General features: G+C 50.5%; 1 protein-coding gene and 1 long non-coding RNA gene across 10 annotated transcripts; both read left to right on the top strand.

The window, feature by feature from the left end:
- The first annotated feature begins 38,404 nt into the window (after positions 1–38,404).
- Positions 38,405–238,459, top strand: CNTFR (ciliary neurotrophic factor receptor). Of its 9 annotated transcripts, none has more exons than XM_086866645.1 (11): positions 38,405–38,736; positions 40,850–41,021; positions 91,241–91,352; positions 155,580–155,661; positions 181,430–181,660; positions 215,541–215,658; positions 216,463–216,629; positions 223,746–223,909; positions 234,564–234,744; positions 236,252–236,396; positions 237,277–238,459. In XM_086866645.1, coding segments are annotated over exons 4-11 (1,089 nt in total). In that variant the 5' UTR covers positions 38,405–38,736; positions 40,850–41,021; positions 91,241–91,352; the 3' UTR covers positions 237,278–238,459. The 9 variants fall into 9 exon arrangements, with proteins under 9 accessions (XP_086722771.1, XP_086722768.1, XP_086722772.1 ...); XM_086866644.1 differs by having other exon boundaries at positions 38,482–38,736; positions 91,241–91,345; XM_086866642.1 differs by lacking the exon at positions 40,850–41,021 and having other exon boundaries at positions 38,422–38,736; positions 91,241–91,345.
- Positions 238,460–242,295: 3,836 nt separating this feature from the next.
- On the top strand, positions 242,296–248,202 carry LOC147648577 (uncharacterized). The gene is made up of 2 exons (XR_015280654.1): positions 242,296–242,422; positions 243,394–248,202. It is a non-coding gene; the product is annotated as an uncharacterized LOC147648577 (long non-coding RNA).
- The last annotated feature ends 866 nt before the right edge of the window (positions 248,203–249,068 follow it).

Here is a 249,068-nt window from a genome sequence, read left to right as displayed (position 1 = left end):
AGGCAGAAATCCAAATAGCTTTTAGGAGACAGCACACTCCAGCTCTGAAGGGGAGTTGTGATGTGTTGCTGCAGCAGCAGGGATTGGATTTGGCAAGTCTGGAAGTCCCTGCCAGCCCCACGTTCTTGTGTTTCAAGTGTTTGGGAGGTTTGACTTCTATTTTTTTGTAGATAAATATGGCTTTGTGAGCAAAAGCAAATAAACTGCTGGTGGAAAAAAATTATTTGAACATTTTTCAAGGTATTTTAAGGCAAAAAGAGTTGAAAACAGAAGCTGAAAAGCCAGCTCTCACCTTGTGTTAGAGCTATGACGGCCTGGGGTGTCCTTTCCGGATAGGAAAACTGAAAAATGAAGGTGTATGGAAATGTCACTGACCTGTGGGCTCAAAGAGGGCATGGAGATGAGCTATCCTGGAGACAGTGACCACCAAATTCCAGGGCAGTTCCCCAGTCTTAAGCAGGAAAAGTGTCCCACCCGTTACCCAGTGATGGAAAGGGTCAAGTTGAGTTTCTGAAACAAATTCCTCCTCATCAGTGCCTTGAGAGCCCCCTGCTTAACATCCCAGGCCAGCAGTGTACTTCCTGTCCTGCCCAAGCCCAGGTTTCTATTTGCTAGTTCCCACTGGGACGTGTCAACATCGTGCAGTTGGTGGATGAATGGCCCCGTGCACCAATATATGTCAGGGACCACCTGCTGGAAAGCAGCTCAGCAGAAAAGGCCCTGGGGGGCCTGGTCAGCACAAGCTGACCATGATCCAGCAATGTGCCCTTGCAGCAAAAAGGGACAGTGGGATCCTGAGCTGCACCAGGCACAGCACTGCCAGCAGGTCAGGGAACTGATCCCTGCCCTCTGCTCAACCCTGGTGAGGCCACAGCTGCAGCATCATGGCCAGTGCTTGGCTCCCCACTGTGGGAAGTGGCTACTGGAGAGAGGCCAGTGAAGGACCACAAGGATGATGAAGGGACTGGAGCATTTCTTATGAGGAAATGCTGGGAGAGCAGGGACAGTTCAGCCTGGAGAGCACTGAGAGGGGATCTCATCAGTGTGCAGAAACACCTTAAGGGAGGGTGACAGAGAACAGAGCCAGGCTCCTTCCAGTGGTAACCAGTGACAGGAACACAGACTGGGACACAGAATACTCCTCCTGGAAGAACACTTTGTTACTGTGAGGGTGACCAAGTACTGCAACAGGTTGAGTCCCTACCCTTTGATTGAGATCCTCAAAAGGCATCTGGACACAGGCAGCCTGTTCTACGTGGTCCTGCTTGGACAGAGGGCTTGGATAACATGACAGAGCTCACTGTCAGTCTTAGCTAGCCTGTGATTCTGTGAGTTCCACAGGCAAATGATGTTCTGTTTCAAAGGATCTATTTTATTCGCAATCTGCCATCTACAGTTTTCATTTGAAGCCTCCTAACTCCATTGTAAGGAACAGAAAACAACTGGCTTCTCTCCATCCCTTCCTTCCCCCTCACAATCTTACAGACCTTTCTCATGCTTTGGTTATCAGTTTGTCAAATCTCAGCCTCAGCTTATTCAGTTCCTCCTCACACAGCTGCAGTTCTATTGCTTCGCTTGCTATTTTTGCCTTTTTCCAAACCTTTCCCAAAACAGCTCGTGCTGGGGAGCATCATGACACTGGAAAGTCCCAGGTCACAAAGAGCAGGAGACACATACGGTGAATTTATAGGCCTTGGTCGTTTAGAGAAGACGAAATTGAGGTCTCAGAGGATAGGCAGGTGCAGTATTGACTGGTAAGCTGATAAATCAACACACAGCTTTGGGATTCTGTGTCTACTCGTTTGCACCAGGAGGATCACTCTGATGAAGGAGCTCCAGATGGACCTCCTAAACAAGTCCTAAAATTGTATCTGATTACCATTCCAGCGTGGCCAAACCCCATTAAGCTGCCTGTCCCTTTGGGGCCAGAGTGGAACCAGCCCAAATTCACCCCTAAAGGACTCCAAGTATGAAATAGCTGGGGTTCAAAAGCCATCCTTCGCTTGAACTGAGAGGGGTGGTATCTGGTACTAAAGTTTTCCATGGCTTGCCTACACATCTCCCACTCTCCTTCAATCAGTGAAGCTCTCTTTGTTTGGACCCATCATTTTCTGGCATATGAATTGAGACACAGCAATTGCCAGAGGTGCTGAAGCACTGCAATTTAGCTCTGGGTTGCTGGGCAGCAATTTAAACTACTGTAATTTCAGGAGATCCACAGAGGAACCCTTCCCTAATTGGGCCTTTTTGCTTCAGTCAGTCAGAGATGCTTATACAGAGGACAATGAGTCACTATAGGAAACATCAATACAAGAAGACACTGGGAAGGAACAAGACCGAGTTCAAACTGCCCACAAACTTCCTGCAAATTTCAGTTCAGCAACAGCATTTCACAAAATCAGCCTCCTCTAAAATACTTTTTGAACTCTGCTGTTTGGTTTTGCTTTGTTTTTTTTTTAAGAAAAAAAATAGGTAAGGACACACACACACAAGAAAATGAGCAATAGCAATCCTGTTCTCTAACTTGCAAAGTATTTTCTGGTTGAGAATTGAGACAAGGAAGTCAAAGATGACTAGGAGCTCCTTGGCTACAGTGAAGCACAGGGTGAAGCCACGGCTCCCCACCTGGACTCGTGGTCAGAGCAGCCCATGTGGAGCCCAGAGGGCTGACTGTGGAGCAGGGCTTTTTCTCACCACCCATGTCCTCCACCCTAAGAACGCTTTTGCTTTGGAGTCAGTGCCAGCAGAGAGGAGTAGGATGTGTTCCTGGGAGTAGGACGTGAGCTCACACCTCAGCCAGTACCATTTGTCCTTTCTCATTAAGGCAGCCCTGTTTCCTTGCACTCCCCTCACAGCTCTAAACCCAGTTATTCCTTCTTGTCCCAGCTTCTGAACACATTAATTAAAAGCATCTGGGGCCAGTCCATCCTAGTTTGCAGGTGGATGTATTTTCTGTATTCATCAAGCTTCATTCTCTGGTGCTTGGTGACAATTTTATCTTCCTCTGGGGAAACAAAAGAAGGAGAGATGATGTTGCTGTAAAGAGATGCTAATCGCACTATGGGGATCTCCCGAAGAATTCGCAGAGCTCTTTGTTGCGGGATGCTGGGTCTCCTTGTCCTCGGCTCTTTGTTTCCTCTCTGATTTCTGTAACACCGTTGTGTGGGCATGAAGAGAGGGTAGAATTTATAAAGATATTGAAGGACAAGGGAAGGGCATTACTTCGTATTGCATTTCAGAGAATGCCACAAGCCGTTTTGAATTGGGTCTGCCTTTTTATTGCACATGTGCAGCTTCTAGTTGACAGGGACAGGGATCTGCTCTCACCCTGCATCACTGGGGGGCGGGGGGGTGTTACTTTTTTCCCTGCTATGATTTTTGCTTCCTTCCTGGCTTACCAAGAGCTGAAAACGCATCACTGTCCCTACAAATGCATTCTGGAATTTGAGCAGAGCCTGGGGAGTCTCTGGAGGGACCCGTGGAGCCACGTGTAGAAGGAAGATGGTTCTGGATGGGATTGACAGTAACTGGTACCTTCGGGTGACTTGTGTTTTTTGCAACACAGCCGGCAGCAAACCCCACCTCCTAATGACAAAACCCAGGGGTCATTTTCTCCTCCTCCAACAGAGCCCAAGGGCAGCTGTTTGCAGGCTGTAGATACCTCCAAGATCTGCCTCTGTGCTCCCAAACACAGCCAAAGAACCAGGTCATCTTCTGCTTGGGTCCTGGCTGCAGGGGACAACAACCAGCTGGGCTGCAGATTGCTGGCTGAAACCAGCCTTTGAGGGCTGCTTTGCTACGTCCATCAACAGTGACTTCTTTGGACCCTTCATCATCCCTGCAGGTGAAGTTACACATACCCAGCCTCGCCTTGCAAGTTGTCCCCGATGCCTGACAGCCAGCCTAGCGTGTCCTGACAGTGCCAGCTGTCTGCAAAGCCTTTTGGCACTGCATGCCACCTCCCAGTGCGTGCCCTGGGCTCTGGACTGGCAGCTTCCAGGCCTTCAAAGAGTTAACTTCCCTCCAGATACTCTTCCCCGAGTGAAGTGACTTGAAACAGGGGCCAGCACACAGCAACACAGAACAGACTGGAGCAAACCATATGCTTCTGCACAAGAATAACAGCATCATTAAAATCCTGAACCAAGAACTCAAAGGAGCATTTGAAGAGTACATAGCAGCAGGTCCTGAATCCTAACTATCAGCTTCTCTTCCCCTCGAATCCTTTGTATGGGCTGAATGTGAAAGCAAAATGTGTACTCAATCACAGCAACCCACTTCCTCCTCAAGTGACTCTCCCAGGCATGTGTTCACCTCAGGAGTGAGATGTAGCCTAAAACAGCAGGGAAATAAACAGGTGAAACAATAGAGAGAAAAGGAGTATGGGGGGGAGACAGAGCAAGACAGACCCCAGCCACTGCTTAAACTTTGCTTATTTACAGCTGCAGCATACATATGAAGATCTATAGCACTTACACCCAAATAAATCCTCCCCTGGAGACAGGTGGCAGATATCCCCCTCCATTATTTACAGCCACTTCTCAGTGAAAACTGCAAGCTGTAAAATGCCCATACAGTGTTGGAGAGATTTATAGTCCTCCTGTATTTCACACACTGCCTTGCCCCGCTGTGCTGCCTTTGGGGAGACATGGCAAATGGACTCCAAGGTGTTTGACAAAGATGAAGACTCATTTATTACTTGATGCTTTGGAGAGAAATATTTGTATGCAGCAGCCTAGACGGGTGGCAAAGGTTAATCCTCTCCTCCCCTGTCAATTCAGCTTTTCATGGGCCAGGGGAAAGCAATGTGTTGGCAAGGAAAGGAGCAAGGAAGGGGAGCAGCAGCAGTGACCCGTGTCACCCTGTGTCCTTTAGTAGGGCCAGAGGAGGCTGGGGACTTCACTCTGTCACTGACCCTTCACCCAGCCAAGTTTGATCTCAACTTTTTCTTTCACAGGTCTTGGTCCTACAGGAATAGGACTGATGTCCTCACTTCCAAGCAGCAGATGAGATTTCCTGGATCCTGCTGTTAGAGGAGACTTCTGGCTTGCAGGTCAAAAGCATCCATGGCACCCAGCAACCTGAAATCCAGTTGTGACACGCCTGACTCCTCTTGGCACAGCAGGGCATAGGACCATAAGGGTTTTTGGAAAATTTGGCTTCAAAGAGCACTTCAAAGTGTCTTCTATAAGACTGGGACCCCACAAATGCATCCCCTTGTCCTTCTCTGCTGGCAGGGCCAACACTACTGCTCTCTCATGTCTGAAGGTGATCCCTGAGAGGGGGATTGAGGCAAAGAGCCAGCGTGGTGCCAGCAGGCTGCCAGCATGCTGCCCACTCTGGATATAGACAGAGCTTCCATCTCCGGGGCTGTCGATAGAATGCTTTTCAGCAGCACTAAATTCTTGCAAAAACTCGGACATGAAAACATAAAAACACGGTGTAAAAAAAACACACAATAAAAGTATAACACCAAATACATCACTTAACTAAAACCGCTTACCCAGTGGCTTTGATGTTAATGCATTGTCTATAACAACGTGCCATTCCAGCTGAATACTAACCGGCTGCAGAGCCCAAGCCCAGCCTTCCTCCACAGGTCTCTGGTTTTACTACCCTGATTTCTGCAGTCAGTCTTCCTCTCCTGGGGTTTATTAGGTCTCGTCCCCTGCCATGATTAACTAAGAGCTGTTTTCACTTTCTCTCCCCAGTGTTAATTAAAGCTGGGGTGGAGTAAGCCATGGAAGACTCCTCGGAGGAGGGAGAGGAAAACAGAGCCCAGCACAACGGCAGGGTTTGATCAGGGGAGAGCTGTGTTAACAAGAGCCTATGGATGTGAGTGGGATGAACAGTCGGTGGGGAAGGCAGGAACAGATGGCACCCAACTATGTGCCATAGCATGGCTCTTGGGGTCTGCAGGGTATGCAAAAGCTCCTGCTCACTGCACCGGCTGCTTTGTGCCTAATGACAGCACCAGCCACAGCCTCTGCAGAGCCATCCCCACCTGCTCCTCTACACCCAGCATGGAGAAAGCCCAGATGGAATCTCTCCTGCTCCAGCCCTTGCACGTTGCTAGCATGGACTCAGCCAGAAATTACTGACCCCTCTTTGATGTCAAATTTCGGGGGAGTTCCTGTGCAGACCTGATGCAAGCGTGGCAGCTCTGTGCAGATATTCAGCACCCAGGTGCAGGCGAAAGGCTGAGTGAATGCCTGGCAGGCAAGACAGAAGGGGAGTCTCCATCTGGGGACTGTTTTGAGCTGTGACACCTGGAGGCATGACTTCTGTTCCATACTGACAGAGGTGCCAGGTGCTCCAAAAGATTCTGGTCACTTTGTTAATGGAGCACCTGGATTTCAGTCTCACCTGCTACGGTCTCCTGCTGACTGCTGGCAGAAAAACAGTGAGGGAAGGGGGGAAGGATGTCCCCTGCATGGGTTAGCAAGTCCCTACACTGTAGCTGCAGTCATGGGGCAAGCACTGAGACAGGAGACAAACTGGAGGGCTTTACCCTGGAGGCTTTCACTGCAGACAATTTGTAGATGCTGTTTCAACTGCAGCTAACAAAGCCAGTACCACAGGGTGATGGCCCTGGATGGCCCTGCTTCAGCACACATTGCTTGCTGAGACAGCAATTGCCAAACAGACAGCTGGGGACAGTTTCCATCCAGAGCCTGTAAATCCACACCCTGAGCTTCTCCAGCCACATTCTGTCCTTGCATTTCAACAGGTGGAGTCATGTGGAGCAAAGAGATCCAAGTTTTCCATTCCTGCAAGGTCATGGTGACCACTCTCTCTTCAAAGGAAAGCATCCCATCTGTTCATGGCTCCTTCATGCTGCAGAAGGCAGGTGGTCTCTCTTCTGTCCCTGGCTCAGCTAACATTTACTTCCACGCCCAATCTTCTTCCAAAACACATTTTTGTTCTCTAAGATAAATCCTGAGACAAACACCAAGAAAATCTGTTGCTGTGCTCCGTGTCTGGTCCTGGAGCTCCTCCCTGGGCCACTTCCCTGCTGCTGGAAGGAGCACATGTCCTTTGCTTCTCCAGCCTCTGACCCTTTTCCTGCCTCGGTACAGACAGTGGTGCTGGGCTGGGCCCAGGATGAGAAGTCAGAGATGTGCCTGCTGTCTTTAACCACACAGCAGAGATTAAGGGCAAGGCTGTGGCTGTGACATAGGTTGGCAGCAGTGTGGCCCCTTCCTGGATCTTTTGAGTTTGGATGCCCAGCATGGATGGACAGTAGGAAGGTGGTATTGGTTAGCTGAGGAAAAGAAATTGTGTTCTGAATCAGTGGAGAAAATGTCCAGCTTAACTTAAAGTGAGAAAGGAAGATAAGAAGGAGGTGAGGAAGCTAAATATTACCTACAAACTTGAGAATCTGCCCTTCTTTTTCTTTTTTGGCAACTTATTCATCATTGCAAGGTGTTATTTTTTCTTGCTTTAACCTAGCTCTTGGCCTTAAGTGACCCAACCTGCAGCGAGGTTCTCTCCCACATTAATACCCAGCATGCTTGAAAAGCTGTGCAAAATCCTTTTGTTCCTCCAGGCATCCTGAGCTGTCTGGTGATGATGCTGCTTGACAGCAAGGGATATGATGGGGAACCTGGAGGAAGAGAAATGTCTCCTGAGTAGGGAAATTCCTCCTGAAATGAGTCTAGCTGGCATCAGGGACTAGGAGAGAGCCTCCCATCGAGGGTGGGATGTTGCCTGTCTGCCCCTGTCACCCAGCTGTGGATCCAGCTCTGCATCCTGCAGCAGCTCCTGGACTTGCAGTCCTGCTCTGCAGCCCCACACCTGCAACACAGAGATGATCATCTCCCCTTTGCTCTCTCATGCTCCCTGCTCCCATCAGAAGTCTCAGAGAAGCATGACTGTGGGGGGCTCCAGCTTGTCTTGTCATGCACTGTCTGCTGTGTCGTGCATTGGAAACACTCCCTAGTTTTAATTAAGGTTTTGAGGACCCAAGTCAGGCAGAAAGAAGAGAAAATGCTAAGAACAGCTAATTTCTTAAGCTGCCCTTTGGCACCTTTTGAAACTTACCTCATGTAGCAAATTAAAAATGCTAATAGATGGCCAATAAAAAAAACCCCAAACCCTTTATTCTCTGTAATTTCAGTGAGATGAGTGGTTCTGTGCATCAATTAGTGGTGGGAAATGAGATTTTCTCCACTAGGGAAGGGCTGGGGCGAATACGCAAACTCATAGGCTGGCTTCTGAAAGGGTTCAGTCCCCTGAATTTCTTCAGCAAAGGCACATGGGGCCATGCTGAGCTGCCCCTCTCACTTTTATAATTCTTACAGACTTATTACTCCCCATTACCTTTTGTCTCCAGGCAGTCTCTAAGTCTGGACACTCAAATGGAACAAGCACCGCCCCTTGTTTTTCAGAGAGCTCAATCTCATTTGGGTACTGCCTTTACAGCAGTAATTAATGCGAAATCACAACAACCCTTGTACTGCCTGAAGATGTCTTTGCAGAGATGCTATCTATTACAAGCCCAGCTGCTTGCCAACAGCACCCATGGCAGCAGCAATCTCAGCTTGTGCTCAGCTGGGATCACAGCAGCTCTAAGAGTTTAGAGAGCAAATGGTCCCTGAAGACCTTGCAAATCCTAGGCACAAGACGTGGGGAAACCTGCCTTCTCCCCCCTCCACCCTCTGTCACTACAGGGCTGCAAATTGAAAGCACATATACCCTTTTTATTTCCAGCCAGAGGTTTGAGTACCAGGCTCCTGATAGCCAAACAAGCACCATACTAGCCAAGACCAGACAGTTTTGGAGGAAGGATGGATATTGATTAATCCTGAATAGTTTATCCAAAGCAGGACAGCCACCAGAATTGAAATGGTAGCAGACACCAGCTGAAAACCCTGTCTCGTGTGTGTCTGCACAGGACAAAAGTGAATAAGAGGAGAGACAGAACTAGGGATTGCCACTCTCAGTAGAGTGTCCAAACATCAGGATGACTGGAAAACATATGAAAAAAAGTCTGCAGTGCTTTGGATCTCCCATGCTATGCACAGATACTCTGTGATTGCTCCTGGGGCAAAACCAGGGACTTCAGCCTGGAGAAGACAAGGCTCCAAGGAGATCTTAGAGCACCTTCCAGTAGCTAAAGAGGCTACAAGGGAGCTGGAGAGGGACTTCTCACAAGGGCATGTAGTGATAGGACGAGGGGGAATGGCTTTAAACTGACCAAAGACAGGTTTAAATTGTACCTTAGGAAGAAATTTGTTACTGAGAGATAGTGAGACACTGGCACAAGTTGCCCTGAGAAGTCATGGATACCCCACCCCTAGAAATATTAAAACCTGGATTGGATGGGGCTTTGAGCAACCTGACTTAGTGGAAGATGTCCCTGTCCATGGCAGGGGGTTGGAACAAGATGATCTTTAAGATCCCTGCCAATCCAAACCATTCTGTGATTCTATGACCATGCTATTTCTACCGAACAGCATGAGCTTATTCCCTTCTTGCACAGATCTTTACACCCTTTTATTGTCATCTCCCATTCATCTCTTTCCAGAAATACCTACCTGTGATCTACATTTTTGAGGCCTTGGCCCAAGACAAGCACTCAGTTAAATATACAGTCCCAGTATATTGATTTTATAGGTCAGCTGGAACATCTGGGAGGTAAAAAGTCCAGGGAGCTTGAAGGAGGTCATGGACAGCATCACAGTCACACAATTTGGCCTATATCCAGTGGCTCTGCACTTAAAAGCTTTCAGCCAACTAAAAGCAGTCTTGGAGCACCAGGAAGGCCTGAATAATAACTCTTGAGCACGGTTAATGAAACTTCTGGGTTTGACGTATTTCAGCCACATCATGTCTCCCTTCTGCTTCTACCCTCCCATTGCTGCAGTGGAGCAGGCAGGAAGGAGACAGAAAATTGCAAGCAGAAGCTTCTGCCTACCTTTTGGAATTGTCTTGACTTTTGACTCCCCCAGGGGCCACACGATCTGCTGCAGAGCGGGCCCAGCCAAATGAACACTGACACCTTTGTGACTGCACCGGGCAAGGAAAGCTTGGTGAGAGGGGAGGAGAGGTTGGTACATACCCAGGGCTCCATGACCTCATCCTTGCATTGTCACAGCAGAAGCACAGGGAGATAAGGCAGCACTGGAGAAGAAGAGGAGCAGTTTCCAAGCAGGGTTTTGAGCTCAGTTTTCACACACTGAGAAACTTCATGGGGTTCCCATGTCAGGAAGTGTCCCGCTTCATGCGGTTCCAAGGATGTTGTGGTCAGGGAGCTTCTCTTGTTCCTTCTGTGGGGCAAAGTAAACCAAAGAGTCCCAGCTGGGTGGAGGCAGGTTCTCAGTCACCAGTCCCCAGGATACAGTGAAGGAAAGGATGCAGCTGTACAGATTTGGGGTGTTGAGTATTTCCTCTCCTCATAGCCAAAACACAAGACAAAATTCTCTATACTTGAAAACCCCACATGTTCAGTGCAGCACAGCAAACACAACACAAGGGCAAGTCTCCATGAGAGCAAGGCCAGCTTCCATTGCTGGGGTGATGCTACAGAGGATTTTCTCACTGTTTTTTGCAGATCTTTGGCAAACATGCTTCAGGAGCACCTCTAGCTCCTTTACACTCACAGGCACACAGCAAAGAAAGAAGGGCAGGTCTATTGCTCCAGCTGTGCTCAGTAGAACACACAGAGAAAAAACAGCCCCAAGGTTTGCAGGACCTTGGTCACCTACATGTCAGCAAATTAGGACTGGATGGTGATGCCAGCACCAAAGAGAAGTTTCATGTGCAGTTTTTCAGTGGATGGTTGGAAATTCTAAAAGCAGTGCCATCATGGTTTTTTTCAGATTCACCTTCACTTATGGTGGGACAGCATGGAAGTTTTGTCTCCAGGCTTTGGGTATCTAGATACTTGCCATGTTTCAGGCCACTTACAGATAGAGACTGTCTCAGGGGAGGTTAATTTTAATTTCTAGAGATTAATCTTTTCTTCTTTCACTTCCCTTAAATCCTACACAACAACACAGATGTTGCAGCCACGAGGGCCCTTTTGCCTAAGCGGGACACGTTTCTCTGGTGCTAATCCTGCTTTCCCTTTCCCCAGCTGCACATCACTGTCTGAAACCTGTTGAGAAGTCTTAGGTTTCTCCATGATTCCCCACTGGGAGCTGGTTGCACTGTAAGCTAGCTGGGCTATCAGCAGATGCAGCTGAGACTCCTCAGACCAGGGGCCGTGAAGGAGAAGACCCTGCTGTCCTAAGCATTGTCCATAGGGAGTTAGAACAAAGATATCCACGGCTATAAGCTCTTTATCTTACACAAACATTAAATTCAATTTAATACAAAGGGGGAAAAATGAGATTTATATCTTCCAGATTCTGCTGGTCTGGGACACAAACTTAATTAGAAAGACTGAAATGTCATCATCTCCTGGAGGAGGGTGAGCATCTTTTTCCAAACCATGAGCATCTTTGTTGGATGCACTCACTGGCCAAATAAATGTGATCTGCTATTTCTTAAATGGCAGTGTCTCATTGCAAAGAGTGGGGAAATGACCCTGTGGAAAAAGAACAAACCTCTGCTCATCCTCTAGTCCATTTAAGGAAAATTATTAACCTGTCCTATCCTTACCTAGATTGTGCATGCTGTAAAGGGGATCATAGACCTGGTTGTGGTTTTAAGCCATGAGGAGAGTTTCAGGCACAGCTTCTCCTGGCTGTGCAGCCCCTGGCAGGGGCAGAGAGCATATGGAGGAACACAGGTCTGTGCCTCTTGGTGCCTGCCTCAGCTGTGCAAAGCATGAGCTGAGCACAGCTGCAGTGACAAGCAATGAGCTTATACTGCTAGAGGCTGACATCTCCAAAGGGCCTGTGAATTTTGCAGGGGACCATTTAATCTGGCAGGCAATGAAAAGTCTGACCTTGACAACTTCCTAGTGGAGTAAGTGGTACCCAGACTTGCAGGACAGAAGGGCTGTGGTTCCCAAACTGGGATCTGGCATCTTTAGATGAAAAGGAAGTCACAGAAGATGACCTGTGGTTGTCCTTGGGAACTGTACTAGTCAGCATTTCTTCCTCAGTGGTACAAAGAGCCTTAAAACATCTTCCCTTTACTGCCATGGGATTAAAGCCAAGGTCAGACTGTTCCCATGGAACAGCCAGGTCATGGAGACATGTTTGTGTTTTATGTTTTCCATTCTAGCTCTGCTCTGTTCACTGCAGCATCTTTCACAGCTCAGGGAGGATGTGTGCAGGACAGAAAATCAGGAGGATGGGGAGTGTCAGATGAGAAGCAGAGATAGGGTGGAAAACAGTGTCCAGGATAGGTGGAGCATACATTGAGGATACTGGGGGATGGAAACAGCCCTGGGGCTGAAAGCTGGATTTAAGAATAAGAGTTTTGAAGGAGAGATGGAGATGATGGAGAGGGAGAAGGAGAGGGGATGGACAGGTCTGTAGAATAGCCTCCAGATCTTTGTGGCAGTTTACTTTGCCAAAGGCCTGCTTCTGTGAGTCAAAGTATTTGGAGACACATGCATGGGGAACAATCAGGTGGTGGTGGTAGGAAATAAACAGGATGGCAGTTCAGGACTTTTCTGGTGATGTTTGATCCTGCCTCAGAGGGAGGGAGAGACTGGATTGCTGGACCCTAACGTGGCAAGGCAGAGCCTGTAAGGTGCTGGCTTCTACCTGTGGTCCAGCTGTGCCAGAGGTTTGCAGGGCTGACCCTTGTGTGCTCGTGGGACAGGCAGTTGGACCTTCAAGGGCAACCCCTGAGTGTGTTTGGAGCCCCAAGTTATTCTCACTCTGCCCCCCGGACTGCTAAACAGCCACCCAGTGAATCCCAGGGCAGTGGCAGGAGGCTGGTCAAGAGATGGTTGTGGAATATCTTCCACATGATATTTTCTGAAGGAATTGTGGGATAAAAGGGGGCAAACTCAGAGTGAACAACCTCGGGCTGACTCCTCTCCAGGCCACTCTTGGACACATCCTTAGAGATGACGGATCCTGATCTGCCTTGATGACAATCCAAAGCCCAAGTCCTGGTCTCCGGTCAGTTTGGAAAGAAGGTGATCACAGCTCTGTGCCAAAGCAAGAACACAGTCTAGGCATGCACATGAGACAAGAAGTTCTCTCCAGATGGGTATCAAGCTGAACAATGCAGACAAGTTTCTTCAAAGGAAGGCTGAGGAGTACCTTGAGTGTTGTGACCAAACTAGGATGGATCCTGTGCCCAAAGCAATGGTGTCCCTGCCCCACTATGGCCCAAAAAAGCGCACATTCCATTCAGCTGAACCCCATTAAACCATCAATTTCTCCGTTTCCCCTCAATTACGGAGATCAATGACCCCTTAACTCTGCTTTCCTCCATACATTTCCTGCTTCTTCCAAATGTGGAGCAGTTAATTGCAGTTCACTGCTCATCCTAATGTTTCCTCTCCTGCTCACTTTCTCTCTCTGCTGTAATTTACTGACATTTCCTAAGCACGTTTCGGCTATGTTGGCAGCTGGATTCTGCGATAAGATTTTTTGACATCTAGTGATTGTTGGTCGATAACATTTCTATCCCATAATGAACAGAGGAGGGGAACAGGGAAAGGAAGCGCAGACAAGGAGTGATTTTCAACAGTTAGGAGATGAGATCATTATCTCTTGGAAATATGGGAAAGGCAGAAGTGAGAGCAGAGAGGTGATGCAGTCATCACAGCTGAGAACAACCTCATAATCACCTTTCACAGGACAGGCGTTGCTTGCTACAGACACCAGGGTGCTCTCTGCTTCCCCAGCCTTGGGATGGCTCAGAGAGGGAATCTGATCACAGATCTCCTTGCAGGGGATGTGGCCAGGGAGGAGGAAGTAGAGCTCTTGCTTTCCCCCCAGCTGGGGTTATTGCTGCTGGGTTCCTGCATGCTTGTGGGCAGCCAGCACGCTGCTGGGGTCGCCAGAGCCGTGGGATCACATCTCCCTCTGTCTTTCTTTCTCTTTCAGCTGATCTAAGATCTGCACTTACTGACCTGTGCCTGCAGAGTCCAGCCTGACTGGTGAGCTCAGTGAAGGCTGAGGAAGCAGGGTGCCAAGCTCCTGGTTTCTAGAAAACATCCAAAGAAATCAAGGCTGCTAAAAGTCAGGATTTATGCCTTGGGTTATCAAGATCCAGCTGTGTTTGATCTGAGATGATAAGGCTATCACAGAGCCACAGAGCCACAGAGTTGTAAAATAGTTTTGGTCAAAAAGAACCTTCTAAAGGCCATCTAGTCCAACCAGCATGAGCAGGTTGGTCAGGGCCCTGTTCAGCCTGACCTTGAATGTTTCCAGGGATGGGGTATCCACCACCTCTCTGGGATGCCTGGGACCCTGTTCTACAACCATGACTGTAAAAAACCTTCTTTCCTATACCTAATCTAAATCAACTCTTCTTCAGTTTGAAATCATTAAAAGCATTATCCCTTGTAATTTCACACTGAAAAGAACTGTCACAACTTGCTGCTTGGGGTTTGGCTTGGTTTGGGCCTCTGTTAAACTCAGGTTGAATGCATCTAGGTACAAAATGCTGGTGAAGATTGTCTGGTGAAGAGTCCCCGGAATTTCACACAAATACTGTTGAGTGGGCTGGGACCATGGATGAGGGGTTGTGTTCTGGCTGTGACACAGGTACTGTGTGTGGATTTGGCATAAGGTCTGTGTTACTCTTTCTTTTGTCTCCCAGACTGCAAAGTGATGATGCTTCCTAGTCAGGGAGTTGCTCTGAACTCTGAATAGCAAGAGCTGCCTATTCCCTGGCTGCCTGGCATGATGGAGTTTCCTCCTGAGCTCCTAGGCTTCCACTTTAAATCAGACATCAAATATAGAAGTTATTTCATGACCTTGAGCTTGTGGTACGGGTCTGGTGCTGCTCAGTGAGCCTCAGTGAGCAGTGATGCTTGCCCTCATCACCATGGGATGGAACTCCAGCAGTAACCTGGACTGGCTCACCTGGACCTCAGTATAGGAGACGAGACAGCACATTGCTTCTAACTCCATGCCCAGTCAGATATTCAGCTGAAATGTATCAGCTGAGACCCACAGCATGCAGGGATTCACCAGGCAGCCAGACATCTGCCTGTCTCTGACTAAAGGCATTGCAGCCTTTTCCCGTCACAAAATTGGCGATGGAGTTAGTGAACAGAGAACTGCTCACTGCTTGGGAAGTCCCAGAGCAGCAGATTGCTGCCAGAAGGGGTAATTTACTGGGGAGCCACAACTACAGGCTTGTCCTGCTGTGTTTATTTGAGGTGGGTGCTCTTGGCTGCTGTCAGGTGAGCCTCACTATGGTCATCTTTGTCACCCACCCTGTGACAGTGTCTCTGTCTCTCCTGGCTGCAGAGAGGGCTGAAAGCAATGGCACATCTTGTTAAGGAGCCACACTGAAATGTAGACAGGGTAAGGCTGGACCTGAGTTTCTTCTCCTGCCTGCCATTCTTCCCATCCCTGGAGTCTAAAGGGTGCTTGGCTCTGCTTCTGCTTGTGCCCAGCCCACTCCAAATTTATACCAAAGGTCATAAGGACAGGCAGTGAGGGGCAGAACCACCCTCCTCCTCCCAAATCTCCCCTCTGCCATTTCCCACTAGTGAAATTTTGGAAAGAAACCCAAGAGACAAGGCACATATGGCCATAGCCTCCCCACTCCCACACCTCTCAAGATGGTATCTTTGCCCTTAATAGCTCTTGATGGGAATTTTTTTTTTTTTCTTTTACTCATGTTGCTTACTCACTTTTGGAAGCAGATTAACTTGTCATCTACAAGATTTGGTGGCAACAAGCTCCACAATTTGAACTCAAATTGGGGGGGCGGGGGGTGTGTGGTGTGAGGATAGGTGGCAGGAAAGCATCCTTTTGTGTTCATTTTAAGCCCATTGCCTGGTGAATTCCCTGGATGCTTGTTCACCCTCGTGCTGCAAGCAACAGCAAAAAGGAATGCTTCATCTGCCACCTTCTTTTAACCTGTCAGGTTACTCCCAACATCTCCATTCAGCTTTTTCTCTGAGCTGCAGAATCCTAAGTGATTTAGTCACTTTGTGTCTAGAGCTGTTGTGTGCCTCTGATCAGACCTGTCACCTTTCTTTCCCTCTACTGCTTCCAGCTCTGTTTCTTTTCTGAGACAGAGGTCAAGGCTGCATCCAAAATTCTCCTTCACCATGGTCTGCGTGGTCACACAGGTGCTTCCCCCAAAAAGGCACAATTTTCTGATTGTTTCTTTGGCTGCTAATGAACAGGAGACTGATACTTCTGTAAAGCTGTCCACACCAAACCCCCTTTCAGGAGGATAATAGCTTGTTGTCAGTTGGATACAGCTGTGAGAGGTTCTTTGGGTTTTTCCCCCCAGGTGCATCATTTTGCCTTTGCAGGAGCCACGCAGAGCCAGCAGAGCTACAGGCTACTCACTGCAACCACCAAAACTGATTCAAGTCACGGTGTCAGCAATAAACTAATTCAGCACAGGGTTCCTGCACCCCAAATCAGGCAGGGCAAGGTGGGGCAGGGCTTGCTTTAGGCTGTTAAAATATTAATGTGTCTGCTGGTTCCTGACCTGGTTTTTAAGGATGTCTGAAGACACTCTCCTTAGCCCTGCTGCTCTCTCTCTCCCGGAAGACACAAAGCCTCTGCTTCCTCAGCACACCCTTTCTTCTTCTTCTTCTTCTTCCACCCACTGCTCTTAATTTGGTCCTTCATTTATTGGATCAAGGAAAGAGGAACATCCCCTATGTTCTTACCAATCCATCCAGATAAAACTAATGGGATTTCAGGCTGACAGGACTCAGAAAATACTATTTTATCTGACTGAGAAACATGCCTCAGACTAATGGAGAATTACCTGTTGAGAGCCAGAAATAAAGGAGAGTAGCTGCCGGATGCTCTGTTTGGTTGTTAATATCATCCAAATTTTAAAACTCCTTAGTTATCAGATTTTGCAGATCAGCTTAAAAAAGAATTGCAAGACGTAAAAAACGGGAAGCATTTGCTCTTTGCTATATTAGGAATGCATCGCCCAGCTTTTCTCTGCAACTATGACAGCAAAGACACTGCTCCAGAAACTGAACAAACCCAAGATGAAATTCCCTGGAAATAGCTCATTTTCCACCACGGGGAAGGGCATAAAAAAGTTAACACCACCAAATAAAATCATTAAATGTGAACTGTGGATTGTCTTTTCATCTTTACTGTTATCAGGATAACGAGGAGAGAGGGAAGTAACACCCGAGGAAGTGACAGCTGAGGAAGGATTTTCTTGGAGATGCTTGCGGTGAGGGTGTCCCAGGATTGGGACATCTGATTTTTTGTGTCCTCCTCAGATGGGAAAAGGAGCTCAAAGATACTTCTTCACAGTCCTCCCAGCAGAGGGAACTATCGGTCCTTGCTGGAGGCAGGTCACTTGGAAGCTGGGAGGTTTTGCAGAGCTTAAGAACAGGTGTGCAGGGGTAGCTGCAGTTCAGACGGGGGGCCACAGGCTGCTGCTGCTGAGGTGGCAGGAGGTGCTTGCAAGCCCACAGGGCTGCTCCATCCCCTGAATCACAGTTCATGCACAAAAGGCTAAGCCTAGCCTGGTCTTGGGCAGGGTTACGGTAGCTTCTGCTGCCTCTCTGAGTCACCTCCTGCACCAAGATGTTTCTGTTCTCTCTACACACACACACATTCCTGTAGAAAAGTAAGGGAAAATGGATGCTCTGTCTCTCCCCTACCACAGCCCCTCTCTGTACAAACCCTGCCTGAATTTGCCATCCCGTGCTCAAATCCCATGTTAACTCTGTATACCTCACAATACCCAAGGGGCATCATAAGCTGCTGGACTGCAGCATCTATAATATAACCTAATTTGTATTTAAGAGGCGTCATAAAAGTGCTGAAAGCAAAAATCAACCAAGTAAACCCCAAAATCTATACTGGAAAAGCAGAGTGTAAGGCAGTAATGTAAAAAAGCACCATTTTTGCTGTTGTTGGAGTACCTTATTTCTGCCTCTTCCCACCTGTGCTGTCTGTACTGACACCCAAACTTACCATTTTTCATAGGTCCCCCTATCTCATTTAATCTAGGACATTGGTGCACAAAGGGGATAAATTAAAGTTAACCTAGATAACCACGGATTTCCTTTTCCCCAACTTTTGCCAGCTTGGCCTGAGGAATGCAGCTTCCAGAACAGTGTTTATGTGATGCTGCTGTGGCCGTACGCTCAGCTGGGCACACACACACGCGCACACAGAGGCTGTGGCCACACTTCTGGTGCAGGCAGTGGGTCTGCAGGGAAGTGAGGGACTCCCGAGGAGCAGATTACACCTCCCTTCACAAGCACGTGAGAAAGCTCAGTGCACTTCAAGCACAAGCAAATGGCTAATGAGTGGAGGAAACTGGTGTTTTATTGTGCAGTATAATAGGATAGCACAGCAAAACACAATAAAAGGCAGACAGCCATATCCCTGCAACATAAACCTGGCTGGGCTTTGGAGCACTTGGGGTCTATTACACGAAACTCCGTGGCCTGGGGAAGGCAGAGGATTTCTGCTCCATTTACTGACATTAGGCAGGGCTGCTGCTAGGTTCACCCCATTACAGCCACCTGGCCAGCTCTCCTGCAAGTTGTCTCTCCCTGAGATATCCCTGGAGTTATCTCAGGGTATTTACACTGGAGAGCTGGATGCTCCTGTAAATGCCACAGGAGTTAGACCCAGTCCTTCCCCATCTGGCTGCCTGTTGAGGTTTTTTTTGAGCATGGCTTTCCTCTTGCCCCCTTTTTTTTTGTTCTGTAACCCAGCCCCCGCAGCTCCAGGCTCCCCAGGTGGCTGATACAGCCCCAGCCCTTTTGCTCTTGTGGGGCCGTGGCTGATGGCTGTGCTTGCTTTGACTTCTCACCAGCCTCTTTAGAAGATGAATGAACCTTGTTAATCATCAAGTGGCTCCAGCAGAGGACTAGGGGATAACATGCCTGCCCAGAACCAAGAAACTGGGTTGTCTTCTGTCCTCTGCTTTGATGCCTTGTAATGCATGTCACACCGCAGAGAGGAAGATTCAGAACTTTGCAATTAAGGCTGAATTGTTAGTATTCATTAGGCATATATTGTTCCTGAGCTGCAGAAGCCCTGGGCTCTTTCAGACTGTGCTATTCAGCATCCCCATGAGCAAAACCTTCTCTTTGTTTCTATTCCCAGCCTCATGTGCGCCCTTCCCTGCTTCTGACCATTCCCTCTCTGATGCTGCATTCTGGGCTGTGCTCAGTTGCTGGTGGTCCTTGTCATCTCCATCAGAGATGTGGGAGAAGATGAGTTCCCAGGCACATGAGAGCTGCCAGAACAGAGATGACATGTGCTGGGGAATTTGAGTTTATTCCATGGCAGAGACCTGTCCATGGCTCCACAAGCAGTGCAGATAGGGTGCTCTGCCAAGGTAAATTTTCATCCCCAGGTAATCCATCCTATGCTGCCTCATCCCTCCAGTCACCCTTTCTGCTGCAGAAGAGCCCCAGCCTGGGTAACTGCTCCTGACCTGGATCCTCTGGACCTCTTCCAGCTTTATCTGTGGAACAGAGCCACACCCTGTGCCCCAATCAAAAGTGTAGCAGCTCTGTTCCACACCAGAACACGTGCCTCCCTAATAATTCCTGCCTCTTGCGTTGTAATTTCCATCACCACAGTTCACCAAGCTGACATTTCACACACAGACATCTGCCCCTCCACGACTTTTTCCTATGCAGCAGCGTAGCTGTGCTCAGAGCACAGGAAAACCTAAGGACGCCTTTTAACACAGTCTTTCATCCACAGGCTGGTGGAGCAGCGTGAATGGCTCCTGACAAACACCTGCTGTATAATATACATGAGTACATGCTGCAGAGCCTGCCCTCTCTTCCTGCCATGCCTGCATTCCCCACAGCTGCGCTTCACCCATCGCTGCTCCAGGCTGCCTGCACGAACCTTCCCAGCAGAAGAGAGCTGAAAATCAGCTGGGGCTGCTCCTGTGGTTTTTCCCTCCCTGGGAAGCAGTGAGTCCTCTGCAGGGTCAGCACACGTGTGTGGCTGTGCCAGTGGGCAGTGACATGGGGATTGCGATGCTCCCCATAGGATGTAGGCTCTCCATCAGGGCTCCTTGGAGCAAGAAGTCCCACAAGGGAGCAGGAGACATGCTGAGAAATCACCACTGCTCTGCAAGACAGACATAGGAGCCCAGGGAAGGAAGAGGGGGTAATTTCCCCTCCCCAGTGCTGTCCCCAGCCACCCTTGTGGTAATACCTGTTACCACCCTGATACCCGGAGCCCATCTCTGCACCCTTGCTGTGCTTTGAAATGCTGTCTTAGGGAAGCACAACTTCACATGAGACACCTGAAGGCAAATGGACTGGTTTAAAATTATTTTAAAATCCTGAAGACACCCCTGATAGGATGGAAATGCACAGGAGGGTGGAGGTGGGGCTGTGGGAAGATCCATATGGTGGGGTGAGCTCAGGCATTTGATTGCTGAAGTGCTGGGGGAGATGTCTGTCCCAAAAACCTGTGGTGAAAAGAAACAGGATGCCTCAGGGATCAGGCTGAGGGCAGCCCAGCTGTGCCCAGAGAGGCAATGGCAAGTAATAGGTTAATAAGGCAGAGAAAAAGTTCTGCCTAAATATAATCACCGTGCTGCAGGGTGGTTAGGCCATGTCCCCAGCAGGTCATTCTGGTCCTGTCCTGATCCAGTTGCAGCGACACGAATAGCCATCTGTGAGTTTTGGTGTGGAAAATATTACTAATTAAAATTAAAAAAAGGAAAGCAAAACATCTGTACTCGGCAGCATCTGTCATTCTTGCTTCTTCAGGGCATCGTGCTTGGAAACTTTAAAACAAGAGAGTATTTTTAGTTTGAAAAAAAATTAAAAGCACAATTTTAAAATTATATAAAAAAAATAAAACTAAAACCGGCCCAACTTTTTTTTTTTTTTTTTTTTTTTCTTTTTTTTTCCCCCATTACTGCCTGTGCAGTCTGGAGAAGTTTTGTGAGTTCCTGCCAAGGAGTAGAGCATGGGGAGGGAGCGGGTGTGCAGCAGGATAGGGGTGGCAGTTCTACCCCTCCACATCAAGACCTGGCTTCTTTCTACAAAAAGGAGAAAGCTGAGCAGGAATAAAGTCTGACTCCAGTGCTGCCTCTGCCCCTCAAACTACTTACGGTGTCACACACGTTAAAAGCAATGTTTTGTTAATTAGGACAGGGCTGGGTGGAGACCAGACCAGTGTAAGAAAACTGGGAAATTTTAAGAAGTCTTTCCCTGCTGGCATGTTGGAAGAATAAATAAAATTTGCCCATGGCAAGCCAGTGGGAGACGCTGTTAATTAAAGCTGGTGAAAAAGGAGGGAGGAAGGCAGAAAAGAAAGAAGCTGGCACCAAGGAAGGGGCAGTCATGCAGGTGGTGTGTGCCCTACCTGGGTGGTCACAGCCCCCACGACCCCAGTTCAGCCCCATGGTGCTCCCCTCTGCTCTGTCCCTCCACCTCCCCACCCCATGGACATCCCTGGTCCTCAGCCACCACCTAGCAGCACCCCTGTCTTAGAGGTACTGTGTACAATCTCCAGAGCTCTGGAAAACAGGAAACCAATGCCAAACATTTGCCTAAGCATCATTCATCTCCCCCACACATGGATGTGCCCTTGCCCTCCTCTCCTCTGCACTATAGCCCTTGCTGCCTGCTGGCAGAAGCCTCACACTTCGGGGGTGGAGGGTGGCCTGCTCCAGAGACAGCCCCAGAGCTGTTCCTGTGGATCAGTTTGATTCCTGCAGCATCTGGGATGAGCTAGTTGGGAAATGGCAAGGCTTTTTTAAAGGGCAATGGAATTGTTTGCAGTTTTTCTCATGAATATTTTCTAGATTTTAAGGTTTGGGTTTTAGCTTGTGGTTTTTTTGTTTGTTTTTTTTTCAAATGGTGGCAAAATTACCCAAGGGCTTGGTGGTTGCCTGCCTTAATCCTGAGAATTTTGCAGTTATTAATTGTAAACTTTAAAGATTGTGAATGAAGCTGAAATCCTTGTCTGGTGGGCTGTGTCTGCAGCAAACATGGAAAGCCCAAGAGGACAGGACCAACAGGGAGGTTTGGGATCCTCTGTAACAGTGCTGAGTGCTGCAGGGTGCTGGCCAAGCTCTCTGCATTGTCCAAGCTGTCCTTTACCCCATGGATCACCCACTTGCAGTTTTGCCCATGCTGGTGACACAAGTGTTTGAGAGGCAGGCTCATCATTTCTTAGCTGCTGCCAAGATTGATGATAGTCACCCATCTCTCCACCCAAGGCAAACTTAAACACAGGGAGATCCAGGTGGGAAGTGCCAGGATTTATTCAATGGCCAGATGAATAAATGCAATTCAGTGCAGACACAGCACTGGCTTCCTTTCTTTACTAGGTAGGCTCAAATCAAGTAATTTCTAGGAGTAACCTGTGAGGAGGTACAACTGGTTTTCCTTTGCATTTAGTGGTCTGTATGTGCACTGTCATCTGAGTGGCATTTGGGAAACCTGAGGGGGATTTTCTCTTCCTGGGAGCAGACACCATCATGTACTAAGCACAGTGGAGAGCACAGGGACCATTCTGGTATCTCCTATCCTCTTGTCCTCTCAGGAACAACACTTCCCTGCCCTGCATCCTGCCCACCACCTGAGCCACAGTCATCTTGGCAACTAACAGCTAGGGGGGACAAGATGTAAGTCTGGAAGAGAAATGTGCTGTCCTGGGAGGGGGTATCCCAATGATTATCCCCCACAAAAGACCAAAGAGAGAAATGGAGTTTGCCTCTCTAAAATCAGTGGGAAAATTAGTATAATAATTCCAGGCACGAGTTGTGGAGGGGCAGGGAGAAGCTCAGGGGCAATCTGTGACTCTGAGAGCCTTTGCACTTCCCAGACAGATGGCACTTGGCTGAGGCTGCTGTCGTGCTGCTCGTGTTTGAAGCCTGGCTTGCTTTTCTGGGGGAGGACAAGCCACGGAGGGGAAGTGGTAAACACTGCCAGCCCCAAAATGTCCATTATCAACCCACAGCTCTGCCTGTGGCCTTGGGGCTGCAGGAAACATAGAGGGTTTTGGGCAGTGAACGAGAGTTTGTTACTGGGGCACTTGGGAGCTCACTGGGCAAGGCTGGGCACAGGGACACATGGCAAGTGCTGCCAGGGAAAGGGAACAAGTTTTTAGTCCCTGTTTGTTTGTTTGTTGCCCTCAGGTGGAGGGCAGCTGCTGTGCAGGGTTTGGGGGTTTTGATTATTTTCTGAAGGGTTTCCAGGCCTGCCTGCCCATGGGTCTGGGATGTGCCAGCCGTGCAGGGCACACTCATGTGCGGAATCACCGAGCACGCAGAGCCGGCGCAGGGACGGAACAGGAGCATAACCCCACATTGCCTCAGCTGCAGCCCATTAGCTGACCATGCTCTCTGCTCCTAAATCATTTCCTGAAGGGCTTTTTGAAACCAAAAGGAAAAAAAAAAATTCCCCCTCAAGATGGTGGTGGAGGGGAGGGGGGGAGGGGAGAAAAATGGTGAAAAGTTCAAACGCAGCCTGATGTCTCGGAGCTGCTTTCATGCCCGGCACCATCTACCAGGGGCTTCGTGTGGGTGTGCAAAAGGTAAAGCTGAGCACAGGCAAACCCTCCCCTCCACGGGGGTGGGAGCCCAGGGACCCAGACTAAAGCTTTATTTTTTTTAATTTTTTTTTTTTTTTCCTGCTTGTGACTTTTTAGCAGTCCTTAGGGGACATTCCAAGTATGTGGCCAGGCATGGAGATAGTTTAAAACACATTAAGTTCACGGACAAGGTGTCATTAGGGCTTCTTTGGAGGAGGAGAGAGGGAGGAATTATTTGAAGTTCATTTGCCCAGAGGGAGTGCTCTCTGAAGAGGAATGGTTTCGGGGCACGGCGGGTCTGGTTCAGGGTTTTTGCTCTTCCTGCGACTTCGAGGAGCTGTTTCGTTTGAAGACCTTGGTTCTTACGGTGCAGGACAGGACAGAGAACAGAAAGCATCGAAAGTATTTTCCCTGCCCTGCGTTTAAAGTTGCTCTCCCCAGACTGTCTAGGAGAGCAGGTCGGAGCCGCAGAGTCCTGTTTCATGGGAAATATCAACCTCTTTGTTGTTGTTGTTCCAAACAGGAATGAAAAATGTAAATTTCTGGTCAAGCAAACATTCCTCAGGGCTGTTCTGGAAAATTGAAGCGACACTTTCTCAGCATTTTTTTTCTATTACAATTCACCATGCAAATTTGGTGTGTGATATATATTACATAACATACTGTGAGCAAATTGCAATGGAATATAAGGCATCAATCTAAATCCTTTAGTTGAATGGTTTCCCCTAAATATGTTACCAAAATGATACCTTTCTGGCAAAAGGTTTGGATTCTATTGAAACAGCTTCTTCTTTTGTTTTGGAAAATTTGCCTGTTGCAAACAAATCTGAGCTGTCCGCAGGCATCGTCCCAAGACAAGCCTGCCCTTCCTCGGGGCCATCTTTCCATCAGGACCATCTCCTTTGTGAGGAATGGGCTCCTTCCACCGCTCCCTGCTCAGATTTTGGAAATCCTTCCTTGTGGCAAGGGCTGGAATTTTACCAGTTTTGCTGGGCTCCTTTATACCAGTCACTGACTTTCTGGAAAAGGCAGGAGAAAATTGTCTAGACCTAGAAGAGCTCCTCTTTAATCTTTTTCCCTGTAACAAGTCTGCAATTAAAGCTGAGTTTTGCTTGCTGGGTTGTTTGTTGGTTATTTTTTTTTTCTTTTCTTTTTGTGCTGTTGTTCATTTGAGCATTTATGAAATCAGACTTTTCCAAGCCCTCACAAGCAGAAATGCTGTTTCAGTGCATGTACTTAAGTGTATTCTGGATGCTGAGGAAGGTGAGGAAGGCAGGTAAGCCTCAGGTGAAAGTCACTGCCCAGCCTTACCTCAGCAATGGGCTGCCCCAGAGTGATGTCCAGGGGTCTGGAAATATCCCTGGTGAAACCTCAACAGGAGACAGGGAAGGGCTGCTTTGCCCTGAAAAAATCACAAGCTAAAAAAAACCCAGATATGGAGAGACTCCTAAAGCACCTAGACCTGAGCACTATTCCCAGCACTTTAGGAAGGAAAAAAGCATCTTTTGAGGACACAACTGACTTTGGATTCACATTGCACACTTACTGCTGCAGACCTGCCTCAGGCTCAGGAGGCACACAAACCTGAGCATCCCAGGCTGGCACTGTGCTTGTCCCTACAGCTTGGTGAGTCTGGGGGTCATGATTCCTTGGGGAACATCCTTGTTGTGCAGGCTGCAGCGTGGAGTCAAAGCTGGGCTGCTGTGGGGCAGCTGCAGACTTCAAGAGTTTCCTCAATGCAGCAAGAAGCCCTCCAGCTTCCAAAATACTTTCCCTTCTGCTCAACACCCCACTGGTGACCCAGACCCTGTATGAGGACTACAAGAGCTTCTAATGCCTCTTTTTAATTCAATAAGGCACTGAGGAAAGCAGAGTTACCTGTGTCTGGAGTTATGGGATGGTTTATTGTACATTTTTTTAGTGATAATCGCTCCAGTGAGGGCTGCAGGAGAAAACAGCCTTAGCCTGTTTTTCTCCCTAAAGAAGTCACCAGATTGGCAGATTAAAATCCAACACGGGGGGAAATATCCCAACAAAGCTGGACTGGGGTGGGGCAGGACCTGAGCCCCAGCTCTGTGAGAAGGAGAGGTGCCAGAACCACTCCAAGATAGCACTAACTGGAAAAACAAAACCTCACAAATCTTTAAAAATGTCTCTGTAACACTAAAGGAGGAGTGGGGGGCCTGAGAACAAACTCTCTGTGATCAAAGCCTCTCCTAGAAGCTGCTTGCTGCGAAGTGATGCTTTGATGATGTGTTACCTGTTCAGCAGCTGTCAGAGCCCCCCTGGATCAGGCATCACCCCCAGCCCTGCAGCCCCTGCCCTGCAACAGCCTCGTTCTCTTGCTGGGGCAAACTGTGCTGGGCAGAAGACTGCTCAGCCCACAGGATCTGTGCCTCCCAGTGTGCCAGGACAGACCTGGGAGCTGCCCTGAAAGGCTGCAGGAGACACCCCTAGTCTGCACTGCTGCAGCTGGACTTGCTGGAGGATGTGGATGATGTTTACCATCATGGATGATGCTTATCTGCTTCTAAAGCAGGAATAGTTAAAATTGTTCTCCTGTCTCTGCACAGGACAGACCACGGAGAGCATCTGCTCTGAAGGGCTTACAGTGAAACCATGGGGTGAGACAGCAGCTGGAGGCAGAGGAAATAACTGTGGATAGAATCAGAGTGGTTTGGGATGGAAAGGGCCTTTAAGATCATCTAGTTCAAACCACCCTACCGTGGGCAGGGATAGCTTTCAAATCAAGCCAACAAGAAAATTATCTGCACACTTATGAACAGGGTGGTGTGACAATTGAGACATCTAGGCAGGACTAGAATTCTAGGGAAAATTAACATTTTCTGTCAAACTAACTTACATCATTTGAAAAAAACCCCAGGTTTTCTTGGGACACATCAAACCTTTTCCAGGTCTCAGACAGAAAGAGCAGACTTCAAAGAGAAATGCAAATGGGGAAGCATGGCTCGAAGTTTAATTGGACTTGTTAATCAGCTAGACTGGGAAAGTGAAGAAGTAGCTGATACTTGAATATAGGGGAGAGCCTGGCCTCTGTCCCACTGAGCCAATGGGGCAGGAGCACAGGTGGATCACCACACTGCCCCAGTTTGATTCTTAAAGAGAGAATAAAATCAGGTAAATTACCCACTCACCTTCCCTGTTGAGGCAACAGGTACCCTGGGGACTGGGTCTGCCTGGTTCTGCTGGTGCAGCTCTCATCCCCAGCTGTCACAGCACAGGGGGCCCTGAGAAGCTGCAGAGCTGAGCTGGGCTGGGATGAGTGCCCTCATGGATAGCTCCTCTGGCCTTCACAGATGTGTCAGAGGAGACCAGAGATGGGAGTTCTCCTTTCTACTGAAATATCTGATTATTTTTCCAGCAGAGACATCATGGGGTATCTCACTGAGCCTTTGCTTTTGGGAAAGTGTGTGTCAGGAAATCAGAATACCACCCTATTCCTGCATGCTGAGAGCCCATTTGGGGAACACAGCCTCTTCTTGGGGCTGAAGAGGGATTTGTGCTGGGATTTGGAGACAGAAACAGGAATGTCTGGCCTCATGGTGGGAGAACAGGAACTGGCAGCTGCAAGTACCAGCAATGCTTGTTCCTGAGGGGAAATCATATTTAAAAGCCCTGGTCCTGATAAGCCTGACAGTCTCATTTTCATACTTTTGGTCACTGCAGAAGAAGACGGAAAGTCTTCCCATCCTGAAGCACTCTGCTTTAACTTCCTGAAATTGTTCCAAGTGAGTGGAGCTGTGTAAGCATCTCCTTGGAGACTGGCATTGCTTTTGAGGGTGCTTCCCTCCAGGAGCCCAATGCCTGTTTTTCTCACTGGGTCCTTCTCCTGTCTATGGAGGTGCATCTTCCAGTATCTTCCTTGATAACTGGGAAGCCTGTCTGGAGCAGTCTGTGCTGCCTGGTAAGAACGAGACATTTTAGGGGGAAACTGCCACAGGAGGGAATGATTCACTGGCTCTAGGAAATGCAATTCTCTGTTTGAACACGCTGGTAGATTTACAATTCCTCATCCCTTTTGCACAGCAAGAAAACTTGCATGACAATAGCTTACCAACCTTGAGATGCAAATATCTGGCATTTCTGGAGATAGCAGAGGGCAGAGCTTTGTGCTGGGACTTGGTAGCAGCAGCGGTGTGTGACTGGCAGAAACTGATTTGAATAATTGGGTGTCACGTCTCTATTTTTCTTTCAGTTTAACTACATGTGCAATTAATTAAAATAATAACCTAAACGGTCTCCTGCTGAGGTTGTGTTTGCTGCTTCACTTCAGTCTGCCATCAACGCTGCTGAAAGAGTTTTATCGAGAGTTGCTTCTTGCTGAGAGGAGCTCAAGCAGAGAAAGGCTTTCCCAGCAGAGAAACCTTTAATGCTTGTGGCATCTGTGCTCTCCCCACCCATGTTGTCTGGGTGGTGGATAAACAAGAAGTAGGTATTTAATGTTTCACTTCCCACATCCTCTGCCTGACTGACCTGCGCTTTGCCTGGCATGGAGAACTGCCTCATCCATGTCATGGGAAATGTGGTCCCTGTCCTGCATCCAAGGCACCTTGGGAATGCTGCAGAAGGGCTTGTGGGGGTCACTGTCAAATCAGGACCTCCCTCAGGTGTAGACACAGAGTAGCCCTGAGTATCCATGACAGAGACAAGGTACAGAACACAAGACCTGTGCTGCTGAAAGGTCCCCCAGGACCACTCCAGAGAGTGTCAACATGTCCAAGACTCCAGGCACTAAAGTTTTCCTGAAAATGCCAACTCCTTCTCCTCTAATTAACTCTAATTTCTAACAGCTTGACACAGGTGTAGCTGCCTCCAGATCCCATCTGATAATTTTGCTGTCTTGTTTCTATCCACATTCCCTGTCTCACCTCTGCTCTGCAAGCCCAAGGCTGGCAGATGCCCTCAGCAGCCTTTGCAAGAGGAGAAAACTCTGGCCCATGAGGAAACCATTACAGGCCATTCATTCCATTCATTCATTCATTCATTCATTCATTCATTCATTCATTCATTCATTCACAATGTTCCCCAAATGAAGGACAAGGTTTTGGTGCACGCCACATCCCTTGCAAGATCATGGTGTAGCTTGTGCCCATTGCTGCAGTTCTCTATGGAAGAAACAAAATTACTTGGGGAGCTGTACTCCTGCTTCTCACACTCCTCCTAAACACCCTTTATCTGTGAGTACATACAGTTACAGTGGCAGCAGGAGCATACCTTAAAAAATCAAGATGCTTACAAGTCTTTCCCTGTTACTATATTCATTGCTGGTACAAGAAATATTGTTCCCCTACAGCTGAGTACATTCACATCTCATCTTGCTCCTTTTCCCAGTTCTTTTTCTTGCCTGGCTGATTCTTTGTCAGCAGCCAACACTAATCTCTCCCTGGCAGTTCCTTCCTTGCTTTTAGTTTTAAGGATGCTTGAGATACAAGGTATTGACCATGGCTGTGAGCATGGTGCCAAACAGCCCCTCACCCCACAACTCCTGCCTGCTCCTGGCAACAGAAGACAATGGTTGAGATTAAAGCGCCTGTCTGGCAGAAGCAAGATTATAAACTTGTCCAGAAGAAATTGAATTGGAATTTAGCTGAATAAGAAAGCAATCAAAATTCAAAAGGTTTCATTTGGTTTGGGTTTTTTTTGGTTTTTTTTTTGCTTAAACCAACTGACTGAAGTAGAGCTCCCAAGACTTTAAACTGCATTCATAAACTTTAAAGACAGTGAAGACCATTTTGATCATCTGGTCTGTCTTCTTCCTTGGTATGTACCTGATCCCTCCTGCCAGCCTGGGCACTCCTGCATCAAGCACAGGACTTTTGTACCTCTTTTGGAAAAACAGTCTGCATTGACAGAGAGATCAAGAGACTGGCGAGCCTCTCACAATCTGCAATAGTCCATAAGTGCAGATTAAGGTGATTTATCAATTCTTTGAATAAAAGGATGTCTCATATCTATCCCAGAGATAGTGAGGACCTGCTTCTGTGCCCACTTCTGGGCACAGAGTTTGCAGAGCATGAGGGATATACCGGGAGGAAAACCCAAAACACTGAGCCAGAAGAGAAGGGAAAGGAATCTAAAAGCATCTGCACTGCTTGACAAAACGTTGTCACCTCTTTCCTCTGAGCCCATTGTCTGAAAATAAGAGATGGTGTGCTTTTGTTTCCATCCCCACTTCAATTAGCACAGTGGGGACAGCCATTAGTACCCAGCACGCCTCATCCAGAACCCTGACCTCCACCGAGAGGTCTCTAAGTACAGTTGTGATCTACAGCAGGGTCACTGCAGTTATTTATCACTGGTTACAGCACTGAGTGATGTGGTAGGAGCTGTTACATCCCACAGACCTGCATTACAGCACTTTCCTAGCATGGGCTTGAAATGGCTGCTGGAGGGGGACATTTTCCTCTGGCCCTGACAATCCATTAGCTTGGAGGGTGCAGAGAGGCAGAAAAGGGTGAATTCCCAAACAGGGGTTTGCTCCCTGGCTAGCTCAGAGGAGCCTGTGGGAAAAATCCAGCCCATGAGAGGCAAATACGGGGCACTGCTGACCTGGGCACAGCCAGACTGGAGCAGGACCACTGATGGGAACAAGCTGGGATTCAGCACACTGAGATCTGGGCTGTCCCAGCCCCATGGGGTAAGTTGGTTGCTCTGATCACTGATCTGTCCTCTGGCCTCTGCAGGCCTTGTCTGATGGGCTGCACATGCCTGGGGGAGCATTCACCTCACCAGCTGGTTGGGATGTCTGCTGCCCCCCTCTTCTGTCCTGCCCTGAATATATCCCTGCTTCACTAGCCTGTGCACACCTCAGATCTGAGTCCCACACTCCTAAACTCACATACACCCGCACAGAAGTAAAACTGCTACTCAAAACATCTCACAGAGCAAGAGCCGCTCGAAAGCGAGGAAACTGGTTCATCTCAGCACTTCTTCTCCTTCATATCACTGCTCCTTTGCCAGGAGTGCCTGAGGAGCCCAGGACCCACTGCTTGGTAATTTGAAGAGACAGGAGGATGAGCCCTTGCTTTCCCACACTGCTGTAGGAACAGGCAAAAGCCAAAGGATGTAGAGAGAGAGCACATGGACACTGTGAGAGCTTCTCAGGGATGTTTTCATTTATACCATGCTGTAATGCCAGGCACCACTTTTCCCCTCCTGTCCGTACATCAGGGTCCCTGTCACCCTATTTGTCAGAGATCACCTCTCTCATTCACACAGCCCGCACACGAGATACCTCTTCCATTAAAGCAGGGCAAAACGTGACACCACCGTGTTACCTCCTCCCCCTGCAAGCTCAGCCCCCGGCAGGCTGGGGGAAACATCCCAGGCTGAGCGCTGCCCTGCCGAAAGATGCGCCCACCCTGGAGAGCCCCGGCGGGCGCTCGGAGATCGCCGAGCATCCTGCCGCGGTCCCCGAGCGGGCCCTGCCGGGAGATGGCACTGCAGGCACGGAGAACCATCCCGCCGCGCTCCGCCGCTGCCAGCAGCCGCCCCAGCCGAGACAGCCCTTCTGTTTGTCTTTCCCATCCTTCCCCCGAGACCCCGCGGGAAAAAAAATATTCCTCTTGTCCCCTGTGATGGCTGCATCCTCGTCGCTTTGCAGCGTTTCCTTCACACCGCGCAGAACTCGCTGCCAAGGAGGGAGGCGGTGGGTGCGCCAGGGATGGCTGGGAGCAGCTGGCACATCCCTGTCACCATCCGGGCAAAGAGGGATGGAGGCAGAAAAAGTCTGTGCCCTGTCCTTAAGCGATGGAGCCACCCCTTTCCAAACGTGGGGTTTGCAGTCTCAGGCTCTGCCTGGAACCCTCCAGAGCATGAATATTTCAACCGCAGCCTCCTCTGGATCCATAATCACCCAAAACTTCCCTGGGAGCTTTTTTTTTCTGTTCAAACAAAGAAGCTGTGCAAGCATAATTAATTTTCCCGTCTCTAGGTGGGAAGCTTTGCTAAAGTGGCTGTCAGGAAATCAAAATTTACAGCACCTGAAGTTTTGCTAACTCGCTGTTTCACATCACGGTATCAAGGGAGATGCAGATTTTCTTGTTTCTCCTGAGAGCTTGAATCTCCACCTGGACGAGACTGAGAAATTTCGGCAGCCTTTTGCAATGCTGGCCCAATTTCCTAAGGAAATTTCATGGGCTTTTCCTCACCCTGCCAGATTTTTCAACACCTTTCAGGAAGTCACAGCTGAGCAGTTTTGGTCAGGATAGTTTTGTGTTTCAGGGAGAATATTTGGACTGTTAGGTCTTCTTGGCAAATAGTTGTTGGATGCTAGCAGGGTGGGTGTTTGTGCTCTGCAGTGGTGCATTGTTGCAGACAGCAAGGTGTTCCCAAAATGGGATATAATGCAAAAACTCAGTGAGAAGACACCCATCAATTCTCTTGTGAAAACATGTGTTTGGGCTCAGATAAAAGTTTCCAAGCTGATGCAGTCTGAGGCTTGATTTTTTTTTTTTTTTTTTTTTTTTACTGATGGTTGGGTACTTTTCTTTCTTTTTTTTTTTTCTTTTTTTTTTTTTTCTTTTCTGTTTATTTAGTTGGTTTTGTTTGTCCCTTTTTACGTGGGGGGGTTGCAGAGGAAGGGGTGGATGGGGTGAGGGGAGATATTTTTTACTTGGAAATTCTCAAATCTGAAGTTTTGAGAACAGGAACATGTAGGTGCCCTACTTGCTCTGAGGAGATGATAGAAAGCAATTATGCATTTTGACTTAATGCCCTATTCTGGCATTTTTACAGAGAAATGGTTTGCTCAGTTTTAAGAAGGAGCCAAATAAATACAAAAGCAGATCGGTGTTGAAGGGTCACAAGTGGAACGTTTCAACATGGGGTAACAGGCTTGTGCCAGGTGTGTGAGAGAAAAGCAAAAGTTTGTTCCCTTTTGGGCTTGGCAGTGGTGAAGATGAAGGAAGGGATGGCTGGAATGCAGCTAATGGAGAAGAGAGAAAGAGGAAGATGGCAGAGGGTGCAGGAACAGAAGGAAGAAGGTGTTTTTCTCCATTTTTATAAAAGGACTGTATGGTGCACAGCAGTGTCCATTCTGGCATTGTCAGTGGCCACAGTAGCCAACCACCTCATGGAATAGATCTACCCCACACAGAGGCACCAAGGAGCTGTGGGGTGAGGATGGGGCTTAGCCCAAGAGGGTTCCACTTGCTTGATTGAGCTTCTGGATTTAGAGGAATTTATCCTCAAGGTTAAGGAGGAGAAACCAGCAAATCATTATAAAAAAATGCATCTTTGAAAGGTTCGTACTCACTGACAGCCAAAAAGTGGGGGGGCACAGGAATGGTGGTGGTGGTGGTGGTGGTGGTGGCATCTCTTCAGGGGCATTATATTTGGAATGGTGTTTTCCCACTGTAGCTTTCTTCTCTGAAAGCAGCTCATGGGATCTGCTGTTAGAGATGGGAGCTCTCTCTTCTCTTCATCCCCTGCTCCCCACACCCGGCACTGATGTTTCCCAGGTGTTTCTGACTTGCAGGGTTTGAAACTGAGTCACCTTTGATTTCTCCTGACAGTTCCCAGAATTTTTTTAACTGCAATATTGTATTTATCCCAAATGTGGGTTTCTGGGGAAATCGTGCTTTTCAGCTAAAGGCAATGAAGAGAGAAAGTGAAGCAAAATAAATCTTTCTCCATCAAAAAAACCCCAAAAAACAATAAAAAAAAAGCAGCCAATCAAGGAAAAGCCCCACCAAAAACCCCCAGCCCTTTTGAAAGTCATGGGGGCAGGGGTTTTCAAATTCCTCACCAAAAGACATTCAAAAAGCAGCTCTTTCACTTTTTTCTTCCAAACCCAACCTTTTCATGCTAAAAACTTCAAACCACTCTAATCCCTGGCTTCTGCTTTCTTATGTGAAGAAGATGATTTGTGATAGAAGCCAGTCCTGCAACCAGAGCAAGGAGCCACGCTGCAGCAGATGCTGGCTTGCCTGGAGGTGTTAATCCACAGGCGGATCCTGGGGATGAACCAGCCCTGCTGGCATCGGCCACGGCATGGGAAGGGCTCGCACGTGGCTGGCGAACAGCAGGGTTTTGTGGCGGGGAAACTCTCAACCCAGGCAAAAGCCACAGCCATCGGGACATCCCTGCTTTCTCCAGGGCAGCAGGAGCACTCCTGCCATGCAGACCCTGGGGCAGTTTGGATGCAGTTCTGCTGCAGAAGGGGCTGGAGGCAGGAGGCTCCAGAACCTGGGTGTGCCTCCTGCTATCCACATTCCCTCTGGACACCTCCATGGCCCCCGACCCCGGCAGTGGTGAGCCCCTGTAAGATGTCCTGATCCATGGGGAAAAAACACCGGACCTGGCAAACACACAGGATTATGGTGCCGATTTCCCCATTCCAGGAGCATTGCAACACTAATCCTGTAATTCAGTGCAAAGTGGTACAAAACATGATCGCTTTAAGGTCTCAGTTCTTGCCTGAGATTTCATAGGGCTGTTTTTCTGGCACCACAGGAAAGAAAGTGCCGGAGGAAACCTTTTCCAGACCCCTATCCTCTTGTTCCTCGCTCAGAAAGACATATGCAAAAATGTATTTTAAATGTGGCTTTCATTCCACGCTGAGTCCCTTCCGAGTGAGGAGGAGCTGGCAGCCGTGGGTCATGTGGCGAGTGGGTGATGGGACAGGCGTTATTTATAACAGGTGTCAGGCGATACTTTGTCATCGATACCTTACCAGGCAGCGGCAGAGGCGGCAGCAGCAGCAGCAGTGAGGGGTCTCTCCATATTCCAATCTCTCTTTTCCAGGAGTGGGTTTGGTAACAGCATGCACTGAACCTGATGTCCTTGTTCCACACGGCAATTTCACTCACTTATTTCAGCTGACTGGCAAGACCTGGTTCTCTCTGTACCGCCCTGCATCCCAAATCATGCTAATCACTCATCTCTGAGCCACTTGATGCCCATGATCAGGGCTACATCCCAGGACAGGATTTTCTCCTGCACAAACCTTCGTGCACACACATGGCTGCATCACACTCTGTCCAGGCTCTGGAGGTCCCCACGGCCTCCCCTTGCCCACAGATCTGCATGCAGATGCTCACCACCATCACCAGGATACCCAGGCAAATGGGTAATAGGCTAGAAAGCCACAGCCAGGTCCTGTGCTTATTATCTCCATCTTTGTCTTCGCATGCACCTCCCACTATCTACACAGGAAGAAGTTTGGCACATGTAATAAAGACAAGGTGAAGTTTTACATAAAATATTCTCTCCTGCTATGAGTCCTGAGGAATTTTAATCAGTCCAGGAGTACCAGCAGAATTCCTTTGCCTGCAATCTTTTCATGATCTTGCTTTCCCCTCTTGTTCCTCATGGGGAGCATTTGCTGAGAAGATGATTAAATTGGGCTGGTAAAAAGCTCGTCGGCTCCATAGCTTCCATCTTTTCCTGCTTCTTTGCAAGAACATTTGTACTTTTTTCTGGCCTGCGGCATGCAAGGTCAGCTGCTTTCTTTGCAGTTTTCTTGTACGTTTCCTCACCATTGTTGTGGGGTTTTTCCCCCTCCAGAGAATCTCTTTTGTGCAAAGGCGAGAGACAAGGCTCCTAGCTCAGCCTGCTGTGTTGTTGTTCGCCTGAAGTCCAGCAGGAATTCAAGGAATGGTTCCCCACGTCTTCTATTCACCTTGCTCCTGCCAGTGGCAAGGGGTCGGGCAGGGGGCGGATATTTTGGAGAAGCCGCAAGCAAGGAGTGCAGGCTCAGGGGCTGATGTGAGCTCAGGGATTTCGGAGGACTGAAACTCATCTGCTGTTGCCTGCCAGTAGTTCAGCATAGGAATGTGGGCATTTTGCTTTGAACAAATGATTCACCAGTAATCATTTAATCAGCTCTCCCGATGTTTCAATAATCTGTGAGTAATTTAGTCAGATGTTTGCCACAGAGTATCAAATAAATGGTTTGGAAAGACACTGGCTCAGACTCTCACCTGCTATAGGCGCAGCTTTGGGGTAAACCAGGCCAATGCTGTCCCCTGAGCTTTGCCCTCAGGTGTCCAAGAGATCTGTGATGCTTTACTACTGGCCAGGACCAGCCTCAAACTGGCCAGTTCAGGATCTGACCACGGCTCAGCTGCACTATATTTTTGCCATGCAGCTGTGCAGCATCTGCTCTCCTGCCTGGGGTACCACTGCTGCCAGAGGTTGGGCTGGCGTGTAAGGCATTTGTGAGTGGCATTTCTGGTGATCAGTGACCTGGCTGGACATCAGTGTACAGGCTTGTCATGAGCCCCTTGCTTTCTCCGAGTGGCTCCCTCTGGGGTGCTATGGATGGGGAAAGCAGCCCTGGGAGATGGACTGATGCTGGCTCATAAGCTATTGGAAAGTCATTTTCTCAGGTTCAGCTCCCTTCCTGGACCCATTAGTGCTCTGCTGTCTTTCCATTCCTGTCCCCACAAAACCACCTGCTCCTCTGACACACTTCCCAATGGCATTGGAGAGCTGCTGCTTCTTGCACAGCTTTTACTCCTTTTTCAGCTCTGATTCTGGCTGAAAGCCGGGAGGGATGGAGAAGGAGAATAAGGGGTTTGAATTTCTTTTCCTTTTCTTCCATTTTGTGACTACTTCAATCTAGTCCTGACTTTCTGGGCAGCAGAGTCACCTCCTAGCTCTGCTGCATCCTGTTGAAAAGCCTTGGAGAAATCTCCTTTTGACTTTCAGTTTTCCCTCCTGTGGGTTTTTTTCTTTTTTTTTTCCTAGGAACTGCTATTACAAATTCCCTAAAAGTCCCAACATGCTGGTTATTCTTCATGGATAAAACTAATAACAATAAACAGATAATTTATTGTGCATTTTCATTGAGCAAAACATCATTATTTCCATCCAATTAATAATGTCTTTTAGCAGCATCGGTGAAAAACTAGACAAAACCGGGCTCCCACCCAGCCCCCTTCCTCTGCCAGTGTGACATTGTCTCCACAACTGCAAAGAGAGGTGGTAGCTTTGATTTGATCAACATGTATCTAGTTAAAACAAAAGATAATTACTTTTGTAGGCTTGCCCAAAGATTAGGTTTTTGGGTTTTTCTTTAACAGGGAGATCAGGAAGAAAGTTCTGTTGTTTTGCTACTACTGTTGTTTTCTTCAGACCAGGAGAAGTCCTGGTATGCCAGGGAAAGTGGGAACCTGCCAATGGGAGTATTTCTCCCAAGTCTCTCTGCAGAGTTTTCTCGCATGTGTTGTTTCCTGAGTCACGGGGATTTGAGCTGGGAACAGTCAGATATCTGGAAGCTGGAACAGCCCTTACTGCCGACCTGAATGCTGATGTCCAGGGAGCAGCACCCCAGCCCTGCCACAGCCACCAGGCTGGAGGTAAGGGCAGAGGATGCGCACAATGAGTTACGGGGCTCTGCAGGGCTCTCCAAAATCCCCTGTGGGCACTGCTCCCTGCCCCTTACTGGCAACTAGCCCCTGGCAGGGAGCAGGCTGTTTCTTCATGGGCATTTGTCTTTTCCAGGCTGGGAAAACAGAGGTATTTTTCTGTACACTGGCAGCCAAGCGGGGGATGTGGCTGGGAAAGGCTATTTCCCCTAAACCCCCTGCTCCGTGGCATCCCCCAGCCAGTGCCACCAGGGTGCCAGTCAGCCTTTCCCCAGATCTTATCCAAAAGGTGTTTGCAGTTGCCTGGGCAGTTGGCAGGAGTTGGGGGCGGGAGTGGATGCCCTGCAAGGGTGCCTTCCCCTCGGCCTCCTGCCCACCCTGCCCTTCCTTGCCCTGAGGCCGCTTGGCTGTCCTTGCTCACCCTCCCCATTGGCTCCTGCTGGCTTGGCCTCACTGCTGCTTTAATTTTAGCAATTCCTTGGAAAGAGTCATTTTCCATAACTCAGCTCTCAGCGGAGCCCTCTGCCTGCCAGCTCTGCCTTCTCACACGTGTTGCTGGCGTGCCCCAGCAGCACACGCCTGCACCTGCCCGGCCAGGCCTGCCTGTCCCAGCCTTTTGCACACCGAAGCCTCACACCCGGCTCCCGTTTGGCACATTTCAGCCTGGCACTCCCAATTCTGTTGTGTCGTGGCTGGAGTGGGCAACCTGGCCCAGCTGTATGGCCACCCCTGGGGCTTCCCCCTCATCAGGAATAACTGAGCACAGCACAGGGGGCCATCTGTCCTTTTTGCCCTGCAGACGCCACCCACAGGTGTGACAGCTCTGTGTCCTTACCTGTGGTGGGAAACGTGGCGTTCCCATGTGCTGTAGGGGACCCCACAGCCTGGGGTTGGGATGGATGGGCGGGGTGCGCTTGTTCAGCACCCACCAGCGGGATTTATTGGAGTGGGGAAGGTGGGTGCAGGTGTGGCGGTAGTGGCTGTGCGAGAGGGAGCTCAGCCCACGCCTGTGTTGGGTGTCTGGTTGTGCAATGCGTGTGAGAGGGGCGAGCGAGCCGCTTCCACGACAGCGTGCACATCTTCCTGCGGGCACTGCTGGGCACTCCGGGAGGGTGCTGGGGTGAGGGAGCGCGGCACTCACGAGTGGGGCGTGTGCAGGGATGCGAGCGGAGGTGTGCACGGCCATGGCAGCACCTTCACGTGGGTCTGCATCTCGTGGTTGAGGGAAGGGACCGTGCGTGTGGAGGGTGCATTGTGCACGACCGTGAGTGTGCGCACAGGGCACGCTTGAGGGTGACCACGAGCCTGCTGCTTCCACTCGGGGCTGCTCCTCCGGGGACCTGGGGGGACTTGCAGGGACTGCTGCTCGTGGGGTGTGTGTGTGCGTGGTGTGTGTGTGAGGGAGTGTGTGTGTGAGGGAGTGTGTGTGTGTGCCGTCCCCACCACGAGTGTGCATTCGCACGGGGCTCGGTGTGTGCGCTGCCTCCCTCCGGCTCAGCATCCGTGGGGAGGGAGGCGGCGGCGGCGTGTCCGCAGGGGCGTGGACCAGTGTGTGTCTGTGGGTGTGCGTGCGTGTGTTTGTGTGTTTGTGAGCCCGTGTGTGCCTGTGTGTTTGCGGGCGGGTGCGCGCGGCGGGGCCGGGAGCGCGTCCCCGGCGCCGTGCCGGGGGGTGCGGGCTGAGCTCATCGCTGGCTCCCCGGCGCTCCTTACCAGTGGCTTCTGCGGTCACATGGGTTATGTGCTGGAGTTTAAAAGAGCTTATAGCCCCCGAGCCGGTGCAGAAGCAGCCGGTGGTTGCATGGGGTAGCGCCGGGAGCGGCGGCAAGGAAGGCGCCGTGAGTAGCGGGCGGCCGGGGCCGGAGGGCGGCACGGGGTGTCCCCCCACCCACGGGACGGGGGAGGCGGCGTGCGGGCAGGGGGTCAGTGGAGGCGAGCCGCGGGGCCCGCCGCCGAGGGAGGCGGAAAGGAAGGCGGGGGGAACGCTTTCTTTTCCCCGCATTCGCCCCCGCTCTTGTGTCCCCTCCCGCCCCGCAGCCGCGCACCTTTCCAGCGCCCGCGCGTGTCCGCGCCCCGACGTGGGCCGCGCGTCCACCCCCCGTGAGGAAACAATTTGGGCAAGTTACTCTGCTGGCCCGCCGGTTGCGTGTTCCCGGCGGGGAGAGATGGGGGGCCGGAGCGTCCCCGCACCCTCCGAGACAGCGGGTCCGCATCGGGGCGCGGCGCTGGGACCCCGGCCCTGCCCGGCCGGGAGGGCATCGCGGCCGGCACGGGGTGGGCGCTGGGAGGGATGAGTTCTCCCTGCGGCACTGCACGGGGCTGGAGCTGCTGGGACTGCGGGGCGGCTCTTTGTAAACCGGAGCCCGTAGATTTCCTGGGCGGGAGAGCAGGCTTCTTCTCCGTCTCTCTAAAGGCGCAACCTGCCTTCTTCTTCTCTGCTGTGGCAGTGCAGATTTTCTCTCTTTTTAATATTTTTTTTTTATTTTTTCCTTTTTTTTTTTTTTTATTTTTTTCTGAGGTATGATTTTATAAGAAAACTGTCTGCATAGCGCTTCTGGGGAAATGCTCTCCGTGGGCTAGGCAGGCAGTTCATCCCGAGCGTGAGTACAAGGGCTGCTTTCCAGAATTGCATAATACACACCGATCCCTGTGCTGCACAGAACTCCCTGACATTTCCACATCTTGGTGACTTCCCCCACTGCAATCTTGAAAATGAGTTGTGACTCCAGTCAGCTCACGAGCCAATTTGTGCTGGCTTCACTGGGGACAGAACCAGGTCTGCATATTCCAGCTTCCCTGGCTCCTCTGGCAGTTGTTTCTTTCACCACTAAACTTTTTTTGGTATAACCATCGGCACTTCTTCACTCGTGTTCCCCACCCCATGCTTACAGACACACGTGCGGGGTCTGTTCAGGTAGCAGGTTACAGAAAGAGGATTGCCTGCAAAGCTGTTCAATTTCTTTTTCCCATCTCTTTGTGTTCTAATTTGTGGGATAGTTGAGGAGGTCCTTTCCTTGGATTGCTTTTTGCTCGGGAACTTGCTGACGTCTGCTCAGATTTAGTGAATTTCACTGACTGTGCCCACTCTCAGCACACCACGTTGTGTGAGGGACAGGACCTGCACATGCTGCTGCTGGTCCCACTGGCTGTGTGCTCAGGAGTGAGGCACTGACATTGGCTGCTTCCTGCAAAATGTGCAAATATGTGGGAGCAGTCATTCTTGCTCTCCCATTCCCTGCCTTAGCTCTCCACGAGGAGTTAGAGCTTTGCTGTGATGTCTGGAGATGTGCAAGGGATTCTCGTGGTCAGGCAGCATGCTGGCTCTAGGTCCTGGGACCAGAGCTCTCTGGGGTTCACTGCAGCAGGACTTTCCCAATACAGGCTGAGCTTTAGAAATAAGAGCCTCATGCCTGGCAGACTTCCTTGCCACAGCTCAAGATAAGTTTATCAGAGCCTCTTGTCAGAGCAAGCAAAGCCATTATCTAATGATCATATATTTGGTCTGATTTACCCCAAGAGGACCCCGTTCTGCCAGGACTCTGCATCCTCTCCCCCCTGAAAAGTGCTCAGCACCTCCTGGATTTGGGAAAAGCCCTGGTACCTCTCAGAGCCACAAAGCCTGTGATGCACACACACATTCAAATAACTGTGCAGCCGAGGCTTAGCTTTTGGAGACGTGACTGACTCCCTGAAGCTGGCAGGAGGAGTTTTGTGGGTGCAAGCCCCAGCTCCTGGCCACTCTCAGTTAATTGCCTGCGAGCTGGAGGCAAGCATCCTGCTCCAGCCCAGGCTGGGGCTGGGTGTGCGCCTGGGGAGTCTGTCTCTCAGCTCTGTCATTTATTATTGCTGCCGCTGCCATTATGCCTGACAAATGGGAGTTGCTGAGTAATGTGCTGTTTGTGTGTAAATATCTGAGTGCTCGCAGCTGAGCTCACTCCTGCCACTTTGCAGGAAGCCATCTCAGCACCCTTCCCCTGTGAAGACCCAGAGTGCAAAACCGTCCTTCTGCGGGGACCTTCCCAGCGCTGCCGGCAGCTCTAGCCTCCGCTCTCCGCTGCTTCCCTGCAAGCGCGAAGCCTCCATCCTCTCCGGCTATCGTGGCGGCCCTGCTGCTTTCCTGAGTGTGAGTCAGGGTTGGGAAAGGGCTGTGTTTTTGTGTGTATTTGTGTGTGTGTGTGTGTGTCTGTGTCTGTGTGTGTGTGTGTGCCTGCACAGGCTCAGTTGCTCCCGAGGGTCCTTGTCGGAGGCAGAGTGAGTTTTGGGGACTTTGAGTGTTTTGATGGAGACAGTCATGCATAACTAAGAAAGGAGTTTTCAGGTTCGTTTGGGTTTTTTCCCCTGCCTACTTAGCCCTGTGTTCCCCCTCATTTCATCCCAGTACTGATGGAGATGCTAAATTACTCCTTCCCATATTGTTTTCATCCCATTTGCAGATTAGCATCCAACTGCTTATTGCTTCAGTCAGTACTTGCTCACCCCAGCTAGGCTGATAGCAGCTTTTTTCATCTCCGCTTGTAAATCAATCCCTTCTGCCTCCTGATCATTTTTGTCGCTCGTTTTTCTGAAATCCCTCCAATTTGTCCATTTTGTGTCGGTGACGTATGCCTGGCCCTAAACATGATGTATACCAGGCATGGCAGCGTGAGGGAAGGACACCTCCTCCCCTCCCACCCCGCTGGGGCTTGTGATGCTTTGTCAGCACTGAACTGAGTTACTTCCCCATTATTCTAAGCTATAGTCCCTGCTCGGTGTTGCAGAAGAAAGCAGCATACTCAGGTCAGTGCCCTGGGGAGAATTCCTCCAAATTTTGGTGATAGGTTACTGAGGTTTGGTTGCAAGCTGCTAGCAGATGCTGGAAGGAGCCAGCTGTCTAGGTGTGTTCCTGGGGTGCCTCTTCCCCCAAGAACTAACAGCTGAACCGGAGGGATGAGGAAAATAAGAGAGGGCAAATAAGATGGGCAGATGGGGAAACTAAGGCACGTGCATGCACATTTCCTGTGCACCTTTCCAGCACATGGCTCTTGTTTAGGTGCTGTGTGTGTGGGGTGTGGTTCACTCATTAGTGTGGCAGCTGGCATGGGCATTTTCCGGGGAGATGCTGGGTCTTTGGTCAGAGCAGGCTGTCACGTGGGGATGCTGGATTCTGGGCTGATTTTGTTCATTGCTTCTCATGCTTGTAGCCAGAGCCTGATGCCACAGGTGCTCTCATGGGGAAGAAACAGGGTAACAAAGTGCATTGCATTTGTGCACTTTGAAGTTTTATCATGCCAGACCCTGAGTTCCTAGGACTGAGCTTTCCCATTCCCTGGAAGGGCCGTGCCCTTCCAGGATCTATCTATTTTTAGGAGGAGTTGTATTCTGGACAGTGTCCACTGCAGATGCTCTCTGCCTCCTCCTCTTGGCCCTTCTCCAGGGATACCGTTTGGGCTATCTGCTGGAGGGGCAGATCTCGCTGGGGCTCCTCCAGAGCAGAGCAGAGCAGAGGTGTCACCGTGCTGGGCATGGGGACACCTGGGGGGCTCTGGCTGCCCCGGGGCGCTGGGGAGGGACAGGAAGCTCACACTGTCCCTTACATGAACTCTTGGGGGTGGCGTTTCACTATGCCCTAGGTGCCAGCAGGACACGGTGGCTTCTTCACCGTGGGATAAGCAAGGGCACTGTCTGGGCCAGGTGGTGCCCTGTGCTTGGCAGTGCCCGGTGCCGGTCCGTTCGCCAGGATGACACTAGGGGGCACGAGATCTGCTGGAATTCCTTTGTTGGGGATGGGAAAGGAGGATGCAAAGCTGCTCTTGACCCTTCGAGCCCCGTACATCATCCCCCTGCACGTACATCATTCCTCTGCACGTTTTGTAGGATTATGAGTGTTAAACCCCAGGAGCTGTCCCGGCAACTCATCCTGCTGCCGGGGCACTACGCAGCTCTCCCGAGGATGCTCCACTGGGTCTGGCTGTGGAAACAGAGGAGTGAGGATGGAAGCGGTCAGCCGGAAACATCTCCGGAGCAAGGAGGTGGATGCAGCCCGAGTGCCAGGGAATCTCCGGGGAATCTGGGAAATCCAGGAAAACACCTTAGCATGGTTTTAATGCCCCTCTAGAGGCACTGTCCAGAGCAGGGATTAAGTTAGATTCGGGTCTGGCTTTCAAGATGCAGCGTGTTACGGTTTCATTTTCTGCTCGTTGTTAAGTTCATGCCTGATGTCTCCTCAGGGTCATGTTTTCCCAAAGCAGCAGAAACTTTAGAGAGTCTGATTTAATGAATGATTCTGATCGATCTGAAACATGGAGTGTGTGTGTGTCTGTGTATTATATATGTGTCCATCTGCATATCTGGGTAGGTGCAAAAAATATGTTTTTGAAGGTATGTTTATGCATTTCTGCATATATCCAGCTGTAATATTGTCCTGAGTCCTTAAAATCTATTATTCCAGCTGTGAATGCGTGTATATATATTAAACACTGTATACTGGAGTCTTTCTCTCTTGTTATAACAAACCTCACAGAAAGCAAATAAAGAGACATTGTTCTCATAGCAGGCTTTTAAGGGCTCAATATTTATCTTCTATGAATTTTGATAGTTTTTCTTCAGCGTGTTTGCAGTTATGATGGGGGGGGGTTGCCTATCTACTTCAAATTTTGTGCTATTGAGAAACTGAAAACATTTGGATCATTTCAGCTTATTCATTACCTAATGAAAAAAGAAGTCAAGCTTCTGGATTGAAATGTTGGCACTTGATATAATTCTGGCATATTAATTTCTCAATGGTTAGGGTTTTTTCTAATGCCTGCTGCTGCCAGATACCAGGCTCCTCTGCTGTAGCCCTGCTTCTTTCGTGAGCCCCCGGGCAATATTTTTTAGTAGGACACTGATGCATCGCAAACACTCCTGTTCTCCGAGAAAAAGCTTTGCTGACTGTTGTTGAAAGTAGCACTAGGATGGCTAGAAACAAGAGATCAGAGAAGGACGATGCTGCTGCTGCGTCAGAGCGCTTGCTTTGTGCCTGTGATGGTGGTTTTGTGTCAGGTCGTGCAGGTGCGTGCCTGTGCGGATGTGAGGGCAATTCCCCAGCTGGGCTCTGAGACAGGACTGAGGAGCAGGGGTTTATTTCTTTTGAAATGCCTTGTGAAATGGAAGGAGGTCCGGGAAGAAGTGCCGAGTCAACTTTCAAGTCAATTAGGCATGTATCTGGAGGTGTGAAGTGGTTTGAAGAGGACAGGGTGATTTGTCTGAGAGTGTTACCTAATTAGAAGGTATAGTCAGGGCTCTAATTAGCCATGACACCCTAAAGATGTCATCAAAGCCCTGGTGAGGCATGGCTGATCCAGTGCCGTGGCTGTGAGCTGTGTGGTCAGTGTGGCCGTGCACGGCCAGAGCTGCCGCCCCCTGGCTCAGAGGCAGCCCAGATGCCGGTGCTTGAAGAGGCTCTTTTCCTTTCAGGTGGCTTGTGATACCCTCCGGGGCTGCTGCCAGCATTGAGTGATGTTCATAAAGTCACAGAGTGAAAGGAAAGCTGCAGCTGGAAGGATTAATACTGGTGCCCACTATGTGGGAAATCTCTTTTCCCTCAGGGGGATGACTTTCTGCTGCCCTCTGCCTGGGGGAGGCTGGAGGAGGAAGGCTGTGAGGGTTTGCATTAAGTGATGCTGTGCTAACAGCTGGTGGAAGAATTGTGACCCCTTCCTTAGCGTTGCCTGACAGAGGGGACATGGGATCAACTGAAATCTGGCTTGCCCAGACCTGGCTGTATTTAAATACTATGCAACACACCCTGTGAGGGGGAACTGATGCGGGAAGGAGTACAAGAAGTACTGGCTAAGAGGGAAAGGCTCATGGGAGGGCTTTTCCCTGATATTGGAAGCAGCTTGCAGCCTGGACCTCCGCTGGACCACACCTGGGTGGTGGGTGGTTGTTTCCCATTTGAGAGCTGGGGCTGGGGGCTGTTCCCTCTGGGGCTGCTCTCACTCCTTGTTGTTCATCTGTCAAAGCCATTGTTCAATCAGCCCTGAGAGGAGAGGAGAGTGGGAGTTGCCCATTCCCAGCAGTGGTGACAAGAGCCAGTAGGAGCCACCTAAAGCCAGGGAGCTGACTGGTGGATCAGCGTGGAGAGCAGGGTCCATTGCCATTCTCAGCAACGGTGAGCAAAAGAATTCTCTCCTCTCTCAGGGCTGAGGTCTCCTGGGCTGTCAGAGCCCTCTGAATTGCCAGGAGAGAGCAGTGGGTGGCTCAGACCTCCTTGGCAGGGAGGAGCTGCTGTTACTCCTGTTCCAAGGGGAAATAAAATAGATCTTGGGGTAAGTATGTTCCCTGTGTGTTTCAGCAGTGCTATGAGGAGCCTGGCTCTGCAAAGGGACTCCTTTTGCTTTTGTAGGTGGTATTGCAGCCCCCGAATGCAGACACACAACCAGGCAGCTCCCATGCTAACAGTTACTGAGGGATGTGCCTGCTTCTAATTATGTGGGTGTTAAGCCAGTGAATTCATTTTGTTCACAAAGTTGCAGCCTGGTATTTTCCTGCTCCTGGTCTCTGGTGGCATTCCCAGACTCTGGAGTACACCTGCAAATAGCTTGGAGGCTGGGTCTGGTAACTTGTAGGAAGGTGCTGACCCACACAGCTCTCCCTGTGCTTCTGCTGTGGTGTCCCAGTGCTGCAGGGGCCACGCTGGATTTTAGGGTGCTGTGTTAGAGGTGATGGATGGGGAGCTGCTCCCTGTGCTGTGGCATCACAAGCTGATCTACACAGAAGGAGGGATCGGCACTGCTGCCCTCCTGGCTGGAGAAGCAAGCTGGGTTGGGTACCTCGGCACCAGGGGCGAGATTTGATTGTGAAATCAAACAGTGTTGTGTATAATAAAGCAACCTTATATCTGCTTTTGCTCTAGATACACTCTGCCCCACGGTCCTTTTGTCCAGGGCCTAAAAATGCTGGTGGTAATGAGGACACATCCCATCTTGTGGTTAGAGCATGGTTCTCGGATGCAAAGGGGAGGCAGCCTATGCTAGACTTCAGCACTAACGTGTGATTTACCCTCCTCTGTGCCACTGAGCTAAGGGCTTGAAAAATAAATATGTTAAAAGGAAGGAGAGACAACAAAAGGCTGCTGCTGCCCTGAAATTTGATCAAAAAAAGCTCTGTCCAGTCCTCTGGGTTTCTCACTTAACGAAGAGCTCTAGAAATAACAGTGTTTCAGTAAAGTGCACCCACAGATAATTGTGGGGTTGGGGATGGGACTGCAGGTTGAAGTTCATTTTGGATATTTTACTCCTCCCAAAGGAGGGGGGGGTTACTGTCACTGCATGAATCCGAAGCCATTCAAAGGTGCCTGGGACCTCTCAGCTTTGAAATCCTGACCTAGCCCGTTGTCTCTCCCCAGCGTGCCAGACACACGTATAGGTGGCAGACTGTTGGATTTGGGAGTCCAGCTGGTGGGGGTGGGAGAAGTCTCTTTCTCCTGGCTTGGTTCAGAATGTTTTCCTCTTGCCCCATATCCCGGCCACGTGTGGGGCGGCCGATTGCCCACACGTGTTGCACAGACACGTTTCCATGCTGCCTCTTTGTGCCTGCCCACCTATTTGCAGCTGGGGGAGCTGAAGCTGCTCTTTCTGGTGATTTGTAAAAAAAGTCTTTCTCTGGATGGAGTTGTCTGTGCTTTTATTGACCTGGTTACGGGAACGACAGAGGCTTTTCTGTCTCCTGGATGCGTGATTTCTACAAGGGCTCTGGAGCAGGGGCTGGCTCTTGCTGCTGGTGTGTTTCCAGTTCTCCTAACGTGATTAGTTTGACAGGCCCATTGGGTATGTTGGCGAGTCTAGTTTTTATTTTGTGCATGAAAGTAAGTGTTATGACAGGGCACAGAGCACCAGCTAATGCTGACATCCTTTCAGGAGGGAGTGTTTTGGCTGGCCAGTATTTTTGGCTGTGCCTCAGATGTGCTGTGCCACCTGACAGAAACCCCTAGCCCTTTTGGTGGGGCATTCTGTTATGTCCCAACTTCCTGGTCATTTTGGAGGCTCTTCCCTTGCCTCTGCAGTTGGAGTTGTTTTGCCAGAAGATGCATTTTGAGCTCAGTGAAACCTGAGTGCTGAGGCAGGTGTGCACCTGGTGACTCTCAGTGAAGGTGTTCATCCTTCAGAAGTCCAGCAAGCTCTCATCAGTCATTCCTGTCGGCACACCCTGCCTGCTGGGCTCCAGTTCTCTGTGTGCTGCCATCTTCCAGCAATGCTGAGACTCTCCATGTTCTTGGGGCTTGTTTAGATGGGAGAAGGACTGGAAGGGGATCATAAATCATCCCTACTCTGCAAAGTGCTTTCTGCAGTACAGACACATCTGCTCTCCCCCAGCCCTCTTTGTTCTGGATCAGCAGTTTCAGCTTCACCCTGGCTTGTTCAACTGCAAAGTGAGGATGAAGAGGAACTTTCCCAACAGCCATGGTGGGTCCTTGACTTCAGGGGTATGCAGCATTTGTGCTTCCTAGTTCTGTAAATTTGTACCTGTAGTTAGGCCAGAAGTGGTGGTGTTTTTTCCAAGCAGGGCTGCCTTAAGCACAGGGGAGAGCCATTTCTGCAGAAATGGACCTGGTATCTCCCCAGTTCCTTCCAGAGGAAGGAAGGAGTTGATGGTGTGACTTGTCCAGGTCAGAAGAGCCAGTGGCAAAGGGTTTGTGCTGATGATTTTGACTTTGCCTCTCTCAGGGAATTGATCTGGCCTGTCTTGGGGTGTAGGACCCAGAATAGAGGTTTAACTCAATGCACATCTGTGTTTAGGCTTGGAGGGTTTCCCAAGGCTGTTTGCTGTCGTACATTACCAGGGTCAGCCATCAACCTTGCCACCACTAGGGGTTGGAGGGAAGCATCATTGCCTTCAAAGCGGGGAAACTGAAACCTGGAGATGCTTTGGGATTTCCTTGAGGTCCCACAGCAGAGCTGGTGGCAGAAAACCAGATTTCTTGAGTTGCTAACAGCTCCTGCCAGCTGTGGGACACATTAGTAAACACTTGAGTAGATCAAAGTAGGGCATCCGGCTCTTTGTGCAGCACTGTGCTTATCTGTCTATTTGTCTGTCTGTCTTTCTGTCGGTCTGTAGTGCTTCTGGCAGTCAAACCTGAGATGACATTTAAAGGCTTTTCTTTTTTTCTCTCTTGCTGGTTTCAGATCAAATTTGCTGAGTTGTCAAGCTAAATTCTTTTTTCCTAAGTGCTGGCCCAGTAACAGCTCGCTCTTCTCCATCCCTGCTTTGGAGGAGTCCAGCTGGGTTCCTCCTGCCTCTCATCTGTGGCATTAACATGTGGGGGCTGGAGCAACAGCTTTGCTGGTGGATGGGTGAAAAGAAACAGATTTTAGCTTCCTTCTTCTCCATGTTGATCAGGCCATTCTACGCTCAGCTGTTCAAAAGCAACAGACAGAGCCAGGTTTGCACTGAAGAAGATGTGCTGGGGAGGAGAGGACAGTGGTAGAGACTTGCAGGCAAACCCCTCCTCCCTAAGCCTGCATCTGACCTAGGTCTTAGAGGCAAGCATGTGAGCTGCTGGGCTCTCAGCAGAGTCCCAGCAGGCTGGGGTCTGCCTTGATGAGTGGCACCAACCAACATCTACCCACTGGGTTTCAGCAAGGAGGGCGAGCGCTGTCCTTGCGTGTGCGGCGAGGAAATCGCTCCCGTGTCCCTGGAGGCTGTCACCACAAGGCTTTGCCATGCTCTGCTGGTGGGGAGCGGCACCAGAGGATGCCTCTGTTGCTGCTGTCTGCCTTGGGGACAAGCACAGACTTGTGTCTCCAGCTGGAAGTCAGCTTGGGGAGTGGAGAAACCTCCCCAGAACATGCATTTGCAAGCTCTGGTGTGTCGCAGTCCCTCCCAGGCTGTCACAACCTCCTGCCACTGTGTGAGTGGGAAGGCTCAGTGCCTGTTTCCTGGCATGAGGAGAGGATGTTGCTTACCCTGCTCTGGAATAGGGAGCCAGGGGTGGCTGCAGGCACTGGAGCTGCAACCAGAGCCATCCCTTGGTCCCAGCACCAGCAGCCAGTTCCAGCTTTAGTCCTCGGAGCATTTCTGAGGGCTCTGTGCAATGTGGTTTTAACTCTATCCCCTCCTCTTGTGCAAGCCTCCTCCCTGAACAGGCACAGTGACAAAGTCAATCCTGAGACAGCTCTAGGTCTCTGGATTTTGCCAGGCTCTCACCTTCCACTTTACATTCCCCAGACCCTTCACAGTTGGGAGCTGTCTCAGCTGTCCCTGAGCAGCATCCTTCAGCAAGGATGGCAATTCAAGAGGGTCCCCCGTAACTCAGTGGGGTGCTGCCAGTTTAACCCAGCCAGTGTCCCTCTTGCAACCCCAGCTTTGCCTGTGGGGGATAACAAGCAGCTGCTAGACAGCAGAGACACAAACTGACCTGCACCTTGGCTTTCCAGGGCAGAATCAGGGTATGGGGATGAAGCAAGGCTGTGTGACACAAGCACTTACAGCATTGGCTTCAGTGACCAGAAAAGATAGAGGTTGCTCTTGTCACCCAGACAAGGAAATGGAGGAATTTATTTAATGTTCTAACTCCTTTCCAGAAGTAGCTCAGGTGCCTCAGCAACAGGCAGCTCTCTAAAACTGAGATAAAAAGCAAATTTTCCTTTTGCTGTGTCCTGGACACTTAACCCTTTTAGCCATCCCATGTCCAGATGGTGTTAATGGGCTCCATGGAACTCAGGGTCATCTCTCTGGAGCCACTTTTGGGCATGGCCATGCCCACAGAGCAGTAGTGCAGCACCCTTCCATCTGCAGGTTTGGGATCTGCCCTGGGTAGAGCCTCTGCCTCAGTTCCGCTCAGTTTGAAAGCCCTGCCTGATCACTTTCCCCCCAAAAATTGCTGCTGTGGACATTAATTTTTCCCATATTTTCCCTTCCTTTTGAATATCTCTGCAATGGATCATTTTTCTTGCATGTGTTAGCTGGTATTTTCCCAGGGCTGAAACTTGTGCTATTTCCTGCCTGTCTTTCTATGCTTTCTCTTGCTCCCTCTTCTGTCATGCCTAAAACCACCTTGGGCTTTTTTCTTCTCATTTTAGAAGAGACTGCCCCTCTTCTTCTGAAAGCTCATAAAGTGGGAAGAAATGGCCATTTAAAATATGAGGAATCCTGTCCATCCACGTTGCGCTTAGCACCTCCCCAGCTGGGGATAAGTGTCTCAAGACTCCTGGGGTGGGAGGATAAGTCAGGTGTTTCGTGGGTGGGGAGAGCCTTGCAGGGCAGGAGCAGGCTGCTGAGGCTGTCAGCAGTTTGCCAGGGCTGCAAGGTGAAGCTCCTGGCTGCAGCAGTGATGGGAGGGGATCTGGGAGCTCCCGTACCAGGAGGTCTGAAGAGCCACATATAATGGGTGCTGAGGATGAGGCGGCAAGGTCAGCCTGGATGGGTAAGAGGGGTGTTTTCTCCCTGGTGTTGCATCTGGGGTTTCATGTTGGGAAGCAGGGTGTGTAAAAATTAGTCAGTTTGTCCCTTGGTTTAGTGTTTTTCCATCATTCTCTTTTCTGAAGTGGAGAATTTCCCAAGTGGAGACTTACATTAGGCTTGAAGTCACCCCAATGCATTTTGTTTGTCTAGCTGTGGGTGCTGTTCAAGCTGAGGCTGTGTGGGGAGTGTGTCATAACTTCTTTTTTAATGTCTCCTTAGTTCTATGCCCCTTAACTGATATTTGTAGTCTTTTATCTCTGCCAGCTTCTGCACTTGTCTCTCCTGAAGGAGAGTGGTGCTGCAGAGAATGGGACAGGATTGCTGCAGATCCCCAGGCCCCGAGCTGGGGACAGAGCATCCCCATTGTTGAGTCCTCTTGCTTTGCCCTGGTCCTCATGCTGTGCTGTGGCATTTTTAGAAGCTGTGAGCAGCCCTGTTTGCAGGGGAAGGCTTATACAAGGCTCCAAGAGGATGGAGTGGAAAGGTGTCTTTACCTGTCTGGAACAATGAGCCCCTTGGTGCACATTTTTTTTATTTTTTTTTTTTTAAGACCTTACCTTCCTTATACCCTGTATCAAAGTAGCAGGAAAATACTGCTTTTCCCAAAGCCAGGTGCCAGGGGACCACCACCTCATGCTATAAGCTCAGGAGTCAGACAGCAGCTTAAAGACTAAATATATCTGCCTCTGCAGCTCTTGGCTTTTGCAAAAATAAATCTTAAGGAGGTAACTTTTTGCTGTGCAGTTCTCAGGGCTGGCTCTGCTGTGGTTTCCACTGAGACAGCATTTGGCTAACACAGCTAACCAGGAGTGAAACAGGCCTGGAGCTGTATAGAAAGTGATTAAGATAAGGCAGGGTTATGATTTGCCTGTCTGATCCTGAAGCTTTGTGCATTATTTAGTGTGTGTAGCAGGAGGTCAGTAGCCTCCTGATAATTTTCATTAGATTAGTCAGGCAGGATAATCACCTGCTCAGGAAAAAACCAACTCGACACTGTCTGTTCAATAGTTGGGGTTTAACTGAAAATAAATAGCCTTGTAATTATAAGGACATTGTGAAGGTCAAGAGGCTCAAAGATTCGCTTTCTTTCTTCCTCTGGTGTGTTTACAGAGATCCTGGAATTCTTTGTGAGATTTTTCTTTTTTTCCTCCCTTAAATTCAAATCAAGATCTTCAGGGCTCTTAAAAGAAATTCAACACTTCCACAGCAGTGGACGTGAGTGGTGTTGCAATAGCCAAGTGGTACTTGTGCCCTGCTGCAGCTGAGTGACCCCATGCTAATGAGCAAAGCACTCACAAGCGAGCTGGGAGTGTGTGCAGCCAGCCCAAGCAGATCTAAACCAGAGTAGAGATGCTCTTCCCTCCTCCTCTGGCCTGACTGTGGGATGCATCCAGCCCAGAAGACTGGACCCTGCCAAGGAGGCAGAGATTGTCCCCTCCCTGGCAGCACTGAGCCCATCACGAGTGCCCCCGTTGAAATGAGGGTGTGTATTATCTCCCGTGGGTGACTTTGCTGCTGTAATTAGCTGAGGCTTTCAGAAAGCCCAGGAAGGAAGAGATGGGAGTGAAGCTGATGCCATAACCAGTACCAATGGGCTCTGCAAAGGGTACTTTGCTAAAGAAACAGATAGGTTATTGAAGCTGGGGTTGGTGCTTGTGCAGTGCCAAAATGCCTGCCCCTTTTCACCTTAGAAGGGGTTGTGCTTGCTATTTATCTTCCTCATACAACAATAAAGCCCAAAGGGACCTCTGTAATCTTCTTAATCTGTCCGGCTGCAGGATTGATGCTTGCTGGATGAGATCTGGGAATGGCTTGCAAGTGCTCAAGGTAGATTCAGAGGTGGTGGTATTAGCCCAAGGTGAGGAAGAACTTGCTGTGTCCATGCAGGTAGCTTCAGTTTGAACCAAGCAGCGGAGTTGGAAGCTCTCAGCTCTCTGTCCTGAGTTCAGCTGCGAGCCGGGAGAGCTGGAGGGAGCCTTCAGACATGGTAACCCATGTGGCAGAAGAGGCAGGGTTTGCATGCTTGTGCTGGCTGTGCACGTCTACCATGGAAAAATGGAGCTGATGTTGTGGCCACATGAGCTAGCTAGTGCTCCGAGTCCTTGCTGCTTTTGTTTTGTTTTGTTCCCAGTCTAATTGCTCATAAGTGGGGATTCTTGTCATCAGAGCTGGTGGGGCTTGTGCTCAGCCCATTCTCACTAAGAATCTGCTGCTCTGGCTGCTGTCACGGACTCTGATGGATGCCCAGGGAAAGCGAGGGCATGGCTCGGCCTGATGTGCCAAGTGACTGATGGTGTGGTCTGATGACTGATGCCACACGTCCACAGCCGGCTCGCGGGTGCTCCTCGCTCTTCCTCCAGGGGAGATGGGAGGAGAGGGGGCTGCCTTGACAGCTTGCTTTGAAAGCAAAATTACTCCAGGGCTGGATTTCTTCTCCCCTCTTCCCATCATCTTCCCCCCCCCCCCCCCCCCACCCCACGCACCCCCTCCTTTCTTTTTTGCTTGACAGAAAAAGCATAACTCGTCTTTAATTGGTGCTTTGTGCCTGTCTCCTGACAGAACTCAGCAGAGAGGGGGCTGGCTGGATCAAAACAGCTTGAAGTTGTGAGACTGTTATACGTCTGGCCTCCCTGTTTAAAACAAAAAAACCCTAAACTTTTATTTCTAGCCTCCCCTCCCCACTTGAAGCCAGTTCCCTGTGAGCCATGAAAGCAGGCAGCGGATGCTGTTCCAGGCGCTCCTCAGACATCCCATCGAGGAGCCCGACTGACGCGGGGAGCACGCGGCTGAGCACGGCACACCGCGCACTTGACCTTCTGCTGAGCCTGGGGTTTGGAGCATCTAATTGGCATGTGTGTGGAAGGTTTCAGACCACTTCATCATCTTACAAATAAGACCTGCCAGTGCCTGAAACGCAAAACAAACGTTGCATGGCGGATCAGGCGAGGAAGAGGTCTGCACTCCTCAGCCAGCGCTGCAGCGTGGTGGCAGCAGGGGGAATAGGCCTGGCCATGAACTTGTTCAGCAGGAAGCAAGGCAAAAGCAGGGTTGGAGCAGTGCCCCTGGGCCCTTTGACTGCCCTGTTGTGTTCCCTCTCTGCTGAACATCTGCAATTAAAAAAGGCCAGGTAACATCTTCTGGGGGTGGGTGGGGTGGTGGGAGGAAGCCCATGCCCATTCAAGCTCCAACTCTGGCAGAAAACAGCATTATGAGACTCGCTGGAGCCTTTGCAGGCTGGGCTCACCATGGTCTTTTGCAGAGAAAAATCACAGAATCATAGAATGGTTTGGGTTAGAAGGGACATTAAAGGTCATCTCGTTCCACCCCCATGCCATGGGCAGGGTCTCCTTCCACTATCCCAGGCTGCTCAGAGGCCCATCCAGCCTGGCCTTGAACACTTCCAGGGATGGGGCAGCCACAGCTTCTCTGAGCAACCTGTGCCAGTAGCTCAACATCAAATCATTTGCTGCAAGATGTGTCTCCTGTCTGGTTGAGCACTCTTCTCTCCAAGGCACTCCAGTTCCTCTCGTGGATTTCTGGAAGGGGCTTGGGTGTCTCCTAATGCTGCTTGTTCCTGCCCTACCTGTTGGGGTGGCTTACAGGGACATAAGACATAGACCAGGTGTGTCATTGAGGTCCTTTCCAGTTGGGTCTGTCCCTGTGCAAGATGAGGACAGCAAGAAAATCAATTGCTTGGAATTGTTTGTTTGTTTCTACTGTGGAATTTTTCAGGTGTTTCTGCCCTTCCCCAGCTAGAGGCATCAGACATCAGGGCTAAGACATCAGCTTGCAAACAGTTCCTGGCTGGGAACTCTGCTGGGCTGTTCTCCTAACTCAGCTTTTAGTGCAGACCAGCCCTGGTGCAGGTGGGGCAGAGGTCATTGCAAGTGGCTTTACAGAAGTTGCTTGGTCCTTTCTGAGGCGTCAAAGCAAACCTGAAGCTGGAGCCATACTGATAGGTGTTTCTGGGGCTCCTACTAGGATGATGGGTGCAAAGTACAAAGTGATTTGTCGCTAAATATTGGGCAATTCCATGGGCATCTTCAGGAGCCATGCCACTGCTGGTAAATCAGCACTTTGGGGGAAGGGGGATGCTGGGAAGAGGCTTGGAGGAGGATGCAAAGAGGGGAGTATTTGCAGCTGGAGGCTGGTGAGGTCTGAGCAGGGCCTGTTTGCCTGAGGAAGGTGCAGCAGTGAAGGGAATGTGCAAAAGTGGAAGCCTGGAGGAGAGGGGTGCAATCAGAGGGGTGGAGTGGTGTTACAGGTGGTGTCCTTGAGCCAGGAAAGCACCATGGTGAGCACCTGATGGTCAGGGTGAGAATATAGTTGCTGTGGAGACTTCTGGAGAAAGAACTGGTGAATTGGCTTGTGCTGGGCTGAACTGGAAGTGACAGCTAGGTCTCCATGAGGAGAAGTCAGACTTACGCTGCTGCAGCTACTTCACACAGCCATCAAAGGACTGTGAGCAGGGTCTTCTCAATATTTGGTAGGTGTTTGAGTACAGAGGAGAAGGGAAAGAACTGGAGCAGAGTCCTGGCTGGATTGATGCAAGTCTGAAGTCACATAGTGAATTGTAGTACTGCAAAGATCTTACCCCCCTCCTGGGACAGGCAAGGAAGGGAAACAACACCTGTGAGAGACGAAAGCCCTGATGGGCTGCATGTGTTGGGGATGTTTAGATTGTGGACAGGGCTGGAAGCCCACAGGAATATGTATTTGAGGAAAGCAGAGCCTTTGAGCTTGTTTCTTATTCATAGTCTCTATGGGAGCTTTGGACCCTCTTATGGAAGGGAAGAAAAAAATATGTATCAGTTCCATCACAGTCAAATCCTTATTTGCCAAATAATCATGTCCATGGCTGTCTTCACTCTGTATTGCAGGATTTTTCTTCACTTTTTTGGGGACTGTTCCAGGCATTCTCCCTCATGGGTGGTCTCTCTCATCCCATCCACAATGCTTCTTGCAGCCACCCCAGAGCCTTTCCCAGCTTGTTCTCTGCTCTGGGATGAGCAAGGCATTGACGCTCTGGATTGTTCTTGTTTCTGAATTTGTAAAGTCTATTCAGCAGATCAGTATTTCAGACCCTCCCCAGAGCTGGCTGTGTGGGAGAAGCTTGGAGCCATATTTGGGAACCACTTCTGTCCCACTCTTGGTTCCCGGTCTGCAGCCTCGGGGCTGCCATCCCACCACACCAACAGATCTGCTTGCCCTCCCCAGGGATGTCTGGAGGAGAGCAGAGCAAGGTGCTGTAACCTGGTAGTTCAGGTAGCAATGCAGTCTTTTTTGCTTTTCCTTCTACTTCAGCTTTAGTTACTGTTTTCCTGCCGGTGGAAAATAACCAGTGTATACCTGTTAAGCTCCTGAGAGGTCTTAACCTTATTTCTAGGCTGGAAATACCATGCTCCATGTGTCAGAAACTGAGGGCTGCAGTAATCCAGCGCTGCCCTGTCGCCTCTGGGGAGCAGCCCCACGGCTTCTGCACCACAGCTGCTTTGTTGGTGTCCCCTTCTTCTTTCTGCTAGGTGTGTGATGGACAGTGGCTCCTCAGCCCTGAGTCTGGGGGAGGGAAAGCGGGGCAGAGCAATGTCCTGCAGCCGAGGAGGTGGTGGTGGGAGCTTTTGGCACCGTGCTCTGCTCTGGGGGACAATTTTCTGCCCCTTCAGCCTGCTGCGAGCTCAACCTGCTGCAAGCTTCCGATGTGTGTTCCCGTCCCGGGTGGGGAAGGTGCGGAGGCTAGAGGAGGGGGTGGCCTCCTCCTGGGTCCTGGATCATCGCAATCGGTGGGATTCAAAGCTGGGGAGGGAGTCCCTCTTGCAGAGTTATCTGGGGAACCCTAATTGCCCCTCTTCCCAAGGCTCCTCCGCGTGTTAACGACCTGTAATGGGACGGGTTGTGCTAGCCCATTAAGCCCCAATGGGGTCCTTGTCGACTTAAAAGTGTGAGGAATTTCACTCAACCATGTTAAAACACTTCCACCCCCTTTAATAGCTTCACGCATTGATTCAGCCCTGTGGCACCTGGGGTTATTGGCTGGGGAAAGCCATCTGGCTCTCCCCAGCCTGCTGCCCTGCCTTCGCGCAGCTACTTTGGCCATCATTCGCATTTCTGAGGGATCTTGTTAGCGGGAGGGCTGTTCTGGCTCTTGCCTTTGCAGTGCTCCCGGTGGCTGGCCCGGCACAGGCGGCGTGGGAAGCAATTTCCCTCCCATCGCACTGAGCGTGGTCTTGCTTTGCTGCTTTTAATGAGAGCACTTTTGCCCTGGCTTGTGTCAGCTGCAGCCCACCTGTGCTGCCAATTACTCCGGCGAATCTGGTGTGACCTGCCGGGCTGGATGTCCGAGGTTTAAGTGTTTCTGAGCTGCAAGGTGTGAAAAATCTCACCAGGGTTGAAACAGCGGGGTGGGGGAGCGGCTTTCTGGGTTATGAAAGACCTGAGGACATGCTGGTATCAGGTGCTGTTGATCTCCGGGGAATTTAGAGAATCAAGGGCTCGGTAATTGCAGGCATGTTGCCAGCGTGTTGAGAAAGAAATTCTTAATCACAGGCTGTGTGCCCTAATTCTTTATTATTATTTTTTTTTTTTTTTCCTAGTAATTGAATTAGTTAAATGTGTATTGTAACACCTCGCTGGGTAGGCTGGGAAGGGTACACACACAGGCTTGAGGTGTGCCTGTGTGCAAACAGACTGACAGGGCTCTGTGGGAGCGGCAGCGGTGGCTCTGCTACATAAACACGATGCATCTGTCACACATTTCCCTTTTCTGGAGAAGCTGGCATGCCAGCCCGCGTGTGCCTTGCTCTCTGCGGTGCCCACGTAGCTGAGACTTCCTTCTGGCTGGTGCCTGATGCTCAGATTCGTTCCTGTGTCCTTGCAAAAACTGTTGTTATTGTCATGGTCGGAGTCATTGCAGGGCAGGTTTGAAGGAGAGCATCGGCTGGGCTGGTGTTAACCCCGATTTGTTTTTTATCTTGCAAAAGGCAGCAGTGGGGTGTGGAAGAGGGGGTAGCTGGGTTAGTGCTGGGGAGTAAACCCTGTCTTGGGGCTCAGTGTCCCTTCTGTTGTTTATGCACCAACAAGCAACTCCTCTGTGTAAATACACTGATGCCTGAGGCACACATTTAGAGTTTCAGCTGGTTTGACATCCTCTGATAGGGCCCAGCAGCTGAAAGCTGGGAGAAGACGCAGCATTTTGGATGCTGGCTGGGCCCTGCAGTGGCGTGGAGGTGCTGTGGTCCCAGCTTGGTGCAGAGCAGGAGGCACAGCCCACGGGGAGAGCAGTCCCTGGCAGCACAGCTGCAGGTCAGACACGGCTGCAATAGCAACTCATCTTAGCTGTAACTCTGTCCAAGTTTGTGGTGCTGGGGAGAGCTCATCCATAGCAAGCAGCTCTCAAAAGGCTCCACCAGGTACTTGGTGAACTTCAGGGCAGGAGTTCTGCTGGCTCTTGCCTTCTGTGGGATCAGCTGTCAGTCTCCATGTATCATTCACAAGTCCTGTGCTCACTGATAAATACTTCTGCAGTTAGATGCAGGGAAGAGAGCTACAAATATTCAAGGGGGGGCAATTACAGGGAGAGAAGTGAATGAATGAATGAAGAGGGGTGTGCAATCTCCCTCCCCAGCACAGGGAGGGCAGGAGGGATTGATGCATTTAAAAGAAATGGGAAGATAACTGTTGGTGAAGTGAAATCTGTTTCAAAGGCTTAAACCTTCTCTGGACACCTGTGGCACAGCCTAGCCTGGGACTTTTCTTTCTTGGCAAGGATATGTCTTGTACGTGGAAAGCTGGTCTGAGTGACCTTCTGCGTCTGGCTGTCAGAGGAAATGTGCTGAGTCGAAGCAAGCGTTCCCAGAGCTGAGTGCTCAGGCTCGGGGTCTGTTTATCTCCATACTGAGATGCTGGGGTTGGCAGCCGGGCTGTGGGTCCTTCTCGAGTGCCTGGGCTCGCTCCCAACCCAGGCCTGTCAGGCCACTTGTGATATGAGCTTCCTTCTGACTCTGAAGGTCAAATGGCTTGCAGCAGGGTGACAAAGGAGCCCTTGATTTCAAAGAGATTGTTCTTGTGCCTTGCCCTAGGAGAGGTCTCATGGGCTGGGATGCATGCTGGCTGAAAGGAATGCTTAAAATGTTCTTTCTTTGCTCCTGTCAAAAGCCCTGGCAAATGTGAATCAAAATATCTGCCCCAGTGCTTTCCTGCTGCATGCTTTAGGCTGGTTTATTCCTTGAGAATGGCTTGGTCAGTGCAGCCAAATGTCCCAGGGCTCTGTCCCTGGCAGTGGACAGTAGTGGACATGCGAGGAATGGTGTAACAACAGGGTGAGCATGCGCTGTAACTCCAGCCTTTGACAGTCTTAAAAGTAAAGAGATTTTTTTTTTTTTTTCCCCTCTACCTGTGCTCTGGATTTGCCTAAGTGCATGAATTCTAAGAAAGCAAGTCCTGATCACCCACAGCATCACCACACTAGCCACCCACTCTTGGGAAGAGCTGAGGACCTGGCTGAGCTGTCTTTTTCTCCCTCTTTCTTTGAGGGCTCAGCTGCTGCCAGGGTTGAGATGGAAACTCATCCCTCACACTCCACCACTGCAAAGCCTGTATTTTCGTACCTGCAGCTGCAAGGTGCCCTCCAGCAAGGCTCTGTGCTCTGAGGAGCCTTGGTGATGCTGTGCACCCCAGCTTCATGCTGCATCCCTCCTCTGCCTAGACATGCCTTGTCAAGCATCTCCAGGCACAGGTTTTATGCTGTATGACAGTAATCTGGTTGTACATCTTCAGCACTGACTGATGTGTGACAGCTGTAAGATCAAGCACATCCCAGCTGCACCTCAGAGGTTTTCCCTGTCCCTTTCTCTTCTTGGTGCTTTGTTCAATTACATCTCTGCAATAAAGCAATTGAGGGTGCTCATACTGGGCAAATAAAATGTCAGCATTTCGGCCTGAAAAATACCTCACAGAGTTCTCTATGCAACTTTAAATTCAGAAGGAGAGCCCACGAACTGGCAGCACCAGTTCTGGTAAGCCTTTGGCAGTGCCCTTGTGATCCCTAACAAAAGGGTCATGAGTGACTTTGGCATGGCAGAAAGTTGTGTTAGGGATAGAGCAAGGCTGTGATCACTGGGTTGATCATCCCGCCTTAGTCCACTGTAGATGAGGTGTTAATTACTGTCGTCATGTGTAAATTGAAGGCAATGTTCAGGTGCTGGGAGGCAATGACTCTGTTTATGCGTGGCAAAGTGCTTGCCAGTTGGAGCAGCGTGGCTGTATTTCATTTGTAGCCTGATCCAAAGGTTTCCTGCTTTGCTCCTGCTGCAAGTGTGGCTTTCTACCATCTGCTTGCCCTTGAGCTGCAGAACACGGCTCTTGGCCGGGGCAGCGATGCGCAGGGATGTTTGCAGAGCAGGGATGAAGTGTGTTTTATCCAGAGGGGAAACACCAGCAGGAAAGATGCTGAGTGCTCCCAGCTCTGCCGTGTGCCCATTGTGCTTCACTGGGAGCCATGCTCAGGCAGATGGGGCTCTTTTGGTGTTTCTCCCCAGCTGAATGTAGCTCCTTGCACCTTGTATAGACCATGGCAGGCTGGTTCCATGCTTTCAGCTTAGGATAACCCTCACCAGGACCTAGCCTCCAGAGGTGGTGCATTGTAGCCTTGGTAGCAGTATGCCTACATTCTTCTGGTGACTAAAAGCTGAGTGGCTGTAGCTCTTTCCTTAGAGAAGAAGTAAAGGACCTGCTGGCTGGTGCTCCCCACGGTGGGGCAGGGTCTGAGCAGCCAGTGGAGGGTATGTTCCCTGCATGGCATCAAGCCTTGCACATTGCTGTTACATCTGGCTGTGAAGCCTTTGGGGGATCTCTCTGCTCTCTGTGCTGTGTGATACAAAATCCAATCTACTTAAGATGCAGGTCTGTATCCACTCTCTCCACGCTGCAGCTCTGGGTCACAGATGGTCACTTAAAAATCACAGGATTCCATCTGCCTTGAACTGAAGGAGGCTGTTTGACCCAGAGCCTCAGACCGAGATGCTGCACAGGCAGGTGAGGGAGGGAGATTTTTTTATTTTTTTTTTTTAACCTCTTGTTCTTTGTACCATTCCTTTGAAATGATCCAAGCTATTTAGGGAGTGGATGGTCAGAAGGCTGGCAAGGATGGGAGAATGAGGATGAACTGTCACTTGGTGATGGTCCAGAGTACCCAAGGAGCTTATGCAGGGCTGCCCAGAAGATCCTGCTGGCGGAAGATGAAGTGTCTGTGCTGTCAACAGCTGATGGAGAGCCCCACTCTGACGCCTCCCTGTATCTCCCTGTATCTGCTGCCAAGTAACCTTCCCTGGGAGAAGGGGATCTGCCAAAGGGTACTTTTGCTTTCCCTTCTGCTGTTTGCCACATTTGGTTTTGGGATTTGAATTTGCACTTGGTTGCAAAGCTGCCATGTTTCTCCAGTGTCTTCCAGCTCCTGGGGAACAGGCGTGAGTAAGCCCACCCAGTGCTATGTGCACCTGCTTCATCCCAGTGCTTCCCTGAGAGCTGAGAGGTGCAGGACAGGAAAGGCAGAAGCTGCAGAAGAGCTGGTTGGTGTGCTTTGATCTTTCCCTCTGAAGCAGATCATGCAGCTGATCAGCAATCCTGGCAGGTTCCTTGTGACCGGGAGCGAGAGTTCCATGGCAATGCAGGGAGCAGAGTGCAGAAGGTTTGAAAGGGCACTGGGAGGTCAGGGCTCAGATCCAGCCAAGGGTAGTGTCACCCCAGGCTCTGCCAGGTGATGTGCAGGAGGATATTGCTGTGGTGTGGGCTGGTTGCTGTGATTCCTCTAACAGGACTTTAACATGGTCAGAGACACTTAAGAATTAGGTATCTGACCCTAGACAGAGTGCTCAGTGCCCTGTCATGCCTAGGCTGGCCTGAGGACAGCCTGGCAAAAGCTTACCTTGTGGCACTGCACAACCTGGGTTGGTTTGAAATACTGTGGAAGGAAGTAAGGAAATCTCTAATCACAAGGATTAGGCTGATTGCTGGCATGGCAGTACTCTGACTGTCCAGATGATAGCTTCCATTCTTTTGTTTTAAGCAATGGAAAGTACCAGCAAGAAGTCTGTTTGCATGAAGTTCATTAAAAAAAATAAATTGTCTGATACCACTGCAGAAGCTGGTGGTTTCTCATCTGCCCTTTGGTTGTAAAAGACCTTAGGCCAGCAGAACCTCAGGTGGAACAAGCTCCTGGTTTAGTGCTTGAGTGCACAAGGACACTTGTCCTGCTGTTAAGGCCAGGATCTGTGCACACCATCTGCATTCTGTGCATCAAGGAGAACGGCAGGAGTTTTACAGACCCTTGTGGTAAGGCTTTAAGGGAAGTCCTAGTCTTGTGATGGCCATAAAGATCTGAACCTTCAGGACTGCATTCCCCAGCTTTTAAGGGCCTTGTCTCTTATGACAAAAATCCATGGGCTGTTTTACCATATAGTCCAACATTTCTCTGCTCACAAGCCTGCTCTCCCTCTCTACAGCTGCTTGTGTGTGCAAGTGTTGCTGTGTGGCTGTGAGGTTTTGTCTTTGCAGCAGTTTTTGGGCTGATCAGTGATGCCTTCAGTGTCTTGGGTTGAGGAATGCTGGTCCTAGGGAGTGACATGCTGCTGCACAGGGCTGCGAAGGGGCACCTGGAATTTGTCTCTTCCCAGCCTGGATTGCATTTCTCTCTTCTTGTTTCAGTCAGTAATGCCTGACTGAACTCATCTTGCTCGGGAGAAGTTTGTGCCTGCCTTGCCAGCTCTGAGCCCTTCTAATATGCTTCCCCAGGCATTTATTCCTGTGCTCTCTCCACAGCTGTCACCAGCTCGGAGCACAAACGTCTTCAAGATTGAATGCTCTCATGTTATCATTTGGAAATACATGAGCAAAAAAGAGTTTTGTAGGAAACGATAATGACCTTGATGTGTTTGCAGTCAGTGAGACATCAAACTGCCTCTTCTGGAGTTCCTCTTGTGTGAGCGAAGCTGAAGCCTTTCTTTTGGGGAAGGATCTCTTGGTTGGTCACACATTTTAGCAATACCTGTAGCCACCAGCCTCCTGTGATAGTTATTTGTCCTGGGAGGTGAATCTTTCCTTGATTCAGGCATATTCTTACTGGGGATATTTCCCTAGGAGGGGAAGCTGTGGGGAGGAGGGAAAGGGTTTTCTTCTTCCTGCACCCCATACTCTGTCTCTGAAGCATCCTGATGTCTCTCTAACATCCTGGTGTCTCTCTAACAGCTTGGATGTGCTTGTGCTGTGGGTTGCAAGCAATGGTGTGGCAGGTCTGTGTTTACTCTCCCATTGTTCCTGGAAGCCTGGCTGTGCCAGAATCCAGCTTCAGACTGGCATCTGGCTGGCCCTCCGTGCTGTGCCACTGGCCAGCGGACTTCAAAGCTGGTGGCCCATCGGGGTGCAGTGCAGGAGCTTCTCTTGGCACCTTCTCTGATGCACTTGGCTGCCAGCTCTGTGGTGTCTGCCATCCCTGCTTGGAGGGGACAGGCGTGCTGAGGGTTTGATCTTGCCAGCTGCTGGCAGCAGCACATTTTAATTTCCGTAATGGACCTGGTTCCTGCAGAGATGGTCCGGAGAGAGATAAATCACACGACTTGGAAAAGAGAGGTTGGGGCACCAGGTGAAGGAAGAACCCATCTAGTTCCCATCCAGTTTCTTCCTCTGCTTCTTGTCTTTGCCAAGGCAGACATGCTTCCTGCATTCCTGGATCCTCTCCAATATCTTGTAGTTTACCAGGCTGGAGATGGTATAAATCACATAATTCACAAATGGAGGGTGCTGAACCAGAGCATTTCCTGGCCCTGATGGGAGCAGGGAGGGAAGAAAAGGAGCAAGAAGGCTGAAGAGAGGAGAGGTTGATGTTTGAGTGGGTGGGAGGTGGTTTCTGGGTAGGGGTGAATATGAAGAAAGCAGGAGTCTGATTCTCCACACAGAGAGACTGTTTAAAGGAAGGTGCTGTGTTACTGCTGCTTCCCATCACTCTTTCCCCATCTGTCCCCACATTGTCACAGCAGCTGCAGGACTAAAGGTAGGAGATGTTTCCAGATCTGTGCCTCCCACCATCCCTCTGAGGAAAACAGCACTGCTGGGGGTAGTTCCATATGCAGTTACCTCTCTCCAGGTTGGCCAGGCCTCTTCTGCTTCCTTGATTGAGACTAATGCTATTAAAAAAAAAATAAAAAGCAGTCTGATTTTAGTATATGGGCTGCGTGCAGCATCCCTTCTGGATCTTCACAGCTCTTCTGGCAAAAGGGACCTTGAATGTGGTGCCAAAGCAGATTTTTCCCCCCTAAGTCTTCTTGCTTATCTACTTTTTTTACTGCTTTTCTTCTAATGCCATGTTGCTGAGCATAGGCCTTTCTGCAGGGAGCTGGAGAAACGTGGTCCTTGAACACCTTTTTGAAAATTCAAGTGGGGAAGTGCTGTGAGATGCTGGGGTGGGACAGTGAGTGGCCTGTGTCCCAGGTTCTATCCAGTCACCTCCTGGGATGCTCCAACCAGCCATGGCAGCAGAGCAGAAGCAAACAAAGCTTAGCAGCAACTAAGTCCATGTGTAATGGCAAAAAAAACCAACAAGAACGAAAAACAAAACCTAACCAAAAAAAAAAATCCTCCCCCCAAAATCTTAAGAAGATGACAGAAAAGGAAGAAATACTTCTTCCTTTTTCCAAGTAGTCATTTTGTTAGACTGATAAGTGAGGTACTGTTGTCAAGATTAGGAGGCAGCCTAAAGGAGGGCAGGGCAAAACCTAAAAAAATCAATAGTTGAGAACTGAACTCTGCTTCTGATACCCTAGGACTGCCCAGATAAATTCATTCTCTTGGATGAGCTCAAAGAAGCAACTTTGGCTGTGCAAATACCCTAGGGCTTTGATATCCTGGCACGAGCACAAGCCCATGTGTCTTTGCAGGTCCTTCAAGAGCTTCTAAGTGGTTTTGGTTTGGTTTTTGTGCCCTCCCAGCAGCAGTTCTGCCCCTTATCCCTGTGCTGCACTATTCCTGTTTGCTTGGAGCTGATGGAGACTAGAATGCGCCTCACAGCTTGTAATGAGCATGGATAATACAGATCAGAAGTGCTCTGGGAAATCATGTTTTCCTTCAATTATATGTGCTTGTTACTTGTGGCAAGGGCAGGAAGTGTCCCTGAAGGTGAAGGGTGGGTAGAGTTCATGCAAAACCAAAACAGCCTTTTTTGGCTGGTTCTTCTAGTCTTCCCTCCCTCCTGACAGAGGTTTCTTTGCCCTGGTGCCCGGAGGCCACACTTGTGCTCCAGCCTCCACCAGGCAGGCGGGAATGTTTGCAGATGAGCACCTCAGGCAGTGGAGAGGGAGCACTCAGCATGCTCTGCTTGCTGCCCTGCAATGAGTTGCCTTCCTCTCTCCAGACCTGGTTTTGTTTTGGCTTTTTTTTTTTTTCCTTCCCCACTCTTGTTGTATCTGCACAGGCTCTAAATCTTTCCAGGCAGGGCCTCTTGCTGTGTGAGCAAGGTTGGAGCTGTCAAAAACTCTGGGAATGCTGCAGAGACACAACTGCAAATGGACAGTGGGGTCAGGATGGCTCAGCCCTGACCCTGCTGATGTTGAGTGGCAGCACTGCAAGCACACAGGAGTCTGGTGACCAAAGAACTTGTATTGGTTCTAGCTGCCTTCAGGAGACCGTGATTGGAAAGCGGTGATGAAACAATGAAGGACTGTTGTGGGAGAAAAAAATGCCTGGGGCAGGACTCTCTCTGTGAGGTTGTAGGAAGCTTTATATCCTGAGAATACTGTGCCCAGTTGCATTTTTAGGTTAATAATTCTGCACCTGGGGAAACTGAAGTAGAAAGTGGACTTTAAAATGGGAGGCTCTCAGGGATATGAAGTTGCCCTGGAGAAATTCATCAGGAAGAGAACTAGGAAAGGAAAAAATTGTGAGAAGACATGCCACAGTGAGGGATGTAAAATGAAGAAATGTGCTTAAATGGGGATTTCTGCAGGCCTGGAAAGAACAGTAAAACTATTAGAAACTCATGTGGAAGGATGCTGCTGGATGCCAGAAAGGAGTGTGGATGCTTTTGAGTTCACAACGGGATGAATCTCTAAGTTATGGTTGGAAGTGTCTGTGGTGTATGATCTCAGCCTTTCCAGCTGGTGAAGGAAGGAAGGAGAAAGGCTTTTTCACAGTACTGCTAGGGAGAAGAAAATAGAAGAGAGACAATAGGTCCATTAAATAGGAATAGGTTTTTTCACCTATTTCCCTCTCTCAAATGATTGAGATCCTTGCCATCTCTTTATACCTGTCTGTAGCAAGACCAAAAAAGCCTAAAGAGATACATGGGAGATTGGGAACAAAACATGACTATACAGAAATAGCTATTAAGAAAAGTTTGAGGGTACTTTGCAAGCATCTCAAATGCTTGGCTAACCTCAGTAAATACTCTTCAGGGCATTAGGGGAATTAATGATGGAATGTAAATAACTGCATCCCTTTGCTTTAAAAAAAGAAGGTAGATGGTGCCAGAGGTGTTGACAGTGCAGAGGATGCCCCAGTCTGAGTGGCAAGAAGGGCTCCCAGTGAGTTGTTCCCATCTCCACATGAAGTGGTGTAATGTCTCTGCACTCTCATGTGCAGGTTCAGCTCCAAGATGCACCTCTGAAATGGGATTACAGCCCCAGCGTGAAAGATCTGTGCCATTTAATACTCAGCTCAAAGAGGCATCCCAGGCAGCCTTGCCTGAAAGTTGAAGTGAGCTGCAGCTGGAGGGAGGAGTAAAGACCAGGCTTTGGTGCTGCAAATGAGTTTAAGAGTTGCAAGGTTTCCCTGACAAAATTGGTTTCATTATGGAAGCAGGAATGGAAGAACAGTGAGACTTCAAAGTGATGGTGAAACACAGGGAATGCCTGTTCTGACCCCTTGAGGTTGCTGGTCTGTCCTAAGTGACCCTCCCCTTGATCCAGTGAGGATAGCTGACTTGCATTTTAAAAGCAATATAATCTGCCTTCTCTTTTTCCACTGGCCTGACTCTGAGAACATGGGCTTCTCCTCTGGCAAGTCTCGTACATGTGACACGAAGAGATAAAGGAAGGTGCAGAGGGACATCTCAGGGTGGGCTCTCAGTAGATGCCCTTGGTGTTGTGAAGCAGGTTGGCTTCTGGTTCATCTCTTTGGGTGGTCCAGGGCAGGGGACTAGGGCATCTCCAGTACTCAGCTGCCCTCCTCTCTTACAGCTCAGGCCCTAATGGGTGGGGTGGCTTGCAGTTGCAGCTGAGACATGGGCATAATTCTTGCCTCCCCAGCCTAGTTTGCCCTCTTTCAGTGATCCACAAGCAGAGTTATCTCCTTTGCCTTTGCTGCAGCCTTGGACAAAACCCCCACTGCCAGCAGAAATCTCCCTGCACTTTTTGCAGGGGGTGATTAAGTCCTCTCCTGATCATCTCCTGGCTTAGTTGAACCAATTGAGCGCTCAAGCCTGTGTCTGCACAGCAGGCTTTCCAGTTCCCAATTCATTCTCCTAATTCTTTTTGGAAGCTGTTCCACTTCCACAACCTCTTTTTTTCACAAGTGTGGACACCAGCACTGGAGGCAGCAGCCAGGAATAGTCTCACTGTGCTCTAGCAAGATCTAATACTAAGCTCATGCTGTTAAGGATACTCCCTGGTGTATGCAGGGCATTTTTTTCCCTTAATTATATTACTCGCGCTTGAACAGCCTGACTTGTGTGTAGGAGCCTCAGAGGAGATCTGGAACGGCATTTTAGGATATAGGAGGCTTGTTTAGGTTAACAAGTGGACTGCAGTATTTGATTGTGCTGGCATAGATGGTGCTCAGCCTGGAAGAGGAGCTTCAGCAAAGGGGACACAGCAAGGAGAGCCAGTTGCCCTTGTGACACTGGGTGTGCAGCAGATGCAGCGTGGCAGAGTTTTGCTTATGCCATGGCCTCGGGTCCGAGGGTAGGGATGAAATAGTGATGATTACTTGGGAGGATCGGTTTTCCGCTGAGCAAGTAGGTGGAAAGTCAGGCAACAAAATTAGCTGAGTACACAAACAGTCTGGGCTGGACGAAGTTCTCTCCCCTGGGAGAGATTAAGGCATGTGGTGTCTTACGTAGCAGCGATGGCCCGTGTGCGCTCGCCGTGCCTTGGCGCTCTGAGCTGACAGTTGTTGAGCTGTTGGCTTTGTGCTCTGTCCTCATCACTCCCAGCCCCTTTCCGGTGACCAGCTGGGGTAGAATATCTCCTGACACATGCTCAGTCCTTCCTGCTGCTCCTTTCCCACAGGTGGTTGAGCGTCCTGCCCTCCATCCCTGGGGCAGCTGAGCTCAGTTTTGCATCTTGCAAAGATCTTGGATCTGTATGTGACTGCCAGGGTGTGAATGGTGCCGTGGTACAGGCAGGACTCTGTAAGCCCTGTGCCCTCTGGTTTGTGCCAGCTGAACTTTTAACAGCAGAGGCTGTACCTGTGAACATCATATGAGACTTCAGAAATAACTGTGATTGCACTCAGACTGTGTCCCTGAGCTGCTGGGTGCAAATGTCAGCACACCCATGAGCATGGAGCAACTGGCATCTCTCTCAGCCTCTTCCTGGACACACAGGATCACAGAGAGGAGGTGATAGGTGCAGCTGGGCATAGCAACAGAAGTCTTCAGATCCTCAGCTGTTTGTCACCTGGAAGCATGGAAATCAGCGTGCTCTTGGTCCTGGCAGCAGGCTGGTGTGCAGTGATTTTCCTCGGATCACTGTAGCCGTGATGTGGCAGCTGTGGCTGACCTGCAGGTGTTAGCTGTTTCCATTCTGGTAATGTCCTACCCAAACTCCATCAAACAAACAAACAAAAAAATAAAAATTGTTGTATATTTGGGTTTTTTTTTTAGGGTCGTATCTGCCTCTTGGTGTCAAAACACCTTAGGAGGTGGTAACTTTTTTGCAACAAAACTTGATACAGGAATGGAAAACTTCCAGCAAAGTCTTATTCTTACTTTACTTCTGAGAAGGATGAGAGCTCTTTCCCCGAACCTATCTAACAGGACGTAGATAAACACTTGGCAAGGTCTGAATGTAAAGTCCCTTGGTGGGTCAGAATTCACAGTACATGGTAAAGCAATAAGAGGCTTGAAGGTGTCTCAAGTGGCATTGCAAGTAATCTCTTTAATTCTGCTTTTAATTTATGTCTGCTAATGAGCAGGGAGGAGTGGCAGAAGTCTTAAATTCATCTTGTGTAACTTGGAAAAGAGAATGAAATTTGAGGAGCCGCCAGAAAAAAAAAAAAAAAAAAAAAAAAAAAGCAAGGATGTGAAAAGACTGCAAGGAAACCAAAACAAGAGAGGATGAGAAATGAAAACTCCAGGCTACTGCAGGAGGGAAATTAAATCCTAAAGTGTAAGGAGTTTGGATGTTTCCTGTGCTGAAAGCATCAGACTTCAAGCGTTTTGCAAATGGAGTCCAGGGGCCAGGTTTCCTTCTGCATAGTTTGGTGTGCACCATGCTGGGTTCCCGTCAGCTGCCTGGCTCCAGATGTACAATTGCCCTGCTTAGGCAGGAGTGGGGATGGGAGGAGAGCTCTCTGGTGGTCTCCTTTCTTGGTGTGCATCCCTGGGGACTCTCCCCTGCTCTGAGGCTGCTGGTGTCTGGGCAGAAGGGAACACTGTGGGTTTTCCAGGTGCTTGCAGATAGCAGTTTGACCTGGTTCTCTGGCTGGTTTTAGGTAAAAGGGTCACTCTGACTCACATGCTGCTGCTTTGGCAGCATTTATCACACGGCCAATAACTTTGGTGTCTTGTAGCTCCTTTGTCTCAGGTGTGTACCACCAGAAAAGCAATAAAGAAGGAGCAAGGGCTACGGGAGGAACAGGTCTGGGTTTTCTCTTCTCTATTTCTTGCCTCAAATTCAGTCTGAGAAAGCCTAAGGAGGTGCCTCGAGGTGGAAAACACATATTGGAGAGGACTGGAATTATGTTTTTCTAGATACAAAGGTGGCTTGTGGCTCTGGCACCAAAAGTCAGAAAAAAACCCCAGGCTGTGCAAGCTGGGGGAGCTTTTGCTTTGTTCCCCACTGACCCACTGAGTGGGGCTTTGGAAGCAGGCACCCTTAAACACAATTTTATATCTGTCTTCTCATGGCTGCCTCTGGACAAGGCAGATGTTGAATTGCATTGCTTCCCCCTCGTGTTCACCTGCAGACCTCCACAGCCTTGGCTAGTAAATTACCAGCCTAAACTTCTCCACAGGAAACTGCAAGGTAAGTAAATATTCTCTTTTAGAAACTTCTTTCCCGGTTGAATTGACTCTCTTGGTACTTTCATGCATTTTAAGAAGTCAGAACAGTTCACAATTGAAAACAAGCGATGTTTAGCTCCTGTGAAGGGAAATAGTCAGGTACCAGAAAGACTGTCATTTTCACCATGCTCTTACAAAGGAGGGTGTTACAGTAAGCTTGCTTATTTCACTGGAGGAGAATTCAGCAGGCTTGACGGAAACCGGATGAGACAGGCAGGGTAAATGGATTTTGCTGGGCGAATTGAAAGCAAAGAAACACGCACGTGTGGTGGCTGGTCAGGAATTAACTGGGTCTTGCAGAAACCAGGAATGAATTAGGGACAGAGAACTAGGAAGCCCTGAAACAACATTTGTCCAGCTATGTTTAAGATCTCTTCACCTGTGGTGTGACTCCAGCGGCAGGATGCAGTGAGCCAGGTGGCTCTGTTGAACTGTCTCTGCGTTTTGGCTCTCCATGGGCTGGGAAGGGTTAGGAGTGCTGAGCTCCAGTGCTGCCATGCTGGTGTAAGGTAAGTCAAGGGGGCTTCCTCCAGGTGCAGCATCCCATGGGGTCAGCATCACCTGCTGGAGGTGGCCAGGAGCTTGTGAGAACCACTGGGATAATGGAAAAGGTTGGATGTCTCCTGGTCCCTGACCCCTGGGGGATGAGTGATACCCAGCCTTGCTTGCGGGGGCAGGAGGTTCTGCAGTGTTTTCCCACTTCTGGAGGGTGATGCCCAGTGAGCATGGTGTGGGGATTACTGTATCCCTTACTAGCACTTGTTCCCTGCTCCCAGTGCAGCATCAGCAAGAACCCTTCTGCTGGAGTGGGACCTCTGTCCTGTCTTGCTCACAGCTGTGTGGAGGGCTGGGGAGATGGGGGGCACTGGAGTGGTGTACAGCATCTTATCTGTGGCCTCTTCTGCAACAGCTCACTGCCATAACGTGAGAACAGGGCTCCTGTCCCACAGCCCTGCAGGCTCTGAGCAAAATTACTTGTTTGCACCATTATATCTGCTAAAAAAAGAATCTTCCGGAGCTGGGGGTGTGGGGATGTATTGGGTTTGTGTGCAAGGCTTTGGTGGTGGGGGTGGGAGCTGCAGAGGTGGTTTCTGTGAGAGAATCTGCCAGAACCTTCCCCTGTCTGACAGTAACAGCTGGCTCCAAGACAGACCTGCCACTGGCCATGGCCAGGCCCACCAGCAGCTATGGTAGAGACTCTGGGGTAACAGATTTAAGAAATGGGGGGGAAAAATTGCAGTTGCAGCCAGGGAAGAGAGGAGTGAGGGCATGTGAGAGTGACATCTCTGTAGACAGTGAAGACCTGGAGAGAGGAGGTGCTCCAGGTGTCAGAGTAGAGATTCCCCTGCAGCCTGAGGTGCACCAGGGTGAGGCAGCTGTGTCCCTGCAGCCCTTGGAGGTCCATCCTGGGGCAGACATCCACGTGCATTCTGTGGAAGACCTCACCGTAGCAGGTGGATGCCCAAAAGGAGGCTGTGACCCTGTGCTGGAGCAGGCTCCTGCCAGCACCTGTGGCCTATGGAGACAGGCCCACACCAGAACAGGTTTGCTGGCAGGACTCAGACCCTCTGGGGAACCCATGTTGGAATAGTTCCTGACCCTGTGGAGGGCTGTTCCTGACCCCATGGAGGGGACCTGTGCTGGAGAAGTTCATGAACTGCAGCGAGTGAGATGGACTCACACTGGAGAAGTTTGTGGAGGACTGACTCCTGTGGTAGGAAACCCACTCTGGAGCGTGGGGAGAGTGTGAGGATTCCAGCCTCTAAGGAGGAAAGAGCAGCAGAGACAATGTGTGATGAACTGACTGCATCCTCTAATCCCCATTCTGTAAGAAAGCAGGTAGAGAAAATTTGGAGTGAAGTTGAGCCCAGGAAGAAGAAGGGAATGAGAGGAAGGTGTTTCAAGATTTGGTTTAATTTCTCATTACCCTACTGTGATTTGATTGGTAATAAAATACATTAATTTCCCCAAGCTGAGTCTGTTTTGCCAGCGACTGTAATTGGTGAGTGATTTCTTCATGCTCTAATCTTGGTTGAGGAGCTTTTGCTGTATTTTCTACCTTCCCTGTTCAGCTGAGGAAGGGAGTGATAGATTAGCTTTGGTGGGCATCCAGCCTGGATCAGTCCCAGGGGACTCTGAGCTTTATCCCCTGGGAATGACCAGATGGGAGTCCAGCAGAAAGGAGGGCAGCATGATTGGGTTTGCTGTGCTTCCCCCAGCCTGCTGAAGGAGCCTCAAAACTGTGGGGGACCCTGTTTAGTGTGTGAGGACAGCTACAGCTAAACAGCCTTTCTGGTGTCATCCTACAGTAAACCACCTTGGCAGGGAAAAGTCCGAGTGCCAGAATGAAATATCCTCCTTAATCACACACCAAGATACTCCTCTAGCAGAGACTTCTTTCCTAAACAGGAGTGACATTGGCCAGGCAGCAGATTCCTTGTGTAGCAAATGTGACCCAGGGTGTAAGGAAGAGAGTTTTAGTTCTTCCATGCTGACTGTCTCTTGCCTCCCTGGTGAGCACTGAGGCAGAAATATGCTCATTAATAAAAAAATATTGTGCTCTGCCTCTTGGTAGTGACTCTATTTACTTTAGTAAAGGGAAGTTATATTCTCCATCAGTGTAAATCAGGAATAGTTGCCAGTGCAGTGTCCCTTGGCAGGCTTATGAGCTTCAAACAGAGATGAGGAGCAGAAGCACTCAAAATGTGCAAATAATAAGCAAATTATAAAGCTTATCATTTATAAACTTATAAAAAAATAAGCAAAACCAGGTAAAAACTGAAGAAAAGTAGATAAGGAAGGCTGCTTGAGTAGAGGTGGCCTGGGAAATGCTTAAGAAGTTTAACATTAGAGCACTGCATCCTACATGTAACCCATGAGTGCCTTGGGATCTTGGGGCTGATGACCCAGGCATGGCTCTTGGACTGTTTGTTTCTGTTTTCTGTGCACTTGAAGCCAAAACACCTGGAGTCCCTCTTCAGCACTGATCTCTCTGAGGTGCAAGGTGGAGATGTGCTTGGGCTCAAAGCCTTGATTACAGTTTCATAGATTCACCTGGATCTTGCATTCTGTGTTGGAAGTGGCTGGATCTAGAAGCCTCTGTTGGTCAGCAGACAGATGCTGGCCATGTCTGTGTGTTGGTTAGTGGCACAGACCAGTTCAGCATCTTGGTTGATGTCAAGGCTGAATGGAAGCCCAATACTTCAGGATGAGGGGGATGGGCAATCAGTCTTACGTGGGTCTTGATGGCGAGGGTAAGCTAAGTTTATTTCCTCTTTGCCAAAAATGAAGTCCTTCATCTTGTGAGGTGTACCAGCAGCCCTCAGATTTGCAGAGACATCAGTGTCCCTCCTGTTGCCAGCACTGATTGGTGCTACAAGGTGCCCCCACTACTGCTTTCCTCTGGACCTATCCCATGTCAGCCTCCCCCTCACTCCACAGCTGGGATAGCCACTGCCTGGATTTCCCCTTCCCTGCCCAGGTGCTGCCTGCATCTCCCTGCCTGGCAGCAGGCACCTGGATTCCCCCTAATGGGAAAGGGAACTTGCTTGCCTGGAGTTCCCTCTCGACTTTGTCAGACCTTGGGGAGGTGCAGAGCAATTGCTTCCCAGTTGCTGTCATGTCAACAGGGGCTTGCTATGGGGCCACAGCTGCTGTGGGACAGGCTGTTTGTCTTGCTGGAGGGGTTGTTTTCTCTCACCAGCCTCCTTTGCTCCTTTGGGTTAAAGCCTTTGACCTGATGAAGTCTGGCAAGCTGGACTCCTTGTGAAGTGTGCTTTGGGAAGGGTGTTGCTTAGCATTGGGTTGTAGCTGCCCATTGTGAAGTAGCAGCAGGATTTTTACCTGGTGGCAGAATTCCTGGGTTCTGGAGCCCAGCAGGAGGCTGCCTGGACCCAGAGCTGTGTTTATGCAGCTGCTCCAGCAGCTTTTGCAGCATCCTTGGAGCCCTGTGCCACTGCCACTGCTGGAGGGTGTTGCTGGGGCTGGAAGTGCTTGCAGGTGTGGTGGTGTCCAGCTGTCAGGTTGTGTCCTGAGTATCTGCATCCTGGTCTCTCCCACTACACCAGAAGTACAGGCAGGGTCCTACCTCCCCCAGATGCTGCAAGTGCAGAGCATTTTCTGTGTGAACTACCTCTGTGCCTTTCAGTGGCTTAGGAATGTCCTAATCTTTATGCTAATGCAATTCCCTGTTCTCCTCTAGCAGGACTGGGCCAAAACCTCTGGATTTGTCTTCCTTACCTCTCCATCCTTTTAGGCCCCCAACCCAGCCTGGCAGTGCTCTGGGAAGAAGCATCCATTGGGGAACAAGTAGCAGGCAGCAGCAGGATGAACAGAGAGAGTGTGCTGGTGCATCCTAGTCAGCAGTGCCACCTGCGGCTGTCGCATCTCCTGCCAGCCAGATGCTGCCCGTGGATCCCATCTCCCACGGGCAGGCATGGGGAGCCCATCCAGCGCCTTTTAGCAGGAGGCCAAGGCTGCTTCTCGAGCTGGGAGGACAATGAAGGCGCTGAAGCAGCCAGAGCACGGCCGGGGGCAGAGGGGGACAGGCAGGCAAGGGAAGCCATGCAAATGGGGACTTTGATGTGGCTGCAAGGACCGGGGCTGGAGCATTGTTCCTATCACATCACATCAGTTTCACATTCCTCATGCAGGAGTGATCAACGCTTTCAGGGCCAGACAAAAGAGCGGGGAGATGAACAAAAGCGAGAGGGGGGGCTTTACCTACTGCAGAATAGAGGCAGAGGATGAATTGCTCTCTTGGCAAGCCATGGAGATGGGCTGGCGGTTGCTGTGCTTTAGAGCACCAGCTTAAAATTTTTCTCTTTTATTTAGAGGAGGGGGAAAAAAAAAAAAAAAGGTAGGAGAAAGGGTTTCCTGTGTGTAAAAGGGGATATAAGTAAGATAACGTGGCAAGTATCTGTGGTCCTCTTTACATTCCCTTGCCTGGTCTCCCCAAGTGATGACTCTCATCCTACTGCAGAAGTGTCCTCTTGAGAAGAGCGACTGGCAAGCATGGGTTTGACCCAGACTTCAAGGTGAGAATACTTTCAAGGGAATGTTCTCCCAAAATTAGCAAGGTGAATGGGCTTTGAGGGGTCTGAGCACATGCAGTGTAAGACTGGGCTCTGCAGACCTGTGAAGGTTGCTCACATCAGCCCTGGAGCAGTGGGAAGAGCTGTGTTGGAGGGAGTTGACCATTGTGCCCAGTTCTCAGCTGGGGTGAGGAGCAGAAGGGAGGAGGAGGTGAGGAAGCACTTCATCTTTGCTGCTGGTCATTTTGGGGTCCTGCCTGTTGCTGCAGGGATAATTTGGTCAAGTCCTTTCACTGGGCTGGGTTTTGCTAGAGCTGGAGAGCAGGGATAGCACCCAAGGCAGAATATGGCACATGCCCACGTGTGTGTGTGTGTATGTGCACACTTCTGTGCTGCCATGTCAGCCTTTGTTGCAGCCCCAGTGGCTGAGCCCAGGGTCAGTGAATTCTGGCTTTGCTCACCTGTTTTTCTGTCCCTGAAGTCTCCTAGCTTTTGCCTGTCACTGTCTCCTCTCTGTGAGCCTGCAGTCTACGTTCTGCCTCACCCTCAGCTTCCTGCTTTCTCTGGTGTATGCTGCCATCCCCTTAGCTCAAGAAAGAGTGAATTGTACCAAATCTCTATTTTCCCCATGTGTGTGCTCTCTGCAATTTGGATTTTGAATGTATTAAGTGGAACTTAATAGCTCCTCAAGGATGCTCTAGCCTCTCAGCCTTTCCCAAAAGCCTTTTTCCTGTGGAAGCACAAACCTTGAACATTGTCCCCACTGCACAGCTGTCCCCTGCTCTCCCAGCCCCATGCACTGCTCTGGCTGCCCCCCCTTAGCCCTGACCCACGGCCCCCTCCCCTCCCTCAGCTCTGGGCCCCTCTGCCTGAAAGGCTGTCAATCAGGCTGAATTGTCTGGTGGTTTTGTGATGTGGAAAGACTCCCACCAAGGAGTCAAGGGCCAGGCTGAGACCTTTAAACTCGATCCCATTTGTGTCTTAAATCAAACAGGAATCCAGGTCCTGGGATGGAGGGGGAGGTTTAAGAGGATGCAGAGGTTCAAAAGCCTCCACTGCCTCCCCTGAGTTTTCCTGGAGCCCTTTCCCCACCTGCACTGTGTGGAGCAGGGAATGTGCCCATGGAGTTCAGGGCTTGTTTCTATCTGTAGTCCTCTGCTCTGGGGTTGGCAGTGCTGCTTCCTTTAGTGCTGACCCTTTGGACCACTCTCTGCCTTGGGGTGCATGGCAGAGGTGGTCCTCTGAGCGAGGGTTGAGGAATGTGCTGGGAAGTGGAGTTTCCCTAGGGAAGAGAAGGTTTCTGGGATCTGCTGTTGGGAGCATATGGGGCTGGGGAGGGGAGCCGGGCTCAGCAGCATCTCAGGTCTCACCAGCTTGTGGTGGCTGCTGCTGCATGGGAGGATGTGGGTGCAGAGGACAGATGTGTGACTGATGTCCTGCAGATGGCTTCAAGGTTAAAAGCAATGTTTTAACCTCCTCCCAAGACTCTACAGGTAAGCTTGACCTTACTGGACTCTTGTCATTATAAGGAGGAGAGTGTCCTAATTGCTGTCCCTGGTGTGCTCAGTGGCTTGAATCACACAGTGCCTGGTGTTGGAATTCATCTGCTGGTGCCTAAGAGCGGGGATAAAACCAAAATGAGACGTCCCAAATGCCCAATCTACTGCCAGAATAGGGCTTCAGGAGAGGCAATGAGTGAAGAAAGAAAGAAAAACTTTCTGCTTTTCCTTACTGTGTGTAAAGATGGGCTCAGTCTGCAGAAAGAAGCTCATCTTAAATGGCAGGCTGAAATCTCTGCTTTTTTCTCTAGAAAGGGGTTTGACAGCAGCAGAGCTAGTGCTGCCCTGGGGTTGAGCCCCATTTCATCTCACAGGGTTTGCTGGGGGCCCTTGACCTAGGGCTGCTGCACAGAGGAGGGAGGGCAGGGCTGGGTGGGGAACTAGATTTTTTAGCCCAGTTCATGTCTCTCTCTGCCTCCTAGTGAGAAAAGGGTTTGCTATTTTTTTTTTTCCCCCCCCTCCAACTTCTTTCCAAAGTCCGCATAGGTCAGCGATTTCATTTTGTCTTCCCGAGGGTAAGGTGCAAATCTCTCTTGTCCTGACAGAGCTGTGTTTTCAGGAGAAGCCTGGAGCTGCCTTAAGACATGTACAAGCTCAGAAATGCAGTGGCTGTGTTTATTTTTTGTGTTCTGGGCAAAGTCAGAGCTGCTGCCGGTGCTAAGTAAATACAGAACTACCCTCATGAGTGACTGCATTAGCCCGGGCCATACTCGCTGCCTGCCTGAAACCAGATGGATCTGTCTGGGGACTGGAGCAGCAGCTTTCTTGTGACTAGCAGAGGCAGAGCCACTGGCATTTGGATTACCAGCTCTCCTGTGCTTTTAACAGAGTGCCAATGTTTGACAAAACCATTAAGTTAAATTAAGCCCTACGTGTTTCAAATGGATTCTGAGACTTCTGGCTGACTCATTAGCAGAGCTGTCTCTTCTCCCTTTCGTCTTTCTCTCTCTCTCTTTTTTTTTTTTTTTTCCTTCTTTTTCCTTCCCTCCCCCTCCTCCGTTTAATTCCCTCTCCGCAGCTGGTTTCACTGCTGACATTTCAAAGCAACATGTGGAGACTGAGGGAGAGAGCTGGCGTTGTGAGGGAGCCCGGACGCGCCCGGTCCCGCTGCGGTGGCCACGGAGGACGCTTGGAAGGTGCTCGGTGGAGGCGGGCGCTGCGTCCCGCAGAGCCTGCGTATGGCTTGGCCAGGGATGCTCCGGTCCCTGCAGAGCCCACGGCTGCTCTGCCTCTAGCCATTGCCAGTGTTATTTATGGCCGGGGCTGCTGCTTTGCTGGGCCGTTTCCAGAGGGCGGAGAAGGATGCCCTGTGTTCCCCGGGGCTCGCAGAGAAGGGCAGGGATAGCAGGGAGCATCGGTGGGAACGGGGGCAGCGGCAGCACGGTCTGTCCGAGTCACCTTGACTTGCCTCCGGCGAAAGTGAAGTACTTTAAAGAGGCACAGGGCGATGACCTTGTAAATGGATGCGTGACCCAAATGCTTCCCTGTGGCGTCGGCTTCTTTGTGTCCCTGATACTGCTCTTCACGCCTGTGGGGAATCACTGGGGCTGGGGGTGGTTGCTGGGGTCTCATTTGCACAGCTGCGTCTCAACTGTGCAAGCTCTGCTAGTCACCGGTGTGAGAAATGCTGCCAGGCTTTCCCTGTCCCTCTAAGGCAGCTGTTCTTGGGGCAGCAGAGCCCCTGCGGGACCTGGCTCCGGCTGCCGGTGGAGCTGTGGCTGCCCTGGGATGTGTTTTGGGGATGGGCTGTGGAGGGTGAGCACGAGAGGAGCGCCTGCACCGCGGGGATTTGGAGGGATGGGTGAACTCTGCATGAGGACCAAAGGCAGCTGATTCACCGGAGCTGTGCTAGGGTTTGAGGGGTGTCAAGAAAGAGGGAAAGCGGTGGGATGCTGTGGTCTTACAGGCCAGGGATAAAAAGTATTTATGTAATATATGATGTATAATGTAATAATAAATATAATAAATAGTATTTATTATAATGAAAAGCACTTAATAGTATTGTAGTGAAGGTTTTGCGAGCAGTAGATGTGCCGAGGGGGATCTGATGGAGCTTGTGGACCAAGGAGAAGATACAGCTGGATGGTGGATGGTGGAACAAAGCTGGAAAGGGTTTTCAGCTGGTGTCTGAGGCTTTGCAGTACTCTGATGTGCTGCTCTGTGGTCCTGGTCCCTGGAAACACGCTGTGCCAAGTGCTGTACTGGCAGACAACATCCCATATCGAGCCTCCTGTTCCTCTCCCTGAAAACTTCAAAATACCGGTTTCAGATGATGTGGGGACTGCAAGCTTTGGAGAATCTGGTCTGCACTGCTGGAACAGTCTTCCCACTGAGCAGGTCGCTGCTCTTTGCACTGAAATGCCCTCAAGCCCCTCTGCTCCTGTGCACCTCTTGCCCCTGGGTCTTTGCTGCCTTGGCCCCATGTTTATCAGGTCGCTCTGAGATGTGGCCTCTTGACGCACACGATCTCCCCTCTTGCTCTTCCTGTCACAGACTGTCTGGACAGGAGCCAGGAGCCGCACAAGGGGAGCTTTCAGCAGATCAACACGATCTGGTCTCGGGTGTGCAAAGCTGGAGTGTTAACCCATGGGAAGCACATCTGGGTGAGGCCTTGGGAGAATGTCAGCACTGTGGAAGCTGCTCCCACTGACAGCCAGAACATGGTGCCTGTCACCATGTCTCCCTGCTGTGGGCACAGCCCCCACCCCCCATCAGTGTCTTGTTTCTCTGGGTGCTCTCTCGTTATTTCCATGTTCATTAACGCTGATACGCTCAATTGCATCAGCTCGTTTTGAGGGACCAAGTGCAATCCTGTGCCTTCATTTGCATCCCCGCTGCCTAGCTGTTGCCCAGGCAATGCCAGGTGCTTTGACATCATTACCCAGCCAACTGGCATCCTCTCTGCCCCATTAACCTTCCTGTAATTGACTTCAAATTGAACAGGGAAGGGAAGGGGAGGGGAGGAGGGAAACTGTCTTGAAACGACAACTGTTTGTGCCACTGTCAAGCAGGGCTCTTTGTTTTTTGAAGAGAAAACTCTGGCAGTTGTTTACAACTAGATACAACTAGGTTTGGGAAGGATTTCTTGTCTGTTGGGAAGCTGTGCAGTTTGTTTTGGTTTGTAGATTTCCTCACCATCATCTCCTGGGGGAATGAGATGTCAAAACTCCTTGGGGTGGTTTTGGGCGGGGGAACTCAGGGTTTGTGGAGAAGAATTATGTTGGAGATGCTGGGATGGGTCTGTGCAGCCCAAGCAAGGGAAGGTGAAGCAGGATGTTAAGGGGCATCATGGCAATCTCAAACTTCTTGACAGGTAGGGAGAGGCAAGAGATGGAGTGTTTTTTGTAAGCAACAGGGGACAGGGCAGCAGACCGGAGCCCAGTTTGGGGTCAGCCAGCCAGTCACCGAGAGTTATCTTGCCCCCATGTCAAACAATTCAACAGGAATAGGAGATGGGAAAAAGTCCCTTCTTTGAGATACTTGGCTGTGATCTGCAGAGCCTCTGTACCTGAGATGGCTGGTCCTGTGTCCCCTGCATGGCATTAAGCTGAGATCTGGGTCAGGCTACAATATTCTCTAGCTCTGATCCTAAATCCATTCTGGTAACTACAAATACACTCTTCTGGGTTGTTTTTTTCCATTGTTTGTTTTTGGTTTTTTGGGGTTTTTTTGAAGTCTAAAACTAAAATGTTGAAATAGTATAAAACTTCTCTGGAGTTTTTCCCATTTGAAGGTAGAACTTGTTTTTGTGTCATTTTTGTTTTGTCCCCTTTTGAGCCAAAGTCACCCAAACAGATGCTTCACTACAGATTCTCTACCACTGAATTGGCATCTTCTATCAACTTGAGTCAATTTTATTTATTCACCTTCTGCTTGCGCAGCACTGCGGTCGCCAAGTCTTCCTGTGTTTGCTCATGACTTGTGCTGGATGTAATTCGTTAGGCTTAATTGAGCTGCCAGAGGAGAAGGGCAGTGTGAGAGTGGATGGATGGAAACCTTGGCATCAGCTGCTTGATTGCCAAGCCCAGCAGAACTGGTCCAGCTCCAGCAGAGCCCCTGGACAGGGCAGGTCTGTCCAAAGCAGGCAAGCGCTGAGCTTCTTTTGCAAGAGAAGAACTTCCCATATGCTTCAAAGCTGCGGCAAAGGGGTGAAATACTTTAGAACTTTACTGCCTCTTATTCATTTTTTACTGGTATTATTGTTTTATTACTTATTACCTGTTAACCATTGAGAGAAGAGGCAATTCTGCATTGTGTTCTTAGCTTTTCAGAAGGCAGAGCTGAGGAACTTGTGGCAGGAGGGATTTCTTAAGCTCTAGGATTTCAGATGGCGTCATCCTTCCTGCCTGGCATGAGCTGGTTCATGCATTGCCTCATCTTCTTATTTCCTGCAGGATGCAGGAGTCCACACAGGACCAGACAAACCTGGGGTTTTTTTGCACAGACCTTGAATTGCTGCTGGGTTGTGGTGACAGGAAAACTGCTCATCCCCTCCAAGAGAGGGAGACTTTATTTTGGGCAAGCCCTGGGGCTGTCACTCCTAATTGCTGTATTACAGAAAAAGTTTTCACTGGCAAAAGGGTGGTGGGTTTGCATTGGGGTCTGACTGGGTTCTGATTGTCTGCTGGGACAGGGTGTTTGAACCTTTGTTTGTCACAGTGCTTGGAGGCAGGTCAGGGGTGGAGGAAGTGAAGTATTGAGAGATCTCTGGGCTGATGTGTGCAGCTCGAGCTGGAAGTGGTGTCACTGTGTCCTCAGCAGCTCTCTTGGGGAGCTCAGGCCCCTCTTACTGCACTTGCAGTCAGTGAACTGTGGTGTGAGGGGCACAGCTCTGCCTCTGTTTCCCCTAGAGCTAATACAGCTTAGAATCAATTAGCAGCTTAATTTGTAATTAATAACTTGTTGTCTCTTTTCTAAATGGCTTGCAGAGGGGGCTGACGTGGGAGGCTCACACAGCCTGCAGCGTGCTGTCATCCACTGCCGAGGAGCATCCTGAGATTTGGGGGGTGGGTTTCGACATGGATGTTGTAGAAAGCAGGGAAACAGCCCTGGAAGGGGTTTCAGATGCAGGCTGTCCTGGAGATGAGTCTGGAACCTCAGAGCACTTACGCTTTTCTGTATTTGCATCTGTGAGTGCAGTATCAGTGCTGGCTGATAATTCTGGCATAAGTGTTGATCATGAGCAGGGATCAGTCCAGGAACTTCCACCCTTGCAATCCTTCTGTGACAGCCACCTCAGCAGTGCTGGTGGCTGTCCGTGTGTCTGGTGGCTGCTGCGAGGGGCTGGCAGGGCCATTCCTTCTCTCTGCGAGCAGGAGCTCCTCCAGCAGCACAGGTTCCACGTGTCCCAGTCCAGCTTGGGATCTTCCATTCTGGGGCTGGCATATGTCACCTTCCTTGCAGGTCTTCGTGGGCTTCCCTTCCTGTCCATATGGATTGTTGCTTTGCTGTGGCATCAGGACAGGCTGTGCCATCCTGTGAGGGTGTGGGGGCACTCCAGCCTGCCGAGTGCCCTTTCCACAGCTCCCTGCACTGCAGAAATTTGGGTTGCCTTGCCAAAAGTGGCAGTGAGTGAAGAGACAGCAGAGATACAATCAACCCAGGCCCACCCAGAGAGGATGAACTTGCCCTTCCTTGTACCCTGGGGAGCTCTGCTTGCTTTCACTGTGTAGTGTGTTGCTCTCCAAGTAGTTTTCCTGGTACTGTCCTACAAGGAAGAGCTGGATATAATGATGACAATCCCATTTCTTCCCAATCCCCATTCTGCTCCATATTTCTCTGGCATGCATGCTCCATGTAAGTGGTCCAGAGGACTCCTGCCTTTCTGTCTTGCTCCCAGGCCTTACACCATCTGTCCTTCTCAGTTTTTTTGGAGCCTGTACTCATTTTAGGACAGAAGTGCTGTCTTCCCTTTTCTTTACTGATTATTCCTGAGTGACCAGTTGCTGTTTTGTTCTCTGAGAAATTAAAAAAAGTGTCTGTGTACAGGGAGAAAAAAAAAAAATCCTCTATGCTTCACCTGGCAGAGGACAGATAGCAGAGAAAATGCAAAGTGGATGTGTGCAGCTGTGGGAACCACTGGCAAATGATGGCAGGATGTCAGCACTGGGGGATGCTCTGCATGTCCCGGGTGGAGTGGGACACACGGTGTCTGAGGGATGGGTGCTCTTATGTCACTCCAGCCTCGCTTTCTCTGTGTGAGTGATGTAACTGGGTTTGAGTTGTTTGTGTTTTTCCATTTCAAGGCTTTTCAGTGCCCAGCTGTTTGAGCCAAGTGTTCCTTTAGCATTTGAGGCTCTCTGTGCTGGGAGAGATTTGCATCTGAGTTGCTTGGCATTCATTTGCTGTCCAGTGGGTCTCCTGTCTGGAAAGGCCTGCAGTCAGGTCAGAAGCTGAGTTAATTTGCACTGGAAGGCAGGCATACTTTGTTTTGCATGCTGGTTTCTTGCAGAAATCCCATTTGAGGTATTTGTTCTCTTATTGAAGTCGTGTTAGGAGCCATGGCAGCCTCCCTGCAAGGCTGGAAAAGAGACAGCTAGCCTGAAAGGTGCAAATTAAACCTGTGCTCAGATAAAAACTGCTATTGCACTGTTAAAGTGGGCCTTTCTTCAGAGTTTTGAGGCTTTTTGCTTGCAACTGAGGAAGAAATACTTAGCAAGAGTCCTTTGGGAAGTAAAGAAGGCCCCAGAGTTCAGTTTGCAGCTACATTGGATGAAAAACTTAAAAAATTCAGGGGAAAAGTGCCAGAGGGTCTTTAACTCTCATTTGGATCAGCTCATGAAATGATCAGACAGGGCAGGCATTTTGGCACAGCTTGCCTATGAGGAAGGAGGCTTGGGAAGAGCAGCTGTGTGGGGCTGTGGTGCTGCTGAGAATGGGGGACGTGGCCACTGTTCAAACACAGGAGTTGTTTGGTTTGAAGCTCGGTTTTTTCTTCCCTGGCTGGGTGCCAGACTTGGGACCTGTGTGGTCATCTCCTAAGTGTCCCCAGGAGTATGTCCTTCAAGGATTGCTGCAGAGCCCACTCCCAGCTCCCAGCAGTGTGCGCTTGCATCGCAGGTGGTTGTCACCCCTGACAGCCCAAGGACCATGGGTGCAGCAGGGAGGGTCCCAATGGGCTGGGGTAGAGATTCCCCAAAAGCATATGTGTGGGGAAGGCAGATCCAGCTGCAGGTCTGGAGGGAATTAAAACCAGGAGAGACCATAAACCCTCTTTGCTGTTAAGAGGCTCTCGGTGACTTAGCTGTAACTCAGAGTTACAACTCTGTGTGTTGGAGATGCTGTTTGCACAGTCCCCAACTCATCCCAGCCTGGGGGTGCTCCTGAGGCCTTAAATACATCTTTTTCATGCCCTGCAGCAACATTGTCAGGGCTTTGACAGGTAGAAAGTAATCCCTACTGAGTGGTATCAGCACTTGAGCCTTCCTTCACCTCCCCTTGCACCCTGGCCAGCCCAGGGAGGGAACTGGGAGAGACACCCATCCGTGGGTGCCAGGGCTGTGCTGTCTCTGGAGGGTCTGGTGGCAGTGGAGAGACACATGCAAAGGGTTAAAGAGACATTGACAGTAAACAGAAAGAGAGGACAAAGCAAGTCTGCTGTAATTATGTAGCATTTATTATTAATACGCTGGAATTGCTGGAAGCAGGCTCTGTAATGTGAATACTGATACAGAGGTTCAGAAGACAATTTAGCTCATCTGTCTGTTTATTAGTTCCCTCAGCTCTGGCAGGCAGTGAACTACAGCCTTGTTTGCCACTGCCTTGTTGCAGTCCCTCCCTCTGCCCATGAACACTTCGCTGTTACCCTAAAGAAACCTGATTTTGTTCATCCTCTGGCTGGGCACGGTCCTGGATAGCCAGGCAAGGCTTTAATCCTTGACCTGAGCCTGCCTGTTTGCCAGGCATGGCCCAAAGCAGGCACTGGGCTGGGCCTTTCAGAGAGCATCACAGCCACAGCTGGATGTGGATGCCACAGCTCCCAGGGCACAGGGCTGCACATCCTTGGGGCTGCAGCAAGAACACATGGCATGGGCTGCTGCAGGCTGGGGCCCACAGCTCATCATGGGCCTGTAATAAAGGGAGAGGACAGAAGAGCTTTAGGAAGCTGCCTGGGAAGTAATTGGGAAGCTGGCTAGGAAATAATTAAAGGCTGCTGGGGCGGAGAGAGCAAGAAGAAGTTAAACCATCTGTCAGGGGTTGCAACAAGTTTCCTTTTCCTTCTGTGGCTTGGTAGGATTTGTCATTCTCACTTCTCAGTCCAAGTTTCTGAGCTTCAGCCTGGGTTTTCTTCTGCATATCCTAAGCATATAGGACATCCATTCCCTTATGTATTATACAGTAGTTTAAAGAGGATTAAGACAATAGCTAATCTAAATGATGAATGATGTAGATTGCTCAGCCTCTGAGCCACTGTGGTTTTTCTTGCACACAGATTAGTCAGCTCAGTAGCTAAATATTGGGGCAAACAGTATAAATCCATACACATAAGGCTCTCTGGCTAGAATAGGATAGAAGGATTTCGAAATGGGCTCCGACACCGCTCTGCGTCTTGTCACGGCGTCTGTGGCTGCCTCGCTGACACGACAGATGGGGAAGGAGGCTCGGTGGCGGCTGGTGCCCAGCCCAGGTGGCCAAGGAAATACAGCATCCAGTGCTGCTGGGTCGATGCTGCTATCAGATATGGATGGTGGCAGGAGAGGGAAGGGATCGATGCTGCTCACCTCCCTGCTGCTGGAGCCCGCTGTGTGCTGCTTCAGCCGGGTGGGCTGGTCTCTGAGAGAGCAGCCTGCAGAGGGATAACACGGGCTGGTGGGGTTCTTCTTGCAGGAAAAGGCTGGTGTGGCTGGTACCTGCCCTCTGTCCCAGCATTAGTGCCAGGATGGTGCTGGTAACCCCCAGGGAGTGTGACCTGTAGGAGAGAGCTTGTACTAGCACTGGACTGACAGCAGGTTTTTCTTAAGCTCTGAAGCAGAAGGATTTAAATCTTTTATTTGTATGTCTGGTCGAGTCTGTCAGAGTTGTGTCAAATATTTTTGACAAGCAAAAATGCCATTTGCTTCTGCTTAATGAAAAGTGATTTTTATTTTCTTCCCCTACCAGGAACTAAAGGAATTGTAGTTTCAATTGCAGACCCAAAAGCTTCTCAGGAAAAAAAACCCAAAAAACAAAACAACACATCACAAAACAAAACCTAAACCCTGATTGTTGTGGGAGTTGTTTGTTAAAAGAGGATCTGGGCTGATGTTTTGGGTCTGTGTAAAATGAGGGTCTGGAGAGCATTCAATCATATGGTATCTCCTTTTATGAAGCTTTCTGGGCATATTATTCTAATGACATTTAATGGCACTGATTTCTTCATCTTAACCAAGTGGGCATTTTCCCAGTCCCACATCATTTTAATTTGTTCTCCTTCTGAGAAGTATGAGAGCTGGGACTGGCTTGACTTGGCACAGAAGAAGAGCTGTGTTGGTGGTTGTCTCATCCCTCCTGGTGGGGATGCATCTGACTGTCTAAGGCTGAGGGTTGTGTGGAGGCAAAGCTTGCATCAGGACCAGAACCTGTCAGACCTGTTCTCAAATTTTCTCTGCTCCTCTGGAAATAATTTGTTTTCTGTTGTTTAATAGGGAGCAGTGTGGACATTATGGTTTGGCTGGTGTGTCTAGCCCAAGGTCCTGCAGATAAGTAAGCTCTGCCACCTCCTTCTTCCCAGGCTGAAAAGCCTTGGTGTGCTTGGGATGCAGAAGATGTTTTGTTCCTCTTCTTCTGTGCCTCTTGTTCTCTCACTAATCCCTTTCTGTCAGGACCAGAACTGTGTGTGGTGACCAAGTGACAGTCATAGAGTGGACTTGTACAGTGACAGCACGGCCTGGTTTGGGGCAGAGGAGTGCTGGACCCTGTGGCAAGGGTCATCTACACCTCAGAACACGGGTACAAGCCCTGCTCTGGAATACAGGGTGGATGTGTCTGGATTTTACCTGGTCTCCTCACTGAGTGAGATCTGGGTTAAGGTTCAGTCTGGGTCATGACTGACTGTGCTGACTGTGGAGAAGTTCTGGGTGCCACAGCTGGAACTGCACATTGATCCCTTCAGCTGGCTGGGTAGTGTGGGCAGAGACACAGATACTGCAGCCTTGGGAAAAAGACAAGACCATGTGTCCACCACGCCTTCTTTTCCCTTCCTTCCAGGGTTTCAGGCAAGGTTTGCTTTGCCTATGCTCTCTGCTTTGGGCACAGATCTTCCTTCTCCATAACCTAGCCCAGTGCTTGGTAAGAGAGACCATTTCTTGGGTGCCAGCTGGGAGGAGGGTAGGGCAGTGGGACAAGCTGACACTCACTGCTCATCCTGAGCTGTTTGCCTGTGCATCCTGACTCAGGATCAAGCTGTCACAGCCCAGTTCCCTGCCTTGTGTTGCTTCCCCTGGGAGCTGTCAGGAGGCTGCTGGAGCCATGCGGTAACACGGGTCTCGGGGAGGCAAGCAAGGTCAGATGTCTGCTCAGAAATGAGATTGGCAATGATGCCACCGGTGCTGACAAATGGCCTGTCATTAATCTCTGACTCATGGCAGTGGAGAGGGCAGCAGTTGAAGAAACCCATGAGGTCACTGGCAGCCTCTCTCCCTTGGGGCCTGCACACAACTTCCACCCTAAACCTCTCTGCATAGGGTGGGCTCATCCCCCGGGACGGGAGTGGGTTCTTTTCCTGCCCTGAGTTTTTGTGTCTGTGTGCAAGTGCATGGCACAACCCCAGACGAGCTGCAGTCAAGCCCCTAAGCACCTGGGAACTGGAAAAATCATACAGTCCCTGCAAGAACTGCATTTTGACTTGTGGAATAACTCTGGCTCAGCGCTGGTGCGAACAGGACGAAGGTTGAAACAAAGCTGTGTTATCAGTGTGTTACAATACCATTGTGAGACACGAGGTGCTGTGCTGCTGGGAGATGCTGCAGGGGGCTGAGGGAGACCAGACTGGGATGCTCAAACCCTGGCTGTGCTCCCTCATGCTGGGTCATGGCTGGGGCTGGGTCTGCAAGGTGCTCAGCCCTCATCTCATTTTTCATAGAAAGAGGGTCTTTCCTTAGTTGCAAAATACTCCTTGGAGGTTATAGGCGAACAGACAGGACTTTCTGTGGTAGTGGATGCTGGTGGAGATGCTGCACTCCCTGCTCAGCCATGCTGGTGAGCTGCACAGGACTGAGCTGCCTTTTAGGGCAGCTGCTGGTGCTATAAGTACAACCTTTGCCTGTGTGCAGGGAAGAGGTGACTTTCTCCTCTGGATTATCTTGGGGTTGTGTCAGTCTCTTTTAGGGCATAAGGACACATGGTTATTCCACCTCAACTCACACTTGAACCCTTCAGCTTGCACTGGGGAGTGGATTGGCAGCAGCAGGCAGAGGCTGCAATGTGGAATTTGGGTTGGGATTGGGATTGGGATTTCTGTGCCAGGAAGGGCAGGAGAGAGGGGTGAACTGATGGGGATGAGGAGGTGCTGATTTTGGAGAGTGAGGGCTGCCACCACCCCAGGCTGCTGCAGCAGTGGCACAGCCTGAGCTGTGCCTCCAGGACCTTCCCCCTCTGCCTCTGCTGAGCTGCGATTTAATTTTTCACTTTTCTTCCATCCCCTCTTAACTGGAAGAAGTCCTAAATAAAGTTGCTGTCACTTTTATTTATAGGCACAGAGGAAGACACGGACAAAAAGCCTGTGTGCTCTTGACAGCTACAAAGCATCTGGCTGTTTTTCCCCGCTTGCCTCGGCGAGGCAATCGATCTGGACACAGGCAAGCACCCTCCTGGGTGCATGGGGCTCTGCCCCTGCCCAGAGCACTCCGTGAGGATGGATGGGAGGGGGCTCCACATTCTGGGTCCTGGCTCTCAGCTGTTGCTAAGCCAAGCTTGTCTGGGAACACCTGTCCTAAAATCCTGGACCCCTGAAAATTCAGATGCATGAACATGCCTGCCTTAAGAATCCATCACAGGCTTCTTGTCTCCATCTTGATTGGTTCCAGTGAGGTCAACTTTTTTTAATAACTCCTGGACTTCGGCAGGGAAAACTATTTCCTTCAGGAAATAATATAATTAAGGCTGCCTGACACTTCTGATTATAAGCCCCTGTCTTCAGTTGCTTGAAACTATGCCAACCTTTAACCATTTGGACTGAAACTTCACATGTCTCTGCCTCCGGCTGAATTTTTTTGGAAAATTTTAGCAAAGAGAGTTTTAGGCTGCTCTTAGAACAGAGTTGGGGGGGGGGGGGTGGGCAGGGAAGGCAGTAGTTTATCCACAGTTAAAAATAAAATTAAAAAAAAAAAAAAAAAGGCAGAAAAAATTCTTGCAGTTGTGCCGAAGAAATTCCAGAATCTTTGTGCTGTGAGACTGGGCCTGATAGTTTTGGGGAAGGTTTTGAGCCAGGCATCCGGGTTCAGCTGACGCCACAAAAATCCACCTTCCCCGCGCCACGTGGCGAGGCCCCGGATGGCGTGGCCGTGCGAGCGTGGTACCCACAGCAGGAGCAGGGAGCTTCCCACAGCAGGAACTGCTCTGCCTCGAGCACACAGCCCTGCAAAACCTGTGCCCCCTGGCTCATGCATGGGATGCCTCGCTGCTGGGAAGTGCTGGGCCCCTTCTGTTGGTGCAAGTGAAATTCACGGATCCCTAATCAGCGTAGCCCGAGCTTGTGTTGGAGAGAAAGATTTTTGGCAAATGCTGCGTGTTTGGATTTTTTTCTGGGTTTTTTTTTTATTTTTTTGTATTAAGCAAGTGGTTTGGTTATCCATTAGCCCTTGCTGTGCCGTGCAGATGCATCATGTGGGATATGCAGCATGCCATGAGTGCTGGGCTTCCTCCAGTGTTTTGCAAGGACCTGTTGAGAAAGTTAGTGCTTTTGCAGGCAGGTTTCTCTTAAGTCTGCTTGTTGCCACAGAAATGGCCAAACAGGAGTATTTCTGTGGGGCAGCCTAGAGGGGGCTGTCTGTGGGCCCTATAAAACAGGTGTCACATTGATGAGGTGCCTTGACCATGGCAAGACCTCAAGTCCTGGTGATGCAGGGCGAGCTCAGGAGTGATGCAAGCCCTCCTGCAGGGACCTGACCCAGGACTTGTCCCTGCTCTGTGGCTGAGAACATTTGCTCCTGATGTGAGCCCACCTGAGCTGTGATCAAGGCTGTCCCTTGATCATAGAGAAGCACAGCTCACAGATCTTCCCTCTGACTCATGAGCAGTAACTCATGGCCCAAATCAGGTCCATCAGCTGGTGACCTGTTTTGGACATGCTGAATTCCTCAAAAACCCAGTTTGACCTCAATTTGAAGCCCCTAAAAAGCAAGTTGTGCTTTGGCTTCCATGTTTGTGGAAAGCTGGGCTGCTGGAAGTGTGACAGGGCTGGCTCATTTGGTTCAGCACAGGGCACAGAGGTGGCAGGGAATGTCAGGCCTTTCCACAGGTTTCAGAGATATCTCTCAGAAAAGGCACTGGGATTTTGCACTTTGTACCTGTAATATTGCACTCCCTCCCTGAGGGTACTCAGTGCTGAGCCCAGTTTCTCTTCTCAGGTCCCTGCCAAGCTGGAATTAGAGCCCAGGAGGGTCTCTGGCAGGTAATGATAAATGAGCCTCATCTCTTGCTGTAGCCTGGTCTCCATTCCTGTTCCGCTTCATCTGTGGGGAAAAACGCAACACCCACAACCAAAAACATCTCCAAAAAACAACCAAAGAGTTACACTGGCACTGCAGAGTGAGAGGAGGCTTGGTGGGGAGCAGCCTTCATCCCTCCTTGCCAGTCACTCCTCAGCTCTGGGGTTCCTGGCAGAGCAGCTTTTGAGTGATGGGACTTTGTGGATGCTGGGATTGGAGCTGCTGGAGTTAAATTTCTTGGTGGCTGACACCTGACAAGAGTGATAAATTGCGGCACACCGTGGCTGCTGGCATGACAAACAGTCGGCTTCCCTCCTTGTAAACCCTGGGAAAATTTTGTAATTATTTCCAAGCACTTTGCAAATGAGGGTTTCACCATCGTGTGCCCAGTGTAGTTTCAGGGGGTGGTAATTTATTTATTTAGGTTTTGTAGGCAGGCAGGAGGTAGATGAGGGGTTGTAGTTTGGGTTTCTGCAGCATCTTCCCATTGGCTTGTCCAGGCTCTGCATGAGGTCCTGTGAGAAACTCTGGCAAAGCTCATCAGCTGAGGGTTGGGTACTAATTAAAGCCTGTGGTGTACCAAGCTTGGTGTCATGGTCACCCTTGGGAAAGAATCTCTGCAGGAGTGAGTCCCAGACTTTCCTCTTGCCAGTGGGTTTTGGCTCCTATTTTTCATTTTTAATAATGTAGAGCCAGAAGACCTTTTTTTTTTTTTTTCCTCTTCGAAGCATTTAAAAAGAAGTGGGGGGAGCAACACAACCTCAGCCACAAGAGCTGGATAATGAGCACAGATCTGGACTGATAATTTGTTTGTCTAACACAAAAAGCGTATTTCCTGCTGTAAGGGAGGGCACCACTGGTAACACTAATGCCTCTGACTCTGTCTCACCAGGCAGCGTCTCAGCCATGGCACAGAAAGTCCTCCTCCCATCTCCAGTCCTTGGTGTCTGTGCTGCAAAGCCATACAGGCATGCTTTCCTGTTCACACTCCTGGGTTCAGTCGGACTGGCCTCTCCCTGTACCCTTTAGCACGTGTGTGAGGCTTTTCAGGATTAGGGCTCAGGCAGCACAAGACCTCGTGGGTGAATGCCTTGGTGCTGGGCTGACAGTGTGGTGCTGCTGCGCTCTTCTGTCTGGGGAGCACTGCTGTCTGTCTTTAAAGGAGATCAGAGATGCCCCAAGCTGCAGGGGTCTTTTTTCCCCTCTCCCATTTCATGTCTCCGAATCGAAATAATTAAGCAAATAAGTGCTTTGGGGCTGGACTGTGACGCTCTTGTGGGAGGGCTCTTATTCTAACTAGGTTCACGTTTGCACCAGTTACCCCCAGCAGTCAGGGCTGGGAAACAGATGCCCCCCTGCCCTGGTTGTTTGCTGAACCTGAAGCAATGTCAGAGCTTCAGCTGGTAACCTGACAGGTTGTCTCTTCTGTTTTGTTGAAGAAAATCCCAGATCTGACCAGCGAGGGTTGGACAAGCAGCCAGAAGAATCCCCCAGACGTTTATGAGAAATTGGGGACACCCCAAGGACTCTGGACTGGTGGAGAGGTAAGAGGTGGGTTGAAAACCTTGCTCACCCAGCTTGTCCTGAGCTGGTGTGCTTTGTGGGAGTGCAGGACACGTGTGCTCTGGAGAGGATGGTGGTGTTTATGGAAGTGTGACAAAAGGCTGCTCCTGGCTCTGGCATGTGAGCAGCCTATTAACTGCTGTGCAAAGAGGGCAGATGCTGAGAGTGGTTATAAAGGATGTGAAGGGGCAAGTATGGATGAACAGCCTGAAAAATGCCCATGTTATGGTCTGCCCATGGACAACTCCTCCATAAAGAGCTCTCCCACTTGAGAGCCCTTTGGGGAGCTTGGAGGTACACAGTCCAAGTGCGTCCCACCTTGTGGCTGAACCACCCTGGAGCGGTAAGTGTCACCCAGCCCAGCTTCGTGGAGGAAGGTGAGGTACCACCTCTTGTTAGACAAGCTCAACTTGGAGCTCTAGGGTCTTCTGGGTGTTTTTTTTTTGCTTTCCTGCCCTGGCAGGCCACAGAGGAGAGGCACATCAGCTTTGCTTGAAAAGGAATGCATCCCCTTAGGATGCCATGGACAAGAGGTTGCCCCACCTCTGAGGCCTGTTGCATGTGTGCCCAGTATGGGGCTGTGGTAACACAGTGCTGTTTGAGGAGGGGATTGGGATCTTTGAGCCAAGGAGGAGCAGGGAAGGAGCTGGAGATGGAGCTGCCTCACTTGGGGATGCAGACCCTGCAGAGCTGTGCTGGGGAAGCCTGGTACTTGCTGGTGCTGTGCCTGAGAGAGGAAAATGATGAATTAAAATTTAACAAGTCTCTAAATGCCAGACAAGGACGTCTTAAGTGGGAGTTGTCACTGTTTGACTAGTGCAGCCTCTCACTTAGCTAAAACTGCATGGCTTTAATTGCGTTGATCCTAGAAAGCAATAGCTTACACTGAAGAGGAGAAACTGTTGACCAAAATAACACGAATGATGAATTTTCCCTGTGCAGCTTCCCTGCCCTCTACCCCTGTGTCATGCTTCCCAGAGTTGTTTTGCAGCCCTTTTAACCCCAGATGAGCAGAGTCCTTTATCCTTTGAGCCACGAGCAAGGACAGAAGTGCTCCCTGTGTGCGCGTTTGATTGTTTGCCCAGGAGTTAAAAGGTCGAAGTTAAGGAACCCAGGGGTGGGCAACACCTGATGGAGCCACAACGGGGAGTGGGCTGGGGGCTGGGCATGCAGAGATGCTCTACAGCAGCAAAACCCTGCCCTTGGCGTTGCTCCTTGGTGGCATCCATGGAGTGGTGTGGAACAAGGACTCCTTCCCTCCCCATCCTCGAGGTAGATCAGCCCACCCACGGGACTCCTTGCAGCTCTGCAAATAGAGCAGCTCGAGCAGGGTACGTTGCTAATAATGCCAATTACTGTTACATGCTGGCTACAAGGTACACTGGCAGTAATGGGATCCTGGGGGGATGAAATGAAAGCGATATAATATGGTGAGATAAATTAGCGTTGTAAAATTAGCCGTGGGTCTAGTCAGGGATCTGACAAATGTGTCACAGCTTTGGTACAAGCTCAGAGCACTGCTGAATTGGATTTAGTGGCCCAGAGCAGAGCAGATGGGAGCAAGGGAAAAAAAGAGTTTGAGGGGTCTCCATACACACGTGCTACCAGTTAATGCTGCTTGTTTCTTCCTCGGATTTGTGGAATGATACGTCCCCTGACGCCTGCTTGTGTGTGGCAGCAGAGGAGTAAGAGCTCAGTCTGGATGATGTGCTGCTAGAGGAGCTTGAGCCTGGTAGAGAGATGGGAAGGGGGTTGGAGAAGCATCAGCAGGCTGGTATTCCTGCCAGCATTGGTGCGTCAGCTGCCGGTCCCTGCCCTCCATCACTGGCTTCCTCTCCCAGGTTTGCTCCCAAAGGATTTGGAGGGATATGTGGCAGGCATTTACACAAGTTTTAGCTGTGTAGGAAGGGTAGAAAGCTGAAAGCTGGTTTCTGCTTCCTGTGTTGCAGGCTGACCTGTTTCCCCATGCCTGGATGGGCTCTGGGGCAGAAGGATGTCTGGAGCTGGGTGTCCCACAGCCCAGGGACTTCTTCCTGTCGATCAAGGGTGTACAGCCAGCTCTTTCCCATCTAGATCCACACTTTATTCTTCACACTCTGAGGCAGAGGGTGGAAGCCAAGAAATGGGGGTTTGTGCCTCACAGAGGCTGGGAAATAGATGTGGTCAGTTCCAGTGGGATCCAATTCCTGGTGGTTCATTAGGACAGGCTCCACCACAGGGATGTGAACGCTCCTGCCCATGAGAGGACGAGAGCCTCTGATGGATTTGTAAATGCAGGGTAATTGCATGTTTAATGACTGACATATTACATGGGAATGTTTAGGTCTGGTTTGACAAGGCATGTTACGTGACTCATGTAATAAAAAAGTGAGAAAAATTCTGAATATGCTTTGTTATGCCCTGCAGTGAAGCTGAGGGGTGGCAAAGTGATCCATGCAAGGCCTCTCCCAAGTCATGCCTTGATGGTGCAAGAGGAATGGCGGGCACATGGCAGAAGTGCCTGGGAGGGAACCAACTTGTCGTGTCCCTGGGGATGAGTCTGTAGAGGCCACTGCAGTTCTACAGCAGCACCAGCTTGAGAAACAAATCCCAGGGGATTGTCTCAGCACTGCCCAGAGAATCCCCAGAGAGCTGAGCCAATTTGTGTGCTGAGCCTGTGCGGACAGAGGCTTAAGGAGACAATTTGCACTTTGTGGAAGGTCATTCTGGCCACTGCCACTGGTCCCTGTGTCCTCCTGCTCCCCTCCTGCTGCAAACATGGCACAAGGTGCAGTGGTGACACACTTCAGCTATATCAGACCCCAGCCAGCCCCAGGGCTGAGTTGTCCTGGCAAAACCAATGGGGTGATGAACTGTAGCAGTGTAGGGAGCCCCTTCCCTCAACTTTCTGGAGAAGTAGTGATTTGGGACTGCAGCAGGACATTGAGCAAGCGCTTGGAGTGCCAGTAGCAGCATAAATAGAAATACAACTTCTAGGCTTCTTGTGCAGCTATGATATATCTTGTTTATATTGACTTGCTTAAACCTCTAAAATACATTGTAGATTGATCTACAAATCTGCAAAAAAGCACCTTTTTTGTTGGGTTGTTTTTTTTTTTTAAGCCTAAAGCAATTTTCTGCCTACTCCTTGTGGTTGGGTCTGAACAGACACATATTCTCTTGTCCTATTTGAGGCTGGCATGCTGCCACAGTGGTAGGAAGTTTAGCAATACTTGAGTTGGATCGATTCAAGCCCATTATCTGTGCTGCCTGGGACTTGGTGGTGAAGGGGAAGAAAATACTCTCCCCAAACACATCAAAGCCTTGTGATAAGGACACACAGTTAAGCTCTATTTATAGATGGACAGATGTCTTGCCAAAGCTCTGCTGCTGTCACTTGATTATGCAGTTTTTGAGTGCTTAGCGGTGTTTGGATCTGAAGGTGGCTGAGGTGTGTCCTCTCCAGGCACAGCCCCAAGCAGTGCAGCTTCTAGGTGGTCTTCATCCTCCTTCCAAGAAGGGACCTTATGTTTAGATAGTAAGAATGAAGTGGCTGAGAGGGCTTTTCTTGGAGTTGGTGACTAAGATAAGGTCAACAATCTCTCATCCTGTTCTTGCATCTGCACAGATGTAGAGAGCCCTTGGAGCTCCAGAGCAGAGCTGCCATGGATGTTAATCAGAACAGTGTGGCTGTTAAGCTCATGGCTTAAGCATGGGCATCCTCCATCTCCTGGGATACCTGGGTCTCAGCTGTGCCACCCTCCCAACAAAGAGATCTTTCCTACTGTTCACCTTAAACCTCCCAAGCACCAAGGTGTAGCCGCTGACATGTTGTGTCATCTCATGAATTTGCCTTCTTTATCAAAAACTATCAAGGATATTTCAGTCAGAACCAGCTGTGCATTTGGAGTGGTTTCCCAGGCCAAGTTGTCTCAGGTCTTGCTGTGTATGTGCGCATACATGTTACATGAGTGTTTGATTTTTGAGGGGATGGTGGAAAGGCTGATGTAACATGGGTTAGCTAATCCAGATTCTGCTCCTGGTGTGAAGGAGTGCTGGTTCTCATTTAACAGAGTTGCCCTTCATTTCCTTCCATACATTGCTCTGTCACAACAATAGTCATGAATTTGGGAATGGGAGAAGGGCAAAGGCTTCATTATGTTTAGCCTTGAATGTTGTTGTTAAAGATCCTGTGCTGGTTTTCTCTTAGTTCTGACCCTAGATAAAGGAGGGAAAAGCTTCTCCTAGCATCCAGTGGGAACCTTTTGTTTCAGTGACTGTCACCTACCTCCTTGCTATGTGTTGCTGTGAAGAGCCTGGCTTGGTGTCCTCAACAGCTTCCCTGGATATTTCAGTGGCCCTGGATGAATTTCCTTTAGTTAATTAACACTGGGACTCCTCTCAGGGCTCCCAAAACTACAGGCAATGTCTTGATGTGGTTCAAGTGCTGTGTGATGTGCTGGCTGTGCCTCTGCTCCCACAGCCCAACCTGCTGTTGATCCCTTTGCTGCCTGGGCAGGCAGCTGGCAGAACCATGCTGGCACAGAGTGGGTGTTCCTACACCCCAGCCCAGCACCAAACCACAGCAATGAGCTGGAGAATTTCACAGTAAATGCTCTTTTTCAGGCCTCAGTGAACTGTGGCTCTAGGAAGGAAGTTGTCATATATGGGCAGGTCTGGGGACCAAGACCTGACTTCTTTCATTTAACACACCATCTTGGTCAGGTGCAGGATAGGTGCATGACGGATCCTGGCTGTGTGCCATTCCCAAGGCTGGGAGAAAGGATATTTCTCTTCCCCAGGGTGTCCATGATGTGTTTGCCTGCACGGCTCCTGCAGAGCCCTCTGAGCACTGTTTGGTTTCAGTCTGTCTCCAGGGTGCCGCTCAGCTCCGCTCGTATATTCCTCTGATGAGTGGGCAAGACAGGAAGCAAATATCTTTGTTACAAAACCACATATGGGCTTTCAGTGGGTGATGACACTTCCCCAAGCTATCTGTCTACTGAATGCACTTTCCCTCCTGCTTGTTTATATTCACGGGAGTGTAGCTTAGCTGCTCAGGTGAGCTATAGATGTCAAGAAAGATGTCAGTTTCGGGAGAAGGCTTTAATGCAAGTCTTCCTGCTGTTCCGTGTGATGGATGGTGGACGATGCCCCACTGTGCCAAGAACCAGGGGAGAGGGAGTGGGACACTCTGCTGGGTCTGGAACAGCAGCTGTGGTTGGGAGAGCGGCTGCAGCAGTGCTGGAGGTGACATTTTACAGCTGGTCCAGGATGCTGATCTACAGTCCGACCAAGCTGATAATTCAGTAGATGATGGGTCAGATGGAGGCAAGCTGTGTGTTCCAATTCAAAGAAATAACCATCAGCAAGAGGGGCTGAGCTCCTCTAAAGCCATTTCAGAGGCAGTCATAGATGCTGTGGGCCTCGTGGCTCCTGGAGAGCCTGGTGGTGGATGCCTGGTCCTCTGCACAGTAAAGCTGGAAACTGTGGGGTCACAAACGTGAGATGGATTTCCCTGGGGCTGGAGCTACCCCACTGAATCCTGGCTCTGACACATGGGGAGCTGCTGTCAGCCTGCTGGAGGGCATACATGTGTAAAGTGGGCACCTGCTGCCCCAGATGGAAGGGAAAATTGCAGACCTACCTCCTTGTAGTCCCCCTTCAAGTCCAGGGAGAGTGGCTGGAGGTGGGGATCTACTGGAGGAGCTTTTCTGTTGCGGAGGAGATGGGCAGGATCCCATCTCTAGGTGGGAAGAGGAGCAAGCTGCCCACACCTGGATCCCTTCCATGGCCATGGCACTCCCAGGGTTGTGTGCTCAGCACCAGTGAGGTTGTTCAAAGTGGAGGTAGACAGCAGCACTGATTGCACTCTTTAGCAATGTTTAATGTATTATTTCCCCCTTTTTAAGCTCTGGATAGCTCCAGGAAGCCTGGACTAAGGCCCATGTCTCCAGGGCAATTTACAGCACTCACCAGTCCCTCAGCACTCATTATAGCCCCCAGTGAGGACACCTCAGCGCTGCCCTTCCGTAGGATCACATATTACTGGCTCTTTTTTCTTCCTCTTGCCCCAAATCGTTGCACTTTACATCTAAAAGGAGGGGCATGCAGGTGGGGAGCAGCACAATTTATGGATCAAAGATTTATATGCTGCTGTGATGCTGTATTTTTTCCCCACAGTGACACTTTATTGCCACAAATTACCAAACAGGCAAGGTTATGCGAGTGACAGCAGGCAGAGCTGTAAAGGACAGGAACAAATGGCAGCAGGAGAAGTACCCAGAGGAGAGAGGGAGGTCTGGCAGAAATAATAGAGGGCGGGACAAGCATCAGAAATCAGTTTGCCTTACAGTGGGATATATGGGTGAAACCTGGGAATCAGTATGCCATCTCTGGTACATGGGCATGACATGGGGATGGGCGAGCAGCTGGTGGTCTGTGTTGGGATTCTGTGAATCCTTTGTGTTTAACTTTCTACCCACCCCCCCCAAATAAAATTGCCAGGTCCTTCCCTTCTGCAGGCTGCTTCTTTTTTCTTTTTTCATTTTTTGCTTGGGTTGTTTTCTTTGTCTGTTTTTGTTTTGTGTATTTTTTGTTTGTTTGTTTGTTTTTTTCTGTAGAACAGGCATGGTTTTAGTTGTTGAAGGTTTTTTCCCTGTCTTCAGGGTGGTGTCAGTGGGGAGAAGCAGGGATTCCTAGGAGGTGGTGGCGTTCAGTGTGTTATTTAGAGGTGTTTTGCCATGCAAATGGTTGCTGTATTTTCTTAATTTATGGTTGTGCAATGTGCAAATATCCCAGTCTTGCCCTTTTTTGGGGGGCAGGATGGTCACTTATCTCGGTCTGTGTTAATACACTCAATATTGGTGGTGTGTGGGGGACAAGCACCAGCCCTTGGGCAGAGGAGTGTCCGAGACATTCTTTGGCTTTGCTTGAGCGACTCTGTCTGCGTCCACTCACCCAAGTTAGATCAGCTTAACTTCAAACAAATGTAAAAACGGAGAGGCTGGAGTTTGGCAGAGGTATTAAGGGTGCCTTTGAGCTGGGGATGCTACTCAAAGCTGCCGGGGAGCTGTCACTCTATTATTCTTGCAACAAAACACTACCGGAGGAGCTGAGAGCCTCAAAGGCTCTGGAGTCACAGCCAAAATTGCATTTAACTTGCAGAAATGTGCTACAGCCATGGGGCTCACCTCTCAGCCCCAGGGAGAGTCAGCACTGACTTGTGCCCCCCTTGCTGGCAGCACTGAGGGGATTCAGGGGCACCTTTGCACCACAATGGACCATTGCATAGGGCAATTTGACTTGCCTGTTCTCCTGCTTGTAAAAGATAATTTCCCTTGAATCCCAGTGCCATAAGCCAGGTATTTAATCTTGCTTGAAGGGAGCATGTCTGAAGCATGCGGGGCATCAGAAACAACAGTAAGCAATCGATAGGCTAAATCTTGAGGTCTCTTACCCAGACTTTGCTGGAGTAAAGGTTGACAAAGTGCTGAGTAGTTACTCCAGACTTCAGCCCTGAGCTGAGGGCAGAAGTGATTGACTGATTTATTGATGATGCATTTCACTATGAATCTAGCCTGTCTGTTAGTCACAAATGCTCATTTAAGCATAAATCGTGGCCTGCCATGAGCAGATAGCTTTTCCTGCAGCAGAGCTGGGCAGAAAGATTTTAGATGAATGGCTTATTTGGTGAAAAATAGTTTTGGATCAACGCAAATAGCTTGTGTTTCTGTGTTGTGCTTGGCAAATAGCCTCACAGAAGAAAGTGAAAGCCCATTTGAGAAAATGATGAAGAGCTGGATTCTGACATGATGTTTAGATCTCCTTTCCAACTGGTTTTAGTATTTCTTCCCAAATCAAAAAGCCAGACGAGTTTCAGAAGATTCCTCTGAAAATTCCTCTGAAACACTTTCTCCTTGCCCTCTGAAACCCTTTTTCCTTATCCTCTGTTCCTGGCTTTTGCAGCAAAACCAGCGACACACAGCACTTCTAAAACCTGACTCTGACTCTCTGTGAACCCACACCTCATTTATTTTTAGTTGGCCCAGCAGCACGAGGGCTCAGGCTCTGGCAGGCATTCATTCAGTGCTGCTGAGCTGTGCTCTGGAATGTGTAAGGCTGCTGGATTTGCTGCCCTGATGGGGGACAGGGCTTGTCCTGCCTTGATGGAGCCTTGGAAGGTTTGGGAGCAGGGTACAACAGCCAAGAACACCTCATCCCCAATGCAAGGCTAGGCACAGCACTAGATTTTCCTGCTGCAAAAGACCGTGCAAACCCTTTGGAGGTGTCCAAGGTGTCACCTTCACCCCAAACTCTCAGCAGCTGGGATGTGGCTTGCTTGCTCCCCTGTTCTCAAATAGCCACCCTTATATCTGTTCCTTAAGCTGAGTAGATTCTTACTATTCAGGAATAAAACCATGCTACTCTAATCACCTCCATAGCTGGTTTTCTTCCTTATAATCTTGCTTTTCCTTTGCTTTGAGCCTGGCTGCTGCTGGCTACCAGAGCCTGTGCTTACTGTGGCAGCACGTGGGTGCATCCGCGGTGGATGCTGTAGGAAACCTCTCAGACAGATTTGTGCATGTGTATATGCCTCTCTCAGTATTTCCTGTTAATTAATGGACACTGGAGTCTGTCGTCTGTAGCAGCACTCACTGGTGGGTGATAAATTGTTTGTATGACAAGATGGCAGTGAAAGCCGGGCGAGCTGCGGCTGTCGGCGCTGGGCTTGGGAGCCAGGGGTGAACGTCAGTCAATATCTGGATGGGAAGAGGGATGGTGAAAAGCCCAGCAGCTGATTGCAAGATGCCCGAGGAATCCTGCCTGCTCGTGCTGGAGGAATCCTTGCTGTGGGCTCCAGCAAAAAGGCAGCAGTGCTGCCCCAGACCCCACGATTAATGGGCACACCCCAGCCCCATTGATGCTTTTTGGTGTGAAGGCAGGAGGAGGAAGGATCTTGTGCCATCCCTGCTCCACAGGGATGGATGCTGGCTAGAATTTGTAAGGATATGCTTGAAGCAACCTCTCCTGACCCACACTGAGTTTTGCTGCCTCTCATACCACGGAAGAGGCACTGTGCCAGGGCCTGGGATCTTTCTCCTGCAGTGCTACGGCTTCCAGCAAACCCTGCTTGGTAGCTGGAGCACCCTGCAATGCTGCCAGCACCAGAAATCCCTGACATGCTTTACCTGCTGATGCCAGCATGATAACTGTGGCACAAGGCTTAGCTAGGCATCTCTGTGTGGGACTGGTGCTTTTGGTGACCTTGATGGGCAGCCTTCATGGCAGAAACTCTCTACATCACCAGTAACTGGGATTAAACCACCAGCAGGTGCTGTGTTGCAGAGCTTACAAGGCTTCATGGATGTGCTGGAGTGTGGGGCTGGATGTGATGGATCTGGGCTGCTGGTGTTCACAGTGCTCTCAGCCTGGTCAGTTGTGGTTCTGAGCCCAAACTGAGCCCACACTGCAAGCCCTGAAGGAGACTCATCCTAGGGAAACAGTGCTGGCACCAGAGTCCAGCCTCCTGGGGAGCAGGGGTGGACTGTCATTGCTTCTTGCTGCGTTCCCAGTGGGACTGGTCCCTGCTGCAGCCCTCTGTGTGCTGTGCACTGTAAATCCATCTCCATTCCCACCAGTATGCTGAAGCTGGGGTTTAATCACCCGTTGTGATCATTGGTACTCCAGCAGCCAGAGTGGGGATCCCACTTGGGAGGGCAGTGTGGGATCCGTGCTGCCCTGGGACCTGTTGTGCTTCCCACGGTGCAGGGAGGGGGGCAGTCTGCATTTACTGGGAAACTGAATTATCCGCTTCCCCAAGTGGGGAAAATAATAATAAAAAAAGTGCCTTCCACTAGGTCATGAGCCATTACCTCGAGGGGCCCTTCATCAGCTGATGAATTCTACTTAATAAAATAAATACTGAGAGAAAATGTAATTGGATTTCATTTATTACCCAGTTCCGCCTAGCAGCCCCAGATTATACAAAAGCAATTAGAGAAAGCTCTCCATTAATAGCTATCTTCAAGCCGCCCAATGGGTTCATTCCATCAAACCTTCTGGCTTGTGTAATTTCCTTTCTTGGAGCTCACTCCTGGCTGGGGGAGGATGTGGGGTGTGCAGCGCCATTGCCAGCAGCCTGTAAACAAAAGCAGCCCTGTCTCTAACATTTGCACAGCCATCATCTTCCCAGGCATGTGGCTCAGCCAAAGGGTATCCTGGTTTAGGGCGAGAAGCCAGAGCACCTGGGCAGTTTGGCTGCAGACTAGGGCTTGGTTGTGCCTTCCCTGGGATGAGAGCATCCTTCCTGCGCTTGGCATTGCCACGCGGTGAATCTGTGCTGCTTGGCAGTGGGTGGGTGTGCAGAGTCCCACAGGGGCATCAGCTATAACGCTGTCTGCCCGAGGGCCTGGCTGGTTCTCTGATGCTAGTTTTTCCTATAATGCCAGCAGGTTCCATCCCAGCTTCTGTCTCTGGCACCTTGCAAATACAATACTTCCACTTCCTTGTTTTTTTTTTTCCTAGAAGCGCAAGGAAGGCTTGGTAAAGCTTGCTGAGGCTGGGTGGAGGAGCTCATACCATCTCATGACTCATACTATCTCTCTGAAAGCCTTACTGCATCACAGGGAAGCATGTTTGAGGACCCTCACAGGGCACAGATAGGCGTCTGGCACCTGTTGTCACTGAGGACAATGGCAGGGTAATCTGTAGCAGAGGCTTAATCTCATATCCTTTTTCATAATCCCTGTTTACAGTGGTGGATAAAGAAAGACAGTTACGGTGGAGAAGGCAGCTGGGGGAGAGATGCTGAATGATCCTGGAGGATGGGTAGCAAGGAGTGGTCCATGGTGGAAGTAGAAGGGGATGTGCACATCTCTTGTGCGTGTAGCACGTGTGTGTACATGCAGCCCTCTCCCTCACTCTTCCAGAGCTTGAAGTCCTGGAGGAAAATTGTCTTGCCATGCTGCCTGCTTTTGGGCCAGTCTTATTTATGAAGGGACCACATTTTTGTTCTGTCACAGCAGATGCAGGGCTGGAGGGAGGGAAGGGATTTTAGAGGTTGGTCCCTTTGCAGTATGTGGAGGAGGAGGGTGGGCTTTAGGGGCCAAAGAGGTTCTTAGCTTCTGCCTGGGGGTGACATTGTCTTCTCATCCCAGTTGTCACTCTGGGCAGAAGCCAGCACCCATTCTCAGCTCAGACAACCAGATCTGTTCCATTTGATGCTTTGATGGAGTCAGAGTGGTTCATCAGGGATGTACCAGTGCCTGTCTTGCTTGGGAACTTGCAGTTGGCTCAGGCATCTTTGGTCACCCCTGCTGTAAATACAGTCTCTTCCCCACTGCCTCTTGCTGTCCCCTTTCCTGGCTCACTTTTCATCCCCTCCCTTTCCTGCTGTAACATCCCTGGCATAAGGTTGGGGTGAGAGTAACAGCACAGCCAGGAAGGAGCTGATGTTTAGTTTCAGACAAGAAACAACATAAGGCGTAATGCAGCCGGAAAGGTGAGGGCAGATGGAGAGGGCCGGCAAGGCTGTGTGGCTCTTCATCTTCATTACAAGGCTGATCTCTGTGGTCTTGCTTTCATGCTGCTTGCCAGCAAGGGAGGGATGGCTAGTGAGCAGAGATGTGCAGGGAGTGCTTCGCTTGCAGGAGGTGAGACTGGTCCTAGTGGATGGTGAGAAAATCAAAGGGGATTTTCTGGGGGAGGCAAGCAAGGGAGTAGGGAGTGCACAAAGGTGATGTGATGGAAGACCCAAAAGGGACAGAAAGGGATGCTGTCCTTGATGTGAGATGACAAATGCTGAGTAAATGCAGGCTGCCTGCCCACCCCAGGTACTCTCTCTGGAGAAAGGGGAAGTGGAGTGTTTGAGAGCATAGGAGATGAGAGGTTGATGCTGAAACGGAGCAGGGGATTAATCTTGGCTGGTGAGATGGAAGGTGGTTTGGGGGCACCTTGCTCAGAGAGGGAAGAATTGGAGCATGAGATGGTGAAACTGTGGGTCTGAGAAGAGGGCTGAGGTGTGGAAAAAGGTGGAGACCTTTCTAGCATGGAATGAACGTGCAAAGGTCAGACACTGACTGCTGGGCTGCTGCTGACATCCCTTCCTTCCCAGAGCAGAAGCTTATCTTTGGCCTGAGGGTTAACCTTGGGCTCAGTTCTGAGATGACAGAGAAGCCTCCAAAGAAGAGTGGGGACCTGAAAACTGCTTTATCCAAGCCACCCAATGGTAGTGACCACATGAAACCTTCCTTTTATACCTCATTGTTTATTTTTTACGGGGGTCTTTTATTTATATCCCCTTAACATCCCTGCTGTTAAAGCAGCCTTATTAGGATGCTGCCCTTCACCAAAGAACTCTGCTATCGAAAAAGAGCATTAAAGATTCAACAAATAGCTGAGAATTGGGATTGATCCTAACCTCCCATAAATGGGAGTACCTTCCCCCATTAATCAGCCTTGGTTTTCACTTACAGGATGATGGCCTCAGTGCTACACTTCTTCAGGACTAAAAGCACGTTAAATATTTATCACAGCTGAGTATTCACTTCCCCCACTATTGCCAACTAAGATCCACTGCTTAAGCCTGCGTTGGCTTGACAGGTTGTGTAGTGAGGTGGTATGCTATTAGGAAACCTCTTGTGCCAACGTGCTCTGCTCATTTGCTGTGCTAAGCACAAGGAGATGGTGGCATCTCTCATCTCAAAGCACGGTCAGCATGGGACTATATTATAAAGTCTCTCTGCCGGCATTTTGCACTATTGAATTAAACATACTAGGGATAAGATGCTTGGATCTGTTCTTTAGCAAAGGGCTGGATCATCCACACTCCTTCATGTCTCTTTCAACCTGAAAAATAGGATTGTTGCATCTAAACTGCTCTGTAGGAGCAGCCCTCTGTCTGTGCTGAGGCTTTGCCCCATGCCAGGGTCTTCATTAGCAGTTCAGTGTGGGGCTGTTTACCTTGCCGTGCCTGGAAACATTTCCCAGTTTATGACCAGGCACTCTCCTGTGCTGAAAGGATGCCGACAGTGCTCTCTGTCTTTCCTTAAGGTGCTGGGAGAGAGGTTTTTATTGCCTTTCGAGGTTTGAAATGATGACAGGGTGTTCAATGATCCAATTATTGGTCTATACATATGTAGATACATCCTTGCTAATGGTGCCAGGTGTGCCCGTAGCGTTTCAGAGAGCGCTATTTTAGGAGCATCTCTGGAAGCTGCCTTTCCATTTTGCTCTCTGATCTTCTGCTGGCATTTCTTAAAAGATAGCGCTTGACTTTGAGAGTTGCTGATGAACCTCAGAGGCTGGAAAAATCATGGGCTGCTCCCTACCTGAGGTGCCCTGAGGTGCTGCTGAGAGGAAACCCTGAGGCACGACGGGAGCAGTTTATCTGCTCAGAAAAAGCTCTCTGGATGGAGTTTTACTTCGGCACCAGGGCTCAGCACAGACTTCACTTGGCCAGTTCCAAGAGCTGAGATTGAGCTGTTGTTGCTGGGTTAGTGCTTACTTTTTTTTTTTTTTTTTTTCCCCCCCCTTTTATTTTCAACTGTTGTTGGTTTGGCATCATCATGATGCATCTCCCCGTCTTGGCACCCACCCCCCGCCGCCCCCACCTCCAGTTTGAGCTGCTGATGTGCGCAGCCTTGTTGTAGCCGTTTACATCTACGGGCGCACAATGTGTTTCATTATCCTTGTCTCAAACTTGTTTTGCTGCTGTCACGCACCAGAAAAGTTAAACACGTCTGATCAAAGGCATGTAAACACAGCTTCAAAACAAATGCCCTCGAGTCCTGCCAAAAGCACAGAGCTGTCTCCGAGCAAATCACGTCTCGTATTCCCCTGCCTGTGCCTCCTGCTTCTCCGAGCGCGTGTGCGATGCCGCCTGATCTCCGGGAGCCTTGTGGGCTGCTGTTTGCAGCAGGGAAGGGTGGCCCACTGGTTGAACAGGCTGCAGAGAGGATTTGCACCAGCGAGGCAGCCGGGGGAGAGCAGAGCCTCAGCCTCAGAGCAGGAGGGAAGAGCTTGCTGCATCCTTGCATGTGAGAGGCGGCAAGCCCCAATGTTCTGCAGCTCTGCTGGGTCGAGGGAAGGTTGATGTGAACTGGCTGGAAATAAAGGTGCCAAGTGTGCTTTTTCCAGGTCTAACCTCGTGCTCCAGCTGGTGTATTATCCTGACACAGTGGCTGTAGGACCAGAGCGCCCAAGGCTACTGCTGCCTGTGCTGGCATCACTGGGTTTTGGGCTTGGCTTGGAGGAGAGTCAGCCAATTGCATCATTTGTGGGATGAGAGGGGCCGGGCTAAGCATCTGGGGATGGTCCCAGACCAGGAGATGCTTCTGCTCTGCTAGGTTTCCAGCCTTTGGTGTGGCACAGAAGTTTAAGGTGAGGTGAGACTTACACCCCTGGCCCAGGGTCTCTGATATCACTTGATTTCCCATGAGACTGATAAAAATAGGGTATTCTCTACAGTGGCAGACAAGCCAGGTTTTCATCTTACTGCAGCTTTACAGAGGGCTGGATATGCATCTTAAATAGGAATGGAAATCTTTGGGCTTTTGGAGCCTCTGAGGGCAGGTGTTTTCAGAAAACACTGGCTCCTTTCAAACCTGCCAAAAATCTATTCACAGCTTGGCTACCAGCACGGCCAGCAAATAGTTTGGGAATTCATGAGCTTGTGAACTGACCCGGACTCTGCAAATGAGTTGCCCAAGGTCTTTGCCAAATGCCTTTGAATAATGGACATGTCAGAACCAGATGGGGTTGTAAATGGCAGGTTATTAGTGCCCGATGCCTGTGCCAAGCAGTGCTGCACGTGTGTGCAAGCACGCAGTGTGTGCAGGGCTCTTCCCTGGAGCACATGGGGCGGCTGGGTTGCTGCAGATAAGGTGATCCAATGGTCTCCTCCAAACCATCTAATTGCATTAACAGGGGAGATAAAATCTCAGTCGTCCCCCACATTGCTGCTGGACAGTCACAGGCAGGCAGGCTGCGAAATGCCCTGCAGGCAGTGGGGACATGGTCAGAGGTTAACAATGGTGTCAGCCTTCATAAATCATCCCTAATGAGACCTGGGAAAACGTTGAGTTGCAGCTCTGATGCATGGCCTGGCTGTGTTGTCTTCCCTTTTCTCTGGGCTTTTTCTGACATTTGGTTTCCAGGGTTATCTGTGTGAAACCTTTGTGAGGCTGAAGGCACTGGAGGCTTTCCTGGGTAGCGAGGAATCCTGGGCTCTGCTCCTGGCATAAGCTGGCTGATGTGCTGCAGAATAAATACATCTCCCTGCTTTTATTTTCCCCAGGGACAAGTTCATATGTCCTTAGGGTACCAGAAAACTCGGGCTGGAGGTTATTGCCTGTGTCCTCGTGTGGAGGAGCAGTGTGCTCTGTGCTTCCTGATGCTGCGTTTGGGATTTGCTTCCAGGTAGAGCCCGAATCATAAGGTCTGGCTGGTCCAGTGCTGCCTCTGGGCATCATTCTGGTCAGACAAAGGGCTGCAGAGACCTCTCTTAAGCTTTCCTCCCTGCCCGTCTCACCTGCACTGGAACCACATTCTGGGGATGTCACAAAGTCCAAATGCTTCTTCTGGGAGAATCCCGTGCAGGAAGCAGGACTCCAAAAAAGTTGGGCAAGGTAGGAAGATTAAAAGATTATTAATGTCCCCACCAAAGGCTTCCTCTGGGGCTGGCAGTGGTGGGCTGCTCAAGGCTGTGTGTGGTCCCTGCAAAAGCTGCCAGACACCGGCCGGGACACTGGGAGGAGTGGAGCAGGGTACAGTGAACACTCCCTCCGATTTATTATTTATAAAGTTCTGTCACAGCCCTGGAAGTGTTGGGACTCTCAGAAAAGCTGTAGGAATGTACTAATTAAAGAACACAATGGGAATGTAAATTGTGAAAGCTCCCCAGGGGGAAGCAGCCCTGGGGGGAGCTAATTTGCCAGTCCCCACTCCTCCCCTGCAAACTGGCTGAGACACTGGAGCAATTAAGGAGGAATTTGAGTGTTAAATATAATCTGGAATTGTGTTTTTGGCTTTTTTTTTTTTTTTTTTTTTTTTTGTAATTGGTTTATTTTTCTCTTGGGTAACTGTGTTACCAATTCTGTAATTGCGACTTTAACCTCTGTTCTGCTACAGTAGGGGCTTTTTGTGGGATTTTTTTGCAGAGGGTGGTGGAAATAAATTCAGGTGAATCTGCCAGCACCAAGGTGGCATGTCACCTCCTTGTGTGATGAAGGATGTATGGCCCCAGGGCAAGGCTAACAGTAGCCAATGTGGTAAGAGACAGTCCCTGACTTTGCAATCCTAGAATCACAGAATGGTTTTGGCTGGAAAGATCATCTCATTGCAACCCTGCCAGGGGAGAGACACCTTCCACTAGACCATGTTCCTCAGGGCTGCATCCAGCCTGGCCTTGAACACTACCAGAGATGGAACATCCAAAACTTCTATGGGCAACCTGTTACAGGAATAAAGTACTGATTGTCAGAGTTGTCTCCTGAAATCCATCCTAAAAATAACACGGCTTTTTTGGTTGGTCTTTTTTCCTGCCCATTTCTCTTCTGTGTGGCCTGGCTTACTCTTTTGTGCTGCTTTCACTTATCTTGCCCTGCTCAGGAAATACATGTGTTTGGTGTCATTTGAGCTGTGGCCACTAGTGTGGGCTCAGGGTAGTGGCTGTGACTTATTTCTCTTTTCCTGTTAACTTCTTTAATACAGTCCAGGGTGAGAAGACAAAGGGAGGGACTGTCACAGATGTGAGGTGAAGTAAAGACATACTTGAGGCTGTGGTGGTCAGCAAGGGGTGGCCATCAGCTCATGGGCTGCTTGGTGTTGGGTTCACAGCTCAGGTGTCTCCCTGTGTCCAGGTCTTTGCAGTTGAGCAAAGGGCTTGTGTTCTTGGGCTTTGGGATTTTTTCTTTCCTTCATCTTTAGAACACACTTTAGTGTGCTGTTTACTGGAGGGTCTTCAAAGCTTGTAAAAAAGCTTTGAGAAGAAAAACTGGTGTGATTGTAGCTGGGGTTATTTGTGATGGCTTGGTTGTTGGATCATTTTAAGATGGTGTTCTCAGGCAGGCAGCAACTAGTGTGTTGCAGGGCCCTCCTCCCTCTCTCATTTTTATCCTTCTGATTAGCTTGAATATTTATTACATTTTATCAATAGGCATTAGTTGCCTGAGATTCTCATCCATTGCTAGCTACCGTTTGCAAGGGTTTGAGAGCTCTCAAAGCTGAGACATCAGAAAACATCATAGATGTAGATTCATGTGATAATGAGAATCCTCAGAGCAGTAGGATTTTGTCTGCCAGTGGGGGCTGACGTGCTCTGGATAAGCTAATGGTTTGTGATAGAACAGCATCTCTGGTCCTAACCCTGAAAAACCTGAATTCAGTCTTGCATGAGGGTTGCAGAACATCCCCCTTTCTCCCAGGGATACTGGGAAGGGAAGCCCCCACCCACACAGCCCACTGCAGCTGGTGATTTCTGCTGCTGCCAGACCAGACTCCGTCCCCAGGGTCAAGCCACAACACCCCATGACCTCCTTGCTGTGCCTGCTCCTTGACAGCCTGATGTCTCTGCATCAGCTCTGCCCACCTGGATCCAATAGCTGCATGTGGTGAAAAGTCACACTGTGCCCAGGAGCTTGGGGAGAGCTCCTCCCTGGCTGGGGCTGGACAAGCTTCTCCCTGGCCAGGACAGGGTTGTCTGGTGGAGCTGCCACTGTGGTCCACATCTCCCACCGTGGGCTGCATCTGCCACTGGGCAGAAATGAGCCCTGATGTTTCAGCATTGTTCAGAAGACCTCTGCCAGGATCCAGAGCGGTCCCAGCCATTTTCCTCTAAGCCTGCCTGTATTTATTGCCATTTGTTCTGGTTTATTTTTCCAAAAATAAAAATTGGTTGAAATAGTATAAAAGCTGGGGAGGAAACAGGCTGAAGAAGCCTGAGGAAATAAAGATTTAGAGATTGTGTTGCCCCCTCCCTTCTCCAAAAAAAATACATGGAAATGTGGAATTTAAAACCCTTACACTTTTTTTTTTTTTTTTTTTTTTTTTAACTGTACGGTGTATGGACTCCATCTATTACCCACAGTAGGTAGTCAGGTGAGGCAAAACAGCAGAAAAGTAGTATTTTCCTTATTTGAAGCTGGTGAGGGTAGGACTGAGAGCCTGTGGTGGAGCCAGGAGCATGGCCCATGCCTCTCCGATCCCTGGCTGCCCCTTTCTCTTTCTCTACTGCCTGCAGCATCACTAATGGTCTTTTAGAGACCAGGCTGGGACCTGCTGACACTCAGGATTGCATTCAGGTTCCAAAATGGCCTTTTCCAGTGTGACCTCTGACCAGCCTGTGCAGGGGTATCCGATCCTCCCCAGAGCTGGTGCTGATCACTCTCCCTTTCCTTCCTCTCTCGCCATCTGAAGTTAGTTTCCTCTGGAAGATAGGGGTCAGGAATAGTCGGGTGCTGACGGATCAGTATGTGCTTTCCTGGATCGGGGCCTTGCATTCCTCCTGCCGGTCCAGCTGGATGCGGGCTCCCTTCGGGGCTTGCAGCGCTGGGGAGATGCTGCAGAGGGGCATGAGACCCGAGCAGTGCAGCGGAACCTCTCGCCTGCAGCCACTGCTGCCGCTTTTCTGCTGGCAGAGGAGCTCACCTCGACTGAGGGGATTAAATTAAAATCAAGGAGCAGCTGCCGTGTACTGGGCTGGGTCAGGCTGATGGTGGATATCGGTGCTCAGCGCTAACCCCGGCCAGCTCATTTAACTTTCTGACCTGTGAGACGGCAGCTTCCCGCTGCTGTCGGCTTTGCTTGTCCCGTCTTTAGGCAAGGCAAGAGGCTCCTGCAGGCGGGCGGTGTGCGGTCTCAGTCGGGGGACAAGGTAAGTCACCTCCTCTGCGGGGTTGTTCGCACAGCTGCGGGTGGCCGTGCCCGCTCCAAGAACCCCGCATTCTTCCCTGCGCCGAATATCCGGGGCAGGCATCCCTCCGCTCTCCGCGCACTTTCATTTCCGTCGGCGAGCTTGGGGAGAGCCTCGCCCGAGCATCCGAGCGCTGGGGCTGCCCCTCCGTCATCCCGCGGTGCTCCCTGCCTTGTCCCGGCTCGGGAGCGCCGGGGGAAAGCTGCCCGTGGGAGGGAATGCCGGCTCGGGTGGGGTGAGCCGGGCTTGGCCGGGCTGTGCGAGCAGGAGGTTCCCCGCCACCCCAGGGCGCTGACAGCCTCCCTGCGCTGAGCTCCGCTCTCACCCCGCCGTGCTGTTCTGTTTCTCACCAGCCCTCCCGCTGCCCAGCCAAGCCCTTCCCTGCCTGCGGGTTTTACGGCGCTGCCTCCGGGACGCTGACAGCCTGCTGACATCCCTGGGTTGTGGGGTGTGTTATTTTTACCCCTTTGCTCGGCTGCCTGCATCACCCCGAAACCCCAGCGTGAAGCCCGTCTTCGTGCTAGCAGGCGCTGTGAGATTTTCATGGCTTCTCTCTGTTCTTTTCCTGCTTTGCAGAGAGCTCCAGTCCTGCCCCATTTGTCCCGAAACTCCACAAAGTGGCAAGCCCCACGCAGACAGCACGCTGGGGCAGCTGCCCGTGCTGGCCCTGGGATTTACTACAGGCAGTTTGTTTTCCTGAGGAAGTTACTTTCCAAGATAGCATCTGGTCTTTTATGAGGTCTGATCAAATAAGGTGGTATGTGTGCAAGCAGGGGGTGATGTTTTTATGTTTGTACATATATTTTAAAAGTTTTATAAACAGCAGAGTGATGAGATGGTTGCTTAGTCCAAAACTGAATCTCTTGTGCCTGTGGTTTTGCTGAAATTATTACTGGATCCAGAAAGCAAGTTGCTTCTCTGAAACTAGAGAAGGGCTGTACAAATACTCGTGTCTTGAAAGATACGCCTATTAGCAGTAGTATTCTGCAACATTGATGCAGAATTATTCTCTAGGAGCATTATTCACAGCACAAGAGTCAGTCAGCCACTGAGGTTGTGGGGAAAACCCAAATACTTCAGCACAGAGCTTGCTAGCCCAGTGAATCTCATCAGAAAATAGCAGGTGGCATTACCTCTTCTTAGGGGGCTAGGGGTCAGTTTGCAAATAATTTTTCTGGAATAAAAATAAAATAAAAATTAAAAAAAAGACATTTCGTTGTGTGTTTCTGGGCAGAGTTGGAGACAGAACCTATATTCAAGTTTCCAGAAGGGCTCTGGGGTTTCACTGGTGCGCAGCAAGTCCTGCATGGAAAAAAGACTCACTGGAAACTTGCTGTGAAGCTGCTTCTGCTTGTATTTGTTGCTCTTAAAGCTTTGACTGAATGAAAGGAAACGAGAAATGGAGGTGCAGCTCTCAGGTATTAGCTTTTGGGGGAATTTCTTGCAATGAAATTGGAAGGAGGATTGGCTGAAAAGCATTGTAGTAGCAGAAGAGGGAACTGTGCTATCTCCAGCCCTTTCATTAATGGGTGGTTAATAAGTGATGTGCTAATGGTGTGTGGGGACTTGGTTACATGTGGCTTTCCATCTGGGAAGTTTTAAAAGTATCTACAGAGCTGTATCATCTCATTTATATTTTAATGCTACCACCTCACCTCTTCCCCTTCCCTTTCTTCCTCTGTGTGCGTCTCTTTCACTATTTCTAGGCTGGCTGCAGCAGAGCAGGTAGGAACCATCCCTTGGCATGGGGTTGTGTCCCGAACACATAAACTTCTCCAGGTGCTTCGGGCAGCTGTGGAACCCACGGGGATATAACTACCCTGCCCTCCTGTTGGTTTTCAGAGTATCTGCCCCTTTCCCCTGCTTTTACAGAGGCATCTGTGGACGTGAGTGCCTAATCCCCTCTCCCGCGGTGATCCCCGCGGAGCCCACCCTGCTGACAAAGACAACACCAGGCCGAAGCCACCCCTCGGCACATCCCAGCTCTGGGATTTGTTTTTCATTTCCTCTTGGTCTCCCCTCTCTCCCACTGTGAGATGTAAGGGTTTGGCAGCAGATGCCATTCACCCTGTTTGCTTTCCTGCAGAGAATAATTTCTTCGGGGTGTTGTGTTAGCAGCAATGGGGGGCTCAGCCGAAGCCACTGATGTCTTCTGAAGAAGATGTGAAAAGCAAATCTGTGCTGTGTGACCTAACCTCCTACCTCCTCCCACACCCCAGGGGACCACCACCAGCTTCTCAGCTTCTTCCTTTTTGTGCTGTTCTGTACATTTATATTTTTTTTTTTTTGGAAGGTTTTTAAGGTATTCCTATAAACTTACACAGAAAGGGGAGACAAAAAGTCACCCCTGTGAGACAGAATGACAATAGAGTTGGTATTTCCACTACTTTAAAGAAAGCCATCATCAGATGGAGCCAGGGTTTTCTTTGCCATGTCAGAAAAGTATTACCTAGAAGCAAAAAAAATAACCCAAACCAAACAAATCCCACCTTCTCAGGGGGATATAGAATTACCAGCTGATTTAACATCTGCACCCAGGCTTTGCTGCTCACCTAAACCTACAGCAGGGTGTCACTGCAGTCATTTCCAGTTTGGTACCAGCTGTCCTACAGGCATCTCTGAAACAGTGCCCACACGATGCCAATGTGATACTGTGTGCAGGCACTGGTTTTTATGAAGATCACAGCTGCTGGGTAGGGGTATATGGTGTTTCACCTGACCAGTTTCTCCTCTTTCTGCTGTAGCCATGAAGCCGTTCATGTGGAGGGGAAGGATTTTGGCGACAAGAAGCTAGTTGTGTGTGTGTGTGTGTGTGTGTGCATGTTTATAAGGGAGATGGGAGAGATAAATTCTTTTGATAGATCCTTTTACTTTGACTCAGTAAAGGGCTGAAGAAAAAATAGCCCTGAGCTTTGATTGAAAGCCTGGGTGCTTCTTTACCAGGAAAATGCTACTTGCTGTTGTTTGCACTACTGCGAGATATTTACTGAGTGCCTCCTGCAGCAAGTATTTACATCTCTCAGGAGCAGCTCACCCAGCAGGAACTTGCCTCACATCCCTGTTTCTGGCTGCTGGTGGGGCACTCAGCCCTGTGGGTGTGACAACACTGGGATCAAGGTACTGGGCTACTGCAGCTTCGTGGAGGACAGCTGATGTGCCAGTAGCTCCTGCTTTAGCTTCTTCTGGAGACTCAGTGCTCTCCCCAGAACTTTTGGGAGATCTTTACAGGGCTCAGTGGAAGCAGAGGAAAATGCCTCCTCCTGGTTTTGTGCTTTGTTTCTGCCTCCACCACTGCTTGCTGAGCTGCCATCCAGCTCTCTGCAGAGGCCAAGTTGGGTGCCATGAACAAACAGCACCAGGAGCCTTCTGCACCCAATGCATGCCCGAGTTCAAAGCCATCTTTCCACGAGGGCTTCATAAACCATGCTGCTCCCAGGCACATTTCTTACCTTGAGCTGAATTATTTTCTGGGAAACAGACACCAACTGTTAGTGGGAAATTATTGCAAGGTAATTGCTCAGATCTGGGTGTGCACTGAGGAGGAGCAGGCAGTGCCTCGCCATGACCCAGGAGCCCCTGCTCACTCCTCTGCCCTTCCAGAGCAACGGAGCAGATAAGAGATATCTGCCTCAAGTTGTACACTTTTTTTTTTCCCCTCCAGCTTCTCATTTGGGATGAGGTGAGCATAAGCAGGGATTAGTTTGTTAAGCTGTGACAGTTCATTAAACTTCTTGGACTTTTTCTCTGTGTTTCCTCTCCAGACACTGATGATGGCTGAGCTGGTGTGGGGGTGTGTGTGCAGATACTATGGGACAGGGCAGGCAGTGGAAATTTTTGAGATTTTAGTTTCCAGACACTCTTATCTATTTGCAAAGCCTGGTGAGTACCTGCAAGAACTTTCACATTTTAGATATTTCTATTTCGAAAAGCCTCTGGAAGTAAAGTTCATTTTCCTTGGTTATTTTTTGCCTCAAAGCAAGCCTCTTTTTTTTTGTTAGGAACTGATGGCTAAGGCTTCAATGTGTAAAACTTGGTGAAATTAATGGGAGCCATGGCCTGAATCTCTTGCATGGCTCTTAAATCCTCTGACTTATAAACAAGGAGAGCCTAGTTTGCAGCTGGCTTTCAACATCTGCTGGAGGAGAACCCAGAAGGCTGAAGGTAAAACTGGAGGGATGCTCACAGGGAAGGGAGCAATGTCCTGTCCCGTGATTAATACCTCGTTAATTGCTGCACAAATAGTGGGGTTGGAGCTTGTGGTGGTGAGGAGTGTTGGGGTTGTGGTGATCTGGTGATACTGGTAGGTATCACCATCACACCAGTCCTTTTTGGCCCTGAAGCCTGTGTAACCCCATTTTTCAGGCTTTGCAAGGAGACTCCAGCACTCAGGACTCTCTGGGCTCTTGCAGTGGGTTTGGCTGCCCTGTTGGGTTACTGTGCATGGGAATTTGCTGCTGGCTGTATTTTTCCCAGTGTGAAAAAGTCATCTTGGAAGGGAAATTAATTGCATGCAAAGCTGTGCCACCCCACAGCGAGTTTCCCCCTGCACATAGCACAGAAGGGGCAGCTGAAGGTAGAGATGTGAGAGCATCTCTTGTGTAGCCACAGAAATCTCATTTGATCCTCAGTGGTGGGAAAGGAAACGAAGCAATAACCCAGGACAGTTTAATAGAGTTTGGGTGAAATACAGTTGTTTTTGTAAGCTGGTCTCTGTGCAGTGAGGGCTCTTTAGCCCATTTGTTGTGCTTGGCTCTGCTCTGGATGTTGGCATCAGCTGCTCTGCAGGTGCACGTGTCTGGCAGGAAGGAGCTGGGATTTGGGGATTCGCCTTTGTTGTGGGAGGGGGGAGAGCAGGGGGGTGGAGAGGGAAAAAGCAATGAGATGATGGTTGTGTCTTTCAAGTGAGTAGGATACCCTGGGAAGGCGGAAGGACACAGCCCAGGGTTCAGTCCTGTCTCAGAGAGTCGGCTGGAGAATGGGGTCCTCTCCTGGTGGCTCTTTCTGTCTTTTCCTGGGACAGAGCAGGAGTGAATCCTGCAGGCTGCGTGGCTGCAGAATTAGGATGAGGCCAGCTCTGGTGAGTGGAAGTTTTCCCCAGAGACCAGTGCAGCTGAGACAGGGAGAATTTCCTGTCATGTCCACAAAAATTGAAAGTTCAGGGCAGCAGGAGGGTTGTGCATTTCCAGAGCAGAGCCCATAGGGATGCAGAGAGATGACATTTTGGGAGGTTTTTTTTGCCATGAACCTCCCTATTGTTTTCACCTCCACCTCTGCTCCTCCTTCCCAGCCTTGTGCTGTGCAGGGGACCAGCCGAGGTCAAAGAGGTCAAAGCACAAATTAAAAAAACCAGAAAACCTCAAATCCCAGGTGCCTCTGAGGAAGTGGTTTCACCCTCCCAGCAGTGGTGGGACGGAATTCCCAGGGCAACTGTCCCCAGGTTCCTCAGATGTAGTGCTTGGGGGACATCACTGCTGTGAGCACCCCTGTGCTTGCCAGCTGCTGCCCAGTTTTGGGGCACAGGGGCTGGTGAGAGCAGGCTGAGAGCCCCTGTAGCCCCCTGGACAGGGGCTGTTTGGCCCAGCAGACAGTAAGGGAAGAGGCTGATGTTTGCCCCAGCAAAACCCTGCGGATGAGCAGAGCTCCGCACGCTGGCACGAGCCCAAGGCATCTTTGCTTCCTGCCACCCTTTCAAATTAACCAAACGATTCATTTTATTTCTTTAATTTTCCAAATGGAAGTGAATTGGCTGCGCTGGCAGGTGCCTGATTGACGTTCCAGAGGGGATGGGAGCTGGGGGCTGGGGGGGCTTTCTGATCCACGCCTGCCCCAGCGGGGACCCAGCCCTGCTGCTGGGAGCCACTTTGTCCTCTTAGGAATGAGAAAGGGATAGTTGGGCTCCAAGCCATGGGTAAAACAGTTGCAATGCTGAGCTCCTTCGAGGTCTTTCCAGGGCAGAGGAGAGAGCCATGGCATCCGTAGTGCCCCCTATTAACTCCTGGCATTTGGTGTTTTATGAGTGTGGCTTTTCCTCTTGCCTTTATGATGCTTTGCAGAGCCTTTCTCGTGCATTTGTTCAGCCCCTGCCTGCTTCACAGGGATGCTATCAATAAATGACACTTCACCAGTGAAGGAGACAGAGTCCCCTTTTGCAGGGAGGTTTTGGGGTGGGATGCTCCCAATGGGGGCCCACAGAGAGGGCCATGCACCCCTGCCCATCTGGGTGCTTGTAGCCGCACCCCTAAAGTTCCCTGGCTCTGTACACAGGTACAGGGCTCTCTGCAGAGCTGGCTGCAACTCTCCCTGCAGTGAAATAAGTGTCCAGAAATGGAGAGAGGAAGATTATCCCCACTGCATGACAGTGATTATCAAATCTATCCGCTGCATCGGTGAAATGAGCGGCAGCTGGTGGCTCGCTGCCCGAGTGCATGGCATGTAATTAGGGTCTAGCTCACCAGTCTCTGTAAAGATCCCTTCCCAATGTCTGGCATCACAATCTCCTGGCTTTTTACCCCTGATGCTGTTTTTCTGTTCTGTTTTTCCCCCTCAGCTGCCCTCCCCTTGTCTCTTGGTGAGCAGCAGTGGGATAGGAATCCTCCTCTTGACCCAGTCTGGGGCCCTGGCAATGTAGGACCTGAAGGTACTGTTGGCTGTCCTGGAACTGAATCAATCCTACTATGAGATTCTGCTGAATGGCCGGGGCTTTTTCACCTTGCCTCCATCTCTCTGAAGTGTCTTGGCTGCTCCATGGGGTCCCTGGGAAGGTGTAGGGGGAGCAGCCTTGCCTCAGCATGTAAACCCCTGAGCTGTTCCACTGTGGAGCAAGAGAAACATGGTTGTGTCATGGTGGAGATCCTAGTCCAAGTATGAAAACAGCAGTTTAACTGGCCATTCGAGTGAGGAAAAAGCAATTTTCACAGTCCCCTCACCTGCTTTCAGGGAGGAAATCCCCCCTCAGTTTCAAACCGGGACTGATGTTCTTAGGACCCATGCTGCTGCTGCTGCTGCTGCTCTGCTTGGGAAAGGTGTCACCAGCTCTACCTTTGTGGCAGTGGGGAAACTGAGGCACAGCATGGTAATGCAGTGCATTTGGGGCCGCTCAGACTGTGTTCCACAGGAGCCAGCAGGACTCCCAGCAGGGCAGGGACTGGGCGTGGGACAGCAGAACCCACAGCATCCCTGTGCCAGCCCTGTGGAGTGATGGGCTCCTACCAGCTGCCTCCGGTCTCTGCAGCATGCCCTGCTGTTCCAGCAGCCAAAGATCAGCTGTGCAGGGGTTGCAAGCCTATGGAGGACAAAACCCTTGGCAGTTTGAAAGAGGAAAGGTAAAACATTAGCTGTCTGTGAGCTGCATGGCAGCCAAAGGGATGCAGATAAAAGCTCTGCCGTCTACCACCGAGATAAATTTCATCTCTGGCTAATACAGGAGTAAAAAGGAAACTCGGCAGCTGGGTTTTGTAATCCTGCACAGACAAGGTTTTCTGGGAGACACTGGAGCTGACTCATTTTTACGTGGGCATTAGAGATGTGACAACTTAATTGCGGTGAGTTCTTTGGAAGGGGAGCAGGAATCAATAGGTGTTGGGTAAGACACTCGTTTTAAGATAACGTCTATTTGTTAAATTATAGTAATTTGTCTCCGTGCAGCCTCAGAAGCTGTTAATTGCGAGCAGCCCAGAGGGTCGGCACGCTCTGTCCCGGCTTGAAACCTAGATAGTGTCCGTGCCCTTTGGATGCCTGGGAGGGACACGCTGGCAGTGCTGCCGGCTAGTGGTGCCGCTGCCGCGGTTCAGGCTGGAGGGTCCCCAGCTCTGGGGGACGCTGAAGGTTATGAATTCAAGCCCTTAAGCGTGTCCTGTAATCCCTTTTCTGGCGCGGAGAAGAGGCAGCCTCTTCAATTTCCAGGGCATGAAGGGCCAGAGGGTGTGCATTTCCCAAAGGCCAGCCCAAGGCTGCAGGGAGAGCAGCCAAAAATACTCAGCTTATTTGGGCACAGTGGGGATTCGCCTTACAAGGCTGGAGAGTAGTTTGTTAAACCAAAAAAAAACCAACAAAAAACAAACCAAAAACCCAACAACGAACCCTGGGACCAGATGCTGAGTTTTGCATGCTGGAACGGCAGGGAGGTCTCCATGGGCTCCCTGGGACTGGCTGTGCTCCAGATGTGCATGCACAAACCCCCCTGCTTCTGTCCTGGTCCTACTAGGACTCTTAGCTCCCCTGGAGCTAAAACTTTTCTCTGCAGGGCTTTGGGCTGAGGTGGTCCAGGCTCAGAAGCAAGTTGCAAGCAGAAGCTTCAAGGGGATGCTGCTGCTCCTCGATGGGTGAGGAAGGACCTCTCAGAGAATCACAGAGTGCTGTGGGTTTGAAGAGGCCTTAAAGATCACCTGAGCACAGGGCAGGATCACAGGGCTTTGGTGTGGCTTGGTTGGACAGATGGATTCCCCCAGCTGGTGCATGCTGCAGACCTCCTCTGTGCTCCTGGCAGCTCCTGGCTCCACGTCTCTTTGATCCACTTTGTAGGATATGTATCCATTGGGACACTGCACACCTGTGTGTGGAGATGCCACGGGAGTATGGGATAGCTGGAGGTGATGGGTAACACCTGCAGGAAGGGTGTCTTCCAGCCCTGTGCAAGCCACCCTCAAAAAATCCTGCATTTGTGTGTGTTTTCACGGGAGGCAGGAAAGTCTCGACAAGCACTGTTTGTTTTCTACTCAACATCTTGCTTAGACGACGTTAAAAGAGCATGCTTTATTTTTCTGATTTTTCCCTCTGCTTTTTCCGGCTCTTCCTTCACTCCCCAGCCGTGTCAGCACGACCTACTGCCACCTGGTGAGAGCTGTCTGATGCTACACATCCCCCTGGGCTGGGAGACTTCCCTGGGCTGCCTCCCTACCTGATCGGCTTTGCCCTGCCCAGCTCCTCACAGTTCACACAGCTGGAATACACAAAAGCAGCAAGGGACCGGGAAGAACATCATCCAGATCAGAAAATTAAGCAGAAGAGGGTCTTAGTGGAGCAAGGGGTAGTATATTTTCCCTGTCTGACAGTGGGGATATCTGTTGTGCAGTGGTCTGGTTGATGGTGCTTGGAGTATCCTCCAGAGCTCTTGGGAAGAAGGGGCGCTCAGAACTGGTCTTGTGCTGTGCTGCGGCAGTCCAGCTGAGGAGCAGCACCAGGTGGGCCCTGGTTTTCCCTCCACATCTAAAATGTGGCTCAAGACCATGCAGAAAAGAAGCCAGGAGATAGTTCTTTCTGCATCTCAGCCCTTCAGCGTGGAACAGGGAGGGCCTTGTGTCAGCAGGCAGTGGCCACCCAGGGAGACCTTGCCAAAGGGACAGGTCATGTTTCTTCTGGAGCAGGTTGGGAGAGAGGGAGGAGAATCATGCAGTCACACCAGTATCCCTCCCTCAATACCCTGGGGTTGCTGGGAGGCTCTCCAGGGAAGTCAATACACAGATTAGTTGGGAGAAGGGTTGCTCAAATCTCCTCTTTGATCAGTAGGGAGTGAGGATGTCGTCTCTGCAGAGAACCTGAGGCAATTTTCTTTGCAGGCCATGTAGCCAACAAGCTGGCACTGCTCACCCAGGCCTTTGGTACAGGCCCCACTTGTCTGTCTTCATCTTCCACTTACCCATCAGAGTGTTCCCCCCTGGATTTGGTACTGGAGGGTTAATAACTGGATTCTACCTTTGGCAGTGGCTGAGCTTTGGGTGCTGGTGCTGGAGGGAGCAGGATTTGACCTTCCCACTCCCATGGTCTCTCAGCCATCTCCATAACAAGCAGAGATCCTAGAAAGAAAGGTTCCACCCTTTTCCCCTGACCTGAAAGGGCAGGATGCTCCAGCACAGCCAAGCACGGAGCAACGTGGGTGTGCTGGGATCCAGGGCATTTGCAGGCAGATCCTGCCAGGGCAGCCCAGAAAGTCCTTTTCATGGGGGCTAGATGTGTCGGTCTGCACCAGGCTTTGTGTTTGAAAGGACATGTGTGCTCATCCATGCACGTGCTCAGAGGGATGGGGAGGGTGCCCACACCCAGCACGCCTGGGGTGCGGAGGTGGTTTCTGTGCTCGCAGGCTCCGGGGGGGTGAACGGAGGCGCGCACGTGATGGTCTTCGTGCCTGCACACCGTCCACGTTGATCTCATGTGCTGAGATTCTCGCAGGCACCCAAAGGAGTCATCGAGCTGCGTGCTGATCGCTGCACGCTGCCAAAATCCTCTGGAATCCTCTCCCCTGCGTCGCCCCTTCCCAGGTCAGCGTCAGGCTTTGCCGCAGCAGGTGCTGAAACCCGTCCCTCCTCGCAACCTGCCTCCCATGCTTTTCCAGCACATTTTCCAGAGGTCAGTCATCCCCTCCCCACCGCTGGATTGCTTTCCTGCCCCTTCCCACCTGCTCCATCCACCCAGCAGATTTTTTGGAGCTGGAGAGCTGATATGGAGGGGTCTTGTTGGGGAAACATGAGTCAGAGGGAGAAAGCAATCCTATCACGACTGGAGCTGAAATCTTGGAAACACCATGTTCCGATCCAGCAGCTCTCGAAGAACCAGGGCCGAATATGGCACTAGTTATTTCTGGCCGCTGGCAGCTATTCCTGGCCTTGACCCCAAGGTCAGTCCTTTTTTCTCACCTCCTTCCCTGTGTGCTCGGGTGAGCTCAGTGCAGGGTGTGCACACTCAGCCAGCTATAAATAAAAACAGCCATGGATGACCCCTTGGAAGGGCTCCGAGCGGAAAGCATCCCCATCTTTGCAGGGAACCAAGATCCCCTGCCCCAGCCCAGCTGAGGATGATGGTCTCTGCCTTCCCACCAGGGGTAATTTGGTGTTTTTCATGGGATTTTGAGTCCCAGAGCCCCACTCTTCCCTGTAAGCAGCCATTTAGACTTTTAGGCTGAGTGCTCATGGATGAGTTTATTTTTTTAATATTTCTTGAAAGCCACTCAAGCTCGATTTGCTGTCCTGCAAGACACCTGGATTGAGATATCTTTTTTCCTCCAGACCTCTTTTCCTCTGGGGAATATTGAGCAACTCGGTGGATGTGGCAAGGGGAGTGTCCAGGCGGAGGCAGCTCTGCGGGAGCCTTGCATGCTGCTACAGCCTGTCGTTTCCTCAGTGCTTTTCTCCTTCTCACTCTCCCTCTTTCCTTCTCCACACCCTCTCTTCGTCTGCACTCTCTCCCCCTTTCTCCCCACAGTCTCCCCTTTTTCATGCTCTCACCTTCCCTCTCCCTCTGTTTTCCTCTGTGCTTTTCATCCCTCCTCCTTTCACTCCGTAGCTACTCTGCACTCTGATACACTCCCCTCCCTATTCCCACTGTTTTTAGCCCTTCTTCCACTCTATTCCTGTTTCCTCTTCCACTCTATTCTCTATTTCTCCCCGTGATGCTCCCTCAGCCCTTCTCTGCAGCTGGGTACCGTTTTGCTCTGCCAACACCAGCTGCCTTGCTTTTCTTGCGGTGCAGCAAGTTTTTCTGCAGTGTTGTGGAGATGGCCAAACAAAAGGATCTTTTCATTTCAGCTGCTGGCATGGAGAGGGACTGCACTGCTGGCCTGAGAGGTCGGTGCTCAGGTGGCTCCCACGCCTACATCCAGCCACCTCGCCAGCCTGAGCACTGACCCCCCATCCGTGGAGATGAAGGGAAAGACTGGGGTCACTCGGGGTTTAGTTGAAAACACCCAGCTTGTTTTCACTTGTTCCCCCCTCCTGCCTCTCCCGCTGCAAAACCAGTGTAATTGGAGCAGGAAATTAAACATTTGAAGCGTTAACGTGATAATCTGCTGGTTTAGGCTTTGTGGGGGGCAGGGAGCTGTGAGCTGAGCACTCTGCTCCTGCCATGGTGTGCAGAGAGGGAGAAGGGGCATGGAGCTAACAGGGTCTCCCCAGCACGTCCCACACTCTTGGACCACCAGGGGAAAGCACAGGGAGGGTTCTTCTTCAGTTCACTCTGCCTCAGGGGGTCTTTAGGCTGTTAGGATGGTTTTTGTTTTTCCCTTGGTCCTGGTAGGCGTACCTCGTTGTCCTTTCTGGTGAGATCAGGACCACTGCTGGTGTGTGGCTGCACCCATCACCTGTGATGAGATTCTCAGTGTTTTGCTGATGCTGCTGGTGTACAAAGCAGCCAGGGACCTATGCGTGTCCCACATCCCCAAAGCCATGGTTTGGAAGCATTCAGCCTGGAGAAGAGAAAGCCTGAAAAAAGCCATAAGCTTTCAGAAATGCAAAAATCTCACAGAGAAATCAGCCCTTGAGTCCCTGGGGCAAAAATCTCTGAGGGTAAAACATAGCGTGGAAGGTTCAGGCTGGGTGCCAGGAGAAATGATCCTCATGGAGAAGATGGGTAGATACCCAAACTGACTGCCAGGCAATTAAGTTGGGCTTTCCATCTCTAGAGGCATTGAAGAGCTGAGCACACCCTGATCAGGATGGCTGCACCAGGATGGTCCTGGGTGCAGTGGAGGCTGCATTCCTCTGGAAGAGTTTGAGCACCAGGCAGGCAATGGAGAGTGGGTGTTCCCTAAGCTCCTCAGTGGTCTGTAAAGATGACTGGCACAACCATATTATATTTTTTAATTCTTTTTTAGTCAGGCTTGGATTGTCAAATAGACACTTGCATTGTAATTTTTTACTTTAATAGGAATCATTTGTAGAGAGATCTGCTGAACTCAGCATCCCGGCTAGAGCGTTTGCATTATGGAGAGTTGCTGTCTTTGCAGATGGATGAGTTTCAAGGATTTCTAAATACACAGGCCTATCTGTCTAAACAAAAGTTCAAATGTTGTGCAGTTCACTGGTTTGGAGCAAATGTCAAAGAGGCAGGACTGGGCTGTCACCACTAAACAAACCTCTGTCCCATTTTCTTATGCACTTTCCATAAAATCCTGGACGAATTTGGTGTGATCAGCTCGTTTCTATTTATGGGGTGAAAAACCAGTGTGGTGCAGAGCTGTGGAGTTTTTTCTCTGCTTGAGCTTGTGAGAGTGTTGAGGGGAGGAACAGTGCCACAATTGCTATAACCCCCTTCCCTGTCCAAAAAGCCTTTCAGGGAAGAGACTGTGACCTTTCCTGAGAAGCATCAGTCTCTCTTGGCCTGAGATGCTGAGTAGATGCCTTTTCCTAAGGATCTTAGGTGGAGGTTGTCCAACATGCTTCATTATACTGGAACATGACTAGCATTCTCTCCCTCACCGATGTGATTGCTTGTCTCACTTTTCCTAAATAATACCCCAAAATATGGGCTCTGGAGCCACTGGCTGCAGAGGTGGGACAAGTTCCTGCTTGTGTCTCATGGGTTTTAACATGCTGCAGGCCATGTGGAAAAAAAAATACAAAAAAATACAGCTGTTTGCTGACAGGGATGTCACCAGGAGGTGCCTTGGGGGTTAGTGTTTAACTCCTGCCCTGGCCTTTGTCCCTTTCTTTGCTGCAGCTCCGAGGGTAGCCAGAGGAGAATGTGCTTTCCCCAATGACACTTGTAGCAGAATGGTGAGATGGTATTTGGGTAGGGGCTCATATGTGCAGCTCTCTGTGTCAGCATGGACATAGTTGAAGGCTTCCAGAGTAGGTATCATCTCCAAATACTTACTGGTGCCGAAGGGCGTGGCAAATCCTCCTCTTTCTCCGCCTAGTCCAGTTCACTGACAAGCCAGTGGAGGGAAAGGATCATCCTTGGCTATTAACCCCTCATGGGAAGGCTTTGTGGGATGGAGATAGCAGCCTGGCGTGGGAGACAGGAGACCTTTTTCCCTGACACCTGCATATGGTGTGACTTCGGCACAGCCTCTCACATCCGGTGTTTTCTGTTTTCCGAGGCGTTTTGTGTTTGCTCCTTGGCCGGTGCTGGGAGGACTGGATTGGAAAGGAAAGGGATTTTCATACTTCATCTTTTTCTCGCCGGGGCCTGAAACGTGAGCACCTCTGAGGCGTTGCCGAATGAGGTGGTAATGTGTTCATCAGCTGGGAAATCACCAGACCTCAGAAAACAGCGGGGAGAGACGGAGAGACGCGCAAGGATTTGTGTCTGCCCACCTGCCCCTGGGCAACTGTGGCTTTAGGATGCAGCTGGTGAATGTGAGGAGCGCAGCACTGAGGAACATCCCAATGGTGTTGGGAAAGCTGGGGATTCTACCTCAGTTTCCCCTCTGTGGGTAGCAGCTGCCCTGCAGAGCTGTGTGGACGTGGCATTTGTAGTGATGTGCTGAGAGCGGTGCTCCTCACCAAGGGCTGAGGGAGACATGAGAAGAGAGAGGACCCAACTCATTAAATAGCTAAATAGGCCAAAGAGGTGCTGAGGAGAGCCTGCCTACTGCAGGCCATGGGTTGACCCTTGGCTCTGTCTAGCCAGGAGCAACTTGCTGTGGAAAACTGGTTTCATTTTCCTGTCTGGATACAGGTTTCATCCATAAGACGTTGTGTTGACTGTGGTGGTGTTTCTCTAGAACTTGGTGGTTTTTTTCACAGCATGACTCTTCCTTCACCCATTTCCAATGCCTCCACACACCTGTAAGTCTTTCTAGAGACCAAAACACATAATTTTTGTTCTAAACTACCCCTGGTTGTGGGTCTGCAGGAACCTTGCTGGCAATACAGAGCAAGACCTGGCTGTGCACCAGGTGCTGCTTGTGTAAATAAAGCAGCTTGAAGTCTCCTTTTTAGTTTGTGGACCCTCCCACCCATCCCATATTCAAGGAACATTTGTAGGCTCCCTTTTTTTGCTCTCTGCACCTCCTTTCCCTTCCTGTTTATCCACCCTCTTTGTAAATTAAAGTCTCAGGCTCCACTCTTTCTCTGCATCTCATTGCTTTTATTGCCTGTCTCTGAACAGATACTCTTTAGCCCTGACTTTTTGTTTTTTTAATGCAGGATATCTAGGATTAATCAGAATGTTCCCAGTCAGGGAGTATCATTGATTTACAGCATCATACGTGATCCCAGGTCTTTATATATCACCTAACATTTTGTTTGCCATTTTAGCCGTGGCCACAGAGTAAAGGCTGACATCACTTTTCTTCCTGTTTTCAGCTAATTTAGGCTGCAGCAATGTATGTGATTAGTTCAAAATCTCCCTTTCAGCGTGCCGTGCATTGCATTTATCATCACACCATGCTTCCTCAATGCCTGGCACTGCAGCTCACTTTGATGCTCTCCCCTATCCATCGTATTTTTGATTAGCCTAAACAGTATTATCATCTTCTTCCAGTTTTTCCTCCTCGTTGCTCAGCCCCTCTTCAAAGCATTAATAAACAGATTGTAGCACGCTAAACCTCGTCCAAAACCATGAGGCACAGAAGCCTGGCAGTGCCAAGCTCAGTCCAAGCTACTTTGGCTGCTTAATAAATTCAGGGTGTGAGACATGAAGGTGATAGCAAGAGGAAACAGAGAAAACTCCCATGGTTTTGTTACTAGAAACCAAAAGTGTTTCTATTTTCTGACATGCCTGAATCGCTGCCCCATTCATTTTATGAATGGCTAATGCCAGTCTGCATAACCAAATATGCTCTTAGTGTTAATACTTTGAAATGTAACCATTGTGCATTGAAATTGCAAGGGCCTTTTTAGGGGAATGCTTAGGATTTTGGTTTCATGGGAGTAGCATAGTTTAATATAAAAAAAGTGTAGAGTATTATTGATGTGTGATATGGTAAAGTATTATTGCAGTTAGATCAATAAATGTTATTAATGTGTAAAGATATAATTTTTATGTATCTTTTTTTTCCAAAGGGTTTGTGGTTAGTTTGTATTTTGAGCTTATTGATGAAAGAATAGTATTTATTTTGAAAAGTCAATGATTCAAATCAGGGCAATTTTTTTAATGGGCTGTAACTTGTAGGCAGCATAATAAATTTTCTTTGTCATTTAGAGAAGTATTTCCCTTTGTGCTCAAGATGAATGTGGCAGTCTTCAGGTCAATGGCTCCAGTTTTCCCTAAGGTAAATTCAGGAGGTGCTGAGCTGGCCTCTTCAGGGTGAAAGCAGCTTGCAAGCCAAGTCCTTTAAAATTTGCATTATTTAGGAAAGGAAGCAAGGGAAGAGTGATCACAGCCGTGTTCACAATTTTCCTACATGTTGCCCAAATTGAAATAAATGTAATTCCTAAAGTACATAGGAAATGTGGCAGAAATAGCACGTCTGTGCTCTGGTTTGTAGCCTTGCGGCTTCTTGGAAGCAGCTGCTGCTCTGGCGGCTGCGTCAGCAATAGCAGACCTGCGCTCCATGAAGGTCCCTTCCCATCTGCAATCAGGATGGGTGGGTTTTTTTTGGTACAGTATGCCCCAGCAGTGACTTCTGATGTTTCTTTCTGAATGAAAATACCATGAGAGTTGTGTCTTGTGCTTGCTGTAACCAACTGTTCGGTGGTTGCATTGAGCAGTCTGCAATTGCTGTGCTGGGTGGAGGAGCAGCCTGTTGCTCCCTTTTCTCTTCCCTGTTTATTTTGTTTGTTTTGCTTAGAACTTCACTATGGAGAGGCTGGAAACTGTACTGCAGCTTGCCTGCTTTCAGAAGACTCTACATGACCTGCTTTGAAATGCTGGTTGGGAAGTGGAAGAGGAGCAGTTTTGAAGGGGGTGCCCTACAGGCGCCGTGCCCGCTCCACTGGTTCTGGCTTTCCTCTTGTCTCAGGAAAGCTGTGATCTTCATACCCTAAGCAAGAGCTGATCAGAGATGGGAGAAGGACTCCGTTGGCTTTATTTCTGTCTTTGCATTGGTGGGACCAAATTTCTGCTCTGAATTTAGCTTGGGTCCCTGCTCTCCCGACTCCCACTGCACTCCAGAGCTGTTGGGAATATTGTTCCTCCAAAGCTTCCATTTCCCCTTTTAGAGGATGGTGGTAACTTTCTTCTGCTCCTGTTTTACTCTGTTAGTAGGATGAAAATAGATGAGGTCATTGGTGTCTATACAGGCAGATTTGGCCTCCATTTTCTGTTTACTAGGACTGCATTAGTTATGAATAATGGCGCGTCAAACTACTCGCTCCAAGCAATTTATTCATGGGATTTGGCCCTGCTTGCTGTCTGAGAGTTGCCTGCCAACAGGATCTGATTTCTAAAATACACTTACAAACATGCAGCCATTTGCCCAATCTGTTTGCAAATATGTCTGGGCCTCTGGGTGCTCAGCTCTTCTCTCAGGGTGGCACAGCTGGGCTCCAAAAATCACATCCTGGTGTTTGAATCCATGCATGGGCAGTGGCCGTGTCCTTTGAACCAGTTAAAAGAGATGGAAGACAGTAAGTCATGGGTGATTTAAAATGGTCTTCTTTCTCTTTTTGCCCCAGGGAATGTCATTATATGAAGCTGGCGGCACACATGCAATCCCAAGCCTTTGAGACAGGATTCCCTCCCTAACCCAGGAGAGACAGCAACAATTTCTAGCTCATTTCTTGCCGTCTGGCAAATTTTGCGTCTGATTTTTTGCTCTGTCACGTCCCCGCAGAATAACCATTGATTTATATAGCATCCAAGTCCAAAACAAATGCTGGATACCTGTATTCTCTCCAAGAAAGGGTCCTGTTCCCCAAACTTGGATTAGAAAGCCGAAACCAAAGGGAAACCCCCACTTGCTGTGATGTTGGTATAGAAGGGATGCAATAGCCCAGGTGTGATGGGAGGCAACCACGGGCCAGCCCTGCTCTGCTGCTGGTAGGATGTGCCTGGTGAGCTGCTCTTTTCCTGGCCATTGCTTGCTTGCTTGCTTGATTGCTTAATTCTACGATAGGGACTGTCATGCAATGTCTCTTTTGTCAGGCTGGACTGAAGGATTTTATTCTTGGGAGACAGTATAGGCTCCGAGATGCTTCCCGAGAATGCCTGGGCTGTTGTTCCCATGGGCCATATTTGGAAATCCCAACTGTTTCTGCTTGGCCAAAAGCACCAGTTGATTTTAAGGGATGTTTTGTTTGTGTTATTGTGCAAGTTTCTGGCCCTTGATGGTCCTGAAAAGAAAAAAAACAAAACAACCCAAAGAACACATTCCCAGCTCACAAGACATTTGTACTAATTAAACAGCAGGGAATTTGCTTCACTTCTCCACAGGTTTGGTTTTTAGGCTTCTGTCAGGCTTTTTGCACACAGATTTCTACAGACCTCATTAATATGGACGGTAGATGTCATACATAGTTGAGAAGGTTTTTCCTCTCAAAGTTGGTGGGTTACAGACTGAAGATTAGGGGTGTATTCCCACCACCCAGTCCCATTTCCTGCTGTTCCTGATCCTCTTGCTTGCCTCTACAGAAAGGAGGCTCCTCAGTTTATTAGGGGGTTATTTTTGCCAGGAGCCTGTCCAAGGTCCTTTGTGCTGCTGCCTCTCCCCCTGGATCTGGAGGGATTTTGGGAGAATTGCATCCCAGCCAAGACAGCGAGAAGGATGCACAACCGCTCCTAGGTACCACACCACAACTGAAAGTCTTACTGCTTTTATTGTTACATTCTGGAGCCACTGGTGAACTTGGGAATCCCCCTGTGTCCCAGGGAAGCAAAAGCAGTCCCTGGAAAGCCACCAACAGTTTGGTCTTTGGTGATTAACCTCTGCTGCCAGCAGAGCAGGCTGGGTGCCATGACAAGAAAACCCTCTGGATTGTAATAGATGCCCTGGATTTACTTGCAGTCTTGGGACCACAGGGTCAAAGCTCCTGCTCCCCCCGGTTTGGAACAAGGGACTAAATCCCCAAGCCCACATCATGGCAGGCCCCTGCTTCTTGCTCCAGCAAGGTCTCTGATTTTGACCACAGATTCCCCTCCTTCATCTAAGAGATTCTTCCTGAAACACCCACCCCTTCCAAAGAATTTGAGGATTTTTTTCCTCTCCCCCTCCTATGTAAAATCACACAGTCAACAAAATCTCTTCCAGCGCTAATCCTCAGCTATGCAGGAGGACTTCTCTGGCCCCGTGATAGTAGGGGAGAGACAGATGTTCAGCAGATAATTAGTGCAGTTGTGCAGCTCCTTCCTGCTCAAAGCCTGTATGCCAGGGCCTCCAAGTAAGTTGCTGTGTGTCTGCCTGCAATGCTTTGTGCTGCAAGACCTCTTTGGAACACCAGCACTGATGGGACTTGCTGCTTTAGCAGAAAAGTCTTCTCTCACCCCAGTTCCCAGAGCCATTTCTCCTCTGTTAACCATTAAAGCATCACTGAGCCTCTCCAAAATCTTTTTCCTATGGGTTATCCCCGAAAGAGGTGCTTATTTTTCCTTTTTGGAAGTTTTCTGATGTCAAGGGTTGTATTCTGGGACAGCATCAGCTCCTTTCCACTGAGGATAGCAACACTGAATGCAAAGGGAAGTGATGATTTCAGTGCAGGGCAGGGAAAACACTAACAGTTTCTAGAGGTTTCATTTCTTAATTTCCATTTGTGAGTTGTTTTCAGAAGCAGCCAGAAAAGGCATAGAACAATTTTGGTTGAAAACCAGGGAAGAGGAGTCCTGACTCCTGTTTGACAAATGACATATAGTTGGGTTGCAAATCCCTTACAGAAATTGGGCTTTGTAGGAACAAGTCGCTCCTTTTTACATTTTTCCTTGGTGGTCCTGAGGTCCATCATCAGCTTAATTGCTTCCTAGTAATCGGTTTGTGTGAGTGTGATGGCATCTTTTAAAAAGCCACATCATCCAGGGCACTGGAGTTCAGCTGGGGGCTGTGACACAAGCTTGTCCTCAGTGGGACTCCTACACCAACATCTGAGGACACCTGTAAGAAGGCGGCAGACACAGGTTCAGAGGTGCCCACAGTGTTAGAAGCGCTGGGTCCTCCTGCATGAGGGGTCCTAATGGTTGAACTCAGTGAGATAGGAGGTCTTTTCCAACCTTGGTGCTTCTATGATTCTTGGTTTATGTGGCTCATTTCCCCCTGACTGGCAGGGAGTGGAAATGGGGAATGCTATTCCAGTTTCCCAGGGCAGCAGCATCACCCCCTGAGGATGAGCACCTGCATCCCTTCTGGTGTCAAGAAGACCTGCCCAAATTTTCTCTGTGGCATTCCCCAGCTTCCTCTCCCCCCTCTATTGATTTTAGAATAGAACATTTTGCAGAGCTGCTGCCCCTCTGATACCTGCTCCCCAGGTAGAGTGCCTATCATCATGGGTGGGATGAGAGCTGGCAGCTCATTGCACCCACGTGAAGGCAGCCTGGCATAGGGAAGACCTACACCAGGGCACGCTCTTTTAACATGCTCTTCAGCAAATTTAGTGCTGTCTTTTAAATCTTGGTTGTTTTACACAGAAGCACTGCTCGCTTCCTGTGTGCTCATGGGGTGGGGATGACCTGAGGGGAGGATGGCCACGTTTGGGCCCAGTAGTTTGGGGCAATTTGTCATTGAGTGGAACAGCAACTGGAGAGCCCAAAAGTGGAGCCAAATCATTTTATCCTTCCTCTGTCCTCCTCTGTGCAGTTTGTAGCTTGCTCAGTATTCACCATGCAGCAAGGACTGACTGTTCACAGCGCCTAGTGCTGTAAGATTAGTCTTTTGGGGTTTTTCTTTGTTTAAAAAAATGCTCTTTCAACAAAAAAAAGGGCAACTTTTGATGCATGTCATTCCTCCCTTCTTGCATATGTTCATTTTTGATTGAAGCACGCTGTTGAAACCTTTCTTCCCTTGCAGAGCAAAATCCCCTGGAAAAGAGCAGAGCCTGCTTGTGTGCATTTATTTGTACTGGATCTTAAAATAATTTGTTACTTAAAAGGAGGAGGTGGGGAGAAGAATCTGCTCCTGATTGAGAACACTGAGCATTACTGTGATAGGACCAAAACTAATAAGGTAACAAGCAGCTCTAACCTCAGCTTAATTAACACATCGTTAAGATCAAGTGTGTGGAGAGGTAACAGCTCAGTGTCATTGTGCCTGGCAGGATTCTCTTATGGGTGAACTGGGAGGTGTGGTGACCCAAGAAATGCATCACAATTTATTTCTTATTTGAGTGTTTATTCTTTAGCCCCAGTGTAACCTAAGTAATTTTTCCAGGGGAGACCTGTAACACTCGTAGCAATTTTCAGGTATGAGTGGGAAGAAATTAGTATTGTGAGAAAGGGCAGCTTTGTGTGACGAGGGAAGGTTTGTTCAAAAGTGCAGGCAGGTCCAGATCTGGATCCTCGGCTGCTGAGAGCAGTCAGGAAAATGGGAGATGACTGAAAGCTTTTAGTGCCAGAGCTATTTGTTGAGGTCTGAGGCAGATCGCTTTCTGATCTCATCTCCCTTTGCGCTGGGCTTGGAACAAGAAGGAGAGGTAAATGGGTCAAGATTCCCAGGGGGGCGGTGAGAAGGGCCAAAAAGCAGGAGTCCACGGGGGGAAAACAGTCGATTTGGCAGGTCTGGAGTTCATTGAGAAGTTATTGCTTTGGAAGGCACAGGAATATCTGTTGGGAGTCATAGAAGAGTTATTGGTGTTGGAAGTTATGGTGTAGAATTATGGTGGAGGATATAGAGACCCTTATAGAAGCTCAGCAAACCTGTGAATCCATCTATCTAAGCACCCTCAATTCCCACTGAAATCCTCTTGGAACAATAATAATCATTTAACAAAGGAAATGGTTTCTGACCCAGACAACTAAATGCATTTCCGCTCAGTGCTTCCCAGCCCTCGCCTGATGCTCAGCCGTGTGTTGAGGTTGCCTGTTATTTTCCCAGACATCAAAGGCTTTGAAGGGGAAAAAAAAAACGCAACTGGGGAAAAATTGATTGTTTGCCATGAAAATCTACCCTGAAAAGAGCAGTCTGAAGAACAATTAGCCAGAGGTATGCAAACAGATTGCAAAGGAAAACACGACTGGAGAGGAAGCCCCTGGAAGAGGTGGTGCAGTGCCCTGCTGGTACAGGCGTGGTTAAGGAGGATGAGGGCATTGCAGTGACATTAATGTCTCCTTTAATCAGGTTTTGTTAGAGTGGGTGGTGGAGGGGGATCTACTCTGAAGGAGTGCTGTCAGGAGGGAATGGATGAAACCTGGGGCTTTGCTCTGCCTTTGGAATGCCAGGTCCTATCTAACACATCAACAGCCCAAAGAGCACCATGCCCTGGGATGGAGGGACTGATCTGCTGTTCTGACCCTCTCTCCTAAAGCTGGGAAGCTGGGGCTCTGAAGTGCTTTTTTTCACTGCCTTTCCTGTAACAGGAGATGATGGTACCCACACACAGCTGCTGCTGAACATCTCTAGCACGGACACCTACCTGCACCAGCTCTCCTTCTATGAAACTTCTTTTGGGTGATGGATATTTAAAGCTAAATGATGATTTTTGGGTGATGAAAACTCACTTTCTACCTGCAAGCTGCAATATCTCTTCCTGGACAATGGAGTGAAATAAATCCAGCTTTGTATGGCTCTGTCTGCAAAACGTATCGTGAGCAGCTGGGAAGGACCTGAGTCCCCCTGCAGTGCCAGTGCCATGGGGCCACATACGAGCACCGAGTTCATTTTGCCATTGCAGTCTCATTCCTTTATTTTTTTGTGTATTTTGAACTAAAGAATGATCGTTCTGAGAAGGGATCAATAACCTAGCCGAGTGTTCAAGTTATTAACTCACAAACAAACAGTGTCAGGGCTGATGGGAGGAGGAAAAATGTCAATTTTCTGTGCAAACGTTATTGCGAGGAGCCATCAAGGAGTGTTTTATTTAGCAAATCGGGGCAATAGGAAACTGCCATTCCCTTCCTGGGAGAATGGAGAGAGTTGAGGAATCAAATTATGTATTTGGTAAAATGTCTCAGGGTGGTTAACCTTCAGGCTGAGGGTCAGCCTGAAGGGACCAGATGGGGTAGGATGTCATGTGAGAAGGATTCCTCTCTTTTCATATTCATATGCCCATCTATCTTTGCTCCCTTCGATGAAAAAGTGCTCTGCTGAGGCTTCTCTCTCCTCTTCCCTTATTTTTGGGATGTTTGCTTTCGCAGGCAAAGCACATCAACCTACCTGATTCTTTCTGTAAGAGGAAAAAGAAGAGCTGTCCTGTTCAAGCCATCCTCCCTTGGAAATGGCTGATAAAAAATGGGGAGTCACCCACTCAGCATCTATAGGGCTACACAGAAAGCAGAGTGTGTGTCTTACCCTCTTGAACCTTCATCCTCCTCTTTCCCAGAATGGTGTACCAGTGTTTTACATCCCCTCAGATCATTTCAATCTCCTTGCCTTGTGCCCATAATAAAGAGTGGCAGAGGGCTGGAGGGCCAGGCTGGCAGCTGGGGCTGTCCTAGTTCTTAGCAAATACAGCCATGCATTAAAATCTTTGAAGTCACAGCCCTTTTCCCCTTTTATGTCCCATGTCAGCAGTGACTCAGTATGTAAAATGTGTTACCAAGCTCAGAGTGTATGCTTTGAAATCTCAGCTGCCACAGAGGAGGTGGCTTTGCAGCATGTAAAATGTAGTTGGTGTCCTGCCACATCCCAGATTTGCAATGTTCCATGCAATATGCTCTCTTGCCTGATGCTTAGGAAGTACATGGGGGGGAAAACCCCTCTATTTCATTGCCCTGCACTCAGGTTTGTCCTGCTGCTAAAAATAGAGGGAGTGAGGTAGGATTTCTCTTAATGTTTTGTGGATCTCTCTTACCAAAGTTTTTGCACCCTGTGTGCTGAGCCCTTATCCTGCAAGGGCGTTCCTCTGACACCAAAGGGCACTGGAAGGGCTGTGGCAGGGAACCCTTGGGGCTGCCTGCTCAGGTTTAATGTGTTCCCTGATGAACTTCCAAAACCTGGTGTTGATGTGGGGCAGAGCACGGGGCAGTGCCATCCCTCTGCCCTTTTCTGCAAGGCAAGTTAGGTGCTGATTTTGGGAAGGCGGTGGTCTGCTCTGGCCCAGTGGTGTGTGAGGGCTCCTGCCCATCTAAACCCCCTCACTTTGCACCACCAAGATCACAGCTCTCCTTTCTGCTGGTAAAACCCTGCTGGTGGCAGGTCCTCAGGAAGAGAGAGCCTGATGTTTTCAGGGAGCATGCAGCCACTTTGCCTTTACAAGCCCATAACAACAGGGTGGGAAAGAGTCTTTCTATTGCCATGCAGACATCTGACATTTAGGTGAAAAATGTGCAATTAAGGCAAACATCTTTTGGGGTATGTTAGCTCAGCCCATTCTTTATTTCCATCATCCTGTGGGGGTCTGTGGCTATACTGGGTAAACCCCTGCCCACTGAAAGGGATCTGGTTGCAGTGGTGCATCACAGTTTGGGAGCTTTGTTTCCCCCAGAGAGGAGCCAGCCAGTTTTTGGGATTCATGATTTCCAGTCAATGATACAGTCCTGAGGCTTTCTAGGGGTATAAGGCAGAGGGGCCTGGTGCTCCTGGACCCAACCATTGTTCCTTTGCTTGCTGAATCATATCTCTCAAGCTTGATTTTTAGGTCCTGATGTCCCAGTTGCTGGAAGCAACAGATATCATACCAAACCCACTTAGCTGCACAATTCCTTTACGTGCCCTTAGCTCACACATGTGTATGTCCCAGGCAGGCTTCTGTGAGCATTGCAGTGTCTTACAGGCTGATGAAAATCCTTTTCCTCAGTTAGAGGAAGAAAAAATAGTGTGGGGTGGCATTGGTCACGTTCATTCACATCCATTGAACTTCTCCCAGTGCTGGTTTGCTGTAAGTCATCATGCTGGCTTCCTGTGAGGAAGTGCATGAGGTGCCTTGCTGAGGAGCAGTCATGTGCCAGAAAGCAGTTGCCTGCAGTTTTGTGCTGCATTTCTCACCCCAAAAAGCTCTTCTCTTCGAACATAATTTGGTAGTGACTTTCTGCTGTGCACATTAGATCCTCTGACTCATACACTGGCAGATTTCAGGGTGGAGAGGGGTGATGGTTTGCAGGGAAGAAGAAGTTGTGTGAGGAGGCAAAACAGCACAGCTTTGCCCTTGGACAAAACAGGAAAATCTGGCCATAAAGTCCAATGTTTTATTCCACATACAGCAATTTCTTTAAAAAAAAAAAATAAAATGAATGAGCCCTTCATATTTTTGCAGAGCTCTGGTCCCAATCAAATAGCTGGACTGGGAGAAGCATTAGAAAATGGGGGAACAATCTCATGTTAGTCCACTGGGAAAGTTAATAGACATTTTCCATCCCAAGTTTGTAGGATTCTGGGCTTTTTGCAATAGCTGTTTCACTTAAACCACAGCTCTGTGCATTGCCTTGCTCAAACTGACGGCTCCTTCCCCTCCAGCGGCCCCGCTTGTCTCATTAAAGCTCCCACCTTTCCGCTGCTCAGCTGAAAATCAACAAAGGGAAATTTAGGCTGGATATCAGGAATAATTTCCTCAAGTTGACCATGAAAATGCCTCCAGGGAGGAGCAGCGGAGGCTTCATTGCTTGCAGTGTTTAATGGGTTTCCCATCTAGGTCTGGGAGGGAGAGCAGCCTGTGCTCAGAGAGTCTGGAGAATGCTGGGCATCCCTGGCTCTGGGCGATGATCTTGCCCTTCTTTTGATCATTTCCCTAGGGAGGAGCAGAGCAGGTGTTGCTGATTCTCCTTCCTTACTGCTCTCACCCCAATGCTTCAAGCATGTCAGTGCAGTGGATTTCCCCATTAATAAACACTGAGATGACTCCCTGCCTGGGACAGCGACCGAGGCATATTCGACTTGAAACAGCATGTGCTCACTAGCTGTCCAAAAACTGATTTCAGGTGAGAGTAACTCCACACATATGCTGGAAAGAGCAGGCGCTTTCCTTTGATGACTCACATTCTTTCAGCATCTCATCCATGACCACCCTGTGTTTGCTGGAAGGGGGTTTCACTCAAAGTTTTTCTGTCCCAGGTTGGCTTGGCTTGGCTCTTCCCTGTGTTGGGGTGAGCTTGTGGCTGCACTGCTGGTGTCTGCTGCTCTGTTATTCATGGGTTACTATGTTGTTATTATTTATTATGATGTTATTTATGGGATGGGAAAGTGTATTTCCAAATGGAGCGTGGTGTCCTGGCTCCATGCTTTGTCACAGTGAGTGCACAGAGCACTGTCAGAGCTGAATCCTGGCATCACCATGTTGCACCTTCTCTACAGTCCCCAAGGAACAATCACAGGAGAGGGTCCCAAGACATTCCCTTCCCTTCCTGGGAGGCTGGTTGCAGCATGTCACCATGTTAGAATTTAATTTAATGCCAGACTTTTAAAACTAATTATTTTAATTGGAAATGTTCTGTCTTGCACCAATCCTCCTTGACCAAAGAAAGGGGCAGGGAGGATTGAGGAGCTGCTACTTTACTGACGTCAGCTTCAGTGGAGCAAAGCATGTTTTCCTGGAAGGAATGCATATCATAGAGGGTTCTTTGGGGCAGAGGTGGCCTGGAATGGAGAGGCAGAGGCAGGGCTCCCATTTCTGGCTGGTGGTGCAGGCAGAAAGTGCTCACAGGTGAGAGGTTCTGAATCAATGTGAAGCAAATATCCTGAAGAGCTAAGCTGAGGAGTCAGCTTGGAACTCAGACAATGTGAGAGATGGGCAACAAGGAAGAAACAAAGCTGTAAGGGGAATTAAATCCCTGCTCAGACTCCTGCAGCATGTTGGAGGACTTCTTGGAGATCAGTGGTACAGAGGAGCAGAGAACCTAAGCATGTTAAAAGGACATTTGATCTTACTTTGAATCACTTTTAGCCTGGAAGCCTGGTACATGGAAAAAGGCAAAGATCTCATAGTTTAGCATGCCATTATATGGTTTCTGTTGCGGGAGCTTTGAAAGGAGAAGAAACCACATTTGTGGTGTGAGAGGGATATCAGAGTACCCACAGGCCACATTCCTCATGGTGCCATATGAGTATCTTATGGCTGCTTGTGGGCATTGCCCTAGCAGGGACCTGTGAGGCCCTACATAGGATGGAGAGAGGAACCCCAGGATTTCTGGGGAGCACTGTTCCAGGGTGTTGGCAGGTAGTATCCCGCAGTGATTTTTCTGGGTCACATGTCCTTCCTTTCCCACCCTCCCTCCACAGCTGGTGTTGAACAAATGCAGAGGAGGACATTTAATCCTTTCTTTGAGTAATTTCATAACCTAAGGCTAAAGGCTACAGATGAGCATGGCCGGTGGGGGACAGGGAACAGTTGAAGGCCCTGGTCAGTGTGACAGGAGGTGGTGTCAGCGCAGCAGCCGCCAGGCTGTTTTAAAGCAGAACCCTCTCTAGATAGCTTTTAAAAATGTACGTGATATCTCACAAAAACATGGTCGAGGTGTGGATTCCAGCTGTGCACTTCAGAGATTTCCGATCTTTTGTTTCCCGTGCATGAACCCAACGCACTAATCTGCAATTTGGGTCTGACTCTGCTCTTTGCTCCAGCCGGTGGAGCTGTGCCGGGAAGTGGGACGCCACGTGTGACCCACAAGGGCTCGGCAGAGAGCAAGCCAGGAGCAGTGAGGGGGAAGGGGAGCAGGTTGGGCCTGATTTCTATGGCTCAGTTTGCAGAATGCTGTCTTGTCGTGCAGAATGTTTCTGGGAGATGGGGCATCTCCTTGGATGCTCTTCTAAAGGCTGTGGATCCGTGGAGTAATCTGCTGTCCTCATCAGAGCAGCACAGTGTCAGGGCTCTCCTGGCCTGCACCCACATCCCAGTTCTCTGAGGAGGCATTGCTTGGAGTCTTGTTTTTGGTGCAAAGATGTGCCCTGAAACTGTAGGCTTTGGGCAGCCTCCCATGAGGGTGTAGCTGTCACTGGTATGAGCGCAAGCAGGCTCTGAGTAGGGGCAGAGCTGGTGCAGAGCCCATTTTCCTTCTGCATCACAGAGGACCAGCAGGATGGGGGTACATCTCCAGGCCTTTTCTCTATTAGCATTGTCCTTAGCCCCTCCTCCTAGGATGGGCCCCAGGTGTCTTTGTCCTCCTGTGCACAGGAGCTCCATGGGCACTCCCGTGGCATCACTGGGGAGATTCACAAAACAGGATGAGGACCTGCAGCCCAACACAGGAGCAGCAGGATCCATGTCAAGCTGTCTGGAGCCAGGCTGTACCCAGGCAGCTGGGAACACAGGCCTCAAGAGTTTCTTTGGAAGAGGAAGCCACAGCCATGCAACACAGGCAGGGCTGTTCCTTTAGCATCCTGTGGGCTGGGAGAAATTCCCTTTGGGAAGCGCAGATGCAGCCCTGCAGTCTTTCCCCCAACTTTCTTAATTTTGTCACTGACTCCCGCAACATGAGGGTTTCCCTCGTGCCACGAATGCTTGTTTTGCAGTGGAAGTGACATTTGTTTCCTGCAATGACGACACTTTGCCCTTCCAGAGCCAGCTGAATTCTTGCTAATCCTTCCTTCCCTCAATTCACACATTTTTTCTTCATTCTGCTCCTAGACCACAGCGCTTTGCTAAGCGTCGCAGTCAGCAGCAGGTAATTTAAGCACACATCTGCTTGCAATCTGGGAGGAAGGAGAGAGGCAGTTTGTCTTTGTTAGAAGCCTGGCGGTCATGGCTCTCTGCTTACCTGGTGGCACAAAGACTTTTCTGTGGCTCCCTGGGGGCCAGGTGGGAACCAGGGGTCACCTAGGATGGGGACAGGGTGCCTGGCTCTGATCCCTTGCCTGAGAGTATTTTTGGACATGTCCATCCAGGGTTGATGTGCTGCATGGCCTAACTTGAGTGCTGTTATCTGCCAAATTTGGCTTCCTCATCTCTCTTCCCTTAGGTTTCCTCTTGTGACTGCTGGACTTTCAGCCTGCTGCAGTGAAGGCTCGCTGTCCTGCTGGCTGATGGCACCTGTGCTTGATAGACAGAGAAAGCCACTGGAGTCAGTGCCCAGACCCATGCCCTTATTTCAGGAAAACTCTGAGGCGTTGGTCCCATCCGTATGGATGAGACAGGGGACGCTGAATTCGCAGGAGGAAGTTGGAGATATTGCTGGGGGCGTGGGGGGCATTAAATAGCACAAGCCTGTAGGAAACTGAGGCTTGTCTCCTTTCAGTGCTTCAGGGCAAACTTATTTCAGCAAATCCTCCATCCCCTATTGCTATTCCCTCTTGGGTTTCCTCTCTCTCAATACACTGAGCTGCTTGGTTTATTTTTGGAGCTGCCCACTCCCCACTGGCAGAGCAGACATGTCAGACCATTTATGTGTCAGAAAGGCCGAAGGTCTGGAAATCAGGAGGTAACTGCTGATTTTCCTGGGGAAATGAGGACATGTCCCTATGTTTTTCCAAGGAGATTTAGGAGTGGAGCGGTGCTGAGATGCTACCATGAGAAATTTGGGCTGTGGAAGAATGTTGTAACCCTGAAACACTCCTCATGCACCCCTTGCAGCCCCCTCCTTTCCTGTTCCAGTCTCTGTGCCTAGTTTTTAAATGCACCAAAGTCTTTCTTCATGTTTTGCTAAGTTTAGACTGCTTGCCTTTTCTCTCAGTGTCCCAAAACAGCTGCTGAATGAAAGGCAATCTTTTTCTGATATTCAATACCATAAGAAGGAGTGATTTGAAAATGTGTTGATTCCTTGGACTGTGGGAAAAAGACCTGTACTGCTGGCAAAACTGGGCTGAAAAGTATTGTGGGTTTTTTCAGGGTGGTGTGTTTTGGGTTTTTTTTTCTTTTTTCAATAGGTTCATTGAAAAACAACTCATATTTCTTCATTGCTTTGAATTTTCCCTGGAGGATTCAAAAGGGCCGAATTCTTGTATTTCTATACAGTTGTTTGCAGAGACGGCCGAATACAGTGGATTCACACACAAGCCTCAGATTTGGAAGTATTGGGAAAAGGAGATCTGTGTAATGCCCCAAAGCATCTTTCTTACAGCCCACAAAAGACAGACATCCCAGGGGGAGCCCAGTGCCAAAATTAGCTGAATTCACAGCCACATCAGTGGGGTGAAGTGGCCAGTTCTGGAGGAGCTGTGCTTCCTGGCCTTTGCATTGACACAGATGTTTCGTGTCACACTCAGGTCCGCTGGCAGCAGTGCTGGGGCTTTCCTCTCCCTGTGCCTTCAGGGCATCCATGAGGGAATTGCTCCCACCGTCAGGCTTTACCCTGCTGGCTAGGTGTGGGGTGAGAGGCTGATACCCAGGCTTGATCCAGATGCTGCGCTGCCGGCAGTGCGTGGGCTTTCCTCCACCCAGAAGTCAGCCTCAGGTCCTCTAAAGATTGCATGTTTGAGATATGTGTAATATTAGTCCACGTAAATCACATCAAGCCCATAGTTTCCAGCACTGCTGGCTCGGGCTCTTGCAGACTGGCTCGCTGTCACTCAGCCACGGGCCGTCTAGGTTAGCCTAATGAGGAAGCCAGACTAAGATGAAATAATTAATGCAGCTGTAGGAGTCTTTGGGGAATTAGGGAGCTGGCCCAAATCTTCCTCCCCAACCAAAGCACTCCAGGCCTTTGTGAAGGTTCGGAAATTCTCCATTTCCACTGGGTGCTGAAGGTGGGTCTGTGGTCCTTCCAGCCCAGGATGCTCCCAGGAGCTCTCTGAATCAGCTGCATAGGCATGGAAATCTGGACTGGCTTCAGGGCAGCAGCTGGGCTGGGACTGTGAACAGGGAGCACTGTGGGGGGTCACGAGTGTTTTAGGAGGGTCGAACTTCCATGAGAGGAGTGAGGAGAATGGTGCCAGGCTCTGGAGGATGCTCTGTGGTTGGGATGCTCTTGGCTCCGAGAGTGGGGAGATGAGCCAGAGACCTCTCGCTCAGGGCTTTCCCCACTCCACCAGTGCAAATGGGCACTGACAAGAGGAGGCACCCACCCCTGCTGTGGTCCTGCTGCTCAGCATGAGCCCAAATTAAAGAAGGTTTATTTAGTAAACTCATTCCAGGATAAAGCTTTTGATTTATAGGCACCCTGATAGCGCTCCAAGGAGAACTTGTACAACTTTAACTGCATTTTCTCAGCATCACACCAGCCCAATAAAAGAGAGTTCATATGCGCTGCACAAATTCTCACTTCCAATATAAAAAAGGTTTTATGAGACTGGAAGTCTCACTGGCTCTGCGGGGCCGGGTGTATTGGCGGATACTCCGCATGACAGACCCTTGATTCTTCTTTGAGTTGTCAGACTTCAGTAGCATTTACAGCTATTTAGCTATCAAATTTTATGTGCAGCTCTGAGAGAAATGTGTCTTTTAAATACTGCTCTGTCTCATAAACAGCAGTCTGTTAAACCATGTCAATGGTACAAGCAGTTTGTGGAGTCCTACAATGCAATTGCCTACAGGTCCACTCATTACCTGAGCAGCAAAGTGCTGAACAACTCACAAAGTTAATTTCTTGAGCTAGTTGTCTTGGCTGGGGATCAGCTTGCCAAGCAACACCTGTTAATAACCATGCTCCATCAGGTTCCCCCACATTCGGCTCATGTGATAGGTAGAGTCTCACTTGCTCGGTGTTCACTCAGATAAGGATCTGGTGTTAATCATCTGTACTATGGTTATATCAAGAAGCCATCAGCAAGTTCACATCCCTGATTTTTCAGCCCAAAACTTTAAAGCTCGGGATCCTCTTCTTTCTACAGAAAGACCTTTTGGTCTTCTCTTTGGTCCTTCTCCTCAGAGAAGGAGCTGGAGGCAGGATATTTCTAGGGTTCTGTCCTTGACCTTGGCCATAACAAAATCCCTTCACTGCCCCTTCAAACTTCCCCCTAGGACATCACTTTCCTGTTTCTTTCCCCCTCTGTTCTTTTCCCAGCCGTGGTTCAGGGGAACAGTACGTACATTACATCTTCACTCCATTTATTTGGTGACCCAAGCTGATGAGGGATGTCAGATGAGGAACAGAAGCTTTCTCACCCTTTTTGCCGATAGCGCAATCACGCCAGCTCCAACACTGGGATATAATTTATGGACTCTGTGCAACAGGTCAGAGCTGAGCCAGACATGAGCTTTCAGACTCTTTTATTTAATTTTTTTTTTTTTTTTTAAATATTATTATTATTTTAGTGTGAACTGGTAACTTTATGTACGTGTTTTTGAGCTTGCGCCTCTTGGAAGGCGCGGACGGCGCAGAGAGCCCAGGCTTTGGGTGCCTTCACCCCAAGGTGTGGGGTAACTAACACTTGGATGTCTAATTGCTGCCGTGTGCTGCAGACTGGGAGGTTTGCTCTCCCATCACTGCTGTTTCTGTGTGCAATGAGCCGGGGGGACGGCAAGGAAAAATATATGTATATATATATCTATGTGCGTGTGCAGCATGGTTATTTTCAAATACAAAATTGCACCTGCAAAAATAGAAGCCAGGAAAAGGACTGGCAAGCAGAGTGGATCTGGGAGGCGCCATGCGTGCGGAGCAGAGATGGAGACGGCGTCTCAGAGTTCCTTTCCCATGCTCGCGACGCCTGATAGTTTTAGCGGACATTGCTTTTCCTCCCGCTTGCATTTCAATTAATCATCTGCTTGTCAGCGCTCTTCTCCCCAGCTGCCCTCCCCGCCAAGTCCCGGGGAGCGCTGCGCACACATGCAAAGCGCCCATGCACGCAGGCGGCGTGCTGACGGGCTTGGCCGCTCGTTAATCACTTGCTGGTGTCATGCGAGGCGGTCCCTGCAGAAGGAAGTTTGGAAGAGGGACAGACAGCCATCTCCTTGGTCTCCACTTCATCAATGGGGTTGAGCTGAGCACGGGATCTGGCCCTGACACACTGCAGTCCCATGGTCTCTGTTTGTCTCCATGCTGTACGTCCCGCTCCAGGCAGAGAGCTCGTCAGATGTGTTCACCCAGATTTTGCTTTCCATTATTTGAAACAAGCACTAAGCAGGTCCATCCCCCTCAGAATTTGTGGAGAACCTCATTATATTTAATTTTTATTGGCAATGGCATGCTCATCTGTCCAACCAGGTAAGAAATGGCCTGGGAAAACTCTAGTCCAGAATCCTGACCCAGGCAGGGTGAATACTGAGTGTGGACTAGTTTACTTTGTCTATTTGGGTTTTGAAAACCTCCAGCCTTAGGTCCTACAACCTGTCTGAGTTCATCTTCCAGCAGGTGACTGTCATGAGACTGCCTTCCTTATAGCAAGCCTGAACCTCTCCTGTTGCAGCTCTTGCAGCTCATGCCCATTTGTCTCTCATCTTCCCACCACAGGGGAAACAGCCCGTCTCCATCATCTCAGTAATCTCTAGGTAGGTGCTGTCAGGTTGCTGTTCAATCTTTCCAAAACCATCACATTTGCAGGCTGTGCAAGCCATTTTCTCAACCTGTCTTCATCATCCCCATGTGCCTCAGCCTCATCATCACCCTTCCTGGACTGGTTGGAGGTCAGCATTGCCAATTTTGTACCAGACCCCAAAACTGGGCACAGTGCTTGAGATGTGGTTTAAGGACCTTTTTTTTTTTTTTGCATTTAATTGTTTTTCCATAGTGAATCTTACAGACCCTGCCTAGGCATACACTTGGCATCAAACTTCCCCTTTCCCATTGGGAAAGCTTGCCAAAACATATGAGAATCAATAAAGTCTGTGTGCACGCTAGTGTGCACACTTTCTTAGGCATGATTCCTGTTTTGAAGATTCAGTAGATCCTTTTTTATTAATACTTTTCACAAGTGTCTCTAAGAACAACAGTTTGAGTCTGCACAAAGGTGCTGCTGCACTCAGAGGCTCCTCTGCAACCCCAGCAGGAGCTGTGCCCTCTTCCTGAGCTGTCTTTGACTTCACTTCCACAGAGACAGTGGCATCAGATGGTTTCTTTTCCTTTCCCCTCTCCTTGCCCAGGGTTTCTCCTAATTAGAACTCTGAATTTTTTCTGCCAGGAAGAAGGTTTTTTTGGGGCCAGTCAGAATTGCTCCAGCAAGGCTGGTACACTCTGTGCTGGGAAGTGCTGGAGCTGTAGGGAGCAGATTGATAGGAATGAGGGGTGCAGCCAGAGCCAGAGAAAGGGAGCCAGCAGCACTGGGGGGAGATGAGGCACCAAACAAGCCATGGCAGTCATCCCCTTGCTGGTTCAGGCTCTACTCTGTGGCCACAAAGATTATTTTTTGTCTGAGTTTTGCAGAAAGCTAATGGATATACCCAGCGGCAAGTCCAGGATGAGCCAGCTCCCGGTTCCCAGAATGGGGAGCTGGGATGTGAACTGGAACTTCTTGCTGTGCCAGGGAAGTAGAAATCAGGCTCCCACTCTCCATCCAGGCAGCGTCAGAAAGGGCTCAAGCAACTGGAAAGCAGCAAAACCAGGGGCAGAAATCTGTTTCCCTGCATTTGCTGCTCATCTGTGGCTCTACCCTGCGGTGTGCGCAGCGAGCTGATGAGTGTGAGCAGACCTGACTCTGGCTCAGTTTTTCCTTTGTTCTGCCATTGACAAATATTCAGGGATTGAAGTGAAATACTGTGCTTTTCTCTTCCAAAGGAAAAAAAAACACACCAAAAAAAAAAACACAACAAAGAAACAAAAACAGAATGGAAGGAAAGGAGCCCCTTTTGCATGCTGCACGGGTGAACCCTCATCATCCTGTAGCAGGAGGCCAGCACACATGAATATTCCAGTGCAATATGCGCAAGTGATGAGCCCCATATGCAGGCCTTGGGAGAAATTAAATGTTTTCTACAGCATTTTCCGAAAAGCCTTTCTATCAAAGTGCTTGGTCAGAAGCCAAAAACGCCCCAGCTTTCGTGGCCCCAGCTGGTTGACACTTTTTTATTATTTTATTTTTAAATATTGATGAATATTTTCTAATTAAAAAACAAGCCCTCCCCTCCACTGAGTCTTGCCCTAGTGGATGGAGCAGAGCCAGAGAGATTGAGAGGGGGGCTGGAGGCCACTGGGGACTCCATGGCTGCTCTTGGCTGGTGGTTTTCTCTTCCTTCGGTGCTGGAGCTTGCAGGAAGGGTCCTGAGACAAAAGGCACACGTGGTTCACATCTGCCCTGCCATGCCTGGTGGAAGGCAGCCTGCCAGGCAGGGGTGGCACCCTGGCTCCTGCCTGCTCCCTGGCCCCAGACAGAGGGGAGGAATGAGTGCAGGCTCCAGGCAGGAGAATTGAAGCACACCAACCTCCTGGGGTCGAGATCACTGGGGTGCAGCTAGGCAAGGGGATTTCCAAGTCAAATTTGGTATTGCAAGGGCTGTTCTTCATGTCCTCCTGCTGCTTTGTCTGCAAAGGCAAGAAGGAGCAAAACCATGGTGTAATTTTAGGTGTGGAAGAGATTTTAGGGGTGGTTGCTAGAGAGAGAGGGAGCCTGAGAAAGGCAGATGCACAGGAAGAGGTTTGATGGTGGCATTTCTCTTGACCACAGGATCAGAAGTCCTGATAGTTTCAAGGCATGTGAACATGGTGCAGATTTGGAGAGGGGCTGACCTATCAGGGGCATGAAAGAGAGATTGGCACTGGTTCTGTGGACTGGAAGGAGAGTCCAGAGAGAGCCTGGCTGGTGGGGTGATTGTGCAGGGAGTGTGGGGCCAAGCAGAAGTATCAAGCACTCCTCTGCTTACTCCAGGAGTCTGGTTGCATGGCCACCTCCAGACTCACAGCCCCTAGACTTGCCCTAGGATGAATAAAGACCTGGATCTGTGCTCCTTGGATGTGTCTTCATGGCAGATCACAGAAAATGTGTCTTGCTGCAGGAATACTGGCAGCAGCTGCCCTCACCTCCAGCCTCCTTTGTGACAGCCACATGGCTTGAGAGTGGGAGCTCACTGAGCAAAGCTCAGGGGATGGGTAAAAAGGCTTCTGGGATCTGGCAAAGTGGGACTTCTCCCAGCTGAGTTGTTTTTCTCCTGTATGGCCAGGTTGGCTTCAAACTTTTTCCAGTGTAGGTAGGGTGGAAGGTGATGGTATGTCCACCTTGGATGCTGTATCCCATAAAGAACAGGAAAGAGGAAAATAAGGAAGGGAACTGAGCACTTCTACATGGCTAAATCAGTTCTTGGTACCAATGTATGCATCTTCCCTCCCTTGCAGGGCTGAAAACAAATTGGATTTTAATCCAACCTCTTCTTTATTGAGTATTCATTTAATTCTGCTGGCTTTGCATGGCAAAATCTTCCTCCAAGCATACATCTTCTTGGCTTTGTTTTCTGGAAAGAGTCTGAGGCCCAAGTACAGTCTCACACCATGCCTCACCTGCCAGTGGCAGCACACCGTGATGCTGAGCTTGCCAGATCCATGTGTGGAGGGAATCCTCATTTCCAGAAGGGTGTTTTGTTTCCCCCATCACCACCGAGTGCACCACCCCACCCCAGTATGGGTCTCAGTGGACAATCACTCCATCCTCCTCTCTGCCCCACAGGAGCTGCTTCCCTGATGTCAGACAGGGAATACCCTTACAAACATGCTAATTTAAAAGCTGTTAAAGCCCAGGGGCAGTGGGAGGTCACAGTCAGCACAAACAGATGGTGTTTTTGTCCTTGACAATTAAACTTCCCCATAGTTTTGGGCGAGATACTTTCTTGACTTTTATTTCAGCACAGCTGCCTCCAGCCAGCTCCATTTCTCCCTCCTCATCCTCTGCTTGCCCTCATCAAACACTGTCTGTGAGGTCTGGAGCAGGATCCCAGGGAGGTCAAGGGTTGCCAGGGGTTTTCAGAGGAATCCTCAGCAGCCCCTTGGTCTCACCCCACATGCTCTGCTGGCTCCAGGCTCTGGCAGCCAGAGCCCCTCAAAGAGGCAGCAGTTGGAGGCCAGGAGAGGAGAACCATCCTGGGGCTTTGGGGTGCACCCAGCCCATTTCAGCAATGCTGCTTCTGCCCCTTATAGCTGCTTTTCTCCTTCCACCAGGGCAAAAAGAGGTCAGTTCCTACCCACTGCTGTCCCTGGAGGGTGTTTGCAAGCTGAAGAGGGCAGGCACATCACCCCAGTCCCACTGCCAGCCTTAGGCTCAGTTCTGGGGCAGACCCCCGTGTCTACCAAAGAGGCTGCTGGCAGCAGAAAGCCCCTTGCCAGCATCACTGGAGCCAGCATGGGCTGCTGTCACCAAAGGGTGGGATTACCTCCTCCCTTCAGTGCCACCCTTGTCACTTGTCATCAGGGCAATAAGGAGAATCCACATGCCTCAGTTCTCCCCTTCAGCTGCCCTCTTAAAAAACTGGGTGCACCTGTGACGCAGACCCAGACCCCAGGAGGCTGCACAGAACACGCTGGGCACCTGTGAAACCACGTGGGGTGAGTGTGGTGACGGAACTGGGTGAAGCAAGGACCAACAAACCCCATCTGTCTGCAGAACAGGCAGGATTCCTCTCCAGACTTCTTTCTCCTGCCCAGGTTTTGAGCAGTATTCTTGCAGTGAGGAAGGAGGCAGGGGGCAGCCCATATACAGGTGGAGGACAAATGCCCTCACTGTCACATCTGTCCTGTCTGCCTGCAGTGGCCTGTGTCCCCACAGCAGCACGTGGGCCAGTGACCCAAGGTGGTGGTCCAAAGGCTTTAGTGGCAGTGGGGACATGGCACCTCCTGTGGAACCTGGACAGAGGAGGACAGCAAGCAGGGACCAGTGGGGAGCACACAGTCCCCGGCATGCTGAGCCACTGTCTGCAGCAGTGTTTCCTGTTCTCCCTGGGCCTTGGAAGCTGTCTGGCTTCTGTATACCCCATCCTTCTTCCAGCTTGTACTGCAGGCATGGAGGAGAGATGAAGCAAAGCAACATAAGCCATAGTCATCATCCCTGGAGGTGTTCAAATATGTAAATATTTATGTATTATTTTACATAAATATGTAAATATGTCACTTAGGAACAGGGTTTAGTGGTGGACTTGGCAGTGTTAGGTTTACAGTTGGACTTGAGAAGATCTTTGTCCAACCTAAATGACTGATTTTATGATTCCATGATGCTGAGGTGTCTGGGGAGGCAGCATCAGAGTCATTGGAGTGGCTTCCTCTGTGCCAACAGCTTAAAAAAAAAAACAGACCCAAAAAAAAGCCAAGCTAAACTTAAAATGCCCAAGAAGCTCTGTACAACTGGGTGTTCCATCAGTTACTCTCCCAGTACTGCTAAGCCAATATCTTCTCCCCTCCTTGGACAAGACATCTGCCAAGATCTCTTCCAGCGCTCCTCAGTCCAATCCTGCGGATGTCCCTGGGCCCCTGCAACATGACTTCAGGCTCTCATCCTCCTCTAACTCTCTCTCAGCAAGCTGGCAAAGAACAAACCTGCCCTGCTTTTTGAGCAGCAATGCTGTGGGCTCAGTCCTTGGATGCCTGTGTTGATTCAGGAATGAGCTGTAGCTCTCCCTGGCTTGGGAACATCACCACCAGGAGGTTTACTGGGGCCAAGCCAGGGTGGTCCTGCCTGCACTGGAGGAAAGGGGTCCTGCAGGGTGCCAGCAACCTGGTTGGGGTCGCAGCTGGCAGTTTTGCCCTGCTTGCCACTGTGCTTCCAGAGCAGCACCGTGCTCTTCGCCTCACATAACCCCAGTGCCAGAGAGCTCAGACACAGTGCCCACAACTCTGTCCAGCTCCTTGCCTGAGTGCTGCAGAGAACTGCCCTCCAGTGGAGCCAGACAGGGCTAGTTAGAGATGCAGCCTTCATGTTTCAAGCAAAATAAGGTTTCTGTGGAACCTGTGTCTGCAGGTGCTATTGAGGGGCATGCTAAAGCTGCTGTGGCCAGACATGCCCCGAAACCTCTCCTAGCAGTGACCATAGGAAACACTGTGCTCCTCTATGCCATGTCTTCTGTGTTGTGGGCATCTAGCAGATAGAAGAAGTCTGGACAAGCCCTGTCTGTCCTCCTTTTCCTCTTTGTTTTGCTCAGGATGGCACATGACTATGCCACAGTCTGGATTTTAGTACTAGACTGCTTTTCTCTGCCCTGGAGCTTTGGATCTGAAGGGATGCTGGGTATTTCATAAAGCAGCCTTGCTACAGAGTGTCCCCAAGGCAGAAAACAGGGTTGTGAGCAAAATCCTTGGGGCACTGAAGGGTAATGCAGCCTCACAGACAAAAATAAGAAATGTTGCCAGCATTTGCCTGAAAAGCACAAACCAAACCTGGCATGAGACAGCAAGACCTTTCTAAAGTATTTGGGGTTGTTTGCTCAGTGTATGGGAGTTTGGTTTTGATTTTGTAGGGTTGTTTTGGTTTTGTTCCGCATCATTAATTTTCTGCTTTTGTGGGTGGAGGCTGGGAATCGAAGTTCCAAAAATCAGCGTGACATCAAGAGCTCCATCCCACAGTAACCACAGCGTGGAGGCTCAGAATGAGCAGGAACTGCTCCCAAATATGGCCATCTTAGGGGATTTCTCCAGCTTCCAGGGAGGAGCACTGGGAAGCACCTGAACCACATCTCATCTCTCTCCCTTCTCTGTCTGATCTCTTCTGTCTGTCCCTGACATGGCACCATCTATGGAAAAACACTGCTCAAGACCTCATTTGAATGCAGGCTCCAGATAAAAAGCAGTGGTTGTGGCAATTCTTTAATAGAAGCAAAGATCCAATTGATTCCTGCAATCTCTCTCTGCAGGGAGCCAGGAAATGCTCAGTGCAGAGGAAAGTTGAGTAAAAAGAGAGGGAAATTGTCAGTCTGAGCTTTCCTGCATCTCAGAGGCTGCCTGGATGGGGCTTGTGTGTGGCAGCTTGGCTGAGCTTCCTGCCCTGGTGGCACTGGTTTCTCTGAGGAATAGTCCTGGGACAATGCTGCTCCTCTGCCATGGGGATTCAAGCCCCTCCTGCCCTGCTGTTCTTCCTCACAGTGCCGGCGTTGAAGACGTGTGATGCTTATTAGTATGCTGTTCCTTGCACTGGCTTTTATCACTGCTGGAGCAGATGGCTGGTCTTGGACTGCTGCCCTCCACTTGAAGAAAAACTGGTTGGCATGGTGGGAGTTGTGAGGACAGGTATGGGCTGTGCAGGTTCCTGAGCTCCCCCTTCATGGCTCCAAGTGGGAGCAGGGAGTGGGCACCAGCCTGCAGCTGCCTGTGCAGCAGCATTGCCCCTCAGTGGACGTGGCACCGGGGGCTGTTGCTGGGCAGGGTCACTGCAGGGATTCCCATCCACTGTCCCTGTGCCATGCTTTCCTGACATTGTGCTCCTGCCTGTCCTCGGGCCTCTGAGGGATCACAGCACCCCAGTGTGTCTCAGGGTGGACTGCAGTGTCCTGATGCTTTGGGGCACCAATTTGAAGAGCTGCAAGGTGTGGTTTGAGAGAACCCCACCTTGCTCCTGGAGCAGGAATCCTCCAGCCCCTGGAGCTGCAGGGTGACAACCTTGCCCCCAGGACTCTCAGGACCCTGCTGGTCTTTCTACAGCTCCCTGACCCAGGGAGAGCATGTCACCATGATCACAGAAGCAAGAAATTACCTGTCCTGGGAGCCAACTTGACAATCTGGGAGACTCTCAAACAGCCTGAGCCTTTTCATGGTTTGTTCCTCCCTAGACCATCCCAGCTATCCCTGGAGCTCCTAAACTCTGCACTACCCTCTGAAAAGTAGCTCTGATTTAATCTGGGCTGATGCTCCCTCCCAAAGAGCCGCTTTCTTCAGCCCCATGGATATGGGGAGCAGCTTTGGTCATTACTTTTCACACTGGGACACCTTGCCAGTGGCACCCAGGGAAGATGGGCAAGCCTTCAGTGTGTATGTTGAAACCAAGAGCTCTGCAAGTCCACAGCTGCCTTCAGGGGCACACCTTCAGCAAAAGCAGCTGGGACATTTTGTGAGGACCATCCTTCCACCATTTGCCCATCTCTTAGACCACAAGGGCAGGAGGGTCTGGGCTGCCTTCCAGCGGTCCAGCAGTGCTCACTGGGATGGCAGAGGCATGAAGCAGCTCTGCTGTGGGGTGCTCCTTCCTCCAGGATATTCTCTTCCTTGGGGTCTTTGTTTCATTAGCAGAAAGGGAGGAGGTGAAGGGAGGAAAGTCACAGTCCATTAGAGCCAGGAGTGAATTTATTTCAGCTGGCCACAGTCATCCCTGTGACACTCATGGTCCAGGGGGGCAGTGCTAATTGCTCTATTGACAGTGGGGGTTTAAATTAGATTTAAGAAAGCTTTTCAAGCAGTGGGGATTCTGTCTCTGCAGATAAGGCTTTCTGATAGCACATATGAAGGAGATTAAAAAGTCACTCTTTTCTTGCTTCCTCTTAGGCAGCAAAGAGAAGTTTAGTGCTGACAGGGCACTGTAAGGCCAGAAGGTTTTAGGGCTGTTAGCAAGTGCCTGACATTAAGTGACAGCTATGTTTTTCTGTCTGTTCTCTCGCCTTGCTGCCAGGGATGATCTGAAAGGAGCAGACAGCTCCTTTCAGTGTCTTCACGTGCCCAAGCACTGCTGCCTACCTGTGGTGCAATCCCTGGGAACCTGGGGCTGGAGGGTGTCTTGCCCACTTTGGTGCTTCATTGCTCATACCAGCATCACACCCTACCCTTGGGGAGAGATGGCATCCCACTGGAGGCACGCTGGATCCCTGGGGCTGGGAGAAGCTGTGTGAGCATCTCTGGCAAAGGGCTAGGCTGAGGAACTGAGAGTGGCTTTGGCAAGGATGTTGTTTCTCCTTCAGTAACGCTGGGGCCCAGGAGGTGCCTGCTGTGTGATGTCTGCAGTTGGCATCTGCCCTACAGGCGTAGTACCACACCTCAGGAAGAGGCAGACTGTGACCTGGCCTGCAGGACAGGTGGGCTGCAGTGCCTGCAGTCAGCATCTGCACTCCAGGTGTTCGGTACCACCTCACAGCCAGCACCTGTGGTGCAGGTGTGCGGTACCACCTACACTCGGCATCTGCGGCACAGGTGGTAGCTCAGCACGTGCCATTGGTGTCAGCAGAACAGGCGAACTGCAGCTGCTACAGCCTGTGTCTGCAGCACAGGTTGTACCACAGCCTGTGTCTGCAGCACAGGTTGTACCACAGCCTGTACCTGCAGCACAGGTTGTACCACAGCACAGACATCCCTGTGGGCAGTGCAGTCACACTGTGGTGCTTGCTGTGGGCGCCTGCAGGACAGGTGCTGCAAAGCTCATTTGGAAGGCTCAGGGCAAAGCTGGAGGGGAAGGAAATGACTAAACAGTTTGTTTTCCCCCAGTTCACCACCCCAGAGCCAGACCCCTAACAGCACCTGGTGGAGAACTGTCTGATGGATGACTTTGTCATGGAAACACTGAGTTTTGAAACTACCACTTTTATTTTGAGGCAGCCAAACACTTCAAGGGATTTATTTATTTATTTGTTTGTTTGTTTATTTATTTCTCGTTGCTCGGAGAAGCCTGTGGCAGGTAAGAGTTGTGGTGGGAGATTGGGCTGCAGTCTACATCCCTCACTAGGCAGCAACAGCCCTGCCCTGGAGCTGCTGTTCCCAGGTGCCAGTTGGCACTCCACTGCTAAATCTTTGTAGATAATACTAAGGGAGAGCTGGAAGGAATCCATCCCTTTGCCAACTCAAAAGAGGACACTGGGACTGTTAAGCAGAAAGTGGTATCCTACTTTTTGCCTGGATACAATCCCTTTCACTCCTGCTGTTCCCCCCCAGGACTGTGCTCACCCCATCACACCACAACAGCTAATGTCACATTGCTGTGCCCCTTCAGTCCTGATCCAGCTCAGGAAACACACACCTGGAAACATGTTTGGTTAGACTGAGAGCTGCTGGAGGGGGCCTTACTCATGTCTGTGCTGAGTTGCCTTCTGCTAAGACTGATCATCCCTGATGCCCTCACTCTCCTTAGTGTAGAGGACAAGGCAGGGAAAGATCAACCCTTTGCTCTTTATCAAAAAGGAAGCTGGGGACAGGGAGGATGGCTCCAGAGCTGCTGGTCCACCACTTCATACGTTCCCTCTCCCCCTTTCCTCCTCCTTTCTTCGCTACCTCCAAGAAATTATTCATTACAGGGACAAAATCTACCTTTTGCACAGATGATTGAGTTTCACACTGTGGGCTTTGCTGTGTAATAAATGTGGTTCCCCTCCATCACCTGTAAACTGTTCCCTGCTGGCACAAGGACAGAGCTCAGGAACCTGTACACCTGGTGAGCTGCTGCTCACTGACCTGTACACCTGGATGCTGAGGATCTGGCTTTTGCTAGAGAAACAGAGAAGCGAGCAATACAGCAATGGAAATTTGCACTGGAAGCATCTGCAGAAATTATGAAGGCTTTGTTATATGCTATGGGGGAAAAAAAATCAACATGTCTTTGGGCAAAACAGTCAAACAAAGCAAATACTGCATGGAAAATTGCAATTCAAGTGAGAAGAAGTTGGTTTTCTGGGTAGATTTTTTTGTCCTAAAACAGCTCCACTCCTGCCACAGGGCTCATCTCTAAGAAGAAATGAGGTTTTCCAGGGTGAGAGCAGCTGAGTGGTGAATTCTCTATGCTGTCACTGGAAGCCTCTGCCTGTATCCTGGCCATGCCACAGAGTCCTCAGGGATCTTATCTGGGTCCCTCTGCTCCCTCTTACTCCATCTTTATCCCTTGAGACTGTCAGTGCTTTGGGACAGGAACCATTTCTTGCTGCATAACTGTGTCTGTTTTGATGCTGGCCTAGGCACATGGACAGGAGCAGCAGCAATTATTTTAAGAGCTGATGAGATGAGGAAGGAGCAGCAGGGGGTGGGCAGCAGGTGGCTTTGTTCCCTGGCAGGGCTGGGAGGTAGAGCATGATGCTGGTGATGATATTTACACTGAGCCAAGCCTAAGGCTACATCAGGAAGATTTCACACTTTTCAAAGAGCAGGCTGATTGCTGGGGGGGTCGTGTCTTGCCTCCTGTCATTGCCACTGTCCCCAGAAATGGGGTGGCTGCACTAGCTGGAGATACCTGGATTGTGGTGAAGGGAGGCTCTGGCCCCTGGTTCTTTGCCTGCTTCAATTCCTGGTGCCACCCATCACCTCCCAGGGCTGTAGGAAGGGAATATTCTGTGGAAAGTGAATTTGAGTGTAAATAGGGAAAGCCAGCACCTGGGCTTCAGGTGCTGCTCAGGGCCTCACATGCCAGCAGTGCCCCAGGAGGTGGCACTGCCACCTGCCTCAGGGTGCCTCAGGTTCCAGCTGCCACCCACTCCCTGAGCTGCCACAGGCAGGGTGGCAGCCTGGGAGCCATGCTGTGGGCACAGAGGGGACACATGGAAAAGGCAGTGGAGAGCAGGCACGAGAGAAGCAGGAGGGAAGAAGGAGTGATAAGGATGTTGTAATTAGCATTAGCACTCCTCATCCAGAGCTTTCAGAGGAAGGTCACCTTCATTATCTCTGTTTTACAGCCGAGGAAACTGAGGCACAGGGGAGGCAGTTAGAGTGATTTGTTCAAGGTGACCCATGAGGGCTAGCAGCTGGGTCTGGGGCTTGCATGTCTTCATGAGAATGGCTCTTGACACCAGCCTTTCTTGCCCAAACCCAGCACTGAAAGATCAGTAGTAAAGGGCATGGATCCCTTCTCTGCTTGTCTTCAGGGTTGTCTTCTTCAGACCCACTGTCTCCCCCAGCATCCCTGCCCCTGAGAGACATTTGAGATCAGGCTGGTCCAGCTGCACCCAAAATCTGCTCATGAAATCCCACCCAGCTGCTCTTGCCTTCCCCTCCAGCCCTGCAAAGGTTTGCTGTGAACCCGAGTCCATCTGGGCTCCTGCAACAGTCATGTTGGATAATGGAATATGTTTTGCTGGATTTTTTTTCTCTCACCAATAGAGCTCCCCCTTTATTTAAGTTTAAATGGATGCCATCTGGCTAATGAGCCCATACTCATGTTCTAGATTAAAAGGCAATCCTGTGCACGTTACCGATATGGCACTGGAGATTAGAGAGGCTTAAATGGTTTTGAAGGTGCAATTTGCTCTTCATGCATGGTGCTATTTACCTCCTGGTGGGTGGGCCGGCATTCCCATTGCTGTCCCCAGCAGCTCCCTCCTGGCTCTAGTCTCCTCTGCCAGCCCTGGCTGCAAGAAAATGAGAGCTTAGGCATCTCCAGCCTGGCAGGGCTGTGCAAGGTATCCTTGTAGTTGTTGCTGCCATTTGTCCACTCCTGGGGGTGCTTTTTGGTGTGGACAGGATGTCTTCATCACCTGCTTTCTTAGCTGTCACCCCCTCCTCACCTCCCTACACCACAGCATCCCCTGAGACAAGGCACAACTAGCCAGAGCAGAGAAGCCTCTGCACCCTATTTCAGCCCAGAGAAGTGGGGGACAACTGTGGCTCATCAAGATATTGATGGCAGGTGGCTGAGGCTGAGGTCTGTGCTGAGATCAACATCTTGCACATTTTAAGTACCAACTGCAGCTGTGAACTATCTGGTTGTGCTCCCATCTCCTCAAAACCCCTCTGCAACCTATTTGCAGGTACTGTTGGCTGCTAGGATGATCTACCAAGGACATCCTGGCATCAGGGGTTGGTTTTCCAAAGAAAAATGTTGAAAATGAGATGGGGAAAATAGAGCATTTGTGCAAGGTGTATCATCACCTCCAGACACCTCCCATGTAAGGTGATGAAGTGTGTGCCAGCAAAATGCCTGATTTTGCAGTGAATTTCCCTTTGGCTGAGATGGAGTTGGTTTTACAGTCATCTCCTTGCAGTCCCATCACTGGGGGCTCTCAGCACTGGGGGCAAACCCTGACTGCTCCTGCCTGTGTTTGCTTCCACAGATGGCTAACCCTGTCCGGTCAGCCTGCTGCGTGGTGCTCGCTGCGGTGGTGGTGGTGTATGCCCAGAGGCACAGCCAGCAGGGTGAGTCCTTCACACCTCCCAGGCCCTGGGGGTCCTGAAAAACGGGAATGCTGCTCCTCCAGTCTCTCTCCTGGGGGAATCTGGGTGTGCCTAATACTATTACTGTGCATGTTATCATTTCTCTCCATGACAAGTGTCCCCTCCAGCCCATCACTGTGGGATTTGGGCATCCTGCATCTGTGTCTGCTGATGCTCCTTACCCTGCCCACAGCTCTCCGTGTCCCTATTGCTCTGGAGCCCTTTGCCCACTCATTTGTGGATGCTGCCCCATGCAGCCCACCCATGAAGGGATGAGGAGTTGGGAGGAAGCATCAGCCTGACAGCTCCGAGCTCCAGTCACCTCTGACAGTTCCATAACCCATGATAATGATGGATGATGCTTTGTCCTGCTCTCACCTCCTTGGGGTGACTTAGTCCCCATTGCCACCACACATCTGACACACCACTAGCTCACACCTCTTCAGGATGGCAGAGGACTCAGTGCTTATTTTAGTGGTGGCTTTAGAGAGATTCCACTTGAGAGTCGCTGGTGGCATTGGGAGCTGGAGGAGCCCTACATGATAATGGGTCTAGGCAGGAGCAAGAAGGTTATGAGGGGTGGTTGGGTCCTGGTGTGGAATCCAGCTCTGTGAAAACAGGACAAAATGGGGAACCTCCAGAATTCACTGCTTTTCCTGGCAGCCTGTCCATGGTTGCTTTTAGAGGATCTTAGAGGGGAATTTTGCTGATTAACTCCACTAAAGACATCTATGCATCCTTGGGCTCTGTGAAATTGAGGAGCCCAGCCAGAGTGCTCCACTGAGCTGTCCTAAATCCATTTGGGTGAGTTTACATAGTCACAAGCTTCCAGGCTGGACACAAAGCAGCCAGGGTATGGCAGCACCTCTGCATTGCATGGGGACAGCCACTCTGGACATGGAAGGAGCTTGCTGGCTGGTTCCAATGCCTTCCCAGGGTGCCTGTTCAAAGCATTTGGATGCTGAGCTGTATGCTGCTTGTGGTGGTGTGGTGCTTCTTGCAGAGAAGCAAAGCTGCTCACTCCTGTTGTGCTTGCAGGACCACTGCCTGGGCAGCTTTAGGGGACCTGGCAACAGGAGTACCAGAGCATCCTTTGGATGCATCATGCTGCTTCCTGCTGTGGTGTAGGAATACAGAACACAGAAGTGCCAGGTACTTCAGGGTTGCACACACTTGAATTTTGTTGCCTAGACAGGAACAAATGCTGCATCTCACCAGTGACATTTTGCCACTGACAGCTGGTGCAGAGCTACAGCGACTGTCACCTTCTGCTCTGTGATGTACCAGGATTCAGGGGTTTAGCAGCATAGCCTCCCATGTGCTCCTGTCCCTCCTGTTTCCCTTGCCTGCCTATGTCTGGGAGGGAGGTGTCTGGGACACCAGCTCAAAACTGAAGCTGCTGAGGCCTGTGTGCATCAACAAGTGCCTGAATGGGGTGTGAGAAGTGATGCAGGGCTCCTCCCATCTGAATTAGAAAAGAGATCCCAGGACACCTTCAGGACTGTCCTCAGTCTGTTCCCCAGAAGTACTGCATGTCCCTCCTGGGCACCTCTCTGAAACACCAAGGAATGCTCTGGGATTTTGGAGATACTTTGGGGCAGCAGGTCTCCCACCCACCCATCGTGCCCGGCTTGGAGAGGCTGAGCACAGGCAGGTCAACACTGGAGACCCCAAGCTTGTGCCCTGTGCCCCCCACCCAGAGCCCTCCCCCTGCCCTGCTGCAGCCCCTCCTCACCAGCCAACCCCAGGGCTCATCCCCCTCCAGCCAGGCACTCGGGCTGGAAAAGCACAGCAGGAATGGGGTGGGAGGATGGATTAATCCCACGGGTAGCAGGGACCCATGGAGTGGGGGGAAGATGCTGGCACAGAGTCCATTTATCATGCACTTGAGGCACGTTGGACTTTAATAGCTCATGAAGCACTTTAAGAGATGCATTAGCACTGAATACTTGAGTGAGGAGGATGTGACAAGCTGTTAAGTGAGCATGAGCATGAGCATGAGCATGGCGGAGGGAGCCTGGCCACCCTCTCCTGGCTCTCATATGCACCCCAGTGATTTCTGGAGCGTCCTGCAAAGTGCCACATGAATTATATAAAAGCAGCATCAGGCTTGGTGAAGGTGAGGTATTAACCCCTCTGCTGCTCACCTTTAGTCCTTCTCCTTGGAGCTGGCAGAGTACAGGGTGCATCTGCCTGCCATGTGGAAGCCTGAGATGATCCCCAGTGTTGGGGGGAGGGAGGGATTTGGGGTTCCTGTATCCTCTGGGGTGACAGAGCTCCCTTGCTCTGCATCCCTGGCAGGTTGCTCAGGTTTCACCTCCACCACACAGCTGGGGACTGCAGCTTCCCACGAGGGTGGGCACTGGGTGGTGGGAGACCCGAGACCTCCGACAGGGCAGCCCCAGGGGGATGCTGCGAGGTTGGCACTAATGTTCTGGCTCTGGCAGTGGGTTTGGGGTGTCCTGCTGCAGGGAAGGGCAGAGGGGCAGTGAAAGAAGGTGTCCAGCACTGTCATCTCCAGTGCATGAATAAGCAGCTTGGGATGGGGCTGCCAGATTGGGCCAGCCTGCCTGCAGAGATGGGCATTGTCCTGGACAGCCACAGGGCTGTCCTCATCTGCACAGATCCAGCTGGCATGGAGGGGTGGACAGGAGCTGCAGGAAGAGTGGGAGAGCACAGAGTAGGCACTGCAGCCTGAGGACAAGCTGAAGACCTGTGAGAGAAGGGGAGAGCCTTGTGCCCTCCACAAAGAATCACGGAATAGTTTAGATTGGAAGGGACTTCAAGATCATCAAGCTCCAGTCCCCCTGCCCTGGACAGCAACACCTTCACTAGACCAGTCTGTATAAAGCCCCATCCAGTCTGGCCATGAACTCTTCCAGGGATGGGACATCCACAGTTTCCCTGTGCAGCCTTCACTGGTGCCTCACCATCGTCACAGTGAACGATTTATTCCTGATATTTAATCTCAACCTCTTTCAACTTAAATCTCTCTTTCAGTTTAAAGCCATTACCCCTTGTCCTGTCACTGCATGCCCTTGTGAGGAGTCCTTCCTCAGGTCTCTTGTAGCGATGTGATGCTGTCTGCTATGACACTCACACCTTTGGTTGTCCAAGGCCTCCACTGTGTGAGAGCAGAGCTGGTGGGGGTCCCTGCAGTGCAGAGACCTCCTCCCTAGCAGGGCCTTGGTGCCTTCAAAAGCCTGGGAGAGGTCACAGCACAAGCTTTGGGGTTTAGCCCAAGCTCTTATGTGGGAAGTGTGTACATGGTGGAGATGCCTAACCGCATGTCAGGCTACAAAGTGCACATACATGGGTGATTTCAGGTTTTTGTACTGTTTTTCAGTGCTGTGACTGCCTTTCGCTGGACTTAGCTGTTCTTATTAAACCAAATGCCTGCAGCAGTCCTGAAAAGAGGGAGCTCTGCTTCCCCAGTCTCCTGCTGTGACCAAGGTGTCTTCCCCATCCATCAGCTCTGCCAGAGCTATGTCCATATCTGTCCCACATTCAGATTTCTTTGCTTTTAAAAGATGACTAATTCTGCTTTATTGATCCTCACCTTGCTGAATTAACTCGTGTTTAAACAATAATTATGTTTTCACCCAGGAGAGGAGACAAAGAGATAAAAGGCTCTGGAAATGAATGCACTTCAGATGCCACATGCCGGGGTTAATTTATTGATAGGCGCAGAAGCTCCCATCTCCTCTCTTCCTCATCAACAACAAGCAATTAGCCCCCATCATTCCTCAGCTGAGGAAAAGAGAGATTTTGTTTCATTACTCTCCCCTCTTTCTTGCTCTCTTAAGCCCTGACGCTAATCTTTTGCAGTCAGTTCTGCTGCAAAGCCTCCCAGGGGCTCCAGTTTGTACATGCCTCGTTAGAAATGCTGCTGCAAAGACAAAGCCTGGACTAGTAAATAGCCTTCAAAATGCACAGCAAAGCCATGCAAATTGGCTTTTCAAAGGGAAACCAGCTGTAGATAGGAAAACTTCTCTTCCCTTCTAGAACTGCCCAACCTTGTCCTTGTTGCATTTTTTGGCTGACAGGGATGTGACCAGCTCTTTCTGGACTCTGCTTCCTCCAAGTAAGCCAGACCATGCCAGGAATGCCATCATGCTTAAAACTAGACACTTGGATTTTGTAGGTGTTCTCTGGACTTGCTGTGTAGGAGATGGTTTGTGCATTCACACCGAGCTGTGTGCTTTGTTTGTAGACATCTGTGTATGTTTTGGTTGTTGTGCAAATGCAGTTGAGTTGAGGTGCCTCCCCTCCCCTCCCCTCCCCGAGTCTCCCCGAGTCTCCTCGAGTCTCCTCTCCTCGAGTCTCCTCTCCTCTCCCTACCACAGTGTCCTTCACTCATGCATTAAGCAACATGACAAACATCTGTCATTTGTTGTTTGTTTTTGCACACATTGCCCAGGGTGAGTTGCATTTGTAACAGAGAGATCTGGAATTTTTGTAATTGCCAGGGCACAGGCAGTCTCTGGGGAAGGTGAGGTCAAAGGGATTGACTGTGTGTGCAGAGTGGCTGGCTGGAAGTCTGGAAGGCTGGAGATGGTCGCTTCTTCCAGGCTCGGGTTGGGACCAGTTCAGGAAAAAGCTCTGTCTTCTCATTATGTACTCATCATTCCTACCTCCTGTGACACCTCCTTTTCCCTCTGGCCAAGTTTTGCTCTCAGCACTGGCACTTTATCTCCAAGTGTGTCCTGACAAGGCCTTATCGGTGCTGTCCTCCCCAGGACACCGTCCTGCATTCCGTGAGTCTGACCTACATTCCTCCACTGGAGATGAATGGATTTGTGTTTGGCTGCATAAAACACATGCTCCTGCCGAGGGAAGGCTCGTATATTAACTGCTCTGGACTCTGTGTGTGATGGACTCATCCTTTCCATTATGTACATCAGCCCTTGTGTCACTGGCAAACTTTGCCAGCAACAGTTTTATGTTGCCTTCAAGATAATTGATAAGACAAGTGATTAGCAATTGGCCAAGAACGGATCCCTGCGGGGCCACGCTGGGAACACCCTCCTGCAATGATGATTCTCCATTAACAATTAATTCACCATTAGCAATTACAATTTTTAATCCTTCCTGTTATAACTATGGATTCTCTCATTATCCAGCTGGCTGAAAATACCAGCCTCGCTCCAAACTGCAGCCCCATTCAGCAAAGCCTGCTTAAATCATTCTGGAGGCTGCCGTTCAAGGGCAGGCATCTGCTCTTTGCCTCCTCTGCCTTGCTCATTGCTGCTCACAGCTAAGCCAGCCCAGGCTCGTGGCCATCCACTGGGAAACCAGCTTTGTCCTAGTGGGATTGCTTCGTCTGCTGAGGGACAATCTGCTGGCCAGAGGTACAGCCCGGCTGTAATTCAGGTTGCCCTCTGATGCCTTTCCAAGGAGGGTCCATCATCTCCATCCCTGAGCATTCATTACTGTGATGGTTTTCCCACTGCCTCCCTGTCTTCCCTGCCAGCCCAAGCTGCAGGGAAGCAGAAGAGGCAGCAACCTCTCTTGCAGGGACACTCCTGCTGCAACCTATTCATCTTCTGCACACTGTTAGGGTGTTTAAGAGCCCATCAAGTTCTGGAGTCCCCTTTGTTGCTCTGATCTTCCCTGGTGAAGGTGAGCCTGTCCAAGAAGAAGAACCCCAGACCCAAACAGACACAAACATCTGCCTGTTCCCCATTCCATTTCTACCCCTCTCTCTGTCCATGAGCACCTGGCTTTATTTTTCATTTTTTCCAGCACAAGATACATCTCCCGAAAGGTTCTCTATCAGCAAAATAAAAGAAAACAGCAAAAATAGCCCAAGGTCCTGGAACAACTTTTTCTATTACTGGACATCCCCCTGAGCTCAAGTAGATTTCCTGCCCAGACACAGAGTGAATTATGGCCAAGCTCTAGGCAGCTGACCTTGTGGTCAGCCAGAGCACATGCTTGCTAATAAATGTGGTCAGCCCCTACCGCAAACAGCCTATTTTTAGTGCCTGTGCTTTCTTGCCCACTGCCTCATCACTCCACAGGTTCCAGGGCTGAGCATCCCACAGGGAGGGGTCCAGTCAGCAATGCAGGGTAACCCTGTCAGGAGCACATCTCAGGCTTGCTCTTCCCTCCTGGGAGCTGGGAAGTCAAGAGAATTAATTTCCACGCACTGCCTGTTAAATTTTGCGCTGCAGAAAGTGGCTGGTGCACGGTGCAGTGTGGCCTGTCCTGCTGGGACACACTGCAGGAGCATGGCTCATGCCTGTCAGACAGGGATTGGAGAGCTCACAGCTCTTACCTAGGGTCTGTGTTTGAAAAATAGCCACAGGTCAACAATAAGATTGATGTCCCATTGTGCTAAGTGCTGATGGATGCAGGAGGTGAGATTCTCTTGAAGTGCAAGTGGGGGAGAGAAGGGAAGGACAGGAGGAAACATAGCGGTTCTGGCACTGAGGTGAGAGGAAACACAGCTTGATGGTTCAGGGCTTTGAAGTGTTGCTTTTTGTAAGTTACCAAAGTTTGTGGACATTGCAAAGAAGCTGCCTGCTTTCCATGTACAATTCTGTCTGGAGTTGCTGGAACTGAGTTTGCTACTTTCTGGAAACCGAAGTAGTTGTTTGAAATGAAGCTGATGAAGTTCTGGAGTAAAGTGGAGATCTGTCCCACATGAGCCATCCAGCAGCTTGGAAGGAAACCTAATGGCATCATCTGTGATGCTAACAAAAAAAGGGAACCCTTCGCAAAAACAGGACCTGTGTATTGAAGCAGATCACAAATCTGTAAAAGAATCAAAGACAGAAAAGAAAAAAAGAAAACACATCTTTAGAGTGTGGATCTATAAGGCTTTGTACAAGCCTGTAATCCCACAAAACTGGTGAAAATAGTTCTGTGGAGAGAAGAAGAAACTGCCAGGAGGATCGCAGTCTGCCAGGTCTCAGTTCTGTCAGTGTTAGGGAAAAACATGTCTCAGTAGTCTCAATAGGCTTCCTTACACATCAACAGGGAGCAAAGGAGGAGGAATGGGATTTGTAGTCCAGCCAGACATCTAGAGAAGCTTCAAGCAGAGGACTGCTAACACAGACCAATGCTGCCACAACCCATGGGGCGGAGGCAGCACCTGCCAGGCTGTGCAGAGGGGGCAGCACTAAATTAGTGGATCATCTACGTAAGCCAGAGACCTTGACAATAAATCCTTGTTGAAACCCAGTGCTTGTTGGGGAGAGGCTGAGAGGAAAGGTTTCAATTTCTTTCTTGGCATGGCATTGTCCTGCTGTATGGAGCAGGAGCATGGCTTCCTCTGCTGACACATGGTGGTAAATAGACACACTCCCACAGCACCTGGGAGCCCCCAAAGGCTGATAGGAGCCAAAATCTCATTTGCACAGATTTTCAGGCCCTAGGAAGCTGAGGTTTAGCCCAGCACAGAGGGAATAGCCATGGGCCTTGTTCTTCATGTGAGCACTGACTGCTGAAGAAGGGCTGTGTCCTGTCCTAGCACTGAGCTCCTTCTGGTGGGGGGAGGAAGCAATCCTCATCCTTTCTTTACATTCCCAAAGGCTTCCAGAAATGGAAGATCACGTAAAACTTTTTTTTAAAGGGAAACCTTTAGTGCTTCAGGGATTTGGCTTCAATTAGCCTCCAAAAGCTCAGAAAGGTGTCACCTCAGAAGTCACATGTGGCCATCCCAGTGAACCAGACATCTCACATTTCCAGAGCAGCCTGCTCCCACGAGCCCATGTGTCAGCAGAACTTGGACTGAATGTACCACGCATTATTTATACCATTTGAAGAGTTTCCAGTGTCTGAAGTCCTGGATGCCCTGGGACTGCAAAGACAATCTCCAGTCAAGCTCAAAGGGCAAAATGCATCAGCTCTGGGACCAGCTCTGGGCTCCACTTGTAGGAGCCCACCCTCAGCAGTGGGTGCTACAAATCATCCCCAGGACATGTCACAGTAGCTGTGTGTAACAAAACCCAGGACCAAAAAGTCAGGAAAGGCTGAGACATTCAGGTCCTGCACATCCATCTGTAGTTCTGGGCGTGGGATTACTATCTTTAGCCCACCTGAGACACATCTGGGAACAATCAAAGCCCTGGATAATGGGAGCACAGGCACAGCAAGACATTGAGTACAAACATCATCATCTCTGCCTCCTCAGAGAGGATTTTCTGGGAACAGAGCAAAGATACCATGAAGCATGTTTAGGAGGGCAGATGCTGGGACTCAACATCCACAAACCTCTTTTATTGAAGTCCTTGGTGGGGTTAATTTCTCTGAGCAGAGCCTGTGCTTCTGTGGAAAGGGAAATACCAGATTCCTAATCAGGCCACGAGATGCTGGAGTGTAAAAAATATACAGAACAACTTGCAAGATGTGCAGTCTGTGCTGTGGATGAAAAGAGCATCCTTCAGGATAAGCGGTTTTGGGCAGCATTAAATGGGGTGGATCCATGCAGAGAAGCCAATATAATTGTGGCATATTAAAAGGAGAAAGAGAAGAAGAATTGAAGAGGGGCTGTGGCAGGCTCGTTACAGAGGGGAAAAGCGATGTGTGTCACCTTGTAATGACTGCTCCAGGAAGGCCCATCAGGTGGAGAAGTGAAGTGAAACCACAAGGCAATTGGCAGTGATGGAGGCAGAAGGGGTTACAGCAGTATTAGTCCTGTATGAACCATTGATCTCTTGGTGTACAATTTGCTGGAAAAGACTGCTATCTAGGCTCAGCTGTTAGCAGGTGCTAATTGAAGCCAAGCAGTCTGGAGCCTCATTGCACTGCCTTCCCTTGATTAGAGCCATACTGGGGAAGCTGGTGCAGGGGAAAGGGATTTGTGGGTGTGATTCACAGCCTGGAAATAAAACAGCCTTTGTGTCTACTTAAGAGGAAGGGGATAAAATATTCTCCTTGCACAGTTGCATGCACCTGTGTGCAGAGAGAGTCCCTGGCAGGACACATCCACTTCTCAGTTCAAAATTCCCTATGGATGGGGCAAAACCTCACCTCAGGGTGCACACAGTTGACAGAAAGGTAGTGCCTTTCATCCCAGGTTTAACACACTTGACCTTCCTGGCTTTTTGAGTTTGCAAAGCCTGCAGCATTTCCCCTGGAGCCGACCTGTGTTAGCAGATTTAAGCCAGTAGCCAGGCTCTTCTTAGGTATCCATTCTGGAGCTTTGCAAAACAGCAAGAGGCCTTCAGAGCTGATGCTAGAAAACATTGACCTGCAAGGCCAGGAGCCGGTGGGATTTTTGCCAGCCAAGACCTCTGTGATTTGTAGGCAGAGGAGAGCTGTCACCATCACACTGAGGAATTAACTGGGATGCCCAAGCTAAAGCAGGGCTGCAGCAGCTGGCCTGTCTTGCTTGATTCCTGCTGGATTTGCTGAGGTGTCATAGGTGTGCCCACATGTGCTTGTATTTCTGATGTCCAGGCCTTGGGTGTGCTGCTAAATAACACCTGTGGTCACAGAGGGATGGGGAATGGATGCTCTGCTCCTCCAAAGGGCACTTCTGTTCTCTGGAGAAAAGTCCACTCCATGCTCAGCAGGTCTCTGCTATTCACAGAGGGGCTACAGCTGCTGCCTTCAGGATCCAAACTGAAATAAAACCAAGGAAGTTGCTGACCATCCCTCACAGAGGCAACAGAGCTTCAGAGGGGAATCAGGGTCTCATCCTGTTGTGAGTGGCATGAAGGCAAGCTCACAACAGCATCACCAGCTGAAAACCGGGGTGGTGCAGAGCGTACACACAGGGGTCCACTGCTGGGAGTTTGTCCTCATTAGCCCCACATCCATTCATCCATCCAAGTGAGGATGTTCTCCAACCAGGTGGTTCATCTCTGCTCCTCATCTGCATTGTTTATGCACAAATCCACTCCCAGAGGGAGTATAAATTGAGCCTGGAGTGCTCTCAATGGGATTCTCCATCCATAGCCATGAAGTTGAGACTTCATAGGATGAGTCACAGAGAGGCTCTGACTCCAGCCAAACCACAAGCCCTGGCAGGTTGGACTCCACCGAGTCCTTGGCTTGCCTGTGCTGTGGTGTGGTAGCTCCAGCTGACTGGATGCTGTGCAAGGGAGAAACTGAGGCACATGGGAGTGAGAGTGCATTAAATCCAGAAGGTAATGTCTGTCTAGTCCTGTCCTGTGATTTCCCATGGGAAGCCTCCATGACTGGCTATAACTGTGAGCTTGGAGACCTGCCACAACCTGTGCCAGCTGCTGGGACAACTGGAGAGGCTGGGTGCAAAGGGATGAAAATCCAGTGATGCTGCTGAGGAGTGGGAGGAGGCTGTTGAGCCCTGCATGAGCTCCTGCTGTTGGGAGGGCATTACATAGGATGCAGCAAGGCATGAGCCTGGTGATCATATTCATGGCACAAATTCCTGTTCTCAGCAGACTTGAAAAGTAGTTAACCTTTGTGGTGGAAAACACAGGGTCTTGTGTATTTCCTTTGTGTGAGGGTTCCTCAGTGGAGGGGCAGATCAGGAGTTTGCATTCCCCACTGGTGCCCCCTCACTCTTAGAGTGCCACAGAAGCTCTTTGGCAGGGTTAGGAACCACAGCCACAGGCTCACCTTCTGGTGAACTCCAGTACTGTTCCTACTGGTGCTCCAGTGAAGTCCATTCACTCTCCTGGGACTCTTCCCTGTCTCCTTTGCTCTCAAGGAGCTTCCCCATCTTTGTCCATTAACACCCAGCCCTTGCCTTCCTCTCTCCCAGCATCACAGGACACATCACTTTGGGCACTAAGAAAAAAGGCTTTCCTCCTCCTGGGTTTTGGAGGGTGCTCGTGCTCTGTCCCTGTCCCCACACAAGCACCCTCCTCTTAGCCTTGGCTGGTGTAAAAGCTGTGCTGGCTCTGTGGCTGTGCAGAGCCTTTCGGGGTGCCTGCAGGATGCCTCACTGCTGATTTACTGCCCCAGCTCAGATGGCTCCTCCAGCTCTCAGCTCTGACACAGACATGCCTGTCCATCCCTCCTGCTTTGCAAAGAGAGTTTCTGTTGTTTTCAACCCAAGTTGCTGGAGGCTGATCCTCTCTTTTATGGAGCATGAGCCCTGAATATTCAGGAAGCAGCACTGAAGTTGGTGTGACCATGGTTGGCAGGCTCTGGCCCTTAATTAATTAGCATTGATTGTACTTCCAACGGTGGAGGAGGGAGCTGCAGCTCAGGAAAGCAGTGAAGTGTTGCAATATAATCACTGCAGCTATTTCCATGCTGCTGGTTGGTGCTCTTCAAAAGTTACCTCGCTGCTGCATTGGCAGCATGGTAGACAGAAAGGAAAATCCTAGGGGGAATAGTAGTAACATGGGACTTTGGAAGCTGTCATTTTAGAGGAAACATCTGTCTGTAGGTCTGTGCAGGGTTCGGGTTTTTGAAATTGTTTGGTTTTCTCCTTTTAAAAATTTTTATTTTATAATATCTTATGAAATTTATTTTATAATTTTTTTTTTTTTAATATTTACTTAGTTATTTTCTGGCTATTGACATTGCTTTAGCTTGACTCAGCCTTATCAAAGGTGCTGTTCATGTCTTTAGCACGGCAGCAGGGTCAGTTCACCCCTGGGATACTAAGAAGTGCTTTTAAGAGGTGGGATGTGCCTTATCTCACAGGATCAGGCTGTGGGGTTAGATCCACCACTTTGAAGTGGAAGTGTCTGCTCCATCTGAGCAGGATACCCAGTGGACAGCCCTGCCTCTGTGTTAGTGAACCCCTTCACTCTGTAATCTGGACAAATCTATTCCACTGAGCTCTCTGAGTCCGTGGGGTTCTGTATCCGTGATGCATTACTTCCTCCATATTTTCACAATGTTATTCTTGGCAGCTCCAGAGAGGTGGGCCCAAGCATCCTTCCACTGATCTATGAGAAGGACTTTGGGTTGTAAACCCAGTAGGAAAATGTCAGGATTTAGGTAGACAGACTTAATCTCAATCACATTCTTCATCCTGCCCTAAATCACAGCTCCAGAATGAAGACCCTCACAGTGAGAGCCACCATGAGCACTCACAGCATTCACTTTAATGCTGTTACCTGATGTTGCAGATGTTTCTCTCGGACTGGTGAATACTGAACCCTCCTGAAAACCTTTAATTTGCCTTTAATTTGTGCTGTGGCATGGGGCAGCAGCTCCCAGGCTTGTCCCTGCACAGCCCACAGCCCCACAGCATGCTGGGCTCTGACTGTGTGCTGGGAGCTGGGAATGTGGGGGTCTTCCTTTCCCACATAACATGTGTGCACAGATGCCTTGCCAGGATTCTGGAAAAGCAGTGCCAGGGCTGGATGAAGGGTGGGAAGTGCATGTCAGCAGGCAGAGACCTTCAAGTCAAGCCTAGTAGCACCAGGGATTAGTGGGTAGGGGCTATTGGGTGGTTTAATTGTGTTTTCCTTCCTCCAGTGAGTTTGTGCCATTTTTCTTAACTTGCTTAGCCCTGAGGAGTTTTTTAGTGTAAGCAGTATTTATGGAAGGCTTTTTGCTTTGGTGCCTCAGAGGGAGTCACTGGTGTGCACAGCAGCAGCTGTTCCATAGCCCCACAAGCCATCCCTGCAGTGCCCAAGTGCTGGCATCCCGAGGGCCATACAGGGCTCCCAGGTGGATAAAGAGGCACTGGCTGAAGTTAATTCAGTGCTTTGTAGTTTTGTATTTCAGCAGGGTCAGGAGAGCCCTACCAAGCCCTGGTGTCAATGTACCAGGTGTCATAGGATCACAGGCAAGGAGGAAAACCAGAGCCTAGCTCTGGTGAAAACACCTCTCCCAGGCCAGTAATTTCATCTGCTTTGGGGACTTCATGTGTAAGACAGGGAGAACTATGCTCTCCTCATTTATCTCACTCGTTTGTGCTGTCAGATCCTTTTGGCAGGAGCTGCATCTTGCTGGGTGCCAGTTGATGACAGGGTGGCCATCCCTGGGGGGCTGTGGGCACTGTGACAGTGCAAATGCTGAGGAAGAACTGCCTCCATCCCCTCTCTGCTGGAATCCTGTGCTTCCCATGAGGGGCATCTCCATCAAAGAGCAAAGCGCTGGCTGCCAATCTGTCCTGGGCAAACCTGATGGGGAGAATCCTCAGGGGAGCAGTTTTCTGATGGAAATTGAGTCACATCAACATCCAAATGCTTTACAAAATCATATTTCTCTGTCAGGGGAGATAAAAAAGAGATGAAGCGTAGGGGAAAGAAAGACTGCAGTTTGTCTTTTTGGTATTTTTCAGAAATGGTTAGGCTTCCCTTTAAATTGACACCCCTTCCCCTTATAAAACCAAATGTTTTGCAAAGCCTTTTGTACAACTCAGTGGAGAAGTTTGGGGGGAAAAAAAACCCTAAAACACGTGAAAACCTTTGGTTTCCTTCTGAGGGAAGGAACTTGTCCATTTTGGTGGGGTTTTTTTCCTCGATAACACAGAATATTTGCATATTTGGACTTTTGCCCTGGTGGTGGCAGAGCAGCATTTTCAACTTCATGGCACCCTGAGCCTGCCCTGGCCATGAGGAGGGGCTGCAGGCTCCGGATCCTGGAGCAGCTGGGGCATCTCCTCTCACCCATTCCTGCTCCCGTGGCTGCTCTCCCATCGCTGTCTGCAGCCTCTCTCCCTGGGTGGGCTACATGGGATGCTCTCATTGCTGTGCTCCAGTTTTTCTGTTCATGATCGCAAGCTGGAGGTAGGGGAAGCACGGCTTGCTGCTCATAGCTGCTTTCCAAGCATGTGTGCATAGATTTGCACTGATTTTCTCTCCTTAAGGACTTTCTGGTGTTCCCCCTCTCACAGGCAGTGCATGCAGTTATTTTCAGGCTTCTGCCTCTGGGCAATTTCCTTCTCCTCATTACTACCCTTCACTCCCTCATCCCTTATCCTCTTCCTCCCTCCTGATGTCTCTCACAGCCGACTCATTTCAGGGATGTTTTTTTCACTGCTGAAGCCAAGATTTTTCTCTCTCCCATTGCACTTTGTCTGGAAATGGGAGGAGGAAGCAGGTTTTTGGGTTTGGTTTGGGACTTTTTTCCAGCAATAAATAATTTCTGAATGCTGAAGAGGCAGGAGAGTGAAGCTGGCGTTAGGCTACATTGAAATACTCCATTTGTTCTGGGAGTCTTTCTCCACCCTCCTCCAGAAAGCTTCCTCTAGTGTTTAATTTTAAGCTATTATTTTTTGTTTTCTTACTTTCCAGAGGAGAGTCCTCTATTATTTTGACTTGTCTGGAGATTTCTATGTACACCAGAATTTTTTTCCCTTGGCTTTTCTTTCCTCTTTGATTTCTTTTCGCCAGGGTTAAAAGCCCCAAGTCAGCAAGGTACTTAAACACATGCTCAAAGTTAAGGCCTTGCCTAAGTGCTTTGCTGACTTGGAGCCAAAGATATTTTCTCAAGTCCTTTAAATGCTTTAGAACCTGAATTCAAAATGTTTTACAGAAATTCCAGATTTCAAGTATCTCTTGAGCTAATAATAGTTGTAATTCAGTACTGCCTTCAGATGACTGGAGCTCTGGACATGGCGAGCTTCTGAATAGTCCTACTTTCAGAAAATATGCTTCCCTAAAATCTTCTGCTTCAAACCCAGGAGCTCTCCAGAGTGCAGGGCACACTTACTTGTATTTCAGTCAATGAAACATAACTGGCCTTTTAGCTGCTGTTTTGCAGTAAGACACTCATAGCTTTTAAAAGTTGAAATTTAGGAAATAATGTGTAATTGGTTCAAGAATGAATGTCTGCGCCTGAACTAGCGGCTGCCCATTGTCCCCAGCAGAGGAAATAAAAAAGCCCACACCAAGCTGAAGAATCTGTGACATGGCAGGATCAGTAACTGGAGGTTAGGAGATGCTCTCAAAGGCAGACTGGGCTCCCAAAACCAGTGCTGCTCGCTGCTTCTTTTCAGAGTTTCATCAGATGGATGGCAACAAAAGAGGTTTGGAGAGGGGATGGCAGTGGGTAGGCAGGCAGGAAAAGGCTGTGTTGAAAAGGAGGAGAGGGAAGAGGAGAAGGAGAATGTATTTCTAGAAAGCAGAGAGGCCACAAATATCAAATAGAAATTGCAGCATCTTTTTTTTTTGGCTCTGCATGATGAAGCCATGAGGGTTCTGCATGATGACACCACCAGCCAGCCAGTGGGAGCCTCTTTCAAAGTGCTCAGCTGCTTACTGAAGAGCACCTTCACAGGTTTTGGAAAGGGTGCTAGGCATTGGTGCTTAGGGCACCAACAAGGGAGCAGGGCCAGGCAGGAACTGGCTCAGTTCACAGCCCCTCAGGGAGTTGCATGCTCCCTCCTCGTGAAAGCAGTCTGTGATGCTCTGAGAATGGGACCAACCATGCTGAAAGCTGCTGGCTCACTGGCCTTGTCCTAAGCTTCTCTCTTCTGAAGTGGTGTGATCTCTGAGCTTCTGCATTGTGCTTTGCAGACAGGTGAACAGGATGTATCCAATTTATGATTCTGCGATATGTGCACATCTAATGACTGATGACCTTCAGAGGTTCCTTCCAACACAGCCCAATCCATGATTCTATGATCTGCACAAGAAAGCATTCAAAGGCTCTGTCTGCCCCAAAGCACTGAGCACTCTCAGTCTCCTGCTGTTTCATAGATCTACTTATTGCTTCTGGGATCCTCCATGTAGTGTGCAGAAAAACCTGTCTCTCCTACCTGCTCAGAGACAAATCCAGAAGGCACTGCCACTTTTGATAACTCTCTGACTGCAGAGTAACTTGTAAATACTCACATAGCCTGTGAATTTATGGGGCTCCTGAATATTGCTGACCCCCAAGAGGAGTTCAGACACCATTTGGGGACTGCAGTCCTGCAGTCGTGACATCCACTTTCCAGCCCTTAATCAGAGTCCCAGCCTCATGCAGCCCTGAGCTGGAGCCTGCCTCCAAGCTCTGCTCAAGATCCAGGAGCTCCGTCCTGGGGTCCTATTGTGTGGTCTGCAGTGCTCCATTAGCTACACTTAGCAATTAATTTTGTGTCTCTGGTATAAGTAACACTCTTTCCAGCGTGCTATGGGTCTGATATGTGCCCATCCCCTCAGCAGGTGCTCTGTGTGGTGGGTGGGCTCCAGTTCTGCTGGCTGTGGCATGGCTCAGCACATGCCAGTGGATCCTTTCCAGGCTTGGCTTTGCTTAAGGATCCTTCAGAGGGAAAGGCATCAAATGCAAATGTAGTATCTCATTATTACCTGTGCAAATTTTGATGCCTTGTCTTAGCTGTTAGTACAGGCCCTGCAAGGGAGAGAAGATGAGTGCTTTATTTTTAATGTTTTGAGTTCAGCACTGGACTCCAGGTATGCATGTGTTACTCGGAGAAGTGATGGTGACAGGATCAAAAAACCCCCTAAAACTTGAGAAAATGGTTCTCATTTTATCAGCATCTATTTTTCCCACCCTCTTCACTGTGGTGCCCTGGCAGCAGCTCAGTTCCTCTGCTATTCTGTAGCCACACGCACAAAGAAAATCTTGGTGTTGTTGCAGGGGGAAGAAATCCCTCTTTTGGGAAGAAACCAAGCCCTGTAGCGTAGCCTTCAGTGGATGTACAGGTGAAGAGAAAAGTAGTGGTGCTTCTGTTGGGAGCCCTGGGGAATGCCCTGTCCCCCATGTGCTATGGGCTGCACCGTTTTGATTTCTCAGTCCGTCTTCAGTGATGCTTTGGAGTCCTGTCCCTGTGTGCAGTGCACTCTGTCCCTCCTCCTTGTAGGGCTGAGCAGTAAGGAGGAGGATGAGCCCCCTGTACCTGTCTTTAAAAAAGCAGAGGAGTTTTTCCATCCTCAGGCACAGAAGTTTATGTGTTAAGTTGTGGTTACCCCAGCTCCAAGCCCAGCTGCTGCCGATCCACCCAGGGGCGTGAGCGTTACATCTGTAAGCGACAAGCCACTGGCCTACAGCAGGCAGAACCCAAGCCAACAGACAGACAGAAAGAGCCTGAGGGGCTGAATTTTAGAGCTATTAAATGATTAAATGCAAGGGGAAAAAAAGTTAATTTAGCATCGCGGTTGTGATTTTACACACCCAAGAGCCTGGAAATTGAGAGCTCTGCTTCTCACACAGGGATCGTAACTTGGCACTGCACAGATTGTACAGTATGTAAAATTAGACTGGAGAAATAGTAAATATGCTGCAGGGACCAATACTGTCTTGGCAGAAGGAGGATGGACTGAGTGGGACCCAACAGGTCTTTTACGCCTCTGACTTCCATAATTCTGTGCTAATATAAAAACATTGCACAATGCCTGATAGTAATCCGCAGCCCTGAGTGGGGTGAAGCGGGAGCTGGGTTGTTATGTGAACAAACAGCAGTCACCCCCGGAGTGTTTGAGTGGAGCAGAGCTGTTATTTGAGGGCGGGCATGTGGGCACTGGCAAACTGGGATGGGGAGGTGTGTTCTGTGCACCAGGCTGGAAAGGCAGGTTGAGGTCAGCAGGGAGTGAGGCACCCTGATGTCTCTATCCAGCTCTGACCCCACCTCCCCCTCCCCAAACCTTGGTAAATACAAGCATCTTCACACTGTTGCTGGACCACAATGAGCTTTTCTTGTGTTTACGGCTCTGATTTGGGCACCTAATTCTGAATGGTATTGATTTTCCCCTAAACGGCGCTGAAAAGCCTGATCTAAGCACTCTTTTGTGGCTTAGAGTTATTTGTCCTGTCTGCATGAAAAAGCAGGACCAAAAAACAAGCCTCTAATTCACCCATGGTGCTAGCACCGGTCATTTGGCACCGAAGGGTGAAGATTCAAGTGAGCCCAGCTTGGAGGATATCAGTGGGATTTTCCTGCTGTGTGCCAGTTACCCTTTGTGCCATTCCCTCTGGTGTTCCAACACTTTTCCCTCCATACTGCCCCACAGGCTGGGGCAGCCCGATGTAGTTGCAGGGAACTGGAGGAGTTCCCGCTTTACCAAGCAACTGCACTTCCTCAAGATGAGTCATCTCATGCTGACTCTGCAAGGAAGCCAAGTGGGCAAGGTCCCATCCAGCCTTGCCTTAGGATAAAAACAGTGTCACAGCTCAGCCATGTGCAGCAAGAAGGGCCCTTGGACCCAAAGAGCTGGGGCAGACATCCAAGTGATGGTCTTACCAAGACCTTCTGGGAAATACATGAACTCAGGTCCCCTTCTGGGATGCAAGAACAAAGCCTCCTGTGGAAAAACCTAAAAAGCCAAGATCATCAGCCCAAAAGCATCCAGACCTCTCTGCTGTAGAGCTGCTGAGACAGAAAAGCATAAGTAGTATCTTCTCCTGGTCCCAGCTGTGTCAACACAACATGTTCCATGATAGAGGTATGCAACCAATGCAGATGGGTGCACAGCAGCATTAGCACCCTCGGGCAGAGCTCACTCCTACCCTGAAGCCATGGGAAAGGACAGCTTCTTTGTGGTGTCCTACCCATGCATGGCTGAGCAGACTCTGTTACAGAGGCAGGATGGATTTGGTTGCTGTTTTCAGTTTTGCTTGTCCCCTGGACCAGGGTCAAGTTATGCTTGGGGCACCACATCCCTGTACAGCTCCTACTACTCCCAGTGAGAGCTGGGCTTGATGGCATGCTGGAAAACAAGGCTGCCTCTGACATGGAGCCCTTCTGGCTTGCAGCCAGGAGCACTGCCAGTGTGGAGCTCTGGGCTGATGTGATTTGGCAGGTCTAGAGAGCTGCAAGAGAAGCTCTGTCCCAACGTGGGGCTGACGAAAAGGCAGCAGTACCAGAACAAGACACAGACATATTAAGGCACAAGGAGGTCACCCTCTGCTCTGGTGGGATCCCACTCAGACCAGACCAAAGCTGTTGATTCAGCCAGTCTGATGATATGGTACAAGCAGAAAAATTACACTTAAGTTACTTGTCTGCTAAGGCAGCATTCCCCATCCTCCTACCGTGCCTGGCAGCCAGGGCCCCCCATTGGCCCACAGCCCAAAAGACATGGGGAGCTGCTGCATCCCATGGGCTGAGCCAGTGCTGCAGCAGGGATTTAGCCCTTGTTTCTGCTGTGAGAGTGTGTGTCTTCTGCTTCCAGAGAAGAGGCTTCCAGCAGAGGGTCTCTGTTCTGTGGTTTCCTGAGGGGTTTAGCACTATTTTCTCCCCAGGAGGGTGCTGGTTCTCTGCCACTGCACAGCCTTGCTGGCCCCTGTGCACGAGTGATGTAGGTGACACCATCCTGATGGTGCTGCCATCCTGTCTGCTCCTGTCACCTGGAGCTCGCCCTGGGCAATGGCATGTCAAGCTCAGCAGTGCAGGCATCACACCTCCCCACTGCTTGACCATCAAGTCCAGGAGGGAGCCCGTGGTTTGGATTATCATTTGTGACAGCAGAAGGTTTGATGGTAAAAGTCTTCATCCTCAGAAAGGCCCAGAAGATGTTGCAGTAAGGTTCATGGGAGAGGCACCAGCCTTGTGCAGCTGAGCAGCTGGAAGGGCCATGAGGGCCCTTGTCACCCCACAATGGACATCCCCAACTGGTTTGGGGTGCAGCTTCAGAGCGAGGTGGAAGGTGAGGCTGCTGCAGAGCTGAAGAAGAACTTCTGCAGGAGCTTTGCCAGCACCCACAGGAGGATGTTTTGTGGTCACATCCAGGCTGAAGAAGATGTTTTCCTGCCCTGGATCCTGCCCTGAGCCAAGCATGTCAGAGGGGTCAAGTCCCTCCTTCACAACACTCCTGAAGTAAACCAAGGTCTGCTTCCAGGCTCTTGTGGTGTGATTGAGTACAAGTCCTTTAGCACCCATCTGTTATCTCTTAATTAAAGTTTCTTTCTAATTATTTTTTCTTGTCAAGAGCAAAGCTGCTGACTCCAGGGATTTACCAAAGTAGAACAAACAAATGCGGTCTCTGCTTTCTGCAACTCTTCATTAATGGGCAAAATTAACTTGGAACAGCCCGTATCTTTGGCTACATCGATGACACTTAATTATGCTTGTTTCCTTACAAAGATATATCCAGTTTTAAATCACTTGTGGAAGAAGTGCCTCCTTAAGCATGAAATTTCTTCTCCTTGAAGGAAGATTTGTGCTGGCAAGAAAAGCTGTGCAAAGACCAAGTGGCATCACAGGGGATAGATGTGAGGAGATCAAGAGTGGGGTGTGCTTTGGGAAGCTGGTGTCAGGAAACCCTTTCCATGGCCAGGGGCTTCTTCATCACAAGAAGGGCAGACCTCAGGGGCTGTCAGGCTGCATTGGGGAATGGAGCCAGTGGCATTCCTTGGACACAGTTGGTGCTGCTCAGGCCAGTGGGCATGGGTCCTGAAGCAAGGGAGAGGCCACAGGATTGTGCTGCTGCCCTGTCCCATGACTGGAAAAGGCCAGCAACATCCTCCAACAGAGGCTGGTCAGGCCACCTCTCTGTCCTCTTGCCCTCTCCATCCTCTGGGGCTCCCTGCTCATCTCCTGTGGGCTGATTAATCTCGTTTATCATGAGAAGTTGTGGAATGTAAGACTCTTCTGGTTTATACGCTTGGAAAGCTCTTGGCATAGCCCTGGCACTGTGTAAATATTAAATGTATAATTTATTCTGTACACAGACAGCTAATTAGCTGCTGAGACAATTATTTGTGACTGGTCTCTCAGCTGTGGGAGGGACATACATATACCAGTGGGGTGATTTGGAGGCCTCTGTCCAAAGACACATATGTAATGCTCTGTCCCACTGTAGAAGTGTTCCTTGTCCTGTCAGAGAAAGTGGGAACCTGGCCTTTCTCACTGTGTTGGCTTCACCATCTGCAAAAGAAGGGAAGAGCCAGAGGCTGTGGAAACTTCAGAGTGTTCATCTCTCACCACAAAAATGCTGCAGTACATTTCCTTTGCTCAGTCTCTGCTCACAGGAGCCACAACCCTGCAGTGCATTTTGGCAGAGCGCTCAGAGGGAATGTTTGTCCCAGTCTGCCTGCAAATCGCTGTGACAGCCAGGGTGGTTCTGGCCCTGTGTGTGTCTGCTGGATATTTTCTTACCACAGGCCCTGGCTGAAAGACCCCCATTAAATGGCTGTGGTGAGCGCTGGTGCCAGCAGTGCAAACCATGCCCTCCACTTCCTCTGCTCGCTGTTCCAGTGAGCATCCCTCAGGCATCTGGGCATAGACCCCCAGTGTCACATCTGTGGCTCCACACATGCCAATGCCCAGGAGCATTCCTGCCATGCCTGGCAGCTGCCCATGCTGGCTGGGTGGGAGCCTCAGCTGGAGCAAAGGCAGAGGAGGGGAGATGGAAGGTCCCAAGAGGAGTTCTGCTCCTCCCTAGAACAGTGCATGCCAGAGCAGTCCTCACCTTTTTGCAGGATTTCCTTGTGCTATTGCCCTTCCAGTTTAGATGTAGGTTAAGATTCCATTAAGGAAGAAACTGATGATGAGGTTTCTATTGGATTTCCAGCTGGATGGGTTTGGGAAGCATCAGATATCTTTCCATGCCTCATATCTCAGCTGCTTTGCCTCGTCTTCCCTCCACATCTCTGTGCTGGACTGCTGTCTGCTGTCCTGTTGGTCCCTGTTGCAGTTGCAGCACCTATCAAGCTGCCACTCACCACTGCTAGTGCAGCAAAGCAGCTCACAGCTCATTTCACCCCAGGTTCATTAGTAGAAGCTCTGTATGTTTATCCCACAACTAGAAGCTCTGTATGTTTATTCCCATCTGCCCTCCACTGCAGCTTTGCAGAGGGGTGGGTAAACCTGTGATTTCTCCCATGATGTATCACCATGCCTCCTTTCTAGATCTGGGACTTCATGTCATAAGCCATGCTGCGCCTGGCAAGTGTGCTGTGCTAGGCAGAGGATGTGGCCCTTAGGGGGCTTGGATGCTGAGAGGCGTGTTTCTGGCTGGGTTCCAGCATCCCAGCCCCTCTATGATGACATCACAGCCTTGTGATATCACTTGACTCAAAAGGCAGCATGCTTTGGAGAAGCTGAGGACAGGGTGGTGTAGGGGGAGGGCAGGGCAGAATCTTGAAGTGTTAGTTCTAGCCAGTGATCACATCCATGTTGCTGGAAAGGAATCTTTGGAAGTGTCTAGTCCAGTGTCCCTCTTGGAAAAGGCCAGTCCTCAGCAGAAGACCAGATCAGCCATGGCTTTGTCAACAGAGCCCTGACAACCTCCATGGATGAGGATCCCTCCTCTCTGTGGGTACCTGTCCCAGTGCTGTGTTAACCCTCCAGGAGAATAAATTATCCTCCATGTCCAGCTTGAATCTTCCAGCAGGACAGTCATGTCACCAGCTGATTGCCATCCACAAGGGCTGGCCCTGCAGGACAGGCACCATCATGGTCATTGGTCCCATGGGTAACCAGTGACATGGTGACCAGGAGTGTGGAAAAACCTCCCTTCCCTCCCTGCTGAAGGGGGCTGTGGAGCTCTGGGTGGGCTGGAGAGGGTCCTGCCATTCCCAGCCTGCAGGAAGTGGAGGGTCCCAGTAGAGCTCTGCCCACCCCTGATCATCCCCATCCTAAAGCAGAGCTGCTGTTCTCAGTGGAAGACAGGCTTCTCCAGCATTCCAGGGGAGCTGTTCCCATGTTGCCCCTTCCCAAAGGGGCTGCCACACATCTGCACCTCAGTGTGGTTGGGTGGGACTCCCACAGCTGGCATGGGACGAGGGAGGACATGAGGACTTGTCTCTACTCCAGGAAGATCCTCAGCAAACCTTGCTGGGAAAAATGCCTCCTCTGAAGCTGTGCTTTGGGTTTCTCCTTGATTAGGAACCTTAAATCATTGCCTTGGAAAGGAGCATTGCTTTCAAAGACCTGTCTTCCAGGAATGGCTCCCTCAGCCCTTCTGGATGAATGCCAGTGTGTTTGTACTGTGTTTAAGGAAATAACTCAAGGTGACTTTTTTCCTTCCCTGCTTAGTCCTTCAGCCACTAGCTACAGACAAGCTCTCAGCCACAGGTCTGAGAGGCAGAGCTGAGCATCCCAGAGCTTTCCCCCCATCTCAGTCCCTCTCTGGGAATAGGCATCAGGCAGGCAGAAGCCAGGCAAGGGTGGCAGGTCTGCAGGTCCATCACTGCACTGAGCCTTTCTCCATGCAAGGCTGGTGGGTGCTGCCATGGTGGGTGTCAGAGCTCTGGTGTCTCTGATAAGCAGAATTCCTAGTGTAAGGACAGGATAGTCAACAGGAAATGGGAAGACAAAACCTCTTTATCTTATGCAATAGAAGAAATTAGAGAACTTGAGTAAAACGTTTGAATTCTTACTGAAACTCTGATATTCGCATTTCTCCATCTATACAGGTGCCTAGTCATCTGTCTGTCCATTCATTCATCATCCAACCATCTATCCACATCCAGAGATGCCAACCATCCACCCAACACCACTTGCATTCATTGTGCCTCCATGCCTCCTTTCCTCCATCCCATCTGTGCCCATCCAGCCTGCTGTCTGTCTGTCTGTGGTTACACATATTCATCCATCTGCTGTCTTCTTCCACTTCTGCCTGTCTGTTTATCTGGTCCTGTTCCAGCTACCCCTCCTCACACAGATGCTTCATCTTAGATGTTCTTTCTGCTTTCTGCCTGTCAGTTCGTTCTCCCAGCTTTTTTAAGACCCTTGAAATATACTTTTCTGGTCAGCACAGTTTTCTAAAAGTCTCCATCCTTGGCTAGTGTCAGAAGTGGTCCTGAGGCATCCCACCAGCAATGTACTCACTACAAACCAGTTTTTCCTTGTCCTTAGCACCCCCTTTCTCAGCAGGGATAACATCCCCAAAGTTGCTCTATTCCTGTCAGAAGCAGGTGTCCTGACAGACCGTCTGCAGGAGGACTGAGACCTGCCAGGCACACCCCCAGAGCCACCTTTGCAGATGGGATCAGGATGCAGGATTAGACACAAGAAAGGGCTGAATCATGTCTATGTGGTCCCATCTATCAGTGAGACCCAGGAGCTGATGCCTGGAGAGGAAGAAAAGAGAGGAAAAGCCCTGGAGGTGCTTCCCCCATTCTTCTCCACCATCAGCTGCCTGCAATCTCCCGCGGCTTACTGGGAAGCTCAGTGTTTTAGGTCTTCTGCTGTGAATTCATTTACTCGCTGTTCCCCCCTCCAATGTTGACATCAACAGCATCTGATGGATATAGATTTCTGTAATTTAATCACAATTCGTGAAAAAAAAGAGACCACTTTCTTTTGCTTGTTTTGCTCCCCCTTATTTTATTATGAGAAAGAGCAGGCAGTCCTTGTCTATTTGTCCTTTTCATGTCACTCATCATTGCTGAGGTGTCTGTCACGTCTTTGCTTGATTGTCTCCTTTTATGGATGAAGGGTTTGAGTCTACTAAACCATCCTCATGTGGGATCTGTTTCCAGCCTTAGCTATTCCTGTTTCTTTTATCAGCCCTGCTTCCAGTGGTGCTATGCTCGTAACAGCATGAGAACAGGTTTGTTCATGGCTTTTGAGTTACAGTGCTTTCCATTTTGGGTTTGAGTTCTGGGTCACCACTGAGCTGATGTTTTCAGGGAAGGGAGTGTGATAACTTCAAGGTGGGTTTCTGTAGAGGCTGTGGCACATTTGAAACCATGAGTGTGTAGGAGAGGCAAGGCTGCATGCATTCCACTGTGCATTAATCAGCACAGGGTTACTGCCTGGTGGTCTGTACCATGATGTCCTTCTGCAGCACTTTGGAACCCCACTGTGATTTGCTGCCCTGGCAGCCTCAGCAGCACTCTGTCTTCTCTCTGCCCTGACCCCTTTTACCTGTGAGTTACGAGGGTGTTGGGCAGATCTGATCCAGCTCGGATCTCCATCAGACTTCAACAGTGACATCTTCTACTGCTACATTTGACAGCTTGTTTTCACCTTTGGTCTCCTGACTTTAGCTGCTATAAATCCTTGCAAGGACTTTCCCCATGTGTCAGGGCTGCTTAGTTTCCTTGGAAGGCACCTTGTCAAATATGCTTTTGAAGCCCAGGAGAATTTTGAGAACTGAACTACCCTTGTCTGTGCACAGAGGCTTGATGAAGCTTTGAAGGAACCTCATCCCCATTCATCCTCCCGTCCTGCTTCACCCTGTGTCACGCACACGCACTCACGTGGTTTTATCCTTGCCACATGCAGCTCAGCGCAGCCAAGTGTAGCAACACGGGAAATATTCAGTTGCTAAGGATCATTAATGAATGTCAGCTCCAGCTCCTGTCCAGAAACCTGAGAAAATTCAATTAGGCAGCTGGTGCCCAATGAGCTGTGTTGCCCCACTCGTGAGCTGCTACATCAAACAGCTCAGCAAGGCATCATGTTATTGTGGAAAGAAAAGAAAACCCAGACAGGGAGACAAACAGCACTGCATGCACCAAGCAGCTGTGCCTTTCCACAGCACAGCACGCTTAGGTTGCAGTCCTCCTGCCTGGATTCCTGGATAGGGAATTGCAAGGAGGATTACCTGCTTCCCATCTGTGCTAGTAAATACATGGAGCTTGCTGGGGACAAGTCCTGGGGCTGTGTCATCTCTCTGCTGGGAGTTTCTGATATGTGTGTTTGGTTTTTGTCCTGCAACAAGTCACCTAGACACATGACTGGCACTTGTGTATCTGGCCATGCTGTGGGGTGTTTGGCTGGGTATGTGCAGCCCTGACATGTGTTCACCATAGCAAAGGTGAGAGGTAGCCATCCTGTGGGTGGAGGTGGTCTATGATCCTCTGGTATTTGTCAGTTGGTCTACTCTAGTTTAAAATAAATCATGGCTGGGGACAGGAGCAGAACTTGGGCTTCCCTGGCCACCACAGTGTCAGTCCACACCCTAATCCTTCTCTTTACTTGCCAGATGGGAAGTTATGATCCCATCTCCAAGGCAAATGAGCTGAAGGGCTCTGAGCTCACCTCTTTTTCCCCTCTTCCTCCCCACAGACAGCCACGTCCAGTATGAACGGGTAGGTGCAGACGTGACCATGAAGTGTGGCTCCATGGACTGGGATGCAGCCGTGACCTGGACAGCCAACGGCACCGACATCGACGAGTCCCACCTGAACGGGTCCTACCTGATCCTCAAGAATGTTGACCTGTCACAGAGTGGCCAGTACTCCTGCTATGAGGGCTCCTCCTGGCACCTCAAGTACCAGACCTACCTGAGGGTGGGAAGTGAGTACCCCAGCATGTCACATTGAGGGGGACAGTCTCTGCTCCTACACTGACTCCCCACAGCCCCCGCTCCTGCCATGCCAACCCCGCTACTGTCTGTACATAGGGTTGTCTGCTGCACACTGTCCTGTGAGGTCCTCATGGCACACTGATCCCAGCTGGAAACAGCCACTCTGCCCCAAGCTTCGGATCAAAGCCAGTAGAATAAATGATGCCTCGGGAATAATTTGAGAAGGGATGTAGCTTCTCCCTCTAGCCCTATGCCACAACAACCATCTCTGTAGGTGGAAAGAGTTGTCAGAGAGGATTGCAGTCAGTGAGGGGAAGCCCTGGCTAGGATTACTGCAGTGTGGCTGTTTCAGAGGAGCAGTCAAAAGTGTTGGTGATCCATGGGTTTGCACGATCCTGGGTGCACAGGCATTCTGGAGGACAGCTGCTCATTCCCCAGCATTCTGCCTATCTTCAGCACGGGATGCTCTGATTCCCGGGCCTCAGCAGGGGAGATAAGAGTTGTGCTGTATTTCACATGATGCTGAGAGCTGATAGCAGCTGTGTGTTTTGAGGGCTGCTGTGTTTGTACAGCTGATAGCAGCTGTGTTTTTCAGCACAGCGTACACAACTGGCAGCCGTGGGCGTCTGGGAGCACCACCCGGCTTAGCCGGCTGTGGGGTGGTAACTGTGATGCACCAGCTGGGAGCCCTGCCACACAGGGATGTGTCTGTATGTTCCCAGGTTTGGGAGACACAGCAGAGCCTTCCTCTACTCCTTATCTCACCTTCTGCACCTGGCATCAGAGACAGGGTGGTGTTTCCATCCTAGGCCATGCCCCAGGAACAGAGAATCACAGGAGGGTCTGTGCAAGCCCAGAAAATAAGGCATGAGGGGTTCACTGCACCTAGAGATTCGCATTTTGGAGATGCTCTACAGTGTCCAGCTCATGGAAGGTTGTGTGGGATGGTGTCTGGGCCAAGGAGAAGGGGTGCTGGAAGGAGCTGGAAGGAGATGTGAGAAGCAGATAAAGGAGGCACCCAGCACAGGGCAGGGTTTACACCAGTGAGCAGGTGTGCGAGTTGGGAGCCACTGCCACTGCCTAACAAATGAGTCAGGGGCTTTTTAGCTGCATTGTGCTCAGGAGGTGTTCACAGCTGGTTCAGAGCCAGAAGAGGCAGGAGCTGGGTCCAGTGCTGGCAGCAACACAAGGAGGTTGTGCAGCTCCTCTGCTTGGCCATGTGCTCAGCAGATCCCACCTAGGGAGAGGTTCCAGGCTGTGCCGGTGCACAGAGGGCAGCAGCCCAGGTCTGCAGGAAACAAGGGGGAGAGGTCCACAGTCTCCAACAACCTCCTCTGCACCTGTGGCATCACTGTGATTTTGCAATGTCTCCTCCATCTGCTAAGCACCTCGCTAATAGTAATCCCTGTCAGTTGGCTCAGGGACCCGTGGGAATTGCTCGGTGTTAGAGGCCAAATCCTGCTGTTCCCTATTACTGTGTGTTCCCATTTGCTGGAGACTCACAGCCCCCTGAGCACCAGGCAGCTGAGAAGCCCAGTTGGACACTGCTGGGGCCACCAGCCCCCAGAGAGAGGGTGACAAATAAATAAACAAGTGTCTGGCGGTGTTAACACAATTAACTGCGCAAAGAACTAATCAGGTGAGACGCTTTTAGTGGTAATTAATTTAACTGGCTGGATTTTAAATTAGTGTTCTCTGTGAGGTTTCTTTTCCCAGCACTGCACCCCCAGCCCCTGCCTCCCATCCTCACCCTAAGTGTCCTGGCTCTGCTGGGAATGATTGATTCCCTGGAGGTGTGAGGACTCATGCAAAGGAGTGGATTTGGGAGCATCCCAGCAGGGAATTGAGATGGGCTTGGGCACGTAGATGGGGATGGGTGGCTTGTGGGAGGCTTGCAGCGTGGCCCTGTGGTAGCATCACTGCTGCAGCTCAGTGCATTGGGAGTCCAAACCTTGGATTTGAGGGCTCTTGGACTTGTTTCATTTCAGTTGCATGGGAAATTAAATGAAAACAGGCCCTGTTTTCATTTGAAAATGAAAAAATGCCTGCATTTTTCTCTTTTACTGGGGCAACGAGGAAGATGACTGCAGTGAGAGTGAGGGGCTGGGGCTGCACGTGGGGAAGTGCTGGGGATCTCATTAAATAAATGATGGTACCTGGAATGTGCTCCCCAGGCAAGGCAGGGGTGCTCCTGAGCATACAGCACCACAGGAAGGATATGTAGAGGGAGCAGGGAAGGGTCGAGGACCAGGAAAGGGTGTCAATTAGCAAAGCAAGCTCTGTCATGAGGGTCAGCGAGCACAGGGATAAAGGGAGACCTGCCAGGAGTCAAGCTGAGCGAGACCTTGCAGAGGAAATGAGAAGGGGGGTTAGCCATATAAATACAGAGCAAACGAGGAGAGAAGAGCAGAGCTGGTTCTGCAGACAGGTTTCAGGGGAGGGTAGAAGTAAGCTCAGCAGAGGACGATACCAAATGCACCCCACCAGGTCTGAGCAGCGATGCTGAGAGCAAGGGCAGCACAGGCTAAGGGAGAGGAGGGAACATAAAACCTGGAGGTGATCCTCTGTTGTGGAGGCACCTTCAAAGACAACAATGCACTGAAGGCTTGGGGAGCACCTCATCCCCATGTGAGGACATCTGTTCATTAGCAAGGCTCATTAGCAGCTGAGAGGTCAGTGGTGGTACCCAGTCAATGTGAGCCGGAGTGCAGGAAAAGTCCTCATCAGACAGCCTGACCCCACAGCACAGCGGGGCCGCGTGGTGCACTTGGAAGAGGGAGCAATTAAAGACGTGGAGACAAATGGAAAATGGGAAAAAAATACAAGGGGGGCTTGCCAGGGATATATCACAGCAGATTAACCTGATAGCTCTCTTTGATAGGGGACCCAGTTTTCTAAGCCCAGAAATGTGGTCAGTGTAATCTGTCTTGACTTCAGTGAAGTATTTGCTATGATGCCACATGGGAAATTATGAGTTAAACCAGAGAAAATGTGGATTAGTATGAGAATTGGAACACAGCTTAGGAAATAGCTACAGGGGATCAGATTGTGCTGAAAGGGGGAGCTCCTGGAAGGGATGGGGAGGCTTCAGCACCATGTTGGGACTGCATTTGGGCTGCTCTCTGTGGTGTTATCTGTAATGGCTCTGGACAAGGACCAGGTGGCTTTGGTTGGATATGCCAGTGGCTAAGGAGGGACAATATTTATATTATATATCATAGATATATATATGTATATATATATGATATCTGGGGTGGGGATTTCATGCTGAAGGGACCAGCATGCTACATAATGTTGCAGCGCAAGTGTGTGAAGGTATCTCATCAGTGTGTTTCAGCAGGCAGGAGGGAAGGCACAGGTAGTTCATCTAGTCCCTGAGATGGGTTTGACACCCAAGTCCTCATCATGGGGGACGTGGCTGGGAGCCCAGCAGCACTAGGGGTATCAGGGCTGTCTCACTCACTGCAGAAATGGGAACAGTGGTGGATGTGTAGTGCGACAGTGTGCATTCAGAGATGGCAAGAAGGAGGGACCCACAGGCTTGTCTATTGCTGAAGGTCCCAGATCAGCCACCTACAAGACATGAATCCTCCTCAGCACAAGCTGGCCTGGGGGAAGCTGGCACTTCTCCAGGGGAAATCTCTTCCAGGGCACTTTGGCCAGTGACTTGTTTGTCTGCCCCTTTCTTCAGGCAGCCAAGCATGAGCTGAAGCACAGGAGAACAACTGGGTATTTATCTTTAGTGATCACCTGCCCTGCAGCCTGACAGCAGCAGATGCCCATGTGTGGCCAGAAGCAGGAGGTGAGTCCAGGTCTTTTTACACACCAGGCATCCTTGGCCTGAGCCCAGGGCTGAGAACCAGGAGCAGGGCAGGAGGGAGTGCAAGGCTCTGGGTAACAGGAGCGTGGTGCCGGGCTCCTGGCTGCCCCCACAAGCATTTGGAAAGGCGCAGCCGGAGGGCCCGGGGGTGGATATAACAAAGACGTTGGGAAATAATGCACTCTTGAGGTTTGGCACACGGCTCTGTGCGTTACAGAATGTTATAAAAATACTGCTAATGGGCCAGAGAGGAGTGGAAACGCGCATCGGAAAGGCTGCCAGAAGCTGGAGAGTGCACATGAGAGAGCGGGGAGGCCTTGTGTGCAAAGAAGGGAGGGCGGGAGGGAGGCAGCCAGGGCAGGCACCCTCCTTCCTCTCCCATCCCTCCGTCCCTGTCTAACCTGCTTATCTCCATCCCAACCCTGCACCTCTTCCCCTTTGCCCTTCTGTCCTGCTCTGGGGATGCCCAAGCCTTGGTGGACGTGCATCTGACCTTCATCATTCAGCCTGCTGCCCAAGAAAAGGCTGCTGCCTGACAGGATGGAGTGCAAGCAGGGATGGGGTCTGCATGGGAGAGGAAGTGCAGCAGAATCCCCTCCATGCAGGGGCACAGATCGGGATTCAGGCAGTGGAGTTGTCTTCTGTGTTGCAGTGGTGGCCTGGGGTCTTGTAGCCTGGTGCCCCATGGGCATTGCTGCCTCCCAGGCCATGGATGTGGGAAAAGGACTGGCAGAGTACAAGCAGTCCCAGGCTGGCCTGCTTCCTCCATGTCTGTCACTGCAGTGGCTGGCGAGAGAAAGAGGAAAAAACATGCGGTTTGACGGAAAATGACATGGAAAAAACAACCAAATTAACAGAAAAACAAACAAAGCAAAACCAGAGAGAGGGAGGGGGAAAGGGGCAAAGCAACAGGAACCACATGTGAGTGAAGAGGCCAGGAGAGCCTGAGTGTTCTCTGGACTGATTAGCAAGCAATCAAACATCGGTCACTAATAAATAATCAGAGCCTCCCTTTTCTCGGTCTTAGAAGTCTTTTTCCTCCCAGCTGGGCTCCAGCTGCAACCAGAGGGTTGTACTGCAAGTTTGCATCTATTTTTTGTTTGTAAAACATTTTTCCTACCTCACCTATCCAAAATAAAGAAGCAAAACAAGACGGTAATAAGCTATCCACATAAGATATGCACCTCTGGCTCCACCAGAGCAGGTGTCAGCATCCCATGATGGGCACTAACTAAACAGTAGAGAAAAACAGTGCCAGGGATTGGTGTGTGGCTGCCTAATTCCATGGCTTGGTTGGGTGGAAAAAACTGCAGAAGGGCACTGATGGCATGCCAGCTTGGGAGAAGAGAAGTTTGGCTGTCTCTGGCAGCCAGTGGTGAAGATGTGGGCACTCAAATCACGGTGCCTCTTGTCAGGCTGGTGCTCCTGCCTGGATGCTGATGGAGAAACACAGGCTCAGGGTCAGTGTGTGCAGATAGTTCCTTGCTCATATCCAGTGATCTGTGATGCAGAGCGGTTTTTTTTATTATTTAAAAAAAAAGCCCTTTTGATGGATTTTTCCCCTCTGAACTCTTCCAATCCTTTCCCGTGGTGATGTAAACTTAGGCTATTTCAGGAGGAACAAGTTAAACATGACTGCAGCCATTCCCTGGCACCAGGGCCAGCTGGCAGGGAACGGCACCCACCCCTTTGATTCATCCGTCTCACCCTCCCAGTGTGCTCCTGCCCCTTGGGGGTAGTTCTACACAAGGGCAACCCCAAGGCTGTGCCCAAGCAGTGCTTGAGGACTACATCAATATGGACCAAATCTACAGTAAGGGTGGGACTAATTAAATTTAATGACTGCTGATATTCCGGAATCAGGAGATGCACCGCAGAGCAGTTGGGTTCATTTCTGTGGAGGGTTTTTTCCCCCCGTGTGCCTGAAGCACCGGGGTCTGGGTAGGTGCAGTGGTCCTGGGGTGATGCACAGCAGGCATCACTCCCTGATTCCTGAGAGCCACAGAAAAGGAGTGTCAACAAGCCTGCATGTATGCATCGTTCATTGAAATTCAGCTTTCTTTCACAAGGCGTGCAGGCTCTCCAGTCGCTGCCTTCCTGCATTGTGCTGTTCGTGCATGGCTGGGAAAATTCAGTGGATGAACTGTGCTGCCTGCGACCAGATTTTGGGTCTTGGCCCGGCTGAGAGCTGGAAAGGCGTACTGGGTAACAGTATGCAAATTACTATCCCGGCTCTTTAAGGAGAAAGCCAAAAAAAACCCACCCAAAAACCCCACCACGCTCCCAGATGCAATTAGTCCTAATCGAATTAGGAGCCGGACTAGAAAAACAAACACGTTTGCGGGCAGCAGGCGACCTTTGCGCCCTGTTCAGTGGGCTGCAGGCTGCATGCCGCAGCGGGAAGGGCTGAATGAAGCTGTGCCCCGTGGCCCACGCGTGCACACACTCGTACGCTCACACCCGCACCCCACTGCTCCTCTCCTCCTTCCCCTCGCTGGGCTGGGCAGCCAGCCCAGCTGCAGCATAGCAGAGTGATGCTTCCTTGGCTCGCTATGTAAAACATGATAATCTGGGGCAGCCGGTGTCAGAAACAATAAAAATATTCCCTCTCCATCTTTACGGCTCCCCCTTTCCTGCGGGGGAGTTGGGGACAGCACGGAGCGCGCGGTGGTGGGGCCAGCGGAGCATCACGGGGCATTTATGAGTAGCTTGGGACAACAGCACCAGCAGCTCTGCCCTGGCCTTGCCAGAGCTGTCTGAGGGAAGAGCAGGCCCAGGAGGTGGCCAGTGCATGCAGTGTATCCCATTCCCATGTCCTGTCCCCACTGGTACCTGAAGGGTTGTGGCCCCACACTTGACCCAGTGACCGATGAGCTCGTGCTCTGTTGGGTGCTATGGAAAGCCCATGGCTCCACTGGAGTCATGGCAGGAGCATCATGAAGCTTGAAGGCTCTGAGAAGGGGAGAAGGTGGTCATTCCCTTTCCATCTTCCTTCAGTGGCAGAGTTCCAGGGTTGCCAGCAACGAGCCAGAGCCAAGGATAGAGTGTCTATCAGAGAGAGGCTGCTTAAGATGCAAGAACCCTCACACTGAATGTGGGATCCTGAACTTTGGATCTCCATGTGAAATGAGCCCAGAGGCTCCCTGTGCATCCTCTCCTGCAGCTGAGCTGGGAATAAGATCATGGGATAGGACTGAGAGGGAGCCTGGCTCCAGCTGCTGGTCTGGATGAGAAAAGGGAAAAGGACTTTGGGGTTTGACAGCTTCCTGGAAAACCCTCCCTATTCTTGCCTAGCACAAATAACAAATGCTGCATGCAGTACCAATGTCCCATGTCCTGGGTGAATGGCATCACAGCCTCCTTCTGCTCTCATGAGATTTGTTTATCCTGCCTAACATAACAAAAACATCTCTGTAATTAAAGAATTCCAAGTCCAGTCTAAACAGCTTCCCACAACTCTTGCTCTGCAGTTCCAGGAATTAGGGATGCCTAGGCCTGAGAAGACAAACCCTCCTCCTTATCTGGGGGATGGTGGCCATGAGTGGGGACCCTGACTGCTCTGGGGACTGGAGGGGACACACACTGGTTCTCTGTTTGTACTGGCCTCTAGTCCAGGAAGGATTTTTTCTGAGGTGCTCCTAAGTGCCCCTTGTCAAAATATTTGGTGCAAACTTCCTGCTGCCCACCAGCAATGTGTCCCTAGCTTCCAGGGTCCTGGGAGGGGAGGAACAGGCTGGGATACAGCCACCTCCTGTCACTGCAGCTATGGGGCAAGGAGCAGAGGAGTTGATGCTCCATGTGTAAATGCTGCTTTCCTTTCTCCACCACAGCTCCAAAGGGCTGTGGTACTTAAATAAGATCACTGTTTGCTTCCCAAAAGGTGGTGAAAGAGGAAACCCCACCAATGTCACCAGCACAGGGTTTAACTCTTGCCTGCCTCTGCCCACATGTGCCCATATTTGCAGGTACCCAAGCCAGGTATTGTCACCAGGAATGGGAAGACGCCACAGTGGAGATCCTCTGTGGCCACATCCCTTCTGTCTGAAGGTGAGGAGATGGAAGACAGCAGCAAGTTCTCATCTTCTCCCAGTATCCAAAGCTCTTCCATCTCTCTCTGCAACTTCTGGTGGTGGCTGGGAACAACAGTGGGGCCCAGGTGCTCAGTGAGGTGCCAGCCAAGGGCTTGGCAGGTTAATGGCAAGGTCCAGGGTGCTTCAGCGTGAAAGACATTGTCATTAGCTGTGGTTTCCCAAGCCACTGCATCTGCTGTAAATAATTTAGCAGAATAAATGTGTGCTGAGAGCAGGTCAGGACAGGGAACAGAGGAGAAGGAGCAGAGCTTTGGGCCTGGGAAACAGGGAAGGACACCAGGATAAAGTGAGATTATGTTAGCAGGACAGGGTGGTATCTATCCCCAAAAAAGGAGTCAGAGGGTTCCCATGCCCAGTGGATCCCTTTCCTCCCCAGTCCCTTCTTGAGCTGTCAGCATCAGTACCAGAGGCAACTGCAGGACAATTTCCAGTTGCTCTTGCTCCAAGCACTTTAATGCTGTTTAAACAATTACGCAGTTGATAAATTTTGACAAGAAGAGATAGAAATAGCCTGGGAGAGCCATACAGTAGAAATGCTCTAAACAGATGTCCCTTTTCTCCCCCTCCTGAGCTCCCTGGGGGTCTTTATCGTTTGCTGCCAACTGAACAAGGCAGCGTTCGCATGAGTTAGGATGGTGGGGAGGGGGAGCAAAATGCCTTATTAAAATTGTTTATGATACCATCCCTAGGGTGACGGCTGCTTGTTTTCTCTTCAGGATGGTCTCCTCTGTGCTGACAGGAGCCATGCAGAGCCTGCTGAGCACGGCTGTTGCCAGGCTGTGTGCCCCTCTCTGCACCACTCACAGGGTACCAGCCTGGGCAGCCTGGCTGCTGATGATGCTGGGGAGGAAGAGGGGTGTTTGTCAAAAGCAAGTGAACAATGACTAGCTGATGTGCCAAGCAGCATGGAGAAATCTGTTCTTGCTCTGGGGACATGAGGAGCAGAGCCCAGCAGCATGTACACAGAACTGTGTCAGCACAGACCAGCAGTGGCTCTCCAGCGCTGCAGTTTGCCCCAAGTGGCAGATGTGGAGGACATAGGGATCACAAAAAAATGACTGGACCAGAGTCAGGTTCACAGGGAAACTCAGTGTCCTGTGTGGCTGAGTTTGGATGTGTAGGATGAGGAGGTGGATCTCTGGAGGTTCAGCTCTGGAGGACAGGACATCACTCAATTGGTCCATGCAAGGAAACCATGAGGAGGTTTGGAGCTGTTGCTCAGACCTTGGTGCTGCATTTTCACTCATGTTGGGCTGTTTTGTCTTGAGCATCTCCCACGCTGGATGTTTTTCCTCTCCACAGCTGGAGAGCTTGAGTAGCTTTGTGCTGAACACATCCCAACTCTTCACGTTCCATGAGGAGCAGGCTTGCATGGCATGGCTTGTCACATGTCATGGATGCATTGTGTCTTCTTGGTCAGGGAGGAAAGCAACTCTCTGCCTTTTGGCTGCTTTCTGGATGCTGTGTGACCTGTGTTGGTCTGAGCCAGTGCCTGCTCCCAGCTGGAGCTAGGGGTGTGTGAAATATTTTGTTTGTATAGTGGAGCTAGAACTTGCCATCTTTTTATGTCTTTGCAGTTGATGTAGTGCCATTCACTTTCTTGGGGAAATAATTGCTCAGGCCTCCACTGCAGAGTTCATCCCTGCTCTTGCCATATGGACTCAAGCTGCTTCCCCTTCCCTCTGTGCCTGACTTCCCTGAGTTGCTGGCCAAGGGCAGCTGCCCTCTGAAAAGGCTGTTTGGCCTCACCAGCTTCTTCCTCCTCTTTGTCATTTGCCCTCACTGAAACCCAGGGAAAGGACTCCAGTGCTGCACTGGGGACACAGGGCAGCCTGTGCCACCTCTCATTCCTTCCACACCTTGGTGGTAAACAGGTATGTCAGCGTCTAAATGAAAATGCAGAAGGAGAAGTTAAGACACAGGCTGGGAAGGAACTTTCTAAAGCCACAGAATTGGGCTTAAAAACCTGTGTGATGATTCTGTGCCATCCTCACCCTACAAGGCTTCCCAAATGGGGTGTGTTGGTTTGGACATCCCCAATGCCAGGACTCCCACCCACAGCAGCCCAGCCCAGGGACCTCTGACCACACAGATCTGCATGTTTCTGTATTACACCATGGAGTGGGACAGCTCCCAGGCAGCCTCCTGGACGTGTCACCCATGGGCAACCTCCCCTTTCTGCCACAGCCTTCATCATCCAGCCCTTCCTGCCATTCCTCCTCCTCTGGCCAGCATGTGGGTTTGCTTCTGCTTCTTCTGCTCACAGAGTCATGAATTCTAGGGAGAGGGAATTTCCCTATCTCCAGCTGACCTGAAGCGTTGGACTTAAGTGGCCAGATAAGGTCCAAATTCAGAAACCCTTCCATACCCAGAGCAAGGAGCATGGAGGGAGGACCTGGGGCACCCTTGCTCTTCACAACAATGCAAAGCAGGTGTGATTATGCTGCTGGGTTGCTCTGTGCAAAAGCACCAGGCTGTTCCTTGCTGCTGATGTCAGTGGTGATACACGAGCTTTGCAAACCCCACTTGCTTTGCTGGAGCAGCATAACCACACCAAGAGTGCTCCCATCACCTCCAAAGGCTCAGGAGGGGAAGCACCACTCACATTTTTAGCTGCCAAAGCAGTGTTCATGAATGTGATTTTTGCCATGGTGGTGTGAGGACTGCTGTGTTGGCCCATGGAGGGTTTTGTCCAGAAGTGGGAAAGAGCAGTGGGGTTTTTCATGGCCATTAAAAAGCTCACCAAGCCGCTGTGAGACACAGTCATTGCAGGCATCTTTTTGCAGCATTCCCTTCTCCCACTTCCCTGTCTCTGGGCAAAACTCAGGGCTGATTCCCACTCAAAGTGAGCAGAGCAGCTGCCCAGGAACAGTGACAGTATGAGGTCTGTGCTGCCACACACCTCCAGGGCTTAATTATGACCAAAAAAAGCAAAATGGCAGAGAGCACAGAAGACAGCTCCTGCAGGAGGGTGCCAGGACGGAGGTGCCCCAAACTGTGAGTTTGTGTTGGGACAGGCTGGCCAAAAAGGGGACTCTTGGATCCAAGAGTGAGCCAGCTCTGCCAACGGCTGCATATGTACAAACAAAGACAGTATTAGATCACTGCTTAGTTCCTGTGATGTTATCAAAGAAGTGATTTGAGAAGGACCCTGGGAAAACAGGAGTAAAGAAGGATGTGAAGGGTGCAGGGGGAGCTGCCAAAAAGAGAAAGACTTAAAATAGTCTGTTCAGTGAATTCAAGGGAAGCTGGAAAGATGCCTTGACTCCTTTTGGTAATTACCTCCAAGCAGAGAAGATACTGGGTACTAAACCAGCAAGCAAAGGCATAACTAGAGCCAATAACTGGAAGCTGAGCCACAACCACGTTTGAATTAGAAATGAGGCTCATATTTTTAATAGAAAAAAATGATTAAGCATTAGAGCAAACTGCCAAAAGCCGTGTCGGCTCTCTGTCGCTTGTTATCTGCAGAGCAAGGCTGGCTGCCCTGCTGAAAGATGGTTCTGTCAAACACAAGTTATTGGGCTCAATAGAGGGGTAATGGAGGGATGTAATGGCCTGTGCAACCTAGGAGGTCAGGTGAGATGAACTAATTTTCTCCCATGGCCTTCAAGTCCGTGACTTAAGGAAGGTGCATATCCCTGTCTTGCAGATTAAGCTTCGCGGTTGCTGTTTCTTTCATCAGATAGTGTGTCTCAGGTGTTTGGTGGTGCAGATCAGGGCTGTGAGGAAAAACCTGCAGAACAGGAGGATGTGGGGTGTTCAGAGGATGCTGCATGTCCCCATTTACATGGGGATGCATGATGGACGCTCCTCACCCTGCTCCATCCCAGCTCCATGATGCCTTGGCTTTTTGTGCGCCTTGCTCCTGGCTGGGAGGACACAAATGTTGCCTCAGTGCTGGGGTGTCTGCAAGGCACAGGGCAAGGCAGAAAAAGACAATGGGACAAAATGGGACAAGATGGCTCAGGCCTGAAAAAGGAAAGGAAGAAGAGGATGGAGATACTCATGTAAGCATTAGCATGAAGGACAGAAAGCTCTCACAGCCCTCCTTCAAGGGAGGGATTGACAGAGAGCTTTTGATGAGGAGCAGAATGGAGATAATGTGCCATCAAACAGCACAAACTCTGCCTCCAGCATGCAGACAGGAGCTTGGCACAGCATGCTCAGAAGCACTTACCTTCCTTAATGGCCGGGCAGAGCCTCCCAGGCCACCCCATTAGGAGCTGCCTCCCCAGTCGAGCTGGCACAAAGTGCTTGGCCAGCCCAGGAGCAGCAGTGCCACAAAGCCAGTGACACTCCAGCCCCAGCAATCCCAGCCTCTCCAACTGGGTTGTAAGGCAGACCCTGAGAGTACAGCGGAGCAGCACACAAGTTTGGTGTCAGGCCTGGTTAGTTTGTCTCTTTTTCAAGCTGTCTGACCCCTCTGGGAGCAGGAAGAGCCTTGCATCAGTCACAGGGGCCGTGCACCCTGCCAGTCACAGCGCTCACACTACCCTGGGCAGGAGGAACTGGTGGCCCAGGGTAGCAAAAGGGCTGTAACTTGCAACTGGAGTTTCAGGGTGGTGTTGCTTGTGGGGAAAGCAGCACCAACTCCCCCAGGCTCTCCACCAGCACCCTGCAGGTGTCAGGCACAGCTGATGGGCACATCAGGTGGGCAGCCCAGCAGAGACACGAGAGGAGGGGGATGCAGCCCCAGCACAGGGCTCCTGCTGAGCAGCTTTTCCCCACCAAGGAACTAACAGGGCAGGAGCTGCTGCCAAACAGAATCCGGGGCACGTACCAGCAGGAGGAGCTGGCTCTGGCTCATGCAAGGAAGGGGCCAAGTCGTGTTCACCTACCACCCCGACAGTGCTCCCTGCTTTGCATGAAAGAGGCGCTTTGATTGCTGACATCTGTAGACAATCAGATAAGAATTAGAGTTATTCCTCTAGGCATAAATGGTATTTCTAATCTCATAATCCCTTAATATTGTTCTCACCAGGATGTGGCTGGTGCTAATCCCTGAGAATTTGTTCTAGGGCAAATTTCAGAGAAGCCAGGGAGGTGCAGGGACCTTTCCTCTCTTCCCAGAATCCCTTCTGGGTGCAAAGCAGGCAGGGACAGCAGGAAGATGCTCACACTAGGATAGAGGCATTTCAGAGCCCTGTCACCACTGCTGCAAAGAGCCCCCACAGGTCTTCCTGCCCCTATCACTACTCCAGGTTTGTCTCTTGGCTGATCAGTTCTGTGGCACCAGCAGTTGGCTCCAGCCTGGTTTAGCCACTTGGCTGCTTTCCAAAAGCAAATACTGATCTCTGAGGAGCGCCTCGGGGCCTCCATTTCTGTTCTGAAGAGGTGCAGTGAGGGAAACACCCTACTGCTGCAGGGCTGCAAAGTGCAAGGTTCCCAGCCAGGTGAGAGTGATAGGTGTTTTGTAAGGACCCCAGGCAGCCTTTGGCCCTAATTTTGCATCCTCTTTGGAACAGTGGAACAGAACCACTTGGGTTGCTCCTTACCCCTGTGCTGACATTGGTGTACTGGATACAGATTGCCTCTCTTCAGCAACCCACAGTGGCCTTCCATACCAGCCACCTTCCACGGTCAAGAGCTGAAAACCTCTCTTCTATCTACCATCCATATCAGAACAGGCAGGGATTCCTATTTCTCTTGTCCCCTGCTGCATCTTCTTTTCTGCAACCCAGCCCAGCTGTGTGTGACAGCTCCAGTGGTACTGAACCACTCCAGGGACTTGCACACCACTCCCAGCAGGATGAACTTCAGCCTGGTTCAGTTGGTCTCCCCTGCTGCCTGCAGCCCTGAGCATCCCACCACGGTGCAGAGATGGAAATCATGCTCTGGGCACCAGTCCATCCCAACAGATGGTAAGGGACCAAGGTAACACTGTCTCAAGGAACCAGCTTGCAGTTCAGAGGGCCTGGTGTGTGCAGACAGAGGTCTGTGCCTTTCCTGTCTCCTGGGTTCCTTTGCTTTTACAGCAGCTGTTGTTTCTCCTGCCACTTCAAGTTTTCCTCCAATTTTATTCTGCACACAGCTTGGAGAGGCAGCACAAAGGCTTCAGCCATATTCTGAGCATCTCCATCCTGGTGAGGTGATGATCTTGGAGATGGCATGACAGCAGTAAATACCCAGCAAGTCTGTGTCTGTTTGTGAAGTTAGGAGAGCCTCATGCTGGTACAACATGCCCATGGCATGGGCCTGCAGCAGTTCAGGGGACGTGTGAGCAGGCTCGTTCCCTAGGGAAGCATGCCCATCACTGTGCCCTCCACACTCCTCACACCATCCTATCCATCAGCAGGCATTCAGCAAGGCATTCCCACCTGCCTTGCTGAAACCTCTTGTCCTGGGTTGATTATGATGTTAAATTGTATCCCGGTTCATCCACCTAGCGCAGACACAGGTTTTGTATTCTTAAAATTTCATCTAAGAGTAAAAGTGAGTGGAAAAGAAGCACCGAGTCTGTTATCAGAGACTGTACTTGCTCCCCCCTAGTCCCTAAACTAGGACACCTGTCCATCCCTGCCTTTCAGCTCTGAGTGATTTGTTAAGCCACATTTTTCCATGCAGGGAGACCTCAGATCTCTGCCGGAGTGAGGTCTCCCCCTCATTCTTCATGGCTGGAAGGGAAGGACAGGGCTTAGCCTGGAGGCCAGCCACTGAAGACTGTGCCATGGGATTACTGTGATGGCAGGACTCAGGACAGAGTGGTGTGATGGAGTCCCTTAATGTCTTGCAAACACTGAAAAGTCCATGGGAAGAGAGGGGTGAATGGTGTAGATTTTTAGTGAATCAGCCTAACACTGCAGTCTGCGTCTCTCCTGCTCTCTGAAGGGTGGCAGCTGGAGAAGGAGCTAGCAGGAGCCCTCACTGCACTGGGAGATGTTAATCTTCAGATTCCTAAGTGGTTTGCCCAGAAAGAAGAAATGAATGGGATTCACTGGCAACTTTGGAAAAATGCCCTGGAAGTCAGAGCCAGATGAAAATTTTTGTTGTATATTTTTAGAGAGTTAAGAACTTGTGTTCAGGATTTTGCTCATTTTATTTTGGTCTGATGAGGTTTTTAATTAAATCAGAGGGAGCTCCGAAAGGAAAAGCCCTGAAAACGCAACATTTCATTTAAAATCACCAGAAGCAAAAAAAAACAAACCCTGCTGTTGTTGTCCTATTTCTGTTGTGAACAAACAGGCTGCAAAGCAGCCACAGATGTCTGAAAGCCTTTGGCATAGCCAGATCTGTGGTCCCCTGGGCAAGGTGCTGGTAGGACAGTTTGCTTTGTACCCATTTGGTTGGTTTCTTAGTGCAAACTGGCCCTGCTGGGGAGGGGATGGGTCCATGGCCATGGGTGGGTGAGCAAATGCTGTTCTGAGCTGGTGTGGGTGCAGGGCAAGGGCTTACCAAAGCCTGAGACACGAGGGTGGGAAGGGTGCAGGTAAATGTGTCCATTGACACTGGAGCTGTGAACATCTGCCCCTTTCCATGGTTCTCATCCCTGGGGTGTCTCTCTCTGTGCAGGACTGCCATCCCTCTACCCAGCATTTGGCCTTGCCTGTGCCAAATCTTGGACACAGAGTCCTTGAAATTAAGTAGACATCCTAACCTTGCCTGATTAGAGCATCCACATGTGCAGAAGGAGGGCAGCGACAGAATTCCCTGGACTCAACTTTGAGAATTAGATTGTGCCTGTGTTATCTCCCTTCCATGAACAGCCCAGTCCCTGTCTCTTAAAACTTGTTTAAACCAGCCCTTTTTCTCCTTGGGGCTGCGATAACATTGCTGTTCACAGCTGAAGGCCCTCCTGCCTTCATGGAAATCATCCAGGGCTACACCAGGAAAAGCAGATAATTAAATTCAGGCCCTTTCTTTTCCCCCATCAAGCAGATGCAGTGTGATGGCAGTCCCACTGAGATTTTATTTGGGGCAGAGGGGGCAGAAACTTCAGTCTTGAACTTCCCCATAGCAGCTGCTGCTATGTGTCCTCTGAGCCAGGGACCTGCTCCCCCTATCCAGCCATGCCTCACTGGCTTATCATTTCCAATCCTATCAGAAACAAAACTGCTGCTGCTTAATGCTTCATTACAGGCTGTTACGTGTCTCCTGCACTGCCCAGGAGAGCAGCAAGGAGGGCTCTGACTCTATTTAATAACTGTTTCATGGTTCCTAATTGACAGATAAAAACGCTACTAACTCAGTTTCATCGAACATAAACCATGGGCAGGAGCAGCGGTGCCCTTCTGGAGCCATGGTGGCAGCACGAATTTTGATCCATTATTTTGATGTGGGAAATCCATAATATGCCAATCTGCCATCACCATGATGGGTTTATGCCTCACTTTTTCCCCCTGTTGGTTTTGGCTTTTGCAGCCTGGGGGAAGCTGTTGGGGAGGGATTTGGGAAAGGGTGGCCAGGAAAGAGAGAGGAAGTGAGATGGTGGCTGGTGCTTTATTCTCAGGAGCCTTTCTCACGAGGGGCTGCAGCACCCCTGGCACGGTGCCTGGCAGTGAGGATTGGCTTTGCAGGATGTGCCCATGGGGGATGCACATCTGCTCACCTCAGGACTGTGCCTCACCCTGGCAGGTCCCCAGCCCAGGACTGTCACACTGTGGTTCTTAGGCTGAGCCACACTTGTACCCAGGGAAGATTCACCATGACTTTCAGCTTTGGTAGAAAAGGACCTATACGTGTGCTCAGATGAAACAGGTAAAGATTTATTATTGTAATTCAGAGGTGCTGGTAAATCAGGGTGTTTCTTTGTGCCCTGTGTAGTTAGCAGGATTGTGTTATTCCCTGACACATTCTCCTTGCTGTTTTTGCTGGTGTAGGTGACCAAGTGACCCAGACTTCTTCCATGCTCTGTGCTGAGAAGCTCCAGACAGAGAAATCCCTGCTCTCTCCAGGAATAGTAATGATAACTGTTGGGATTCCAAAACCACGTACTGGACCTGAAACCTGCTATTCAGTTTGGGATTTGCCTTAACAGATCCAAATTTTTCAGGGCTTTCTCCTCCCATCACAATGACTGGAAACTTAAATATCAGCTGGGAGTCCCATAGATATTTGTGACTGCTGCGGGGGTTGAGTGGCACCCGTGTGGGAGCAGCCTCACTCCCAGGAGGCATGGGCAGAGGTGGAGCTGCAGAGAAGTGGTGAGTGGCTCATAGCTCTGTGCAGAGCAAAGCAAAGCTGATGGCCACTGAAGGAATGCTGAGAGGATGAGAGGTTATTAGTAGTGAGCGCTTCAGGGATAACACGGAAGATATTGATTTAAATAAAAATCACCATAACAGCAGCTCTAACAGTACCCTGTGGGTCACTTGGAGGAGAATCAGAGGCAGCAGAGCTCTGGTGCTGGCACACTCAGAGCATTTCCTAGCTGGAATATCATGCTGGAGAGAGCCAGGACTGCTGCCTGTGCTCCTGAGCAGGGACAGGGAAGCAGGCACTGTGCCAGGGTGTGCAGCAGACACTGGGATGTGTAAAGTACATCACTGCAGTGAGGTGAGAGGCTGGACCCACCGTGACCCACAAGGGCACACCGTACTGTTTGCAGCTCTGCTGGGAGCCCTAGTGCCAGGACATGGATATCCATGATCTCAGCCAGTTGCACAGCTCCTGTGGAGGTCAGATTCCCATGGTGTGAGTCAGCTGCATTCCTCCCCAGGGTCAGTGAACTGTGCTGGGCTTCAGCAGCCTCAGCCGTCTCCTGCAGTGATTAACTGCACTGGGGATGCTGGGTTTGGGTGGACAGCACGAAGGCTAAGGGTCTCAGGTCAGCTGGGGACAGCTTCAGCTGCTCATCCATGAGAGAGGAGAGGAGCAGAGCAGTTTCTTGGCCACCCTTCATACCAGGAGTGCTTTTATCAATGGGGTGTGAAGGGGTGATAAAATGCTACCAGCCTCTCCATAGACAGCTAATCCATTGGTATGGATTTGTTGTTAGGGAATCCCGCAGGCCCGTGCAGTTCCTTGTAGCTGGCTGTAACTCTCCTGCCAAGGGTACAGCCACCTGCAACACCAGCTGCCCCCATCACGATACGGAGCCGTGTCACGATGTGCTGTCAGCAAACAGAGATGTGATGCAAGGTAACAGCCAAGCTGTCGTGATAGAGAAGGTCTCAGCACCTAACAGAAGGGTTTCTCCACTCCAGGGATTTTTGTATCTGGAGTTTTTAGTGTTTTTCCTCCTGATCAACATGCTTCCATGAGAACTGGGCGTTTTGCAGAGGAAGCCTCCCATGCCCTTCAGCTCTCCCATCAAATACGGGCAGACCATCTGCTGGACCTGCTGCACAGACAGCACAGGCTGCACCAGGGTGGATCTGCATTACCAGATCTCTTGTCACTTCCTGCTCAAGGGAATTAAAACCACCTGGAGCAGCCCCCTCCCTCTGGGAGGACACAGCTTCCCTCAGACCAGCTCACAGCCTGGTTCTGGCGTTGAGCAGTGTGTGAAAAGGTCAATCCAGAGCATTCATGCATTGCAGTCAGTGAATGGAACCCACCCAGCCTGGATCCAGCCCTGATCCTGCCCACTGGGCTGTCCTGGGAGCATTACACACCTGGCCAGTATCAGCTTCTCTCTGAGGACAAGGCAAAATGAGCAAACTCACCTGCACTGGAAGGGCTGCTGGGAGTCGTCAGGTGCCAGGAGCTGTGGCTGGGAGCTCCCCATTGCTTTGTGTGGTACCACAGTCTCTGCTTGCACTCAGACTCTGCACCGAGACAGTCACTCAGGTTTAATGTCCCTGTAAATTACATCTGCGGGGCTTTTTTCCAAATCAGTGCGACCTTCTTGTAGATGTGAAGTTCCCAGTGCATTGCTGCAGCCCTCCAGCAGCACCTCTGCGCTCCCTCAAGGAGCTTATTTCCACATGGAAAACCCCACATGGGGAAAAACTAAAGGAGATGCAGCACAATCAAAATCCAGCTGTCTGGGGCTGCACAAGCCTTACTGTCAGTGAGTCCAAGCCAGTGGTAGTATGAACACGGTGTCAGACAGCATCTGCAACAGGGATAAGGATATTTCCAGCACTCTTAAGAGGCCAATTTACAATGCTGGGATTCTCTCCAGCTAAACCACTTGGGTTCAGATTTTCACTAACCCACCTCATTTCCTCATTTTTCTTAATCTCCCAGCAAAAATTAAACCACTGCTGCTTTGACCAGCTCTTTGCCTGGAATGAAATGACTAACTCCTGGCCACTGGTGGTCCTGGGCTGATGTTGTCCTAGGAAGACTGCAGCAGAGGGCAAAAGAGGGTAATAGAGAGTAAAATTGCAACCAAAGAGCTTTGGCCAAGCAAGCAGTTTTGTCCTCAATCATTACAAGATGATGGGCCCCAATATCCTTGTGCCATGGGAAAAGGTGGATGTGCAGCATCCCTGTGATGTGGGATGTGAGGAAGACATGGGGGCCCAAGGCTGCTGCCTGCCCTTCTGTGTGGCCCCTGCAGGGCAAGATACTGCCCTGCATAGATCCCTCTTTGAAGGGCAGCAAAACTGTGAGGAAAGCATTCAGCCCTGATATGAAGGCTTCCAGTTGCAGGGAATCCTCTTGAGCCTTTGGCAAGCTCTCCCAGGTGTCAAAAACATTTACAATTTTTTATGCATTTTTATCAGGCACTGATCTCTTCTCTGTGGTGACAAGTGACAGGACCTGAGGGAAAGGCCTGAAGTCAGGAGACATTTAGGTTGGATAATAGGAAAAGGTTCTTCACCCAGAGGGTGGTTGGCACTGGAACAGGCTCCCCAGGGCAGTGGTCACAGCACCAAACCTGACCGAGCTCAAGAAGCATTTTGGGCTGCCAGGCCCATGGTGGGATTCCTGGGGCTGTCCTGTGCAGAGCTAAGAACAGGAATTGATGATCCTTGTGGGTTCCTTCCAGCTCAGCACAGTCCATGGTTCTGTGAAAATGCTGCAGGCAGGTGTGTACCCCATATGAAAGAAAGATTCGGTTTGCCTTCCCCAAGTGTCTGTCCGTCCCCATCAGGCACAGAGTGGAGACAGACTGATTGGCCCAACCAGTTCCTTTCCAGGTCTTAAATATAGATAAAGGCAACAGAAAGCATCAGTCCAACCCTTCAGAGAAGTGACTATCCAGCTCTCCATGGCATTCCTGCAAAGTTTCTCATTAGGCTTGGCTCCTGTCAGGTTGGCATCTCTCCTGACCCAGGGCTTGGGGAGGGCAAGATCTGCCCTGCACATCTTCACTGTAGTCTTCTAAATCCTGCTTTGAAGACATCCCATATCTTGAAAGGCTTTTGGCCATGTGAGGGCCAACATTCCCATCTTGTAAACCCTCAGCTCAGGCAGAGCTCAGGTGGTTTTCCTTACCAAGATCTATTGGTAGCTTTACTTTTAATAGCATGTACGTGATGTGGAGTGGGATAGACCACTCCAGCTCTGGCTGGCACGTTATAAATCTGAGAAAGAAAAAAAAAAAATTAAAAAAAATGCAAAGGGCCAGGAGGCTTGGGGCGGGGGGGAGGAATGAAAAAACCAGCAGAAGAAAGAGCCTGTTTTCCCAGAACCCAAAAGCAGACAGGGGTGGGGAGAGAGAAAGGCAGGGTCGTACGGCTCGCTGGGGCAGAGTGTGCAGTTGTTTATACTGGAAATGAGTTTCTGTTTATTGCAAGCTATGGTGGGGAGACCACAAAGTGAACGTAAAACAAAATGGGAAGGGTGTGGGAAAAGTCAGGGGAGGGGGAGCGGGTGCCTTTGACAAACTCCAGAAGTCACGTCCAGTAATAAATCAAGCCGGGATCTGTCTCGGGACACAGGACCCAGAACATCTGCTTGGGCTGCAGGGAAGCCAGGCAGGCGAGAAGGGATCTCCCAGCCTTGCCTGGGGCCAGGCAAGAGACAGGGGCTTGGGCAGCTCATCCACCCATGGGTGTTGGGCCCAGCAGTGCTCAAATGCCTGCAGAGGTGGCTGAGCACCTGGGGTTCACCAGGGAACTGCACCCAGGGCTGAGGGATTTAACAGGCATCCTCAGTCATCCTCTCCATCCTTGGTAGCTCTCCCTTGACTGCTCTGTGCCTCCATTTCCCTGTAAGGTGACTGACTGTAGGGTGACTGTAAGGCGGCACAGGAAGCTTTTCTCCTATCTACCACTTTTCCCAAGCCTTGCAGCAATTACCATATGGGCAGGCAACTCATGCATGATTTCAGAGCTGAGCCATGGTGTAGGTGCCACTGGGAAGGGAGGCCCACTGCCCAGTTCCAGGGCAGCAGGAATTAGTATGTTACCGGGGCTGGTGGCGAAATGAGAGACAAATCCCACAATAACTCCACCGGGGCCAGCAACGCATCCATTCTGTGTACAGACTTTGAAGGTATTAAGTGCTAAGGATTTTGGTTTGACATCTGAATCCAGCTGCATTGTTGTGAGAAGCCCTTGCAGGTTATTGCTCCAGACCAAACTTCCATAAATAATCTATTGCCTTGGGTGTAGTGCTTCGGAAGGGGCGGTGAATGCTTGTTTTGCTGATTTAAGCATTCCCGTCCTCTTCTTCCTTTTCCCCTTCCCTGGAAAATGGATCCTATTAACCACTGCAGATGACACAACACATGCCAATACATTTGCAGCCCATTTGGCTCATAGCAACAGCTGCTTTCGAGCTACGAACTTCCTCAAGGGCCCAAGTAAAGCATCAGCATGGGAGTGAAGCAAAGACAGTGCATCTGCCCTGTGGGTCCTGGCCCAGTTCTTGCCTTTCCATCCCACATTAGTGCAGAAAGCAGCATAGACAGCCACTGAGATGCATGTGTGGGTTATGACCTCAAAAGTCATTTGAGTTTCACTATGCTGGGCCATGGTTGAGCTGCTCTGCCATAAAGCTGTGGGCACTGCTGTGGGATCTGCTCTCCAGAAATGAACATGTGAAATGTGAACAACTTTCTGGGCTTGGGACAATGCTGTGCCTCCAGCATCTCCCTATGCCAGACAAACCCCAAATCTTCCCATGCTGGATCTTGGCCAGGTTCAACCTCACGTCACCACTGGAAATGACCAAAATTTTGGCAGCATCACGGCATTTCCCCACTTACTCCAGGCCTGTTGCCTTCCTTCTTGTGCTGCTGGTGACTTATACGCCATGGGACAGACCTAACTGCATTGGCATTAATGCAGTCAGAGCTGGTTTTTTCTGCTCCAGTAGAGGATGGCAAACTATTGGGTAAATCCAGACTGCACTACCCTCTTAGGTTTTTGCCAGCACATTCCTGCTGTTCTCATCTGCAGCCAAACCCTGGCTCTCAGACCTGTCCCAGCTGCTCACCTCAGAAGGATCGTGAGGCATCTATGTGCATCAAGAGGACAGTCCCTGTTGCAGGAGGCACTTGCAGTGTGCTCCTGATCTATGAGAGGGAAGTGGGACTCATGTGAGCCCAGACACCACAGCATCCTTATGCTGCTGGCAAGGTCCAGACCATGGGGCTTGCTCTTCACCTGTAATTTTCTGTGTAACGCTTCAGAGAGCACAGCAAAATCCTTCAGTGACTCTAATAACATTTCTCTCCAAAGCTCTAGGGCATTTCCCCCCCATCCCTGTGAAGTCACGCTTCAGGTCTGCTGAAATCCTAGCAAATGCCTCCTAAAATCCTCTGGAGCCCCTGCGACAGTTTATTGAGAGTCCAGGACTGTTTGACCTTGGAGGGGGTGAGAAAGGGAGGGGAAGAAAGAGCAGCCCTAGGCTTCCCTGCCAAACTACTTGATCCAATGCTGAGCCACTTGCAGAGACCACAAGACAGCCAGAAATCAGTCCCAGACCACCAGTGGGGTATCCGGGCTCAGTGCCTTCCTCTCTCCTCTGCCTCAGGTCTCTCGAGCATCTCCTGCTGTGCTGGGCAGTGCTGCTGCATGAACAACGTGGTGTGTTCCATAAAAAAAGCAGCAGTGCCCCAACCACCTGTGCATGGTGCCCATCCCAGCATCCTGGCCCCCTCATCCTGCCCAGAAACCATTTGTGAACCTCTGGGTCACAGCTCCTTCCCTACTGTGATGCTCGGATTGTGCAGGAAGGTTGCCCACCCTGGGGGAGCTCTGTGCTGAGGGTTCCCACCATTCCTCAGGAAATAATTAAAGCACTGATAACAATATTTTTATATGACAATAAGTGTTTTAAGTGCTTCTTATTTCTTCTCTGTTGTAAGCCAGTCAGAGGATGTGTGGCAGGCTGCTGTCCTCCATGAGGCAGGAGAGGCTGTGCTGAGCATCCAGGTTATCGCTGTCAGGGCAGACTTGGCAACGATGCTGCTGTTGCCACTGATCCGATGCTGATGCTCCCAGGGAAGGTGTGTTTGTTTCTGGGGTTTCATTGTTAAAAGGCCATCGATAAATTACAGGGAGTCTGGAGGAAAATTGATTTAAGAATTAAAAGATATTGTATGACCTAAAGGGGAGATTAGGGGAATTTAGTGAGGTGCTTGCTGCTGAGTGAAGCTAGGGGTAGTAGGGAGGGAACAGAATGAAAACAATCTTGCAAAGGTGGTGATTAGAGCAGGTGGAAGCAGTCTCTGTGAGTAACTGAATTGGTTTGTGCCTCACGTTTTGTTTTGCAAATGCTAGGCTCCCACACATGGGTGGGAAGGGGCTCCCCAAGCTGCTTGAGCTGTTGGAGCTGCCCCACATGCCACAAACATCCCCTGGGGATTGCCCACTGCTGCTTGTGGGGATTGAAGCATCCAGCCAGGATTTGAGGAAGACGAGCGTCATGTTCATAAAGCAAAGGGCCTTTTTTTAGCTCAGTTTCTTTACGGATGGGCTGGATAATGGGACCTCCCTTGAAGCCAGCTGAGTTAAGGACACAGCTATTACTTCCAAATGCAGTGAAGTCTGGAGCTGTGTGACTTACATCATCCCAAGGACCCCATGGCCTTAAGAACAGAATGAGGCCAGAGTCTGATCCAGGCCTGAGGATAAAAAAGCAGACATTAGTAAAGAGAGCAGTGGTACTGAGCAGTGCTGTTAGCTGAGCTGGTATCGCAGTCCAAAGCCTCCAGAAATGTCACACTCTTCTGTTTTTCACCTGCTTGAAGGACACATTTTGGGTGAGATACAGAGACTGATGCTCTTCCTGCCTCCACCTCAAGGTACCAACAGCATAGGGGAGGATTTCGGCATGAGCTGGGAGAACTCCTACTGTTGGTGACGTGCCTGACAGGTATTTTCTCAAAGCCAGGGAGTGAGCTGCTAAGGACTTGGTGTGAGACCTCATTTCGTGTGATAAATTAGGCATCTTCCCAAATGCCTTGTCATTAATGTGCTCTCATCATCCCTGAGCAGCCAGAATAGCACCACAAACCGGAGCCACCCCTGTGGTGTCCATCTCAGCTCCATCCCCACCATGTGTGTGATTTCTGCAGAGTGTATCATGCAGAAGCACAGGTGGGATGAGTCAGGTGGCTTCTCTGGATGTACCAAAGGAGGCTGACTGCTGCTGGGAGGACTCTCACATATCTGGGGTGGGAACAGCATGGGGAGAAGCTCCTTCTGGTCCTGTGTCAGTTCTCTACAACCTCCAGCACCTCCTTTGGCTCTGGCCCAGCTCCTTTTGCAAGGTGCCTGCAGGTGGTTTCCCAGCAGGACTGCAACAATGACATGAAGCTGGGCAAAGCCACTAGCATTACAGGGCACAGGGCTCTCACACACTCACAGCAGGGTCCCAGCAGCTGAGGGACAGGCAAAGGCTGCAGATCAGCCCCAGGAGCAGAGTAGCTTCTCACCAGGAGATCATGTGGAGCAGAAGGGCAGCCCCAAGGATGTGAATCGCTGACCAGGGGATGCTGAGTCTGCATGAACCAACCCAAATGCAGTCAGGATGGCCAAACACAGGATAAGCAAATGGCTCCTTGGCCTGTGCACACATCTGGTGCACCATGTGGCACAGATGCTCACTTTTAAGCCCTCTGTCCTGACTGAATCCAAAGCAGAACAGTCAGTACAGGCTCAAGGGCACCATGGGGTGAGGGGATGGAAGAATAGGTTAGCATATTCCCTAGCAGAACATGTGGGAGAAAGGAGAGGGTGGTTTTCAATTTAATTTATTTTCAGTAAATGCTGAAGGAAAGTAACATACCATGCAAAAGCCAGTGCTAGTGTGATGAGAAAGTGGGTAGGGGTTATGGCTGCTTACTAACCACCCCTGTCAGCTCCTTCTGCTCAGACAGGAGAAACTCCAAAATATGCTTCTCTGCTGCAGAGAGAGTCAGAAACCTCTTACTTCTTCCTCTCCATTCCCCATGGGATGAGAGACCTCTCTGCCAGCAGGTACCTCCCTCACTGGGGAAGAGAAGAGCAGAGAAAGGGACATACCCATACTGCATGTCAAGAGAGATGAAGAGAGAGGAGGCATTTTTGGAGAGCTGCTGCCTGTTAAAAGGCAGCCCACACTCCCCCGCTGGGAGATAGCTGGTAATACTCGTGGCTAGCTTGTTGCTCAGTGCATGACAGAGTGCTTATAGCTTCCCTCCAGAGGCTCCTCCTGGATAAATATACAACTTCCAGGAGTTCTGGTGGGACAGCTTTGCCGAGGATACATGGCTGTTGATGGTCCCAGTTGTGTCTGATCACACCTGGTATTTTCCCTGTCTTCTCCATCTGGATAGAGGATGGATTGCTTTCTTGCAGCCGTTAAATAAGGTGATGGAGGGGGCAGGGGCATTGCATGGTGTAGGTTGTGCAGGGAATTTCTGCCTGGAGCTGAGAAAAGAGGGAGAAGGTGGTGCTGTGTTCTCTGCTGCATGCAGTACAGGCATGGATGCCAGGAACCCTCGGGATCACCCTGTATTACCCCTGCACCACCAAGACAAGAAAGGCACAGCCCTCCCTCTCAGCACACAAGGAATGTTTCCTCCCTATTGTTTTTGCAGCTGAGCTCCTGAAGGAGATTGTCAGGGGTCTGGTCAGGCCTTTTATGGAGGAGAACCAAGGAGGGCAGCTACTTTTCCCTGGAGACCAGGACCATGATGTGCTCCCATGTGCACTGACCGCAACCTCCTTGGGGCATGGAGCAGTTGCTGGGGAACCCTTGTGTTACAAGGAGGTATCTCCCACCTGCATTGCCTTGGCACTGTGCATCCAGCCCCTTGTCTGGAGAATGGTCCCCTGGAAGGAGAAATCATTTTGGCAGGGACTGGAAAATCCACCCATATGAAGGGCATGTAATTCATGCCCTTCACATTTCCCAGCTGTTTCAGAAGAGACAGGCCCAGCATTTAGGTGGGAGCTGCAGGGGCATGAAGCTCTCCTCTCAAAATCCCAGCTGTGGAAAGCCCTGTGAATGTACAAAAAACTGTGAGCACATCAGGCCCCTGCTCTCCCTTCCCCGCTGTCTGGGCATGGCACACTGGCATCCTGGGATGCTCCAGCCCTGAGCTGTAGGCAGGGATATGCTCTGCATCCCCGGAGCCTCCCAAGGCCTGTTTGCTGGCACTTTTCCCTCGTTTGCTGCACACTCCCTCACCCGAGACCTCTCTCCAGGTCTCCAGGAGCTGGACTGGGGCCCGGCACAGTCAATCCCAGAGCAGCCGGTAACGAGGTTTGGTCATTACTGCCCGGGGCTATGTGCGAACCAGTGACCTGGCTCTGAAATGGTTTATGTTACATGCAAATCCCCTCGCAGAGGTGTTGGGGGAGGAAAGCCGGCCTCGCCGTGAACTCCCTGGGCTGAAGAGCAAACCCCAGCGCTGCAGAGAACTTCCCCTGCCCAGCACGCTGCTGTGCTACCGCATCCCACCTTGCTGGTGTACCCATCCCAGGGGTACCACGCCGAGCACCACGGCCCCGCTCCAGGGCTGGCGGTGCTACTGTTATACACAAAACAATAATCAGCTGCCGTAACGAGGATGCAGAGTAGCTGAGCTGGCTTCCCTGCTGTTGTGCCGGCTCCAAGTGGAAACAGCTGCATTTGGTTTGGTTAAATGTTTTATTTACTCACAATTATCCCAGATAACAGGTTTGCGTTCGTTTGTTCAATATTTAATATTGTTTCAGAGGAAAGCTGCTCTTCGGTTTCTGGTGGAGGACTGGAGGGTCAGAAGGGATTTTCTGCCGTGGTGTGGTCCCAGATGAAGGGTGGAGGTGTCCAGCATCCCCACTCTGCATGACTCCCTAAGGCACCCGGCCTAGAATGCTGCCCCATGGGAATAAAGTCACCTCCAGGAGCACAGCTGTGTTTGGGGCGCTGTTGTTCACAGCAGGATGGGCATTTCCCTGGGACAGCAACACTGCCAAGCACCAGCGCTGCCAGAGGGAGTGGGAACAAGAGGGTCTGTCATGGGTTTGGGATGCCAGATGACTTTTGCCTAAATCAGCTTCCTGTAGCATCCTGCACCTTGGGGAGCACCTCCAGCAAAGGCTGCCATTCCAGACAGCCAGCCCACCCCATGTCAGGGTTGCCAGTGCCCCTCTGCTCTTGCTCTTTACTCTCATAGATAAGGCTGTGAGGTTTGCTTGATTATTTTCTGGAGGCTGGAGAGTGGTCAGGTTTGAGGAGCAACTCTGCTGTGCTGGAAACAGCATGGCCTCATGCAGTGCAGGATGGAGCAAACTCCAGTGAGCCTGTGATCACACTGGGAGCTTGCCCTGCCACTTTGACTCAAAGTGGGATGCTGGGCTTTCTCTTCTCTTCTCTTCTCTTCTCTTCTCTTCTCTTCTCTTCTCTTCTCTTCTCTTCTCTTCTCTTCTCTTCTCTTCTCTTCTCTTCTCTTCTCTTCTCTTCTCTTCTCTTCTCTTCTCTTCTCTTCTCTTCTCTTCTCTTCTCTTCTCTTCTCTTCTCTTCTCTTCTCTTCTCTTCTCTTCTCTTCTCTTCTCTTCTCTTCTCTTCTCTTCTCTTCTCTTCTCTTCTCTTCTCTTCTCTTCTCTCCTCGAGTCTCCTCTCCTCGAGTCTCCTCTCCTCGAGTCTCCTCTCCTCGAGTCTCCTCTCCTCTCCTCGAATCTCCCCTCCTCAAGTCCCCTCCCCTCCCCTTCCCTTCTCTTCGAGTCTCTTCTTTTCTCTTGTAATGCTTTGCCCAAAAATTTACAGCATTGCCTCTTGCCATGCTCACTGCATTTTCTGCAAGGGAAATGAGAAAATCCATAGCTTGGTTTATGAGCACCAATCAGTGTAAAACAGGGCCTTTTAGAAATTTATCTGTTGCTGAGTCCACCTTTTTCTCCAGCACCTTCTTGGGGAATAAATTCTTGCTCTTTGAGGCTGGGAAGATGGCTCTTAGGTGGCAGCAGAGTCAGGGGTCTTTGGCTACAGCTGCAGGTGTCTCTGACCTATTTTGGGAGCTATCAAGGAAGTGCAGTAGTGTTGGGTCTGAGGGCTGGGCTAGATGCTGGCTGAATGTGTGCACCTCTGGTGATCAGCTAGGATGCCTCACACTCCAGAGGGATATATCTTCAGGGTCTAATTTCAAGGGATAGGAATGTCTCCCTGAAAACTTCCACTTGCTAAGCTTGGGCTGGCTTAGACTGAAATGGAGAGACATAGACTTTGTCTCCATCACTTGCCCAGGTCACCCAGTAGGTCAATGAAAAACAAGCCCATCTCATCCTGTTCCCCCAAACCCCTGGGTTCTCTAATTTTCTCTCAAATGAATTTTGCTGAATGAACTAAAAAAAAACCAACCAAACAAACAAAAAAACAACCCAAAAAATAAAAACCCCCAAATACACAAAACCAACAAATCAAAACCAAACACCTGCTTTATCATTCTTGATGAAGTGGTGGTTATGAACATGATGTTCCCAGAACATGGGGAGAATCACCTGCTGTCCTCCACACCCCTTCTCATCCTCACACTTATCCAAGAACAGATGGTCAAGGGGAATCAGAGCAAATTCACTCCCTGCCTTTCTCCAGCAACAAAACTCAGTTGTACCCAAACACTGGGGTCCATGGACGGGACTGTCCCCGGCCACAGCCATGCTGCACTCGGGCGCAGGTGGCACATGGCAAACAGACCCTCCCCTGATCCACCTGGCAGTACAAATATGATTTATTCATCATTGTTTTCTTTGTTGTTTGCTACCAGCCTCCTGTACACAAGCAGGCTTTTAGGAAAGCGGCGTTAGATAAATAATACATCGTGCTGGCAGCCAGCATGTGCATAACAAAAGCATCTGTGTAGATGCGTGTGTGGACTAGCAACGTTTGCTGCTCTCGTGCCCACATGCTCAGTGCTGGCATCTCGTGCTCAGGTGGATCCCTGCTATGCTGTCCAAGCTTCTGCAGCTTTGCTTTTGGTTGGTTGGGCGGCTCTTTTTCTGTATTGGTACATACCCACCAGAAGTGGTGTGAAAAAAGTCATTGGGTGATGATCTGGTCCTGCCACGGGCACTTGGGGTGCAAACAGCAGGAGTTTGGCAGCAGAACAGCACTGGTTGTGGGCAGCAAGGGGGTCCTGCCCATGTGCAGGCAGGCTGTGTCACAGCTGTACAAGCACATGCTGCTGTCATGGACCCTGGAGTCTTTGCTGGCCCAAGACCGAGATGATGAGTTATGCAGGTGACCCCAAAAGCACACTATGGGCTCATTATCCCCCATCAGCCCAGTGCCTGAATGTGCCCCGAGTGCACCAGAAAAAATACCTCCTACAGAAGTGTTTGAGAGGCCTCTTAAAACTTTTATTGGCGCTATTTTTTGTATCCTTCCACCTGTGGAGCGAGGCATCTTTAGTACATTCAGCCCTCAGCGGGAGAGGAAAATTATAACTGATCCATTTCAGAAACCTCTAAAAGTGACCTAAAATAACTTTTCTATATATAAAAGTGTCATGATTTTAATGTCCATTATCTCATGACCTAGCAGAGCTAGGAAAAGCTCTTGTAGATCATTTTTAGTGGTTTCTAAAATGGATTGGTCACACTTTTCCCCTGCACAGTGGGACTGAGGGTACGAGGACAACTGGGCTTTAGAGATGAGGAGGGAAACAAAAATCTGTTTCTGTGCTGGTGTATCCAGAGCTGTTTCATCCTCAAGGACCACTCGTGGTGCTGTCCCCAGCTGAGCAGAAGTGCTGAAGCTGGTCAAGTGACAGCTATTTCCAAAAAGCTGGAGAGACAGAGTTAAATGGATGCAAAGCATGGAGTACTGTGTGGTGGGAAAACCAGTTCCATGCCTGCCTCTGGTCTTTTCAGGGATCTGCAGAGATGATGACCCTGGCACCAGCTTTCACTGCTGTGGCAGACCTAGATTTTGCTGGAACATCTCATAGTTTGTGAGCCATGTGCCCAGATGGGATGTACTCAGCTCTGACCTCAGCTCTGAGCCTTTCTTCACCTCACCCGGAGTTTTTGCAGCGAGGCTGGTTGCAGCCCAAGCCTCTGGGAAGCTGCCACAGCCAGGCATTAAACACGCTGGGTTTTCAGAGAGGACATCAGCAGAGCACATGGGAGAAGTGGCTCCCTGCCATGCAAGAGGTTAATAGACAGATTAGAGAGGGCAGGCGCTGTTTGTGGTGAAAGGAAAAGAGCTCTGCTTTTACAGAGTTCAGCAGCTCCATGAGGCAAGGGATGTAAATATTTGCCAGAATTAGGGAGGCTGTGAGCAGGAGCCCAGGGAGGAGTGCCCACGTAACTCAACGTGTTGTTTGGGCTGTTTGTGGTGTGGGGCAGGTGCTGAGAGCTGGACATTGTCTGAGGGAGGATGGAGAAGGTTGGAGCAGGACACCCCCCACCCAGAAGCACTGCCCAAAACCTCAGGGCAAAAAAAATCCTTTAATGCTGCTCCCTTGATGGCTTTGTTTTCCTCCACTGCCTTTCTTGCTCTCGCTGTTGGCCTGATGGGCTGGCCCACCTCCAAAGACAGCATTACAGAGTGCTGGATCGATTGGAGCCTGCAATTTTATTTGCTGTCTTTAAGAGCCTTTGATGGGCAGCATGGGCTGTGCCAGCGAGCGCCTTTCCTGGGAGAGGAGGGGAGAGGAACAAGGGGATGTTCTCCACAGGGAGATAAGGAACCTGCCACCAGCTTGGAGAGGACACCATGGTTGGCTGGGCAAAGAGAGCCCTCCTGATGCAGCAAGACATCTGAGAAGGGGCTTGCAGCCCTCTCCTTTGTGGTGTCTGGCAGTGGTGGCCAAGTAACCCGTGTGGTGTCGTGGTCACAGCCCGCTGTGGCTCATTCCACTGGCCTCACACTGTGCCATGAACTTTCTGCCTGTCAGGGTGGAAAGTGGGGTAGCTGCCTGACAACTCCGTCCCAGGATGCCCGTGGCTCTGGGACTGATGGCTCTCTGGAGAGATGCAGGCTGCAGGAGTGTGTGTGTGAGACAGCTTGTGTCTGCCCAGAGAGAGGGCAAAGGCTGGGGTGAGACAGGCTTCATACAGCAGCTTCCCTTCAGCTGCATCTGTCCTCGAACTCTGCGAAAGGAGGCCAGGGATGCGAGGATCATTTTGTCTCCCTTCCCCAGTCTCTCCTTCCACCTCTGTCTTGATAAAAGACACCAGAGGGCAAGAGGTGGAGCATGCTGGACGCAAAAGGTTTGGGCTGCTCCTGGGGACCAGCCTTGAAGCAGAGGGCAGGATTTTCACGGCATTCAGTGCTGTGGAAATGGGGCATTCTCAAGGCCTTCTGCGGAGTGGGGATGGAAGCAGGGTACAGAAGGGGCAGCCCTCCCTCCTCCTCCTCCCAGCCAAAGGAACCTGGAGGAGGGAGCCCGCCCCAGCCTCCTCAGCGGAGGAATTAGCAGAGATCACAGAGAGCCGCATCCGGCGTGATACTGGAGACAATGGAGATAAATTATCCTCAGATGGACTAATTGTGGCGCATAGCAGTGCAGCCTCTTGGGCCGTGCTGGTAGGGCTGGACCCTGCAGGACTCCAGGAATGCTCGAAAAGGCCCCGCCTGCTTCTGCCCGGCTTCCCGGCGACGAGCGGAACAGCTGAGCGCAAACAGCAAGCGGGCGAGTCGCCTGCGGTGGCATCCCCAGGGTCCCCAGCATCCCCAGGGTCCCCAGCATCCCCGGTGTCCCCAGCATCCCCAGTGTCCCCAGCATCCCCGGTGTCCCCAGCATCCCCAGGGTCCCCAGCATCCCCGGTGTCCCCAGCATCCCCAGGGTCCCCAGCATCCCCGGTGTCCCCAGCATCCCCAGGGTCCCCAGCATCCCCGGTGTCCCCAGCATCCCCAGGGTCCCCAGCATCCCCGGTGTCCCCAGCATCCCCAAGCAGCGCCGCCAGCCCCATCCCGGTTTGCCGGGTGCCGGGCAGGTGCTGTTAGCCCACAGTGCCACCGCGCGGTCACCCGGCACCCAGAGGCTGTCCCCGAACCCCCTTGCACCCCTTCAGCCCCTCCGGGACACCTCCCGGACCCCTCATTGCACCCTGCAAAGAGCAAGGCTGCCTTTGCTCCCGCCACGCCCAGGGGAGGCAGGGAAAGGGTTAAGGAGCCTGTGGGGAGGAGGAAGAGGATGGGGCTGTAGCAGAGATCAGGCCCTTGTCTCTGGCTTTGCGATTAGCCATTCTGTTTTGATGTGGAGGGTCTGCTTGAATAATTTAACCGGGAGGCTCATTAAGCAGGCTCTGGCCTTCGTCTGTCGGCTGAAGGCTGAAATAGCCATTAGGAGGAACACTCGGAGCGGCACAGCCTTCCCTCCCGCCGGCCCCCTCCGTTCCCTCTCCTCCTTGCTCCCTGCTCCCTGACTCCGCTGCACTTGGCTCCCTTTTCAGCTGCCTGCACCCTCTAAGCCCTGCCCCAGGGGCGCCGGGGGTGCGCCACCCCTGTGCCTCAGTTTCCCCTCTGCAGACCATAGCAGACTCTGTGCCCCCGGGTGTGCCGTGCCAGTGACACCTGGGCTGTGGGACTGAGGAGGTGCTGAGGCTGCCAGGTCTGCTCGCTTTGTTTCTGCTTGGAGAGAAGAGCGTGTCCTGGGATATTCCCAGTGGATGGATGGGGATGAGGGCTAACAAAGGGAAAGAGGGAGCACCACAGATCAGACAGCCTTTCCAAGGGGAATCCTGGTGCACTTCCAGCCTGGGGAGTGTATTTTATGGTAAGGCACTGTGCCAGGGTCCTGCTCTTAACAATCAATGCAATTGCCTGGGTACCAAGAAGAGTTGACTTTGGTGTCAGGTTAGGTAAGATTTTTACCAACAAGGGCAAAATTTATCAGCCAAAAGGTATTACATCTCATTCTTTGCATCCACTGTCCCTCAGCATTTTGCAGAGTTTTCCTGCCACTCTTGCTGTGCTCCTGCAAAAAACAGTGTGCACTGCACATGTGTCCAGGAAAGCCAAGTACAGTGTGAACATTTCAAACACTTCACTGGGGTTAAAATCCTCTTCTGCCTCTAACCTCTAGGATCAGCTGATGAGGCCAGAGGAAGGCTGCTCCCACTGGATGCTCTCATCCTGTCTCCTGTTGCCTCTGTGTCTCTTTGGAGGCTGTGCAGCAGAGTCAGGGATGCTCTTCTCCATGCCAAAAGCGTTAACACTGTTAGTCATCCTGCAGAGCTGGATTTTCTCTGCTGCTTTCACATTGTTCCTCCTCATCTTGCCAGTGGTTCTGCTTCCTCCCTTGGGTGACCTCTGATCATTTGGAGGATCATCCCTCAATAAGTTTATCACTCCCCAGGGATGTGGCAGAGAAAGCTGTGAGCAGCGTAGATTAATGGGGTCAAGAGAGCAGCACCTCCTCCTCATCAGCAACATCTCTGTCACAGCCCTGAAGACAATTTCCCCTGGTACCTGCAGACCATCTCTGTCACTCCATCCCTCATTAAAAGCAGTGAGCTGCCTGAGGAGAAGGTGAGTTTTGCACAGCCCAGCCCAAAGCAAGCATGGAGGACCTCAGCACAAGACATGGGATAAAGACCCCCAGACACTTCCAGCAGCTGATGAACACAGGCCAGGCTCCTCTTGCAAACCCTCCCCTCCCAATCTGGCAGCAGCTGGGAATGGAGGATCATGCCTTTGCTCAGAACTTGATGATGACCCCACCTCAGTGGGTAATTACCCTTTCTCTTTCCCTGGCAGCCCCGCCGAAGGAGCCAGTGCTGATGTGCCGGTCCAACAACTACCCGAAGGGTTTCTACTGCAGCTGGCACCTGCCCACTCCTACCTACATCCCCAACACCTTCAACATCTCTGTCATGTAAGTGTCTGGGAAAAAAGGGAGCAGTGGGGTGAGTTTCAGTCCCCACAGCCTGGAGCAGGTCTCAAGTAGTGCCATGAGGTCCTGGGGCAGTGGGTCTGACCTGTACTGAGCATATGGTGTCAGTGCCTCAAAAATGGGCATGGGGAAGGATTTTCTGGGGACATACAAACTGGATGTTTGGGAATGGATGTTTGGGATGCCTTTCAATTTTCCTAGGAGGGACCAGGAAAGTCTCCATCTCCCAGGTCCCCTTTCCATGCTTCCCAAGACCATCCTCTCTGCACCTGCTGTCTTTAGTGGATGTTGTGCCCACTGTTTTTTGGCACATTTGGTGCATCCATGCTCTTTTCTGGTGTGAGCTGATTGTTGTTGGGCAGCAGGAGTGTTTCTCACCTAGAACTGGCCATGGCATGTCATCATTCCCTACCCTGAGCCTAAGTTCTGGCACAGCCCTTATACAGGCTGATGCTGTGGAGTGTCTTCTGAGGTTTGTGTCACCACAGAAGGGAGACCTTGTTCCTCTCATAGGAGGGCTAGACCCAAATCCACCCCCAGTAGGGTCTCTTTTTTTTCATGGGGCCAGCATGAGGACGTTCACTGAAGCCTCTGTGTAGGCTTGGGAGAAAATGTCATACACAAGGGCCCACACAATTCCCTGGCAGGAGGAACACAGCCCTTTGGCTGCAGCAAGGGCTGGGGACCATTGTCTTAGCGGGGATGCAGAGCTGCACAATCTGCCTCCTTCCTCCAGCAGCTTGGGTGCATCCACAGGTAACACCTCTTCTCATCTCTGCTTTCCAGACATGGCACAAAAGACATGGTTTGTGAGAAGGATGCCGTTCCCAAAAACAGGTGTCACATCAGGTACCTCCAGCTCTTCTCAACAGTGAAGTACAAGGTGACTCTGACAGTCACGAATGCTCTGGGAAAGAACTTCACCACTCTCACCTTTGACGAGTTCGCCATAGGTAAATTCTACAGCAGCAAAGGCCTCTCCAGGGCGGTGTTTGGGGTTGGCTTGTGGTGCAGTGTCATCCATTGGAACGATGCAGCAGGGAAGGGACTGCCTCACCAAGTGGAGATTCTGCCTATCCATGGAGATGGGATCTGAGCCACTCTGGCATCCTCCCTGTGCCCTTCCCATTCCCAGGGCCCTGCAGGCACCTGAGCATCCTGGGGGAGCCAGGCAGGATGCCCACAGGCAGCCTCCACACTGGTCACATCAGTGGCCTGGTGTCATGCGTGGTCCCACCCCCAGTGGATCCAGATCACCAACAGTTGCTGAGTTCTTCCCTGTTTGGGATGCAGGGAAAGAAGCTGCTATGTATTAGGGCAGAGAGCTTTAAAAATTGTGAGGTCCAAATGGTGTTGCCATTCCTACAACCTCAGAGCATCCCTAAAGGAGAGGTTTGGTATTTGTGCTGGAAGCAGAGTCATGGGAATTAGGATTGCAAGAGGAATTAAAATGTCCCATTCTCTTCTCTCCATTCTTAGTCAGGATAAAGCTCTCCTATAGTCAAGTTCCCTCAGCCCTTACCTAGTATTTTCCTAAAAACCCTGTTTCTTCTTTTGCACCTGTTCACTGCCCTGTCAGGACAGCAGATGCTGTGCAGTGTGGGACAGGGAGCAGCAGACCCTGTGGAATGGGCTGTCCATGTCTCAGGCTGTGCCACAGAGATTGGGAAGCATCCATGTCCACACCCACAGCAGAGATACTCCCCTGACTGTGAAGGGTGGGCATGAATTGAGCAATCCAGTGCAAACACAGCAAATCAGGGAGCTTTAGCCACCATCCAAAGCCGGATTACAGCTGGTGCTGTGACATCCTCAAAGAACAGGAAAAATAGAAGAGAATGGAGTTCAGGAATACACTGAAAAACAATTTTCTGGTTGCATGTGGCAGTTACTGAACCTGAAAAACAACTAGGTGAATCATTAAAGTGCAGCCAGTGCTTGGTCTTTGCCTTCGATGTGCTACGCATCACAGCATGGAGAAGCTGGAAGTGCTGGAGTGCAAGAAGAGGAGCTCCACTGCTAATCCACCGGATTTTCCCTTTGTACCTCAAATTCTGGAAAATATCGAACAAGGCACTGAACAGCCAACTGTTTGGAGCAGGTACTGTCCTGCTATGTGTCTGCAGCCATGGTCCATACCTGAAGCTTGTGTTCATCAGTGCATCGGGAATGCCAATAACAAGGCAGGGAGCTTATCAGGGAAGTGGTGGAATTTCAGTCATTTGGGTGCCTTTAAATGGAAATTGTTGTGTTTGTGGAAGATACACTCCTTAAAAATGAAGGTAACCTCCAGCCTGCATGGCCCAGGACAGCAATTAAAGAACATTTTCCAAGTTCCTTGCATTCCCTCCTCCAGGAGTTCATGGCACCCGCTTGTAACATCTGTATCCCACCCATGCCCTGCCTAGCTTCCCAAACATCTGGTCCTCCATCCAGCACACAAGGGCAGCTCCCTTGGGGAATCACACCCTGCTGCAAGCTTGGGGCATCCCAACACCAGCACAAAGCTGGATCCAGCCCAGCAGTTTGAACTCGGCACAGGTCAGAGGAGTGGTGAACAGAGACCAGCACTACCCTAGGCCAGCCCTTAGCATTGGTGTACTATTTCTGCCTCTTGCACGAGTGCCTGGAAGGGTGCAGGGTGCCTGGACATGTCTCAGCAGTGCTCTGAGAGGTCAGACCACCCAGCATCACCTGGCTCCAGGTTGGCACTTGGGGAAGGGGTGATGGGCTGATGCTGATAGGAGAGGCCATGTCCTGCAGCAGCCCATTCCCATAACCACTTCAGCATCCAGTGGCCTTAAAACTTCCATATTCTGCACAACTTCGAAATTCTCCTCAGGATTTGGTAGGGGTGCCACGCATCAGCAGCACAGACAGGGTGGTAACAGAGTGCTGAAGCGGGAAGTCACAGGCTTAGCAGATCATTACAGCATCTGCAGCTGCTGAACAACAGCTGTCTACCCCGAGTGGAACTTCTCCTCATGCCATCCTGGTGTTAAAACAAGTGCACTGCATTGCTACATTTTGCTAGGCAGTTTTGCCCCAGGTTGCCTGTGGTCCTCACTGAAGCTTCAGTGTCTCTTCCAGCTCTCTTCTCTGCAGCTGCAATTCAGGACTGTCTCCCAGCGTGGGGAGTGCTGGATGTGTGGATCTAGCATCCAGCAGGTTTTCTGGGGATCTCAGCTGGCCTGATGAGCTGTCATCTGGGAGATTTTTCTGGGTTTCGCTTTGCTAGATGAAGGGTGGAAAACCTATGGCTCAGGGCAAAGCCGCTGCTTCGGCTCAGTGAGAAAATGCTGAGTGAGAACATTGCAACATCTGCACACATCCTGCTAAAATGAAGAAACAGTGTCAGCCAGGACCTGTGTGATGCTTCTCCTGAAATCCCTGGGCTGTGGTTGTCAGAGCCTGCCTTGTGTTTTCCTGGAGAAAAACATCATACCTTCTGCATGGAGGTTAGAGTGCAGCCACGTAGCCCCGATCTTACGCCCTCCTGGGGACACAGCAACCCAGAGCCAAGGAGAGAGCAGTGCAGGGCAGCAGCTCCCTCTCAGCACCATCTCAGCTGGAAGAAGACCCTCTCCTGAGTCAGACCACCCACCCAGCCTGGGCAAGCACAAAAAGACCCCTGGGAAGGAGTGACCTCCTTTGGTTTTGCTTCTTCACTCCTTTTCCATCCCTGGAGCCCCCAGCAGAAAATCCCTTCCCCAGCTGCTCAGAAGATGGTCTCTAATTGAGTGGAAAATGACTGGTACTTTCTTTTGCTGTCCTGAGCCCCTGCCTTGCTGGCAGTCGTGCCGTGCTGGTTATTAGCAGCCAGCTGTGAAGGGTCACTCTGCATTGTCATTTTCAATGATGACTGGAAAAGCTTTTCCGGCCCTCTGGCCCCCATCTCCTACCAATGCAGGAGATCCGGACTGCCTTCCTCCTCATCTTGCTCCTGCAAATTGTTTTCATAATTACATCTTCTGCAGAAGTATTGATATTAATACAGGTGAGTGCAAGGGGGTCCTGCAGAGCCAGACAGACATCAGGGCTCCAGCCCCAGGGAGGAGGAGGTGGAAAAGGGACTGTGGGGAAGAGGATCTGGAGGCAGAGGAAGATGCCAGGGAGGAGTGAGGTGGCTGTGTAAAGAGCTGCCACCTCCTTCGTGATGGCTGGAACAGCATGGGGATATTTTTGGCCCACTAGGATACAACCACACCTTCCTCACTTGTGTTTCAGCCCAAGAGCTGTTTTTTGTATCCCCCAGGAAAGCCAGGGCAGCACCAACACATAGCAACACCAGCATCCTGCCTCATCATCTTTCTTGTCAAATGATCATGGGGAAAAATATGAGAAGATGCACAGCACTAAAAGGAGGGAGGAAGCCTTGGATGGGGCCTTGCAGGTGTGGATACCTTCCTCAAATATGCTGCCCATCCTTTGTGTGACCTTGGGAAGGTCATCTGATCCTTCTGACTCCAGCTCTGGGGCAGTGAAGATGCAGAGCATCCCAGAGAGGCTGCACGATACCCATGTCTGTATGAAATTGGGAGTCTTTGAACACAGGTATACAGTTGCCTAAGCAGAAGGTCAGTTCAATTCATACTACTTAGGGAGGCAGAATTAAATTACCTAGACTGACATTTGGCTAAGACATGGAGTTTAATATCCCTCTGCTCATGGAAAATGCCAGGGGATATTTAATGGCCGCAAGGGATCCATTTTAGTGCTTGTTGGAGAGACGGGATGCTCCATGCCACAGGGTCTCAGCTGCTTTTCTGAACCACCAGATTCATTTTGAGACATGTCTGACAACAGCCAGGGGCAATGGATAGCTAAAGACTCGCAGTTAAACATGAACGTGCAGTGCCTTAAGGAGAAGCTGCTCCCTGATGCTCTTCTTGCACTTCAAGCCCTCACTTAGACACTGCAGCCAAAAACCAAGTGGGAAGAGCTGTGAGTAGCCTCCTGGCCAAGTCCCCTTCCCAGGAATGTCTGATGATGCTCCCTCAGCTCTGCAGGATAATATTACATCTGGTTTTATAGCCGCTTAACCAGTACTCAGCCTAATGCCCATCATCCATTATTATTATTACTATTACTGCTTTTATTACGTTACTGCCTGCAGGCCCTCAGTGAGGACAGGGCTCTATTATGCTGGTTGATGTACAGCCAGACAGCCCCTGCCTCACCATGTGCAGCCTGAATGGAGGCAGACAAAGGCTGGGGAAGGAGGAGCACTTGTCCCTGTCTGCAGGGTATAAATGACTCCTTCAAGGTCACATAGAAATCAGGAAGCTGGACACAGCCTGTCTCCCCTCAATCCTCATCTGGCCCCTGTGGGACCAGCCCAGGTGTTTCCCGTGATGAGCACAGCAGGCTGAGGTCTGTCCTAAGAGACACAGGTTTGTCCTCTCTGGACTGCTCCCCTCTCCTGGCTGTTGTGTCCCCACTGTGTTGGAAGGTTGTGGCAACAACAGTTTTGGCTTTGTGATTCTGGAGGGGTTGGCTCTGCTGTGCCCTCTACCCTGGGCAGGAGCCCTGTGGATGGAGGGGGGGCACATGAGGTGGTACCAGGGATTTTTGGTTTTCCTGTTAACCTGCAGTGCTGTTTGATGGCTTGTAGCAGCCAGGAACACACACCTGAAGCCAGGGCAGCCTTCCTCTGTGCAGAAGCAACAGTGGCCAACTTTCAGGAGAGGGGCTAGGGGTCACATCCCTGCAAAATGGGCAGGTGACTCCCACCTCAGCATTAGGGCACTTCTTTTTCTGACTTCCTTTAACAGTCACAGTCATATTTCTCATTGCTGCCCAAGCCCATTTGCCATGCCCAACTGAATTTAATCATGTCTTCATGCTGGCATACTAAAAACCAGGCCCCCTGCATTAACCCAGGGAGTATCCACTGCATCCATCCCCAGCCCAGCACTTTCCTTCCCACTTCCTTGCTGCAGAGCTGCAGTTCACAGTCATCTGCATTCGTTCAGCCAAACAGACTTTTGTTTTGCAAACCCATCCTGCTGAGCCAACACTGGATTTATACTTTTCCGTATGTGTTTGGACTCCAAGTCCCTGTCGATGGAAGCTGATGTCCAGCCCCAGCCCTGGGATTCAAAGTGAGCGGAGGAATTGCAGAGCCATCTGGAGTAGCTCAGCTCAGCACAGCCCCAGAAAAGAGTTCCTGCTGCCGAGGATAAAGCTGTAAATGGAAAATTGTGCCCCCATCCTGCCACAGAGAGGAGTCTGTGGGAGCTGGGAGGTGGCTCTAGGCACCCGTGGTTAGGTTCACCAGCTGACCAGCCACTGCCAGAGCTCTGGGACCATCCTCTGAGGGTGAAGTGACTTTGGGAAGGAGGAAGCTGTCCAGCCCTCCTCACACCCACTGTGACAGAGGGAAGGTGATGAAAGCCAGGGTGGTGGTGAAGATGTTGGTGATAAAGGACTGCATCAGGGTGTGTGCCAGGATGCTGAGCAAGAGGAGGCTGGGGGGAGAGAGGTAGTGGTGGGCTATGTCATGGGGAAAACGAGTCCCACCAAGGTAGTTGGGCTGTGGCTTCAATTCAGCACCCTCTCTGCCTCACCTGCAGACAAGAAAGTGTTCTCAAAGCATCACAGGCTGGTTTCTCCTGAGATGAGCAAGAGGTGGCAGTGCAGGGACAGTTGCTGCAATGCCACCATCACTCTGGTTTCTCCTGAGATGAGCAGGGGTGGCAGCAAGCAGCTCACATGTGACTCCACTTGCAGCAGACTGGCCACACATCAGCACCTGATCCCATCTGAGTGAAGGAAAGATGCCCTTCACACATAGGGCAGGGCTGCCTGCAGGCAGGCTCAGGTGGTGAGGGAGCGGCTCACTCACTCACCACCACTACCTTCTTCCTCTCTCAGGGTAAGCAAAGCCCCTGTGAGGGCATCACTTCCCACCCACAGCAGGGAACCCAGGAGTCAGCATGAAGAACACTTCTGACTGTAGGACAGGAGCTCTGCCAGGCAGAAGGGAGCTCCCCACAGCCCCACAAATCCCTCCTCCATCCTTGGGAGAGGAGTCTGATGCTGACATCTTGACAGGCTTATGCTCAAGGCAGTCAGAGCCTGAGGACCATTGTTCAGTCCAGAAATGTTCAGGTCAGGAGGGATCCACTTGCCTACGTGTGGACTTGGGAGGGGGTTAAGCACCTTCCAGGACATGAAGACTCATGTGCATTGCTGTTCTTGGAGTGCACAGAGAGCCCTCATCCACCTCTGGCACAGCTGTGTGCCCAGCTGCGTGTGTCCAGCTCCTTCCTGACCATGATTAAAGGATAAGCATGAGCGTACACGAATTTTTTTAGCTTTGCTATTGCAATTGGGAGTTTGAGCTGTCAGGATTTGATCAAACCCTTGGCATGGAAAAAGGACTGCTCTGCAACAGGCAGCAACATTCATCACGGCCTGTCTGTGATGAGCCTCTGACACTTTGGAAGTAGCTGCAACATCAAAGCACGTTGTGTAGCTCACAGCCAGTTAATATTCACCTGCAATACATGTCAGGTAGCAAGAAAATATCCCCATATCCCAAAAGCAGAGCAGGCAGTGAAAGTGAGAGAGAGAGCTGGGCTGGAAGGTGACCAGGGCAATCCTTCCCCCTTAGTAAGTATGATGTGCCAATGCTTTGAATCCTCAAAACCCCAGCCCTAAACCCAAGGGCCAAACTCTGCCACATTATTGTGAGGTAAGCAGGCTAGAATGTGTGTCAGACTCAGAGAAATCAGCAGTTGCAAGGGAAGTGCAAGATTTTGGCTTGGTGGGCTCATCCCAATTCAATTAGCTTGTGTAGGAGGAATGCTCTCTGCCTTGGCCCAGTTGTTTCCATGTGTCTGCAGTGCTGTCATCTCCTGAATGGTGGTATTTTGATCCAGGACAGCCATGCCAATGACCTGGACAACAAAAGGTGATTTGCATCTAATTAGTTTGGGAAAAGGATGCATGTTGGCTGCTCCTCTTTGCACATGGTGCAAAGCCCAGCCAGCTTTGCCAAGGGGTATAAAGGAAGTATGCCACATGCAAACATTTGCCAACCACCCTCTTTTCTTCTCTTCCAGTAAAGCCAGACCCTCCGGAGAGTGTGGTGGCCAAACCCGTGCCAAATAACCCTCGAAGACTGGAGGTGTCATGGCAAAACCCCTCATCGTGGCCTGACCCTGAGTCTTTCCCGCTGAAGTTCTTCCTGCGGTATCGGCCTCTCATCCTGGACCAGTGGCAACACGTGAGTGATGCTGCCCTGCCTGGGATGCGAGGGAGAGGGACGAGCTGGTGACTGGGAACAAGCTGCATTATAAAAAAGAGTTCAGGGACCAAAAAAAGATGTATATTTACTGCCCAGGCAACCTGGACCCCGTTCCTCTCCTTCTCTTTCTCGTTGCTTTTCTCCTCCTCTCTATCTTTCTTGTAGCTCACATTCTGCCTACAAATGGCTCTGCAGCCTCTCCCTGCTCCGCGTTTTCATCCTTGGCCCCTATCTACTCTCCATACATATGTTCTATATAAAACTTGCCAACGAGATGTAAAAGGCATTTAAAGTATAAATGTCACCACATTTAAATGCGCCTCTGCCACATTTAGATTTTGAACTGGAGATAAAATACCGCTCACCATAACTCAGAGCACAGTCACCGAGCAATTGCTGCGATGTTATCGTATTTCTTACTTTTATTTCTTGTTTCCTTAAAAAAAAATTGTCAGTGAAATCCTTGGCAGCCTGGAGGACAGATTGCATTTGTTACTGCAGGAAGATAACAAACAGGATTTGATTTTTTTTTTTTTTTTTTTTTTTTCCCCCCTCTGTGTGCTGCTTGTATGCTCAGGTTGTATAGCAAAGCATCCTGTGGCTGGAGAGGAGGTGCTGCTACTCTGGCATAGCTCGTCCAGCATCCCTTCTGTGCCCAAGCTGGGCCAGCTGAAAGCCACTTAGGTGCTTTGCTTGATAAACAATTGTGCTAAAAAAACACAAAAGTCAAATAAGAGGCAGCACTGGGTCTCTGGGAACCTACATCAAACTGCTAAGTGGGATTTTCTTCCAGCCAGCACTTCCTGGGGAGAGGAATATGTGGGAGAGTGGATGGGAGGCTTGCTCATGACTCTGCAAGGTGTCTTGGTCATTTTTTGCGTTTGCTTGTGTTTTTTGATGAGGCAGCACCACAGGTTATGTTTCAGATTGCAGCATTTGCTGATGGCTCTGAAAGTTAGAGGGTTTTCCTGCTTGTCTCTTTGCCCTTTGTTTCTTCCCTAGTAGTGGGAGAGCACCTGTGGAGGATCCAGAGAGGTTAGAAGGCATAGGTGGAGTTTGGGTATTAGTTTTCTGTTGGACTTTTTTTTTTTTTCTATTTGGGGCAGAAATGCTCAAGCTGTGTAAAAAGGGGAAGATTTAGTGGAAACTTCCAAACACAACATTTATTTTTTTTTTTTCCCCAAGGTGTGCAATTGTTGTGGAAAAAGCTGATGGTTTTGCCCTGCCACAGACCAGATGCAGCCAAATACCCTGGTTTGCACCCAAAAACGGTGGGGTAGTCACTGAGTCACCTCCTACACCCTCTGAGTAGCAGGTCCCTCCATCACTGGGTGTGGGGCACCATAATTGCAGAGTCAAGCCATGGCAGTCCCATCAGGCAGAGCCCTGAGGGGATGTTGTGGCCTCCCCATCAGTGCCCTCAGGCAGGCAGTGATGGTGGGAAATACACTGAGGTGTTGGTGACACTGGTGGCAGGGCCACCCTAGTTGGAAAAGGCAGGTCTTGTTCAGTAAAAACCTAACTCCTACTACATAAAAATATCCTGAGATGCAGAGAGCGCTCAAGGTACTAGCTCTCCTGCTGGGTACAAGGATTGCTGGGAAGAGTTCATCTCCCAGCATTTCAGGAAGGTGCAGCAGTGCTGGGTACTGCTTTTAATCAATATCCCCTTGCAAGAGACATGTTCCTCATCACTGACTGATGGAGAAGAGTGTTTGGGGAATAATTTGCTCAGTGAGAAAGTGCAAGCATTCCGTGAGTGAGGTGCCAGCCTTGTTTTCTGACTCCCTGCCCTGCTGGCTGGGTAATGAAAAATCTGATTTGTGGATGATTTGAGGAAAACTGCCACTATTCATCAGATGAATTATTTGCTAAGCCTAATTCAATCGTTTCCCAAACACCAGAGGAAGGCAGCGCTGCAGCAGCTGGAGCTGCTCTGACCCCAGACCCCATTGGCACATTCTACCTGTTTAGCCCAAATGCAGGTGTTTGTACCAAAAATTAACCCCCACCAATGTCAGCATGCTTGGAGCATGCCCAAGCCTGCCTGCACTCTTTGTTTATCTTATTACTTGTTGTCATTTTGGAGGGTGTCCCTGTTCCCCCAAACTGAGATAGAAAAGGGAAGGACATGGTTTGGTAGGTCCAAGTCTAGCTCATCTATCCCTCTTGGCCTGTGGTGGCCGTGCTGGGTCTCAGCTCAAAGGGACAAGTGCCCTGGGAAAGGATGAGGTGGTGACACATGCCATGCTTGCAGGAGCATGTTTTAATTCTCGTGGAGGTGCAGGTCTCCTGCCTCAAGCTGCCCCCCATCTTGGCTCTGGCTGTTGGCACAGAGAAGCCCTTGCTTTTTATGCCCACACAACCTGCACACTGACAATGGGGCAGCTTGGAGCTCGGTAGGGAGAGGAGAAGTCCCTGCCAGCAGCCAGGAGGAGATGGGTAACCTCATGTTCTGGCACATCCCTGTCTGCCCAAGGTCCACAGGCTGAGCTGTGCCCCTGCCTCCTCATGGCAGCCCACCTCTATAGCAGCCGTGGATTTTCAGCAGGTGCTTGGCAGCCCTGTGGGAAGCCCAGCATCCCTGCAGGAGAAAACCCACAAAGGAGCATCAGAGGCTGCCCAGAGACAGAATATCCATGCAGGCCCTGCTCACACGTGGTATTTCTTGGCAGAAGAAGCAGCTCCTCTTTCACCTCTCCACCTCCCGTTATCTTTGCAGGGTCTGATTTATGCACAGCACCTCGGCAGGCAGGACCGAATGAGCACTAATAGGATCAGATGGATGTCGAGCTGTCAAATACCATAGGGCCTGATTCAATCAGCATCTGCTTTCTTCCAGGCTCTTCCTTTCAGGATTTTAATAATGCCAGGGCTTGGCACCAGAAGATGAAGCCATCCATGATGGGAGCAGTGGATCTTATCGAGACCACCACTGTGTCAGCTGGCCATAAATGCAGTTTCCCCTCCTCCAGAGAAGGTCTGGTGATGCCTGGCCCAAGCATCCCACACTGTGAAGCAATCTCTAGGGAGAACACCCTCCTTCCCAGCACTTTGCAAATTGGGTTTGAGCCCCAGCGTGCCATTTGCAATCCCTTTCCCCTGCTCAGCAGCACCTTTCCACCCAGACCACTTAGCAGCTCTCGTGTTGAGGTTTGCTCTGGGAATTACGGTAACGTGCTCTGGGAATTATTATCCTGGAGGGATGATGATGATGAGGATGAGGATGAGGATGAGTTTCCACATGGGTATGCAGGTATGCTGGATCATGCCTCCTCACAGCAGCTCCCTTGAACCTGGGCACAAGCATTTCATAGCTGTTGGGGATGCAGCCGTGTCACATCATGTCACATCATGTGGCCAAAGACTCCCCTCCAACTCACCAGCGCTGAGCTCACTCTGAAACTCAAGAAACTTTAAAATCACACTCTTCCCTTTCTGGAAGAGGGGCTGGTGGTTTCTCTGCTGCCAGAAGAGAGATGGATATTTGTAGCCTAAACAGGTTTTTTTATTCTCTCCTTTTGGCAAAATCTCCCCTTCTGTCTCCTAAATATAAAACATTAAATGTTTAGGGTATCCTTTATTTTTCTCCCGCTTTTAAGTTTGTAATTCAAGCCAGATCAGCGTGGTTTCCTCTTCTGTTTTATAGCCCCATCCTGGCCCCAAGCGAGCTCTCCTAATGCTCTCAGATGTTCCTCTAATGGCTTACCTAGGCTGGAACTGATAGCCTTTCCTAATGGATTGCTAATAGCCTGTTTCTGGTTTTACAGGCTCCTTCAGTTAACTCGCAGCAGCAGCGATTGCCGCACTCACACATGCGATCTCCCTGCGAGCGCATCTGCACGCTCGCCCCTCCGTGCAGGCGGGTGGCCACACACCCTCCTCAGCATCTCTGGGGAGCCATGGACAGCTCTTGCAGCCACTTTGTCTCCCTTCCCATGGCATTTTCTGCAGCAGGATCCGCGCCCCCCCATCCCTTTCGCAGTTTTTGGAGGGCGATCACGTGCGCTGAGCCCTTGCCAGCTCGATGCACATCCCAGGAATGTGGCGAGGCTCGAGAAGGTATTTCTTATGCAGCGTCAGAGCTGGTGGCCAGACCGAGGGAGGATTTCCTACTGTGGGTTGCCAGCAATTTGCAGATGCCGTCGCGAAGTCTAATTGAACCCATTGGCCGCGCTGACAACATGAAATGTTAACGAACCGTGAGGCGGGCTGCGCCTCAGATCTTGAGATTTGCAGTAAAAGGTCATGAGATATTTAAAGCTAATAATGTGGCTGGGTTCTCTCCTTCCTCTTCTGCGTTGGAAGCATTAGGGGCATGTTCGTGAGCATTTGCGAGGGCTGGAAGCGTCCTTCTCTGGAAGTGCAAGTAGAAGTGCTCCCACCATCGCAGGATTTTAGGAATTTGGACAAAAAAACCCAACAAACCCACACAGACATCTGTGCTTGCCTCTGATCTGGGAAAATGATGGGGTTTGGGAGACAGGCTTGGAAAGTTTGTCAAATTGCCAAATACTTAGTGTTGGGTTTGTTGGTGCAAGGATGGCATTGTCCTCTGGACTGACCTCCCTCATCAATGTTGGAACTGGCTGCCAGGGCAGGCTCAGGCTTGTCTCCCAGGGCAAAGCAACATTTTTTGGTCGGAGAAGTGGATCTCACATTCTGTCTCTGGAAGTTCCTGCCTCGGAACAGCCTGATACAGCCTGAGAGTGTGAACTAATGCATATATCCTGTCTGTGATGGGCAAGGAGAGGGATGGAGCAAGCTGGGTAAGAAGGCAATTAGTGCCACTGCCTGCCATAGCAGCGTCCCTGCCGGCACGGTGGCAATGTCACTTTGCAGCAGGAGTGCCTCTTTGTGCCCGTTCACATCCCCCTGCACCTCTGCTGCCTTTCCTGCACTCCCCCTCTTTGCAAGGCAATCTTGGCAGGGAGGTCACCCTGAGCAAGCTGGGTTACAACTTCACGCCTGGTAGCTTTTATTGCAGCATTTCTCTCCTCCTGGCTGCAAAGTCAGTGATTAAAAAAGAAGGGGGGAAAAATCCAAAGAATTAATAGATGGGAGCAAAATATGGAGTCTGTAATAGTGTTTCTTGCAGCTCAGCATGGGGCAGGCAGGGCTGGAGCAGAGATTTTCTCAGAGGAGGGTAGGGGTGGGAAATGCCCAGAAATCACCTTCTCTGGGATAGAGCAGGTTCAGGACCCTTGGCTGGCATTGCCTGGGTGCTCTCAGCCCCCTTGGAAACTGCTGGTGACCTAACAGTACTGAGCAGCTGGCAGCTGTAAAGGTGGCACAGAGCAGCAGGGCACTCAGTCGTGCATGTCCCCACCTGCATGCTCACACAGCTACAAGCAGGTAGGAAGGTGCTAGCAAGCCTAACTTTCCCTGCCCACATGCAGACCACACTGGGCAGGTCTCTGTGCTCTGCCATGCCCATGCACAAGCTGCTTTCACCCCCAGCCCACTGCACCAGCATGGTGGAGGAATCTGCAAGCAGCCTATGCCAGTGCAGGCCAGGTTAGAGTTGTTGCTGAGTGCCCTCAGCATCCCTGCCCCCATCTTCCCCATAGCCACAAGCAGAAGCAACCTCTGACAGCATGTCTGGAGAAAGTTTCCTGTTACCTTGTTTTCCTGTTACAGCCCCTGCTTTCAAAGATGGTCTTTATTTTGAGCCAGAAGGGATCCATTCAGCTGCACCTGGTGTGGCACAGCCCAGGCTGCAGAGGAGCCCTGTGATAGCTCATCCTCCCAAACCCACAGCAGGGCTGGGCTCTGTGCAGCACCACAACAGCCTTTTGAGGAGGGGGTGACAGCAGAGAGCACAGCTCAGGCCTTGCTGGAGTGGCTTTTCCACTACCCACCTGCAAAGAATAAGAGGGGGTCATTCATTTTCCCCAACTTTCAGTCATTCCAGAGTCCAGGTAGAAAGTTGTGTCTGGGCTTGTACCAACTGATTGTTGCAGCTCTGTGGAAGGAGGAGGTATTAGGGGGTACCTTTGTTAGAAATCACTGTCAGACATATTTGCTCTCCAGGCAAATATATTCCCTTTTTCAAAGGGAAAAAGCAAAACGTTTCTTTTCCACATGGCGTCATCTTTTCTCAAGCTGCACTGGCTGTTTGCAGTGACCCTCCTGAACTTCCCAGTGGTGGGGCAGTTTGCTTGGGGATTACTTCTTCTTTGGGTTTATTCTGTTCCTCAGCACAGGTGGAAACCCTGCTGGGATCCCCCTGCACTCACAGGGACTGAAGGCTCCTGAAACAGCAGCTGTTTGTGTAGCTGAGTCCCTGCAAAGCTCCTTGCAGCCCAGTGGCAGGATCTGGCCCATGCTGTGGGGAAAAGTGGTTGTGAAATAGAGCTCACTGGGGTGTCCCCATCCCTATCCAGTTCCAATTTCCCCCATCATCCAGTATAATTCAAGTAGCATCCAGAGGACGAGGCTGCAAGGATGCCAGATGTTTGGCAGAGCCAGGTTATGCTCATTCTGTGTGTGCTGTGGGTAGCAAAGGCTGTGTGAGCACATCAACTTCACCTTGCAATAGCCAGGGAGGGCGCTCCTTTTATTCTGGGGAAAACAGACTCATCTAGGCTTGATACAGCACCTGGGACAGGTGTGTGGTCACTGTCCTGTCACACACACAGACACAGTGCAGCCCTGCCTTGGGACAGAGGGGTGCCAGTCCTCATCCCCATACTGCTGGTGGAGCACCCCCTCCCCACTCTAGGAGCTGCACTGGAAAGCAGGAGGTGTCTAGGAATGGAAAACAGAGCCACTGCCACCACAAGGGAGCCAGCAAACACATTTTCATGTGGGATGCAGAAAAGGAGGCATCTGATCCACCCTTCTCCCCCTGCACCTCCTTTCAACACACACCAGCCCCCTGCCCAGCTGTTGGGGTGGGGGTTTCTTCCCTGCCCCACTGCCCCATCCCCTTCTGAAGGCCATGAGGGCTTCAGATCTGCCCGTGTTCACCCTGTGCACCAGTAATTGCTACTTGGTCGCCCTGTACCTGGAGCAGAGCCTGGGTGGGAACAAAGCACAGTGTCGTTTTTCACTGCCAGGGCACCCTGGCAGGGTGGGCTGGGGGCCATGGGAGCAGGGTGAGGGGAGCTCAGAGGGGACAGTGGCTTTCTTAACTCCTGCTGTGTCAAGCACCGAGGCAGGGACATCAGTCTGCAGGCAGGGACTGGAAGGAGGGCTGGGCTGTGTATGGCTGCTGTGGATGTCCCCAGGCCTCCAGCACATGTGCAGGGGGGACCAGCATGGACAGGGGGAAAACCAAGTGGCGAGCAGTCCTCCCCTCAGCCTGCCCTAAGTGTCTGTCTCCATCCCATCAATGTGGCACTGGCCCATGTGCTCATCTTGGCACTTGGGACTGTGGGTGGGCACTCGGCAGCTCCATAATCTTTCCAAGCAGGAATGTGGGGGTATGTGACCATGGCAGGGTATGGGATCCCAGCCCATGCTGTCCTCAGCAAGCTGTCATCTGAATTACTGGGTTCAAGGGCTTTTATACTCTTTCTCTCTCTTTTCTTTTTCTCTCTTTCTTTTTTCCTTTTATTTTCTTTTTCTTCTTTTTTTTTTTTTTTTTTTTTTTTTTTTTTTTTGCAATGCTAATAGCTCTGCCTTGCACTGGCTACTGATCCCTCATTAATCTGGGCAGCACTTCACAGCCAGTTGGAGTGACTTTTGGCAGGTGCACAAAGGCAGGCAGCCACACACAAACCCCCACCCTGGCCAAAAAAAATTACCATGCACAGCCTTCCTCCAGCTTTTGTCTCTGTGTGGCAAGGACATGGATTAAGGAATTTCTCTCTCTGCCTTTGATGCTGTGTGTCCACCCGTACTCCCACAGCCTCTTCAGTGTGTCTTCCCCCAGTTCTGTCTCTCCCTGACTGTGTCCAGTTGGACCCAATCCCTTTGAGCACCCACCCAGTGGCTTTCTCCCCACCATGACCAATGCTGGGTATGTCCCTGGCTGCCCAGCTCAGAAGGTCTGCATCCAGAGGTTGTGTATGTGGGAAGAGATGGATGATACCATCTATGCGTTCTCTTTTTGACTGTGGGGTAAAGCAGAGCTTAGGGCAACATCCTCCCAGGTCTTGCAAGAAGGGACAATCTGGGTCCTGGGGGGACACTCCCCCTGCCCAGGCAAAGCACAGATTTAACTCCATTGTGCCTGTGACACCCCACCTACACACACTCAACTGCTGATTTTTTGTCAGTGGGAAGAGGCCGCAATTGCTCCCAAGGGAAAGCTAGGATGGATTTTGGGATGGAGAAAATGTTGATGGGAAAGCAGCCCTGCCAGGTCATCAGGACCTAAGTAGGGTTGGCCTGCCTGTATCCTGCTTGGTGCAAGTCCCAGGAAGGAGCCAGGGGGTTCAGAGCACGCTGGAAGTCTTGGACAGAGTCATAAGCCCAGCATCTTTTAGAGCCCTGTCCTCATTCTCCAACTCCAAACCATACCCCAGCCAGCACAGAGCAAGTCAAGTCAGCAGAGTTGGCAGCTCACCCTGCAAGGTTTCATTTCATATAATTAGCATTAGGAACTAATTTAACTTGATTCCCTTGGCATTGCCATCCACATTGGTGGGTGCCACCAAAGAGCTCCCAAGGTCTGGGTGGCAGAGAGAGCTTCACTGTGCCACTCCAGGGAGGTGACCTGCCTAGCAGACCAGATGATTCATGACCTGGTGGCTCTCCTGCCTGCCCACCCCGAGGTGCCTGGGCTCCCAGTGGCTGTGGGAAGACCAATCAGGCCTGCATCCAGGTGTGCTCCAGATGTGGGGCTCAGGTCGGCTGGCAGAAGCAGCTGGGAGTGCAAAGCCCAAGGGCTCTGATGTTCTGGGCAGAAGGCTGGAAGTAAGAATTTTCACCTGGACAAGAAAGCAAAAATGCCCCCTCCTGTTAGGAATCCCCCAGAGGAAAAGCCTGGAGGGGGCGGCAGCTTTCATGCCAAAGGGATTACATCTGTGCTGGGCTGTTGCATGTGCTGCACAGAAGGAAATGGGCTGGTTCTTTCTCAGGGTGAGTTCCTGCTTTGAAGGTACTCCAGCAAGCCATGGGGTGATGGCACTGAACACACCATCCCTTGGGTATGTACAGCCACACTGCCAGAACAGCCTCATCCCACAGGTGCATTGGCCTAGGCCTGCCTTCCTTCCTTCCTTCCTTCCTTCCTTCCTTCCTTCCTTCCTTCCTTCCTTCCTTCCTTCCTTCCTTCCTTCCTTCCTTCCTTCCTTCCTTCCTTCCTTCCTTCCTTCCTTCCTTCCTTCCTTCCTTCCTTCCTTCCTTCCTTCCTTCCTTCCTTCCTTCCTTCCTTCCTTCCTTCCTTCCTTCCTTCCTTCCTTCCTTCCTTCCTTCCTTCCTTCCTTCCTTCCTTCCTTCCTTCCTTCCTTCCTCCCTCCCTCCCTCCCTCCCTCCCTCCCTCCCTCCCTCCCTCCCTCCCTCCCTCCCTCCCTCCTTCCTTCCTTCCCTCACAGAAGTTTGGATCTTCCTCCTGTCACTGAGCTGTTGCTGTGCCCCAGGACAGTGTGATTCTGTGCCTGACTTTCTCCTGGGTGCCTGGGGAGATTTGGAGGACACCACACGTGTAGCACCATGAAGCTGCTCCCGCCCACGATGTGATGCTCGAGCCCCTGGCAGATGGGCTGTGTCTGTCCCACACCACCCCTCATCCTGCAGCATTTATCAGAAATGTGTCTGGGCAGGGTGCAGGGCAGACAAGGGGTGCCCTGTGTGCCCCCCATGCCACACACAGTAGCACAGAGGGGAACTCAAGTGGGAAGCAGGTTGGTCCTCAGTCTCAGAGATGGGGAGAAGGGCAGTGTCCCACTTAGCTTCTACCAGATGCTCCTGCCCTGGTCATTTGGATGCTGAGCCCTCCCCTTCTGTCAGCCACATGTTTGCTCACCGGGATCTGTGCCATCGAGGTGCATTTCTGCTGAGCACCTGCATCCCTCTGTCCTGGAGCCAAGCTCCAAATGGAACCGCGATCTCTTGGAGGGTTAAATGGGGTTAAACCATTGCACTTTGCAGCACAAAGGACGGCAGGATCTTCTATGGCTCAGACAGCAGTGACAATGGGACAGAGGGAATAGTTTCTAGGAAAGATGTCTGGACACAACTTGATACTTATCCAAAGGCCCAGCTGGAGGGATGCGAGCCAAAACAACGGGATGCCAGCAGGCACGGGATCGGGCTGGCCAGAGGTGTTGCTGGCAGGGAAGCCTCCTCCCAGCACTGTCAGTGGTGCCCTGAAAGCGCGTTGCACACCCCACCCACTGCCTGCAATATCCAACTCCCAGCTGCCCTAGCATGTCCGAGGAAGCCCGCACGCACATCTGCTAGTTTCTGGTGACCTCTAGAGGAAGCTGCTCCACTCTGACGCCGTGAATCTGGGAGTGGAACCACTTTAGGTCTTTACTCCTTCAGTGTAGCTGCAGCTGGAGCATCTCCCTCCCGTTCCATCCCTGTCCTGGGCTTGTGCCTCTGCCCACAACGCCCCAGTATTTCCAAAAGTGCCGAAAAGGTCTTGTTAATATCGTTTAGCCAAGCTAAATATACTTGATTGCCTTACACCTCTGGGCAGCTCCTCTGACCGCCCTTCCCTCCCCGCTGCTGCCCCCAGGTCGAGCTGTCGGATGGGACATCGCACACCATCACGGATGCTTACGCTGGCAAGGAATACATCATCCAGGTGGCAGCCAAAGACAACGACATTGGCACGTGGAGTGACTGGAGTGTGGCTGTTCATGCCACCCCCTGGACAGAGGAGCCCAAGCATCTCACCACGGAGGCCCAGATCACAGGTAAGAGCCCCCTCCCAGTACAAACAGGCTTCATTCAGAAGGAGCCAAGGACTCTGGGCTGAGGGATCTTCTCTTTGGCTCCATGCAAGTTTTGTCCATGGCCAGGGATAGCCCCCAAACACCCCTGGAGCTGCAACCCTTCACCCTGCACCATGGCCCTGTCAGCAGGTGCACCCATGGGCTGAAGAATGCTAACTCAGCTCACCTGGGTCCAGCATCCTTCTCACCCGGATACTTGGGGCAGGACAGTGAGGCTGGTCACTGTGCTGTTGTGGTTGTTGTGGTTGTTGTGGTTGTTGTGGTTGTTGTTCCCTAGAGTGCTGTCTTCCTCCAGCCCTCCCTCCCATCTCCAGTCCTACCCCTCCAACACCTCTGACCCTTCACAATGGCTCAAAGGGATGCCAACTCAAAATAAAAGCCACCAAGTTAACAAGTCTCTATTTCTAGGAAGGAGCTGGGACTGTGTCCAAATGGGTGTTATCAGCCCACCATTTCCCAGAAAGGATGGAGCAGACCCTGCACTGGTTTCCTTGACTGCTATGCAGAGAAACACCCCCCTTTTCAAAACAGCACCTGGTAGAGCACCTGGATATTCAGGCAGCAGCAGGGATTTGCATCCCTCCCACCATTCCCAGGTGTATAAACGCTCACGAAGAGTGCTGGAACACCTTGCAGCAGTACTGCCAGTGTTTTGGTTTTGCTTCTATTCCCACCTGCATTGTGGTAAATGCAAATGCCCCTTCCAGTGTCACCCTCCCGCTCCGTGTGCAGGCACACGTGTGTCCCTCACACGTGTGTCCCTCACACGTGTGTTCCTGGCACACACATCCCTGAACGTGCAGCCTGGTGCAGCCAGGCAGGGCTGATGTGGGACACTCCAGCTCCAGCACTGAGCCTCACTGTGACACCTCAATAGAATCTGAAAGATGCTGAGACAGACCCTGTGGTCCCCAGTCAGCCCAGACAGTCTGGCCAGGGGCATGCTGGGTCCATCTGGATGTGGCCAAAGCTGCCCCAGCCTGACTGGCCATCCAAGCACTCCCTGCAGTCCTGCAGCCCTCTGCAGGCATAGACAATCCATCTGGTTCAGTACAGAGCAGGACAAAGCCTGTGAGCCAGCCCAGCAGATGCAGCCTGATGTGTCTGGCATGCTCTTTGGGTGAGGGATGCTCTCAGCTGAGCATTAGTGGCTCATTGGAACTTCTTAGCTAAAATTCCTACCGAGCTGGTGCATAGGAGAGTGGTTCAGCTGGTCAGGATGGGGATGAGAAGGAAGCCCAGCTCTGCTTGATGGCAGAAACTTCTCCAAGCAGTAGGTCCACTGTCACAGCCAGGAAAGTCTCATGGATCATTCCAGCCCTCCACCTCAGCCCTAGTGTGGTATAGCACTGAAAAGGGCAATTTGGGGCTGGGTCCTATCCACACCAGCAGGGGAGCAGGGCTGCTCCTATCGGATGAATCCCAGGGCACCCCAGCTCCCCTCACCATCCACTCTCCTTCCTTGCAGAGACAACAAGCGCTAGCACCTCCTCTTTCATGGCACCACCCACCACCAAGATCTGTGACAAGGGAGCCGTGGTGGGCAGCGGGGCCATGGCAGTGTGTTGGACAGCTGGACTGGTCGTGGCTGCCTATAGTGTCCTCTTTATTTAGTGAGTATCTCCCAAATCAGAGGTGTCAAAGGCAGGAGGTGGGTACTGGGCTGGGGCAGGGATATGGGGACCCTTTGAGCTCTAATGTGGTTGGTAAGTGGATGCTCCAGCCAGACTGTGGGTGAAGGGCATTGAGAACAAGTTGTTCGGGGTTTTTTTCAGTTTTGTAAATGCACCAAGTCTGACTGCTTTTCCAGAAGGATATTCAGCTGAAAATGGCCTTTCAAGCAAAGCTGGGAAAATGGTCGGTCTTTGATGTCTTGTTCTCAGCAGCCCTCTCCCATCCTCTCTGCTGATGTTTTTAAGAGGCAAAGAAAACACTTGGAAATCTAAGGCCTTTGCTTAGTGATGAAAGAAAAATTATCCGAGATCAACAAATTCAGATTGCATCTCAAAAATGTCCTTAATTTGGCTTAGAACAGAGCTAGCAGCCTGGAGAGCTACAAAATGCCCCTCTCCTCCAGAACAGGGCTGATGTCTCATGGGTGTCACACCCAAATGCCCTTTTACTGTCCTCATATTGCCCAAGAACAGGGATGGATCCTGGAAGCAGTGATCACTTTTGGGAGATAAAGGATATGCCACCCATCCTTTGGTGCCCAAAGAGAAACCCCTTGTGGGCACAAGGTTCTTTGCTGCCTTCTGACAGTGTCACCTCATGTGTGACACTAGTGGTGGCATCAGGAGAGGTGGTGGCATGCGGCCAGGGGAGGGTGGGCAGGCCCAGCCCTGGGCAGAGGAGGTGGAAATGATGTGTTTGGCTACGTGGGTGAATTTCCCTTATGGAAAAAAGGCCAAATTCCGCCTGGTATGTCCCACCAGTGACTGGGCACAGCTGAGTTTGGTGCAAGACCGTGACCTTTCTGCTCCCTGCTTGCAGATCTCCATCTGTCCATCCACCGCAGCCCAGCGCAGCCGCCTCCCCACCGCCCACCGCCGCCCCCGCCGCCCCGCTCCCGGGTTGAGTCTCTTAGCTCTTCGATTTTGCACACATTGAGGACGTATCACGCTTCTCGCCGTCACTTCGGAGGAGGACAGAGCCGCTGCCGTCCCCTGGGGAGCCGCAGAACCCTCTCCCAGCCCGGAGTGAGGAGACATCTCCGTGCCCCTTTCCTCAGCGCAGTGAAGCGAGCCCGGGCCCCGCGCCGCAGCTGAGGGCCCCACTCATACAGCTGAACCCCCCCACGCCAAAGACGTGCCCGCCGCCCCTGCGGCAGCGCACCGAGAAAAGGGGATATGAAAACGGGGGGGTGGTGAGGGGAATGATGCTCCAAGCTGTGTACCCCCTTATGGCAAAAGGGGGTCCCCCAAGGACTGGACTCGCTCCCCTGAGCTCTCGACCATGTGGCGAAGCTGGAGGGGTGCACGGATCGGGGCGGGGGGTTCTCGGTCCCCTCCAAGGGGGTGGTGGAGGGGGGAGCTGGTGGCTTTCACCAGATTGGGGAGCAGGGAGCTGGCAGGGTTTTAATGGAACAAAAAAAGGAAGTGAAACACCGAAAAAAACCCTCCTGCCCCTTGCTGAGCACCTGGGAGAGCTGTCCCTCCACCTCCCCCTCCACAGCGCCCTGCAGGAGCCTTCGCCACCCCCAACCCCACCCCAACATCACCCCCAAACTTTTAACCATATTGGATACAGGGAATCACCCCCATTGATGTCTTTGTCTCATTCTCCAACAAAAGCAGAATAGCTCTGCTGTTGCCTTTAGAGCTGGAGCCCTGCAGACCTGTGCCCCGCTGTCCCCCTGCTGTCCCTGGCTGTCCCCAGATGTCCCCATGCCTGCTCTGCTCTCCTCCCCATCCTGCCCGAAGTCCTGTTTTGTAAAGACACCTCCTCTTGGCCCTGCCTGGACCCAAGCGCAGTATTTAATACCGTACGTCCTAGTATTCCCACTGTTGACATGCTGTATTTGAATTTTTTATAGATGTATATATATAAAAAAAAAAAAAAATCAAAAAAAAAGTAATAGAGGGGATAAAACTAAGCTCACAGAGACAACGCACACACGCACACACTCACACGCACCAGGAGAGACTGTCTTCATTAAATGTTCATTTCATGATGACTGGCGGCTCTGGGTGCTATTTCCCTTCCATCTGGAGAGGCTGGTTTTGGCTGCCTGTTTCTGTGCGTGGTGCTGGCTGAGTTGGGGAAGACGTGGGAGCAGCATTGAGGGGGGCCACACACACAACCTGGAGCCAGCTCTGGCCTTTGAGACCGTAGCACCATCTTCCCAGAGGGGTGGGAGACCCAAAAGCTGGCCTTCAGCACATCCTGAGAAGGTGCAAGGGGGATGCCCAGCCGCTCCTGGTGAGGAAAGGAGGTGGTTGTCACCACCCCATATGACACCCGTGCTGTCACACACCTCCCTATTCACAGGCCTCGTGTGTCTCCAAACTCTGGCTGCACCCTGACATCTGTCGGGCAGGCAGGGGGATGGAGACCTGCCTGTGCCCCAGCCTGAAGGTGGCACGTAGTCACAACTAATGCACTTCCCATGTCTGATTAATAATTTCATGTTAGGAAAATGTCACTGGCCCAGATGCTCTGAATTAAACTTCTGTCAGGGCAGGGCTCCCAGGCACTCAGTGTGGTGCAGCAAAGTACATTGCTAGAGTCTGTCCTTTCCCCGTGTGCCTTGCTTGTGAGCACCCCCCGGAGCAGAGATGCCATCAAGCAATGCCTAGGGGGAAAAGCTCCATTTTTTAAAAAATTGCCTCTCCAGTGGCCCAACTAAGTCTCTACAGCAGGGAGGTGTGTGTGTGGCTGGCTGGATGCACACATGCGTGGGGTGGATGGAAGGAATGAAAGGATGGAGGTGAAGGAGCCACAGCCTCACCTCTACAAAGCCTGAAGGCAGCACCAAGCTGGTCACTTGCTCCCACCAGGCATGTGCTGTGATTTGAACAGTGTTGGGGCTTTGCTTAGGGAAGAGTTCCATCAGATGCAGACCTGTCTCTGCCTCGGCCATGCCGGCGGCAGCGCTGACTTGGTTCACTGGTTAATGTTCCATTACCAGACAACATGCCTCCGTCATTTATTAATGTTTCATTAGTGTTAAAAACATCTGGTAATTAATTATGCACTAATTATGGATTCACAGTGCTAAAAGCTGGGGTAATCTACCATAGCAGATGGCTCTTTGGGGCAGGGGGAAGGGACAGCTCTTAGCAGAGATGAAAATGTCAGGCCCAGCCCTTGCCAGGGGGAATCATCCCAGACAGACTGATTGCCTTCATCTCCTCCCAAGACTTCCATAGATGGTCCAGAGGTATGCTGTCTCAGGTTATTAAGCAGAAGAAACCTGTCCCTCTCAAGCTGTTTCAGGGACCAAGGGAGTGGTGCTTCCACTGCTCAGGGCAGCTGTGTGAGAAGCCAATTGAGAGCAGTGGCTTTCACACAGAGCCCCAGGCATCATCCAGCACCTGGAGTTGGTACTCGGCTTTCCACTGGCTCTGGGATGCCGTTTGTCAGCCCCACTGTGGTGCCTGGCCACGTTAAGCAGCAGTCTATAAAGCAAGGGGTGTCGTAAAAGCCCACTCATTAAGTGCCCCAGGAATATTATGTACAGATGTGCAGAGATGTTTCAAACTGGGGAAGGTCCCAGGGGAGCATCCCTGCCAAGCAGAAAATCCATCCACTTAGCAGTTTAAATCCATACAGGAAGAAAGAGGGAATTACAATGCTCAGAGAGACCTGTGCATCACATAACCTGAAATCCAATACATCACTCGGGTGCAGTGGGTCCCTGCATCTTCCCAGCTCATATGTGGCAGTAAATCCCACCTTAGGTGTTGTTTTGGACTGTTGCTGATGTGAGAGCAACCTTGCACGGAGCTCCCCAAGCTCTGCAACAGGGATCAGCTGGAAAGCAGGAGCTATTTCCTGGACTTGAAGCCTTGGAGGAAGTAGAAACCACCACTTTCCACCCTCCATGCTTGAGCAAAGGGGACTGAACAGTGGAATGCGCCCAAATAACTACACCTCCTGCATCCTTCCTTAGGCAGGTGCTAGCAGAGACCTCATTCTCCCTGACCCAATAGTCAGAAAATCTACCTGCTCCCACACCAGCCTCCCAGGAACCTGGATTTCCCAGGGCATAACAAACATAAATTTATTTATCACAAATTAGGCTGACAGGAGTGCACTGCATAGCCTGTGATGGGGTGATATGCTTTGGTGATATGTTTGGATGAAGGAGGAGCAGTGAGTGCTGTGTTGTGAGTTCAGCTCTGCCACAGTCTGGCACAGTCACAGGTGAGAATGGGGAATGAAAGCAGGCTCAGCTGTTGAGAAAGCACACCCATAGCTGCACTGCCAGTCCCCACCTGAGAGCCTGCTGGACTGGGTGGAAATGCCAGGTGTGTTCTTTCGAGCCACTTGGCAGAGGAGAGCTGCTCCTTTTTTGTACAGGGGCAGACTGGTCCTCCAGGGGCAGATACCCCACTCCATCACAGCAAATGGGAGAAGTGTCAGGTGGAGGTGAAAGCAGCAGGAGCTAGTGGAAAGGCCGTCCCTGGGATGAAAGCATGAAGAGCAGCTTCTGTGAGGGATGAGACTGTAAATAGTCAGATTGGCTTGGAGAAGCTCAGACTCTCCCAGTCCTCAACCTGCAGTAGTGTCAAGTCCAGCAAGTACAAGAGCCCAGCCCAAAGCACAGTATTGATTCAGAAAAAGCTTATGTCTCCTCTACAGAGCTTATGTCTCCTGTACACTGGATGACTTTGGCAGATTATGGCCTTCCTCCCAGGGCTTTCTTCCTGTCGTGGTTTTAAACCAATAACTAAGAAAATTACTTATTTCTTGCTGTGAGATATGGATTAGAACAAGAGCAAAACAGGTATAAAACTTAAAAGAAAAAAAAAGAAAGTTTATTGACAAATTACAATAATAAGAACACCAGAATAAATTTCCAGAAAAACCTTTCCATCCCCTATCTACCCACTATTCCCTTGTTCACATGACAACAGAGACAAAAACTTTGGAACTTTGATGGTTAAAACAGTCCCAATTCTTGCTACAGTCTTTTCACCAGTCTTTGTAGAGAAACAGAACTTTCTTCCTGTTAATTTATGGAGTTTCTCACAAGAAAACTATTTTTTTTATAGTTTTCCATTGCCCTAATGTTCGCTGCCCAGAGCTGCTATTATTAGAGTTCACTCCTCCCATTTTCACATCACTCTGAAGTGTGTATGGGCCATGAGTCTAGAGACAGCATTTTTAAGGATAAGTTATTCAAAGGCAAAAAAAGTCTTCTTCATCTGTTTCTGTGAGCTTCACCAGAAAACAGTTTTCTCATTGCCTCTCAAGGCTTCAAATCTCCCAGCACTTCACTATACCATAATTACTCTACTCTTTACTCAGATTTACACTTTGAACACTTTATTCCTCTCTAGATCCGGTACCATGAATTAAAGGAGTTCTTTTCAGGACTTGTCCATCTCCATAGTTTTAACAGAAAGATATTTCAGCTTAATTAAAGCATCTTCTTAATTCTCTACCTCTTCTGAAGCTTCTTTTCTTTCCTGTCACTGGTAGTTTATAAAGTCTCTTTTCATGTTGATCACTCTCTTTTTTTCTCTCTGGATAAAAAGATTAATCCACAAGTCTCATCTGGGTAATGAAAGAGTTAAAATCTTGCCCAGGCTTTTGTAGATGGTTCGGAGATCTCTGCCGAACAGGAGCTGGAGCCGTCTGCGATGGAAAGTTCCTCATGGCTGCTCTGGAGCGTGTAGTCGCTGCTCCAACCCGCTGCAAGTCCAGGGCCTCTCTCTTTCTTCACTGGGCAGTTTTTAGTGAATTAGTTACAGCAAAACCTGCAGCCGAGCCAGAGATCGGCTCGGCCCGGCCCGGGCCCGAGGAAAACCTTCCCCAGGCCCCCCCATCTCCCGGCCTGGAGACGGGGCAGGCCCGGCCCCATCCCCGCCCGGCCGCATGGCCTGGGCAGGGACGGGAGGCCTGGAGCTCCGCCACCCTCCACAGCCAGAAAACAAAGAGAACCCAGAGAGCTCTGCTTTTACACTTTAAGGTAGGGTTCACAAGTTGATCCTACTTTTCAATGGCCTAAACTGCTGTCAATTCTCAGCAATGACCGATAATTGGTCAGGAGAAAAGACTCCAGGCACTTCCCAGCAACTCCAACTCCCTTAAAGGTAAAGTAACTCCATGACACTTCCTCTGTGGCAGGAGTGTAGATCAGGAAACAAGGTCCCACCAAGAGGAAAGTTTATTCTCTGACCTCTTTGGTTCAGGAATGAGCCCAGGAGCTTTGAATCAATCGGCTACCACCACACAGAGAAGCAGATGGAGCTGCAGGTGCAGACCCTGGAGGTAAAAACAGCCTTGGGCACCCTCACAATGCTGTAAGGCAGAGGTTTGTAGCAACAAGAGGTGACAGATGGTCACAACATACCACAAATGACAGTCTTGGACCGTCTTATTCATTGGTGGCTCCAGACAAGGACTTGATTCACCTCCATAAGACACTGCCTGCTGTTTGAAAAGCCTCCAAGCAGTGATGCTCTTCTTCTTTGTGTCCATCCTGACTGGCTCAGTGTCTGTCCTGGCATTGTGTCCATGGTCTCCAGACAGTTCTGCCTGCAGCCTCATACCCTCCCTCCCAGCTAGACCAACCCTGAAACCTCCTCACTGCCCAGATGGGCAGCTCCCACCACTGTTTTCCCATCTCCCACACTGCACCAGTGCTACAACCTCCCTGTTCACCTCCAGTCTGCCCCAGCCCTCTCCCTGATCTGGCCAGGGTGCCCCACAGGGATTCTGTGCTCACAGCATCCCAAACCTCCCTACACACAAACACAGCAGCCAAGCACAGCCCACCCGGCTCAGCTGCAGCTTGGAGACCAGACCACACCAGGGTCCTCTAATAAGCAATTGACTCTTTTTTTCCTCCCTTTCAAGAAAAAGCCAAGCATTAATTTGGCTTCTGCCACTCTGTTTATCTAATAGCATCGCTGATTGATTGTCTTATTTATAACCCAGATCCGGTGTCTGGGCTGCTCGTGGAGACGGAGTGATTGATGGAAAGAAGACAGCCAGAAAGGGACTTAATGGAGCCATGTGGCTGAGCAGCAGAGTAGTGGCTTAGGCATGAAATGAAAAGTGTCTCCCACAAGTCTGGGCTCCTCTCCTCCTTTCCTGCGTGGTTCCCAGGGAAGCTGCTAAGTGCTGGGAGAGAGCAGCATGCTCCCTACGCTCTGCCAAAAGCAATCAGGGACCATACTCAGGTCTCCTCCAGCAGCCTGGCCAAGGGGACACGGCCAACAGGGACTTGGACTGCTTCCTGAGAAGGCGTCATACAGTCTCTGGGAAGGTTTCCCCTCTCCAGGATGGAAGGGATGGTTGAAAGGTGTGAGACAGCCTGAACCCTGCCCAGCCACCAGCCTGCTGTCAGGATGCCTGTCCTGCCAGCTGGAAATCAGGTTCCTGCATAAACACATGGTGCAGAGAGAAGCCTTTCCAGTGCCCTCCTGCAGGCTGGCAGCATCTTCCAGAGGTCTCAGTTTTGTCCAGAGCTGGGCTGAGATAATTCTACATCTCTAGGGAGTTTCTCTGTTTCTCACACCCAATGGTCACAAACCCCAGCAGAGTCACCAGCTCACATGTGAATTACCCCATGGAGACAATCACTGCCATAGAGCCCCAGAAAGTGGGGAAGAAGATCCAGTCCCAGGAGGTGATATGCCATCATTCAGGGTCATGCTGTGGACGTGTGACAGCCTGGATATGTCCCAAACCTCCAGCATGCAAATTCACCCCAGAGCAGCCTGTCCCCAGCTGCAGGATTGATTCGTGGTCAGGATATGGCTGACAACTCCAAGTCCCCACGAAGACATTTGGCTTTGATCTGAGCCAGAGCTAAACCCTCCTCTTGTCCATAAAGATCAGTTTGGGAAGAAAAAAACAACATACTGGTTCAGTCAAAATATTTCATTGCTGTTTAATGGTCTTTATTTCATGTCTGATTGTAACAGATAATCTAATATGAGCCTCAAGCAAAGCCAAACACAGTTGTTTCATTATGAAGGACCCCATCAGCCAGCTTTGACGTGGCCAAACCCCACTCCATTCCTTTGTTTTTCTTCCTTTATTTTTTTCCCCCACATCTGAGATTTGAGGAAAACCAAAGAACTTCATGAATACTTCTGTTTCAGTGGACTGAAAGAAACCATCCAAGAGACAGGTCTCCAGTACTGGACAAATCGTTGCTCCCAACACCAGTGCTTGGCAAACACTGTCCAATGCCTTATGCTGGTTTCATTGCTCCCAGGAGAAACCTCTCTTTGGAAAGTTCCCCCTGGACCAGCAGACACGGGCAGGTGATGAACACTCCCTTTGGCAGGAGTGTTTCCAGTCATGGTGGTCCCTCTCTGGGTGATGCCACTATCACCTCACCATGTGTCCAGGGCTGTGAGGAAAAGGGACCAGGACAGGACAATCCTTGCAGAATGCTGGAAGATGGAGGGGCCCCTGAGCAGTGGGAGCGGAAATGGCCTTTGATGTGGAAGCTCTCCTTTCGCAAACACAATGAGTTGCAGAGAAGTTTTATAAACATGGCTATTGTTGCTCCATCCCTTTGGTGGGAACAGATGGTCCGAGTGCTCTGTTTGGCCCCCCTTCCCTCCCCTCACTCCCTATCCCCATTAATAAAGCCCCAGCAAGTCCAGCACCGCTAAGGTTTTCCCAAGGGGGATCAATAAATAAATGTAATAACAACAAAGGGGCCCATGCAGACGAGATTGGGTTACAAAGAGGCCTCGGCCCCCCTCCTCCTTTCCGGGTGAGAGTCACTGCATGCAGGCACTCTGGCCATTTCGAGGAGAGGTTCCTCCATCCCCACTGTCTGTGGGAAGCAGGGACAGGATCTTCCCACTGAGAGAACCAGGCAGCGCCCTGCAGCCATGGATGGCAGCGTGTGACCTTGGTGGTCCCCTTGCAGCCTTAGCCATGGGACATTAATGGCATGTGGCTGCCAGATCCCCACCTTTGGAAGTCACCTGAGGTAGCTGTGGGAACAGGTTCAGACACTGACCCTGGGTGTGCAGCAGGCAAGTGCCTTCTTCTAAGATTTCCTAGCCAAGAGGTTGCTCCATGTCCTTTCCCAGCAGGATCCCATCCGAGACAGTGCACTTGGGAGCAGGCATCATGGCTTCACCTGGGCTTACTTTTTGCCTTGCTCTTGCCTGATGAAAGACCAGGCAGTTTTCTGGCCAGCTGGAAAGCGTTGGTGACTCTGACCTACTCCTCAGTGGTGTGGTGGGGTTTAATGCAGGTTAGCTGGGACTAAATCAGGGCAGAGCAGTTTGCAGACAGGGTTTTCCTGTGGAAACTACCAGCATGCTGCCCATGAGACTGCAGGGTAGGAGAGCAACTTCTCCAGGAGCATCAGTATGGTTTGAAGGTGGCCATAGCATCTCATCTGACTCTGGATGGTGGAGCAGTCACATGGAAGCACTCCATTGAGGGGTCTCTCTGTTGGTAAAGGAGTTGACCAGCACCACAAAGATTTCCAGGAACTCATCTACTGAGGAAGGGCCGAAGGCTGGAGTAATCCCATGGGCAAGGCCCAGAGAGGACTTTGGTGATGTCCTCTGGACATGCAAGAGGAACAGTGCAGAGGGTTTGACAGGAGCTGACCCTGAGCCCTGCTGTTAGCGCCCAGCCCCTTTGCTGTTGCTGCCATTGTCTAACCTCCTCCCCAGCTGGTCCCTGCCACTCAGAGGTGATGGGATGCTGGTTTTATCTGTGCAGGACTCCTGCAGCTGGGGGTCTGTGGGATGAAACGTGTTCCACACACGCACATGCACGCATTGCCGCCTCCCCTCTGAGCCGCCCTGGGAGTCCCTGCCTCCCCCCGACCCCTCGCTCATAAAAGAATTAGAGCTCTCGATATCATCTCTCACAAACGTGGATTTGAGGCCTCGTCAGTCACCAGACACGTCCCACAATCTGCACTGGTTCCAGACAGCTGGAGGGGTTTGCTGGAGGACCAGAATGACTGCATGCCGTCTCCCACGTTCTGGGGCTTACCCAAAGTGCTTGGTGTGGAGAGAAGAGCTGGAGGACAGGAGCACACAGCCCCATCCTCACCATGCTGCCACCATGCCATGCCCTGGACCTAACAGGGTGGGTGCTGGCCTGGGGAGTGACTGATAGCAAAACTCTCCTGGGGTGCTGAGGCTCTCCCTGTGGGCGCAAGCGAGGCAGCTGGCCTGGGCTGCGGTGCCGGAGAGGTTTATGAGGGCTGACCCCTTGCACCGAGCGCCTGGGGCAGGATAAATCCCACTCCGCCTAGGAGTGCAGGTGCATGAGGCTGCTGGGGAGGGGAAAGGGCTACAGATGCATGGGGGATCCAGCAAGGGGGAGCTGGGGCCGGCCTCAAGCTGTGTGCTGCTTTGGGTCCATCCCAGAGATGGGAATGGTCCCCTAGCCTGCTCCAGAGCCTGCTGCACTGCTCTGTGGGTGCTCTGGGTAGGGCTGCCCGCACACAGCCTGCCATGGTGACACTCAGGGGTGCAGGAAGACTTGTACCATGCCAGTGGATGTGCTGCAGGATGTTCAGAGGAGACTCATGGCATTGTGGGTACCTCACAGCATCCCCTGGGTACCCCAGGTGTTTGGAACATGGATCCATAGCTTTGTGCCTCACATTCACCCCTGGTTTAAATCCTATCCAGGACTTCCTAGCTATTGAAATGAAGGCAACAGGAGATCAGCTGTTAGGTGCCTATTAGGCCTGATGGCTCAGCCATGGTGGCATGAAAGATGCTGTGCCAAAGGCCTCAAGAGAGGATACTGGTGATGTCCCCAGCCACAGGGTTCTCCTGACCTTCCCATTACACTGAGAAATGCTTGAGGCCTACACTGGAAAATGTACCTGGGATCAAAATAGCCCTGAGTTCTACAAGAACTACCCTGGGACGTGGGGAACATCTTATGCAGGGCTGACAGCGAGCTCTGCAAGAGGCAAAGGGATTTCAGCTCATAGCCCACCTCCCCTATTACATCTAGCACTGATCTGAATCCTAGCCAGGCAGGGGGTTGGGAACTTGGAGTGAATTATAATCATCTTTTGAAAAAAAAAATAACACAAAGCAGGTGGCTGAGCTCAAAGGTGGATAAATGCCCATCACAGAGCACCTGACTGAAGCCAAGCACAAGCTTAACTTCGGACTCTTTGAAGTCAGCACATCTTCATGCTTTCTGTCGGTTTGGGGCTTAAGCCCTCCATGTGTGCCTTCTTCCAGTGCTTGGGTAATTTATAGACATGTGGGGCTGTTCAGAAGACTTTTCTGTGAACCTCTTGCATCAACCCAGCCCAGCTGGCTGGGTCATGTTTGCGTCTCATCAACAGCTCAGCAGAAGCACTGTACAATATGAATCAACACCAAGAGTAAATGCTAAGACTTGGTATCCCAATCACAGACCACACATCTCAGGCATGCCATCCCCTGCTGCATGACTACCTTACCCCACCTGACAGGCAGGCCATTGACTAACAGATGTGCACACTGTTTAATTACAGCACAGTGAATCCACTTAGTGGTGTTTTGTTAGATATCTTGTCTATTGGAGGAGCTCAAGCGGTACTCACTCAGCTCAGCAGCCCAAGTCTCTGGATTTTCAGGCCCTTAATATTCACTCTGATCTGTTCATAAGTTATTCATGGGGAGTGGGAAATGCCTTACAAGAGAACTCACTCCAAACTGCGAGTGCTTCTGAAGCACCTCGCAATCTGCTTGCACAGGGAAAGGAGGGGAAAGTAATGAATAAATGATTGTTTACAAATTATTTACTTGTCTCCACTAATTTCCACACTGTTTACCTGGCAGCATGCTGAAGTCAGGAACAGTTAGAGAAGACTTCATCCTGGTGTACGAGTGGATGGAAGCTGAGCAACATGGGAAGAAGCCAATGCAGCAGAAGAGCAAGGAGCCAGCTCTGGCTGCCAAAATTGACAAGTGAGACTGCTATTGAGTGTAGTCCTGCTTGGTCTTCACATTCCAAAAGAAATTGTTGTGCAGGGCTGTATTTCTGTAATAACTTCCTAGGATGCCTGGAGTCAAGTCCAGGGCCATCCAGGCTGCTGAGGGTTCTAAAGTCCTTCAGAGGACTACACTCTGCAGAAGATGGCCATGCCTTGCTAGGAGCTCACTGTCTATTCCCAGGGAACCGGGACTTTGTAGGGAAAGCCAGGAAAAGGTCCTTGTTGTGAACTATGCAGCAGAGTAAGACCTGGCAGAAAGGTTGAGCTGTCAATGGGGTAAGGTCTGTGGATGTAGGAATGGTGATGCTTACAGCCCATGGCATGTTGCCCCAAAATTCAGATGGGAACTCTACCTTGCAGCAAAATCACCCCAGCAGATCATGGCCACCTAAGGCAGGCAGCAGAATGAGCCTGTCTTCCTACTTAAAGCCATTTTAGGCTTCTCAGTCCCATCTTGAGCTAATTTCTCACAATAAACCAGAGACCAAAAAATCACAGTGAAGAGGAATGGGCACCAGTAAAATCAATGTGTCTGTGTGTGTGTGTGTCTGTGTGTGTGTGTGTGTCTGTGTGTGTGTGTGTCTGTGTGTGTGTGTGTGTCATTTGGGGAAGAAAAGAGCAATCTGGCTATGTCAGAAGAGCAGGACAAGCTGGGAACTGGTCAGTCTCA

Source organism: Cyanistes caeruleus, chromosome Z, assembly GCF_971803275.1.
Source record: "Cyanistes caeruleus chromosome Z, bCyaCae1.hap1.1, whole genome shotgun sequence".
In the NCBI taxonomy this organism is placed as follows: Eukaryota; Metazoa; Chordata; class Aves; order Passeriformes; family Paridae; genus Cyanistes; species Cyanistes caeruleus.
The sequence above is the reverse complement of the archived record's forward strand: the minus strand, read 5'-3'. Positions and strand labels throughout refer to the sequence as shown.

Bases quoted from the DNA above. Each gene is read 5' to 3' on its own strand.
- CNTFR (XM_086866642.1), top strand. From the start codon at position 38,638: ATGTGCTGGAGTTTAAAAGAGCTTATAGCCCCCGAGCCGGTGCAGAAG. The intron at 91,346-155,579 runs GTAAGAGGTGGG...TTGCTTCCACAG, and splicing joins GACTCTGGACTGGTGGAGAG to ATGGCTAACCCTGTCCGGTC. The intron at 216,630-223,745 runs GTAAATTCTACA...CTTCTCTTCCAG, and splicing joins CTTTGACGAGTTCGCCATAG to TAAAGCCAGACCCTCCGGAG.